General features: G+C 42.0%; 10 protein-coding genes and 2 long non-coding RNA genes across 15 annotated transcripts; 5 read left to right on the plus strand and 7 right to left on the minus strand.

Moving 5' to 3' along the window:
* Positions 1 to 4,150: 4,150 nt before the first annotated feature.
* On the minus strand, positions 4,151 to 26,728 carry ano9b (anoctamin 9b). The gene is made up of 24 exons (XM_079339974.1): positions 26,506 to 26,728; positions 23,873 to 23,938; positions 22,283 to 22,405; positions 21,362 to 21,501; positions 20,517 to 20,566; positions 20,354 to 20,412; positions 16,709 to 16,788; positions 15,505 to 15,639; positions 15,230 to 15,323; positions 14,049 to 14,109; positions 13,850 to 13,932; positions 13,641 to 13,745; positions 13,050 to 13,214; positions 11,681 to 11,717; positions 10,640 to 10,751; positions 10,235 to 10,289; positions 10,061 to 10,158; positions 9,767 to 9,963; positions 9,444 to 9,596; positions 7,668 to 7,812; positions 7,469 to 7,591; positions 5,498 to 5,591; positions 5,271 to 5,383; positions 4,151 to 4,873 (listed from the first exon to the last, which is right to left on the minus strand). The coding sequence occupies exons 1-24, from the start codon at positions 26,590 to 26,592 to the stop codon at positions 4,840 to 4,842; spliced, it is 2,409 nt and encodes an 802-aa protein (XP_079196100.1). The 5' UTR covers positions 26,593 to 26,728; the 3' UTR covers positions 4,151 to 4,839.
* A 2,171-nt stretch (positions 26,729 to 28,899) lies between these two features.
* On the minus strand, positions 28,900 to 33,244 carry tssc4 (tumor suppressing subtransferable candidate 4). The gene is made up of 3 exons (XM_079339112.1): positions 33,152 to 33,244; positions 32,537 to 32,642; positions 28,900 to 31,478 (listed from the first exon to the last, which is right to left on the minus strand). The coding sequence occupies exon 3, from the start codon at positions 31,454 to 31,456 to the stop codon at positions 30,536 to 30,538; it is 921 nt and encodes a 306-aa protein (XP_079195238.1). The 5' UTR covers positions 31,457 to 31,478; positions 32,537 to 32,642; positions 33,152 to 33,244; the 3' UTR covers positions 28,900 to 30,535.
* A 275-nt stretch (positions 33,245 to 33,519) lies between these two features.
* Positions 33,520 to 43,547, plus strand: shcbp1 (SHC SH2-domain binding protein 1). Its single transcript, XM_079339262.1, has 13 exons — positions 33,520 to 33,832; positions 35,377 to 35,601; positions 35,883 to 35,998; positions 36,640 to 36,848; positions 36,931 to 37,026; positions 37,105 to 37,335; positions 38,310 to 38,487; positions 39,054 to 39,174; positions 39,510 to 39,641; positions 39,739 to 39,857; positions 40,258 to 40,344; positions 41,466 to 41,589; positions 42,164 to 43,547. The coding sequence occupies exons 1-13, from the start codon at positions 33,679 to 33,681 to the stop codon at positions 42,454 to 42,456; spliced, it is 2,085 nt and encodes a 694-aa protein (XP_079195388.1). The 5' UTR covers positions 33,520 to 33,678; the 3' UTR covers positions 42,457 to 43,547.
* Positions 43,548 to 44,395: 848 nt separating this feature from the next.
* Positions 44,396 to 56,003, minus strand: spg21 (SPG21 abhydrolase domain containing, maspardin). Its single transcript, XM_079340002.1, has 9 exons — positions 55,860 to 56,003; positions 55,229 to 55,291; positions 51,908 to 52,069; positions 47,347 to 47,427; positions 46,959 to 47,104; positions 46,770 to 46,878; positions 45,443 to 45,550; positions 45,228 to 45,368; positions 44,396 to 45,106 (listed from the first exon to the last, which is right to left on the minus strand). The coding sequence occupies exons 2-9, from the start codon at positions 55,289 to 55,291 to the stop codon at positions 44,999 to 45,001; spliced, it is 918 nt and encodes a 305-aa protein (XP_079196128.1). The 5' UTR covers positions 55,860 to 56,003; the 3' UTR covers positions 44,396 to 44,998.
* Positions 56,004 to 56,423: 420 nt separating this feature from the next.
* Positions 56,424 to 237,418, plus strand: pdcd7 (programmed cell death 7). Of its 3 annotated transcripts, XM_079339995.1 has the most exons (6): positions 56,425 to 57,561; positions 57,910 to 58,048; positions 59,590 to 59,820; positions 59,928 to 60,015; positions 60,144 to 60,289; positions 237,409 to 237,418. In XM_079339995.1, exons 1-5 carry the CDS (start codon positions 56,575 to 56,577, stop codon positions 60,274 to 60,276), a joined length of 1,578 nt encoding a protein of 525 aa, XP_079196121.1. In that variant the 5' UTR covers positions 56,425 to 56,574; the 3' UTR covers positions 60,277 to 60,289; positions 237,409 to 237,418. The 3 variants fall into 3 exon arrangements, with proteins under 3 accessions (XP_079196122.1, XP_079196121.1, XP_079196120.1); XM_079339996.1 differs by lacking the exon at positions 237,409 to 237,418 and having other exon boundaries at positions 56,424 to 57,561; positions 59,931 to 60,015; positions 60,144 to 60,493; XM_079339994.1 differs by lacking the exon at positions 237,409 to 237,418 and having other exon boundaries at positions 60,144 to 60,493.
* On the plus strand, positions 66,005 to 72,832 carry ubap1lb (ubiquitin associated protein 1-like b). The gene is made up of 5 exons (XM_079339936.1): positions 66,005 to 66,116; positions 67,375 to 67,974; positions 68,929 to 69,132; positions 70,166 to 70,267; positions 70,804 to 72,832. Exons 1-5 carry the CDS (start codon positions 66,012 to 66,014, stop codon positions 70,936 to 70,938), a joined length of 1,146 nt encoding a protein of 381 aa, XP_079196062.1. The 5' UTR covers positions 66,005 to 66,011; the 3' UTR covers positions 70,939 to 72,832.
* On the minus strand, positions 72,958 to 75,043 carry kbtbd13a (kelch repeat and BTB domain containing 13a). Its single transcript, XM_079340215.1, has one exon. It carries the CDS (start codon positions 74,989 to 74,991, stop codon positions 73,450 to 73,452), a length of 1,542 nt encoding a protein of 513 aa, XP_079196341.1. The 5' UTR covers positions 74,992 to 75,043; the 3' UTR covers positions 72,958 to 73,449.
* rasl12 (RAS-like, family 12) lies at positions 76,402 to 81,088 on the plus strand. The gene is made up of 5 exons (XM_079339009.1): positions 76,402 to 76,864; positions 77,264 to 77,320; positions 78,589 to 78,662; positions 79,068 to 79,247; positions 79,916 to 81,088. Exons 1-5 carry the CDS (start codon positions 76,756 to 76,758, stop codon positions 80,237 to 80,239), a joined length of 744 nt encoding a protein of 247 aa, XP_079195135.1. The 5' UTR covers positions 76,402 to 76,755; the 3' UTR covers positions 80,240 to 81,088.
* Positions 82,044 to 87,216, minus strand: LOC306821553 (uncharacterized protein). Its single transcript, XM_079340064.1, has 5 exons — positions 85,910 to 87,216; positions 85,428 to 85,808; positions 83,440 to 83,562; positions 83,014 to 83,104; positions 82,044 to 82,497 (listed from the first exon to the last, which is right to left on the minus strand). The coding sequence occupies exons 1-5, from the start codon at positions 85,947 to 85,949 to the stop codon at positions 82,149 to 82,151; spliced, it is 984 nt and encodes a 327-aa protein (XP_079196190.1). The 5' UTR covers positions 85,950 to 87,216; the 3' UTR covers positions 82,044 to 82,148.
* Positions 90,049 to 93,360, plus strand: uqcrfs1 (ubiquinol-cytochrome c reductase, Rieske iron-sulfur polypeptide 1). The gene is made up of 2 exons (XM_079340171.1): positions 90,049 to 90,368; positions 92,415 to 93,360. The coding sequence occupies exons 1-2, from the start codon at positions 90,158 to 90,160 to the stop codon at positions 93,023 to 93,025; spliced, it is 822 nt and encodes a 273-aa protein (XP_079196297.1). The 5' UTR covers positions 90,049 to 90,157; the 3' UTR covers positions 93,026 to 93,360.
* Positions 237,419 to 246,279: 8,861 nt separating the features above from the next.
* LOC306821525 lies at positions 246,280 to 246,831 on the minus strand. Its single transcript, XR_013778805.1, has 2 exons — positions 246,776 to 246,831; positions 246,280 to 246,552 (listed from the first exon to the last, which is right to left on the minus strand). It is a non-coding gene; the product is annotated as an uncharacterized lncRNA (long non-coding RNA).
* A 38,929-nt stretch (positions 246,832 to 285,760) lies between these two features.
* On the minus strand, positions 285,761 to 287,216 carry LOC306821523. Of its 2 annotated transcripts, none has more exons than XR_013778802.1 (3): positions 286,834 to 287,216; positions 286,614 to 286,677; positions 285,761 to 286,421 (listed from the first exon to the last, which is right to left on the minus strand). It is a non-coding gene; the product is annotated as an uncharacterized lncRNA (long non-coding RNA). The 2 variants fall into 2 exon arrangements; XR_013778803.1 differs by lacking the exon at positions 286,834 to 287,216 and having other exon boundaries at positions 285,761 to 286,269; positions 286,365 to 286,421; positions 286,614 to 286,823.
* Between the last annotated feature and the right edge of the window lie 1,142 nt (positions 287,217 to 288,358).

A 288,358-nucleotide genomic window follows, 5' to 3' on the forward strand; every position in this document is an offset into this window, starting at 1 on the left:
TACTTCTCCACATTTGCACAAAGATGATAAGGTAGCCGCATTTCTTGCGGTTGAGGTTGATTATGGGTTTAACCTTTGGTTGTCTTGAAGCTAACTATACAACAAACAAACTTAATCAAATATACCTTCGGGTGTGGGTACACAAATGCAAATAGTATCGTCCCAACATAAGGTTATTGTAACTGTTAATTTAAGTGCAGTCACTTTCAACTTGTGATATAAGATAAATCCTGTGTATTACTAGCACCATTTTAAATCTTTGCAACAAAACAAACAAAATCCATAATTTCTCATGTCACACAAAACCATTAAAGCTTTATGTAGCTATTGCCAATTTTTTCACATTAACTTTAAATCTCATTGACAAGTCTTTTTGGTAACACTTGTCTCTTTGATACACTGTAGATAGAAATATCACGTTACATAAAAATATCACTTAAATAGCACATTAAACTGATGTTGTTCTGTCTCTGACTGGTCCTATGACAAACTAATGCTTACAAAAAGTTCCTAGGTATGCATTGAAAGTGCATCAACCAGCAGTGGAGGAATACAGATGCTATTGTGGCTGCATTTTGAGCGGAAGTGGTTTGCTGGTCCTGCATCCCACCAAGACGTGCCGCAGTCTTGCCGGACTTGGACATAGGGGGCACTTGGGGTCTTTGCCATACCACTGGCTTAGGTTTGCGGGAGAGGGCAATACATCACAGGCAGTCCTGATGGTAAAGCTTGCCCTGAATGTCGGCATCTCCCATAGATCTTTCCAGGAGATCTTCCTCTTCTCTACTCCTTCCCATGCCATCCACTGCCCTTGCTTTGTCTGCGTCACAGCTTGTGAGTGCCTTCCTGCTTCCTCGTCCTGCCATACCTCCTGGACCACCAGCTTGCGTCTCTCAGCCAGATACCCCTTACTCTAGGCTGGTGTACTGGCCCCGAGACCAAGACCACTCCTCCCCTCCTGAACTCAGCCCACGATGTCCCTGTGTCTGAGTGCTGCCTTTGCCTGCTCAGTTGCAGCAACAGGGTCCACTTCCTTCCGGTGGCCAGGATGGGTGCCACTTGGGCTACAAATGGATCGCTCGAATCCAGCAACATCATCTCCAGTCAGACCTTGGTGCACTTATACTCCTCTGTCAGACTGGAAATGGACAGGTGTAGCATCCCTTTGCTGTAGAGCCCAATGCTGCTCAGGCACCTGGGAAGGCCAAGCCACTTCCTTGCATATGAGTTAACCAGTCTCTCCAGCTTTCCCACCTTTGAGATCAGAACTTCATAGAGGGTTAGTGGCCATAGAAGACGTGGGAGTAGTCCATACTGCATGGACCACAGCTTTAGCTTGCCTGGAAGCAGGGTTCTGTCGATGTTCTCCAGACCACTGGCTACCTCCTTCCTTAGCTGTTCCACCTGCTCTCTGTCTTTGAGGGAAGCATCATACCAGCGACCTAGGCTCTTCACAGGTTTCTCAGAGACCGTTGGAATGGGTTCCTCGCTAATGTGGAAGCAGTGGTCTGACAGCTTCCCCTTGACAATGGAGATGCTCCTGGACTTGCTTGGCTTGATCTTCATACATTTCCATAGACGAAAGCCGGGAAAGATCCCCAAATTACCAACCCGTACCGTCCTACTTTTTGGTACCCTTCTGTTGGGGTGCTAAGAATATCGATCTGACCCTAAAAGGTGGAGCTAAACACTGCACTCTGTTGATTGGTCCTGTACGACAGTGGTGTCAAAGGCAAACACAACCCTGCTGTGTTTAAATACACAGACAATTGTTTTTTTGGCTGCATTTCTGCATTTCCAGATGTTGCCATGCCGTGGTGTACTCTGTTGTCACACAGAGCTGGATGTCCTGAAAGTAGGCCTTGACCAGGGTTGTAAGAGCTGGTAGGACTCTGAAGTAGTCAAAGGCTGTCTACAGAAGGTTGTGAGGGACTGAGCCAAAGGCATTCGCAAGATCCAGGAACACCACGTGGAGATATTTCCCCTCCTTCTTGGCAACCTGAAGCTGATGCCAGATGAAAGGGTTAATTGTCCTGTTATCAAGCGTCCATAGTTTCCCCTTTCTTCCTTCTTAAATAAAAAAGAAAGTTGGTAGTGTTAGACACATTTGAGCACTTGGTGCAAATAATATATTAGTTTCTAAAGAGACAAGCTGGGGCTCTTTTCTTTATTTTCCTCTTCTCCCTCTGCTGTCATGAATTGCCAGTAGAAAAATTGCTGGATGTAGGTCTTTGTTTACTGTGTCTCTTTTTTCTTAATTTAACTTATTAGCACGGTACACTGTGTCGTGCTGCTATAATGTTACGCTACTACAGCTAACACAGCTATCGACATCCGGCTTAGATGCTGTCTGCCAAATAGGGCACACATTGGCTGTGGAAACGCAAACAGAATCAGGCTTTACAATCCATACTGGACCTCTTAGTGGAAATGGGGCTTTAGTGACAAAATCAGTTGGCTGCTTAATTCTGACATTTCATTCATGTACTCTGGAAGCCTCAACATAGTTTGTAGCCTACATATACATATATACATATACTGTATATCTAGCTGTGGCTTTTCATGTGTTGTCGCTCTTTGAAATTCATTGGGGTTGATAATTATGTTACATTTTTTATAAATAATTTTTTTTTTATAAATACATTGAACATTGCTCAATTTGTTGACATTATGTAAGTCGCACTATACTTAAATAGCACTTTTAAAACACCGGCGCACACACTGCTTCATAAATAAAAAGCAATCAATTCATATGGAGAGAACATTACATAAATATATAAATCACAATGTTAAGCAGGCAAAGTTAAGATAGGAGAAACACAAAAACAAACTAAGCACTTCAAGGATTGTTTGTACAGGTGAGTTGTTGCGTTTTTTGAAAGAGTCCAAAGATTCTGCAGATCTGATGGTTCTTGGGAGTTGATTCCAGAGAGTAGGGGTTAAAACAACAAAATCACAACCTTTTGTTCTATCATTAGAGGGGATCGAAAGAATGATGAGATTAGATGAGTGGACATGGGGTTGAACAATTAGGTCAGAAATGTAGATTGAGAGATCAGTTACAGGATTTTGTAGTCGGTTGTGAATTTTACTGGAAAACAAAGGAATGCAAAAAAAAGAGGGGAGATTGGGGAACGATGGCTGTTTTAAATGATTAATCTGGCAGCTGCATTTTGGACTAATTGTAAACGGTTTAGCTATGATTGACTGAGGCATGAATAGGGACAATTACATCTAAGATCACCAATACATGCAACGGGATAGTTTGTGTGCATACTATGAAACGAAAGAAGAAAAGTCATCCTACCAGCGCCACCAGTCACCTTGATCACTTTAGCTAGCGATTGGTCCCCACTGTCCATTGCATTCTATAGGCACTATTTCTTCCTGTGCAAGTGGGCTCAGTTGCTTGTGCTGTTATATAACTCAATCCGTTTCACCTGTGGAGAGCTTTGTGTTCTCTGCTCTATCTGATGTTTTGCAGATAAAGTTATGTCCTCAATTTTCATTTCATTTTATCATAAGCTCTGCAGGTGAAAGTCCATTTTCTGAATAGCCAGACAAGGGCCCACCCATGGTGGATTGTGGGTATAGGGGCTTAATATTAGATTTTTCAAACCCAAGGTAAAGTCTTTAAAGTAATGGCTTCTGTAACGTCCTGTTCTGTTGTGCATGTCACAATGCAAACTAGATAATATTGTCGGAATTTTAGTCTACGAGTACATGTCATCCTTGGTTCCCATCTGGAACAGGTCCATTTCCATCAGTTCTCCATAGTTCCTGAGATTTGCTGTGTGGTTTAATTGGCTCCCTCAATTGCTTATATTGGTGGTGCTGGCATATCTTGGGCCATTTTATCAATACTTCAATTTCTCTGTGCATGCTTGGCCAGTAAAATCTCTTTCAAAAAAGTCTTTTGCATTTTCAACATCCAAGTGACATTCATGCACTCTGCTCAAAAACCCATCTAATCTAGCGGTTTTCAAATATGCACTCCTGACTTTCAGATGTAGACTGCCCCTGAAATTATCCAAAGTTAGTTGTATACACATGCACCTCACGGTTTTTATTTTTCATGTTTTCTCACATCTCTCCCACCATACATTTATTCATACAGACACATGCACAAACAATCAAGGCACATCATAGATGTGGTCAGCAACAGTACATTTAATAACATTTATTTGTACAAGTGACTGGTATAAAGTGTTTCCTGGACTGTGTAGAAATAAATTCTGAATACAGCATGGTATATTATAAATTTAATGTACTGTACTGATAACATACTGATGCTCAACTAATGAAGGAATGAGGCCAACATGAGCTTTCACTTATTTATGTTATGCTTGTTGTCAGTCACAAGTTCACAAACTTGTTGGCACCATCTACTTGTCAAACTGATTTGGTGCAGTCATCTGAGTGAATTTCGGTAAACTCTCAGTTGTATTAAAACTCAGTTACATATGTACAACTTGTAAATGTGCAGTTAAAATTATCTGATAGGTAGCTTGGTAATAATAGTTGCTTTAATCAAAACACTCAGTAAACTTGCTTCTGGATGAAGCACATAACTTACAAAATCAAACATTAAAAATATATATTTTAATGCACTTTTACAAAAAAGAACCTCACAGGACTATGAGAAGTGTGATGGTTGCGTGTACATGTCAGCAGAAGGAAATTAAAGTAATATCAGGCACACAAAGCTCCCACTGCATTGTAGTTTATCTCAAACAGCCTGGTGATCAAACTTCAAATATAAGTTATAAAAATGATAAAAACAAGAATTGCCTTTCCTACGATGCTCCAACCAGTAGGCATAAATCAGTAGATCAGAGGTCAGACGTCCGTGGATTTACTGCGTTTTCTATCACTAGAATTGAAACAAAAGCACACACTTCAAAAAATAATTATATCAGCGTGGAGTCAAAAAGGGTATATGTTTTTCAGATTTACATTTTTCTTGTCTGTCATAAGAATGCCCTAAGCGAATTTCATTACTAAATTTTAAATCAATTTTATTTACTTAAGATATCGCCTTATTTATCTTGTTATTTTGGGGTACCAATGCTGGCTTTCCTGTGTTAACCACTTTAACCAGATCTTGAGAAAACGGCTGAAGTGTACCACAGAAAAAAAAACCAATAGTTGGTATCCAAGATAACCCCAAAATAAGCTTAGATCTTGAGAAAACGAAAAAACTTCCAAAAGAAGCCAAATAAAATGCATAAAAATGTGTCTGCTTTGGGCTTCCATACATTTGCACTCACCGTAGTTCCTCTTTGAGTCGAGCCAGTTTGTCGTGTAACCGATCGTTCTTCACATGAATGGGATTGTTTGGGACAAACCAGGCAGCAATAAACTTACACACCAGCACAACATGCTGCAGACACACACAAACCCAGAGAGTTTTACTTCTGATCAAATTATTGAAACTTTAACTCAAGATGTCAAGCTCTATTTATACAGATCACAGTGTCAGATATAGAGTACAAACCTCAAACAGGATAACGAAGGCGAAGCGCACAGCCAGGACCAACCAAAACTGAGAGGTAAAGGTGTAGTCTACATTACTTCTGTAGTCTCTGTAGCTGCAGACACACAAACGCACAGTGTGTTTATTAGTTGTTTAAATATGTTCCTCACAGCTGGACATTTGCCCTGATGGCAGGGAGGGGGATTTGAATGGGGTTGTCTCTGGAGGTCATACATGACATAAAAAAACACAGATGATGGTTTAAATCCTATTTATCAGACAGATCTCAGTTTGTGTATGTTCATGATGAGTCCTCTACGTACACCAAAGTTAGCCATGGAGTGCCTCAAGGATCAGTCCTTGGACCGATTCTCTTTACATTATATATGCTTCCTCTAACACTCCATCAACTTTCATTGCTATGTAGATGATACTTAGCTATACATATCAATGCAGCCGGAAGACACCAACCAGCTTGGACAAGACTGTGATTGGAACTGAGAACCTCAGAGAGACTTTTTCTGATGATATAACGGCCCTTAGTGGTATCAGCGTGGCCTCTAGTAACACTGTTAAGAATCTAGGAGTTCTCTTTGATCAGGATATGTCCTTCGACTCCCACATTTAACACATTTCAAAGACAGCTTATTTTCACCTTCGTAATAGCTCAAGATGTTGTCGCAAAATGATGTTGAAAAACTATTTCATGCATTTGTTACCTCCAGGTTGGTTTACTGTAATTCTCTTTTATCAGGGTGCTATGGTAAATCTCTAAATGCCCTTCAGCTAGTCCAAAACGCTGCAGCTCGTGTTCTGACTAGAACTAGGAAAAGGGACCACATTACTCCTGTATTGACTTCTCTCCACTGGCTCCCTATAAAATCTAGAATAGAATTTAAAATCGTTCTTCTCACTTACAAAGCTGTAAACGGTCAGGCACCATGCTATCTTTAAGAGTTAATTGTACCGTACTACCCATCGAGAACATTACGCTCCCAGAATGCAGGCCTGCTCATGGTACCTATAGTCTCTAAATGTACTATGGGAGGTAGAGCCTTCAGTTATCAGGCACCGCTCCTTTGGAATCGTCTGCCAGTCGGGCTCTGGTGCAGCTGCACTTGCGCTTCGGCATTTTCTGTGCAATCAATGCTGCTCCGCTGTCAGCTCTGTTGCCGCTGTCTGCTGTTCCCTGTGCACGTCGCAGAGCCGCACTCAAAGCAGTCTCTCGAGAATTACGTCACGCAACGAAGTAGCTACCGTAGTATTTTGCGCCGGTCAATTTAAGTACAAACTTGATGGTTCCATGAAAGACAGTGAACCCCGGACATTTTCATGATTTTATAAAAACCTCTCGGACGCCCCGGACAGGACGTAAAAAGTGGACATGTCCGGGCAAAAGAGGACGTTTGGTCACCCTAGTTAAAGGGAAGTTTTTTCTTGCCATGCTATGACGGATTAAGCTGGGCTCTTGTAATATAGCAATAAGTAAGGTCCTTTACCTGCTTTTTGTAAACATAACAATGAGCATGGTCTTGTTAGCTGCTCTTTTGTTAATGTTAACAGACAAACAGTAAGGTCCTTTACCTGCTTTTTGTAAAGTGTCTCGAGATAACACCTGTATTGACGCTATACAAATAAAGATTGATTAATTGATAGACAAAGAAATGAAGTCTTACAGTTATTTCAATGCTAAATGAAGTTTCAAAATATTCATAATATCAACAAACATGCAGAGAAAAACATACCGGGGAAAAGAAAACATCATACACCGGTTGTAATATGTGCACACAGGTGGACCTGTTGTCTTTATGTCGCAAATGGTCTTACCATAGTTGAAGGATGCAAACATCCTTAACCCCTACATGCTGTGTTCGGCTTGTTACACCCAAAATGCAGCTTGACCTAAAAATGTCTGGTCTAGTCTTCTGTAGTTTTGTGCATATGTGAAAGCAAAAGATCAGGTCAGAAAGACAGTGTCAAACGTCTTCTCACCTGCACTGGGTCATGTTGACACCATCACTTGTGATCATCTGATCTTGAAGGAAGTCCTTTGCCACTGCTGGGTGAGACATGAAGGCCATGGACAGAGTGTCATTAATGTAGCCTTGCATACAGCTGCAACAAAACGGACACAAGCATTAGACAGACATCACTTGAGATTAGTTTTTCTACCTGCTGAAACATGACTCACTCCGTCTGTGTAATTCCAGTAGCACAGGGGCCGTAACGGTAGCGATAGACAAGACGAGGGATAAAGTCTGAAGACACTCCAATGACCAAACCGTTGGCAATCACTGCTAACACACCGATGGCTTCCAGCACCTTTGTCCACACACCTTCAAAGAAAGAAAGGACATACAACTGTTAAAGACACACTAGCAGAGAGAGAGAGAGAATGCAACACACACACACACACACACACACACACACACACACACACACACACACACACACACACACACACACACACACACACACACACACACACACACACACACACACACACACACACACACACACACACACACACACACACACACACACACACACACACACACACACACACACACACACACACACACACACACACACACACACACACACACACACACACACACACACACAGGGTATGTTGTTGACATTAAAAATAAAACCTTATGGTATAAACACCCCAGCTGCTAGCCTGCTAATCGTGAGACAGAAGAGAGAATAATTCTGTATAAATGTGGACTCGAGATTACATTTTCCAGTGGCCCTGATGATCATTTATTGAAGTCTTATTAACTGCATATATACATTCAGCTCTGTTGAAAAAGGAGTCGTTTATTGACCAGTTGGTGGTTGTTTGTTCACTCAGGTTTATAGTCTATTTATGTATGCTCTCAATAGAAGTTTAAGGCTATTTATATGGAGATAAAATGTCGACATCTATTGGTGAATTTAGTTCATTCAAGTCATTTAAGATTTACAAAATAAGATAATCCTTATTTTGACCCACAATGGAGAAATTGAAAGCATTGCAGCAGCATAGGTGATAGGAATATCACCTAAGGAGAAATTGTAAAAAAAAAAAAAAAAAATACAAATAAATTTAAATATAGAAGTATCAAATCATACTAAATATTATTATGAGTTGTAGTGGTATTCAAATTAATTGCATTTTATTATTTGTGAGATCAGTATTTACATTAATTATATTGTGTAATTTAGTATTAAGACCAAAACCGATCTTAATAATCTGTTTGTATGTGGATTTCTTGTCATAACAGGGTTCCAGTACATCACCAGGACCATCAAGCAACAAACAAAGGGCCAACAAACATACTCTGAGCTTACTGATGTCAGTTGGAGGGTAAAACTCTAATGTTAGTTTTGTCCTTCTTATCTCGGAATTGGCGCTGTACTGCGTTTATATACACTGCTCAAAAAATTAAAGGGCACGCTTAAACAACACAATGTAATTCCAAGTCAATCCCACTTCTGTGAAATCAAACTGTCCACTTAGGAAGCAACACTGATTGAAAATCAATTTCACATGCTGTAGTGTAAATGGAATAGACAACAGGTGGAACAGATAGGCAATAAGCAAGACACCCCCAATAAAAGAGTGATTCTGCAGGTGGTGACCCCAGTCCACTCCTCAGTTCCGATGCTTTCTGGCGACTTGGGAAGTCTACAACCGACACAAGTGGCTCAGGTAGTGCAGCTCATCCAGGATGGCACATCAATGCAAGCTGTGGCTGGAAGGTTTGCCGACTCTGTCAGCGTAGTGTCCAGAGCATGGAGGCGCTACCAGGAGACAGGCCAGTACATCAAGAGAAGTGAAGGGGGCCATAGGAGCGGTTGGCCCTGGGTTCCTCCTAATGCAAGACAATGCTAGACCTTATGTGGCTGGAGTGTGTCAGCAGTTCCTGCAAGATGAAGGCATTGATGCGATTGACTGGCCCGAGCAGTGTATTTAGCTCACCGATGTCGTTGGTCTTTCGGGGAACCAGCCGACGTTCCAGGCGAACCATCTTGATGGCGTCAAGACGGATCTCAAAGATGTTGTTGATGAGAGCTAGCAGGGGAGCTAAGGGGAAGGCTGCCACAAATATTGTTGTGAAACTGAACTGGACCACTGGAGAACAAACAGAAAATAACACAGAAATGTAAATATATTGAGTACAATTTAATCTTGTGGAAAAGGAGTCAGAGGACGTAACATAATAATGTGACTAAACATCAGCAGGTGTTGTTTGCGTGAGGACTAAAAACAGCTTGAAACTAGTGTAAGGTGTGAGATCTTACCCATCTCCAGGAACTCATTGAAAAGGCTGAATGCGTCAGTGTTGGCTAGGTGGTAGTTACGCAGCCAGTCCCGGAGTTTACAGATGTCACAAGGTTCAACCTTTCCATTCTCCTCTCTGCAGGCCTTTCTGTAGCAGTGACCACACTTCCTCTGCAGTTTCTTCACAGTGTTTCTGCTCAGACAGCTCTTTAGCCAGCTGCAAGACACATGATAGTATGAAGGAGACATGTTTAATTTGCCTCATTGACAATGTCACTGTGTTAGATGGAGATGGATAATGTGATAACACTCACGGCACGGTAAACTCAAAAATGTTATTCAGGGTCTGTTTGAGCAACATGATGACAGCCATTTGAATGAACAGATCTGTCAGACAACCACTGGGATGGCACTATCGCACATAAACAAACACGTTAGTACTGATGTGCAGACATGGAGTATGGATTTATGTAAACTCAGTTATTCACCTCTTCCAGCCTCCATTCAGCAATGCGCACATAGTTTCCTGGGTGTCCATTTATCCTAAGACAGAACACAATAGGCAATTAAAATTAAAACTCTAAGGCTAATAATGAAAAGTCACATGTTCAACAGCTCCTCTGGTTTCTCAGAACTGCATGCTGGAAAAAAGACCTGCTGTGCTCATTGTGCATCTATGGGCATGTTTTTTAAAAATGAGTTGTATGTTTGCGCTGTTATCTTTATCAGAAAGCAATTCTGCCATTGACCAAGAAAAATCGTCGGTCCTAAGTCAAAAAAGCACAACCTCTTTACTCACTGCCCCCGTAGAAATGTTACATTAAATTACTTATAAAGATGAGCTTTAGATCCATTTTAAATATCCCATAGTATGTGACAGACAGACAGACTACCTGCCAAGGAAGAAGGCCACATAGAAGAGTGAAGAGAACAGAGTGAAGAACTGGAAGGTGAACATCTTCACTGTGAAGCTCCTCTCTGTGGCAGCAAATGAGTTTGTTTTCTCTGAAAACACACAAAAGTTTTTAGTCTGGAGAGTTTTTTTAGTAACCAGATTTTAACAATTGTCAGTCCGAATATTTTTTTTGTCCAAACTTTTATTTGAACAATTTCACTGTAATGGTTTTCAATTTCAACTGTTGATAGTCTGGACAAAAATCTGTCTTTACTGCATCCTGGTCAAACAGTTATATTAAACCCTTAACTGTGTGTTTTGGTCTAACCAGATATTAGTTGACAGTCTGCAGTTTTGTTACAGGCCCCATGCAATGGGGCTAAAGTTCTCATCGCAGTGGATGTGGTATCAAGTCCTTCATGGGGCAGGTGCTGCAAATCAGCATCTGTTATAATACTTGCATCAGATGGCTGTTTGCAGTTATAATGTATCAGTCCCTATCCAATAAAACTTAAATAAATAAGTAACACTGTCCTAAACCCTTTGCTTCATTTCATCCCCTATTCTGTCTTGTCAACATTTCCAGTCTCACTTCAGCTGTACTATTTAACAAAGGGACGAAGAAAATAACCGACAGCTAAAGTAAAACCTATTTCCTTTCAGGTCATTTAGAATTGTTTTATCGTCTGATCAGTTTAACAAATATTTGATCTAAAGAACATAAATGTAGAATTGTCATTTTCTTTTTCGTTGGAATGTTTTTAGGTCAAAACTGAAAATCAGAAGAGTCTGATCAGTTTAAAGTTTGAACATTTTCAATTTGAACAGTATTTTTTTAACATCATGAATCTGAACAGGCTTAAATCAGAACAGTTTTCATCCAAAAACAAGTTTTTTTACTGTGAACACTGCTGACACTTTATTTTTTGTCAATTAAATCAAGTGGTAAAAATGAAATGTGAATCTTTTGTTAAAGTAATATATTTTTTGATGGCACTTGCAGAACAACAATGAAGAAAGTCTAGAAGTCTGTTCTCACCTATTTCACAGAGCTTGAGGGAGACCCATCTGTTAACCTGCAGGTGGGGTCAAAGGTCAGGGTCACATGGAGAGAACACATTTTACTACATTGTTCCAAGGAAGACCATTAATCTGTGTGTTCACATTTATGAATATATATCAGTGTCCCAGTCTGTGAATTTACATTGCCTTATGGCATTGCAAAATACAATGTGTAGAGAAACAACAGGAGCTCCACATACACATACTGTATACTCAGGACCAGCAGTCAACAGGTGTGTTTGTGCACATCTGTCACACCTCTGTTACCAACTTCAATATTTTGTTCCCCATTTACACCACTGTGACATAAATGGTGAAGGTGAGACATCACAGGGGTGTAATAGTTGGCCTTGAATGTTTATTTTTGGCTGTAATCTAACTGCTTAAAGGCAGGGTTGGTAATTTTTTTGAAAACTAACATAATTTTGAAAGAAGCATTCCCTCAGTACTCCATCTACTCCTACATCGATCCCTCTGTGCTCCCTCTAAAGCCACGCAACCCACTTACATGCACAAGCGCTGTTGCTCCAGAAGAGAACCTCAGCTCATTGCTTGCATTGTGTTGAAACTAAATCATCTCATGACTCATTCAGCAGTAAGTAAACACTAAACTTTATCATAATACATGTAAAAAACATGACTATTTTTATTACTCACAACTGACTGATTGGTTCATCAAGGTACCTGGCTTGTTGTAAATAATGATTGAAGTTTTTACAGAACTTCAACTGCTAAAGATGACAGATTTTCTTTGTTCCTTTTTCATGAGTTATTCATTTCTGTCAGGAAATAAAACCCAAATCTTGAAAAGGTGTATCTGTAGAAAATGGCCAACCCTGCTTTCAAATCCTTAAAACTATTTATATAAATGTTGTTAAAACTCTCTTCATGATGATGGTCAAACTGTCAGAAACATAAAGGTGGTGGAAAAACAGCCAATATTACGCCATCCAGGAATGTATGAAGACGTTATAACACCAGAGCTTCTATATGGTGCTTAACTGGAAAAATGGCAGCTGAGCCTACAAGCTTCAACTTTTTTAATAAAGTTAACAAAAGCAGACCTTTTTCACTGATTCATTAATTGCACCCTGTCAACAAACTGATGGCAGGAAAACTGATCCACCTGCAGATAGATCGATAGATCGATAGATCGATACTTTATTGATCCCGAGGGAAATTCAAGTTACAGTTTTAAATACATTCAACTCATTTTAAAGGAGCTTAACTGGTCCAACAGGTTCTAAAGATATTCTGTCTGTCGTGTTTTTGAGGTGAGCAGTAAGACTAATCCATAACATATCAGATGATTAGGTAAGTGCAGCCTGAGGTCGAGGTAGACATACCCGGGTCATGATCTGTATGGTGATGTAGTGCAGCACGGCTCCCAACATCACTGCCACTGTGTTAGCGTGGTCAGTGATGAAGTCCCAGGTACTCTTAGACAACAATGGGGCTGCGACCACCCGGAACACCACCAGGGCATGAGCTAGGCCTATAATCAGGGTCATCTGGGACAGACACAAAGCCAGAGAAATACATGAAACATGAAAAAATAGCAGACAGAAACTGGTATTAGCAGTAAAGATCCACTTTTCCTTTTTTCATCTCTTTGTTGCACTTCCTTTTCTTTCTCTCTGTCTCCCCACACACACACACTTATTTTAGGGGCCTTATATACTGTAAGTACATCTATGTATGTACAAATAATCTACTAAGAAGGTATGGTGGCCAGCAGTCCTAATTGTTTGCTCCTTGTTAGTTGATTATGTTGTTTGTCTTTTGTATAAATATCTTAACTGTTATATCATTGAAAAATACATTTTATCAATATAACATGGAATAAAAAAAAATACACCCAGGCATGAATTTCAGACACAAACCAGCCTAAACTGCTGGGAAGGAATGTTTAGGAACAGCATCTGTGTGTGTCTTACCATTAGTGTAACCATTATGAGGACCAAAGTGCTGCGCAGGTACGAGTGTCTAAACTGTTGAGGTTTACAGTTTGGATCATTAACAATCTCCAGAATCAGCTCCTCCTGTAAACATACAAAGACACACAAAGTCCCATGTCTTTAGTGGTTTGGGTTATAAATAGGAAAATGATATTGACTTTTTTAAAAATCTTTTTTAAAATCAGTACCTCCTCCTCACACCAGTCATAGACCTTCCACTGACACACATGACGAGCCCGGTGTCTCTTCCACAGTTCAAGGAAAAGAGTGGCTAAAAACATCCAGACACAGAGAGACAGGTTTTGCTGAGATCTATGAAATTAGATTGACTTTAACAGATCGTTAAGTGTTACTACTGGTTTTTATTACTATTGATCAGACACTCACCCCAGATGGCCATGAACATAGCAAAGGCAACTGTCCCTTCATTATCAAAAAGATGGCTGACCTGAATAAAGCATAAAAAGAAGTTAACACACAGAGAAGTAGTCAGTTAATGAGGAGGTGTGACCTGTGAAACCTGTGTGTAAAAAAAGTCCAAAGACTAGAAAAGTGCTATGCAAGTCAATTCTATTAACCATTAAATTGAATCAATTTTATTTGTAAAAGGACTGTGCATACAGAAGAATAAATACATTTAGCGTAAAGGAAGAATGTGCAACATTTAAGATATAAATACAGCAAAACTCATTTATATTCTGTGAAAAAGCTCTCTGATTCATGACTATCTATAATAAATAAGAAGCGCCAAGTCCCGCCAGCTGAACTGTTGTAGAAGCCGTGTTTCCATCATGTTTCATGGACGTGAAGACCTTACATATAAAGTTGTTTAAGTCAGGGACTAGAGAAAAGAAAAACATGGCCTACCGTCTCCTTATCTGGATGTCACTCTAATGTATTTAGATCATAGTCATTCTGTATCAATTTATGTGCAATATGAAGTTTTCAGTTAACATTAGCTTGCTAACATGACAATGTTAGCAAGTCCACTATAGTCCACCGTGCTATAGTCCTCTGTATATATCCCCCCATTACTACCTGGATTGTATTTATGCTTATGTTGTTACTTTTTTATTCGATTTTGACTTTTGTTTTTGATTCTGCACTGCTGCTGCTGCTGTAACGCCCGAATTTCCCCATTGGGGATCAATAAAGTTATATCCTATCCTATCCTAATGCAGGCCAATGGCAAATGCAGCTTGAGCAAGGGACAATTTGTCTGCTGCTTGCACTTACTGGTGCTTAATTATTGTGCGTTCTTATTGATAACCACTTTATGTGATCAGAAGTGGAGAAGAGTTGAAGGGGAGCGGAAGCTTCAGAATAGCAGAGATGTCGCTAAACAGCAGTTTGTTTTGATTTCATGCTGGTACTCAGTCACTAAATCACTAAATCTACACGATCAAAAAGTCGCACAGTCTTCCTTTAAGGTGATTATACATCTGCAGCCCTGTCACTTACACTTTAACCAGCTAAATTTCAGAACTAGTCTGTGTGATGATCAAATTAAAGTGATGACTTATCTGTGGCGAGGAGAATAAAGAGACAGAGGACAGGGGTGAGCTCACCTTAGCATAAGTACAGGTGTCTGACAGCTGCCAAACTTTACACCTCTTATCACACCGAGGACACATGATGACACTGGAATTACACACCTCCTTACTGTGGACACACACATGAACACATGCACAAATTAAAATAGTCCCCGACTTTACATACAAAGCTGCCATTACAATATGATTACTGACGACATCAGAGTAATGCTCTCTAATGTGAACGGGGAAAGAGATGTTTCTCACTTTGATACAAAACTTTCAAGTTTTGAACAAATCATCAGACTCACATGAGAGGGTTTGTGTTGAAGAAGGCAAGTCCATATAGAAACACTACCACTCCCAGAGCAGCAGCAGGAACCAGCAGCCTAGTGTACCAGCCCAGCCACAGGTAGTACAGCGCCACCTTCTCTCCAAAGTAAGACCTTCAGGCAGAAACACACAGGTACAACACACACACACACACACACAAAGTGTTCAAGTTTTCTATGAAGTTAGTGTATGTTTAATAAGATGAGATATTAAAGGTTTTGTCCCAATGTAGGTCAGATAAGACAAAAATCTGAACTTTTTGAAAATCATACCTAGTTCAATGATTCATTAACCTGATGACATATAGAGGATATCTGAGTGTCACTATATTATAATATAATAGTTACCAATAACTTAATCATCAGTTTAGCACAAGGTGAAAAACAAGCGGAATATAAAACATCATAAAGAAACTGTTATGTTCAAACATAAGATCTACCAACATAAAACCTGAAGCAGAGGTCACTCTGTCATGTGATTCATGTCATTAAATACAGAAATAATATTTTTATCATGCGCATCATGTCTGGTTGTTGCTTTGACAAGGAGCCACATTAAACAAAGTCCATCTATCATTGGAATTAAAAAAAAAAAAAAGCCAGACAATGTCTACTTTATGACATAACATAACTCATGTACAGTATTCAAAAATGTTAGTATGTTTGTGTTAGTGCTCATTAATATAGATTTTCTAAAATAAATATATATTAAAATAACTCTGCTGTTGTCTTATTGCACAAAAACAGTCCACTGACAACAGACTAGAGTGCTCCGAGACCATTTAGGGATTAATTTGGGTAACAAAGGCCATTTTAAATGTATGAAAATCCACTTGAGAGAATACAAAGCTGCACTTTTTTCCTGAGTTAAAAAGGACGATTTCATAGAATTACGAAGAAGCTGGCTAATACGCGAGCCAAAATGCATTTGAAATTAAACTGGATTGGACTAAAAAATTGGGTCATGTGCTTCCCTTAGTGCCCTTGATGAGTTGGAATTTGAAATACAGTCTTTCACAAAACGGAACAGGTTTTTGTTTTTCAAGTAAATACAATACACTTCCATGAACAACCTTAACGATAGAGCAGTAATTGTGATCACAGTAATCTTACATAAAGTAGAGCATATTTGTAAACAACTGCAAAGTATCCCCTTAAAAAAGCAAAACAGTCAGGTACTGACTTGACTTCATTGACTGGTTGTCCCATGAACAGACCGGACCATCGAGCCCATTTCTTCTGCAGGTTTTTCTGCTTTCTTTTCTATAAAACATGAGAAATAATCAACTCAACATTAATAATTAACATTAATAATCAACTCAACATTAATTGTCCCCGCAAGGCAATGTGATGTGCAACAAGTCAGAACAATGACATTCATAAACACAATGACAATGCAAGAGGCACCAAATTCACTATTCATAGAGGAATAACCAGTCATGATGATGAGTCATGATCATTGACTTCGGCTCACAGCAGCTCACACCGAAATAAAAGTAAAAAGTAAAGTGCAGTCAAAAGTGCACCTGACAATTCAGTTGAATACAGTGGGTATGGAAAGTATCCAGACCCCTTTAAATGTTTTACTCTTTGTTTCCTTGCAGCCATTTACTAAAATCAAAAAAGTTCATTTTATTTCTCATAAATGTACACTCAGCACCCCATCTTGACAAAAAATAAATACAAATTGTAGACATTTTTGCAAATTTATTAAAAAAAACCAAACTGAAGTATTCAGACCCTTTGCTCAGTATTGAGTAGAAGCACCCTTTTGAGGTAGTACAGCCATGAGTCTTCCAGGGAATGATGCATCAAGTTTTTTACACCTGGATTTAGGGATCCTCTGCCAGATCCTCTCCAGTTCTGTCAGGTTGGATGGTGGACGTTGGTGGAAAGCCATTTTCAGGTCTCTTCAGAGATACTCAATTACTTGAATTTCCCTCGGGATCAATAAAGTATCTATCTATCTATCATCTATCTATCAATTGGGCATAGGTCAGGGCTCTGGCTGGACCAGTCAAGAATGGTCACAGAGTCGTTCCGAAGCCACTCCTTTGTTATTTTAGCTGTGTGCTTAGGGTCAATGTCTTGTTGGAAGGTGAACCTTCGGCCTAGTCTGAGGTCTTGAGCACTCTGGAAGAGGTTTTCTTCCAGGATATCTATGTACTTGGACACATTCTTTCCTTTCTCATTTGGTCTGACATGCACTGTGAGCTGTAAGGTGTTACATAGACAGGTGTGTGCCTGTCCTAATCAAGTCCAATCCGTTCAATTAAACACAGCTGGACTCCAATGAAGGACCAGGGACCAAACCATCTCAAGGAGAATCAGAAGAAATGGTCAGAATGTGAGTTAAATATGAGCAAAGGGTCTGATTAAGTATGACTACGTGATATTTCAGTTTTTGTTTTTTAATAAATTTGCAAAAATGTCTTCTGTTAGATTGGGGTGTTGAGTGTACATTGATGAGAAATAAAATGAACTTTTTTGATTTTAGCAAATGGCTGCAAAATAAACAACTGTACCCACTGTACACATACAAAAACCCCATGAAGATCAGCCTACATAAGAAAGTAACTGAAGACAAATTGTTGACAATGTTTACCAGCAGATACTGAAGAAAGAGACTCAGCACAGGTCAGACACACTAAAACACAGAAACAGCATCCCTGAGTAACTATCTCCCCCCTCGACCAGAATTAAGGAGGGAAATGGCACTGGGGACAAAAGAGTGCTTGTATCTCTTAGATTTAACAGAGGGAAATCTAAATCAAGAACTATCAACTGAAACACAGAGTGAAGGGGGTGAGCACTGACTCAAAGGATGCTTTTTGCCTTTTGCTGAACTTGTTTCTTGTAGAGGTCAGGGAGGCTGCTTTGTTCAGCACCTATAATGTTTTCACCGACCTTCACAATTTTAGAAAGTGCTGTTTTGGCCGTAACACTAATGTTTCCATACCAGCAGATCACACAAAATGTTAAAACTGATTCGATGTAAGATCTGTAAAAGTCCGAGTCAGAAGAGATCTGTCAACATTAAATTTGGCCATTTTACGATGGCAGAAGAGATGTTGCTGGCTTTCTTGCAGATCACTTCAGTGTTGGGATTAAAGCACAGCTTACCATCAAACACACTTCCTAAGTACTTAAATGAATTGACCGCTTCCACCACTGTTCCTTTAATAAATCATAGTGAGGAACAGGGGGCTTGCACCTGAAGTCTATGATCATGTCTTTAGTCTGAGACACGTTCAGTTGCAGGTAAGCTGAGTCGCACCATGCTGTAAAATCATCAAATCATTCTCATTAGCATGGAGGAGGCTGACAATAGCAGAGTAATCAGCAAATTTTAAGATATGTCTGTTGTCATGCCTACTGCGACAATCACCAGTGTACAGAATATAGAACAGGGGTGAAAGGACACACCCTTGAGGTGAACCGGTCGAAGATGACATCTCCTATGATAACAACCCATTCACCTTGACTCGCTGGGTTCTGCAGGTTAAAAAAAAATTGAGGATCCAGCCCACTAGATTAAGATAAATGGTAAATGGACTTGAGCTTGTATAGCACTTTTCTAGTCTTCTGACAACTAAAAGCATTTTTACTCCACAGGCCACAACCTACCCATTCACACCGATGGCTGGTTATATGGCCCGTCAAGTTACTAATTCCATTCACACACATTCATAATGACACAGCAGAGGTTGCAATTCGGGGTTAAGGGCTAAGTGTCCAAGGTCACATGGACATGTTGCTCAAAGGAGCTGGGAATCGAACTGTCAACCTTCCGATTGAGAGACGACGACTCTACCAACTGAACCACAGTCACCCAGAAGTCACCCGTAAAAAATTGGCTGTGTATTACAGTCAATGGTTTAAACACGGCAGGGTTTTGTTTAATGTTGAAACACGAGAAGTGAGGATTTTTTCAACCGATCAACGGACTGCATTGTTTAGCTCCACCTTTTCGGGTTGGCTCGATACTCGATTCTTGGCACCCCAATGGAAGGGTCCCAAAAAGTGGGACGGTACGGATCGGTTATTTGGGAATCTTTCCCGGGATTAGTCTATGGAAACGCTGCAAAAAGCGCGCCGTACCGAGACAAACCGAGCCGAACCGATCGGTGGAAACGGGGCAATAGAAGGCAGGGGGATGCAAGAGAGAGGTTGTTTGGCGCACACCTGCACGCTCACCTCTCTTCCTGGTTTTACGTAATCTGCCAGTGAATTCTTTTTCCCTCTTTGCTTGTTCAGCAAAATAGTTGATGTCAGGGAGGATTAAATCTAGGGGAGGCTAAGAGTCCAGGAGGTAGCTCCACTGTAGGAGAAAGTCTCTGCTGTATTTTATAAATACTTCGGTTTTTGGTAACTCGGTCAGAGTTTCCATGAGGTGAAACGCCGTCTACAGTAGGAATAAAACTGTCAACTCCATTATACTGAAGGGACAAGTGAGGTCCTCAAGCTTTAGTAATTTGGTTTCTCAGCTACAGCAGCTCAGTACTTCTTCACAATGGATATAGTATCCAGTGTGAAGAAGTACACACCCCCAAAACAAACAATCAACACAGACTCCAAACGTGACTTGCCACCGGTCGCAGCATGAGCATGCGCCCCGACCTCCAAGGGTTCATACAGATGCCAGGTTTTCATCCTGGGTGCAAAAAGGCTAAACAAGTTTAATCTCAGTTCACATTTTATCAAATCCGAACTTTAAAGAATCTCTTAATAACTCTTCCTCAGTACCAGTTTGGATCAGCAGGTAATCACTTTCAAAGATCAATCAGAGTAGTATCAGTTCAAAGAGATCTCTCAGAGTCCAACTCACCTCATGGAGACAGAACATGGTTTCAAATACGTCTTTCGTCAACAGTTCCTTCAAGTTCTCTGAGGAAATAAAACACGTCTGCTTCTTTTCCAGAACCACCTCATATCAGATGTATACATAATCAATATTCAGAAGAATAACAGAATGAACTCCTCACACTCACCTCCTGTGTTGATGAAAGTGTGATGAAGAATAAAATAGACGATTCGAATTCTGGAGAAGAAATAAAACGCTGAAATAAAGTTATGTGTTTTACAGGCTCAGACACGTTGTGTAGACACGTTTATGAAGAATTAAATACTTAATTGAAGCCAATTAGCAACAATGTTGAGCGTAAACCATCCATGTACATAAAAATAAAGTGACAGCTATAACCTTTATGGGCAAAAATTGTCTTTTTGAATGTAAAAGATAGCAGCTTTTTCAGTTAAATTGCTACCAGTGTTTTTTTATCAATCTTCACAGCGCTGGTTATTGCTTTGGCCAGCGGGCAGAGATGTTTGATTGCTATCATCCATCGCATCTTAGGGTGTGATTTTTAAAGTGTGGAAATCAATAATCATTTTTATGAGTGGATGTTTAATGCGAGAACTTTGTTTAAACCTGTGTGAAGATATTTAAGACATACCCTTTGTGTAACGGGACCATGTCATGTTTCATCATGGGTGTTTAACCTCAAACAGACTCAATTATTACAATTAAATACAGAATACTTACTTGCAAGTGTAAACGTGGATGTGAAAAATGTACAAGAATAGCCACAGCAGAGAAGAACATGCAGAATTGGGTTTAGTGTCCATCAGTATTAACTAAATCATTCATATGCATTCACATGCGACTGATGCCGCAGCAGGAGTATCTTGGGGTTAAGTGTCAATGTCTCCTTTGGCACACTGACATGTGACAGCAGAGGCTGGGGATCAAACCTCTGAACTTCTGGTTAAGGACCACCAACTCTACCACTGACCCACAGCCGTGTGTGAATATGCAAGCGTGTATGAGTGTTACCTGGTTGCCTGGGTGACAGCCCCCTTCACATCTCCACACCAGTTACAGGAGTCAGACACCTTGAGCAGGTACTGGTAGTCCTCAAATGCCTCCAGAGGAGCACGGATCCCAAAAAACACTTTGTCATCGTGAGCAATTTCCTGAAACACATAAAAAGAAACTTATCATTCGGAGGTTCATCCCATATTTCCTTTCTACTCTCACAAAACAGGAAACACCGTCACAGAGCTCTTATTTCTGAACCAAGGGTGGAAAAGCGAGAATAAACGCGACAGATGTCCCCCTGGTTGGATAGCCCTTGTTGATAGCAGATCAGACTTCAATGCATTTCCAAACATCAAGAGAGTTTAATAACAGAGAAAAGATGGGCCTTAAAACAGACACTAAAGGGTGCCTTGGACTTAAAATACACTCCATTTCCTAAAAGTGATGGTTGCAATCACTTAGGTACGTGCTGACATCATTATGCTTCACTCGCACCTGCTCTCACTTTGTTTAAAGGAATACTTTTTGCCCTGAGACGAGAAAAATATGTTTTTCTTTGCTTGAAAGTTTTCTTCATGTGATGCAAAAAGCGTCATATTGCATCACATGAAGAAAACTTCCAGGCAAAGAAAAACATATTTTTATCGTCTCAGGGCAAAATGAGGGTTCGACTCATGACCATTCAACACTACTACCATGTTTCTAATGATGATTTGATTGGAAGTTGAGGCGGTGTGTGAGATGGGTCAAATGACCTTAAGTCCGTTTGATAAAATAAAACAATTGCACCAGTTAGACCTTGTAAACAAAAAAAAAGTCATACTTACAGTATATCCATTTTTTCTTTTACAACAGTGTAAGAAACAAATATTGAAGAGCAATAGTATCTGAATGTTAAAGCGCCTTCCTCTCTTGTTAGAGAGGAAGTAGACTCACAGTGACAGTGATGTTCTTCTTCTGAAGCTGCTGGATGAAGGCTCTCTGTCTCTGTGCTCTCTGGTCTGAGTCATCTTCTACTTTGTGAGCCACCAGGACATAGTCAAACGTCCTGAAAGTGGGCTGTCCAAAACAAAACACCTTTACTCAGATGTTCAGCAGCTCAATCAGAGATACATACTTAATCATATTACTATATCATTATTATAACCCCCCCAACCATTTAAATAATGATTTCCATATTTAAAGTATGGCTGCGGCCTATCTTACTTTATATTCTGTACTTTTTTTAATTTATTTTTTAGCTTTATTTACATTGTGATATTGTTTATGTTTTACTTACTGTAAATGTGCATTACTCTTCTTGAATAAAGCCAAGCAAAGAAATAAAAAAGGACAGAGTCAGCTGGTTTGGGTAACGCAAAGGATGCCACTTCCATACTGAGTGAATTTCTGTGTGATAGAAAAGCTATACGACCTAGCGCAACAGCACATTGAAGACTATAACATCTTGTTAACCTAATTAAATGGCGAATACAAAACATATGTTTATCAGATTACTTAAACTGTCTAGATAAGTTTTTTTTATATGGCATAAACTTAAAAAACAAAAAACAAATCTCATGTTTTTTATTTCATATTTGGCTTTATGTGAGCTTTGTGGCGTATGTTTATTTCTTTAAAAATTACATAGTTCAGGTTTCAAGGCAGAAAACAGAACTCTCGAATTAACGAAACGAGAATTAACAGTATTATTGATTGAAGTATCGATATGTGTCGGTATCTATTAGTAGCATCAGTATTGATCGATATCAATACAATCCTAACAATACCACTCCCGAGTCCCTCTATGTGCGTCAAGTGCAGATGATCCAGAAGAATTATGTGGTGATTTCTATACCTACACAGACCCTTACCTTTTCTGTAACCTATTTTCAGCTTTTGTTTTGGTTTTTCTGTTTGTGACATGTCGGACATTTGTGCCAGTATTTAAGCGGTGCTTTGGAGCTCACAGCATACAGTCAGATCGTTGGTACTTTTCAATATATCTTAAAAATTGTACACAACACTGATAGTATCGAAGCAAAACAGCCTTAAAGGCCTTTTAGCATCATGCTTATGGTGTTTCCTTTTCTACAAACAGTGGACAGAGAATTTGGACACTGTCCACTTTGTTACCCTCCACCTTGTTACAACTGCGCTTTTGCTGAGAGGGTGGATGGTAAACACGGCAAACGCGATATGGCTGCACGACAGAAACAGTGAGCTCATGTCAGAAACACACTGCCTGTTGTTTCAGTAAACATGCATGTAAATGAGACAGATAGGTATGTGAAGAGTGTGTTTGTGCTTAAACTTAAAATTTCTCATCATTTCTAACTGTTTTACATATTTTATGTCCATGAAGAAAAGATTCTGAATGTAATCTAACATGAGCTCACAGTTTCTGTGTTCATGTCTGATGGCTCACAGTTTATCTGCTCTAAATAGTCAAATGGGGCTTTTATATTAGCTCATAAAACATTTTCTTTGTGTGCATCATGATGAGTCCCTGAACACATTTCTTTTCCTGTATAGAAACACACTCACCGTAGAAGGAAGCAAAGGTTCAGAGCTGTAACCATCCTTTTGTCTGTCCCACAGTTCAATGTTGTCCTGCAAAAAAAAAAAAAACACACATAATCCAGTAGCCTACTTATTATACTCAAGCAAAAACATATTAAGGACACTGAGAAATTAATTAAAAACAACTTAAGGCAATTGATCATCAATGGCACTAAGCACAACCCCTGCATGTCAGATTGTGTTTCACCTGCTCAGGCTGTCAGTTTTTTTGTTGGACACCAAAGCCTGCTGATACTGGATTGGTTTGGTTAATACTACATATCCAAAATTAAAGGTCTTGTTACTGGTTCAGGACCTATAATGATATATATTATTATTTGTTGTAGTTCATGAGACAGAAGCTGATTTTTGGAACCAATGTGCATTTAAAGAAAATATTAAAATGTTTCTACCCCTTCTTCACATAGGAAACCAAAAGTCAAATTATGCATGAATAACCTCATGAAGACGCTTTCTGTCAGTTAATACATAAATAGCAACAACAATCTGTCAAATATGACAAAACATTTTTCTTAGATGTCGGGTGGTGAAAGCCTGAACTACAACCGTACTCTAACAATCATCTCAGTTGATGCATGTTACGTGTTAGTAGAGCGCTTTCTCCATCCTTAAATACAAATTATTTTCAAACTAGACTATGATTGTGCAGAGCTGGTGCTTTAACCTAGTGGACTTTAAATGCTTGATCAGGGCAGGTAAAGTGAATAAATGAATTTTGTTAATGTCTCTCTCACTCACTCAAGCTCTCTTTTCACCAGAAACGTTTTAGTGTGTCATTCAAAATCTTCTCTTGGGTTGGTTTTCTGTGTTTTACTCGTTGCTCTAGTTGCTTCAACCAGACAGGCCAGTCAGTGCTCAGTGATCTGTAGATGTGAGGTAAGGATCCATATATCCCAGACACAGAAAATGAACTAGTACAGTTTGGCGTTCAGATAGGCGTTCCTTACAGTATAAGCTAAAAACAAATATGAAAACTCAAAGAACATTGGCTCAAACACAAGACAACGAGTCACAGTAAAACTTGTGTTTGTCAGGTTGGATTCAGAAGCACATTTTACAGTCTATGCAGGTCCTGACATGTTCTCTGCCATGTTCTGTTCACTGTCTGTGTTGTGTTCACTGTCTGCTGTGTTGGTGTCTGCTGTTTTTTTTCTCTGTTGAGTCTTTCCCTGCACATTCATACCATCATAGATAATCAGATAAGTGATGATCCACTTTTAGATTTCTACAGTGAACCTTCATCAGGGTGTGACCATGACTGCTGTGAACTGTTTGACACACACACACACACACACACACACACACACACACACACACACACACACACACACACACACACACACACACACACACACACACACACACACACACACACACACACACACACACACACACACACACACACAATAAACTTGGAAATCATTAATATGCAGTTCATTTGTCTCTTTGAGTTCCCTAATAACCTTCTGTGTGGCGGTGTAAGAAACCATATAAAACCAAAACTAATTCAGGTCTAAGAAGCACTGTGCTCACACTACTATGAAACAACCAATACAATTTGTATTAATTTATAAATGCTCTGAAGTTTTATAATTCAGTTGACCTAAAAAAGCTGCACACTCACCCTACAATGCTCAACATTTCTTACTTCATAACTTTTCAGATATTGTTTAAAATCAGGAAAAAAGTGAAATTTACAAGAACAAGGAGCCATAAAAGAGGTGAACTTATGAAATGGCTCTGATAAACAGTTTTAAATGTAGTTCACTTCGTGCATTGAAAATTGTTCAAAAGTAAGGTAAAACTACACTTGTACAAAGATGAGATGAGGTTAAAATACATGGGTTTCTTGTTTAATGAAATTGCAATGAAATTTCTTTGTTTTCTCTTTCCATGAAAAGATTGAAACTAAAACAAAACAAAACACCATCCTGGAACTGACACATTTAATAACCACAACTATAATCAATAAACTGATAAATCATCTGAAGATCACAATGGTAATGACTGTTTTAACAATAAGGAAGATTTTTTTTTTTATTTGTATAAACCCGTTTTATTGTAAAGGGTTTACGGGTAAAGTGATGAAGAGGGGAAGTTGATCTCAGGTCAGCGCCACATGTAGAGTGTAAACAGTTCAGTGTTCAATTATTTAGAACTTCATTAACTTAAAAATACACTCACACTTTGTTTAGGATATTACATTTCAATGCCGCTCTCTTATAGATTGCTTTATTACAGCTATTCAACAAAAATATTTCACATCTAAAATGTAATCTGACTATTTACTGATATATCATAAAAGCACTTTAAAAATGATTTAAGGTTGTACATCTACATTACATTGTACATCTAGAGGTAAGGCTGTAAAAGTACAGAATATAGTTGGTATGGAGTACCCTAGTTAAGTAGTACAGTAAATTAGATTCTCTTCAACATTAAACTGTATTTTGCACTAAATATAACACCAGCACAATGATGGTATGGTTGGCAGTTAGCTCAAGTGCGTCTGCATGTGCGTGTGTGTGTGTGTGTGTGTGTGTGTGTGTGTGTGTGTGTGTGTGTGTGTGTGTGTGTGTGTGTGTGTGTGTGTTTACCTGAGCGCTCTTGAAGAACATGTTGACTCTGTTTCCGATGTTGGAGTGCGAGAACATGTCTCCGGGTGTCGTCTTCTTTAAATCCATCCATTAATCATCCAATCTCTCGTTTCTGACAATCAATAACTCTTATCCGCGCGACACTTCCGCATTTCTCTACAGACTGCCTACAACCTTTGAGCGCGTTCGTGAGCAGGTAAAGGTGTGCCGCGTCACCTGTAGCCACAGACGTCATCGTTCACGAGACTTGAAAAAAATGAATTGCTGCATTAAAGTACCGCAAAAAAGCTGGGAGAAATTAACTTATTTTAGCATTTATTAAACCAAAAGAATTGCGTTTATAAAACAGGTTTTCTGGCTCATATTGGATTCATGTTTTGTTTTCGTAAATTTTTTTATGTTTTTTATTTTATTATTATTTTTTTTTTTTACAAGGAGTACGGTCTGGACCTGCTGTTAAATAGAAGACAGGTTGTTTCTAAACGACGGTTACAACATGAGGTGGTTTAAAATAGTCTGCACAAACTGAAGCTTAGCTACTAAATAGTTTTAAACGTAACGTGTGTTAACAGTCTATGATGTTAACACATAATGCATTAGTCATTATGACAGCCAGGTATTCTGTGTAATCACCAACAGTGACCATAGCTGTCTCTGTGTGATTGGCTTCATTATGTTTGTTTAGGCTTTTTTTTCTTTTTTCTTTCAACGATGATGTTTACAGTCATGTGTTTATATGTTCACTTACTTTAATTTACATTATGTCTACATTAATGTCATCATCTACGTGTACATGTTTATCCACGTGTGTCTTCATTCATGTTTACGTTTACATGTTCATGTTTATTCTTGTTTACATTGAAGTCCATTCATGTTACAGTCATGTATTCATGTGTTCAAATGTTTATATTTATTACACCTTCATGTGTTCATTCACATGTTCATTTGTGTGTGGACTCATGCGTTCATTCTGAAGTCCTCTAAAAACCCCAGTTCATCCGAACTCTGCTGCTAACCTGATCCTGTAACCACAACACCCCTGTCCTCCAGAACCTCTGATGGCCCCAAGTTCTTCCAGACATCCACATCCTTGTCTTTACATTGTAAGGCCTACATAAGCACCATGCCCTTTCCGACCTTACTGATCTGATGTACCCCTACACCCCTTCCTGCTGACACTCACCTCCTCTGTCTATCACTCATCAGCAAACTTGAGTTGACTGAGCTTTTTTCATCGCTGCCCTCTTCCTCTAGAACTCTCGCCCAATATCTAAAGAACTGATCAAAACCCACCTGTTTACGAAACATAGAAAGCCTCTTTACACATTCTCCTCTGTTTACTTCCCTCTCCTTGAACTTTGGACTTACTAGTATTTGTTTCCAACCATTCTGCCATTATGGCATATGTATTCTGTTCAGTTCTATTCTGAACTTGTTGTTGAAGGTGAAGGCATGGGATATAGAAATAATATTATATTTAATAATATTGAGATACATTTTTTCTCATATAATGGGACTTGGTACTCTCAGAGCTTCATTCATTCTTGTATGCAAGACATGCTTCAGTACAATTTAAGGTTTTACATCATCTTTCTAAATCCAAACTTGCGAGAATATTTCCAAAGCTAAGCCCAATATGTTACAGGGGTAAACAGACCCCAGTAACTATGTTATAGTCTTGTGAGTATGTTGTCTTAAAGCTACATGGTTGTTTTTTTCTGTTAGTATCTTTGGTGTTTTCTCAGCTCCAGCACATGCTATACAATTTCCTCCTTACTTTCAGAAGGTCATCGCATTCTCGTCTCTTATAGCTAGACGTTCAGTTCAGTTCTATTCCTTCAGGTGGTCTGTGCTAATAGTTCTAAAGAACACAAAACACAATTATTAACATTTTTATATTTGTTGGTACACATTTGTCTATGAAGAAATTATTTGATGTTTGATCTGGATGTTGGTTTGTCTGTCCTTTATGTTTCAGTTTTTAAAAGATTGTAGTGTTTGTTCTGTTATATATCTGGTTATAAGTCAAGTGTTAAAAAAAACACCTTTCAGAACTGTTTCATTGACCATGATACTTTTTTTATGTGAAGTGTCACAGCATTCTGAAAGCCCACTATCAAGTTAACAGTTATTTTTGTTATTCATGATCGATTTGTGTTGTCAATCACATTTATTCATGTGATCAGTCTTGTTTACAATAATGTGTTAAACCATTTTTCACTTACGTGTTCAGTCATGTTTATGTGTTTTACCATATTTACATATACGTGTTTATTCATGTTGAAGAATATTTATGTTAAAATGGATACTGTTCTAGATTAAATTAGTTGTAAAGGATCATACCAACTCAATGGGTTATTGGTCAGGACAGATGAACAGAGAAGAGAGATCCAGTGATAGTTCAATGTATTTTATTTCTTTGAAGAGTTAAACTGGTTTATCTGATAGCAACAGGGGTAGCAAAGGATGTTCCATTTTAATAGATATTGATATCTAAACAATAAAGGTAAATAACCATGAACATTATTTATTTCTCTAAAAAATAAGGACAAAACATTACAACCATATCTTAGAATCACAGTACAAACAGTACCTGCTGCAGCCAGGCCTATTGTTCTCAAAAGAGTTTGCAGCATGTGAGCAGGCTGACTTCATTGGCTGAAGCTTCAGTAGTTCAGATGCAAAAAAAGACTTAAAACTCCCAAATATCAAAATGTTTATTTGCTAAAAGACAGGAGCATGTTTCGAGCCGTCTGGGCTCTCCCTCAGCACCTGCGGTTATGCACTTTTAGCAAATAAACATGTTTACATTTGTGAGCTTTATTGTTGCAAGTCCCTTTTTGCATCTAAAGTATATTTAGATGTTTTTTTTTTTTTTTTACTTCTTTTGAAGCTTCAGTAGAGACAGATTTATTCTCAGGCTGACTTCAATCAATCTTTATTTGTACTGTGCCTATATCCAACAAAAGTTATCTCAAGACACTTTACAAGAAGCAGGTAAAAGACCTTAGTCATTGCTCCTGTATCTTACAAAGACCCAGTGTTAATCCATCATGAGCACAGCACTAAGCAACATTTTGCAAAGTTACAGGGTCAAGATATAACTCCTTTAAAGAGGGAGAAGTCTTGGGCAAAACAAGACTGATGATGAGCTAATTAAACTGGCCGGGCTTGAAAAACGTTTTGTTTGCCTACTTTTAAAGATACAAAACATTATCAGGTGATGAAACCCTCCTCTGCAGTGGATGTAAAGCTAAATATTGAAAAACATTTTTTTAAACAGAGTTAGGATTGAGCAGTAGGCAGCTCATAATTTTTTAGGACATGCTGACATGGAGAATTAATATGAGATGCATTAAAGTGAAAACCAGGGCCTATACCGATGTTTAACAGAACCATTTAGCTGATGGTAAAAGCAAAGTTTTTGCCATGACATCTTTTGGTGTTAGACTCTCACAACATCAATTTTTTCTTTCCGTTTGACCGAGTTTGTCCTACAAGTTACTTCCTCTTCCTAATTATTAGCCAGCATTAATTAGATATAACACAACAGATAAACAATACCACATTATTAACTAATGAGCCTTTGTCAGTCAGATATCAGCCGTTTACAATGTTTAAATATTCATCTGTGCATCAATAGAGTTAATGTTAGCTGGTTGAGCGAGTTTCCGAGTCATCAGTCACGACTGGACTTGGGAGCAGCTTCTGAAGGAGGAGATATCTTCATGTTTGTGCATAATAATCACCCTGTGTGCATCATTCACTGTTGTGTTTATTCTGAACACATTGATTACATAAATGTGTGCTGACGCTTTTTAACATCTCGTCTCTCTGACACCCAGGAAAACTTTCAGATATGGTGTCATCACAACTGGGTGTGGCTACAGGTAAGACAGGATTAATTCCTGGCTCCGCCCTCATGGTCATCAGTGCAGCAGGTGAATCCGATTGATCAGTGAATGAGATTATTCAGAGGAGAACAACATAACAGCAGTTTTATATTTCAGAAAGAGAGAGAGAGCTCTGTTCAATATTCCTCTTTCACTGAACTCCTCCTGTAGTTCTTATTGCTCATCCTCCTGAAGGAGGTAAACACAGGACCGGACTCTTTTTCCCCCTCCTTTTCTCTCTGTCTTTGCTCCTCCTGCTTTGTTTGATTCTCAGCGTGTTTCTCCTCAGCCTCTGTTACTCTTTCTCCCGCCTTCTGTGTCTCTCTGCCCTCCACCTCCTCTTCCTGCAGATGACTAAGGTGCGTCTCCTTCTCTCTGCTCCTCACCATGGGTTGTTCTCTCCTCGGCCTGCTGGGTCTGCTGAAGATCATCTTTGGCTGGAGGTCACAGGGGGAGGAGTCACTGCAGCTTCGCTCTGCCTCGTTCTCCTCTTCTTTCTTCGCTTTCTGCTTCCTGTCCTCCTCCTTCCTCTCCTGCAGAGTGGTCAGGAAGCTCAGGGCAGCCCTGGTGTTACCATGGTCACTTGTCTCACTGGTCTCCTCTAGGCTGTAGTGAGTCCAGCGCTCTGGATTAAGCAGGTAGTCAGGTGTTCCCCTCTTCTTGACTGGGTTGGGGGGGTTCAACGGAGGCTGGTTAGTTTTTCTGCTGGGGGGCGGAGCCTGAGGTCTAGCAAAAACTCCATCTTTCTGCTGGTTCACAGATGAGGAGGAGGAGGGGCAGGAGGAGGTGGACGAGGGAGGCCGGGCCACACTGTCCAGACAGTCAAAGATGCTGTGGGAGCGGTTAGAGAAGGCTGAGCTACCTCCTCTCAGACTAAACTGAGCCTGATCTCTCAGACCAGCAGGAGCACAGACCTCTTCGTTATCATCATCATCACTGTGGTCAAGCTCAGGGTCAAAAGGCGCCATGGTGGGTCTCTCCTCAGGCTCAGAATCATCACTGACTGATAGCTCATCTTCATCGTCTCCCAGGTCAACAACTTTTTTCTGATCACACATTTCTGCACGGTGGAGCAGCAGGCTGAGGAGGAGAAAGAGGGAAGACAAGGAGGAGAAGAAGCAATGGAGGAGAGAAATAGAAAGAGGGGGAATAGAAGATGAAAGGGTAAAAGGAGGAGGGGAGACAAGTAGGAGAAGTATGAGAAAGAGGTTGAAAATGGAGTAAGAGTAGAATAAGGCAGAGGAAAAAGAAAAGAATGTCTTTAACTTTATTTTTTTTGTTCATGACAGTGAATCTGACTTCATAATTCCCTCCACAGACTGACCATGTGTGCTCTCAGTAAACAGATCAGTACATCTGTTTCTGTATCAATGTGTTACAGCAACAATTTGCTTGAATTAATGAGAAATTCTAATGTATCTTGAATGTTGACCTAACTGTTGAGATTTCAGATGAATATTTGGAAAAATGTGCTTCTGATTTGAGCATTAAGCTCAAAGCAAATGAGATAAACTGTAATGTTTAAAGGTCCATTTTTTACCTGTTTAAATTATTCTCAGAACTCCCAAAACCTGCCTGTATGGTTTCTTGAAAATCCACTCTGATCCTGTACTTTTACATGTCTAGAAACCCATCTATTTCAAGCCCTGATCAGAACAAGCGATATCTGTGTCTGTAGCTTTAAAAACAAATGAGTCTGACCATGGCCCTCTGGAAGTGGATGTGGCTCAGGATTTCTTACACCATACACCATTGTTTACGGACTCAGAGAGCACAACAAACACCTAGCCGTTAGAATGCCACCCATCCAGAGGAGATGTTACTGCCCACTGTGATGTAATAACGGGAAAATCTCCAAACAGTCTATTTGAGCACATATTTTCTAAAAAGCGGAGCAGGCAAAAGACTGAGAGGATGGACTTTACACATAACTAGGGGTTTGCAGACAGAGTAAGGACATGTAACTATTAAAAATATTTATGATAGGTTGATAATTTGCTTGTATGGCTTCTATTTATTGTGAACGTTAAGCTCTGCCAGAAAAATGCCACTCTTTGGCTTGGGCACTTATCTTTTGTCAGGACTCAACAGATAAAGCTTATTTCAACCCAAAAAAAGTTCTTAGGTTAACAGCTAACCTGCTTATGCTAAGGAGCAGGTTCACTTCAGAGGGACCACAGCTCGACCGATCAGAGCTGTCCTGTAGATCGGTCTCCAGACTCTGCCTTTCTGATGAAGATCAATCTGAGATTCAAAGAAAAGACAGCTATTCAACACACGAGGACAGCTGCATTTGTTTTATAATGACTTTATTAAAGAAGTGTTGGGTCAGTCAGTTTAAACAGAAGCCACATTAGAGTTAGTGAAAATGTGCTGTGACGTTAATACTATAAAAACGATGCTTTGTTTTTCCACACTGCAAGGCCCAACATTCAAACACACAGGTTTCAATCAAACTCAAGCATTTGTTTAAAACATGGTTTAACCGTGCAATCTTACACTTGTTAACACAGGACATTTCATACGGCTACATTGTATATGAAACTTCAACATCCAAGAGTTCTTGGGCTTCGACTTGTTTTAAACAATTAATACAACAAATGTTAGCATGCTAATGCTAACCGATGCGTTGATGTACGTCCACAGCGGTCCGCTGCGTTAAACGAAATTTATTATTACATCTGCTTAACATATGTAGAACATTTAAAATACATGATCTATCTTTAGTGTACGGTTAATTTCCCGCATGTTACCTGACTACTGGCATCACGATCACAGGAGCCTGTGATCCGCCAGTCGTTCATAACACGTTCTTCTTCTACGGTAGGCCTACTGCACCAGCCCGCCCAACTATTACTGCCCCCAGTGGGTAAACGCATAGATATATATATATAAACATATATCTGTAAACGTATATATCTATGGGTATAAGTGCAATAGCACATTAATGCTATGGCGTTTGAATAAACTAAACAGAAAGTGTAAAATGGTAACAAATGTACCTAATACAGGACGCAATGAAACAGCTAAAACTGCTTCTCGACTTGTCATGTGAGGGAGTTGGGAAGAGGGACGCTATTGGCTGAAATTAGTTCGGTTTTGATAAGGCGGGCCTTCCTGCATTTGTAAAGATCCTGATTGGCTGCTGCTCCGCAGACCGGGAATATTTTGAAAGTAACTGGGTGTGATTGTTCGGCTTGTGTTTTTCAAATTCACTGAACAGACACTTATTTTAGGCCATCATAAATCGGTCAGGTTTAAATCGTTATTTTAATTATTAATGGAGCTGGACGCAGGAGGAAAGCAGCCCGCTGACGCTTTAAACGACATGGCGGACATTGTGGTGGAGGATCTGGAGTCCTTCGTTAACGTTGACTTGGAGGTGGACAAAAAAAGCAAGACTTCTGAACATAACATGTCCGTCATAGCTCAAGGTCTGTATAACGTTATAATTGTATAAATAATGCCACTTTGTTTTATCAGTTAGCATTACTGACTTGTTAGCGATCGTTGCAGGCTCTAAAGTATTAATAATGACGCAGTTGATTTCAGTGCACAGACTTTACGGAGTTGCAGTCAGTTTCTGTATTATGGTCAATGTTTGTGCCTTTGTAAAAATATTGTTCAGTATTCCTTCTCAAGTCTTACTGGTCAGAACTCCCTGGTTACTAAGACTTGCATTAGATCATCGACCGTACAACAAAGATCATGAAATCAGCTGATGATAATAAGTTAATTAATCAATCTCAATAGTTGTGTGGCTGGTAGAAAATGACGTCACTGGTGATTGCTGTTGTTGCGTTTCTTCAGACCGAAACTTTACCAGGTTTTTCTCCTGAAATATAACTTTCTGTATTTCCACCTTTTTATACTACACCAGCACATTTGCAGTGGACCCATTATTCGAATAGACTCATGGCAAATGAATAATGCTATATCAATTTATCCACAATGTTATATTCCTATTGATGACTATTTTGTCCAAACGACATACCTCACAAGCAATGGTCTAGACAGGAGGGAACATGTATCAACCGCTTCTCCTTTAATGTATTAGATAGTTGGTAAAGGCACTGTTAAAAAACAAATATAAATCACATTAGTTCCATAGTGTTAGGTATTTGTAATATCAGTACTAGACTGAACAACAGTATTGGTTGACATCGGCCCTGTTGACAGATATCAACCCAACTGCAAATAATGTTGCATGCCCTGATGTCAATCAATCTTTGTATAACGCCAACTCATAACAACAGTTATCTCAAGTGTCAGTGGCTGAAGTGGATCAGTTGTGAATTTCTTGAGAGGCTGTTTGGCAGGAGTCACCCGTTGAACCATGTTTTCATAATAAAACAGTTTGCAAAAATCAGTGATATGCAATTTGTGACACAGGTTACTGTTGCATCTCAATAAGAGGACCTTACTAACAATAATTGAAATATATCCATTATCCAATCCCATCAAACTACCAATATATAATGAAAAAAACACCTGAAATCAACTAAAACGCTATTTTTAACATCTGTACAGCTATCTGCCCTGATTATCACAATCAGTGCATTGCACATCTGTAACTATTTTGTCTTTTTACTTTACAGGGTTCCCTTTGACGCTTCACACTTCAATATATTATCATCTATTTCAGACTAATGGTACAATAAAACTATATACAGTCATTAATTCCACAGAGGGTGTAAGGTAGAAGTATGTATGGTCAGGAACAATATCTGTGTTTTTAACAAAGCAGATATAGGTGACAGGGGAGCACAAAAACATTTAATTCTGCAGTCCATCATGAAGCTGTGAAACTGCAGCGTTCTCGGTCAGACTGGTCACTACAATCTCTATACTGGTTCTACTGGTTTGACCTGTTTGAAGTACCCTGAGGATGAAAGCACAGTGAGAAAAATGTGTTCTTCATTGTTGGAAGAAAAATCTTCATCAGCTGTTTAATAATGCATCTGTGTTTCTCCATTAGCTTTGTTTCAGAATGGAGAGGAGGATGAAAGTGACACTGAAGATGATGATGAGGAGGAGGAGGATGATGACAGTGGCACTGACCACTTTAACTGTGCGAGGGGCGGGACTCAGCTGCAAAGGTGTGAGCGGCGATCAGGAGTAAACTCGGGTGTTCCTGATACCTTTCAGACGAGTCACCTGCTGTTCTACGAGAGGTTCAAGGCCTACCAGGATTACATGCTAGGTACACACACACACACACACACACACACACACACACACAGAATATAATTTAATAATGTACCATAACATCTTCTACATGTTTATGTATGTAGTTTTCAGGGCTATATACTGGATGATCACACACAACCACAACCACAAATTTAAATATGCTAAAACATGAACTTGGATATTTATGCAAATGTACATGTTATAATCACAGATAGTATACATACTAACATCCACACACACACTTTAAACAATAATGATTATAAAAGCAATAATAATATTGACGTGTGTGTGCAGGAGACTGTAAGCCGTCTGAAGTAAAGGCGTTCACCGCAGACTACCTGGAGAAGGTATTGGAGCCCTGTGATTGGCTGGCTCTGTGGTGCACTGATGTCTTTGATGTTCTGGTTGAGGTAAGAAAAAACACTTAAACAATCATCTCTATTAACACTCATATTTTAGTTATTTCTAATTATGTAGCATGGAGATGTTTTTAGTTTTGCCCTTTGATATTGTTCTAGGAATTTTCTGTTTCTGTATTTTACTCAATAAAAGTTCATCCTTTTTTTTTTATCAGAAGATTTTTTTTCTCTAAGCACATCCTCAGTAGATTGTTGGATTTTTTAAATGATATTAAATAGGCATACCGCTGGCATTAATTAGGCTGCATTCACACTAGGCCCAGTTGTCTTGTACCATGCTGAAGCTTGATTGTCCCCCACCAATTCCCTGGCTGGCCTGCACTCACACTGATCGAAGACTAACCAGGCCTGAGAATGGTTATCTCTTTTTACAGTGTAATATTGTACATTACATCATATTACAACACATGCCTTTTTAAAATTAAGTACAATTAATTGAAATGTGTCTGTAAGCAATGTCTGTAACCTACATCCAGGTTGTAAAGTCTGAAGAGAAATCAGACCTAACTTATTTGTGTTTTTGCTTTTAAACCAGAAATGTAAAAATGACTTTGTAGGGTTTGAGAACCAAAAGTGCAAACAAAAACAAAATCTATTGTCCCAAGATGTTGTACCCTCATCTGTGTTTTCAGGTGCGAGACTTGGACCTGAAGGACCTGAAGGCGTGTGTACGGCTGGTTCTTCCTCTGCAGTGTGAAACACGCGGTTGTGAGCTCACTGAGGATTCCATGACGGCTTTGCTGGAGGCCACACAGCATAGAGTTCTACTGCAGGAGCTGCACGTGGTCTACGACTCCTCCGGGGACTTTGACCAGACCGCCCTGGCCCTGGAGCACCTCAGGTGAGTCTTTGCAGGTCATATTCTGATCAGGGCCTTGCCTGTGTCAGGTGTGACAATGTTACCCCCTTTTTGCTGTGTGTAGGTTCTTCTACAAACACATCTGGAGGCAGTGGGATGAAGAGGATGAAGACGATGACTTTGATTACTTTGTGCGCTGTGTGGAGCCTCGTCTGCGCCTGTGAGTTCTCTCTAGCATCATGGAGAAGTTGTGTTCCTCGTCCATATTAGTCTTTCATTAACACCTGTCTTATTTCAGGTACTATGACATCCTGGAGGACCGGGTTCCTGCAGGTTTGGTGTCAGAATACCAGTCCTTACTGGAGTCTTGCTCCAAGGTTTTCCAGCAGTTCAGCTCTCTGCGCAGTGAGCTGGTATCAGACTCGGACTCTGAGCTTGATAACATATCCATGGTGGAGGGTCTTAGGCTGTACGAGCAGCTGGAGACACTGCGCCGCAAGCTGCACATTATCGAGAACCCCCTGCTCAGGTGAGACATACCTGCATTATCCTCACATTATTAGCTGTATTCACACCTCCAAACATTTTAAGGCCCTCTGCCCACGGACTTGCCTTTCACTCAACAGATTGTATGACGACATCAAAATTATGTTATGAGTATTCAGCATATTTTATGTAGCTGCAGCTTTAGCCTACTCCTCTTTATGCTGTCATGACAGCAGAGCACACACCAACATTCATTTCAGCGCACATACATGCACGCACTCGAACACACGCACACTGGAGCACTAGCCACCACGCACAGTGCGGCGCACCACTTTTAATTTTTAGAGTCACATCAGACGTCAGACAACGTATCTGCAGCTAATAGTAGATAGTGCGTGGAAATGTATGAGCAGAAGGGAGCAGGGGGAGTGTGGGAGCTAACTATTTAAAAAATAAAGACCAGCAAATATATTTTGTAAATTTCTCAATTTCCTGCTCTGATAAAATGATTGAATCTGTGATTGAGTCGACAGAATATAATGCTTTCTCAGCTAAATGTACTGTAACAGATGTGTTTGTGACACAAAAACACAATTTGTTATTTCAAATTCGATGTGAATTCAAAGATTCACATCGTACTCTGAAAAATGAATCTCAGTAATATGGTGAGCGTCAGCAGCTGTAGAGCAGAGGTGGTTGATTGTAACAAACAGGCGGTACCATGGTAGCTGCATGGGCAAACCATACTAACAAGCAGGTTTGTAGCCTCGCTTTTCCAAAAGAGTGCAAGAGCCAAAGAGAATAAGAAGTGCATTTGTGTTTTCATGAAAAAAGTCAAAGGAATGTTTTTCAGTCTCATTTTGTCAACTAAATCGTGAGAGAATTGTATCGTATAAGGAGTTGAGTGAACAAGCAGGAATCAACCACATTCCAAGTTGTTGTCATCTTCTTGTTGCTCCACATTTCCATCTACATCCCTCTATGTCCTCTGCTTCTCCATATCCCTCCTCCTTTCAGGTATGTGTTGGGGTACAGGGGTAACAGCAGGCAGCAGAGTGTTCAGAGCCGTGGTCTCAGGTGTTCAGGTGTAAAGGTGGTCCATGTGGTCACAGCATCCTGCAGCAGCCTCCAGCTTCAGTCTCTCCTCAGTGACAGACTGCTGCCTCTGAGCTCCTCTGAGGACACACAGATACAGGTCAGAACCACACACATGGAGAACTCAGCAGTGTAGTGTTTCATGAAGTAATGATCTCTATCAGCAGATACAGAAGTGTTCTAGTCCTCTCTATAAATGGAAACATGTAAGTGCAGATAAGAACCTCTTCTTGCCTGCTCCGCTCTTTCCATTCCAACTCAATTCTCAAGGCTCAAGTTTCTTGTAGACTGTAATGGTTGGCATAATGATTAAAATCAGTCTCACGGGTTAAACATGAGATCATAATGTTTTTTTAATGAGGTTTGTAAAGTAGAAAAAGCAACAAATAGTTGAAGCTTAATATTTAAAGAAATCTAATTTAACAGACATTTAACAGTTAAGATACTTAGACACTGGAGAACCAATAAGGCTACATTCATGTCAAAATATCATGTAAAACACCCGACTCTCCTACTTATATTATAACTCAGTTATGTTATTGTAATTCTTGTGTTGTTTTCTTCAGTACTAGTTTTGTGTTTTATCTTAAAATAAACAAAAGTATATTAAGTGCCATGTTGAAGTTGTGACTGGTTACTCAGGGATGTTGATGTGTGTGTGTTCAGTTCCATAGAGATCCGGTATCAGCAGTGGACTCAAGTCATGAGGGGGACATGGTCCTGATCCTGCCGGGGGTCTACAGTGTGAGCAGCTCCATGTTCATCCCTGACTCCATTTCTGTTGAAGGTAAACACCATCACACTGAAATATCACTGACAAACAGACGGTGTATATAATTGGATCCAAGTAAACATTTCACTGATAGGCAGGTTAACGTTACTCTGGTGTATAGGTTGATGTTACACAAATGTACAGATGAACATTATACAGGTGGGAGGGAGACATGTTGAGAAACACTGACATACTTTAGTCTTTTCTGACACTTGGAGCTGTGATGAAGGATAAAGCAGGTTTCTGATCCTTTCTTCTAAACAGAAGTGCTTTAAATAATACTCACACACACCTGTACTGTAACATCAGTCTCTGTACACTGACTCTGCAAATGTATGTTTGTGTGTAAGGGTTTGGACTTCCTGATGAGGTGGTTATAGAGAAGAAGAACAAAGGAGACTCATTTGTGGAGTCAACAGGAGCAGAAGTCAAACTTTCCAACATAAAGTTCATCCAACACGACGCCATCGAGGGCATCCTGTGTTAGTACACGCACAAAATAAATGCTGCTTTCTGTATTATTACTTATCAACTGTTTTCTGACATTTAGCTATGTATTTCCTGTGGGTGGTCTTTCAGGCGTGCGTCAGGGCACTCTGAACATGGAGAACTGTGTGCTGCAGTGTGAAACAACCGGAGTGATCGTCAGAACCTCAGCCTGTCTCAACATGACCAGGTGTGACCTGTATGGATCCAAGGTGACAGTCCACACATACACACACTGCGTAGACATTGAATAGACTCTGTGATCACAACAGTTTCTCTGTGATTAAATGTGTGTGTTAATGGAGCAGCATTTTCTAAAGAATTGGTGTCCAGGTGAAACTATGTCAGCAGAAAGAGAGTGTATATGTTGCATCAGGAATAAACTGTTCTTTGTTTAATAGTAACGGTGTAGGAAACATTCTCTGTTCAGCTCTATGCTGAGCTATCACTCAGGTATATTGTATATCAGAGGGTTTCTGTTAGCCTCATGCTAGCAGGTGAAGAAGGATTTATGAAACTATAACTTGGACCTCACAGTTATTGGTCTGTGCATGTTGGACATGGACATATGTGTTCCACAGACTGTGTGATCATGTTGTTGTGTGTCTGCAGGGGGCAGGTGTGGAGATTTACCCCGGCAGTGTCTGCAGTCTGATTGGTAATGGTATCCATCACTGTAAAGACGGGATACTCATTAAGGTGAGCCAAATCTTCTACATGTACACACATTCACCATGTTCACACCAAGTGCCCACCTCTGGTGTTAAAAAGAGAAGCCAATATGGAAGTGTAAAAACGTACTCCAGTGTCAACTTGGAAGTCACATACACACTTATTTTAAAATGTCCATTTTGAGGTTAGAAATAAAACATATTTACATCCTGGTTCAAAAACAATTGTACTCTCTTTTTTTTTAAATATCTGTTTATTAGTTCAGTTCAGGTATCATGACATACAATGATCATGAGGGAAACAATTTTTTCTTGATGTCAACTTACATCTCTACTGTACTCCACCTTGTTGTTTGTTACTTAGTTTAATGAAAGTTAGGTTGAGCCAGGATTTTCAAATAGTCAACTGCCATTGACAGCTTCTCTTTTATACAGTGCATTGTATGAGTGACTCCTTCCAACTGAGACATTGTCCCAGAAATCAGACTCCATGAGGGTCAATCAGTGATGATAGCATTTTCCATAATGAAATGTTCACTGATGTTCATCCCCAAACAGAGGTGTAAATGTATGTCAAATGTATTAAATCATTTTTATTAGGTGATAAGTTAATGTACAGTAAAATAACAGCAGGGTATCAATTGGTAAAATCCTCAACTAAAAAACAAGGTCATTAAATAATTAAACTCTGTTATTGAAAGAAATAATCTCTTGTCATGGAAAATTAAAGCAGGAGTACAAACAATGTCATCTACTTGATGTAATCTACTGCAGAGACTCTGCAGATACCAAACAGCTGGTAAAACAGTCAAGTCCGCCTCATCCTTAAAATTACACTCCCTTTCAAAACGATCACTGACAACTGCATTTGTAAAGGATATCTATCTAGATGGTGCAACATTTTCAAGAAGCACCTTAAAACTCACCTGTAGAGTCGAGCCTTCACGTAGCCTAATACTCTTCCTTGTGCCATGTGTGTTTGTTTGTATGTTTTCCTGTTGTTTTTTTGTCTCTCTGTGATCTTTTTGTTTCATTTCTGGCTTTTTCCATTTTGTAAAGCACCTTGTAAGTGTTTTAAACCTGCTATATAACTGAAGAAAATGAACCCAGTGCAGAGCTTTAATGAAGGTTTATTGTAATTATTTGTAGGACTTTGCTCATGAGCTGGACGTGATGCCATCCATCACCATGGAGAACAATGTGATCCACAACAACGAGGGATATGGTGTGATTTTAGTGAAACCAAATGATGAAGAACAGCAAGGAGATGCAGGTAGGTGGAGCACTGACAGTCACTATCAGTGCGTTTGCATGCAGTTTGAAAAGTGGACACACAGTTGTTGAGTGTAAAACATAAAACCCAGCCTTCTCCTATTAAATGGCCCATAAAGTTTTCCCAATTTGACCCTAAAGTCAGAAATGTGCAGAAGAAAGTTGTGAAGACAACAAGACAATGGTTTTAATTTGGTGAGTGCTAGAGGAAGAACCACATCCTTTCGGAAGGAAGAGGGAACACATTATGTTGTGTCAAACAATATGTACAGAGCTGTTAAGTTGTGTTGACTGTTCAACATATAACTAGATTGCTGCTTGTCAATAGGTTTTGTTAATTGTTTAGTTTGTGATGTTTATAGCCATAGTCAACCTGAAAAAAGTCCAGTGGTAACTAACTGAAAGGGAGCATATTGCCACCTACTATTGCAGAGACAAACATACTTCAGTCAGTAAATGAATGCTTGAATACTGTGACGACAGTCCTATTAAATGGCCAAATGGAGCTTAAGCAGTAGCTCGGCTTATCTGAATGTATAAGCACTGAGTCTGACCTCCATCCATACTGTTCTCAGGAGACTCTGTTGGACCCTCATCTGACCCACCCTTCACCTCCTCTACAACCCCCACCCTGACAGCCAGTGGCCCAGCCCAGCTTGAGTCTGCAGAAAACAACAACAGCATAGAAGGCGGCGCCTCCACATCAGGCAGGAAGTGGCAGTTCAACCGTCAGCTGAGCCGAAATAAGGAGACTTCCTGTGTCAGTCGAGCTGTTCAGGACCTGAAGGACCACCAGGTCTTTGTGTCCGTCCAGGGGAACCAGTTCAGACGGAATGGACTGGGAGATTATGGGACCTTCCACTACTGACTCACCAACATACACCTTCATTCTCCTTCAGACTTGTCCTTCCTGAACAGTCTCGGGTACAATGTCACAATTGAGTCTCGACAAATCCTTCAGCCTCTTTTCTTTTTTCTTTTTTTTTATACCCCCCAAGCAAACTTTGTGCTGAAGTTAATATTTCTGGTTTTGACCCGTGAGTCTGTTCCACAGAATAACTGATGAGTTAATGTGACGTCATCAGGTGTTAGCAGAACTCTAAATAATGTTTTTATCTTATTTATTCCTTTTGCATCAGATGCTTAGCATTTATTTGATCATATTCCAAAAAAAATCACTGGGCACTTTGAGAGCAGATGTGGTGGTTTGTTACCCATCAGGTGTTGGCTGCACTGTTTATAAATTCACAGGTTTTCTTTTTTTTTTCTTTTAGTAAATGTTACCTGTTAGGTGTTGGCTGCACTGATAATGACTCACAGGTATTCTTTGTTCTGTTTTCTCAAGGTTAAGATGTTCAGCTGATTTTTGTTCAGATGTTTTCTGGTTTGGGGAAGTTATCAGGTGTGAAAGTGTAATAAATTTTCTTTCGGGCTGTCAAATGAGTAAAGAGTTTATTTGTGATTAATCTCAACTTCAATAGTTATGATTAATAGCATTTTTAATCGCATGTTGGAAATGAGATTATTTTGAATTAAGAAAACTGAAACTGTAGACTTTATTTTGAACTCTCTAAAGCTGAAAGTATTTAACTCACTTTGAATTCAAGCATGGTTTTATTTTGAAATAAAGTTCTGGTAGATATGAGGTTACCACATGAAAAAGAAATCTGCGAATTGAGAAATTCAAAGACACAGCAGTGTTTTTTTTCCATTACTGTGATTACAAGAAGACACTGCGAAGACTTATGCCTTAAGGAACAAAATAGCATGCAATTTACGACAATTAGAAAAAAATAAAAGCGTTATTTTCAGACCTTAATTGTTATGATTAACTTGTTAATGCTGACTGCCCTCGTTTTTTAATTTTTGCAGTGTGATGATATGAATGTGTTTGATCTGTTACATGTTCTGATTGTGAGCTGAATGAATTTCTTGTAAATTAAAGTCTTTATAAAATTGTGTGGTTCAACATTATTTATTAGACTACCATTTATGCGACAGCTGCCCTAAATGAACAATGCGGTAATTACTAAAATCTTTTATGTTTCTGTAATGGTTACTACACACACACATCTCAAATGTATGGTTTTATAAAAAAAATAGTAAAGCATATTTTTACATTTTTATTTTTTGATTAAGATGTCAAATTTAGTTTTTTACAGCTAGAAATTATTTGGAACTCAATAACAGCCTGTTGAAAACTACATCAAAATGAGGCCATACAAAGGGACAGTTTAATTGTTTCAGTTTTTTTGCCAAATAAATAACTTTAGTTTTCCACAAGTTGTTGATATATTTCTAAAATATTTATGTTTTGTGGCTTTTTTGAAAAGTGGTCTAATAAACGGGTTAAGCACTGTGTAAACATTCTATAAAATGAGAGAGATGAAGCTACTTTCCTATACATTTGATGAATTTGGGCAGCTGGGGCTCAGTTGGTTGAGTCGTCTCTCAATCGGAAGGCGAAGGTTTGATCCTAAGCAGCATGTCCGATGTGTCCTTGGGCAAGACACTTTCCCGAATTGCTCTTCCTGCTACGTCAGGGGTGTAACATTTGTACGCGGGTCGCTGCTCTGGCAGTCAACTGTTTGGTACTTCTATGTACCTTTGAATTGCCTCGCGGGGATAAATAAAGTTTTAAATATATATATATTAAAGTGGAATTGAAAGCTGATGCAGAAGGAAGTTTACAGTGATAGATGAAACCTTTAGTTTCTATTCATGAAAGGTTTATATCAATGAGAACAATGCACATTATCAGTCATTTTTTTCTGTCCGTGTGTCATGAGAAAATAAAGAGGAACAACTTGTTACAGAAGGCACATCATATATTTTCATTTATTCAGAAACGGGTAGTAGAGAAGAGTTACAGCTGCAGGTGGGGTGATGGGTCACACCTCAGCTGCTTCAGATTTTTATCTTTAGAATCAGAAATTTTCTAAAAATAGAATAAAGAATAAAACATCCAGAGAAGTTTTAAACGGTGTTTGAATTTCAGTTTGTTGAAACAAACCCAACATAAGGTCTTCCTGCAATCGGACACTTAAACAACATCAAGTGAGATTAAAAAAACAAGGTGAAAAACATATACACTTAATTTAAATCAGAAGGACAGAAACTCAAAGAGAATTGTGTGTGAAAAGGAGGCAGCTCTGCAGATTAACCCCGTCATCCAACACAAAGAAACAGTTCAGGCAGGAAATGAGTGCAACAGTGATCAGAATTATTCACATAAGGCAAAGTGTCACAGGTTGGTAACGCAGAGCAGATCCTTAGAAAATATTGCTTCATCTGTCAAATAAAAATACTCTGCTGATTGGTTCCACAGGAGGAATTCCTGTTTGAAATGATGCTTTCAGGAGAAGACAGACTGTAGGAAATGTTCACAGGAGGCTGTAGGTAAACGCTGTTCATTGTTCATCACTCAGGTGAGTGGCCTGAACCTCCAGCTCCTCAGCAGTCACCATGTCAGGACTGATGGCAGCATATCTAGTCCCGTGGAACTGACGCAGGTGGATCTGTACCGAAATAACAAAGTTCATTAATGAACCAAATTTTGTTTTTTACATCAGATACAGCCAGCATGCAGACTGTAGTACCAGTGTGTAGACTGTAGCACCTATAAACAGTTTGTAGTACCTGTATGTAGAGGTTGACCTCGGCACTCCTGCACAGGTAGGGGAAGTTTCCACCTGTTTTCAGGTGGGCTCGTCTGGCATTTGGATACAGTTTGTACATCTCTTCTTTAGCCTCCAATGAGAGTGCGCTCTGATCAAACACCTGCACAGAGCAGTCTGTTAGGTGACTGTAGTACAAATATTCATATGTGTATTTAACAATAATGACATACTTACATCTATAATAGTCACAGCAACATCTTTGATTTTGTGTGGCTCCACATAGGAGTTCTGGCAGTTTAGCGTTAACCGTGATGCTAACTCACTTTGGTTCAGACTCTCCAACTGCAGAGAACAAGACACAATGAGGAAGAGTTAATATCAAACATAAAAAGACAAAGAAAATACAGATACAAGAACATAAAGGGGACTTGACCACAGCTGGACCATGGCAGGGCAACAGACAGGCTGGATCACAGAGGAGGTTGAATAGACACTCCTATACAGACAATCAGTTCAAGAACCATCTTATACTCAGAGGAACAGATGTTTTTCAGCAAATGTCTCATGACACAAACATGTGTAAGACTTCAGAGATAGTTTCGTTTTACACTGTAGTTAGTGACACATGAACAGTATTTTAATAGGCTTGAAGTGGATCACAATCAATCCATGATCTGTTGAGATCATGAACCATGATAGAACGTATGTGAGCTGTGGGTCTAGAGAAAATGATTATCATGTTGTAAAATAAATGTACTGCTGCTTTGAAGTACAAGTGAAAAGAAGGCAAAACTATTTCTAATGCGTTTGTAAACTTCATGGCGCTGATGAGGGTAACAAACTGTATTGAATTATGGAGCTTTATATACACTGCCTGGCCAAAATAAAAGGTCACGCTCCAATATTTCATTGGAGCGCCTTTAGCTTTGATTACGGCACAGATTCGCTGAGGCATCGTTTTCGATTTGTGCAAAAAGCTCTTACTTTCACTATTAAACTTAGCCCTGAGTTCTACAGTTGATTATATACGATTTCACCAAAAGGTTTAAGTGATCGACGATCAAAATTATTCAAGATTTTTTCCAACAATATGTCTTCTTGAAGATGATATCCTTCCAGTGTTTAATAATGTGTTGGACAGTTCTTAACCCAGTCTTAGTAGCTTCAGCAATCTCGTTTGCTCTACTTTATGCATGCCAATAATCTGACTCTTCTGAGACAGATGTGTCATTCGACTTGCTTGAGATGAGAAGCTACTCACTGCATCAGTTAGGATTAAATAACTTGTTGACAGCTGAAACATAATCACCCATGCAGTAATTATCCAATGGGAGGCTCTTAACTATTTACTAAATCCAGGTGGTGACCTTTTTTTGGCCAGCCAGTGTACTTGCTACATCCTGTTATATGATATTTTAAAGCAGTTAAGCAGCAGAGATCTGGTTTATCCATTTGTATTGATAGTCTCTGTGACCAAAACCAGTGATCTGATCCAGACCGTTTCATTTCTGATTCTTTTCAACACCAGTATTTAAACGCATACATACACAGGCCCACTCACCCTGTCCACCATGAAGTCGATAGCATCAGCCATCTTGGAGTCCACAGGTCCTTTAGCAAAGTTGCCCAGCACAATTTTCTTCAACATAAAGGCAGGCATCAACCAGAAACTAAACACAGGGAGAAAAACACAAATGATGAAACATACTGAGGTCTATTTATTTATTTGTGCTAAAATACTAACACTGACCTGTTAGCCGTCCAAGTCTGGTTAAAGATGGAGGTGTCGCTGAACGAGTTACACAGGATCAGAGAATGAACTCTGGGGGATTTGTGCGTGCACTCTGCAAACTTCTGAGCCAAGAATCCTCCCAGAGATGCCCCAAACAGGTGCACCTGAGGATCAGAAAACAGAGGGGCTGTTTTCACAATCGCCTAGTACATACTACAATCAACAGGAGGCACAGTGGATGACGCTGAAGAAAGTGAACATTGTCATTATTAATGTCTGTTTCTTTTCTGTTATTGAGACAGTTTAAGACACACACAAACGTTGTTATGCTGTGTGAAGACAACAGCGCTCAGACAGTCCCTCCAACACAGAAACAGAGCCAACAAAGAGTTAAACTCAGACTAACCTTGTCTAGCTGCAAGTGGTCCAAAAGTTTCCTGAAGCCATCACAAAACTCCATCAAGTCCCAGTAGACCGGATACTGCAGCTGGAGAGAGCAGACACACCAGCAGGGGGCATTACAACCTCTATTTATTCTTGCCGACTTATCTTTCGAGTTTATCATCGCTGATTTATTACCTCTGATTTAAAATCACTGACTGATCACAACTGATTTATTGTTACTTGTTCATCATGTAGGGTGATTCGTATGACTGAATTACTTTATCTGATTATTTTTCTCTGAATTGTAATTTATAAATCAATTATAACAGAACCGTTATTGTTAAATTATAATTACTGACTTAATATGCTGGAGTCTGAATTACATAGATTTTTTATAAAGTAATTATTAACACTAAATTATTTACTAATCCAATTCAATTTAAAAAACAAACAAACATTATTTGTCCCTGGGGGTTAATTCAAAGGCACACAGAGTAGTAAATGAATGACAGTGCAGCTACTAAGAACTTTACCAAAGACAAAGTGTCAACAAAAGAATTATGTGTCAAGATGCAATAGTACAAAGTTAAATACAAAAAATGAAGGCAAAAGTGGACAGTGATTGGAGATATAAACAGACATATGCAGTAGTTTACTGATGTAAAGAGAAATACACAACTCACAATACGTAAGGGATATTGTCGGGTCTTCAGTGGGTTTCATACATAAGGTGTTTCTTTCACTTTAGTGATTTTTAGGATAGGGAGGCAATTGTATTAGGGTGATAGAAACACCTCATTTTGTGTCAAAAAGTACAAAAAATACTAAAAAATAAATACAAACAGAAAACCCCTTATCAATGTGGCATCAGTTTCAACATCCTGGCGATATAAAAAACTGGTATTGTCAGTAAGTTATTCCGAGTTCATCATTCAAACAGCCGTGAACACACAACGTCACTTAACGGACGAGAAGCGCCCCCTGGCCATAGCACGCCTTCAGGTCAGTACCAGGCAGTCAGATGTTGCTCGTGAACTTGGTGTGTCTCAAAGTGTCGTCAGCAGACTTGCAGCAAGACACAAGACTACTGTCACTGTTCGTGACAGAACCAGGAGTGAAGCCTAACGAGTGATGGACCTCAATGATGACAAGCACCTAAGGACCTATTGCACTCAGACCCCATTATGCTACTGCTACACAGCTGCAGGCCTGTTTACCAGAAGTGAGGGGACACAGCTGTGACCGTTTTCAGTGGGCACATGACCATGTGAACTGGACATTGCAGCAGTGGTCTAATGTCCTGTTCACTGACGAGTGTCAGGCCACCTTGCACAGGAACGATGGTTGTCAGCATTGCTGGAGAAGGCAAGGTGAGCGATACTCCGAGGTCAACATGGTCCCCATGGTTGGCATTGTTGGAGGAGGTGCAACAGTCTGGGCAGGCATCACCAGTCAGCGCAAAACAGATTTGGTGATTGTAGATGGCTCAGTCACTGCACATTCTTACCACTGAGACATCATAGAACCCATCATCATCCCCCATTTTGCCAGCACACCTCCAATTTTCTGTTCATGGATGATAATGCTCAACTTCAGGGAGTTGGAGTTCCTCATATGATATGGCCAGCAATGAACCCCATAGAGCACGTCTGGGACCAACTGAAGCTACGACTGGATGCTTGTACCCCAGCCCCACCTGACCTGGCAGAACTGCGTGTAGCACTTGCGGAGGAATGAAACGTATTACGTCAGAACAACATCATGAGGCTATGATGGTTATGACAATGCTATGACATCGCTGTCATTGTACCAAATGTTGGAAACGTCGGCTATGGACTTTGTCAATTTTGGTTATTTGTGGCTATCTTTGTTATTGTCTAAATTGTAAGGCTAATAAATATTGCACGAAAATGATGAAAATGGTGCTTCTTGTCATTTATTAATAGAAATATCAAAGGGAACTATTATTTATTTTATTAAAATACAGACCAAATAGATAAAGAACTCATCTAAATAACAATATCCATAAATTATTGTCAGTAGTGTATAGCGCAGTAAATATTAATTCCGATTAAAATTATACTATTATACTAAACTATAACTGATTTGTATTCCTCACTCATTTATTGCCTCTACATTTCAAATATCTTAATTAATAACTTTGACTCATCACTAGGGATGTAACGATTCACTCAACTCACGGTACAATACGACACTCTCGCGATTTATTTTAAGAGAACCTGGAGGTGATTGGAGCTTCTCATTGTATTGTCAATTAAATGCGGCATCATGTTGGTTGTGCTACTTATGTAGTTTCCTGTCTTGTTGCAGTATACAGTAAAAAAGTATTTAGTCAGCCACTGATAGTGCAAGTTCACCCACTTCAAATGATGACAGAAGTCTGTAATTTTCATCATAGGTACACTTCAATTGCAAGAGACAATGTGAAAAAAAATCCAGGAAATCACATAAAAGCATTTATTTGTTAATTATGGTGGAAAATAGGTATTTGGTCACCTACAAACAAGCAAGATCTCTGGGTCTTAAAGAACTGTAACTTCTTCTTTAAGAAGCTCTTCTGTCCTCCACTCGTTACCTGTATTAATGGAACCTGTTTGAATTTTTTACCTGTACAAAAAAACCCCTGTGTACAGTCTCAAACAGTCAGACTCCAAACTCCACCATGGCCAAGACCAAAGAGCTGTCGAAGGACACCAGAAACAAAACTGTAGACCTGCACCAGGCTACGAAGAGTGAATCTACACTAGGCAAGCAGCTTGGTGTTCAAAAAAAATCAACTGTGGGAGCAATTATTAGAAAATGGAAGACATACAAGACCATTGATAATATCCCTCGATCTGGGGCTCCACGCAAGATCTCATTCCGTGGGTTCAAAATGATCATGAGAACAGTAGCAAAAATCCCAGAACTACATGGGGGTGTCTGGTAAATGACCTGCGGAGAGCTGGGACCAAAGTAACAAAGGTTACCATCAGTAACACACTGCGCCGACAGGGAATCAAATCCTGCAGTGTACCCCTGCTTAAGCCAAAACATGACCAGGCTCGTCTGAAGTTTGCCAGAGAGCATATGGATGATCCAGAAGAGGACTGGGAGAATGTCATGTGGTCAGATAAAACCAAGATAGAACTTTTTGGTACAAACTCAACTCGTCGTGTTTGGAGGAAGAAAAATGCTGAGTTGCATCCCAAGAACATCATACCTACTGTGAAGCATGGGGGTGGGAACATCATGCTTTGGGGCTGTTTTTCTGCAAAGGGGACAGGACAATTGATCCGTGATCCGAAAGAATGAATGGGGCCATGTATGGTGACATTTTAAGTCAAAGCCTCCTTCCATCAGTGAGAAAATTGAAGATGAAATGTGGCTGGGTCTTCCAGCATGGCAAACACACTGCCCGGCAACAAAGGAGTGGCTCCATAAGAAGCATTTTAAAGTCCTGGAGTGGCCTAGCCAGTCTCCAGACCTCAACCCCATAGAATCTGTGGAGGGAATTGAAAGTCCGTGTTGCTCAGCGACAGCCCCAAAACATCACTGCTCTAGAGGAGATCTGCATGGAGGAATGGACCAAAATACCAGCTACAGTGTGTGCAAACCTGGTGAAAACCTAAAAAACCGCTTAACCTGTCATTGCCAACAAAGGTTATATTACAAAGTACTGAGTTGAACTTTTGTTATTGAACAAATACTTATTTTCCACCATATTTTATAAATAAATGTGTCAAAAATCCTACAATGTTATTCCCTGGATTTTTTTTTTCACATCCTGTCTCTCACACTTGAAGTGCACCTGTGATGAAAATTACAGACCTCTGTAGTCATTTTAAGTGGAAGAACTTGCACAATCAGTGGCTGACTAAATACTTTTTTTGCCCCCCTTATATGCACATAGTTTTTGTCTCGTCTGTAATCTTTGTGGGAAATTACCTAGACTTCCTGAGACTTCCTGGAGCCACCAAATGAACAAAGGTGTCAGAGAGCCACAGGAGGGCAACATCTTTCTCAGACAGCACCATACGAATGTAAATGTTATTTCATTATCACAGAGTCACTGTCTCCAGACGGACAGGATACAGGAAACTTCAAATAACCATTGTAATGTAGAGATCACCATTTGTTAAGTGTAAGGTCACCTCCCTCTATCTCTCTGTACTGCATAAAAGGACTTGTAATGTAAAGGTTCGGGAGAAGATGCTCTGGCCTCTCCTCCGTGCTGCACGTATTAAACCAAGAGATCTGATTCAAGCGCCGCCGTGAAGTTCTTCTTTGAGAATTAGCAACTCTCCACCTCGTAAAAGGAGGATTTTCCACGACATCTTCTCACCTCTTTCATTTTCAGTCTTGGGAAAAACAATTTTTATTACAACTAAAACTAGCAATGTCAAAGATGTCACACACCTAAATACAGAACATTTAAAAATAAAACAAGTGTCTGTACGTACTCCTGTATCAAGTGTGTTTGCGTTCATACAGTGTGTGTTCATGCAGATTGTGTGTTCATGCAGAGTGTATGTGTGCGTGTGTGTACGCGTGCACGCAGAGCGCATCAGTTTGTGTCTCACCGAGATGACCCTGTAGCCCCATCCTGTCAGAGCTAACACCTGCTGAAAGAACACCTCAGCCGTCCCGCTGACTGGGGGGAGGAGGATGATGGGACACCTGATGCTCTTTGGACCGGCATCATACAGAGACCATACCTTACTGTCGTCATCATCGACGATGATCTGAAACACACACACACACACACACACACACACACACACACACACACACACACAGGGAGAGAGGGAGAGGCCATGACTCCTCAGGCAGTGTACAAATAGACAGTGTTGCTGAAGAACAGACGTGTAACAAGAGAAACCAGGCAGATTTAATTGCTAGATGCCATTCAGCCTCACTAACATGGAAGTGGTTTGGATTCTAAAGTATGGAAGTTGCTCTAAAGATGGAAATCTGCAGACTTTGTCAGAAAGTGTTTGCCTTTACAGCTAAAAGAACTTAGATCACCACCCGTAAATTAATAACACAACGAATATGAAGAATATGTAAATCTTCCGGAGTAGGCGGTAGAGTGCCTCATGACATGAAGGGCAACAGATGGCAGGAAATAACAAATGATGTCATGCAAATTCAAACACTCTAAAGAGATGGTTTCAAACACCTTGTTTCGACTGAAGATACAAACTGCAGAGTTTAAAATGCTCTCGCAATAGTTTTTGTTGGTCGTAGTGCAATATTTAACAAAGAAAATCATGCATGGAGGCCACTTTGCTCCATGTTTCTGTTTCTCAACAGTAGAGACGGATAATTGTTTTATGACGCCACAGTGAATTCTTCAGAATTTCGCTCTAAATTAGTTTGAGTCACGGCTAGCTCTCTCTTTTTCACTAATCGGAACATTATTCAGACCACGGCAAAAAATGTGTGATGCCATCTAAACCATGACACATGTGAACTGTTGCAGCACCAGTCCACACTGTGTGAGCTGTCCTTCCTGACTGACTCACAATGTCACTGAATTACGCACATACACAACACACACACAAAAACACAAAGCATTCATTGTGTCAGAGACAAAAAGGGGAACATAGTTCACACTGTGTTTGCCAAATACAGTTCAGACACTCACACAAGCTAGAGTCACTGTGATGAGAACTGAGTGATGGGAAATCATCTGATTTGCAGCATCACAGCATATTTGTGGAAGCAGAGTTCAAACACGTCGTCCTCGTGCATTACAGCTCTTTAGTGATTAAATGTAGGCAGCTAACTTGTGTTGGAACTTTTTCAACAACATGTTCATGGCTGCTGTAACAGTAACAACTTTTCAGTTCTGTCCTTCCAAAATAAGACTGAGTAACAACATTTCAACATAACCCGAGTAACAATAAACCCGAGTAACAATAAATAAATAGGATTTGTTTTAAGGGTGAAGTTGAGGAGCCAATCTTCATTCAAATAAAAAGAAAATGAAGACTTTCATAATTTCAACTTTGCAAAGCTCGCTGCACTTCTTAAATCTTTACTTTACTGTAAGCATTCTACATTTTCAATGTTTTTATATGTGTTATTTTCTTTCCTCAACATCAACACAAAACACTGAGCTGCATTTCTTCTAACCTACAAAATATTATTACAAAACTTACATCTACTGTTGGACTGTGCTCTGTATTATCAGTCCCTCTGTTGTGACTATGAATCCAAACATTGTTTCACACTGTGGACATTCAGTTACTCATTAACTCACAAACAGGGAGACTATTACAGTCTACTGACAGCTCTGTGTAGAAAAGGCAGGAAGCAGCTGTGATCAGAAGTTGGTTCAGTGTGGTTCAAAAGACTGTCCACAGCTAATAGTAAAATAATTCTTTAAAGAGAGCTTTGAGTTTGAGTAAAAAAAAAAAAAGCCATTTCAGCTGTTAACAGAAACACAACTGATTATGATGTCAGATCTAACAAGACTGACTACAGGATCATGGGTGTGTGTGTGTTTGTGTCTCACTACTGTCTGTCTCTTGCATGTTGTCATGAGGATGTTCACTCTTTGTGTATTGCATGTACAGTATATGCCACACATCTCTGTTGTTGTTCAATGTGCTGTGCTGCTGTTATGAGTGTATGTAAGGATACCTTGTACAAGTGATGACACTGGCTGGTATATTCCTTATGGCTGGTATGTTTGGATAAGTCCTTTTTACTGTGACTGTTTGGAATACAGATGGCTGTTGGAAATGTTGTGCGCTGCTATCTTTTAACTGTACTGAAAATATGTGTTTATATACTGCTGTTTGTCTCCATCTGTGTTGGTTGTATCTGGATGAGCCATGTATGTGCTGTTTGTCCTTTTAACATTGACCTTTCTTTCCCCCAGCCCCCTGTCTTCTGCCAGACCATCTTTCTAAGAAGAATTTGTTCTTATAGACCTGCCTGGTTAAATAAAGGTAAATTAAAAATAAAACTGACACAGGGATATTTCTTAAAATAGCAATGTGCCTTATGAGCTCGGACCAGAATTAATAGTCAGTTAAACAAACTACTTATATTTTTAAATGGACACAATCAATGCCGATCAAATTCTGTGCTAAAACTGCAATGCAGCCACCCACCACTAGCTGGGGCAGTTGTTAAAAGGCCTGCTCTCCCTGCTCTATTACACAGATGTAAACAGTATCTAGTATTATCTCAATCAGTCCCAACAGATGAACATTTGAATAGAATCCAGCAGTGGGTGTTCATTGCTCATGTGAGCCGCTGTAGTGCACACACACACTCACAGAATGACCCAGTATGTCCTATTAAAAAGGAAACAATAAAGCTGTTCCTGATAAATAACCACAGTAATATTACAATAGCTGTTTATCAGCTGAGTGTTCTGAATATGCCAGTTATACAGTCCTGAGTCTGTACAGTACATGACAAAAACACCTTTCAACAGACTTTTACCTGAACCTACAAGCCCATGATGGACAGTGGACATTGCATTTATATCTATAGCAAACTCTATACAATAAGTATGTTTGAAAACCTTGACCAAATACTCCAGTCCAGACTTTATATCATAACTACCACAGTGTTGTAGAGCACACAAGTGTGAAATCATTCATTGATTAATATACATTTCTTGGTGTCAGATGTGAAAACAGTGTGTTCAGTCATGAATTAAACAGACTCATGCTACAGATACACACAGCCAACATTAACTCATAGACGGGTTTCGACAGAGTAGACATCAGAATACAAACTGTGAGCCATCTTTACACTGTAGATTGAACAATGTTTTATTGTATAGAAACATTTAACACTTCCAAACATGTTCTCTGCTCTGTTCATGTACAAAACCAGGATTATGAGCGATTACAGATTATAAATCATGAGGTACTTACTCTCTTCAGGGGCACTGTGCTTCTGAACCAGTTATAGTCAGGAGACACTTTAATCTCGTCCATCTGAGGAAACACAAAAAAACGTTTAAATAATGTGTTTTACCAAGTGTTCTTTTAAAATAAGCTTTTACTAACATAGCCTTTCACATTCAGCTACGACACGCTTTAAGAATACACTCAGCTATCAGATCCTTTAATATTGTGTTCAGCTAACAGTCTTTATTTTGACAATCAGTTAACATACTCTGGAGATTAAAGTTATGTTGCTATAATGTTTAATTTTAAATACAGTATATTATTATTTGCTAGCTTCACGTGCTTCAGTCTATATCATTTGCTTGGACTGCCATAAAATGTGACATCAACTTTAACTGCTTCACAGCTTTAAAAGCCACAGTAAGTATGATGTTGTTTTGCGTTATTTTACATTAGCTTCTAGTATCAAATTGTAGCTTTAACTGGCACACTGCTTAATACATTAACCTCAGCATCAACACTGTTTTTATGTTAGCTTTCTTAGCTTTAATGCTAACCTTCTAAAGCGACTGTACAACTGCTTACAGACGTCACGGGGACAACTAAAACATCAGATATCTTAATTGTGTGTAAATATAATTTACGAGGCTGTTACCGTGTTCTTCGAGGATGTTAGTCACCGTGTCCGAGGAAGTTTATCCATAACTGGGGAGCATTTTCTGCAGCTGCCTGCCTGGTCATATGACTGCAGCTTCACACACTTCCGCAAAGCTTCAGACACTGCTTACCCATAATGCACCGCATTTTTCCAATCTGTGGGACACTCTAATTTAGACAATTACAATAATGTAAACTCATTATTTGAAAGAAATAACAATACGATAACAATGTTGCCAATTATATCATCATTTATATTTTCAAATTCGTAAGCAAATTAGAAACGCTTAATTAAATACGCTAAAAAATAAAAAAAATATATAATCCAATTCAAACAACTTTTTCAATGCTATTGCCAGATTATTTACAATTTTCTTTTTAATGCCGTAGAAGTGCGTTTTAGAGAAAGCTACAACCAATATATTTCTTGCAAAGAACAAAACATAAAACCAGTAATTAAACAGTTCTATAGAAATATTGCTATATTTGTGTTACTCAATAGGGGACAGTGTTCTACTGTATTTTGTGTTTCAATTCCGACTTTGACCGCTGCATGTTGTTGGCGCTGTTGCCCTTAGCAAAGAACGATCAACTTTAACACATGGGGACCTGAAGAAGAAACATCATGGCGGCTGACTTGAAGACTTGAGCAAAACAATGATATAATTGTTTAGTTTTGGATCTAACAGAATCTGTGTAACATTGTACGCGAAATGGATAACACGCAGCAGCATTCTGACTACTATGGCAGCCACAGCGAACCACTTTACTCAGTGAACAGAGCTCCGTACACCGACGCAGCTCACGCTCCGACACAGCTGGACCAGGCTCCTCCGCACTGGGCTTCTTCACAGGGATATGACAGACACCCGTACGGATTCAGATACGACTTCCCTGCACCGCCTCCCTGTGAAGGGGGTTTCGGAGGTACCCACTTGCCTCCTCCGTTTGGATTTGACCCGACAGTCCCACCGCCTCCTTTCGGCTATCCACCACCTGGACAGTTCCCCAGCATGGTGCCCCCTGACCCGTTATACGCACACAGTAGCAGTCATGGAGCCTCACCGTTTCAGACATTTGGTCAGCAGTTTAGACCCGGTCCTCAAAGTGCTCAGTATGACTCGGACGCATGTCAGAGTCCGCTGCTTCCTCCGCGGGGTGACGGCCTAGACCGGATCACAGTTTCACAGAGACGAGCTGAGGATGAAGATGGCTTTCAGAGAAGCCAGGACCAGCAGTGGATCAGGCGCTTCTTACAGAGTAGAGACAAGACTTCCAGAGGAGGTTCTCAGACCCAGCCCCGGAGTGTCCCTGACATGCAGACCCAGCAACCGTGGTGTGTCCCGGAGCTGAGGCGGGCTCTGTACCAGGCCGCTCAGCTGGTCTCCCAGCTGGCTGAAAGCTGTGACTCTCTGAGGACACATGTGGAGGAGGACGGTGTCTGGATCCGGTCTTATTCAGGTGCGCTGGAGCTAAAGCAGGAGCTACAGAACTCGCTGTCTGTCCTCAGCGACAGTCAGAACATAGCTGGTTGGAAGGCTAAACTGTCCCGGGTCGCTGCAAGAAGGTCCAGGAGGCTGAGATTACGTAGACTGCTGCAGCTGGAGGAAAACCAGAGAAAGGAGCGCAGCGCCGAGAAGGAGGCTGCTATAGATAAATGGAGGCTGCAGCAGATACAGCAGGTGGAGGAAAGGAAGAAGGTGAGTATTCCGGTCATCTCATGCCGACATCACTTGACCATTAGCTTCCTGCAGCCTCAGAGAGAATGAGAATAATGAAGCCTACATCCTTAATGATATTGATGCTATGATATTCTTCCTGATAATAGCAAATGGAATTTAGCTCATAGCTCTTTTCTTGAACATGTAGCTGCAGGAGCTAGGGATCCAACCCTCGACCTACCGGTTGAGAAAAAAAAACATAATAAGCTTATGTACTTCATACTTCACACTTTGTGCATTTTCTCTTCGCCCATATGTCCAATCAGACTTGAAGCTGTTTGTTTGAAATAACTGACAATGTTTGTGCATGCATGTGTGTATCATCAGGAACAGGAAGTGAAGCTGGCTGCAGACTCTGTACTCTGTGAGGTGAGGCGGAAGCAGGCAGATGTGAAGAGGATGCAGGACGTGCTGAGATCTGTGGAGAAGCTCCGCAAACTGAGGAAGGAGGCAGCGTCCAGGAAAGGTGAGACACACACACATGCATGTCCACAAAAATGGCTAAGTCCAAGACAAAATGATACATATTGTGATACTGTTGCAGACACCTGAGACATACATACTCAGAACACACACACACAGCACTGTTATGTCTTGCTGGTTCTGACGTTTTACAGTGATGCCATTTGCCTGTTATGCCTCTGTAACCACCACTGTTGGCACCTCTGACAGTAGAAAATCTGCATCCCAAAGTTGTGCCTTTGTGACATTTTTAGCCAGGTGATGAGTGTTAGTGTTGGAAAAAAAATGAATATTAATCATTTCATCTGACTATTATATCTTAAAATTCAGCAGACAAAATATATCCTATAAACAGGATAATGTGATCATAGATCCGCCATAGGGCTGTTTTTTTTAGGAATTAATCCCTTAAATGCAGTTATGAAACACTTGCGGACAACATATATAATGAAGAAGATCGCTCACTATGCATGTACATGCATTACTGCTTGACACTTTGATAGTGAATGATGATGCGTGTTGTAATTCATATATAGCACACTCTTGTGGTTCCAGCCAGAAATAGAAATGCTAGTTTAATACAATGAAACTCAAATGAAATGCTATTTGACTAGTAATATTGGTGCATACCTGCAATAACATTAGACAATACCGATAGTCATCAAATATACAAAGATCAGCTGACAGCAGGTAATATCAACTGGCTGATTGATCTTTCTGGCTCTAATTTATATAGCTGCCTCTGCCTCAATGTGTGGATGATTAGAGGTGATCTCTTTAGGCCTCATAGTGTGCGCAGCTTAACTACCTCAAGGGACGATAGGCTCTAAACACAGTTATTTTGGAGGCCACAGGCTGAAAAGTTTGGAAACCCCTGATCTAAGACATGATTCATCGGAGCGCTGTGATTTCCTAGTGTAAAATTTTACACTAGGAAATAAAGTTAATCTTGTCTTATCATAATAATTGTGGAAAAGCTTTCTTTTACCAGTCAGATGTATTGTTCACTTTGAATCTTTACTAAGGGAAATATAAAAAAGCATTGCACGTTGTGTGCTCTTCATCACTTTGTCTGACACCTATGCAGTGATTTCAGACAATAGAAAATTGTCATTTTTATGCCGATGGTCCTGTTTGCTTTCACAGTAGCTTTAATGTTGACACTTGGTTGATTTAGAAAATCTTACGACAGATCAATGTACTGCAGGAGCTGAAATGTCTTCTCTGATGTTTCATGCTCTCAGTTGATGGATTTTTATTTGTGTGAGGTACTACAAAGAGCAGGATGCAGTTTTCATCATAATCAGTGCTTTATATTGATCTGCAATGACAACCCCATACAGAGGCCCCAAACCCAGCAACCTAAGGAGTCACTGGCCAAATGCACATTCACTCTCCTACATAAAAAACCTGATCTTATTAAACCTGTCTGTTTTTAAGGGGCAGTAAGATGCTGTGTTTGGTTATGTCTAATATTTCGATCTTAACCAGGTTAAAGTGCAAAAATCAACCGTGTGTGTAACTCTGTGTGTGTGTGTGTCACAGGTATTGTCACAGAGTCAGAGTGTGACGAGGCGTTCAGGGACCGTGTGGAGCAGCTGAGGAATGTGATGAGGAGGAGGACAGTGGTGTATTCGGCAGAGGAGAAGGCTCTGAGGGTGATGCTGGAGGGGGAACAGGAAGAGGGGAGAAGGAAGGAGCAGGACAGGAAGATGAGGAAGGAGAGGGAGAGACAGCTGCAGAGGAGGCGCAGAGCACACATCATCCTGTTTGGAGGTAAAAATGTTTAGCTTTTTGTCTGAAGCGGTATCTGTTTACCAGCAGAGTGACTCAGTCTTTTGTGTGTGCGTGTGTGCGTGCCTATTCATGACTGTCTGTTACAGAAGATCTTCCTGCTGAATCCTTGCTGCAGCCATTCACACAGTTTTACACTCAGGCTGAGAGATCTCTGCCTGCTCTGCTGCAGATCAGGTTTTTATTCTTCTATGTCTTTTTCTTCTCCTTCTTCCTCTTCTTTTTAAACACAGACCGTGTTCACAGTTTGATATTTTTTTTCCAACTAATGATGACCCAGTGTATAATCATACTTGCATCTTTAGGAGAGAGTGGGACCTGTTTGTGGTGGATTCTGATCATCCTGATGGCTCTCCTGTTCCTCAAACCTGGATCATCCCTGACCCCCCCTCAGACCAGGTGTGGGCCTCCGCCCTGCAGCCTGAAGACTCAGATTAAAACACACTTTGTGTCTAATCTTAAACACACACTTAAAAACACACTCACACAGAGTTGTAACACAAAGTAGGAGTGACTCTGACCTGAAACACGACTAACACCTGTACCTGGGGGTACGTGACTTTTTTTCAGCTGTTCATGTGTTTTCTTTGATAAAAAAATGTTTTTTACTTCTCAAACAAAAACAATCAAAATAAAGAGAGCCTTTTTATGAATATTGTTTTGTGTGTGTGTGTTCTCAGTCTAAAAATGTAGTAATCACTCTTCTTTAAAGCTGCATAAGTTGGTGCCTTTCTCTCAGCAAACTGCAACTGCAGGGACTGAACTCCACTTGCAGGGTCTATACGTCATACGTCAGGGTCTTAAGGCCCCTGTATGTAACTTTTCCCCCTTTGCTAAATGTTGTTTAAAACTCCATCTAAGAGCTCAACAGTTTTCAGAAGAGAGTATGTTGACTCTGGTCCACACAGCGGTCCTCTCGCCTCAACTCCACCTGTAGAACCCTTGAAATGAGTTGTACTCTTTAAAATTATTTTGTTTATCTCATTTCAAGATTATTAACAAGTACGTGTTTAAGAATTGCAAAAAATGTTTTATTTAAAGCATATTATGCCTTATTTTATGCTTTTATTTTTTCAACCCCTTATTAGTCCACAAGCGTAATTGTTTGGATTTGGCTTTACTAATCTCTAGAGGAGCAGTAGTGCTGATGATACTTGTGCAGTTGGAGGTAAATAAGGACACCATTTCTTTAAAGCTCAGATGGGCGGGATGAAGTTCCAGGGAGTGGACACATGGTGTAGCTGCAATTACTTAAAATGCTGGGGCTGATGGGACGAGAAAATTAAATAAGACTGGAGACACAAAGAATGAAGTGCTAGCAGGGTATCAAATATTATTATTATACACTGAATATAATGTGTATAAATAAATATCTTATGAAACATAGTCATTTAAAGACCTGGACAATGTTTCTGTCAGGGCTCCTCGCTACCGCTCGCGACTGGCAGCTCCAAGTTGGTCTGAGAGGCAACTCAAGTTCCCAGCGAACATGGCTACCACTTCACTCCACCCAGATATGGTCTTAACATCAGAGTCCACCAAGCAAGTGGTCCTGCTAGAACTGACTGTCCCATGGGAGGACCGGATTGATGAGGCCAACGAGTGCAAGAGGGCCAAGTATGCTGAGCTCACCAGTGAGTCCCGGAGCACCGGCTGGAAAGCCCACTGTGAGCCTGTCGAGATCGGGTGCAGAGGTTTCCCAGGGCATTCACTCCAGAGAGTGTCCAAACTCCTAGGTATTAGAGGACTGCAGTTGAGGAGAGCCACTAAGAACATTCTTGAGGCCGCAGAAAAGGCCTCACGGTAGCTGTGGATCCATAGGGGGGATCCGTGGTGCGCGCTACTTGTACACAAGCCGGGGGGGTTAATCGCCCCGGTTGGGTCGCCTGGGGGAGAAGGGTGTCCGATGATAAGACCCGAAACACCCTGAGAACCCAGGTCTATCGCTGATGATGTGTGTACAAGTATCACCATAAGGTGTATTAAAGTTCTCGCCTGTTGCTTACAGGATTAGACAGACAGACTGCTGGATAAATAGTACTTTATTTATTCCAAGCTGGGAAATTCTGATAAATGATTAATATATGTGTAATATTGTTTTACACAGGAGGTTTATAATGATGATGTTAGGTTTGCACAGACGTCATGTGTCTCGTTGCTAACAGGATCAGTGTGAATGATTGTCTGTCTGAGGTCACTGTCAGTTAGTAGATTAGTGGACCAGGTGGTTCTTCTGTTTTAACATGCAGCCTGTGACTTATCTCACACACACACACACACACACACACACACACACACACACACACACACACACACACCTTCCTGACAGTCAGAAAGCAGCTCGACACAGAACAGGTAAGACTGACTTGTATTATTACGATGCTTTTTACATTTCACTACAGCACACAGCTGGGTGATATATCAGGCTGTTATTTACCTTTAGTTAATTCTAAAGAACACAAGTAGGATACATATATTACATATTAGATTGAAAAAAAAACACTCATATATAACTCTGTGTTAATTAAACTGTGCATGATGTTTTCATCTTCAAAGAACATTTCGCTACATCTCAATGTGTACAATCTCATGAACTTTGGAAAACAAACAACTGAAACAACACCTAATATTATCCTAATATAGGAAAACAGAGTAAAATGTTAAGTGCTTAAGCATGTTCGGGGAGGGCTTCTGTATTTTAAACAGTAAACTCAACTGTTTAATAACATCCTATAAATTAAAGTAAAGAGCATAAAATAAGGAAAAACTTAAATCAATGAAAAATAACTAGTAAATAAATCTTTGTGCTGACATTTACAAAGTGATCCTCATATCATTGACATTGAAGATATAATGTTTAACATGTCATGTCAGTAGTGTTCTGCATCATAACAGGGTCTTCATTAGAGAATCAGAAGAATCTCAGCGTTTTGCACAACAATCATGGAAATGTTTTTAATTTTCAACAGAGTGTATGTTGTCACGTTTGAGTTGTTTTTGAGGTAGAGTTAGCATGTGTGTCTTTGTTTACGTCAGAGCGACAGCAGCACAATGAGATTACAAACTGAGTGTCTGTCAGAGCAGCTGCTCTGTGATCACACTGAACTCTGCCTTATGGTGTGTGTGTGTGTGTGTGTGTGTGTGTGTTTCATCTCAGTCTGATAAAACATACAGTAAAAGCAGAAACATAATAAAATAACATAATATAAGGTTTTTGTGAGCTTCTCTGCACACTCCTAGTTGTGTAACGTAGACGGATTTAGACGCAGAGGATTGTGGGAAAGTAAATTTAGTGCCAAGTTTTTCTCAGGTCGAACTGTCAGTGGGATCAAATGCAGCTGATCCTCTGAGGCTCTGTATCAGGTGGAGTGTGGGTAGATAAATACTAACGTTAATTTCAATGTTCCTTTAAATAAATGCGTGTCTGATCAGCAACCTCCTTTGAACTTATTTTATAAACTTATCAGGTCTGAAACAACCAACGAGAGTCAGCCTTCACGAAACTAGCCAACATATTTATATAGTAGCAGCTCTGATAGGAAAATATTTTAAGTGTGTGGCAAGAGCTTTTTTGTGGTTGTTTTTACCATTTGAAAGTTTGTGTTCCAATGTTTGGGAGTATTGCCACTTTAAATAGGAAGACACTTTAGCAAATTTAATGTCCTGAGGTTAAAACATCATCATTTTGTTATTAATATAACACAATAAAGTCTGCAGTGTGTCACAGGTGTTCACACTTTTTCTAAATATTGTCATGAAAAAAACTAACAAAATAAAAGCTAATTTATGTATTTATATTAATATGTTGACTTTGCTTTAACTGTTATAATTTCCTATTAAGCAGCACTTAAAATGGGGTATTTCTATGTTTGTAACACTTGGTGGATATTTGGATTGTAAATTCACTGGGATGGAATTATTTATTTCAGGTAGCAAATAAACTGAGGATACTTATTTGTATATTAGTTTGGGGTTTTTTTTAAAGTGAGAATTTGATGGAATAAACGTGAGAAGGGGGTAGGGACATACACATTTTGCTTCTACCTTTCCTTTTTTTTCCTTTCTTGTTTCACTTTTTGATTCCATGTAAAGTATTTCAATCATTCATAAACTACTTTCTACCAAACCACTGATGTTATTATACATAAATGGACTATGCAAAGACTGTAAAATGTTGATGGTATTTTGTGTACACTTGTCCTGAGGTCAGGTGAAGTGGGACTCAGCAGGGATCTGTTTTATTTGCACTGATCAGTGTTTTTTGTGTGTGCTGCCACTTCAAGGCACAATAAGGCACAATGATACGTCATATTCAAATGTAATTTTTTAACTACCATAATGAAACAATTTAACATATTCACATTCCTGAGTGTTTTTGGGAGCAATTAAATATCAGTCAAAGTAAACAGCCATTCATAACGAAATTTTACTATTGAAGCTGTATTTTCTTTTCTACAAAATAAATATCACTGTAATAAGCACATAAGCATCTAAAACAGAAGGTGCACTTTTGTTAAATGTCCACCAGGTGTCAGAAGAATGAAATGATGTGGATGAAGGGCCAATGAGCTCTAAACTCTTGATCAGAACAATAAACGTTTCACTTAAATGAAATGATGATCTAAAAGCAAACTGAAAGTTAATGTAACGCTATATCAATCTGAAGTTTATAATAATAATAATAATAATTTACACTTTATTAATCCCACGAGGGGAAATTCGGTTTACACTCTGTCTAACACACACATAGGCCGAGATACACACTCATGCACAAACAGGGTTCTAGTGACATGCATTAATGGAGAGGTCTCAGAGTGAGGGGGCTGCCCACAGCGAGCGCTCCAGAGCAGTTTTGGGGTTCGGTGCCTTGCTCAGGGGCACCTCGGCAGTGCTCAGGAAATGGACTGGCACCTCTCCAGTTACCAGACCAGTTTCCGGACTTGGTCCGTGCCGGGACTTGAACCGGCGACCCTCCGGTTCCCAACCCAAGTCCCTACAGAGCTGAGCTACTGCCGCCCCATTTATTATCACCTACCAGCAGGATGAAATATCATTAATCCTGGCACAAAACAAAGTGTATATATAAAAGACAAGCAGAGAGAGAGAGAGAGAGAGATATCAAGTTTAGTTTTTCAGCATGCTAAGTGTAAAGTTTTGGGGTTCAGACTGCTGGTGTAACAAGGTAAACTGAAGCAGAGCTTGTGTTTAAATTGTGCCCATTGATTCTAGCTTTAATATTTTAAATGATAATAAACGGTGACTTCTGTGATCAGTTTCACTTTAATGAAGAGTTTATAAAACTAACAGTATAGTAATAGCTACAAAGTGTAATTAGACATAACTTCTTCTCGTTTTTCTTGCTTTGCTTAAGATCTTACTAAGCATTTTTAAAGCTTGTTTGTGACTTGCCTGGAATTATATTTCTGAGATGCTAACTGTGTATTGCTGTGTATTACTGTGTATTTAGTGTATCTACTAAATCATATAAATCTAGAGTATAGTGGGCACTTCTGGTGGGTTTCAGAGGTTGAGGTGTGATGTGCCAAATCAGTCACCTTTTTTTTTTAGCCTTTTGAGACCTGCTGTATGAATTGTATTCCTTCATTTGCCTTTATTTGTATTAATCTTGGGTTTTTGCTGTTAACCTCTATTTTAAAGCTGCTATAAATAGAGTTGTGTTTTTTATAATTTTTTACCATCAGTTCAGATTAATGTTCAGGAAGTACTTACCATAAATGCTGGGATTTACACTAAAAGTTATTGTTAAAGCTGTTAGCAGGTAAGTCATGGCTGTATGGACACCAAGATTATTATTTAAGAAAAATACAATGTATAAAACAACTTAAAAAGGTTTTACTAAAATGCAAAAACGAACTGAAAATATATGAAACAAATTAAAATACAATAAATTGTTTTTGACGATCACGCTGACAGCCTATCCTTATAATTTGTCTTAGCTATCTGTTGCAATTTTTTATGAGCATGCTGACTGCAGAAGTTAAAACCTTCCCCCTTACTTCTACAATATTTTATTGTTTCTTTGGTAAGAAGTTGCTTGATATCTTTCTCTGAACCTTAAACCATAAAAAAGAGAAAAACGAAAACTAATACATATTTTTGTATAACTGTGATATTGAACTCCTTCATCTCTGTGTGTCAGTGAAATGAACAGTATGGATGGAGTTCCTCTGAAGATGCCACAGAACGTCTCACAAGAAGTCAAAGATGATGTTAAAGTGAAGATTCCTGATTATCTGACCATCCTGCAGGACACAGAGGTGAGTGTCTTTACATCACACTTTTCCGTCTATTGTGTGTGTGTCTGGAGTGTTTTAAAACACATGCTGAAAACTCTTTCGGTAGCCGTTTCTACATTTACATTCCTGACCTTTTGGGGGTGGCAGGAAACCCTTTAGGTAAAGTATGAGTAAAACATTTTGCTGTTTGGATTTATACATACTAACTCCTTATCAGGAGTTTTGTGCAAGTGTGACATCACTAGATGTGAGCTTCATGTATGAATGCAGAATGTCAAATATTTCTCCTCGACTATAACAAGACTCTTAAGCCCGCCATTCAAATTTGGGTGTGAAGTCTGGGTGAGATGATGTGTAAATTACGAGCAAGCGGGCAAGGGTGATGACCCTTGCCACTTTACACTGACACTGTGATCTTAGCTCATGCAGATTCATACGTTTTCTCTTGTATGTTATTTTACACTTGGTCATTGATACTATCAATACGTATAACGCATAGCAAGACAAATTCCCAGAGGGGCAATAAAGTTTTTATTCATTTTAATGCAGTCATTCAATCATATAAAAGATATAACCCGTCATCATAGTGTCAGACCAGCTTTGTCTGCCTTTTTCTGTCATATTCTGTCTCCAGCAGTTTTGGAGGGAAAATGACTCAGTAAATACTATGTTATTTAGCTAATGCTTGCACTAGTTTGGTGTTCAGAGTAACTGGCATTTGCTGCTAATAACAGGCTTTAAAACAAATGAAAAAAAAAGTCCAGTTGAGAACTCAATGTGTTAAAGTGTAACGCAATACCAAACAGTTCTTTTTAATACATGGAAACAACTTGTCAATCACATATGGGACCATCATTTAACAAATGAATAGGACAACGAAGAGTAAGGTCTAGACCTGCTCTTTTGTAAACTAGAGCATGTGACTAAAACTTGATCAGGAAAAGGTTTAATGAGGGAATAAATCAACCGAGAAGAAAGACTATTATATAATAGACCTCTATACAATCGGACTTCTTTCTAAGATCAGTGGAGGCGCCCCCTGCTGGACATCTAAAATGATGCAGCTCAAGACACTTTTCTATGAACACAAGTTCAGTGTTAGCAGCATGGCTGGTTAAATGTGTCATTAAAACTATTTTCAGTTTGTAAGAGGTGAAGAGATTGTAATCTTGTGTTTGGCTATGATAAACCTTGCATGTTGAGGAAATTCATTTCACATCTGAAATATAAAAATATTCTAATTGTGAAGGCACCCAGCTAACCTTTTTTTGTGTTTCAGTATGAGTTCAGTCTGGAGAACTGGGTGCTAACTGGTCTGCAGAGCGGCTTCTCCAGCCAGCCTTGTCCTCAGCCCCGCTCCTCCTTATCGGGCCAGCAGGCATCTTGTCCTCCGTACTGGATGATGTTCAGCAGCCCTCAGCAGAGCCGACTGGCCAGCCGTCACTGCTCTGACTTCTGGGAGCCCAACCCTCGCCAGCGCTCCCATAGCCTCAACCTCATCCTGCTGCGCTCCAAAACTGCCATCTCAGACTCTGAGGAGGAGGCAGAGAGCGCACAGAAGGCAAAGGCCCATTTGTCAGCAAAAATCGGCTCAGTCGGAAAAAGTCCTGTTAATCCAGGTCCAAAGAAAGCACAGAAAGCCTTTGTTCCGGACCTCCTGAACCCCCCAGCATGTCTTAGCAGCCTTCCACACCAGCGTAGGAAGAACCTCAGACAGTGCTCCTTGTCTGGGATTGACTCGTCCAAACCTGTTAACAAAACAGTCAGCCAGTCCGAGAAGACCCCAGAAACCAGGGCCCCCAACACCCGGGCCCCCAACAACAGAGCCAATACAGTGGAAAGGTCCCCTAGCATCAACCAGCCCAACACAACACGGACGGTGAGAGACAGTTCAATGTCTTCAGTTTAAATCAATGGAGCTTTGTAAGGTATACCACAGAAAAAAGGAATCTGAAGTTGGAAGATAGATATGTGCAATATCCACCTGTTGCTCTATTGGCAGAGAGTTTGTCTCCTCTCCCAATAGCTGATTTGTCTTTCTTCAGTCACAAAAACAAAAAGAAGAAATGATCAGTCTGTATCTGTCATGTGTAACCAAAGCAACAGAGACTCAGTCAAAGCCCCCATGGTGATTTAAGCAACAAGCGAATTAGTAAAATAATGGACTTGAACATTTGCTTCACCTGTTTGTAGATAGTATAAACTTTGTTGACCTACAGAAAGCTGAAGGAGAAACTTCAGTAATGTGATATTTTGAGATATACTTTCTAAACAAGGTAGATCAGTTGTTGGTAAAATATAATGTCTCTTAGTGCAGTGTTAACAGCCAGAGGTAGCCCTGAGACACTACAAGATTCTATTTCCATCCACATAATCACCTATGTTACTGTTTAAACACAACCGTGTGACTTAGCTTTCTTTTTTTAGATACAATTAGGGGGCGTCAAGAAAAAAGGCTAAGATACAATACACTGCAGTATCAGCACTGCAGACAGATAGCTGATATACAGTATTATTTTAGCATCCTTTACCTCCCTCTATGGGTGCCTCCTCTTTGTAAGCTGAGTCATCTCATTTCCTGAATGTTTTTGAGGATCTGCAGTCTAAAAATAGACCGTGTAAAGTCTACTCTCTGAGTCCAGCCGGTTTCAGACCTTCATAAGGATTACTGTTGAACGCTTCTGTAAATGTCTTTCTCAGTATAGCTGGTTCAGGTTTACATAGTGTTACATTTATTTACACACACACACACACACACACACACACACACACACACACACACACTCACTCACTCTCACACAAACTCACTATGGCCTCTGTCTCCCCTCTACAGTCTTTGAGCCCAGATTCCTGCATACAGCATTCTGCAGCCTCCCTGCGCGGTGCTCTCCCCTTGTCCTTAGACTCTACAGCAGAGCTTCTTTCTGCTTTGAGCTCAGAGGAGAGAGAGCTATTGGAAGCTATCACCGCCCGGGGATACCCTCTCCGTACCGCCATCATCGCCCTTCAAAAAACAGGCCGGCAGACCCCAGACCAGGTCAGTTAGAGTCGTAAACGCTCTCCTCACTGTCCCTGGACCAGCTCAGTCTAATGGTCTGGTCTGTAGACAGTTAAAACAATGGACAACAAATCACTGCAGATGAAGCCAAAATCTTTTGGCTTTACTTTAGGCGTTGGGCTGTCTGTCCATTCTTTGCAGTCTATGGTATGTACATGTTAATGGACAAACCAGAGGTCTGGGAAAAACACCAGGCCTTCATGATGTCAGCATCTCAGTTGTAGATATAAATAAACACAACTGTGGGTGGGAGTGAAACTGAAATCCATGATACAAACTAAGCCTTTATAATCCCATGTAAAAATAGAGCAGAGAGTTTCCACGGTCACTCTGCACTGTGTTTTCCCACAACACAATCTGAACTCAGAGTAACCATCGGCTCAGGGTCACTGAAAAAAAGTTGGGAGCAGGAAGTGGTTTTTCTCTATGAAAACAGAAAGAGGAAAAATGTTGCAGGATGGATAACTTTATGTGTAGTTTTTAGACTTGCGGAAGACAGACATATTCAATAGATTTATTTCTTAGTTCTCTCATGAGTACTAATTCAGAAATCGTCTTTGTCTGCTGTCCTTTATGGTTTTATAAAGTCTAAAGTTAAGCCCTGTTAGGGGCTATGTTTTATTTACTAACTGAAAGAGTAACACACTTTTAGCTAGTGTGTGTTTGTGTGTGTGTGTGTGTGTGTGTGTGTGTGTGTGTCAGTCAGTGTATGAGGACTGTGATTGAGCTCAGTGTAACAGTATCTTTAACCAAGTTAAACTTAAAGTTAAGTTTTAACTTTAAAGTTACAGTAGCTGTGAGATATACAGCGAGTCCAGTCTGGACTCAAACGTCGGATGAGAGAGCTGAGTGGTATTCTGTGGATAAAGCCCTTAATTTTGAAAAAGTATAAATAAGGGACATGTTTTTTTCGCCCAATATTCAGAGTGGACCTATTGTACAAGTGGGTTGGCCCAGGCCCATAAGGTCCCGCTATAATGCCATGCCTGAATTTTATTATGTGTGTTCGCAGATCCTGAGGTACCTGGTGGCCTGTGACCACCTGTGTCAGCTGGGTTATGACATGGCTCAGGTAGAAGAGGCTCTAGAGATGTTCCAGAACAGTGAGACAAAGGTAAGACCTGCAAAGAGATCACTTAGTAATACTAAAGTATTCTCCTAAATAAATCCTTAAACTTCCTGAAATGTGAAAGGTGAGTTGCATGCGTGAACTGCCAGATTTTTCACTCTGACCTTATCTGGAATTTTGCCTAATAGCCTCCTTGTAAATGTTCTGCATGAAGTCTGAGTGAGCTGATGTGAGTACTCAACTGGGAATCCATCCATATATCCATTATCTTTACCTCTTTTCCTGTTGGTGGTTGTGTAGGGGCGAGAGCCGATCCCAGCTCTCATTGGGTGAGAGGCGGGGTACACCCTGGATGAAACTGCTTCATATTGTTTTCTGTCCACCAGTATGTTCTTCTCCACTCCATTGTTGATATCTTGAATGTGTCAAAAATTAACATTATAGCTTAATATTTTGATGTTTTTGTCCACTACAGCAGCATGTTTTTTTGTGTTCAATTATGTCCTGCCTCCAGCTATTTTCAGGCGTGCACGTGTAAAAACGTTTTTTGATTAACAATATTCATCTGTGCTTGTGTGTAGGCTGGAGAGTTCCTGCATCTGCTCAGTCAGTTCAATGAGATGGGATTCCAGCAGAACGCCATCAAAGAGGTGCTGCTGGTCCACGAGAACCACAGAGAGCGAGCGCTGGAGGAGCTGATGATGCGAGTGGTGTGATGAACATCCAACAGTTTACGTGAATGTAGTAAATTACTGCAGGAGAATGTGAAATCCCGTTGATACAGAAGGACAACATAATATTACAGCTGAATATAGACAGTGGCCTTTTAAGCTGATCAGTGGTGGACAAAGTACATAACTTCCTTACTTGAGTCTTGAAAGTAAAGATACTTCTGGTCAAATATTACTCAACTACAAGTGAAAGTTGTTCATGCAAATTATTCCTTAAGTTAAGTAAGTACTCAAATTTCCTTGAAAAAAAAATCTAAAAAATGTGTTGTATTTTCCCAATGAATTATTGCCGTCAAGAATATACTGGTGTGCATTCTGCACCGTGAGTTTTATTTAGAAAACATTATTTACATTTTTAAACTAAAGCGCTACAGATTCTCAGATTTGTTGCTCTAAACTAATAGAAACAACCAAAAATATATGGTGAGCAGGGAAAATATCAATTAGGTTTTACACAGTGACAAAGCATTCACATTTCAAACCTGAGCTTAAGGCCATGGGTGCTCAGGTTGAAATATGTCATCCTTCTTTGCTTTAGCTGTAATTACCACTAGATGAACTGCCTGATCTGAGAGACCTTTGCTCTCCATTTGCTCTACATTCAACCCAAGGACATTGGATGTACACCTATGGCAACCACCACTTAGACAAACCACATGCACAACAAAACCAACACAGTTTATTGTCTTTCTGGTCAAATTTATTAGCTGACAAGAGCACAAGAAGTGAGTAACAAGAATATTCATAGAAAAGTAGGAGTCAAAGTCAAAACTAATACTCAAGTAAAAAGCAGATAAAGAAAAGAAATAGTTAAATACAGTACTCAAGTAAATTTACTTCAGTACTGTCCACCACTGAAGCTCAATGATGTTTATTACAGTTGTGTGGATGAACATGATGACAATAGTGATAAGCCAACATTTCCATTTATGTATTTATTAACATTTGATTACAGTCACACATTGTTGTCAGTGTATTGTGTTATCTGATCAATTTAAAATGCTGTGAACAGTTAATCTATTAAACATGCACACCACACAACTGCATTTCTATTTTCTTGGTTCTTCATTTATGGAATCTCGTTAAATCTGTCAAATGAGGGTCAGAGTCCATCAGGATCAGAAACAGGAACACAGAAACAACAGAGTACACAGACCTCTGATCAGACGTAACACCTTCGAGATTCAGTTGAACTGACATGAATAACATTACTTCCACAAAAAAGTTGTTTAAAGGATAAATGATATAAAAGATAACTACAGAGGTGACAAAGAGAACAAGTAAATCAGATTCAAGATGAAGGTCTTTGGTTTATTTTTCAGTTAGTGTCTGCTCTTCCAAATGGGTCTGACATCAATCAATCAGTCTTTATTTGTAAAGCACAGAGCAGGTAAAACACATGACTCATTGATGTATTATCTACAAAGATCCAACATGAATTACTCATGAGTACAGCACTAAACCTTGAGTAATGTTAAGCAGCCATCTGCTTAGACTGTGTTGGGTTTGAAAAGTGAGATAGAGAGAGACGTGTGTGGAGAAGTGTGTTCAGCCCTCGGACTGTAAAAACCATGGACAATAAAATACTTCAAACCAAAAAGCCAAAAAAAATTAGAGCTCATTAACCCTGCCTCTTCTATGATTACAGATCTGGGTCCATTTATAATATCAAAATGCACATCAGATAACTGTTTCTCAAAACCCAGTTGGTCCATGATAGTTATCATCAAACCAGTTTGTGTTCAAGTAATCTTTTTCTGAGAAGTTTAAATTAGTGAAATGTATAAAATTGTAAAATGTAAAAAAAAAATGATTTGAAGGTCTTTTAAAAATACTGTTATTGTTGAGCTGGATTATCAAAGTACAGCAAAAATAGTGAGATGAAACATAAAAAAACTCAAACAAAAAGTCATGTAGCTTTCCATAACATTCGGTGTCTGCTTAACGCCAGCTCAAAAATCTGTTTTGGTGTGGAGGGAATTTTGGCATTGGCACAGACACGTACACTTAAAAGAATCTTGGTGTTTATGCTCTTCTTTTAATAACAGCTCTCCTGTTCTATTAGAAAGATATCCTTCAGTGACTTCAGTTGTGATCTGGTGCTATATAGAAAATTGAATTTAATAAAATTAACTTGGGGTGCAGTGGTTAGCTGTAGTCCTCGAAGCAGGCTGCCTGGGTTTTAATCTGACCTGTGGATCCTTTAATACACATTATTCTCCACTCTCTTTCCCTGATTTCTGACTCTATTCACTGTAATATCTCTACAATAAACAAACAAAAAGTCCAAAAATAAATTTAAAAGAAAAAGTATTAAATTTACCTTCAAGAAGAGAGGGGCCACTGGTAGGTGGGCTGCCCAAATAATATAACTGTAGGGGAAACACTGAATTAAATGCATGAATCCACTCTCATGCCAAAATAGACATAAACCAAAAGTCCCCCAGATGACCATTAAAGTGATAACAATGAGATAAGCAGCTCTGTGAGCGGCTCTCATAGGTTATCAGGACACTGTGGGGAAATTCTGTGACAGCTTCTGATGTCTCTGAGGTTTTGCTTCAGAGTCTTATCCACAGGGTTCTCTATAAAGGGGGCTCTGGTTTTAGGCAGTCTCAGTAGAAATGTGTATATAGATCCAATTCTTCCAAAACCTTCCATTTGACGCTTCAGCCTCCATATTTGGTCCTCTACAGTGAACTCTGTGGTCGTCTCTCGGCTGAGTGTAAACACTGAGTCTCCTCGCACCACAGCGGTGAACAGAGAACTTTTACTGTTCCCATACTGGCCCAACATGGCCGTCCATTGCCCTGAGCTCAGGTTGTAGCGATCCATCACACATTGTAAAAAGTCCTCACAAGGCCCATTACGCATCACATACAGATTGTCCTTATGGGCCACCATATGGAGACCATAACTGTGCTGGCGGATTAATGTGGTGACCAGCAGCCACCTGTCCTGTTCAGGTACGTACTCATGTATATCTGTGGCCCCTTGACCCCTCCAGAGACAAATAAATATCCTGTTTATGGTTATAGCAGAGACCACTGAGGCTGCAGGTGACGGGAGGGGAGATACAGACCTCCAACTTTCATCAGATACTCTGAATCTCTCCACAGACGACATTGCCTTCATGTTGGACTCGCCCCCTAGGGCGTACAGGCAGCCCTCATGACCTATCAGAGTGAAGTTGTAGCGTAGTTGTTGGGGGCCACAGACCACAGACCAAGTGTTGGCTACAGGACAGTAACAGAAACCAGTCTCTACCACCTTCTTGCTCACATTGTGCACCCCTCCCATGATGTAGAGTTTGTTGTCCAGGACAGCCAAACCGGCCATAGTGGTGCTGGTACTCACAGGAAGATGAGTTAGGACCTTCCATTCGCTGCTGAGCTCGTCCAGGTAGCAGACAGTTCTCTGCAGGTCCTTCAGTAGCTCAGAGGAGGGTGAGTGGCTACACACAGCCATGTAGCTTCTGGGCTGCAGGGACTCAATGTAGTCCACCAGGGCATACGGTAAGGTGTGGACCTCGTCTTGCAGGTCAGGGGAGAGGTCTCTGATGAACAGGGCTGAGCTGTGGGACAGATCCCAGACCCCGAAGGTGAATGCAGTGTGATACATCAGCAGGCAGTTCTCAGAATTAATGACATTGATCAGGTGTTTAGTCAGGGCCGGCACCTGCAAGAATGCTGCACACTCAATGGCTTCTACGATCTGATCACTGTTTAGCATGGGTTGCTTCCTGTCAAGGACCTGCAGTAGGACCAGGAAGCCCAAAACCCCCACACACCTCAGCTGAATCTCATCCTGTTGGCACTCTCTCATCCCGGACTGGAACAGAGCTCTAAAGTACTCACAGTTCTCTGCAAGAAGTGTTCGATCCACCTCAAAAGAGCTGCCATCAATCACCACCCTTAGGCTGTGAGTGGGCTTACAGGGACCCAGCTGTAGCCAGCTGCTGGACTCCATTAGGTCCCTGCTGGACTCAATCAGATCCAAGCTGCTGGACTCCATGGCCTCCCTGATGTAGATCTTCATCACATCATCTGTTGTGTCTTTGTTTGTGTCTCTTCTCCGAAGCTCTGCTCTGTCTGTGTGGTTGTCTCTGTGCTCTGTGTCTCTGCTCTGAGCAAAGCTCTATAGATAGCAGACACACTGTGTGACTTTGGCTCACTGATGACATGCAGGCAGAGAGGAAAGATGAGCCGATAATGTGATGATGGTTCATGTTGCTCTTTGTTTGTTACTGGACAGCTGAGTCTGTCCTTGAGTGTCTGAACAGTCGCTCATTGTCAATGGCTGCTTACCTGGTTCACACAGCTTACATGTTTTTGTATATATGCACATGCTTACTTTGAACTGAGTTTCACTCTGAAACTGCTGCCATAAAATAAGATATTTTATTTAAATGCGTCTGTTAAAGTTTGTACTAAAAAGCACCTGTAGCCCCTTTACCTCAGCAAACCTGTGAATACTAAACTGGCAACCAATAACATACCAAGACAGATAAGATAAGATGTCCTTATTGTCACTGTATATGTACAAGTAAAACGAAATACTGTTGGAGCAGTAGATGCCTAAAATTTGAAATATACAAATTTACAAACAATAGTAGGGATAAATAATGCTAATAGACAGCCTGTATAAGAATTGGCCTTAAGTTGCATTATTTATAATGTACATCAGGAGGCGACGAAGTCTGATAGTATAGAAATCTGTCATGGTTGTCTGGTTTTGTTTCTGTATTTCATCTTGTTTTAGTTTTAATTTTTTCCCTAGTGTTTCTGTGTATGAATGATGTCTAGGGTGGTTTACTTTAGTCTTTAGTGTGTTTCCCTGTATCCTCCTATGTTGCCTGCAAGTTTATTTCATGTGTTACTTGTGCTTTTATGTTCCTAGTTTTGTATTTAGTCTTTCCTGTTTTATTTTGTAACATCTGGTTTAGTTTGTGTTTTCGGTATCAAGTTGTACTTTGTAGTTGTCCTCTGTGTTCTTGTGTTCTTTGCTCTCTGTTTCCCTCCTGTCTTGATTACCCTGATTGAATTTGTGCTTCCTTTATGTATGAAAAAAGATAAAATTACAGTATAACCAACACTATACCTACATACTTCCATGCACCATATAGCTACCAAAAGGAGGCGATGCAGTAGACTTATACACTTCTGTGTATTAGATGTAAAGAGCACAAATTAGCCTTTAGAGTCAAGCAGACTAAAAAGCAGGAGAATCATCAGGACAGGGCTGCCTGAATTGAACAATCTTTTTCAAAACACAAACTAATGTGATCTTTCATGTTGGTATTTTGAGAACAGCTAATTTAGGTGTATGTTTTTGGTTGTTTTTTTTTGTGTGTGTGTGTGTGTGTGTTTTTGCTGCAGGCCTTTCCTTTATTGGAGATGTGATGTGGGGGTGGGGCAGGCCCCAGAGAAACTGAGACAGCCCCTGTACGGAGGCAAATACACTTTTCTTTCTTAAGAAAAAAGAAAGATCTCCTCATTAAATCCAAACGTTAAGAGGACTGGATTTTTTCGGTCAGTTACAGTTGCAACAGCACGGTTCCGCTTCAATAAGCTCTGTTTGAAAAGTTTTACCTAAAATGGAGAGGACATCTGTGTGCTGCTCCCCTGGGAGCTAAAGACTCTCCCAATTCAGGATCTGGACTACCACCAGTCTGATCTGTATGGAGACTTTTCCCTTTGTCTGGACTTTTCTGAAAGAAGAAAACCCACAAAGCTGGTCTGTACAGGGAATGAAGATTTCATGCATCACGACAGAAGTTGAGGTGTTTGTGGACAGATAATCATGTTTGGAAAAGTAAAAACAGGTCAGTCTGCAGCAACAGCAGGTTTGGACTCAAGTCCAGCTGAGTGTAACCTGGTACTGCTTGGCATGATTGGCTCTGGGAAGTCAGGTAAGAATCTTGCTTGTTTCACCTTCATTAACAACTGCAAAATGTTAAAGAAGACTTGTGGATGTTCAATTATGTTAGCTGATAATCAGTCAGTTCCTAACAGTAATAGTTTCATAAATTTCTTTGTAAAAAGTAAAGTAGCACAAATTCTGATTAAAGTCAGAGTTATCAGCTAACTTCAGAATGAAGACAGATCAGAGAAATGATGCCACAAAGGAGAAGCTGAGGATCTGAATTTATTTATTATTTTCATTTGTTTTGTGTATTGAGCCTGGTGCTAATATGAATATTAATGCAGTGCCAGTTTTCCCAGGACCCTTTTTGACCCCTGATCCTCCTCTGAAGGTCCCTAAAGGCCTCTGTGGGCCCTCAGTCTCAGTTAAACTGTTTGTTTTTCAGCATTGACAGTGAAGTTCCTTACAAAGAGATTCATCAGCGAGTACGACCCTCTGCTCGGTAAGAACCCTTACACACAAAGTTTATCAGCACAATAATCTAAAGTACATTTCATCTGAAGTATGACCTAAACTGAGGCACTAAACTGAAGTATATTTAAACCGAAGTAAAATACATACTTTTCTGTATGAAATAACATTGTGTGTACAACATTTAAATGTGGAATTGTGTAAAATGTGTGTGTGAAATGTTTTTCTTTGTTAAATGCATGACAAAGTCGTGTCATGTATGTGTGTAACATGTATAAGTGGAACTGTATGTCTCATATGTCTGTGTTAACAGTTGTGTGTGACTCATGAGTGATTTGTATGTCTAACATAAATTGTTTTAAATGTTTGTTTGTATCATTTGTCACAAAATTAATCATTATTTGTAGACCGACACTTCTTAACAAGTGTTATCTTGTAGTGTGTTTTTTTAAGTTCTTTGTAACATCAGATTAATATGCATGTATATATACATTTGTGTGTGGAACATGCATATGGAATATATATACGGAAATTTGAAACAGGTTCTGTGTATCATGTGTTACATGTAAGAAGTTATGTATTATGCACGTGTGTAATATGTTATATGTGTAATATGTAGATCTTCATCACATCTTCTGTGTAATATGTGTATTTAACATGTTTTGATGTTGTAATGTTGTGTTCCATGTACCAGTGTATCATGTTTGTCTTTAACATGGAATACATTGTGTATAGGTCACAGGATGGTATGTAACATGTAAAAGAACAATGTGTAAATTACATGTATGGAACTTGTATGTTCGTAAGATGTAAGTTTAACAATACATCTGAGTATAATGTAAATGTGTAACATGTAACACATTCGGGGGAAACATGAATGTTTGTAGCTTGTCGGTGAAACATGCATATGTTATGTGTATGTCTAACATGTATGTAATGTATACATTGCATGTGTGTAACGTACAGTATATCTCCGTAACATGTACATGCACCTGTATGATTTAGTATTTGACATGTCTGAGTGTACAACCTTGAAACATATGTGTGTCATTCATGTCTGTAACAGGTTATTATGGCTTTAACATGTATGTGTGTTATATTTGTCTGTGTCAAAAGTTTGCTTGTAACTTATATGTGAGTAACCTCTAAGTCTGTTAAATGTGTGTAACCTACGTTCTTGACCAATCTGTGTAACAGTGTGGCACACATTCATGTAAAATTTATGAGTGTAACATGTACTGTACAGTGGTGTAACGTGAATTCATATCAATATATAACATGTTTACTGGTATTTTTCAGAGGATGTGTACACTTCAGAGCAGATGGTAGACCAGCAGCCGGTTACAGTCAGAGTGATGGACACCTGTGACCAGGTGAACCTTTATAATGAATAATCATGAGTTGTTCCATGACAAAAGAAAAGAAACTCAGCAGGTTCACATCTCTCACTCACTGTCTTCACACTTACAGAAGTTATGACTCAGTACAGCGTCACTGTTGGTGTCTGACAAGATTTATTTTCTATTTACTACTTTTTAAACGTCACTGTTACGCATGCTGTCTTCCTTCAAGTTTTACCAGAATTGGCCACCTTCGGTCCAGTAAATTTCTCTCATCATAATCTGTAGTTTTTAAGTCTTTAAACATCTTTTTATAAATGTTGTCATTTCCTTTTCACATTTTTAACAGACCAACGTCAAATTAAACAGATTATTTTAGTGAGGTGATGTGTGTGTGTGTGTGTGTGTGTGTGTGTGTGTGTGTGTGTGTGTGTGTAGGATGGTCCTGTTAACAGTGAGCGATACCTGTCCTGGGCCAGTGTCTTCCTGGTGGTCTACAGCATCGACAGCATGGAGAGCTTTGAACGCTGCAAGCTGTACCTAGACATGCTCAGTCTGCACAGGAAAACTCCCATTATCCTCCTTGGCAACAAGCTGGACATGGATCCACACAGGCTGGTATCTCTGTGGTTCTGAGTGTGTCTGTGTGAGCTGCAAAAATGTGCACATTGTGAAAAGCAGCAAAGCTTTCAGATGTTGAAGTCCAACCCCTTGAGCCAAGCCAAGCCATGGCCAGGACTACAGACTTTGGGTTCCTCAGATTAGTCAAAGTACTAGACACTAGATGACAAAATAACAACAACATGTAGACTAAACAAACCATATTACTCTTAAAATGCCTTTTAAAATCCATACACTGATAAAATATCCCCAAAATTCAAGTTTAAAGTTCCCTTTATTCATTTATTTCATCCACAGTCAGAAAAAAAATATTTTGTAAGTCCAACTTAACATGGACTTTTAAAATGCATGTAAACATGTAAGTCTGACAGAAAATTTATAAAATGTAATTCCTTAAAGTCGGACTAACGCAACTAAGTGGGTGGAGATCTTGCATGTATACACCACATTCTGATCTATACTTGATTAGGGCGTTCTTTGCATGCTCCACAATCCCCACAATCCCTCTCTGCCTGGTGCAAGACCCTTTTTTGTGTTATAGGCAGGTGTCACACCTGTGTTTGTGTCTTATGTAGATGTTACACCTGTCTTTGTGTCTCAGGTAGATGTGACACATGTGTTTTAGTTTCAGGTGAATGTAAAATCTATGTCTGTGTGTCAGGCAGGTGAGTCAGAGTGAAGCAGAGGATCTGGCGGCCTGTTTTAGCTGTGTGTTTTTCGAGGTGTCAGCCTCTCTGGACTTCCTGTCTGTGCAGCACGTCTTCTTTGAGGCAGTGAGGAGGGTGAGGAGGGGGCGGGGTCACCTGGTTCCCGCTGTGTGCATCAGCGAGGACAGAGCGCTTCTCCCGCCCTCGTTTTTCACCACCCCCTGCTACAAGGAACTGCCAGCCCCAGCCACCGCCAAACTGGTCACAGTGAGGACGTCCAGAGCTCAGAGCAAACGTAGAGCCACCACCCTCACCCTGCTCAAAGGATTCAAGATCTTCTGACCTGCCAGAAACCTCCCACAGCTCTGATGGATTATAGACTAAACTGAGTTGATGACAACCAGACATGTACTGTCCCTCTCTAATGGTGGACAATCACACATGTCTGAATCATTTACATTTACAACCAGGTTCTGTAAGAGCTATAAAAATTACAATATCCATAAATCTTTACGTTAACTGCCAAGTCAGCTGCAGGCACCAATCACAGACGTTGCTAAGAGAAACCACCTGGTAATACAAAACACAACTAACACATGTTAGCCGGACATGCTAAACATTGTGATACTCTTTGATTTGATGCTTCTTGCTCTACTTCTACTCTCCCATCTAAATAGAACATTCAGAGCCTGGTCTCCTTCACCACCTTTTATAAATAAACTGTCCACTGAGTGCCCATACAGGCGAGTTTCATTTAATTGAATTCATCAAGACTGGATATCTATAATTTTTTTTATTTGTAGTTGGTTTCTGATCTGTCTCACTTGTTTGTCCTTCATGTATTGGAATCGTGTTTCAATTAGAGCACATTTTTCTAGTACTCTTGCCTTTGCTATTGTGTTAACATCTGTTTATGAATTTTCCTACATTTCTTAATGTAAGCCATTAAGTTTGTAGCATGTCAGTAGCACTACTCTGCCAGAGTACTTCTCGACTGTTTTCAAAGAACCAGAAGGGAGAACAGATATTTTTTTACCATTTTAGAAAACTGTATGAATAAGGACTGAAAGAGGACTTAAAATACAGAAATGAGGTGAGTAAAGGGGAATGAGAGAAAACATAAAGAGTCTGAAAAAGTCTTGTTTTCATTCTAGTTTTTATTATAAATGAATTAAACTGTATAAAAACGTTTTATATCTTATCATCTTCTTTTTTGACTCAATCATTCACCATAGTTTTACTCATCACAGGACGGTACACTGTGGTGTAACTGTTTATGTCAACATAATACATTCAGTATATTTAAAGATAGACTAAAAAAGATATAAAGAAACTAATAAGCTTCCACAGATTTTGAATGAGCTCTAAAGCTTAATGAAGTCAAAAATCATCATATCATTTGGCTAAGTTGAACGTGAACAATCTGCTGCAGAACTTAAAAGAATAATTCACACTGTGATGAATAAGAATATTGACTGTTGTGACAGTGATGAAATGGTACAGAATCATATCTATGTTTCAAATATGAAGCCCAAAAAGAATGCAATAAGCTTAGCAAAAACAATGTTTTCAGAACTTATGCCACACTTGGCTTTATTCTTTGAGTTCGTACCACACATGAGAAAAATACACTCTATGTAATCTAACTTAGACTGTGTTTAGACCATAGACTGCAGCAGGGGGAGCTTTAAATCCTTTCCTTACACACAAGAGCAGTTTGTCATCCGTTTCAATATACACTCTATAGTTCAGACCAAGTTAATTTTCATATAGTTCCTGGAGAAAATGTGGAAACAGCCCAGCTGTATGAGAGTCTAGGTGATGATAGAAGCAAGACAAGCTGATGTTTGGTTCTGTGACTGATCTGGGAGGCTGACATTTCAGGGGTTGTGTTTAATCAATTTTAAATAAACCAAATAGTCCTGAAGTCAAACTAAACTGAAAGACATGATGTGAAAATTAGCTTTAGTCTGAACACAGTTTTAAACATGGAAATGTTGATTTATTACTTTGACAAGTGCTAGCTCTGGACAATGGATATGATTATTAGATTAACAGCAAATAAATCATTTAAAACACAAATATATATATATAAGGATATGTTGTATCTCACAAACAACATATCCTTTTGAGATTTGAAACTTATAACAGCTAACATCCTGCAGGTGGTGTGTGGGAAGTATAGCTGCTTATGAGTCCAATAAACATCTTATTGAGAGAAATATTCCAACAGATCCATAATCTTAACCCTTTACTCCTCAGCCTTTACTGGCTCATCAGGAACCAGCTCATCAGTTAACACCTCTACGTGTTGCTCTTCCTGTTGCTCCACTTGTTGCTCCTCCTGTTGCTCCTCCTGTGGGTCTGAGTAAAGGCAAGAGGTATTACCGTCTTTCCATGTGACCACTATGCCTCCTGCTTTGAGCTCGCTCAGTTCGCCGTTTGGCGGTGGGGGTTTATTTCCCTGTGGTAGCCTGTCAGACAGTGGTGAGGGATTATTGCTGCTGTCATCACTGATAGCTGAAATAACTCGGAGCTGCTCCCCGTCACTCTGAGCCAGAGCGGCTGCGGCTTTGTATTTTGCAATCTTCTTTCTGTTCCTGCCGAACCAAAGAAAAAAAGTGTGTTATCCAGTAGCTTTTTGATTAAAAAAAGTGTAGAAAGTCTGAAGGTCGTATTCACTAATTAGCAAACATGCCCATATAATTCTCCTACCCCATTAGGTTATTCTTATTTTGTATTTGAATGTAGAGGAAACATTTACAAGTTTAATATGACCTTGATATTTAGAGACTTTAGTTTTAAAAAATTTTAATCATACTGTGGCAGAATTGTCTTGATCATTTGAAAGTTTCTTATACATATTGCAGGGCAGTCACCACCAACTCTTGGCAGGTGGTACATTTTTACTCCAACTGCCCATAATGCCTCCATTAGCCTAAAAACACACAAACATTACAGCGCACAGGGACACTATTTGGACTGCAGCACAGTGAATGGTGCATTTAACACTTTGTATGTAATTTGTGCATTAGATGGCTTCATTTGCACAGATTAAGCAGTTGCATAAGTAGTGCAATCCTTGTAAATCAGAAATTGTTAAAGATCAGACATACTTGTTGGCCATTGCTCCCATCCCAAGCAGCAGGAAGCCAACAAGCAGGCAGACAAAGGCAACACCCAGCAGCACATACTTCCAGGTGGTCGCTGCAACCAAACAAGACATCTGTTAAATACAGCTTATACAATGAAACAACAGGACCTTTCTATGATCAGGTTTTTTAGGCACCCTTTTGTATCATATTTTTCAATATCCTCCTTAGTGTCAGATCATGAGTTAATTCAAATTCTGTTCTTTAAGTGATTTGCTTTAGTGCTGATGTTTGAAACATTTGATTGGAATATCTCAATTCACACATACGTTGACAATGAAAAATATCCATTTAATAAAACTTGCATACAAATCTCTTCACATTTTGGTTTTGAACACATTTTCATGTTGGCAGCTATATAGTGGGCAGAGCTTAATCAGCAGTACTTACGGTCTTCTGTGCGGTAGAACCAGCGGAGATACTCTCTCTCTTCCTCCGTCATGGCTGCTCTCTCTCCTGTCTGCTCACCTTTTACCTCAAACTCATCAGGTTCACCAGATGCCCTCCTTGATCCTGAAGAATAAACAAACAACCTTAGAACCCTTCTGTTCATCTTTTAATAATTTTGGCTGTTTAATGTCTTAATTTAAAATTTAATGGTAAAGATTTTTTGAAGAACATTTTGAGATTCCATATTTCAAAACCTAAATAGATCTGTAAGACGTTCAGTACACATTTAAGCCTCTATGTGCGAAAAATAAAAAAATTGGCACATTGAAACCCATAGAAACCACAATTTTGATCCCACAGCGATCTCATTTTAAAATCCTTAATTTTATGATAATATGCTTTCATCATGGAGTCTTTGCTTCAAAATTTTAGATTTTTTTTTGGATGGATGGATGGATAGATGGATAGATGGATAGATGGATAGATAGATAGATAGATAGATAGATACTTTATTGATCCCGAGGGAAATTCTAATTCAGTTTCAATTCAATTAAATGGATATTATTCATCATCATGCAGATGTCAGCATGAGTGAGCGGAGGAGCAATGTCTAGAAATGTGCAGCGACAGCAGTGTTTGTTTACAACACTGGAGGAGTTAAACCCACTGTTTGACTTCTGCTTGAAATGTTGCACAATCCAGTTAGGTCACACCTGAAAATCAGCATCATCAAATTGGATGACAGGCTGACTAGGCCAAGGAGGAGGGAGGACAAGGCTACTTTCCTGCTATAAAAGACTAAACATAATTAAAATGGGCCATTATGACAACATTAATTAACATTTTTACAGCCTGGTAAATAAAACAAATTTGGTCTAAACATAATGTCTTTATCAGCACACACTGTATAGAAAATGATTGTTTTCGAACTCGTCTTTTTTGATTTTATGAAAAATAAGAGTTATTTATAATTAGAAGCCTGGCTTATATGAAAGAAGACTAAGGCCCCCATCTGTTCTGCCTCTTTGTCTGTTATTACGCTGACTGAAAGTTAGGTTAAGACAGCACTTCCAACATGGTAACCACCATCACTGGGTATCAAAATTTCCCTTCAGTAACCTATGGGTGACATCACTAAGACTATGTTCATGTTGCAGTCTATAGTGCAGAGAGATCAATACAGAGCTCACCAAATGCCGTATTGTATATTGTCATGCTTCTGTCTGCTAAAGTGACAATAAGAAACCTTTTTTTCACTTGTTACATTTATTCATTTAAAGGTGAGGATGTATCAGTGTGATACATCTGCTGCACACATCGAGTCAGCTGTAGTAGAAAGTTAAAGGTTAGACTGATTCATCTCTCAAGAAGGTTTCTGCAGGCGTATGAAATGTCCTTGGACAAGACACTTAACCCTGGATCCCTCTTGCTGCTATATAGCGAAGTTTGAATGTGTGTTAATGGGATATTATTGATTGGGAGTTGGGAACTCATTACTCTTTACTTGATGGATTTAAAAAAAGGATAAAGTCTTGACTGCAGTCTGTGACTGCATCCACCTGCAGCCTGACAGCTGACCCAAATTTTCTGTTCCTACAAATACCAAACATACTTTTACCATTAGTATTGTAAAGGTGCAATCAATTGTCACCAAATAAATTAAATCATTGTTGTTGTTGTGTTTGTCTGTCTCGTTCTATCTCTATTTGTCTGAGTCTGACACAGTCTCAGTAGATGGCTGTTCAACATGAGTTCTGCTCGAGGTCTTTGTCTGCTCAATTTTTTTGGTCACCTAAGTTACTTTGATAAATTAATAATTATCTATTTTATTATTATCTAATCATCTATTAATAATATAACACTGAGCACTGTCTTGGCCATTTTTTGTAGTGTCTTGCGATAATTGTTTTGAATTCGCATTATAGGCTACAAATAAACATTGATTGATTGAAAACCTCCCTGTGTCTCTGATATTGTCTTTGACTTACGTAGTCTCTCCTGGCAGATGTCTCCCCCAACCAGAGACCTTGACCTGGACTGTTGACTGTCCTGTGAGAGGACCAGACGCCGACCATCGATGGACAGCAACATGGAGGAGTTTATGCTGATCAGTCCGTCCCTGTCACAGTCCCACACTAACCCTGCAGGATCTGACCCACTGCAGGACACGGTCCGGGGAGGTCCTGGCTTCAGGGCCGACAAACATCTGAATGATGCAACATTCATGAGCATGCTCTGATTGATCCAGATCCACTGCTGAGACTCTGAGTCAAGGTCACACCTCCTGAGCAGGACCTTTCCTGAAGCTCCCAAGTCCTCCACACACAGGCTGCGTCTGGTGTTATGGACCATGACGGCCCCTACAGGAGCTATAGCAGTACATATTCAATAAATGCGTTCATAAATCACACACAGTCACTCATGCATGCACAAATATCACATACATTTTGTGTTTGAAGCATGAACTTACCCAGAAGGAGGAGAAACCGTAACATCCTGTCAGCAAACATTTCTATACAAGAGGAACAAATGTTTTAAAATAGCTGAACCTTTTCTCAACAAACAGAATCACTGAAGGCAGGCTCTTATCTCCTGATATAATAGGTTATATATTTAATTTATTAATTGAAAGGTAGGTCCAGCTGGAGGTTTGTGAAATAAAGTTGTCCTGCTGTTCCCGATGGTTCATGCACTGCAAAAAGTAAGCTCTCAAGAAAAAAATAAAGGAAATGAAAAATTACATAAATGAGACTATAAAGATGAAAATCTCTCATTGAAAATATTGTTGTTGGGTTTTTTTTAAAGTTTCAAAGAACACACTTTAAAAAAAAAAAAAAATCAAACTAAATAAACAAAACAGTATCCACCCTATGGTTGGATCGGTAAGATCTGAAATATTGTGTCAATATGTTTGAAATGTGCTTAAAATTAGTTTCCAGTGATTCAACTTGAAATCATCATCTGCACAGCATATTGTGTGTCAAAGTAACACTGTGAAGGCTCATTAATGATGCGCCTATAGGGACAAAATAGCATGCAATTTATCTTTATTGAAAATGAAAATGTACACATTAATTTATAAAAAATCACATTTATCAAGTCAAGCCAAAGTCACAGTTGCATATTTAGATCATTAGGAACAAAGGGTAAAATGTCATCCTTGCACACTATTGTTTTAAAAAACCCATTAAACTATTACATTATAAAGGCAAAAAAACATAAAAACAAAAACAAGAAATGATCCATTATTGGGTCACTAGGACTTTTTTTTGTTTTGTTTTTGTGGTATCAAAACTTCAATAAAAGTGTTCAACATTTACAATTCAACATTTAAAAACAGTCAGTTCATGACACTTTATCACCTCACACCTTGAACATTTAACTACCTGCTGTCACATGACCTCACAAAGATGAAGACTGCTCAGGTTAAACACTGTGACTGAAGCTAATATACAACATTTTTCACAGAAAAGACAAAAACACCCAACAGATTAAGTATGCTCAATCGCCAAAGCAAACACTCACTGAAACATATATTGTTATGTCTTTCATATATTAACAGAGGTATTTATGAGAAACTGTACTCACCTGTGTGATGCTACGTGTGTGAGAGAGTTGAGAAGGATGGTGTGACTGCATTCACACACAAAAATCTACAAACCTCGTTAGGGTATGTTCAAAGGTCAGAGAACAGAGTCTCCAGCAGGTACTTTATGTCTATCACTGTGTAAAAACTGAAGGTGACATACACACACACACACACACACACACACAGACATGCACTGTTGTTGATTTATAAAGTGTTGTAAAATGTATAAAAGTTTTATTTCCTTCAGAGTCTTTAAACCAGAGTTCAGTCTCTTCTGGGTCTTTGACCCTGTTACCATGGTTACTGTTTAGACAGCCTCGTAGCGTCCTTGTCTGTGTGTTTGATAAGGGACATGACTCATCGGTCAACACACACACACACACACACACACACACACACACACACACACACACACACACACACACACACACACACACACACACAGTTGCACGTTTCCATAACAGGGACTGCAGGGTGAATAACCTTTGTGTCAAAATGTGCAGATCAATACGTCAACATGCTACAGTCACACTTATGGTTTTGTTAATTTTTTAGCTTGAAGTAGCAGGACCTTTAGTAAACAGAGTTACAGCCCCACCTGCTGGTACTCTCACTTTTTACTTCAACACAGAAACCTTACAATCCAAATGTCTGAGACAAGAAGGAGTGAAAATGGTTTCAATTTCCATAATAGCCTAGAACTAGACCTCCCAAAAGGTGTTTGATGAACTTTGTTTAGTCATGTTGTGTGAATGTATGTGCCTTAGGGCACACATTCAGTGTGCCCTAAAGACTTGGTTGGGTGCAGGGCTGTATTTACAGAAATACTCATCCTGTCACATCCTCTTTCATCACTTTTATTTTTACCTCATGTTAGCTCTTACTGTCTGTCTAAACTATTATCACCCCCTTCTCGTCCCTCATTCCAAGGCGTTGGTGGATCGAGCAAGACATGATGTCCCATATGTGCTCAATTGGATTCAGGTCTGGGGAACAGATGGGCCACTCCATAGCATCAGTGCCTTCATCTTGCAGGAACTGCTGACACACTCCAGCCACATGAGGTCTAGCATTGAACCCAGGGCCAACCACACCAGCATATGGTCTCACAAGGGGTTTAGGGATCTCATCTCGGTACCTAATGTCAGTCAGGCTACCTCTAGTGAGCACATGGAGGGCTGTGCGGACCCTCAAAGAAATGCCACCCCACACCATTACTGACCCACTGCCAAACCGGTCATTCTGGAGGATGTTGCAGGCAGCAGAAAGTTCTCCACGACGTCTCCAGACTCTGTCACGTCTGTCACATGTGCTCAGTGTGAACCTGCTTTCATCTGTGAAGAGCACAGGGTGCCAGTGGCGATCTTGGTGTTTTCTGGATAATGCCAAACGTCTTGCGGTGTAAGCGTCAGGCCCTCATACCATCCTCATGGAATCTGTTTCTGATCATGTAAGCAGACATGTGCACATTTTAGGCCTGCTGGAAGTCATTTTGCAGGGCTCTGGCAGTGCTCCTCCTGTTCCTCCTTGCACAAAGTCGGAGGTAGTGGTCCTGCTGCTGGGTTGTTGCCCCCCTACGGCCTCCTCCACTTTTCCTGATGTACTGGCCTGTCTCCTGGTTGCGCCTCTACACTATGCTGACAGACACAGCTAACCTTCCTGCCACAGCTTACATTGATGTGCCATCCTGGATGAGCTGCACTACCTGAGCCACTTGTGACGGTTGTAGACACTCATGCTACCACGAGAGTGAAAGCACCGCTAGCATTCAAAAGTGAACAAAACATCAGCCAGAAAGCATTGGAACTGAGAAGTGGAAGAAGTGGTCACCACCTGCACCTTGGGGGTGTCTTGTAAAATCTGCATGAAGTCTGGTTGAGTAAAGTAGCAGAAAATATTCTGCGAAATTAGCTTATTTTTTGTGATTAACATTAGCTCATTTGAAGATTTATTTGTGTTTATCAATTAAAGATGTAATTAATATAAATAGCTTTTCTGCCTAATTTTGATTGACTTCTACACAGCATACCTAACAATATTAAAGTCTGTGTTTGAGGCTATCATTAGGCTGTTATTTTAACATCTGCTGTTTAAAGAAATGATAAAGTTGTCATAAGCTTTCCTTTGGAGGGAGCCCTCGTCTTCTATAGTTGCATGAGATAGACTCTGTAACTCTGTTTAACTTTATGCTGATTGAAGGTGTGTGTGTATATATAGAACCTGAGCAGATCCCAGACTTTCATTCATTTATAATTTAAACAGCTGTGAGTCACTGTGACTATTTGTGAACACAGCACTCAGCAGAAGCTCAGAGAGGTTTTTATTCTGCTAAAATAACTATTTAAGTGACAGTGTGTGTGTGTGTGTGTGTGTGTGTGTGTGTGTGTGTGTGTGCGTACGTGCATGTGTGTGTGTTTGTGTGTCGGTGTGTGTGTGCGCGTGTGTTTTCCAGTCGGATGCAGATGCAGACGTGCTTGTATCCTGGGGCAGCAGTGTTGACTCTCACCTTCTCTAAAAGCTTTCTGAGGTAGTTTGTCCCACTGAGGTGACATTTTAGCCCCTCTGAGTGAGTGTGTCTACTGCTGAACCCTTCAGGTCTCTACGCTGACTGCTGTGTCATGGAAATTTTTCCTTATTCAATTTTAAACAATGTAGAAGTAGATTTTCACCAATTAAAACAACAAAGCATGTCAAATACAAAGAGCACCAATCAAAAAACTAATAAATAAAACAAAGTATATACTGTACACAAATAAAATATGGCCCTGGCTCGTGGTGAGTGGCTTAGATCTTGGGATACAGTACAAACATCTGAAAGCCTGGGTTAATATAATTAATTATACACATTTTGAACATTTTGAGATTTTCAGGCAACAAAATTTACCTGATTACCTTTATCTGATCTTGAGGGACGTGAATCAGCACGTGCGTTACGTTTAATGGATTGTCTTAGTTCTTGTCTAGTCTACCTGTGGGTGGCAGTAATACGCCTAGATGCGTCTAGGTCTAAACTGCAAGAATATTCACAAGAAGAAGACTCTAGCGTAATTACGCACTTCGTGACGTCACGCGCTACGTACTCAGACGAGGAAGCACACAAGGTCGTTGTAGCAGCAGTTAGCAGCAAACATGATGTCCCTTGCCGCCCGGTCGGGGGCTTTCTCCCCCTACATGCAGGCCACAGCCTTCACAGTGGCTGGCCCTCTGAAGGCACTGGTCCCGGGGGTCGTCGTGAAAGGAGAGAAGATTTTATTAGACACAAAAAAGAAGTTCCTGTGCCGGGAAACACTGACCGGACAAAGCCCGAAAACGGGGCCTGCTGTGACAGTTAGCATCAATGGTGAGTGTGTTGAGCTGCTAAACGGCGGAGCCCGCTTTTTTTTCTTTGATGAAACTAAACAACAGACAGAAGTTACTTTCATCGTACTGACAGTTAGCGTGTCACAAGTATCTCAAATTTGATGAAAACATTATGCAGTTCACCTAAACAGTAAGCGGTCAGCTAGCATCCGGTTAGCTTAGGTGGCTAAACCTCGTCCTGCACTCTGGAGGTCGTGAAGCAGGTATGGTCATTGGTTATTCTGTGTTCGGGTCTGTCGGTGATCGTGTGACTCTCAACATGTACGACACAGCACTAAAGGCATTAGCCGTGTGAGAGGCTCATTAGTCTGTGTACAGTCTGTGTCCCCTTGTGACCCTGGTGACGGTTTCAAAGGGTACACACACTGTTTACATGACTGCAGATAAAACAGTTAACTTTAGTGAGTACATTTAGGTTTTGATGGACAGTTATTCCTGGGAACAGTTGGTGAAAGTGTATCAGTTATTTGAAAAGAATAAGATTCAAAACTCTCCAAATCTTTTGAATTCAAGCTTTCTGGCATACAATGAAGATTTCCTTTATCACTGTTTGATGAGGACAGTATTCATCATGTAGAGAGGCATACACTGAACAGTACGAATGTAATCTCACACTGGACCAGTGATTAGTATAACACACATTCAAAGCTGAAATCATGTTTATGACTGTGTTTCAGGTGTATCAGATGCAAAGTTCAAATACAGTCAGACATACAGTACATACTCTAAGCAGCAACAACAAAACATATATTCCCTATTAGCTGGCGATCAGGTATTCAAAGATAAGTTTCTCTTGTGCGTATCGCTGGTGGCCAGAAAGGAAAACACACTAAATGAGAAAGCTTACTGATGATGCCATGTAGCTTTTAGATTTAATCAGTTTGTGCAGGTGTAACTAAAAGAAGGCTGTGAAATCAGGGGATCAGTGTGCTGCCTTGCTCTGTGTGCAGTCGTACTATCAAGATGTTAAACATGGCAGCAATTTATTGAACTTCACCTCGACTCTGAGTCAGCAATCGTGAACACAGGATGGCAAAGGATGTGATTGAGATAAACCTTCAAAATCAGGACACAGAACTCTGACCGTATCTTAAAGTCATCCCTTAAACTCTGACACCCTCTGATATTGAAAATGCTCACATTACACTTGATTAAAACTTGCTAGAATTCACAGAACAAAGAAACTGATGGAAACTTGTGACCCTCTATTAAAATGTAGTGTTTGTCCCTCCAGAGACTTTGCCCTGTCTGAGTTGCAGTATGCTTTTGATTTATGGGGATAATACTCTAGGATCAAAACATGGATACGCTCAAGCCCCTCTTAAGATAAGATCATTAACAACTTGAAAGTCAACAGCAATAATGGCATTAATAGAAATAAGAGGGAAAAGGAAATATGATTACAAATTACTTATGTTTTATTGATTAGTATGAGAAATATTCAAATACAGTTACATAAATTGCAATTACAGTTACACATTACAAGTTCCATGCATTGTGGCAGATGTGTGAGTTCACAGTCGATCAAACGTGTTCTAAAACATAAAACTCTTCACAGAAAAGTCAATTTCACAACAAAAAGGTGACCATTGGCTGAATGGTTCACTTGAAGATGTTTTCAGTATTTTTGTAAAGTCTTTACAAACAGTCTTGGCACAATTAGCTGATCTTTGTTCTGTGACTTTGGAGACCATGCTTCGTGAAGCACACAGATGTGTTTTGTTGCACACATTAAATTGGGTAACGAATGATTTGAAGGAAACAATGCTTGGTTTAGTTGAACTCTTTACCTGTATTTGAAATGTTGAAACCTGCTCTGTTTGGGACAGACTCAGCAGCAGCAACATGGCTAACCTGGTAAGCAACAGTCTGAAAACAATGTTTAAAAAAATATCTGATCATACACAAATAATAACCAGGCCAGCATAGATGAGTATGACCATCGGTTTGTCCCCCTCCGACATGTTGTTAGTGTTACACCATCTCTGCATTGTCTCTGACAAATTATCTTTTTATCTGTCGGCAGGCAGTGCAGGAGTGCGGTTTGCCCACACAGACGTCAGGGTACCAGACTTCTCTGACTACAGGAGACCTGAGGTTCAAGATCCTAACAAGTCTTCTCAGGACAGCAGCGAGTCCAGGAGAACATTCTCCTACCTGGTCACAGGAGCCTCCACAGTGATGGCCGTGTATGCCGCCAAGACGGTGGTCACACAGTTTGTGTCCTCCATGAGTGCTTCGGCTGATGTTCTGGCTCTGTCTAAGATCGAGATCAAGCTGTCTGACATCCCTGAGGGCAAGAACATGACCTTCAAGTGGAGGGGAAAGCCACTGTTCGTCCGCCACCGTACTGAGAAGGAGATCGCCAGTGAGGAGGCAGTCAACTTGGCAGAGTTGCGAGACCCTCAGCATGACAAGGACCGCGTCCAAAACCCGAGCTGGGTCATCGTGCTTGGGGTGTGCACACACCTGGGTTGCGTGCCAATTGCCAACGCCGGAGACTGGGGTGGATACTACTGCCCATGCCACGGCTCGCACTACGACGCCTCAGGCCGCATCAGGAAAGGCCCCGCACCCCTCAACCTAGAGGTCCCCTACTACGAGTTCCCTGATGAGGATACAGTGATAGTGGGTTAAAAACTCTCTTCAGACTCTGATGGTTCACAGCATGTTGTGTGTCTGAGGGAGGTGTGTCTTTCTATGGAGGGGCATGGTCGGGTCCCATAAATGATCTCACAGCAGTTGATCACAGCAGCTCTACTGATTAAGTAATGTATTTATCTGTCTAGACAAGCATCAGCTATTTAACAACTTGCACATTTTGTGTGCATCTGCAGACAGTCTTTGTTTCTTCTGTGAATCTAATGAAAACATGACATAAAACCCACCTCTTTAAGTTATTGTCCAGCTCATAAACCGAACACATCTGTTGTGTTCTGTGTTGGTTAATAAAGATTTCTATTTTATTTGAACACTTGGGTTGATCTTTGTTTGCTAATTTCACAAACTGATGGTTATAGATGTGTTGATGTTTCATCTCATGAATAAATCAGAACTATCCAGAGGACACAAGCTGTCCTTTTAGTCCATTTGTAGTGCTTAAGATTTTTTTTTGTTAATATAAACAATGAAATCGAATCAGGATCATCAGTCATTTAGTTGGTTTCCTTGGTCTTAAAAAGGGCTTCTACCACAACTAGAAGTACCTGCATGTTAATTAAAGGAAGGCCCTAATTTTCCCTATTCTAGGTAAGTGTTTGACAACATTGCAGATTGCCTGTTAAAGCACAATCAGATGCTTTATCACTCTTTAAGGTCACCAGACTTAATTAACAAAACATTATATGGACCTTTTGAGTTACTGATGCTAATCAGTCAGTTTGACTTTGGTGTTAAAAATTGGGGCCGACAGAGGTGACAGGAAGGTGTTCAGACCTTTAAATTTCTCAGTTTCATTGCAGTTCTTTGCTAAAATCAAGAAAGTTCCTTTTTATATTTCATTAATGTACGCTCAGCACCCCATCTTGACAGAACATTTTTTTTATTCAAATTTATTAAAAAAGAAAAACATCACATGATCAAGTATTCAGACCCTTTGCTCAGTATTGAGTAGAAGCACCCTTTTGAGCTAGTACAGCCATGAGTCTTCCAGGGAATGATGCACCAAGTTTGTCACATCTGGATTTAGGGATCCTCTGCCATTCTTCCTTGCAGATCCTCTCCAGTTCTGTCAAGTTGGAAGGTGAGCGTTGGTGGAAAGCCATTTTCAGGTCTCTTCAGAGATGCTAATTAGACTCTGGCTTGGCCAGTCAAGAATAGTCACAGTTGTTTCGAAGCCACTTCTTTGTTATTTTAGTTAGTGAGGTCTTGAGCACTCTGGAAGAGGTTTTCTTCCAGGATATGTCTGTACTTGTCCGCCTTCATCTTTCCTTCAATTGCAACCAGTCGTCCTCTCCCTGCAGCTGAAGAACACCCCCATAGAATGATGCTGCCACCATCATGTTTCAGTGTTAGGATTGTATTGGGCAGGTAATAAGCAGTGCCTGGTTTTCTCCACACATACCGCTTAGAATGAACACCAAAAAGTTCAATCTTGGTCTCATCAGACCAGAGAATCTTCTTTGTCGTAAGTCTGGGAGTTCTTCATGTGTTCTTTGGCAAACTCTATGCTTCCTTACTCTGGGCTTTCATGTCTCGCACTGAGGAGAGGCTTCCGTCAAGCCCCGACTGGTTGAGGGCTGCAGTGAGAATTGAATTTGTGGAACTTGCATCTCTGGAGCTCAGCCACAGTGATCTTTTGGCTCTTCTTTACCTCTCGCACCAAGGCTCTTCTCCCACAATTGCTCAGTTTGGCTAAACTTCTTCCATTTAAGGATTATGGAGACCACTGTGCTCTTAAGAACCTTGATTGCTGCAGAAATTCTTTTGTAACCTTGGCCAGATCTGTGCCTTGCCACACTTCTGTCTCTGAGCTCCTTGGGCAGTTCCTTCAACCTTATGATTCTCATTTGCTCTGACATGCACCGTGTTAAATAGACAGGTGTGTGACTTTTCTAATCAAGTCCAATCAGTTTAATTAAACAGCTGGACTCCAATGAAGGAGCAGAACCATCTCAAGGAGGATCAGAAGAAAAGGACTGCATGTGAGTTAAATGTGTCACAGCAAAGGGTCTGAATACTTATGACGATATAAATTTGCAAAAATGTCTACATTTCTGTCAAAATGGAGTGCTGAGTGTACATTAATGAGAAATAAAATTAACTTTTTTGATTTTAGCAAATGGCTGCAATGAAACAAAGAGTGAAATATTTAAAGGGGTCTGAATTTTTTCCATACCCACTGTATGTCCTCATGATTAGTCACGGTGCAGACAGTGTTTCCAATGAACATGTGGCATAGTTGTTCATCGATCAAACTTTTAATTAGTAATATCCTACAGTGAGGGATACTGCTGACCGATGTGAGCCCTCTGACAAAATATGAAGAAATCAGTGTGGGTACCGTAAGCATAAACATTGCAAATACACGTGTGACATGATGAAAGGTGGATGCAGCTGCAACGTGGTGTCATTCTCAGATTTTTCTTTGGTTAGTCCTGCTGTAGCAAACTACCAATATGTGCTTTCTAACCTTCACAAGCTCATCCATTTCTGGATCAGAAATGTTCTTTGTCTAAACTTCCGGTTTTTGGACTACTTTTACCACCTCTATACATGTATATTAAATAGTTAAGTTGTAAATACAACAAGCTTACTTAATTATTCCTAAACAGATGTTCAATATTATGTGACAGACTGTTGCTGCATACAACCCATTCAGCCTGCCACCAACCGGCTGGATCACTGTACATTTTATGACGTGTTGTGTCACATCAGGAGTTCTTTAACACAAACATTGATAAAAGGAGAATCACACAAGTGGTGCATTTAACAAGATCATGGCTGCTGTTTGATAAGATTTTTTATTTTGTTGGACTGCTTTTGAATTATTGGCTGTAGGACAGACGTTTAAATAAAAATGAGTATGGGCTTAAAAACATGCTTTTAGCAGAAAACAGCATTTGAACAGCTGTCCACTGTAGTGACCAGTATCTCTCAAATGGCTTCCTGCTACTAACTAGGTAAGCTTCAAACTACACGAATTTATAAAATCCTGCTGATGCACAGGCCCGCTAGCTGTTATTACTTTAAAACAATCAGTGAAATTCATGTTTCCTCACAGGTCAGTGAGCTGTTATAGCCTTTAAAAGGTAAAGTCAAACAGAGAATCAGAGTGCATACATCAGAGTTACTCTGGGCCAGTATTTACAGTCAGAGGTGAATATCAGCAGGGAGCCTGAGTTCTTGACTGGCCCCTGAGGGAGGAAGCAGAGTGATTGGTTTAATTACTGCACAGAGGAGGAACCTTTGAGTGCTGCTGTAATTGATTATAGGCTTTTAATGGTTGACTGTGACTCCAGCAGAGTTTTCTGGAGAGAAAAAATCATTGTTACTGCACTGCTTCAGGGTGTAAAGAGTACTTCAGAGTAAAAATGTCCACCCTGTAAGAAATCATTTGAACTGTCCCTGATTGTGTTTTTGTGGACCGAGAAAAGCTAATAAGACAGTCCAATGTATTTGGCAGATAAGTTGTAGATGATGTAGATGTAGATAGATGTACAGACATTTCACAGATCACATTACCATGCACATAATTTGTAAATATACACGACCGTTCAAAAGTTTGGGGTCACCCAGACAATTTTGTGTTTTCCATGAAAAGTCACTTTTTTTTAATTAAATGAGTTGCAAAATTAATAGAAAATATAGTCAAGACATTGACAATGTTAGAAATAATGATTATTATTTGAAATCATAATTTTCTCCCTCAAACTTTGTTTTCGTTGAAGAATGCTCCATTTTACAGCATTGCCGACCTTTGGCATTCCGACTGTTAATTTGCTGAGATAATCTGGAGAAATTTCACCCCATGCTTCCAGAAGCCCCTCCCACAAGTTGGATTGGCTTGTTGGATACTTCTTGTGTAACTTACAGTCAAGTAGCTCCCACAACAGCTCAATAGGATTGAGATCTGGTGACTGCGTTGGCCAGTCTATAATAGATAGAATATCAGCTGCCTGCTTCTTTCCTCAATAGTTCTTACATAATTTGGAGGTGTGCTTTGGGTCATTGTCCTGTTGTAGGATGTAATTGGCTCCAATCAAGCTCTGCCCACAGGATATGGCATGGCGTTGTAAAATGGAGTGATAGCCTTCCTTATTGAAAATCCCTTTTACCTTGTACAAATCTCCCACTTTACCAGCACCAAAGCAACCCCAGACCATCACATTACCTCCACCATGCTTAACAGATGGCGTCAGGGGCTCTTCCAGCATCTTTTCAGTTGTTCTGCGTCTCAATGCTCTTCTGTGTGAACCAAACACCTCAAACTTAGATTTGTCTGTCCATAACACTTTTTGCAGAAAAACTCCATCCAATGTCTGTGTGCTTTTGCCCATATTAATCATTTTCTTTCATTGGCCAGTCTCAGATATGGCTTTTTCTTTGCCATTCTGCCCTGAAGGCCAGCATCCCGGAGTCACCTTTTCACTGTAAACATTGACACTGGCGTTTTGCGGGTACTATAATGAAGCTGCCAATTGAGGACCTGTGAGGTGTCTATTTCTCAAACTAGAGACTCTTATGTACTTGTCTTCTTGCTCAGTAGTGCAGTTGGGCCTCCCCCTTCTCTTTCTACTCTGGTTAGAGCCTGTTTGTGCTGTTCTCTGAAGGGAGTAGTACACACCGTTGTACAAAATTTTCAGTTTCTCTGCAATTTCTCACATAGAATAGCCTTCATTTCTAAGAACAAGAATAGACTGTCGAGTTTCACATGAAAGTTCTCTTTTTCTGGCCATTTTGAGAGTTTAATCGAACCCACAAATGTGATGCTCCAGATACTCAACTAGCTCAAAGGAAGGTCAGTTTTATAGCTTCTCGAACCAGCTAAACTGTTTTCAGCTGTGCTAACATAATTGCACAAGGGTTTTCTAATAATCTATTAGCCATCTAACGCAATTAGCAAACACAATGCACCATTAGATCACTGGAGTGATGTTTGCTGGAAATGGGCCTCTATACATCATCTTTGCAGCCAGAATAGTCATTTACCACATTAACAATGTATAGAGTGTGTTTCTGATTAGTTTAATGTTCTCTCCATTGAAAAAAACAGTGCTTTTCTTTCAAAAATAAGAACATTTCTCAGTGACCCCAAACTTTTGAACGGTAGTGTATGTGCCAAGTTTGAAAGGTGTACACAAAGCAGCGCTCGATGTAAGGCAGAAAAGGCTGCTGCAACTTTCCAATAATATATCTCCCCCCACACACCCCCACCTCCTCCTTCCTGCTTTGCCAACATTGAGCCCTGACAAGCAGAGAGGAGAATTACATGAACGTAATGAAGGTCTTTATGGTGCCCTGTGTCCATCTCCTGCACCCCCTGCTTTAAATCAGTCATACCTCTGAGATCTCGCGTCTGATGGTTCATTTTGCAGACTGAAGCTCCCTCTGCAGGCTGGGCAGGACAGGTAGTGAGGACAACAGGAAGTGATCAAGTTGCTCTGACATAGTCTGTATTACAACATTTTGGATGTATAAAATCTTTGTTTATATATATATATATATTATATTTTGCATGTTTTAGTCCTCTTTGTACCTGCTTTAAATCCAACAGTTTGGACTATTTGTGTCTGAAGAGAACAGGCAGAAATAGCAGTCATGCAGGCAAAAATTAGTTTACTTAAGATAAAGAGAGTTAATTTAGTCTGAGTCAACCAGAGGAAGCTGAATTTTTAAACAGCAGCAAGTTTTTAGTGGATCCAAAATGGGAGCACAGATACCCGCGTCAGAGAGAGAGAGAGAGAGAGAGAGAGAGAGAGAGAGAGAGCACAGCCTGTCATTGGGGGTTTTGGGGCTAATACACACAAACTGAGCAGACCTCTGCTCTGTGTCTACGGGGAACACAGAGTGTTTTCTTGACTGTTGCTCAGGCTTTCAAAGCACTCAGCTCAGTTATCTCTGGGTCAGCATTTTAGAAACATTGTCATGCTCCCCCACAGGGGACCGAGCAGAGTCAGTCTCAAGGAGTGACCTGACTAAAAGCTCAGCACACCTTGTCACATCCTGCAGCCCCTCACAAGCTTCAGTGTTTGTGACATCAGCTCAGGACAGAGATGCTGACAGAGTGTCTGATCTCAGAGCTCTGCAGGTCGATCTGTCAGGGGAACAATGTTAGGATACAGAAAAAGAGTTTGTTAGTTAGTTTGTCTTTAAATATATTAATATTCTTTAAGTATAAGCATGACATTTAGATAAAAGTTTTAACATACCCAGTACTATATACAGGTGGGAATCTCTCCTTTACAAGGCAATTTGATCTGATAAGATTCTCTAGACTGATTCAGTGTGAAGTATTATGACCCTCGGTCATATTTCTTTATGTATTGTTATGTTAATTCTCCTCACATGCAGTTAATGGATTTGCATCTGCTAGAATATGTGTATGTCGGTGCAACCTGCGATATCTCAATTAAACTGGAACTAATTTAATCAAGCTTTAAATCACAGCTTTCAAATTTTAACTGCTGCAGCCAGCTCAGCCCTTCACCTGCCACTTCAAATAAAAAAAAATAAAAAACCATGTAATTTTATTGCAAAAATGAAAATACAGTTTTTCTTGGCTTTAAAGGCTCTGCTCTCCGGATGCTCCCTGGGTTAGCTGAGCAGCATGCCACAGTTTTCAATGCAGCGCAGTGCTAAACTCCCGAAAGTGTGAATCAAAGGCCTGAGGGAGACAGGAGGCAACTGGGGTGGTGGAGGCAAAGCTTTGCCAGCAGAGTGTTGCAGCATTAGAGTGGCAGAGACTTGTGTTCAAGTGGTGTCAGATGCATCGAAAAATGTCCTTGTCTTTATTATTTTTCCAAGAGATAAACGTTTGAGTACTCCAATAGCAAAATGTGCAAGCTTTTCCGCAAGTAATGAAGCTTAGCGAAAGTTCAGTAAGGAAGACTTTAAGTAATCCACAATCAGGTTTCTCAGTCACTCTTTTCACGCTGTCATTTTCGAGCTGTCAGTTTGGGCCGTCCGTGGGTTAATCAGCTGTTCTGTCACCAGACCTCATCTAACCAATGGCGCAGCGTTCCTCCTTCGTTTTCGGCCTATCATCGTTCAGCTCTCCTTTTAAATATGATCCTTTTTCTTCCCTAGTTCTTTCAAGCTGGCTTCGTGCGCCCCTCCACCTCCCCATCACCGCCATCTTCAGAAGCAGAGTCAACTCCCATCAATTCTTCTCCAACTCGGTCTCATCAAATCATCAGTCCTCCACCACCAGGGTCTGGACTCCATGGGGGGATCTATCCTAATGACGAGCAGGACTTCATCACTAAATCGCATCTTCCACCCATAGAGTCCAAGTCCCAAAACATGACATTTCTGTCAATCTCATTCTGTCAATCACTTTTTCACTGTAATAAATTCATTCTTAATATCACTTGTCTCTCCTGATTGAAATATCTTCAGTGAACTGATATTGACTTTTAAACTGGAACCAAGTTCAGACAGCTTCAGAGGACATAAGAAAAAGTACAGAACACAGTGCTTCAATGTTAACTTGGAAGAGTTACCAGTTTGATACAAGGCAAATGTGATTGAGCAAATCAATGTGACAAATCCTGTTTTTTTTTATTGAGAGAATACAAGCCTCATATTGTGGCTGTGATATAGTCACTAAGGCATTACATTTCATAGCCATGATGAAAACAAATCAGTTACAATTGAGGAAACTCATGAATAAGTTTGATCTCTTTGACATATTTATAAAAAAGTAGATCCTCACACAGGGAAGTTGTCATGTCAAAACGTACATACATTCACAGATAACAGGAGACCAGAACCTGGACGTCCTGACGTACTTCGGGTGAGCGTATTGCATCACTTCCTGTTGTGTCTCGCTACTACCTTACCGATCGATAGAGCTAAAGCTAAATTGTTTATCTTGTGTATTTTCTTACATTTGTCTCTAAATCACTGCACACTTTGACTAATCGAAATAATCACCAAGCACCCTTGCGAGCTATCTATAGATCTTTTGTTTGCCTTAAACTACGTACTCTCAGGCTAACTTAGCAGTTAGCTTCTCCTACGATGGCTTCTCTCCCTGCCTCTCCCTCTCCTGCTCTCTCTTGTCCTGTGTGCCAGATGTTTAGTTAAGCCTCGTCCTCCTTTACTGATAAAAGTATCTGTATTAAATGTAGTTTATTTATAGCTCTGGAGGCGAGGGTGTCTGAGTTAGAGAGCCGGCTCCGCACCTTTGAGTCAGAGTCACAGTCATCGTACGCAGCAGTAGTTAGCCAGCCTTCTGTAGCATGTGCGGGCCGACATAGTGTTAAATCTCCCCCGGTAGCTCCCAAGCAGCCGGGAGGCAGTGGCTGGGTTACTGTCCGTGGGAGGCATAGTCACAAAACGAGGCTCACGGTTCCCCACCAACCACTTAACGTTTCAAACACATTTTCCCCACTCAATGACGCGCCCGTTGAGACAAAAACTCTGAGAATTGGAGACTCCATAGTCAGAAACGTGAAGTTAGCGAAGTCAGCGGGCATAGTTAGGTGTATACCCGGGGCCAGAGCGGGCGACATCATGGCTCACTTAAAGCTGCTGACAAAGGCTAAACGTAGATTTGATAAAATTGTAATTCATGTCGGCACAAATGACTCCCGACTTCGCCAGTCGGAAATTACTAAGGTTAATGTGGAGTCGGTGTGAAGTTTTACAAAGACGATGTCGGACTCCGTAGTTTTCTCTGGTCCTCTCCCTAATTTGACCAGTGATGACATGTATAGCCGCATGCTTCATATATAACTGGCAGTCCTTTTGGGGAAAGCCTGGTCTGCTAGCTAGAGATGGCATCCATCCTACTCTGGTTGGTGCAGCTCTATTATCTAGAAACGTAGCAGAGTTTATTAGTCCCAAACCTTGACAACTCATCAGAGTTCAGACCAGGATGCAGAGCTGCAGTCTTACACACTTCTCTGCACTTCCTTTAGATCTGTTTACCTGCCACTATAGCTGTCCTTATTACTGTAAATCTAACTGTAACTCAGTTAGATCTTCTTATAGCTGTAACCCTACTTATACTATAGATACTGTGTCTGTTCTCCGCCCCAGACCTGTCATTATAAGCAATCCCAACCTCAATAAAAAAGGCGTAAATCATAAAAATGTAATCAAAATCAAAACTACAAATACGATTTGGCAAAAAAATCTAACAATTAAATGTGGCCTACTAAACATTAGATTCCTAGAATCTAAATCTCTCCTTGTAGATGATCTAATATCAGAGAATCATATTGACTTACTTTGCATAACTGAAACCTGGCTTTCTCAGGATGAATATGTTAGTTTAAATGAATCCACCCCTCCCAGTCATTTGAATACTCATATAGCTCGAGACACAGGTCGAGGTGGTGGAGTAGCAGCTATTTTTAATTCTGGTCTCATAATTAATCCTCAACCAAAGCTGAATTATACCTCTTTTGAAAGTCTTGCACTCAGTCTTTCACATCCAGTCTCTAGAACTTTTCAGCCAGTTCTAATTGTGATAGTTTACCGCCCTCCTGGCCCATATTCAGAATTTCTATCTGAATTTGCAGAATTTCTATCAAACATAGTTCTTAGCAGTGATAGAATAATTGTTGTAGGTGATTTCAATATCCATGTGGATGTTGTTAATGACAGTCTTAGCACGGCTTTCATGTCACTATTGGACTCTATTGGCTTCACCCAGGGTGTAATCAAACCTACTCATAGATATAACCACACCCTGGATCTTGTTTTAGCCTATGGTATTGAAATTAATAATTGGTCTGTTTTTCTGGAAAATTCTCTGATATCAGACCATTTCCTAGTAACTTTTGATTTCTTCTTACCAACCTTAACTCCTCTTAATAAAAAAGTGCTCTCTAGAAATTTAAATGATAATGCTGTAGCTAAATTTAAGGAAGCTATTTCAGCTGCCTTTAGTCAGTACCATCTTCTAACCCAGTTGAAAACTCCTATAATCACTTTAGTCCCTTCTCAGCTAGATCAGTTTGTAGATAGTGCGGTGGATTCACTTAGAGTTACTCTGGATTCAATCGCCCCCCTAAAACAGAAGGCAATCAAACGACAGAGATCAGCTCCATGGTACAATTTAGAAACCCGTACTCTAAAACTAACGTCTAACTAATTTGGCAAGATAGTCATAATAGATATATGAAAGCTCTACGGCAGGCCCGCACTGCATATTACTCGTCTCTTATTGAAGAAAATAAAAACAATCCTAGATACCTCTTCAGCACTGTAGCCAGGCTGACAGAGAGTCATAGTTCATTTGAGCCATCTATTCCTTTAGCCCTTAGCAGTAATGATTTCATGAGCTTTTTTAATGACAAAATTCTAAACATTAGAGACAAAATTAGCAACCTACTACCTTTACTTAGTGCAGATTCCTCCTATATTTTGGATACAGCAGAAATGGTTCCAAATTCTGATACTAACCTCGACTGTTTTTCTCCAATTAACCTCTTAGAACTAAATTCGATTATTTCTGCGTCTAAACCGTCAACCTGTCTTTTAGATCCAATCCCAACCAAGCTGTTTAAGGAAGTCTTTCCCCTACTTAGCAGCTCCATACTAAATATGATCAATATATCTTTAGTGGCAGGTTATGTACCCCAGTCATTTAAAGTAGCTGTAATTAAACCACTCCTTAAAAAGCCTACTCTTGATTCAGGAACTCTAGCTAACTATAGACCTATATCTAACCTTCCTTTTATATCTAAGATTTTAGAGAAAGTGGTAGCTAATCAGTTGTGCGATTTTCTCCACAACAACAGCCTGTTGGAGGAGTTCCAGTCTAGATTTAGAGTTTACCATAGCACTGAGACTGCACTAGTTAGAGTAACAAATGATCTTCTGTTAGCCTCAGACAGGGGACTTCTATCTGTGCTTGTCCTGTTAGATCTTAGTGCTGCTTTTGACACAATTGACCATCAGATTCTCTTACAGAGACTAGAACAATTGCTTGGAGTTACAGGGACTGCTTTAAGTTGGTTTAGATCCTATTTATCAGACAGATCTCAGTTTGTGCATGTTCATGATGAGTCCTCTATGCACACCAAAGTTAGCCATGGAGTGCCTCAAGGATCAGTGCTTGGGCCGATTCTCTTTACATTATATATGCTTCCTCTAGGTAGTATTATGAGAAAACACTCCATAAACTTTCATTGCTATGAAGACGATACTCAGCTCTACATATCAATGAAGCCAGAAGACACAAACCAGCTTCGTAAACTAGAAGCCTGCCTCAAGGACATCAGAACCTGGATGACCAGAAACTTCTTACTGCTTAACTCAGACAAGACTGAAGTTATAGTGATTGGACCTAAGAACCTTTGAGAGACTTTCTCTGCCAATATGACGGCCCTTAGCGTAGCCTCTAGTACCACTGTTAGGAACCTAGGAGTTCTGTTTGATCAGGATATGTCCTTTGATTCCTACATTAAACAAATTTCAAGGACAGCCTATTTTCACCTTCGTAATATCTCTAAGATCAGGCAGATCCTGTCACAAAATGATGCTGAAAAATTAGTTCATGCATTTGTTACCTCCAGGTTGGATTACTGTAATTCTCTTTTATCAGGGTGCTATGGTAAATCTCTGAAGACCCTTCAACTTGTCCAAAACGCTGCAGCTCGTGATCTGACTAGAACTGGTGCTCGTGGTGCCTATAGTCTCTAAAAGTACTATGGGAGGTTTAGTTATCAGGCACCGCTCCTTTGGAATCGTCTACCAGGCGGGGTCTGGGAGGCAGACACACTAGGTACTTTTAAGAATAGACTTAAAACTTTTCTTTTTGATAAATCTTATACTTAGGGCTGGCTTAGGACCAGCTCATAGTTATGCTGCTATAGGCCTAGACTACCGGGGGAACTGGCACCAGGATCTCTTATCTCTCTTTCCCTCTTTCTCTCCCAGCTTTCATATCTTATTACTGCTTGTCACTATCTTTATATTCTAACCTCTCCTTTTTTATGGGAGCTCCTGAGCTCTCTTAGGTTCCTTGGGACTGTTGGTGATGATGGCCTGCCCAAACACGCCCCCCCCCCCAAACCTATCCTATCCTATTCTTCTTTCTGCATCTTGTCTCATCTCCCCCATCCCATTTTCAAGCCCAGCACAGTTTAACAAATGGCTGTTCCGTCATGAGCTGGGTCTGCTGAAGATTTCTGCCTGTTAAAAGGAAGTTTTTTCTCGCCACGCTATGATGGATTAAGTAAGGTCCTTTACCTGCTTTTTGTAAACATAACAATGAGCATGGTTTTGTTACCTGCTCTTTCGTTAATGTTAACAGACAAACAGTAAGGTCCTTTACCTGCTTTTGTAAAGTGTCTCGAGATAACGCCTGTTATGAAGGTTCAAGGTTGTTTATTGTCAAATATGCTCCATGTTAACATACAGCACAGATGAAATTTCAATCCCCCCCAACCCCAGTGCAAACCTGCAGTGCAAAAGAAGAGCACTAAAAACTAGCAATAAAAAAGACAATACTATAAAACAGATAACTTAACTAAAGACATGTGGACAACAAATAACGAACGACAGACAATCGACAGACAAGGGCACTTGTGAGTATTTCACCATTAGGTAGTATGTATGTAGATAAATTAAAATATTAACAATATAAACAGAGTGCAGATTAAGCTAAAAAGTGAGGTAGTGCGTTGAAAGGTGCAAATAGCATAAACAGTATAAACAGTAAACGGCTGTGCAGAGTTTTTTTAGGGTGCGTGAATTAGTGGAGCACGTGGGGGGTGGAGGTGGAGGGGGGGTGATGACCGATGCAGTAGGGGCTGGCTGTGGCAGGGTGCGGGGGGGGGGGGAGAGGCAGAGGGTGGGAGGAGGGCTGAGGGGACGAATGGGGGGGAGAGCAGGGAGGGAGTTAAGTCTCCTGACAGCCTGGTGGAAAAGACTGTTCTTGAGCCTGCTGGTACGGGCACGGAGACTCTGCAGTCTCCTCCCAGATGGCAGCAGGCTGAGGAGGCTGTGAGACGGGTGGGTGGGGTCACCTGCAATCCTGGTGGCTTTGCGGGTGAGACGTGTGTTGTAGATGTCCAGAAGGGGGGGAAGAGAGACACCAATGATCTTCTCAGCTACTCTCACGATGCGCTGCAGAGACTTACGGCAGGCCACGGTGCAGGCGCCGTACTACACGGTGATGCAGCTGAACATGATGCTCTCAATGGTGCCTCTGTAGAATGTGTGCATGATGGAGGATGGGGCTCTTGCTCTCCTCAGTTTGCGGAGGAAGTAAAGGCGCTGGTGAGCTTTTTTGGCCAGTGATGCAGAGTTCAGGCTCCAGGACAGGTCTTCAGAGATGTGCACACCTAGGAACTTGGTGCTGCTCACCCTCTCCACTGCAGCACCGTCGATGGTCAGGGGAGCGTGCTGGTTGTGCGTTCTCCTGAAGTCCACAACAATCTTCTTCGTCTTCTCCACGTTCAGATGGAGATTATTGTCCTTGCACCACAAGGCCAGCCTGCTCACCTCACTCCTGTAGATTGTCTCGTCGTTGTTGTTGATGAGACCCACCACAGTCGTGTCGTCTGCAAACTTAACGAAGAGGTTGGAGCTGGAAGATGGGGTGCAGTCATGGGTCAGCAGAGTGAAGAGGAGGGGGCTCAGCACACATCCTTGGGGGGCCCCCGTGTTCATCATGATGGTGCTGGAGGTGTTTCTGCCGACCCGGACTGCCTGTGGTCTCCCTGTCAGGAAGTCCAGCAGCCAGTTGCACATGGAGGTGCTTAGGCCCAGGTTGTCCAGTTTGTGGATGAGCTGCTGCGGGATGATGGTGTTGAATGCTGAGCTGAAGTCGATGAACAGCATTCTGACGTGGGTGTCCTTGGTCTCCAGGTGGGTGAGGGCTGAGTGGAGGGCAGTGGAGATGGCGTCGCCGGTCGATCGGTTAGGCCGATATGCAAACTGGTAGGGGTCCAGGGTGGTGGGGAGGGCAGACTTGATGTGCTGCATGACCAGCCGCTCGAAGCACTTCATGAGGATGGGGGTAAGCGCGACCGGGCGGTAGTCATTGTAGCAGGATGGAGACGGCTTCTTGGGGACCGGGATGATGGTGGTGGCTTTGAAGCATGTGGGGACAACAGCTTGGCTCAGTGACGTGTTGAAGATGTCGGTGAGGACATCTGTGAGCTCCTCAGCACAGTCTCTCAGGACACGTCCTGGGATGTTGTCAGGACCTGGCGCTTTCCGTGCATTTGTTCTCTTGAGGGATCGCTTCACGCTATCCCGGGAAAGCGTCAGTACCTGGTCGCCAGGGGAAGGTGGCGTCTTCTGTGCTGTGAATTGACGCTATATAAATAAAGATTGATTGATTGATTGATGATACGAAAGCTTGGTTGGGGTGTGATGTCTTGAAGTGATGCTTTAATTTATTTGGCTTCATGCTGTCCGCTGCCAATGTTTTTAGGCACAGTAAACACACTGGTCTTTCCTCGTCTCCCACCGTAGTCACAGTGAAGCCAAACGCTTCATACGCTTCATCATATTTTCTCGTCTTAGCTTTCGGGAGACTTTCGTTTGTCTTATTGTCTCCATCTCTCTTTGTCTTTCTTTTCATCCCTGATAAATGCTTTTCTATGATGTCTTTTGATAGTTCGCTAACTCACTTCATCTCCTGCTCTGTGCTGTGTGCACATGCTTGGTGCAAAAAAAAAAACTCTAACACACTGCGCACACTCTGACACTGAGAGTTCCACCGCCACCTACTGTATTGGATGTTCAACTACACTTTATTGTTGTACAGCAAAAAAAAGCATGTTCCCGGGGTCACACGTGCGCCCCCAGGCACTATGAATTCCATCTTAGTAGTATTCTCCATCCAGTCAGGCAGGCCGATGTAAAGAGGACGTCGAGAATATGCATAGAACATCTCTTCCTGCAGGCTTTGCAGAAAATCGAACCCAGGTTCGCCAAAAAGTAAAAAGTCATATGGGCAACACAAATAGACTAAGTTTGTCATTTCTAACCTCAGTTAACCGTTTTCTTACTAACTGCTGATAAAACACGAGATAGATAGATAGATAGATAGATAGATAGATAGATAGATAGATAGATAGATAGATAGATAGATAGATAGATAGATAGATAGATAGATAGATAGATAGATAGATAGATAGATAGATAGATAGATAGATAGATAGATAGATAGATAGATAGATAGATAGATAGATAGATAGATAGATAGATAGATAGATAGATACTTTATTGATCCCGAAGGAAATTCAAGGTTGGTACAAGAGACCGGTTCTGCAGCGATACATTCTCGCACTTATTTGGCTTCATCCCGGACCTTGGGAAAGGGTAAGGGGGAGGGCATGTTACAGGTAGGATGCAGGGGAGGGGAGGCATAAAAAATGTTGGGAGCGTGTCTCCCTCCTTGTCCGTCCGCGGAGGAGAAATTAACCGTCTGAGGGAACCAGATTAAATCCAACAAATTTCTTAGTACTTTAGGACGAGGGGACATGTTTTGTCTGTCCCCCCCTAGAGTTTTTCAAGTCCGGCTCTCAACAGGTTCAACTCGCCTTGCATCGCAGTGAGCTTAGCCCAGATTCCATCCATCCTTTGGCCTAGCTCAGCCAGTGCCACAGTCTGTGCTCCAACCGCTTTGCCTATCTCGATCATCATGACCGGCAGCTTCGGTGCTCCCGCCATAGCTGCCGTTTTCCCAATTTTCCGGTGCACCAGGGCTATGCCAAGGCCAATCAGCACAATCCCGGTGAACATGAATCCGAATATGTACACATCCTCAACATCTTCCACCGAAAGCACGTCCAGGCACATGACTCTCCATGTATCCCATGGATCCATCACGTAACCAGCCGCGTTCGTTCCTCCCGGGCATTTGGACTCCCCCGGTCCAGTTGATCTTGTAGAAAAGATCTTGTCAATCACAATTACAAGGGACTGTAATTACAATTACAGTCCCTTTAAGAAGTAAGAATATCATTCACAATGGATTGTGGGATAGGTAGTTCCTTGACTCTGAGCAAAATGATGTACCACAGTCCTGTACCTTTACCATTTTTTAATGCAGTTTTCATACAGAATTAAATGTACTATAGTCACAGTATTGGGGTAGCTGGCTGTCATGGTTTCAGTCACCATTCTCTTGATATAAGGATTTTGTAAAAAAAAAAAAAAAAAAAAAAAAAATCAAGGGAGGATTGGAATGCGGAATTTTACTTCTGGAACCAGAGCCACCAAAAAAGTGGCTCTAAACCCTCACCACAGCTAAAACACAAAACAGCAAGATTTTTTAATAAAATGTGGCCTTGTAGTATAAAAACCATGAAGGACAGTTTTGAATATGTTATTCAATTATTGCAAAATGTGTCTCTTCATTGTTTTTGTATGTGTAAAATATGATGCAATATTTTATTCAACAGCGCCTCCAGCTGTAATGTCCACAAAGTCATCTGGAAACAGCAGAGGATAAGTAAAGCAACAAGAGTGTGAGTCAGTTTCTGTAATTGTCATTGGGTGTCTGCTGCAATGTGACATTTTTATCCTTGGTCAGTGTTCATTTTTTTCTTCCATGAGCACTTTCCATTTTTGGATAAGGCCATAAGTCTAACTGAACACATAACAACGGTAAACAACATAATCCTAACTTGATCCGACTTTTGGAGTTTGGGGTTGACTCAGGGTATGGGATGGTAAGAGTACTGATGTGGCACTGATGTGGTTTTAGATGATTGTTACTATCACATTTACTTCAGTATTTTAACAAACTTGTGCTTTGTGTCTATATTCTACCAGATCTTGAATGGCTGTTTCAGTGTTTGAGAATATATAGTGGCGCTATTGTCAAATATTATACCCTTTTGGGGGTTCATATATCTATTTTATGTGCCGACTGAAGTACGTTCACAATCATTAATGTTTTTTAATTGAACTAAATATGAGCATTCTGTATTTCAACATTGTAAGAGTAATGTCTGAACATTTAGGAAGATGTCTTTTTTCAATCTGTAATTCAAAGTACAGTCAATTAACATCATAGATCAGGGGTCTCCAACCTTTCTTCACCTGAGATCTACTTTGAAAAATTTGGCTAAAAGTGGCTAAGAGTTACTTGCATCCCATTGCTGACATTTATTTTCACAGCACACATCAATTGAATTTTGTGAAATTGCATTAAGACAATCAATAATCTTAAATTCACATCAAGTTCCAAGAAAAACATGAATATTTTACACTTCTTATTGTGCCACATAGTCTGCTATGTTAGAGAAAATTCACATCACTGTCCAATGAAATGTTACACTGAATTGTGGGAAGAGGTGCATTTACTGTCGTTTATTTTATTTATTTATTTATTTTTTTACATAGTCAGCAAACCTATAGCCGAGCTACTGGAAACCTGTCCACCAGTAGCTCCCAAGCTACCTGTTGGAGACCCCTGTCATAGATCAATAGCATGAAAGCATTTTGTTGCCCTTGTTAGGGTTTCCAGGAGCAAATACACAATCAACAATTATGTTGTGTTGTGTTTTTTAAGTAAAAATTGGTTATCAAATTAACATTAATGATTATCTTTATATTATTAATATAAAACAACAATTGTTAATAAACAGAGTTTAATGAACCTATAGGGGCACCACTCAGATATCAGAGAACAACCAAATATTACAAATATCAGGCTCAAAATGAATATTAATAATTAACATTCTGTATGTATTTAATTGAAGGCGTGAAAACTGAACGCAAAGCCCTTTCACCCAGCCTATGTCACAATACAAATTCACAGTAATCACAGACAACTGCTCTTTAAATTACAACAATTTACTCAACAAAGAAACATCAAGTTAATTAAAGAAACTTAATCGAACAAACTATTATCAACTAAACTACAGAACACAAAGTATAGCAAACAAGCGTGGAACAAGTGTGTGTGTTTGACTTTCGTCAATCAAACTGTAAAAGGAGGACATTCTAGTATGGGCTTTATAATCGTTAGCATCAGGTTAGCCTTCATGTTGACTAGCTGGGGTCTAGGTTGAGTTGTATGGTCTGTATTGCTTCAGCTGCAGTCAGAGTGAGGATGAGATGAACAACGGTACATCTAACGTGAAGTATGTCTCACCTAATGAACAACACAGTTACCCAGCAATTTAGCTGAAGAAAAATCAGCATCATAAAAAAGAAGCTTGCGCATCAGCCAAACGAAGTTTAAAAAACATTGCCACGAGGTGAATTTCATTCATGACAGCAAGCGTTGCAGGTAGTTAGTCATTAGTTTGCAGGTGGTACCGGGAGTTTTCTGCTTCCTGGTTTACAAACTACAAATGACAAATCATAAATACTGGTCCTCCCGTTATGTTACATTAAGTGGAAGGTTAATTTTACAAAACAAAATTCCATGACTTTTCCTGGCCTGTGTAGTTTCTCAAGTCCTCCTCTTTTGACGATGATGTGGAGATGATGCAGAAATATCCGCTGACACTGACTTGCATGTAATATAAGACATTTATTTACAAAGACAAGAAACAGCATCAGTCCAGGTTAGCCATGTTACCTGGGAGAGTCACCAGCCAATTGTGATCCCTTCATAAACAAAGAAAAGACCCTAGTATTTATACAGTATTGGTCAAAGCAACATCAGAACATTTACAACTTCATTTAGGCTTTGATCATTCAGGTGTGCATCTCCTACAGTCCTGCACCCCCTGTGGTTCCTCAGGACATATGGCTTCAAAGGTTATACAGGTCACCTTGAGGTGACTTCTTATCTCCCTCAATGTATCCTAAGGGTCTGTTCTCATTTCAATACCAAATTGCTTATCTATCACAGTCTTAAGGAATGACCCCAAATAGACCCCTTCATTGTCTTTGATGTTAAACAAATCTCTAACCTTAAGAACACCATTTGTTTTACCACTAGTTCACATATTACAGCAGCATACTTACACTTCACATTCTTATTCATATTACATTATGTTACATTATGTTACATAAATAACATACATAATAATACATAATTTGATTTTAAAACACCATGACTTTTCCAGGTTTTTCATGACCGTGGGAACCCTGCTAAAGTTAACTGTTACTCTATGAACAGTTTAAGAAAAAATGTGTGCGTTGGTGAATGAGGCCCATTGTTCCCAACTGAAGAGGGTAAGAAAGATTAATCTCATTTGGGTTTTTCTCAATTGTTCGATTTTTGTGCTATATCATGGGCAGGAAAGTTTTAGGACATTTTGTTGATGTAGCAAAGATTATATCATCTAATGTCAAAACTAAGTGTTTTATCTGAAAACATTAACAAGATTTAATATTGACGTTAAAAGTCTGATATTCTGTCCTGCTCGGTCTGCTTTATGGCATATTGATGTGCCCTGCTCTGGCATCAGGCAAAAATAGAAGCATTGCATATCTGCTGCAGAGGGCTCTGGGATATTGGAGCTGGGAGGGAACTTCGAAGCAGTACTGAAGAGCTAGTTGAAGCACATGATTGCGAGCTCTTTATTTTACAAACACAAATACTTTATAATGTGCAGCAATACTAATATGTCTGGGGGAAAAAAAACATAACATTTGTCAAACCTGATGATCATTAATGACAACTCTTACATGAAACTAACAATTTATGTAAAACATTGTTTACTGACTGACAGATTCTCACTCGGTCAAACTTTGATTCTCATCATAACATAGTCTTAATTGATCATAAAAATAAAATATTTTCATTGAAGGTGATTCTTTTGATTTTAAGACCGAAAACTAACAGTTTTTTTGTATGTTGAATCAGGAAAGAAACAACATATTAAACTGTGGACTGATATTACATTTCATTTTCTTATGCTGGATATTTAGTTCTTTTTTTGTAATGCTCTAATTTAACCTGAGGTCATCACAAACCAACTCTTTGAAAACTGATTTAAATCTGTTTAAAGTCAATTCACATCATGTTTTTTTTAAGGTTTATTTATGGGCTTTTTAGCCTTTATTGTACAGGACAGTGGATAGAGTCAGAAGGTGCCGGGAGAGAGAGAGAGGGAGAGGGAGAGAGAGTGGGGAGAGACATGCGGTAAGGTTGTTGGATGTGAACCCAGGTCGCCCGCACGAGGACTGTAGCTTCGATACATGGAACTACTTCCTTTTCATCCAAAGAACGAGGACACAGTGTTTAGGAGATCTGAGATGAAGGGGTTGAGTCTGTATGTCTTTATGGCCCAGGTAGCTAGAGGGCACTATAACGCTGACAAACACAGAGTTGTCTATTTCATGAAGTCATCACGTTTTGAGAACTCTTAACAGCCCTTGGGCCTCCAGGATCTCCTCGCTGCAGCTGCTGTATTGAAGGAAACTTGGTCATTGACTTACAGAGTGCATGAATAATTATAGGGTTTATAATTGCATGTGGCCCGTCATTGATTCAGCGTCCTTTAGTGGGTCTCCCTCAGAGAATGAGGTCAGTCTGAGAGGGAGGCGATAATCATAGTTGTGTGTTCCACAGAAACAGAGGAGCTGAGATTAATCTGCCCTTAGCTGCACATTAAAGCTCTGACACTGATTTAATATGACTCTGTGTGTGAGACCAGGCTGACTGCTGAATTTTAATACACTCCACCATCTGTATCCCTCCTGATTCATCATCATACTGACATTTTTCTATTTGTTTGCAAAAAGGTAAAGCCATTCCCCTCACACACATTTTACAATAAAGTCCAGGTAAAGATACTATTTTATGCCAAATACAAATGATGAAAAAGGTCTACTCAGGTATTTGTTAGCGAGAGTGTAGCAGTTAGCAGAAAGTCTGTGTCATGATCTGGGGGTTTGTTAGTTTTTTCCACGTGTGTGTTGTCTGTTTTCCCTGTCTGTCTGCTCCTCCTGTGTTTCCCTTCCCCCTTGTCTAGATTGGAGTCAGGTGTGTTTCACAGGTGCAGCTCATCCAATCAGCCCAAGATATAAACCTGCTCTCTTCTTGCAGTCGGCGGCAGATTATTGTTCAACTCTCAGTGGTTTGTACTCGTGTCAGCTCTCTTTCTGGAAGAATTTGGCTTCTTGGATGCTTTGTGTTTTTTTTGTGAATTTACCCTCCTCATGTTTTTTCATCTTGTCAGTGCCCAGTCAAGTCTCACCTGAACATCCGTCCTCCTGTCATCTGTTTGTCTGCTGCTCAGCATATCTGGCTTCACCTCACACGTGCTGGAATCGGGATTCACTTTGATAGTCACGTTAACTATATTGTCGCACATTTTCACCCTTGTCACTAGTTGTCACTTATTAAAATTATTGTTGATTTTGACTGCTTTGTCTCTGAGTCGTGCATCTGGGTCCAAACCTATTCTGATCCGTAACAGTCTGACTGCCATCTGGCTATCTCAATATACCGTTTGCCACTTGTGAGTCTTTCTTTAATGTCATCGGTTAAATTTCCCTTGGGATCTATCTGTCTGTCTACATTTTTTTTGTAGTTCTCTAAACTGCAAATTCCACCACTCTGCTTTATCAATTTGGTAAACTTTATACATCAGTAACCATACAAAAAGATCAGATGGTCAGAACTTTTAAAGACATCTTATTCTGCAGAAAAGGTTAAAAAGTGTTGCGCTTGTAAAATGTTTTGGATTTATTTTTAAAATGACTAATCTCTGCTGAGTCAATATGATGCAATGAAAAAAGTAACAGATTGTGACATGCATCAAAAGTACAGTCCAGAGTAATCGATCCTTTTTGTTTTAAAGTGGAGATTATTTATTTAAAGCAGCAGAGATTCCTGACAGCAGCTGTCGGAGTGATGGCTTTGTGGATGATTTAGGACAGATTATGTCTCCCTGAAGAGATGTATGATCTTAAATGAGTGTTAGCTCAGGTCCAGACTGTCAGTGCTGTGACTGATCTCTCTGAGTCAGACAGTGATCAAACAGAAACACATTAATTGGCACTGATTGAAGTAAGATGGCCTGTCTGAGAGCCAGCACTTTATTATTCACACTCTAATTTCACTTTCACATAGCTCTCTGTGCACCCTCCACACAGTCTATGTTAACCCTGAGGTCTGATGGAGCCCTTGGAAGAGTCAATACCGCCCACAGAGAGGCATCCCTAGGGGCACACATATATTATCGACAGTGCATTAAAGTTATTCCGGATCAATGTCCTGAACTCTTTTAATACAAACATGTAAGCCATTGATGGATTTCATAGCATGCAGTCAACTGATTGATCAGGGTCTGCAGCCTGCTGATGGATGGAGGCCCGCAGCAGACAAAGAGCAGCTCTGAATACAATTAATTTACTGTGTGCAGCCTCTTCAAGAGGGAGGACAGGCCTCTGTGTAATTATGTAACGTTAGTTAGCAAAAAGGGGTCACTGACATGTCATGCAGATAGAAGCAAGCAGCTGGAATAATGATACACCGTTCAGAGTGTACACATTTCTCATTCACTCAGCACAGGGGAAACATGACACCACAGTGTATTGAGTGTATGTGAAGAACAAAAAGTTACCAGACAGGAAAGAGCTCCATATCACTACAGAAATAATTTGTTAGTCTGTTTTAGGTTTGTCACAGGGCTGGAATTTTCATATGGGACTGTTGTTGTATGTATTCCAACAATGATAACAAAGTCTGCAGGTTACAACCAAACAAAACACATTGTTTACATATAAATGTAGCAGAAATCCAGTATATCCTCTGAAAACATCTCTGTGAATCATGGTCTACAGTGAGTTTGACATCCAGCAAGTCCCGCTGTGATGTTGTCAGAGCTGTATCTACACTGTGTTTACATTGACAGGACGGCCAGCCAGCCGGCTCATCCCCTTGCCTATAAAACAGGGGTGCCCAATACGTCGATAGCAACAGTAGTGTGGGATGATCCCACAGCATTATAAAAAGTAGACGTCAGCCTATCGTCCGTCTTCATGATGCCAAAGAACACCCTTAAGCTTTGTATCATTAGAAATATGGTAGCAGTGTCATGAATCCAGCCCTCATTTTGCCTTTAGACGAGAAAAACACGTTTTTCATTGCCTGAAAGTTTTCTTTTTATGACGCAAAAATCTGTTGCGTCACATAAACGTCATCCACTGAAGCTACAGACCAATTACAGATCAGTGGGCGGGGACCTCATGGCCAGAATTGAAATTTAACGGCGGTCATATTAGTTGGAAGCTACTATTTGCTAATTGGCTCTGTGGATTTTGAAGGTGTTGTTCTTGAATCAAATGTTCGTGGCTATCTCTACGAGGAACCACGACGAGCGGTTGAGGCTGATGGAGGAACGAGAGGCAGCTGCAGCAGCCCAGGGACAGGGCCTGCATATCGGCCACGGTGAGGAGGACATTCCGCAGCTGCAGCCAAGGTAGAGGGCCTCTATGTCGGAAGCGGTGGGGATGAGGAGCGGCGGCCACGAAACATACTTCAAAATCCCTGAAGTGAACTGGAAACGTCAGCCAAAGCCTGCAGGATTTAACGGATGTGCAAAGGTGTGGAGCTCTGTACCTGAGGAGGTTAAACTGCTCACAACATACAAGGCCTTCACAAAAAAAACTGAAAGTGTGGCTTATCAACACCGACAGCTGCCAACACTAAATGATAAGCCTATTGTGATGTTTTGATATTATGCTAAAATGTTATGTGATTTTCTATTTTTTCTTAATTGTATAGTAAGCGTTATATGTATTTTGTATTATGTTGTACATGTATTGTGTGCTTTTTTCTTTTTTCTCTCTCTTTTCTTCTCTTCCTTTTAAATTGTAATTTGTATTGCCTTTTCCCTTTCTCATCATGGCCAGGGGACTACAGATGAAAACTAGCCTTCTGTCTAATTATGGCTTTTTTTTAACCATGTTTAATCATGTGTTTTATGAAATAGCACTATCCCCTTTTAAATAAACTAATACTTCTGTAATATGACTGTTTTTATTTTCTTTCTGTTACTGACGTGGCATCCAGCCTACTGTTTAGCCATGATGCTAACTGTGTGCTCAAGGTTTTGTAGGCAAGTTGCCTGACAGCCTTCAAACATTTTCTGGAATGAGTCCTGCAAGAAGAGAGACTGAGCAAAGACCGTCGTGTTGTTTTACCTACCTGTCCTGCAGGCAAGTCAATGTCCAGCTCCAGATGGCCAGTACAGCAGGTACTAAGTGACTTTTGAGCTCAGAAGGAACTATAATTTGCTTACCGTAAATTCCGGACTATAAGCCGCTACTTTTTTCTCACACTTCGAGCACTGCGGCTTCTACTCCGGTGCGGCTAATGCATGGATTTTTTATGGGGGACAATGAGCTTCTGCCGCAAAAACATTTGACTTCGTCACGTCGGATCTTAATATCAGTCATTTTGCGCTTCATGCACGCACCCTCATCATGGAAAACACACGGAGAAATACATATGATGCAGCTTTCAAGTTAAAGGCGATCGACCTGGCTGTCAAAGAAGCTAACAGAGCTGCTGCACGTTAAGATGACACTGACAGCGACAACAGAGACTGAGGAAGTGAGTAATGAAGTCATTCTGAGGCAGTGAATGGATGGACTTTTTCTTGTGAAATATATTATGGTCATCTTTTTCATCAGCCGTGTTACAGACACCGTCGGCTAGGCTTCGTATTGTAACGGTTCATGTTGTAAAGTCAGTAGTTGATAATGTGTTCATAATTCCGATTATGTGGAGAGTCAGTGAATGCACCAGCGAGAACGTGTTGAGTGGCTGTATGAGAGAACGCTGGGTGAGAGAGTTGGATTGTTACGGCAAGTTATGTGTTGCTCTCTGCTGTAAACGGCGTGGTCACGGCCGACAGTGATCGGGTTAAGTAAAAGTTATTATTTGAACGCTCTCGTCGTCCTTTAACGTCCGTACGGACGCTACAGTATTTGCGGATGTTACCGGTAGCCTACGTCTGTGTAAATAGCTATTGTTATAGCGTGGACACCTGCGGCTTATAATCAAGTGCGGCTTATATATGTACAAATACATTTATTTACTTATTTTTAGCCGGTGCGGCTTATATCCAGGTGCGCTCAATAGTACGGAATTTACGGTAGTTTATTTTTATTGCTGTTATATTTATCTTTGATTAAAAGTTTAAATTCATGTTGGTTATGTAAAATACACTTCAGTTGTACTTTATTTTGTGGTATATACTGTATTAGATAAAGTTACTTGATTTACTCTTGCCTAAGATGATAAAAGTGAAATAATAGTCCTACCTGCATCATGTTTTTGATAAGTCAGCGTTCAGTTTCCTTCCACAAGTCTATAATGCTGAACTTTGGTGTACACAGGAGTGCAGGGTAAGGTAAATGTTTTTATAGACAAATGAAAATATTGTGCCATCATCAACGGTAGATGCAAATTAAAATAAAAAGGGAGATTCATCTTAAAAAAGCTATGCATTATATTGTCAAGTCAAAGTCATCTCCAAGGGCATATAAAAAACATGAGTCAAAAGTACCAAAGAATAAAACAATAAAATAGTTATGAACAGAATCTGAAATGGCACAGCTGGAGGAGAGGAGGCAAGTGCATGGGGAAATAAAGGTAAATACAGTGTTAAAAAGGTCTCGGAAGCAGCTTTAGAAAGATGTTGTAGCAGCCTTCTTTGATGGGTTATGTACAGGGACAGTGTTGGGGACCAGAGCAGGTTGTGAAGGCAAGTGAGGAGGTTGGCATCTTGAACTGGATGTTTGGGTTGTTTCTTCTGTTCATGACCCTCTCGATGAAGGTGGTGTGAAGATTTTCTCTTACAGTACTGTTACAATTCACTGAATGTTTGGACCCAGACGCACGACTAAGAGACAGCTTAATCAGTTTTAACAAGAATTTTAATAAACACGATGAAGTGACACGAGTGGAATGAATGTGCGAAAGTCCCAGTTAAATCCAAGATCCCGAACGCGTGCGGTGAACACAGATGAGACGAACAGCACACGACAGGTCGACAGGCTGACGAGGAAGGTAAAGTACATAGTACTTTAGAGAATCACAAAACATCCAGGAATCCAAAAATGCTCCAGAGCCTGATACAAAGTACAATACAAGACAATACAGTAGACAATAATCCAGCGCGAACTGAGTGGAGAGAGTCAGTTTCTATGCGGACACTGATTGATGATGAGCTGCACCTGGAGACCACACCTGCTGAAAATCTAGACCAGGGGAGGAGACACAAGGAGCAGACAGACAGGGGAAAACAGACAACACACACAAGTGGGAGGGCACTAACTGAAGCCAATCATGACACAGTACACTTGATTGAATTGTGCTTCTCCTGTAAAGGACAGGGAATATGATTACACAGAAAATCTGATCTGAAGACTGGACTGTAGTAGACTTTTCTCCCCAGGAATGTAGAAACCTTTCAGCAAAATATGCCAATTTAGTTAGCTGTGAAAATTGTTGTTTTGGCTGACTATGGCTCAATCTCATGTCCCTTATTTGCACCGAATGTCCTCCGAGTTGTCTCCTCCACTTGCGTCTTAGTCCCGCCCACCAGAGATGCACGGAGGAAACGAAGCCGAGGAGAGAGGACCGAGGAAATCAGCTTTAAGACACATGAGACGTCCTTTCCTCGACAGCGTCACGTGAAGCGACGTCCATTTGTGATGACATCAGCACAGCTGGATCGGCTGCCACAACTCCACAATTATGAGCGTGAGATGCCGCTGCGCATTGGGTGATGACATTTATTGGTGATTCTCCCAGCAACTCAAGTGTGGTTGGGTGAAGAAATAAAATAAAAACTGAAGTTGTGAAAATATTTGTTTCAACCAGAAGACCAGGTTAAGATGTGTTTATTTATGAATAACTACAATAGGCTACCAACTAAATATTGAAAGATTTATTTTTTTGCCTTCTCATATCCATTCCACGTAGGAATTGTTATCAATCAATCTTTATTTATATAGCGTCATCCTCCGGGGGGGTGGGTGGGTTGTTTGGGCAGGCCGTCCTCACCAACAGTCCCAAGGAACCTAAGAGAGCTCAAGGAACCTAAGAGAGCTCAAAAGGAGAGGTTAGAATATAAAGATAGTGACAAGCAGTAATAAGATATGAAAGCTGGGAGAGAAAGAGGGAGAGAGAGATAAGAGATCCTGGTGCCAGTTCCCCCGGTAGTCTAGGCCTATAGCAGCATAACTATGAGCTGGTCCTAAGCCAGCCCTAACTATAAGATTTATCAAAAAGAAAAGTTTTAAGTCTATTCTTAAAAGTACCTAGTGTGTCTGCCTCCCGGACCCCGACTGATAGACGATTCCAAAGGAGCGGTGCCTGATAACTAAAGGCTCTACCTCCCATAGTACTTTTAGAGACTATAGGCACCACAAGCAGGCCTGCATTCTGGGAACGTAATGTTCTTGTCGGATAGTACGGTACAATTAACTCTTTAAGACACGATGGTGCCTGACCGTTTAGAGCTTTGTAGGTGAACAGAAGGATTTTAAATTCTATTCTAGATTTTATAGGGAGCCAATGGAGAGAAGCCAATACAGGAGTAATGTGGTCCCTTTTCCTAGTTCTAGTAAGAACACGAGCTGCAGTGTTTTGGACGAGTTGAAGGGTCTTTAGAGATTTACCATAGCACCCTGCTAAAATAGAATTACAGTAATCCAACCTGGAGGAAACAAATGCATGAACTAATTTTTCAGCATCATTTTGTGACAGGATCTGCCTGATCTTAGAGATACTACGAAGGTGAAAATAAGCTGTCCTTGAAATTTGTTTAATGTAGGAATCAAAGGACATATCCTGATCAAATAGAACTCCTAGGTTCCTAACAGTGGTACTAGAGGCTACGCTAATACTACTAAGGGCCGTCATATCAGCAGAGAAAGTCTCTCTAAGGTTCTTAGGTCCAATCACTATAACTTCAGTCTTGTCTGAGTTGAGCAGTAAGAAGTTTCTGGTCATCCAGGTCCTGATGTCCTTGAGGCAGGCTTCTAGTTTACGAAGCTGGTTGGTGTCTTCTGGCTTCATTGCTATGTAGAGCTGAGTATCGTCTGCATAGCAATGAAAGTTCATGGAGTGTTTTCTCATAATACTACCTAGAGGAAGCATATATAATGTAAACTAGGTTAGGGGATGGAACAGAAACAAAGGCAGCTGAAATAGCTTCCTTAAATTTAGCTACAGCATTATCATTTAAATTTCTAGAGAGCACTTTTTTATTAAGAGGAGTTAAGGTTGGTAAAAAGAAATCAAAAGTTATTAGGAAATGGTCTGATATCAGAGAATTTTCCAGAAAAACCGACAAACTATTAATTTCAATACCATAGGCTAAAACAAGATCCAGAGTGTGGTTAAATCGATGAGTAGGTTTGTTTACACCCTGGGTGAAGCCAATAGAGTCCAATAGAGACATGAAAGCCGTGCTAAGACTGTCATTAAAAACATCCACATGGATATTGAAATCACCTACAACAATTATTCTACCACTGCTAAGAACTATGTGTGATAGAAATTCTGCAAATTCAGATAGAAATTCTGAATATGGGCCGGGAGGGTGGTAAACTATAACAATTAGAACTGGCTGAAAAGTTCTAGAGACTGGATGTGAAAGACTGAGTGCAAGACTTTCAAAAGAGGTATAATTCAGCTTTGGTTGACGATTAATTATAAGACCAGAATTAAAAATAGCTGCTACTCCACCACCTCGACCAGTGTCTCGAGCTATATGAGCATTCAAATGACTGGGAGGGGTGGATTCATTTAAACTAACATATTCATCCTGAGAAAGCCAGGTTTCAGTTAAGCAAAGTAGATCAATATGATTCTCTGATATTAGATCATCTACCAGGAGAGATTTAGATGCTAGGGATCTAATGTTTAATAAGCCGCATTTAATTGTTAGATTTTTTTGCCAAATCGTATTCGTAGTTTTGATTTTGACTAAATTGTTATGATTTACGCCTCTTTTATTGAGGCTGGAATTGCCTATGACAGGTCTGGGGCGGAGAACAGACACAGTATCTATAGTATATGTAGGGTTACAGCTATAAGAAGATCTAACTGAGTTACAGTTAGATTTACAGTAATAAGGACAGCTATAGTGGCAGATAAACAGATCTAAAGGAAGCGCAGAGAAGTGTGTAAGACTGCAGCTCTGCATCCTGGTCTGAACTCTGATGAGTTGTCAGGGTTTGGGTTTAATAAACTCTGCTACGTTTCTAGATAATAGAGCTGCACCAACCAGAGTAGGATGGATGCCATCTCTAGCTAGCAGACCAGGCATTCCCCAAAAGGACTGCCAGTTATCTATGAAGCCCACATCGTTTGCTGGACACCACCTCGATAGCCAGCGGTTAAATGAAGACATGCGGCTATACATGTCATCACTGGTCAAATTAGGGAGAGGACCAGAGAAAACTACGGAGTCCGACATCGTCTTTGCAAAACTACACACCGACTCCACATTAACCTTAGTAATTTCCGACTGGCGAAGTCGGGAGTCATTTGTGCCGACATGAATTACAATTTTATCAAATCTACGTTTAGCCTTTGTCAGCAGCTTTAAGTGAGCCGTGATGTCGCCCGCTCTGGCCCCGGGTATACACCTAACTATGCCCGCTGACTTCGCTAACTTCACGTTTCTGACTATGGAGTCTCCAATTCTCAGAGTTTTTGTCTCAGCGGGTGCGTCGCTGAGTGGGGAAAATGAGTTTGAAATGTGAAGTGTTATGAAGTTATGAAGACAGCAGTGTTTGGGTGTGTGTGTGTGTGTGCGTGCGTGTGTGTGTGTGTTTACACTACAATCGATTCACAGTGCTTCCAATAGTATCACCCACTCTAACTGTATTGCCTCCATGTATTTAGCCTCTTCATGCAGTGTGTACAAGATCTTAACTGAATGAATTATTGTGTCACACGTTGTCACGCTCTGAGCCATCTGCATTACTACTTAACATTCATTCATATGAATCACATCATTCTTCTTGTCCTCATGTGCTGCCACTCAAAACAGTTGCTAAAAACCTTTTGGCAACTCTTGATAAATCAATGACAATAAAGACTGTTCCTAGATACCTATCAATCAGTGTGTCTGCTGTTCAATCCAACCATGCCAGCTGAGTTCTGTCAACTCAATGAGTTTATTAGGAAAATGAGGCACCACACCTATATAAGTGTGAGATAATGCTTTACCAAGATAGTGTAAACTATGGAGGCACACCACATAGCCATGGCTGCAATTGCAGCCACGACTTCTATTCAACTATTTGAGGAGCATCGTCGCAGAAGGCGAGCAAGGCTGCAACATGCTATTCAGAGTTTTGAAGAGGTAAGAATCTAGCAAACTTCTGAATTTTCAATCATGTCACTCACATGCATCTCACACACACACCACTGTTACCTGTAGCCAGAACAATAACACATCATGGGATTTGTGAAAATATAACAGAAGTGCATGCTCAAGCATGCCAACACATTTTTTTTCCTACCCAAAAAACAATCCAGTTAGATGGCCAATCAAACCACACACTCAGACTTTGTGTGTGGCTAAACATAGTCACTGCCAGGTTATTCAGATAAGTGCTGTAAGTATTTAAAGGCAGACATGAACATTAAACTTGTATCCTTTGTGTTGTAGATGGAACGAGAGCCAGTACACCGTTGGATAAATGCCCATGTCCCAGTCCTTGATGTGTACTTTCATGGTCAGGATCCCATGGCCGATTATCGGCTTTCAAGGCCATCCTTGGAAGCTCTATTGAGGATCCTGCCATCAAAGCCCACTCAAGGCTGGTCACATGAGGTGCATGTCCTACTAACGGTGTACTGGCTGGCACACGGCCTCTCGTACAGTGTGGTGTCCCGGGCCTTCCAAGTCCCAAAGTCTACAGTCTGGCGACTGGTGCACAGTGGAGTGGAGAAGATTGCAACCCTTCGCCAGGAGGTCATCAGGTTGCCCACCGCTGGAGAACTTGATGTGGTTGGCCAGGCATTTGCACAGCTGGCCAACACACAAGTGTTCTCCAGATGTGTGGGCTCCATTGATGGCTGCCATGTCCGCATCAAGACCCCCCTCCCCTGGACCCGGGGGCCAGGATTACCTCAACAGGAAGGTATGTTTATTAACACCTTTGTGGGGTATCCTGGCTCCGTTCATGACACAAGAGTCTTGAAGAACAGCAGGTTGTACAAAGAGGCTCTGTATCCCCCCCAGGTAAGACTAATACATTTTACTAATGCTATTCCTTATTCATCAAATGCATAGTAATGATTTTTTTTCCTCTGTCTCTGCAGGGTACTTTATTGTGGGTGATGGTGGCTACCCCTGCACAGAAACACCTGTGGCCATCATCACCCCATATATAGAACCAGTTCAAGGGAGGGTGCAGAGCCGCTTCAACCAACATCATGCCAAGGCCCGTTGTGTCATAGAGCGGGCCTTCGGCATGTTGAAGACCCGTTGGAGGTCGCTGTTCTTCAAGGCTCTGGAGGTCGAGCACACCTTTGTCCCCACAGTCATCACTGCGTGTGCAGTGCTACACAATATCTGCCTCACAGCAGGGGACGTCCTCCAGCCTGTGGAGAACATTGGGGACATTGGTGTGGCTCCACCACGTCCAGTGAGGGGGCCACAAAGCGGACATGGCCAGCGAAACCGACTGGCAGGGCTGCACTCTGCTCCACTTGTGCACCCAGTAGCACTGCAGGAGCATGACTATTTGTAGATTTTGGGACATGGAAGACCCGGGACACAGGCCACCACACTGTATGATAGGCTGTGTGCCTTTGTTTTATTTTTTTATTATTTTTTCTCAATTAACTTTTGTTAGTTATGTCATTCCTGAGTATTATTTATATTACTTTAGACAAGTGACATACCATCATCTGGCTCGAATCCTTGACCCCGTTGATGTCTGTAAGCAGCTGGAGGAGGCTGTCAGATGTTTTCTGGAGTCTTTCAAATCTTTCGTCATCCTTTTTCGCCTCCTCCTGCATGAACATGAGGAGGTCACGGCGGGTCGTCCTGCGACGTTTTGGGGGGGGGGGCATGCAGAGGTAGATGGCCCATCATCCAACGGTGTGGGGGATCTGCAACTTGTGCCAGGTAGTTCATCCTCCTCCTCCTCCTCCTCCTCACAAGCCTGGCTACAAGCTGCAGATCTATTAGATGATGAGCCACCTGCAGAGGCCACAGCAGCTTCAGGCTCGTGGCTTCCCCCTACACACGACTCCATCAGGACGATGGCATTGTGCATGAGGGCAAACCACGGCCAGCTTGCTGCTGTGGCCTCCCCCCTGTCTGTCCCCGTGCCCGTAGGTGGACATTTCAGCTCCTGCAAGACATTAGAGGAGGGCTTTATGAACAGGATGCAGACAAAAGGAAAATAAGATACCATAACATGATGCATTTCATGAAACAACTACCTGCACTGATGTCTAAGGATGCGCATTGAAAACATACAGAATAGATATCTCACCTTATATTTCCTTTTTAAATTGTCCCACTTTTTGCTGACCTGGGAGACCGAGACCTGTCCCGCCAGGCCAAGCAAAGTGATGATTTCCCTGTGGAGAAGAGAAATTGTGTCAGCCTCATCACTTCTTGTTTTGTCAGCCACAATATAAGTGGTCTTAGTGATAGGGTATGAATTAGTTACTGTTAGCAGAACAACTTTTTACGCAGCGTTTAAACAAAGACACAACCACACATGAACTTCTCTTTGCTGTGAACATCCGCATTGCGGGCACACGCGCTTTTATTAAGTTCACCTGTAGGGTCACTAATTACACAGGTTAGGTCACATGACAACACATGGGAAATCAAAATAGAAAAACAAATACAGACAGGGGCATAATCTCAACACAAAATGAAATTAGAGCACAAATCTCAACACCCCCACTTGCTCACATTTCCCAAATTCCATCTTATGAACATGCATACAGAAAAATGCAGACACTTCATATTCCAAACATAAACATCTTAAACCTTTCCAGCTTTAACTTAGTAGCAGGCTTCGTTAACACATCTGCAACCATATCATTAGTTGGGCAGTACTTAAGGTGTATTTCACCATCATTCACTAAGGACCTAACAAAGTGGTATTTTATGTCGACATGCTTGCAGCGTTGTCTATGAACTGGATTTTTGGCTAAAGCTATAGCTCCTTGATTGTCTTCATAGACACAGCATTTGTAACCTTGACCGTCAAAACACTTCATCAGCTGTTTTAAGTGTAAACATTCCTGCATTGTCGCAGCTAATGCCATATATTCGGCCTCACAGGTAGATAATGCAACTGTTGGCTGTCGTTTGGTTTTCCAAGAAACCAGCGGACCGTTCTTGTTTAAGCTGATGCAGTACCCTGTCGTACTCTTTCTATCATCAACACCAGAAGCCCAATTTGCATCACTGTAGGCATGAATCAGGTTGTCCTCTGCATATTTACAAAAACACAATGCTTTGTCTTGGGTTCCCTTCAAATATCGTAAAACATGCTTCACAGTTGATCAGAAAAAGGTTTGTTGAAATACATAGACAGTTTACTCACAACAAAACTTAAATCTGGCCTTGTACAGGTTGCTAAGTAAATTAAACTCCCTACCGCCTCTCTGTATTTCCTGACATCATCCATGTCTTCCGCATCATTACTGTAATCAAGTTTTTGTTCACATGGGGTTGCTCTTGGTTTACAGTTTAACATAGAAAATCTTTCCAGAACTTTTTGTACATACTTGCTCTGAGACATTTTGACAGTGTCACCATTTTGTACAAAATCAATACCAAGAAAATGAGAGAGTTTGCCAAGATCTTTCATTTGAAACTTGGAATTCAGCATTTCTTTGACACATTTCAAGATTTTCTCATCACTAGCAGCAATAATTAAATCATCAACCCCATATGATTATGTGAATCTTCACTTTCTCAGTGACTTTACTATAGACACAATGGTCAACTGGATTTTGCACAAACTTCATTTCACACAGATAGTTATGCAACATCTTGTTCCAATTGCGTCCTGACTGTTTTTGTCCATACAGGGATTTGTTTAGTTTACATACTAGTGTGTCATTATCGCCATTATCTCCAGATTTTATTTCATAACCTTCTGGCTGATCCATGTATATCTCGCATTCAATTGGCGCATGCAAATACGCGGTTTTCACGTCCATCTGGTGGACAATCAGATCATCCTGCACCGCTTTTTGTACAAAAACTCTTACGCTCGTCATGCTCGCTGTTGGAGAAAAGGTCTCGTCATAATTTACGCCTTGTTTTTGACTAAATCCTTTTGCGACATATCTAGCCTTGTATTTGTCTGTTCCATCATTGTTCTTTTTCAAGGCATAAACCCACCTTCCCCCCACAACATCTTTGCCCTCGGGTAGTGTGGTCAGGGTGAATGTTGAGTTGTCCTTTAACGATTGCACTTCTTCATCCATAGCATTACGCCATTTCTTCGCGTTTACTGAACTTACAGCTTCTTTGTATGTTAAAGGGATATCACATACAAGTTTATAGCAGTAATCAATGTTGGTCATATCATCTCCGAAACCACAAATGTAATCGCCATAACGCTCTGGCTCTCTTCGCTCTCTGGCAGAATAGCACCTCTCTAGAGACGCATCTCCATTCTCACGCTCTTCTTTCTCCGCTTTTATTGTGCCTGTGTAACCAGGTTAAAATGATATATTTATTTTTATTTGAAACTTCACCAAATCCTTATAAATATTGAAGATATTTTCATTTTGTATGTTCTTTATGTATTTTGAGGTTCATTGTACCCATACTGTTATACCTGTACTGTCTCTTTAAGAGATCGCTGTGTGTGTGTTGCGAGTGACGTGTGTAGTGCTTCTCTCAGTCCGCGCTGCGCTCGCTGAGGGAAGGTAAGGCTACTTTGCTCTATTCACGGGTTAGCACTGTTTCTTTTTACAACATTATTAAATGCAGTAGTCGCAATTATTGTCCACTCGTTGCCTTTCTGAGCATGCAGGACAAGTTGCGTTCCGAATATAAACTTTGTCATTGAGCTTTTAGAAGTTTATTAGCGGACACGTGTTGCTAAGTGCTACGGGGTTTCCCGTGTGTTCTGTTAACAGGAGACTGGAGACCTGTGTGAGAAAGAACCGCATGTCACAGAAATGTCTTTTTGATTTGTGCAGGTATGGGTATTTTTGTATTTTACATGTTCACTGTTTATTGTGCTGGTTGTAGTTTTGATGCTGTGAAATTCAATTGAATAAGTACATTTTATTTACTGTTAATTTTTATTTAAACATTAATGCTGTTAAAGCATTTATATGTACATGTCTCGCAGTCCGCGCTGCGCTCGCTGAGGGAAGGAGACTGGAGACCTGTGTGAGAAAGAACCGCATGTCACAGAAATGTCTTTTTGATTTGTGCAGATGCTGCAGCCAGCTCAGTTCTTATTAAATGAGAAGTCGCCAGCAAATTGTGGTCCGAGTCCTCCATCTTCCATCAACATCACCACAGAACACAACGCAGATATCACGACCAGTAACGGATGTGCATCCAGAGAAGTTTAGAACTTCAGCAGGACAGAAACACACCCGTTACAATGGTGCCGTGACCTTTCAAGGATTGGTCTGAGGAACGACGCCTGCTCGTTCGCCGAGGGAGGCTGCCATCACTTGTTTTTTTGGGTATTCAGGTATTTTGCTGGACTGCACCTACTGGTTTAGTGCATATTTTTTTTTTGTATTGATTGTTATTAGATATAGGCACAGCAAGGATTTTTTTTGTTTTTTTTGTTTTTATTTTGTGACTCAAGATACTAAGTTGGTTGCAGTTCAGGTAATTTGATGAGTGTGACTTGTGTCTAAGGCGCTCATGTGATTTGATTTTTGCTCTTTGTATAGCAACTTTGATCTGCTATATATATATATTTTTTTCTTTTTTTTTTCTTCTTTCCATTCATATCCTCTGTGTAAGGTGTGTGGCTGGACTATGGCTGAGGGTGAGACATTTTTCCTTGACAGGGAGGGTGAGGATAGTGATAGTGTTTCTCCTGGTTACCAGTTTGGTGTGGGTAGGGGGTTTATCAGTCATCCCTTAGTGGCCAGAACACCGGGTCCTGGAGACGCAGTGTTAGGTACTCCTCATCTTACGTCCACGCGTCATGTGAGTCAGACCAGATCTTCTCAAGTCGAAAAGGGCCCTGACTTGGGCTCGCTCATTACACAATTAGCTGAGGAGTTAGGCAAGTCTATTAGTGCTCAGATGCGAGCAGATAGAAGCACTCAGAACATTAGTGATTCTGTACAGCGATCAGAGACAACATTACCAGATGTTAAAGTGGTTTTACAGTCAGATGCAAAGGAGCCGCCCATATTTAGAGGTGATGGTTCTGACAGGTTCACAGTCCATGAGTGGCTAAACCTTATGTCTTTGTATTTGAAGAAACGAGCGATTCCAGTTCATGAACATTCACAAGAAATCCTTGCGAAGCTGATGGGTAAGGCGGGAGATGTGGTGAGGATAAAGCTACGTAACAACACATCCATTGACCATGCTGCTAATCCCCACGTGATTTTTGACATCTTAAAGCAACATTTCAGTGAACTAACGTACTCAAGCATGCCATTAGCGGATTTCTACAACACTTTGCCCATGTCAGGCGAGGATGCAATGGAGTATTGGATCAGGTTGAACAAAACGGTGGATGTGGCGGATGAATGCTTGAAGAGACAGGGCCGTAGCATTGATGATCCGAGCTATGAAGTCAGCATGATGTTCATCAAACACTGTCCTGATCAGGCACTCGCCAGTGTTTTCAAGTTCAAGTCTGCAGAGAAATGGTCAGCCTGTGAAATTCAAGAGAGACTTGATGAGCACATGCAGGAGAAGAAGACTCGGTCTGCAGCTTTACAACCAGTTAAACCCGGCTCAACAGTGCGTGAAGTTCATTCTCAGTGTCATGTGCCTATGCTTGGTGATGCACCTGCCTGTGACTACAGTAAGTCAACTGTACCACCTCCAGCTTCCACTACTGTTACTAACATTGACAACGACTGCATGAAGAGTTTAGTTAGCTTATTAGATCGGCTAGTCACACAGCACACGCAGGTGCCAGTTCATCTTAGCGACCAAACTACAGCGTCTCAGCCTTCTCAGAGAGCGTGTAGGGTTTGTGGGGCTTCCGTTCATTCCACGTTGTCTCACTGCAGACGGGAGAACAGGTGTCTTAAGTGCCTGTCTCCTGGCCACTGGAAGAAGGATTGTACTCAGCGATATAGCAAGAGCTATCCCCAGACTGCTGACAGTGCTTCCAGCCAGAATCAGCAGTTAAACTAGACATCCCACATCTGGGGAGGGGCGGTGTGGGTTGTGTGAATGAATCCCTCTCTGAAACTTGTGACCTCACTGATTTGTATGAGGAGAGCTGTGCCAAAGCACCTAAGGGGTCGAGAATAGTCATTCAGGCCACTCAGAGAATTGAAGCTTTCAGTGAGCTTTTCTATGCTTCAGTGATGATTAACCGTAGTGTTCAGGTTCAAGGTATGATAGATTCTGGTTCTATGGCTTGTAGCATTAGCCAAAGTGCAGTGGACAAACTCTGTTCGGCCAATGTTTTACCTAAGAAGCAGCAACCTAAAGAAAACATTGTTTTGATTGGTTGTGGTGGTTTGCAGACTCGACCGGAGGGTTTTTATGACTTAGAGATGGAGCTCTATGGGGTTAGTTGCATTGTACCGACTTTAGTTGTTCCTGGTCAGCATGATGACCTCATTTTGGGCTCAAATGTCATCAAGTATTTGATTCACGCTCTGAAGAATGACAGCAGTTACTGGGACATTGCCTCTGGATATGGACATCAGTCTAACTCTGATATTGAGCATTTCTTGTCGATGTTTACCAACGTTGCACGTTGGAAAGGAAGTGAAGTTCCTGATAGAATAGGGACTGTCAAGCTCACTCAAGCAGTAACCCTCTTGCCTAAACATGAACATTTGGTGTGGGGCAGATTGCCTGCTAATGCTCCTATGTCACCTGGCAGTACGGTTATCGTTGAACCAACTAGCTCCAGGGCTATGCCACGGGGGATTTTGGTGGGTCGCCTTGTTACACCACTCTGGGGTGATAGATGGGTGCCGATGACTGTTGTTAACCCATCTGACAAAGCTGTCACGCTTAAGAGAAACAGCAAAATGGCTGATGTATTTCCGTGTTTGGCGATTGAGGACGTAGATGTCTTTCAAGGTTTACACAAAGTGTCGGAGAAACGACAGTGTGACTCAGCAAACCAGGAGTTTGACACGGAGTCGATGCAACCTGACTCCTTCGGTGGTTCTTGTCCCACTGCTCAGTCAGCCAACACGCTGGAGGATTTGGGCCTCGGTGACATCGACATTGATTTCCGTCAGGTTAGTGTCGATTGCGGGTCTCGTCTAACTCAGCTGCTGACAGAATATCATGATATTTTCTCTAAGCATTCACTGGACTGTGGCGAAGTCAAGGGATACGCACATCGCATCCGTCTCACTGATGACCGACCTTTTCGCTTACCATACAGGCGGGTCCCACCAGCTCACTATCAGAAGCTGAGGCAGGTTCTGACTGATATGGAGGAAAAAGGGATCATCAGGAAGTCTACCAGTGAGTACGCTTCACCTCTTGTGATGGTGTGGAAGAAAGATGGTGGGTTGCGACTCTGCAATGACTTCAGGTGGCTTAATGCCCGGACTTTGAAGGACGCACACCCTTTACCTCACCAGTCTGACTGTTTGGCTGCTCTTGGAGGAAACTGTCTCTTCAGCACAATGGACCTGACCTCTGGCTTCTTCAACATCCCGATGCATGAAGATGACAAGAAATACACAGCTTTCACCACCCCCCTTGGGCTGCATGAGTACAACCGCATGCCACAGGGACTGTGTAATAGTCCGGCTTCCTTTATGAGGATGATGACTGGCATCTTTGGGGACATGAACTTTTCGAAGCTTCTCTGTTATCTTGATGATCTTCTTGTGTTTGCACCATCAGAGGAAGAGGCCCTTTCAAGACTGGAGACAGTATTTCGGAGGCTCCGAGAGAACAACTTGAAACTCGCTCCTAAGAAATGCCATCTGCTAAAGAAGCAAGTCAACTTTCTTGGTCATGTCATTAATGGTGGAGGTGTGTGTGTCGATCCTGCGAAGGTGGAGGCCATTAATAACATGTCAGTGTCAGACCTCATGGAGACTGATGGGTGCACGCCTTCTGTGCGGAGGATCAAATCTTTCCTTGGCATGGTGTTTTATTATCAACATTTCATTCCCAACTGTTCCTCCCTTGCTAAGCCTTTGTTTGCACTTACGGCTGGTCAGAAGAGAAGGGGCAAGGCTGCCAAAAATGCAAGGTTACAAGGCACCTTTCGCAAGCTTACCGCTGCAGATTGGACAGTGGAGTGTGGTGATGCATTTGGAAAGTTGAAGCAAATGTTGTTGGAATGTGTTGTCCTTGCTCACCCGGATTTTGACGAACCATTCATCCTGTCAGTAGACGCGTCGCTAGATGGTCTGGGTGCAGTGCTTTCGCAAGTTCCTCGAGGTGAATCCAAGGCCCGACCAGTAGCTTTTGCAAGCAAAACTCTTAGTGCTTCTCAGCGGAAGTACCCGGCTCATCGGTTGGAGTTCATGGCTTTAAAGTGGAGTGTATGTGAAAAGTTCAGCCATTGGCTGAAAGGTCGCAGTTTCACCATCTGGACGGATAATAATCCACTCACTTACCTTTTAACGAAGCCAAAACTTGACGCATGTGAGATCCGTTGGGTGTCTAAACTTGCTTCCTACTCTTTCGACCTCAAGCACTTACCTGGGAGAAGTAATGTGGTTGCGGATGCCTTGAGTCGTGACCCCTTTGCAAAGACTGTTGGCCAGAGGCTGTTGAAGGAACCTTATGCCACTTTGGTTCGGGAAGCTGATGACATGGCAGTGGATTCTGTGCAGGACGTTTTCAGAGTCAGTTGTCAGTATCAAGTCCGAGGTTCGGCGGGTACTCCCGTTTTCAGGAGGGTGTGTAATGCAGCTGAGATTAGAGCTCTCTGTCAGGCTCATACTGACTGGACTGATGCGGCGGAATACAGGGCATTGCCTTTGGTTCAGCTCGTCCAACATTTGTCGAGCGGTCAGGATGCGTTACCCATGCTTTCTACCCAGGAGCTGCAGTTAAATCAGCAGCATGACCCCTGCATCTCCAAAGTGTTTCCTTTTGTTACATCTAAGAAAAGACCATCTAGGCGGGAGAGGCATGGTGCTGACTTGAAGGCCCTCAGGTTGCTAAAGCAATGGGACAAGCTGGAGGTTCATGACGATGTCTTGTATAGAGTAACAAGAGACCCTGTCACCAAGCAGAAGAGGTTTCAATATGTGTTGCCTCAGCTTCTTAAAGATCAGGCGTTGTCTGGTGTCCATGACCTGGCGGGTCATCAGGGTCAGGACCGTACTCTGTCTCTTGCTAGGCAGCGCTTTTATTGGCCAGGCATGGAGCAAGATGTGCGTTCATATGTCAAATGCTGTCAGAGATGTGTGGTTGGGAAGTCACCTGAACCTTCTGCTCGCGCACCTTTGGAGAGCATCAGGAGCTCGGCGCCAATGGAGTTAGTGTGCATGGATTTCTGGTCAGCGGAGGACAGCAAACAAAGATCTGTGGATGTCCTAGTGGTCACCGACCATTTCACCAAACTCGCCCATGCATTCCCTTGCGCTAATCAGACAGCGAAGCAAGTTGCTAAAAAACTCTGGGATAATGTGTTCTGTGTCTACGGTTTTCCAGAAAGGATTCATTCGGACCAGGGCGCCAATTTTGAAAGCAACTTGATTGCGGAGCTTCTCCGGTTGGCCGGTGTTAAGAAATCTCACACGACAGCATACCACCCGATGGGCAATGGGGGCACTGAGAGGTTTAATCGCACCTTGGGTAGCATGCTTCGTACTCTCCCCCTCAAAGAGAAACAGCATTGGCCACAACAGATTCAGACTCTCACATTTGCTTATAATGCAACCATCCACGAGACAACGGGTTATGCACCCTTTTTCCTCATGTTTGGGCGTGTTCCTAGACTGCCAGTGGACATCATGTTCAAGCGTGTCTTGACTGATCCTGCAGTCGCTGACTATGATTCTTATTCCAAGTCTTTGCTGTCCAGCTTGAAAGGTGCAATGGAGATTGCCCAGAAACATTCTTCCACAGAGCAGCAGCACCAAACCCAGCAATACAACAGGCGGGTCAAGGGTACCTACCTGTCTGTTGGTGACCGTGTTTTGGTTGCAAACAAGGGAGAGCGCGGGAAGAAGAAATTAGCTGACAGGTGGGAGGATGGTGTGTACACTGTTGTTGATGCGAATCCCGGAATACATGTTTACAGAATAATAGATGCAGCGGGACACACAAGAGTTGTACACAGAAACCTCTTGCTTGAGGTCAACTTCCTGCCATTCCTTGGGATTGACCAATGTGGGGATGCCCGTGTGGCAGATTTATCGTTGGACAGTAGGGAGTCTGACCTGGATGATTGCCTCTCAGATGAGGATACTGCTTCGATGTCTGGAGGCGTGACTCAGGGTGATGGCGCGCAAGTTCTCTCTTGTTCCGGAGATGAAACGGAGTCTGAAGTTTCGTCTGTGTCCGAGCTGGTGGGTTCAGAAGTGCAGATCCAGTCTAGTCCAATGCCCAGTCCTTCAACTGCCATTACTGACTGTCCATCTAATTCACTTGAACCACATGCTGACCCCTCAGTTGAACTTGATTCGAGCACGAGCGCTGGGGCTGATGGTGAGGTCAGGACACGTACAGGCAGATTAGTGAAGTCAGTAAATAGGCTGATAGAATCCATGGTTCAGAAACCATTTTTGAAGGGTCCGAGACGTTCATTTGCTGATCGTTCTCTATTCTCTTTTACTCTTGAGGGTTAAGAAGTGATGACACAAATATTAATTTTTTTTTTTCTTCTTCTTCTCTGTGAGAGGTCTTGGTAGGCCGCACACATTTTTTTTTTTTTTTTTGCAGTATGGCAAGTGTCTATGGGTTTGAAAAGAGGGCCAAGTTTTGTGCGGCGTATTAGGCGTTGCATTTTACTAGGGGAGTTTAGAGACTTGTACAACCTCTGTCCTTCCTGATCCTTGTATGAGGGGTAACTTCTGAGTTGTTTAGGGAGACTCGGTCTTTCATGTGACTTGTGCCAGGTTTTGCCAGTATAGACGTTGCTTTTTCTGTTTTTTTTTGGTCGCTTAAGGATGTTGGTGAATTTCAGGAGGGGTGAATGTAACCAGGTTAAAATGATATATTTATTTTTATTTGAAACTTCACCAAATCCTTATAAATATTGAAGATATTTTCATTTTGTATGTTCTTTATGTATTTTGAGGTTCATTGTACCCATACTGTTATACCTGTACTGTCTCTTTAAGAGATCGCTGTGTGTGTGTTGCGAGTGACGTGTGTAGTGCTTCTCTCAGTCCGCGCTGCGCTCGCTGAGGGAAGGTAAGGCTACTTTGCTCTATTCACGGGTTAGCACTGTTTCTTTTTACAACATTATTAAATGCAGTAGTCGCAATTATTGTCCACTCGTTGCCTTTCTGAGCATGCAGGACAAGTTGCGTTCCGAATATAAACTTTGTCATTGAGCTTTTAGAAGTTTATTAGCGGACACGTGTTGCTAAGTGCTACGGGGTTTCCCGTGTGTTCTGTTAACAGGAGACTGGAGACCTGTGTGAGAAAGAACCGCATGTCACAGAAATGTCTTTTTGATTTGTGCAGGTATGGGTATTTTTGTATTTTACATGTTCACTGTTTATTGTGCTGGTTGTAGTTTTGATGCTGTGAAATTCAATTGAATAAGTACATTTTATTTACTGTTAATTTTTATTTAAACATTAATGCTGTTAAAGCATTTATATGTACATGTCTCGCAGTCCGCGCTGCGCTCGCTGAGGGAAGGAGACTGGAGACCTGTGTGAGAAAGAACCGCATGTCACAGAAATGTCTTTTTGATTTGTGCAGATGCTGCAGCCAGCTCAGTTCTTATTAAATGAGAAGTCGCCAGCAAATTGTGGTCCGAGTCCTCCATCTTCCATCAACATCACCACAGAACACAACGCAGATATCACGACCAGTAACGGATGTGCATCCAGAGAAGTTTAGAACTTCAGCAGGACAGAAACACACCCGTTACACCTGTTGCGCCTGACTCGCGCTCTGTGTCACTTTCAGTTATCTCTAGGCCTATTTGTGAGACAGCAGGAGGGATGTGTACGCCTTGTCCCTTTCTTTGGACTAAAACATCATCATCTTCTGCATCCTGCATGTTTTTATTTTGTCTAGAGACGAACTCAACGAGCCTATGTTTTTGAATCTTTTTGTCGCTGGGATAGTAAATCGTGTATGCTGGACTATTTTTGTCATAACCGACAAAACTTCTTTACCTCTAGAGTCCAACTTTCCTCTATGATGTTTGTATGCATAACAGATCTGTCCGAACTTCTGCATCCTAGCAACATTTGGCTGCCTACCGGTTAACATGTAATAAGGTGTCTGTTTAGTGCGCTTGTTAAAACACCTATTCCTTACGACTGCGGCGGTCTGGACAGCATATGTCCACAAATATTTTGGTAGCTCGCTCTCGATGAGCATACATCTGGCCATATCAAACAGTGTTCGCCAACTGCGTTCGGCTGTGCCGTTTTGGTGCGGGGAATATGGGGCCGAGGTTTCATGCCGGATACCTTTCTCGCTCAGCAATGCCCGAAACTCTCTGCCCGTGTACTCAGTCCCGTTGTCAGATCGCATCGATTTTATTGTCCCATAAGGGGCCATATCAGCTATGAACTTTTCAGTAGCTTGCACGGTGTCACTCTTTTTTTTCAGAAAATAAACAAATACAGCACTAGAATAATCATCTGTAAAAGATAATGCGTATCTGTGACCATCTAGAGACATTGGATCTATGGGGCCGGCTAAATCAGTATGAACCATGTCAAATGTCGCTTTGGCCCTTCGATCTAGATTTCTGTTTCTGGTTTGCACAAATTTCCCTTGTATGCAGACCTCACAACTAGGGGTAGGTATGCCTCCCTTTTTATCAATGACCATCCCATCAACAACATCACACATTCTCCTTAAATCTGCAAAATTACAATGTCTGAAAATCTCATGCCAGCTCTGCAGATCTAAGCTTTTCTTGCATTTGTCATTACAGTCATTTTCTGTTGTGTGTAGATAATAAAGTTTGTTGTGCACATGTATGGGGAATTTGGTACCGTCTTTATGTAGCAGGACGTTTCTCTTCTCGCTGAAAATCACAGTAGCTCCATTTGAAGTAGCAGCCTTCACGGAGAAGATATCTTGAGGGTATGTAGGAATGTACAGGGCACCCTTCAGCATTGTTCGGAATGATTGTCCCTTGCTGTCGAGTAGCCACACCTCCGCGTCAAACTTTTTGAAGTTGGCAATGTCTGTGACAATATGTGACGTGGCACCTGCATCGACCATCAGCCCTCTTCTCACACCAGGCACCTGCTTCTCCGCGTCTTTGTCACTTATCTGGAAGGCGAACTCCTTACACCCAGTCCTCTCTGAAACTCTCTGTGCTTTGTCCCGCTGTTTCCTCCGTCTACAACTTGCACTGTTGTGAGTGTTACTTTTACATTGATGGCACCACTGTTTGCGCACACAGTTTCTGGCTATGTGGCCTCTGTTGCCGCATTTGTAACACACAATGTCCGTATTACGTCCACTCGCTCCCTCTCGATCATGCTTTGATTCATAATGCGCTCTTGCCTTCATCACATTGTCCTCAAAAGCTGTTGCACGCATGGTTTCATTGTCCTCAAAACTTCTCAGCTTCGTCTTAAATTCAGCAAAAGTGAACTGATCGTCAGTCTGGGTTACATGGATTGCAAAGGGTTTAAAAGTCTCTGGTAGCCCTTTTAAAACCATCGCTATCAGAAGGCCATCACTTAATTGTTCATCTGCTTTTCTGAGGGCAGTGATTGCAGTCTCTGCTCTGATTATATATTCGGTGACGCTCTCATTTGGTGATTTTTGCAAAGAGGTTAACTCGGTATACAGGTTAATTATCCTTGGTTTTCCTTTTCCATCGTAGTACTCTCAGAGAATCTTTAGCGCTGCGCGGCCATCATCTGCTGCTTCTCTCATTATAAGCGACAGGCTCTTATCATCCAGGAACTGAATGAGCTCCGCGTAAGCCTCTGCATTTTTCCCCTCCTCCTCCTCATCATCGGCGATGGGCTCTTTTAGGATTGTGTCCTTCAAGCCTTGTAGACAAAGGTGACCCAAAAATTTTGTTTCCCACAGTTCATAATTTCTCTCGTCACCGTCAAAAACGAGTCTCGCCCAGCGGCTACTTGGTCCGGCGCCTCCGTCTTTTCTGCTCATGTTGCAGGTTCACACAGAATTCAGGTGCACGCTGTAAACGTCGCGACTCTCACCCGACAAGTAAATCTCACTGTGCGTTATGAGATCTGGGCCCATAACCTGTTAGCAGAACAACTTTTTACGCAGCGTTTAAACGAAGACACAACCACACATGAACTTCTCTTTGCTGTGAACATCCGCATTGCGGGCACACGCGCTTTTATTAAGTTCACCTGTAGGGTCACTAATTACACAGGTTAGGTCACATGACAACACATGGGAAATCAAAATAGAAAAACAAATACAGACAGGGGCATAATCTCAACACAAAATGAAATTAGAGCACAAATCTCAACAGTTACAATTGTGATAGCATGACGCAGGCTTGATCACTGAGCATTATGTTACTTTGGTCAGCATTTTCACATGACTCAACTGACGTGAAGTTCAACTCACCCCCACGCCTTCTTTGCAGTGTGGCGTTTGCCCGTAAAGAGACGGTCGTTCTCTTTACGGGTCTTGATCAATTCAGCCGTGATTTCGTCGGTCCCTGTTAAATCACACATACAATTTATTTTTCACATCATTTGGCACCAATGCACACTATGAAACGCTTTAGTGTCACATTCAAATAAAACTCTATTGTCATGACACGTCTTACACACCAATATTATTTTCAGTTACACCTAAAGGAATGACCATCATATAGTTGACTGATTAAATAGTATTTCAACAATGTTACCTAATTCTATGATTCCATAAACATTTGTGTGAATTAAAAGTTATTTAAATGAGCAAGGATAGCAAATTCAATTGATTTCAATGTCCATCCTCTTGCATTATATATTATATATTTTTCTTTTAGTGGACACATGAAGTGGGTGAATGTTAGGAAGAAACGCTACTTACACTTAAACAACGCGTCTCCCGCCATCTTGTTCATATTTCACACCAGATGCGGGGGCGGAGTTTTTATACCGTTCAGGAACGTCTCTTCCGGAAAGTCAGCTCTCGTGTCTCCTCGGTCATCGCTCCTCAGATCAGCCTCCTCGCTCCTCGATCCTCTCTCTTCCGTTCGCTATAAGAGCTTTGGGACGATCCTCAACATGGCGGCTTTGGAACTACTTCCGGTTCAGCCGAGGACCGAGGACCGAGGAGACTGCAAATAAGACACTTGGGATGCACCCTATGATACTATTCTGAGAGCACATGGTAACACACCTTTCATTGTTGTGACTTGATCCCTTGTCACAATGTGTTCGTCGTGCTCTAGGATGGGAAGGTGACACCACATTAGGCATTTGGGGAAGTACTTTTTGCACCGTGAAAGATCAGTGACCTAGTGTGATATTTAAAAGAGAACAGATTGCGTTAATTAAAGTACGATCATTAGAATTAGGAAAAATATCTAAGTGTACAAAGGCACCTTTTCTCACAGCTATTTTGAATAGGGCCATCTTTACAGTCAAGTGTGATAATTACTCAGATGTTATTACAATTTTCAACATAGCAACTGAAAATATTCATTTATATTTGGCAGTAAGTTGCAGGATTCTTTTAAATTTGAAACTCCACTAATTACTGTCCTACAGTCCTTTTTCAATCACTTTATGCTGTACAAACTGTGCTTGGACAGAGGCAGGTATTTTACCTGTGTTCAGTTGAGCAGGCGTTGTTCCTCTTCATCTTCTGACAACACCAAAGCAGCTGCAAGCCATCAATGGATTCTCAAATGAGATATTCAATAAAGTTAAAAACAAAACTATTCACATGTGAACAAGGTGGGTTTACAGAAAACTAAAATAGATTTTCTGCTTTTTCTCGGTCAAGAAGGCACCATATATATATATATATATATATATATATATATATATGGTACATATATACATTTTTTTTTTTCTCCTCACATTTCTACTACATATATGATCCAATTTCACTACAGATTCATGTTTCAATGGTTGAAGTATCCCTTTAAGTGGTACCTGAAGTGGGAATGTTTATTTGACACCGTTAGGGAAAGGCCAGTGAGAAGTGCAGCTTCCATAGTGTCGGTTTACAATCAAAGCATAAATCATTTGTAGATACTATTTGATCCAAGTTCTAGCTGTAACACTTTTTTTTGCCAATTTGTGTAGTTGACGTCCCATTTAAGTCCCATTTACCAGCCAACATGTGGTATATATTTAAACCCCAGTGGTGTGAAAAAATGTAAGCATCTCTGGTATAAAAGCTGTTTAAGGGTGTATTCACATCTAACTTGTTTGGTTCGCTTGAAACTAACTAAAACCCTGGTGCGGACCTTTTGAGTAGGTGTGAATACAAACCATCGAACTCAGGTGCGCACCAAACAGCCGGACCGAGACCCAGCTTAAGAGGTTGTCTCGGTTTGCTTCCAAACGAACCCTGGTACGGTTCGTTTGAGGTGTGAAAGCAACCAGACCTCAGTCCTCTAAAAATCGTACGGCTTTTTGGACATAACAGGCTCCCGTTGCCTCGCGCATTAAGGGAAATAATTGTTTGGTTAGCAGCACAGTGTTCTTGTTTGTTTCTATTGCCTACTTCTTTGATATAAGACGCGGAGGTAATCTTTAGTCTATCTTTCAGACACTTTCACTAGTGTATCATCGCTCTGTTCTTTTATTATCCAATACATTTAAATCACACAGACTATGAACAGAACATCAGCTGCAGCAGAGGTTTCCTGCCGCTTTTCCCCCGCGGCAGTCTGATCCTCCTCCTTTCCCCTGCGCCACATACGTCATTTATAACCTCGGCCACATTCATCATAACACCGGTTGATTGCCCACACATAGATCTACATTTTTTACACAAATATTTTCGTACCTGTACTAAATGGATGAAATTGTTGCTAAAATGTTCAATACCAGGACAGCGAGTGCAGCATGCAAGTTCTCCATGATTGTTTACTTTCATCTTGCGATTACCGTTTTACCCTGCCCTAAACCTTTTTATCCAATGATTGAACGAGTACACAAGTGCACACGTGGTTTTGTTTATGAATTCTGGGCCTCTTGCGAAAAGTGCAATGTGAAAACAAACTGCACCAAACCAAAAAAGAAACATTGTATTTGGTCCGAACCAAAGAAAGCGGACTAAAAGACTTTTCTGGTGTGAATACACCCTAAATAAGAGGCTAGAAGAATAACATACTCTACTCACTGCTTATTTATCATAGTGTTTTTAGTTCATGGTCATGGTCAGGGTGCTACCAAAACATTGCAGCTTTATTTGTTTTTGTTTAATGCTGGTGCTCAGGGGTGACATACTGGATCAAAAAGTCACATATTCTTTAAGATGAGATAAGATAATCCTTTATTCATCCCGCAAGCGGAGAAATATACAGTGCTACTGCAGCAAAGCAGGATAGCAGAAGAAAATCAACCAGTGACATTCTGATGGCCTTTCTTTAAAGGTTTAATATAGTAAATATCAAATATAATCTAAATAGCTGAGGAAAGACATTCTAAAAAGAGAATGAATTCAGATTCCCTGTGGGGTTGTGGTTCTCAGTCCTTTGTCACACTGATGGTACTGTGCTCTTTAGCACAGGATTCAGCCCAAATAACACATTTTTGTGTAAAAGCGATTGAGATGGCATCCTTTTTGCAGCAGCATGGAGAGATACTTGTTTCGTGTTTTTTTTTTTCACTTAATTTGATCAGACACTCTAATAATAAAATCTTGAACTGGTTCATCTGATAATTGCAAAAAAAAAAAAAAGCTGAATTTGAAGCTCAGATTACCATCAGCTAATATCAACCCCCAACATTCAGGTACAGAAGGAAGCCCAGACAGAAAAGTGGCTGATAATGTCAGACAGATTGTTATGACATTTTCTCTCTCACAGCAACTGTAAAGGAAAAAGGCACTCAGAGAGGGTTGAGATGTTGTATAACCGTGTCTCTTTGAAGAAGATTCTGGAGTTCAGTGTGTATGTGAAGGAGTGTGCGTATATGGTGTAATTGTTATGTAAGCAGCTGCTTCTCTGTCAGTTCATATTATCTGTCACTGTGACCTGCTGAATTCCGCCAACACACACAAACATCCATACATGACCCTGAGTTTAATGTGTACACGCACACACACACACACACACACACACACACACACATCACTGAATACAGATGAAGTGTTTACTGAATCAAACAAAAAAGAAAACAACATCTTGACAAATGACAAAAGATCAGAAAGAACAAAATTGTCTTTTCAATAGGCTTTAAAACCTATGCTATTTTCAGAAGGCTTTTATCTGCTGCTGTACACACCTGTTAGTCTTCTGAGTCATCACCTTAAAAATACCAAGCTGAAAAACAGGATGTGATGCATTTTATATTTGTGGTTTGTTTGGATAAAAAAGGAAGCACACATCAAGCCATGTGCTCTCAGAGTAACTCCAGGAGCAGCACAGATAAGGCACGTTGTTAATATTCAGGTTTGCAGACTTAGAGAAAAGGACTCTATTTTTGCTTATTGCTCTCATGTTTTCTGCAACATTGCTTTCTTTTTTTCTTCTAAATACACTTACACTATTTATTGCAGCAGTACATGGTTTGAGTTTGTTGTCCAGGCTTGTCATACCAGCATATGGAAGATGGCCTGATAGCTGGATAGGTGCCAGATCAGTGATGAGCAAGACACCGAACCCCCAACCGCTTTGGTGTGCTACCTGTGTAGCAGCCCCACTCTGACATATCTCCATTAATGCATGTCCACAGGTTCTGTTTGTGCATGTGTGTGATTCAGGCCTGCTAGAATGAGAAGCATGTCTCTAAAAATAACAATAAAAGCCTAAAAATAAAACTTAAAAAACAAGAAAAGAAATTCATAAAATATAGATAAGATGCATTTGATATCTTATATATTTACTGTATGTTTAAAATGTCCATCCATCCATCCATTTTATGCTGCTTATCCGGGGCCGGGTCGCAGGGGCAGCAGTCTAAGCAGAAACGCCCAGACTTCCCTCACCCCAGACACCTCCTCCAGCTCTTCCGGTGGGACCCCGAGGCGTTCCCAAGCCAGCCAAGAGACATAGTTCATCCCAAAGCTCATGACCACAGGTGAGGGTAGGAACGAAGATCGACCGGTAAATCGAGAGCTTCGCCTTTCAGCTTAACTCTTTCTTCACCACCACGGACCGATACAGCAACCGCATGACTGCAGATGCCGCACCGATCTGTCTGTCGATCTCACGCTCCATCTTCCCCCCACTCATGAACCAGGCCCCCGAGATACTTGAACTCCTCCACCTGGGGCAAGGACTCCCCACCGACCCGAAGAGAGCAAGCACCTTTTTCCCGTCGAGAACCATGGCCTCAGATTTAGAGGTGCTGATCCTCATCCCAGCCACTTCCCACTCGGTAGCGAATCGCCCCAGTGCGCGCTGAAGGTCCGGGTTCAATGGAGCCAACAAGACCACATCATCCACAAAAAGCAGAGACGAGATCCTGTGGTCCCCGAACTGGACCCCCTCCAGCCCCTGGCTGCGCCTAGAAATTCGTCAATGAAAGTAATGAACAGACATGCTGACAAAAGGCAGCCCTGCCGGAGGCCAACGCGCACCGTGAGGTCCGACTTACTGCCGGCAATGCGAACCAGACTCCTGCTCCGGTTGCACAAGGACCGGACTGCCCTTAGCAAAGGGCCCCGAACTACCAACTACTCTCTGTGACTTTAGCTTGGGTGATGGACGAGTCTACCTCTGAGAACTCAGCCTCTGCTTCCTCAGTGGAAGACGTGACGCCCGACTAGTTGAGGTCAGCAGCTCCCCACCTCCACTGTAAACAGTGTTGGTGAAGCACTGCTTTCCCCTCCTGAGGCGACAGATGGTTTGCCAGAATTTCCTTGAGGCCAACTGAAAGTCCTCCTCTATGGCCTCCCCGAACTCCTCCCAGAGCCCAAACAGTGCGTGGAAGTGAGCCCGACTATATCTAGCCGGTACCTCTCAACCTCCTGTACAAGCTCAGGCTCCTTCCCCCCAGTGAGGTGACATTCAACGTCCCAAACACCAGAAGCTGCATCCGGGGATCGGGTCCGATCCACATTGCACCCGATCCCTACGGCTATCTCTGTGGATGGTGAGTCCACAGGAGAACGGGCCCGCGTCATCCTTTCGAGCTGAACCCGGCCGGGCCCCACGGGCAAAGGCCACCAGGCGCTCTTCTGCGGGCCATAACCTCAGGCCTGGCTCCAGGGTGGAGCCCCGGCTCCGCCATGCCGGGCGACGTCACGGTCCTTGTTATTATGTCCGTCAAAGGGGTTTTATGAACTGCTTTTAGTCTGACCCGTCACCTAGGAACTGTTTGCCCTGGGTGACCCTACTGGGGGCATAAAGCCCCTGACAACATAGCTCCTAGGATCATTCGGGTGCTCAAACTCCCCCACCACGATGAAGTAGCAGTTCAGGGGGGAGTGTTTAAAATGTGTCAATTATAATTCTTTAACTGGTGTGCTTCAATCTGCATGACACACGCCAACCTGAGGAGGTCCATTAGACCAAAGTCCCTCCACATGGTTAGTCTCCATTTAACATGTATTATACACTAGTACAGTCTTTAGAGGTGTAAATCTATATAAATAGCACTAGTCTGGTGTGTGAATTAAAAGAAGGGGGTGGATTTTAGTTTGAAGAGAGGTGTTTTAATGACAAGGTAGCTCAACTGCACACCTATCAGTCTGGCTGCAGGTCTTGAGCACACCAGATGACAGTTTAGTGGGCGACAATCCCAGGCTTTGTCTGTTTCTTCATTTGATTTAAATAAAAATGGTTAATACTGGTTTTAGCATTACGTATTGTTCAGTCCCTCCAGGATGTCGCCATGTTACAATCACAACAATTTACACAAATTAAAACAATCCCCGCAAATTCTGGGCAACCGTACAAAATACGAGCTCTGGGAAGATACAAAATACAGAGTATCGTACATTTTGAAAAGAGCAACCCATGAAGTCAACACCACCTTTCTGAAAAGATGAAAGAGCTTGGGCTCAAAAATGCACAAAAATGACGGTGTGTGTGCGCGTGAGAGAAGGAGAGAGAAGTCACTGAGTGAGGCAGAGGAATATGCTTCACAAAGTAAATCACTCTGCTCAGGTTATGGATTTGTGGACATAGGGGATTGATTGAATGAGAATGACATTGCCTCTGAAGCGCTTGTGTTTATGGTGTTTTTGGGCTTCAAGGATATTGGAAGGCTCTACTTTCCTATGGCAGTAATACATATAGGAATTTAAATCTTTCACCAAATTCATTTTGCAATATTCTAATGTTCTTAACCACATTTGAGTTATTAATTGCTTTAACCCCTATAATCTTGGTGGCATTCCCATGTTGTCATGTCATCACAGCACCCTTATCGTCAAATCTCAGGTTTACAGGGTTAATTTATATATTAATTCACATTTGTTTTATAGGTAATGGACAAGCTATTTGACACCCTGAACAGCCGCTAGCCAAGAGCCAAAGGGTTTAAAGCCCCCCCTAGGAATCCCTCTAGGAATTGAACGAGCACTAGGGAGTTCTTGTCAAGAGCCAAGGAGTACTTGCCCTCTTTAAAGCTAGAAGATGGCACACCCCTTTTCAGAACAAAGAGGTCTTTTGAAATAGTAAATGTTCTGTTAGTGATGCACTCATAGCTTTTTCACCCTACCTAAGAACAATACTCAAATTCTGTGTAGTCGCCATTACCCAGTAAAGAAATGTTTCCTATAGCCCAACTTTACCGGTGTCAGTGCATCCCTACAATCAATGAAATGCTCTGTTTTCTTGTTTATCATCACGTTTAGGTGATTCTCTAATATGTTCTGCTTCACGTTCAGATCTTCTGTCTTTCTGTCTGCATCAAGTTCACAAGATGCACTGTCCTGTAAGATGCTCTTTCCTGTCTGTATTGAGTTCATAAAGATGCTCCTCTACAACGAGTTCATATAGTGGAACGTATTATTCATATGATACATCTTGCTCCAGTGTGTTTGCTATCTGCAGATTTGTCTCTGTTCCTTTCTATCCTGGGCTTCGTCACCAATATTGACATTGATGTTGGTGGTTCAGTACTGCTTGAAGGACAGCGATATGTACTGACCTACAGGTTCAGCCAGGACCACTTGGAGCTGCTCTTCAACACCATCAAAGCATACGGTAGGGTTCATATTTATCAGCTGCAACACTAAGTGACATGAAGTGTCAGCAAATGCTCATTCCACTATTCCCTCACATTCTATGTCCCTCATGCACCCCTACCCCCGTACCTACCTGTATGCTTTATGGCTTCACTGCTAAATCCTACCTTTAAACATAAAATAGAACTTTAAGTACTTACCCTTGAACATCAAAAAGAACTTTAAGTTATTTAACCTTGTTATGGGTTTAATTCTTATGGGTTTTTTTAAGGTGGCTGGAATAGCAACCCTAATGCCAGCCAGTTTCAAATACATCTTCCGGAAGCTGATGGCCCGGTGTGAGGTTGTTAGAACAACCAGCAAAGGAAATGTGATGGCACAGGATAACACAGAGACCCTACCAGATTTAGCAATGACCTCTGCTGCCCAGTCCTACCACATCAACACATCTACCAGATGCAGATTTGTCTACTGTAGAAAGAGATGATCTTTCATCCCCGTTTGCTGACATTTCTGCCCTTGTACAAGACCACAACTACCTTCCCACCCGAATGATCGAATGGTAGTCACCTAATTTCCCCATGCTTCCTGACTATAATTAGTGTGTTTGCCTTTAGGCAGCCACCCTATAGTTCTGGTCTGATTTTATAGATAAACTTAAACCTATGGCAAAACCCAGCCACTTTAGTTCTAGATAAAAAAAAAAAAAATCCTTGGCAAAATCCAGTCAAAACATTTCAGATGAACTTTCTATGGCTGGATTGGTCAAGCCTCACATGACATCACATTGTTTTATAGACTTCTGTACAGTATATAGGCAACCACACTGTCTAGTTACATTGATCTACCTCTAATTTCAGGATTTGCTGTGCGGCGAGCCATGATAAAGCAGTCCTGTGATGTCTGCTGTGCCAGCCTGGTGATGGATGCTGTATCTGCCAGTAAGAACCAGAGCTACCACTTGCTTACTCTGAAGAAGGGGTCTTGTGATACCATCTGAAGGCACGGTGAGGGTTGTTAGAGCCACAGAGTGTGCAATTTGCCAGGCATCAGCAGGCAGACAATCACAGCAGGAGGTGATCTACATTGAACTTGCAGGAAGGCCTTCAAGGTCTGTCTAACATTGGGTCAGTTGTAATGAAACTAAAGAAAATGTCTTGCATTACAATATGATAACCTCAATAGTTAATAGTTATTAATGGAAAGTTTTGAAATTGTTTGATGTTAAGCTGTGTATACCATTCTGAGCAACTTGACCCAAAACTCATTTTGTAAGTATTTGAGTTTTTTAAACATGTTGTATATAAGATATTTGCAGTGTGTTATTCAATGTAATGTGGCACTACCCCATAATTTCCCCTTGTTCAGGAGAAGCAACAAGGTCACAAAAATGTTGAGTAGCCTAACTTCAATTTCCTAATTTTTAAAAACAAAAAGCAAATCTACCCTCTCTATTGCCTGTACCTTGCCGTTGGTGAGAGTGCTTTCAACTAAAACAGGCTTTTGCAAAAGTTCTTTTTGCATGCCAAGCTGCCTGTGTGTTTGACTTTTTATTTTTTATGCTTGGTTGTTAATAGGTTCCTGCCTTGGGTGGAGGAGATGCATGTCACTCAGAGTAACTGTTGTGACAAACCAATTGTACAGTATAAAGGTAGGAAGCATGGCATACAGCACAAGACAATGTTTATGACTTATATCTTTAATCTAGCGATGCCCTGATACCAATACCAGTGTTCGGCATCGGTCCGATGCTATCTTTAAGTACTTGTACTGGTAAAACTACGCAGATACAATGGCACCAATACCACTTTACGGCGGGAACGTTTAATTCATTTCAGCGAGAAGATGGAGAGAAACGAGATGTTGGTGGTTTGGAGATATTTCATTTCACAGAGTTTGTTAAAACTAGCAGTGTGAGACAGCTTCAGCCAACTTTGCAGCTAACGATGGAGAAACAAGAGAAAATGCCAAGAGACAACCCGTGTGTGGCAAAAGTAACAGAAGCTCATCGTCTTCTAAGTGGCTGGATGTATTTTATTATCTTAAAAACTAAGCTATGCCTCCATTTCAGTGGCTTTTGTACTTGGTATCGGTGAGTACACAAATGTAAGTACTTGCACTTGTACGCCAGCCTGGTGATGGATGCTGCATCTGCCAGTAAGGACCAGAGCTACCACTTGCTGACTCATTGTGCCAACCGACCGCATGAGGCATGCATCAGGTTTTACACTGAGCAGGATATTTGCCTTTTTTCAATATCAAGTATGCAAAAGAACAGACTTGTGTTTTCATGAAGTTTGCAAGCGCACAAGTTCACAAAAATACAGTTGAAAGTACATAAGTACATTAGAAAATATTTCAAATAATAAAGACAGTCCCTCAATACTGATTTAACTGTAGCGATATTCAGAACCCTCATCGCCAATAATCAAAAATTATTGACATGATCGTCCAGTTAATGTTGGAAAGCATTAAATCTACAGTTTTAAGTTGAAAAAAAAAAGATTTCAAGAAGCTTCAAAGACATTCCTAAAACACTGAGAACAACAGGCTGTTGATAAACCAACCTGCTTACTCTCGGCCAAAGAACAAAGGAATTGATTGATGTTTTGAAGGCTCTTCCCCACAGACCAGTGTTAGGAACTACAGTATGAACATTAACAACTCTTCACAGCAAACAGGAAACCCAACACTCTGTGATCCAAACAGACTGACTCTTTCTCTGTGTCTTTATGACCCTAGTTAAGAGTTCAAGGGTTCCTCCCAAACCTCTCGATGTCTTCATGACTTCCCGGAAAACAGAAAATTTAAATCATTATGGGTCTACATGAAAAATGTGTATGACCACGTGTGCACATAGTTCAGAGTTGAACCACGCCGATTTGTGTATCTAACCGCCCTGCAGTCTCAAAGGGGGTCTGTGGACCCCTAGTGGTCCATGGTGTAATTTCAAGGGGTCTGTGAAAATCAAACATTTCTTTAAAAAAATCCTATGACATTTACAGGAGGTACTCAGGTTACGATGTATATAACCATTTCCGAAATTACTGTACTGTTAAAGCTATTTTCTTAGAGCCAATGTATGTCTCCTTTTTTGCTCTTAAAACTTGCAGCACAGACTGAGTATTATGTGCAACAATTCTAACACGCAAACATCACCCCACCTCTGCTAAAACTTCTGCTGACACAGCACACAAACATTTTAGAGGAGGCACCTTACTGCAACTATATAATCCTGTGACTTTCGACATTCGTGGTCTGTCCTCTGGTTATGGTAACTGACCTGCAAGTCAGTGAGGTAGACCCCTCTGCATTGTATTTCCTTGCTTTATTAAACCTTCTGTTTTTTCCAATTTGAACCTGAATCTCTTCTTTCCCTTCTCTAAGAAAACCAACACGCACAAGGTGACTTAAAAAACCTTAAACAACTTGGTGGCCGCCGAAGGGATCTGGAGTTGGGTTGAGAAGGCTTCAACGAAGGTCCCAAAGTGGCACAGTGGCAAAAGAAGTCATTCTTGCTGGGAGGTGTGGCCTGTCACGACCGATGCCTTCCTCTCAGGCTGGGATGTAGTCTGGCAGCACCGAACAGCTCAGGGGCAGTGAGCTGCTCGGGTCGGCACAGACCACATCAACGTCTTGGAACTACGGGCTGTGCACCAGGCTCTGCAGTGTTTTCTGCCAGGCCTCAGAGGGAAGCATGTCCTTGTGCGGCTGGAAAACATCCCAGCGGTCTCTTAAATAAATCATCAGGGGGGCACCAGGTCCACCCGGTTGCTGTTCGTATCCCGGGATCTCTTGATTTGGGGAGCCCCCCGCCTGGCAAGTCTAAGGGCAATGTACTTACCTAGGTTAAGAAACTAGGTAGCAGATTTCCTGTATCGAGGCAAGCCTTCTCCAGGGGAGTGGCGTTTGCACCCAGAGGTGGTGCTCAGCATCTGGGACCACTTCGGCAGTGGGACAGTGGACCTCTTCACTTCAGAGGCAACAACTCAGTGCCGCCTCTGGTTCTCCCTCACAGAGGTGAACAGCTCGCTAGGTCAGGACGCCGTGTTTACGATTGGCAAGGGGTTCCCCTATATGCTTTCCCCCCGCTTCCGTTGATACAGGTGGTGCTTCAGAGGGTTCTGCAGGAGGGTCACAGGCTGCTCTTGGTGGCCCCGTTTTGGCCGAGGAGGAAAGCAGGACTTCCATAGATACTTTTTATAGGGACTATTATAATAAAAAATACAGGTCAAAGAGGAGAATTAATTCAATTTTATTTTTATATTCCATGATTCATACCAAAAGAAAGACAATAACAAGTTGGTCTTGAGAATATATGGAAGTATACAAGCCTCTAAAAACCAAGCTATAAAGCCTACACTTAAAAATGGGAGAGGTAGTCAGAAATACAAATATCTGAAGAGATCTGGATGAAAGTATGTGAGACACAAGCAACCACTGCAAACTCAAGATCACTGAGAGAGTGGAACCTCTGTGGTTAATCACGTTTATGTTTTTTGGGCTTGTCTTAAAATCCAGTCATTCTGGTGAAAGGTGCTACCCAGATCAATGAGATTGTTGTAGTGTATTTAGATTTCTCTTTTGTTACTTTAAATCTTGGTAAAATACCAGAAACAGCCCGACACAAGGATAAATACTTATTGAAGATACTCTTGGCATATAGTAGAAAAACTATAACTAGGAAATGGTTGCAACTAGAACCTCTAACACTGGACCAGTGGCGCGGGGTTGTTCAAAAAATTTACTCTATGGAGAGACTTACTTTATAAGACTTCAGTTGGAAAAATGCATTAAATGCTGGGAAAAATGGATTGAATAGTATGACGTTATACCACAATGTATATGTGTAAAAGAATACTTTGTTTTTTACCTGTAACACCCATAATGATCTCATGTTCCTTGTACATGTTAAGTAAAGAAATTTGAAAAAAGTGAAGAACAAAAAACAAAAAAACAACAACAACGATCTAAACCACATCTCTGGTGGCTTATTTATAATGTAAAATATCAGGTTGATTAGTGTCTTAACATGGAAAAATAATGTATACTTGACTGAAGCTTGTGGATCATGAGAGAACATGTCCGTGTGTTCACCATATGGTCTTTTTGCTTTTTTTAGTAAAACACATAATTTCCTCTCTCCTTGAACACTCAGTCATGCTTTTTCCTTTTTCTTCTCTGGCTTCAAAGATATAATCTGCTCAACGGACTGCAGAAATAGTGAAGCGCTGATTATTAGTCGCTGCTTGGCTTCCTTTCTGCGTCTGTGAGCAGGGGAAATGTGAAGCACTGCTGGCAGGAAGCCCGGCTGACTGAATGTGGTTGTAATGAGGGGCTACAGGTAGCCGCCCGTGGTGATTTCAGCTGAATGACGAGGAACAGCCCTCTGCTCTCTGCAGGGAGAGTGTGCCTGTGCCTGTGGCTTCACACTGAGTGCACATGAAAACCTGATCATGCTGGTTAATTCGCCTCATCAGATGTGATTATCAGAGCACATGGAGAGTAATGTGTGAACTGAGCCATTAGTGCTGCTGCTAGTTTCTGTCCCGACCTTTGCAGCTGCATATGTATAATGGAGTTCTTTACTTAAAAAAATAGAATCACAGGTAAGATGTGCTTACCTGCTTTGAGTCAGTCATTGTGTGACTTCAGTTCATGCCAAAATCCCAGATTGAATCATAACAGATGTTTCCTGAGATTTCTTGCCAAAAAAAATCTGTTGTTTTAATAAATATGTTCATCTTATGTGGTCGTCATATTTTATATAAGCATCATGTCTCTCTGTCAAGTAGACCAACATGGTTATCCTGGCTATTACTGTAAATCATATACTGAACATGATAAGTTTTTTGGGGCCATTTTGATGCAAGCCGTTGTTTTGTTTAGCTTCTTGTCTGTCACCTTCTCGTTTTTAAGTGTTTGGAGTTGGACAAGAGAAGGAGAGTGGAGTTGAGGAGGAGCACATTTTGAGTTATACAGTGCATGTAACAGGTTAATTGATTGGCTGGCTGTTTACTTAAAGATACTTTTTTATAAAGAAAAAAATGGGAACATGTGGTAGATCAGGTATTTTGCGTTAAGTCATACATGGAAATTTCGGTTCTAAGGGTTGGATTTTCTCTCTGTGTAAGACTTTTTAATGTCTTCACCATCCCACTAGGTAAATCAGCTGAAAAAGATCTCTCTCTGGCAGGAGAAACATCTCAGCACATCGCCACTTCCTTGGATGTTTTGCCACTTTGTTAATTCCCAGTTTTATCCATGATAGAATAGCAGAGGTTGAAAAATCATACGAGGACAGGGGTTTTCAAACTGTGAGAAAGTAAACAATAAAACAATAAAATAAAAATCTTTAATTATCTTATCTATTTAAATATAATTTTCTTTTCTTATAATTTATTACAATATATACTTACACAATTGAAAAAACTTAAATCAGACACTTGTTAGGCCTGTGTTTGCAATTAAACTCCAATGACATTTTTGGGGACAGAATCAAATCAGTCAAACACCAACCAACGTCATTACTTCATACTGTGTGTGTGCACTGATTATTTGCATATTACTTCTAATTGTCATGCATAAATCACTTTCACAGATGCTTTCAACAATAACCTGATTGGCAATAGTGCCTATCATTATGCTCACCTCTAATGTGCTTGGAACAACAGTTCTGTGTCTTGCATTCCCATAATGTGTTTTTGATGCAGGGAGGGACTGTAGAAAGAAAGAAACGCAGATCCTCTTCCATCGGCTCAGGATTGCTTGTTGTAGGCAGCCCCCTCCCTCTGACATCTCTCCATTAGTGCATGTCCATAAGATCCTGTTTGTGCATGTTTGTATTTCAGCCTGTGTGTAGCATCTTCAATAACACAGAGTAGAACGGAAATTCCCCTCAGAGAATGAATAAAGTGTTTCTTCTTCTCTCATCATTTCTTTGAAGTCCATATTACAGCCACCTACCAAGGGCCCCTCTACTGGCCATTCAAAGATAACTTTTAAAATAAGACTGCAAAATGCTAAAGTTATTGAGAGAAGTTTCCATGGAGACAAGTGATTGAGGATGTAGGAAATGTGGTGATATCCACATTTATTATAAATATATTTTGTATAGTGGATGTATGGAAACACTATTGTGGTTCCAAAAAAATGAAATTACATCATGGTCATTGTCATGGTTTGGTTTTGTTCTGTATTTATTCCTGTTTTAGTTTTCATTATTTCCCTTGTGTTCTGTGTATCTATGTTCCTAGTGTGTTTTCCTGTATTCTTGTGTTCTTCTATGTTGCCTGTTAGTTTATTTCCTGTCTTGTGTTTTAAGTCTAGTCTTTAGTGTTTCCTGTTTTATTTTGTATATCTGGTTTTGGTGGTGTCGGTGTCAAGTTGTACTTTGTACTTGTCTTCAGTGTTCTGGTCTTGTGTCCTTTTGTTCCTTGTGTTTCCCGCCTTCCTGATTACCCTGATGTTCCTCACCTGTCTCGTTAGTCTCACCTGCGTCTGATTACCCCTTGTCTATTTAGTCTCTGTGTTTGCCTCAGTTTCTTGTCGGTTCATTGTATTGTCATGTCATTGTCAGTGTCTTTCGTGTGTCGTCATCTCTGGTTGTTGCTTATCCCTGCTCCCTGTGTTTTCTCCGTCTTGGTTTTTGGATTTTGGTTTTGCTAAGTAAGTTTTTGTTTTATCTTTTTGTTAAATAAATCTTTAGTTATTTTCTGCAATTGGGTCCTCCTCTCCTGTTTCCTGCCTGCTTCACCGTGACAGTCATTGGTGATGTTCATTGCCATTTTGTTTTCTTGTGGGTGTGTGTGGTTATCAACGTGGCTTGTTTATTTGCCACCAGTCTAGTCTGCCTTATTTCCCTCAGAACACAAAATGTCCACACAGAACACAAAGTTCACCCATGACTGTTTACAGACTAGTGGTCTAGCCTGCACCATTTGTAGGTCCCTAACCCTTCTCTTGTTGATGCCTTATTACTTTATTAGCTGTGCTCTGATTCTTTTTTGTGACGTTTTGCAGACTCAATCTGGATAGTGTCAACTTTTGCTATCCTCAGCATGTCAGTTCTTTTTCTAACTTCGTTCGGTGTTTCACTATGGGAATCGCCTTGTCGTGACCAATCTGGAAGCTCCAATGACACGTCTGTCAGAGACAGACAGGTCGAACTGTATTTGGGCACGCCCCCCTCATATACAGTCGACCCACCCACCTCAAATCATTCTCGCTTTCTTCCCGTGAAGATCTTAAGGGAACTCCCTCAGCTTATCTAAGCTAAGATAGTCAGGCACTGCTAAGCTGTTCACGGACGTCCCGTTAAGGTCTACGAACGCGGTTACCGGCTTCAGCTCGGATTTTCTGAGCAAGTCTGTTATAGACGTTTTAGGATTTTGCTTACTCGGAACAGTCTCCGCGTCAAGGCGAGCTGTTCTTAGACTACATAGTATTCGTTTACTGGGCAGTCTAACGAGTTTGAGGCTACTGTGTCACGGCGAGCCTATACCTAGCCTAGCCTAGCCTCGCCTCGGGTTGTTTGGCTAATTGGGGTGCCGAGTCTTCTAACGTGTTACGACGAGCATACTCCCCCCCGCTTCGCGTCTGGCCCGGGCTAAACTCCGGTCGCTAGCATTACTAGCCAGTAGGCTAACACGTCGACTTATTATTCAGTTCCCCCTTTCTGGTCACTATCTCCAGCCCCCGCCAAAGGGCCGGAACCGAACTCCAAGGAGACTGCATCCCGCCTGTGCCCTGCGTCGTGCGGGGCATCTATCTCAGGCAGGGACCCTCACCCGACGTGCATAGTCTGCATGGGCACTAAGCATGCCCAAGCATCCCTGGCTGACCCCCAGTCATGCCCCCACTGCACATCGATGCCAGAAAAGATTTTGGAACGAAGACTGAGAGTAGCAGTGGCCAACAGTCAGGACCCATGCCTGACTACAGCCACACCACAGGCTACTACTAGCACCCATCAGCCACGAGCTGCGCGCAGCTGGGCGGACATGATGGAGGACGAGTCCCTGGATATGCCTCCACTTTTCGAGGACCTCCTCGGTGTGGAACCGGGCACTGATGAGGCAGAGGGCGACGCCAGCTCTGACCTTCTCGACATGGAGGAGATGGAGGATGACACCACATTTCCCGTCCAGCAGTCCAGGCCGCTCAGTGCATCTGACGCGGCCTCCCCTGTGGATAGCAACTTGTATGAAGTGTGCAAGCGAGCTGCTTCCAAATTAGGGATCCCATGGCCTGCAGCCCTGGATGCTGGAGGGACAGAGAGGGACCTCTATGATGGTAAGAGGCTCCCACCAGCCCAATCTCCTGCCAAACAACTCCTTCCTGCAGTACCAGCTTGCATGAAGGAGATGAGCCGTTACTGGTCTAGCCCATTTAAGAGTAAACTCCCTACCAAGGGTTACTCTCAGCTGGAAATTCACAGGATGAAGGACCTGGGGCTGGCCGAACCCCCAGCGGTGGAGCCTTCAGTGGCTTACCACTTTCACCCGAATCGTTGTTCACTCTCGGCATCCAGCAACGTCTCTGTGCCTAATAAAATTGGCAGAGAGAATATTCTGAATATACTGCCTCCATTTTCCAGAGGATGTACAAATATGGGGCTCAGTCAGTATGTTCTCTTAATGCCACGACTCTGCTATCTGCATATCAGGCCGAAATCCTGGAGGACATGGGCTGCCAACTGGACAGCGGGTCACCTAACCCGGGCCTCTGGGATGAGATTTGTGTTGTTAATGACCTCATCCTATGCTCCTCCCGAGGTGCAGTGCAGGGCTGCGGCCGAATTATGGGACTCGCTGTTGCCGGTGAAAGGGCCTTGTGGCTGAACCTCTCGGGTCTGAGTGATGCACAAAAAGCAGACGTTATGGATGCAGCATTTGATCCTGCTAAGGGTCTTTTCGGTCCCGCTCTGGAGAAAATGAGGGAGACCAGTACTCTCAGAAAACAGGAAGGTGAGGCTTTCGATCTCTGCCTCCCTAGAAAACACACTCCTCGTTCCCCTCCAGCACAGAGGACTGGCTTCGCTGCAGCTGCTGCTGCAGCCAGGGGGAAACAGGGGGGTGCCAGACCACAGAGACAGGCTGCTGGAGAACAAGCCCACCAGCACCCTCAGTCACTAAATAACAAGCCGTGGGGGAAACACTCCTTTGCGGCTGTGGCGGCTAAAAACCGCCCCTCCAACCCCAGGGATGGGAAGAAAAAGAGGTCTTCCTAACTCCCCCTTCTCCTCATCCTCTTCCTTGCAAGAGAGCAAGGACAGAGGAACCAAGCCCCGAAGCGCTATGTTCAGAGGCCCGGACCTTTTCCAGTTCCCCAGGGCTCCTCATACATTTTGTCTCTCCTCATGTTCAAGAGGTGATAGAGCAAGGGCAGCAGACTGTACAGTGTCACCAAGCACTTTCTTTTCACAAAGAAATAAAGGGTTCAGCCTCGCAACCAGGCCAGGAGCCAAGGGCGAGTTGCAAAAAACAAAACAAAAATAAAATTAAACATCAATCAATCAATCAATCTTTATTTGTATAGCGTCAATTCATAACAGGCGTTATCTCGAGACACTTTACAAAAAGCAGGTAAAGGACCTTACTGTTTGTCTGTTAACATTAACAAAAGAGCAGCTAACAAGACCATGCTCATCATTATGTTTACAAAAAGCAGGTAAAGGACCTTACTTATTGCTATATTACAAGAGCCCAGCTTAATCCGTCATAGTGTGGCAAGAAAAAACTTCCTTTTAACAGGCAGAAATCTTCAGACGGAACAGCCATCTGCTAAACTGTGCTGGGCTTGAAAATGGGATGGGGGAGATGGGACAAGATGCAGAAAGAAGAATAGGATAGGTTTGGTGGCGGGGGGGGGTGTGTCACGCCCCTCTGTTGGCAGCGCTCCCTCGTCAGGAGCTGGGAGTGACGTCACTGAAGGGAAACCCCCGAGGTCCCCTCTCAGGGCGGGCAGATCGGTGGCGCGCATGCGCAGTACCACCATTGATTCTGTCAATAGTTTCTCGGGGTTACAGACTACAGTTCGCCATGAAACCACCCAGGTTCAACGGTGTGTTAGCTTCAGTAGCCTACAGAGATGCGGCACGTGTCCTGGAGAACGAAATAAAGTCTCTGTTAGACAAACAAGCTATCAGAGCTGTTGCAGACGGAGAAGTAGAAATCGTTTTTTTCTCCCGCTACTTTCTCATTCCAAAGAAGGGGAGCTCGTCTCTCCGTCCTATTTTAGTTTTAACAGACACCTGCGGAAATACACGTTCAGGATGTTAACACACAAAGTACTCTGCCGCTCTATTCGCCCCGGCGATTGGTTTGTGACAATAGATCTCTCAGATGCATATTTTCACATCGCCATTCATCCCACACACAGGAAGTTTCTCAGGTCTGCTTTTCAGAGCAAAGCTTACGAGTACAAAGTCATCCCTTTCGGGCTTTCCTTAACGCCGAGGGTTTTCAGCAAGTGTGTGGAAGCAGCGCTGTCACCGTTACGGAACAGCGGCATCAGAATATTCTCGTACATAGACGATTACCTTATATGCGCCCACTCGCGCGAACAGGCAATCGAAGACTCCACTACAGTGTTAAATCACCTCATGGATCTTGGGTTCAATATAAATTGGGCGAAGAGCCGAGTGGCACCCATGCAATGTACAGAATATCTGGATCTCAACCTGAATTCCCTCTCCTATCGTGTCACTCTGTCGGAGGGGAGGCTGATGTCTCTCTCACAGTGCCTCTCCCTTTTCCGGCTGGGGAAAATTATGACATTCAGACTCTGCCTGCGTCTGCTCGGTATAATGGCCTCTATGATCTCTGTGGTTCACTTGGGTCTTTTAATGATGAGGGACTTTCAACGCTGGGTAGCATCACTGTGCCTGTGCTCACGACGTCACCTCAATCGCAGAGTGGAGGTATCACCGGCATGTTCAAGGTTCAAGGTTCAAGGTTCTTTATTGTCAAATATGCTCCATGTTAACATACAGCACAGATGAAATTGCAATCCCCCCCAACCCCCCAGTGCAAACCTGCAGTGCATAAAAAGAGCACTAAAAAAAAAACTAGCAATACTATACAACAAATAACTTAACTAAAGACATTTGGACAACAAATAACGAACAACAGACAATAGACAGACAAGGGCACTTGTGAGTGTTCCACTATGAGGTAGAATGTGGATAAATTACTATGAGGTAGAGTGTAGATAAATTACAGAATTAACAATATAAACAGAGTGCAGATTAAGTTACAAAGTTAAAAAGTGAGGTAGTGTGCAAATAGTGCAAATAGCATAAACAATACAATAAACAATACAATAACGGCTGTGCAGAGTTTTAGGGTGCGTGAATTAGTGGAGCATGCGGGGGGTGGAGGTGGAGGGGGGTGATGCCAGGACCTGTAGGGGCAGACTGTGGCAGGATGAAGGGGGGGGATGGAGGGCAGAGGGGGCAGAGGGGTGAAGGAGGGTAGAGGTCTGAGGGCAGAGGGTGGGAGGAGGCGGAGGGGGGATGGAGGCAGGGGCAGGAAAGGGGATGAGTGGACGAATGGGGGGGAGAGCAGGGAGGGAGTTGAGTCTCCTGACAGCCTGGTGGAATAAACTGTTCTTGAGCCTGCTCGTTCGAGCACGGAGACTCTGCAGTCTCCTCCCAGATGGCAGCAGGCTGAAGAGGCTGTAGGACGGGTGGGTGGGGTCACCTGCAATCCTGGTGGCTTTGCGGGTGAGACGTGAGTTGTAAATGTCCAGAAGGGGGGGAAGAGAGACACCAATGATCTTCTCAGCTACTCTCACGATGCGCTGCAGAGACTTACGGCAGGACAGGGTGCAGGCGCCGTACCACACGGTGATGCACATGAAGCTGGACATGATGCTCTCAATGGTGCCTCTGTAGAATGTGTGCATGATGGAGGATGGGGCTCTTGCTCTCCTCAGTTTGCAGAGGAAGTAAAGGCGCTGATTAGCTTTTTTGGCCAGTGATGCAGAGTTGAGGCTCCAGGACAGGTCTTCGGAGATGTGCACACCCAGGAACTTGGTGCTGCTCACCCTCTCCACTGCAGCACCGTTGATGGTCAGAGGAGCATGCTGGGTGTGCGTTCTCCTGAAGTCCACAACAATCTCCTTCGTCTTCTCCACGTTCAGATGGAGATTATTGTCCTTGCACCACAAGGCCAGCCTGCTCACCTCACTCCTGTAGATTGACTCATCGTTGTTGTTGATGAGACCCACCACAGTCGTGTCGTCCGCAAACTTAACGAAGAGGTTGGAGCTGGAAGATGGGGCGCAGTCATGGGTCAGCAGAGTGAAGAGGAGGGGGCTCAGCACACATCCTTGGGGGGCCCCCGTGTTCATAATGATGGTGCTGGAGGTGTTGCTGCCGACCCGAACTGCCTGTGGTCTCCCTGTCAGGAAGTCCAGCAGCCAGTTGCACATGGGGGTGCTTAGGCCCAGGTTGTCCAGTTTGTGGATGAGCTGCTGCGGGATGATGGTGTTGAATGCTGAGCTGAAGTCGATGAACAGCATTCTGACGTGGGCGTCCTTGGTCTCCAGGTGGGTGAGGGCTGAGTGGAGGGCAGTGGAGATGGCGTCGTCGGTCGATCGGTTAGGCCGATATGCAAACTGGTAGGGGTCCAGGGTGGGGGGAGGGCAGACTTGATGTGCTGCATGACCAGCCGCTCAAAGCACTTCATGAGGATGGGGGTTAGTGCGACCGGGCGGTAGTCATTGTAGCAGGATGGAGACGGCTTCTTGGGGACCGGGATGATGGTGGTGGCTTTGAAGCATGTGGGGACAACAGCTTGGCTCAGTGACGTGTTGAAGATGTCGGTGAGGACATCTGTGAGCTCCTCAGCACAGTCTCTCAGGACACCACCTGGGATGTTGTCAGGACCTGGCGCTTTCCGTGCATTTGTTCTCTGGAGGGATCGCTTCACGCTATCCCGGGAAAGCGTCAGTACCTGGTCGCCAGGAGAAGGTGGCGTCTTCTGTGCTGGAGTGCTGTTGTCTGCCTCAAAACAAGCAAAGAAGTTGTTGAGGTTGTTTAGCAGAGAGGTGGAGCTGTCACAGGTCTGCGGAGGGGGCTTGTAGTCCGTGATGGTCTGGACCCCCCGCCACAGGTTCCTGGTGTCTCTGCTGTCGGTGAACCGGTCTGCGATCCTCCTGGAGTATTGCCTCCTGGCCAATCTGATGCCTCGTGACAGGTTGGCCCTGGCAGTCCTTAGGCCCACCGCGTCCCCAGCTCTGAAGGCAGTGTTCCTGGCCTTCAGGAGCCTGTGGACTTCACCTGTCAGCCATGGATTCTGATTGGCCCGAATGGTGAAGGTCTTGGTGACCGTGACATCGTCCATGCACTTTTCCATGTAGGACGTGACGGTCTCTGTGTACTCCTGGAGGTCGGTGATGTTGTTGTTGGTGGCTGCCTGTTTAAACATGTTCCAGTCAGTGGTGGAGAAGCAGTCCTGGAGTGCTTCTGTGGACCCTTCAGGCCACACCCGTACCTGCTTCCTAACTGGTTTGGTGACTTTAACCAGTGGCCTGTTAATGTATCACGGCTCTCCGCCACTGGAGGGAGAGAGCGACTATTACGGCGGGTGTTCTGCTGGGGGCGGTGTCATCCAGAGTTACCATGACGACGGATGTGTCTCTGACAGGTTGGGGAGCAACCCTAATGGGCAGAGCAGTGAACGGCGTTTGGAGCCCGAATTTAGCCCAGGCTCATATAAATGTTTTGGAGCTTTGGGCTGTGTTGGGGTCCAGCCAGAATGACAAAGCTCAGGCTGTGTCGTTTGGAGAACTACAACAAAAGACTCTTTATCCCAGCATGCCTTGCAGGTACTCCCAGAATGCTTTGCCACACCTAACACATAGGTGTGAAGTCTGGGAGGTATAAAGCCGGCCATGCTTCATTGTTCTGCCTCTTTCAAACGTCGTCTGGCGACGTCCGAGGATACCCAACTCTGTTCCTGTTTCACAGCACGCTTCTCTTTGTTTAAAAGTTTTGGCGCGCAGTTAACCGAAGGCCTTGAAGCATACCGACGTCCAAAATTCCGAGCTTAGATCATCCACTTGAACGCATCTCCAAAGAATAGCGTTCTATTTCTCCCGTATTGAAACGGTATTGAGAGAGACTGTAAGGATTACGTCTCGTTCCGTCCTTTAAAGAAAGGACACCCACGGAGATCACCTCGCTCAACGGAGGACACGACGGCCCTGCTCACCCTCTGGGACGCGCTACCATCACCATACAACTGCAGGAAGATCGTTCCAGGACCCCCTTTTCTCCTTTCATCAACTGTGGACAAACGGTTACAAGTGAGGCTTAGCTAGGTCTGGGCAGTTAGATATAGAGAGTGTGTTTAATAACTGAGTTATTATTGTGAAACGGTGATAATATTTGCTTGGTGTTTGACCACTGTGTCTTTGGTTTATGAGAGCAAAAATCTCTTTTGTGTTCTTTATTTGTGCCGCTGTGTCCCGTGTGTTTCTCTGTGAGCTCCCACGTCATAACCGGGTAATAGACTCACTATCAGAAAGACTAGTGTGAACGCTGTCTGATACAAATCCGGCCACTGGCTTCTGATAAGTGAAGTAAACTGTGCTCTGAGTTGTGGTGAGCTCCAGCCCGAGATTGAGCGGTCGAGGTGCGTTGTTTTCTCTCGCTCTCTCGCCTTTACACACACACCTTTCGGTAGGCGCACACACATAGAGATCTGTGGCTTTCCAGACGCTGCTGAAACGTAGATCACGTTCTGTGTCCGCCATCACTTGACCACGCGTGGTCGCCGCCATTTTTGATCGCTGTCTGTCTGTCTCTGTTTGTCCCTCCCCCTCTCACTCTCACACACACACACACACATACACACATGTGCCACGCTTGTTTGTTTTGTTTGTTACTTGTAGTTTGGTTTATAATAGTTGTTTGTTTGATTGAGTTTCATTGATTAACTTGATGTTGCTTTGTTAAATAAATTCTATTATATTTTACAAAGTCGTTGTTTGTGATCACTGTGAATTTGCTTTGTGACTTAGGCTGGGTGAAAGGGCTTTGTGTTCGGATTTCACACCTTCAATTAAATACCGATTATTAATTATTAATGATATTAGTATTTAATTAACTAATTTTGAGACTGATATTTTGTAATATTTTGGTTGTTTCCTGTTTACAGGGTGGTGCCCCGCGGTTTATTAAACGCAGTTTAATAACAATTATTGATTTAGATTAATAATTAAATAAACTTAATTATTAATTTATTTTGACAATCAAATTTTACATCATAAAACCCAACATAATCGGTGGTCAGATATTCGCTCCTGAAAATCCCCAACAGCTGTGTTTTTGGCACTAAAACATTTTCTGGTGTTTCTTCAGGGACAACATGTTTTAATAAAGACAGACAACACCACGGTAGTGGCTTACATCAATCGGCAGGGTGGCACTCGCTCACTTCAGCTGCACAAATTGGCTCGGGAGATAATTATGTGGAGCAGCACCAGGCTCCTGTCTCTCCGAGCGACGCATGTGCCAGGCATTTTGAACAGGGGTGCAGACCTTCTGTCACGGGGAAACCCTCTTTACGGGGAGTGGACTCTCCATCCACAGGTGGTGAAACAAATCTGGCAGAGATACGGCCGTAGATCTCTTCGCCTTTACAGGAAAACGCTCAGTGTCCACTGTACTTCTCCCTGTCAGACGTGAGCGCTCCTCTGGGCGTAGACACACTGGCCCATCCATGGCCAAGGGTGCTGCTTTATGCATTTCCACCACTCAGCCTGATCTCTCCCACCCTAGACAGAGTGAGAGAACAGGGTCTCTCTCTGATCCTTGTGGCTCCACGCTGGCCATCCAAACATTGGGTGGCAGAAATAATTCTGCTTCTGGACGACGAGCTGTGGCCACTGTCCCAGGCACGAGGGGAAATCTGCCACCCGCATCCAGACCGCATAGCACTGTGGGCCTGGCCCGTGAGAGGTTGAACCTGAATGCAGTGGGTCTGCCTGAGCAGGTTATCAACACCATTCAGAGTGCGAGAGCCTCTTCTACTCGTACTCTCTACAATGGTAAATGGCGGGTTTTTGAGGAGTGGTGCAGCTCGAGGAATGTGATTCCTTTTCAATGTTCTGTAGTTGACCTGCTGTGTTTTCTACAGGATTTGATGGAAAAAGGGAAGGCTTTTTAAACTATAAAGGTTTATTTAGCGGCCATTTCTGCCTGTCATGTTGGGTTTGGGGATAAGTCTCTGCGGGACAACATCCTCTGGTTTGCCGTTTCATGAAAGGGGCTCGTCGGAAACTCCCAGTTTCTAGACCCCTGGTTCCTTTGTGGGATCTGTCAGTAGTGTTGAAGGCCTTATCTCAACACCCTTTTGAACCTTTAGAGGCAGTAGGGTTGAAGTTTGTTTCATTGAAGGCTGCATTACTGCTGGCTTTAACAACAGCGATGCGTGTAAGTGATTTACAGGCATTGTCTATTCGACCCTCCTGCTTACAGTTTTCTCCTGGGCTCACTAAAGTCTGCCTGCAGCCAAACCCGGCTTTTGTACCTAAAGTGGTGGATGTGGCATACAGGTGCCCTACAGTGGAGTTGAGGGCTTTTCATCCCCCTCCTTTCTCATCAGAAGAGGAGCGGAGGCTCAACACTTTGTGCCCAGTGCGCGCTCTGCATGTGTTTGTGACCAAAACAGCTTCATTCAGAAAAGATGATCAACTGTTTGTGTCTTGGGCTACTCCTCATAGAGGCAAGCCACTGTCTCGTCAGAGGCTATCCCACTGGATTGTAGAGGCCATCTCTCTGGCCTACAGCTCAAAGGGTTTACAGTCCCCTCAGGGCCTGAGAGCTCATTCCACTCGGAGCATGGCCACCTCCTGGACTTTGTTCAGAGGAGATTCAGTGAAGGATATCTGTGATGCAGCGAGTTGGGCGACGCCGCATACTTTTGTTAGATTTTACAGGCTGGATGTCTCAGGGCCGTCTGTGGCACAGGCAGTACTGGAGACTGTCACACCAGAGTCAGTATGAATTTTGGTGTTCAGCCTTAACAGTAGCTTCGGGATGCTCATGCAATCCGGGAGTCGTCCATATCTCCCATAGTGAAACACCGAACGATGTTAGAAAAAGAACTTTGGGTTACTTAACGTAACCTCGGTTCTTTGATAACAGAGTGAGGTGTTTCACCTTCACATCCCTCCTTGCATAGGCACGGTAAGAAACCTGTTGTGAATGATTTGAGGTGGGTGGGTCGACTGTGTATATGAGGGGGGCGTGTCCCGAATACAGTTTGACCTGTCTGTCTCTGACAGATGTGTCATTGGAGCTTCAAGATTGGTCACGCCAAGGCGATTCCCATAGTGAAACATCTCACTCTGTTATCAAAGAACCGAGGTTACGTTAAGTAACCCAAAGTTTCCCTGATGGTGTTGATGGTAAAGACTACCTTTAACCCATAGCTTAACCATAACAGCAAGCATGGCAGAGGCCTCCTCATTAAAAGTCATAATAACCATACTTGCTGCCTCAACTAGTCATGTCTGAATTCATCCCACTATATTGTTATGCTACATCGTTGAGGGTTGACATGATCGCCCTAATTAGGTGAAGTTTCACTCTATTGTCTTTGAAACTTAATGCTAATCTGCTCCTCAATAGTTGGGTACTTTAATGACAATCACCCTAACCACTCCTGGTTTCACCTGGTTGTTTTGGACACTTAATGCTGGTTTCACCTTATTGTTTTGGATACTTAATGCTAATCACTGCTCCTTTATGTTGCTGAGCATTTTAATGGCCCAATCTGCACTTAATCTGCATCCCTAACTGTCTGCATTGACTGTTTAATGACTGTACACCTCTGGCACTACCTCAAACACCACTGTACATGCACAAACAACACTAGTTTCTGGAAGGTCGGCACTTTGTTTCTAAGGCTCTTTAACTGATTACAGGGTCTCTTTCAACCAGCACACGTTTTCTCTCCTTCTCAGGTTATGTACATTTATGCTATATAAGTTTAAGTCCAATGCTAATACTAACTGCACAGGTTTAACCTGTAATTATGTTTACTCTTAGTCACATAGGGGCTCCTAAATCTTGTTTGGGGATTATTGTAGACAGATGGGAGGGGGACAGCGGGTGTGTATTGTAACTAATGTCTTGTGTCCTGCCTGTCTGTATACTGCTACTGGATGCCTTGAATTTCCCTCGGGATCAATAAAGTGTCAATCTATCAAATCTATCAATCAATCTATCAAATCTATCAATCAATCAATCAATCAATCAAGCAATCAATCAAGCAATCAACCAACCTACCTACCTACCTACCTACCTACCTACCTACCTACTCTTTCCAACAAACAGTTTTTGGACAGCAGAGCCATAGGGCAGATTTGAGGCGCCCATTAGCATTTTGAGTGCCTCCATGCGCTGCAGCAGGCTGTCACGATCAGTGGCACACAAGGAGAAGCTCCTGGACCACCTCTTGAGATAAAAAAGTTACCTGCATGGACCCTTTGGCACTCTGGAGTTTGTCCATTTCCCTCTGCTCTCCTGCACCAGCACCAGGACAGGTTGCACATGGTGTGCAAGGGAACTTTGTCACAGGACCCCTCAATTAGCGTTCAGCACTTACAGTAATTTGCAAACTGCAAACTGCACATGCGCTTATGGGCATGGCTGAAACATTCCAACTGAATTACCTCATTCTCCGGGTATGGCATAAGGGATACCACCTCCTCGAATGCAGCACTGTCCCCATCTGACAGTATCTGAGTATAACTGAGCTAGACCTGGCCCACACCAGCCTCCTTGAATCCCAAAATGTCTTGCATAGTTGTGCTTTTCTCTCCAGCTGTCAATATCCTTCTCTGTAATCTTTTCCCCATGCCTGAAAGCTTTTTTAAGGGCACACTCATGGCAATAGGAGGAAAAAACCTCAAAGTCTATCACCAGTCCCGTAAATATTACAATGAACACCTTAATCCTATCGTGTGATGTGAACCCTCTTTTCTGCCAAGTGGCATCAAAAGACGCAGATTTTTATCACTGCATCTGTTTCCTTTCTTGGCAACGCTTTTTAACCTCTGCCTTGGGTTACCAATTGATTGCATCTGTGTGTAGCTTTTGACAAACATTCATTCAGCCAATGAGAGGCAAAACAGGGTGACCCCTTGCCCAATCTGTGGCCGGCGAGGGGGTTAAGGAGGAACACGGAAGCAGCAGGAAGGCAAGAAGACTGGGCACAGACAAAGGTTAACAAACAGGCGGAGGTGGAGTGCGACGATTGGACAACACCACAATAGAGACAGAGCCAGCACCAGCACGAGGATGGCGATAAAGACCCTGCCACAAACAGGGGAAGACTGTTACGACGCAAAATACACACAGCAGCAGAGTGAGGAGCTCTGTCAGCGTTGTATCACTTTGGGAACAGTATTAACAGTCTGGTTGGAGTGCAGGGTATCTCGTTTGTGTCTGGATAAACTGCTGGCGCATTTTTCTTGTGTTTGCAGTGGCATTCGGCAGCGCGTGAGAAAGGAGGGCTAGGCCACGCTGAGATGAGAGCCGTGGGTGACACAATCCACACAAGATTCGAGAAGGAAAACAGCACCCAGCTGGAAGAAACAGTGTCCATGTTCAAGCCCAGTGACTCTGCAGCTCTTACCTTCAGCACAGAGGATGTGGTGAGAGCCCTCAGGAGGACAAGGGAGAACAGTTTACCTGGTTCAGACAAGATCATTGGCCACAACCTGAAGCACTGTGCCAAGCAACTAGGGGGCGTGTTTCAGACCCTGTTTCAAAGATCTATGGACAGAAGTACAGTCCCCCAGCTGTGGAAACGCTCCACAGTTATCTGCATCCCCAAGAAAAGCCCCATCAAATTGCTGAATTAACAAAAATTGTGCTTCACAGGCAGGGTAGGTCATTTTCGAAAACTAGCTTGATTTTAAAAGTAGCATTCTCTCTGTTCTCCGTATTCCCCCAACCCCTCCCCTCTGTGTTCCCTTAAAAAGACGCACCCCTCACTTATAGGCATTAGCGCCATGGGTCCAGAAGCGGATTTCAGCTCATGATTTGAGTCTGGGCTTGTGCATGCATGGGGTAGAGAGGCTTGATTGGTAATATAAAATGTGGTCGAGTGCCAGGTTTTTACATGTCTTCAACTGCTACAGATGACAGATTTTTTCTCATTTCTTTTTCAGAATCAATTATTAATTACTGTCAGGACCTAAAGACAATTTCAACCAAAACCTTAAAAAGTATACCTGGAGAATATGAACTACCTTGCCTTTAACTTGTTTAAAATGGGCATGTGTATATAACATTTTTCTCCAGGGTAAGATTCAAGTTGAACTCACACAGTCCTGTTGCATATTTGTTCCTCTATTATTATTTTCTGTCTGGTTCTTAGTAAGCACACCAGAGTCAGCCTACAAAATGGACTCCACCTTTGTTTTTAACAAACCTCTCTGTCACTGCACGTCTCCAGATTTTCCTCCTATACTTGTTTTTTTAATATTGACCTTCATGTACAACAAATGACTTATTCTTCTGTTCAATTAGGCTGTAAACTCCACAGAAAGACATGCACAGTAAGAGTAGATTTACCCAATCATGCAATCATGTTTACATGGATATTGATCCGAAACAATGATCAGCATCAACCACCTCTCTTGTTTGGAATGATGGCCAGATGGGACCAGTCTCCTCTAAATTAAGCGTTTAAGTGAAGAATTTTTATTCTGATCCATTTTTGTACCATGTAAACATGGCTAGTGTTGGTATTTTGTGACTCGAGCAATGATAATAAAAATGTCCATACACAATAGAAAATACATTTCAGTAACTACTTCTCATTCAAAATGTATTTCCTGTTGCAACTGAATTGTGTATAAAGGTGACGAGTAGGACACACTGCTGTCTGATAAATTACATTAATGAGAACGTAAACAATATACAAAATATATAATATGTCAGTTCAGACCGTGGGCTAGTGGTGAAATTATTTAAAAAAATTACAGGACACACAGCAAAACAAGAGTAGAGAGAGAGAGAGAGAGAGAGAGAGAGAAATAGAGACTCTGATGGATGGTTGCGAGATGGTGTGTGCATGCATGCATGCATAGATTCACTGTTGCTCTAAGCCCTTTAAATAATGCAAACATCAAACAAGCACCTGAAATAAACCAGCACACTGCTTCAGTCTGAGTTTGTGGAGCTATAATCCTGCAGGTTACCCATGACTGTGACACATCTACCTGCTGTTTTAATGTTACACCAAGGAAAATGTGTAGGTATGGAAAAGAAAAAAATAAAATTGGATTTGTAAAATTAAAAGGGAACTTGAGCAATCTCCTTCGTTGATCACTATCTACTCCTAGACAAACTTTATTCCACTGGTTTCTCAAAAAACACCCAACTCTGGTTCAATTCCTTACCTTTACAGTAGACATTTGTGTGTCAGTATGATTATTTAATAGTTAAGAAGGGAGTACCACAGACTCGAGAGCTATTCATATCAAACCCATTACTGTTCCATGCACGCAACTCTGAACTGCTTACCCCTCAACACACAAAGACACCATCATTGGCTCCAGTGCATCTTCACAAGTAGCTACTTTCATAAAGCCCCCACTAAAAACAATATCTCATTCCACCTCATAGAACTCCTGAGGCAGCTGACGGGTACCTGCAGGCCATGCATGCTGCATCCCGGGCTGTTGTGGAGGCCAAAACTTGGATCTGGGAGGAGTTCAGAGAGGCCATGGTGGAGGATTTTCGGACGGCCTTGAGGAAATTGTGGCAAACCATCCGCCACCTCAGGAGGGGGAAGCCGTGCTTTACCAACACTGTTCACAGTGGAGGTGGGGAGCTGCTGACCTCAACTGGGGATGTAATTGGGCAGTGTTAGGAATACTTCGAGGATTTCCTTAATCCTACCGTCACGTCTTCCACTGTGGAAGCAGAGGCTGAGTCTTTAGAGGTGGACTTGTCCGTCACCCAAGCTGATGTCACCAAAGTGGTTGGCAAGCTTCTCGGTGGCAAGGCAACGGGGTTGATGAGATTTGCCCTGAACATCTTAAGTCTCTGGATGTGCAGGGACTGTCATGTCTGACACATCTCTGTAACGTCATGTGGAGGTTGGGGACAGTGCCTCTGGACTGGCAGACCAGGGTGGTGGTCTCTCTTTTCAAGAAGGGGGATCGGAGGGTGTGTTCCAAGGCTGAGGAATCACATTCCTCAGCCTTGGGAAAGTATATTCCAGGGTACTGGAACTCTGGAACTCTTTCAAGTTGGAAAACAGATTTGAAGCTCCAAAGACATTCCTAAAACCCAATGTGAACACCAGACTGTTGATAGACCATCATGCTTACTCTCAAGCAAAGACCAAAGGAATTGATTGCATGACTGCAGACGCCGCACCGATCCGTCTGTCGATCTCACGCTCCATCTTCCTCCCACTCGTGAACAAGACCCCGAGATACTTAAACTCCTCCACCTGGGGCAAGGACTCCCCACCGACCCGAAGAGGGCAAACCACCTTTTTCTGGTCGAGAACCATGGCCTCAGATTTAGAGGTGCTGATCCTCATCCCAGCCGCCTCACACTCTGTAGCGAACCGCCCCAGTGCGCGCTGGAGGTCCGGGTTCGATGGAGCCAACAAGACCACATCATCTGCAAAAAGCAGAGACGAGATCCTGTGGTCCCCGAACCGGACCCCCTCTGGCCCCTGGCTGCACCTAGAAATTCTGTCCATAAAAATAATGAACAGAACCGGTGACAAAGGGCAGCCCTGCCGGAGGCCAACGTGCACCAGGAACAGGTCCGACTTACTGCCGGCAATGCGAACCATACTCCTGCTCCAGTCGTACAAGGACCGGACCGCCCTTAGCAAAGGGCCTTGAACCCCATACTCCCGGAGCACCCCCCACAGGGCGCCGCGAGGGACACAGTCAAATGCCTTCTCCAGATCCACAAAGCACATGTGGACTGGTTGGGCAAACTCCCATGAACCCTCGAGCACCCGCTGGAGAGTGTAAAGCTGGTCCAGTGTTCCACGGCCAGGACGAAAACCGCATTGTTCCTCTTGAATCCGAGGTTCAACAAACAGCCGGATCCTCCTCTCCAGAACCCTGGAATAAACTTTCCCAGGGAGGCTGAGGAGTGTGATTCCCCGTGTGGGAAATTACCTAGACTTTCAAGAGACACCAAATGAACAGAGGTGTTAGAGAGCCACAGGAGGGCCTCCTCCTTCGCAGACAGCACCATACGAATGTAAATGTAATTTGATTATCACAGAGTCACTGTCTCCAGACAGACAGAATACACTAAACTTCAAACAACCATTGTAATGTAAGATCACCATTTGTTAAGTGTAAGGTCACCTCCCCATATCTCTCTGTATTGCATAAAAGGACATGTAATGTAAAGGTTAGACAGAAGATGCTCTGCCTCTCCTCCGTGCTGCACGTTATTAAAAGAGATCTGATTCAAGCACCACCGTGAAGTTCTTCTTTGAGAATTAGCAACTCTCCACCTCGTAGAGGAGAATTTCCACGACATTATGGCGACGAGTGATGGAATAGACGTTCCGCTGATTGCTACCTGAGACTGAACTGAAGGAAGCTGCCGGCCGGGGAAAATTCCGCTCCAACAAACGGAGACTTTGGATCCCACCTGACGTCAGGTACAGGGTGCAGACAGCGGACGCTCTATCTAAGTGAGTACGGCGTTTGAATCATTTGCTCAATTTGTAAAAGCCTAGGTAGCTGAAACGTAATTTAAGTCCTTTGGGGTGGTTTCAGTTATGCATTTTCGGGTCCATATAAAGCTGTGTTTATGGACGCCATGCCCATGTAATGCCGGTCTTGGAGGTTTTATGTTTTGGTAATTCCCATACCCTGCGCGGTGATGGAGGTTGATGTGTAGTGCGTTTTAAAAATTGGTAATTCCCATGTACATCCTTTGTGGTTTTGGACGTTAATGTTTTGTGCGTTTAAAGGGTCATTCCCATGTAAATCCTTCACGGTTTTGGACGTTGATGTTGAGAGTGTCTTAAAACGAGAAAAGTTAAGAAAAAGAAAAAACGAAAAATGAAACTAAAATATCTAACGAACAGCACGAGGCTGTCTGCACTTAAAGAATAAAACATGCGAAACAACGATTATCATACATATAAGGCCCACTACAATAAAATGGGCGTGTGAGTTATAATAAATAATAAAAACTTTGTTTGCGACATTCAGTGTCTGGCATGCAGATTGTATGCTATTAAGGTGCGTTGCTCGGAACAAAATGTGTCATACAAACCACCTGGCTGAATAAGTTGCGCAAAGTTTTAGTGTGTGTTTGATAAGATCCAACCATACACTGTATGGGAAGATCAGTGTGATTGTGAAGTTGTGTGAGTGATAAGCCCATTGAACGTTTAAGCACATCTGTCCTGTTCACAAAACGGGGAAAAATAAACATTTATATCTGATTTTTTCTTTCTCTGACAGGCTCTGCTGAATTAAGAGCAGACAAATGGGGAATATGTGATTTAAAGATGTTCAACTTTAGCAGTTTCTCACACATGAGATGTCTTCTATTAAAAGAAATTAAGCACAGAATGTTTTATGATGGCGTTGAGTATGTTAGACTAAAAGGTAAAAATGAAAGTAGGGAAGAAAAGAGACTGATTATTTTGTTTTTTCAAAATTAGTAGAGATTGAAAGGACAGAGAAATTAGGTTTTAAGTAAGAAAAGTAGGAGAGTAAAGAATGTAGGGTTAGATTTAAAGATGTGGACCTTCCTCCCTGCTGTCTCCACACATACAACCTCCCCCGGGATCTGTGAAAAGCTCGTCCGGAGGTAGGAGTTGAAGACCTTACTAACAGAGGGTTCAGCCAGACGTTCCCAGCAGACCCTCACTACACGTTTGGGCCTGCCGAGTCTGACCGGCTTCCTCCTCTGCCAGCGCATCCAACTCACCACCAGGTGGTGATCAGTTGACAGCTCAGCCCCTCTCTTCACCCGAGTGTCCGAGACACACGGCTGAAGGTCAGATGACACGACCACAAAGTCTATCATCGACCTCCGGCCTAGGGAGTCCTGGTGCCACGTGCACTTATGGACATCCCTGTGCTCGAACATGGTGTTTGTTATGGACAAACTGTGACTAGCACAGAAGTCCAATAACAGAACACCACTCTGGTTCAGATCAGGGAGGCCGTTCATCCCAATCACCCCACTCTAGATCTCACTGTCATTGCCCACGTGAGCATTGAAGTCCCCCAGTAGAACAATGGAGTCCCCAGTCGGAGCACTGTCCAGCACCCCTCCCAGGGACTCCAAGAAGGCCGGGTACTCCACACTGCCGTTCGGGCCGTAGGCCGAGACGACAGTGAGAGACCTGTCCCCTACCCGAAGGCGCAGGGACACGACCCTCTCGTTCACCGGGGTGAACTCCAACACCTGGCGGCTGAGCTGTGGGGCTATGAGCAAGCCCACACCAGCCCGCCGCCTCTCACCGCGGGTAACTCCAGAGAAGTAGAGTCCAGCCCCTCTCGAGGAGCTGGGTTCCAGAGCCCAAGCAGTGCGTGGAGGTGAGCCCGACTATATCTAGCCGGTACCTCTCAACCTCCTGCACAAGCTCAGGCTCCTTCCCCCCCAGTGAGGGGACGTTCCACGTCCCAAATGCCAGAAGCTGCATCCGGGGATCGGGTCGCCGAGGCCCCCGCCGTCGACTGCTGCCCGAACCACATTGCACCCGACCCCTACGGCTTCCTCTGCGGGTGGTGAGTCCACAGGAGGACGGGCCCGCGTCATCCTTTCGGGCTGAGCCCGGCCGGGCCCCACGGGCAAAAGCCTGGCCACCAGGCGCTCTCCTGCGGGCCCCAACCCAAAATTAAATCACCTTTTTAATCTTTATTCGTTTGCAGGCTAAATCACTCAAACAATACAGCGTTTTATCTTGTTACTAGACATACATAATTTCACCATACAATTTTAGCTATATATAGAGTCCAAGGTATAATACTCCATGTTCACAATACATCATAATTGCATTTTCACTATTTCAACAATCACTTTTCTTTTAGGTTTCAGAAATTTATTCTTTATTAACTTAATAAAGTTAACTTCAGAACTTTGTTCTCTCTGTGTCTCTCTTGATAGAAACTGCTTTAAACTTCTGATATCAGACTGATTGAATCAATAATTAATAACTAATTATTTATATATATATATATATACATTTTCACAAAATCAGAAAAAAGACAGACACTTGCAATACGACCAAACATAGAGAGCAAGACAAAAAAAAAAAGTAATGGCCCCGTCCTGTGGGGAAGGCACCAAGGGCCCGATCGAGCACGTCAGAGCCTCCACCCCACTCAACAGTACACAGCCCGGACACAGACATGGAAGGGGAGGGAAAGGGGTGTAAGGTGCCTATTCGAAGTTGCATGCCCACACAAATAATGCTCCAGTATGCACACATTTATGTGTCAAACCCATACAAGACCGGCCACACAAACTATGGATCCAGACTACTAATGAAAGAGAGAGTGTGTACATATATATATATATATATATATATATATATATATATATATATATATATATATATATATATATATATATTCATACACACACTACTGTTCAAAAGTTTGGGGTCAACCAGACAATTTCGTGTTTTCCATGAAAAGTCACACTTTTTTTTAATGAGTTGCAAAATGAAGAGTAAATAGTAAATAGACAATTTTAGAAATAATGATTAAATAAAATAATAATTTTCTCCCTCAAACTTTGCTTTTGTTGAATAATGCTCCTGTACTGTTCTTTTTATGTGTTATACTTCCCAAGTGTTAACATAAATAAACAGCCAGCCAAACTCCTTTTCAAGAGCCAGGAAGTGAGCGTGCTTGCTCCTTTAATTACTTCGTCAAAGTAGACAGGCTGACAATGAATTGGAGTGAAACTAGAAAAGAAAATACAAGCTACATTTAGCAGTTGGTTATGAAACAATAAAGTGTACATTTACATAAAATATATCAATATAAAATATTAAACGTGTAAACAACAAGTAAGACTTACAGCCATTGCTTTCTGAAGCATTCACACCGAGGATGGCTTTGGATTCAACATGGAGATGCAGATAGACCATGCTACTTCTGTTTACAGACTTTCTGCTTCCTACTTCCTGTTTCCTGCGTCTTCACAGCTTTCAAAATAAAGTAACAGTAAACTTTTCTTCAAATAACAATATAAACATATCTTTTCTAACAATAAAACACATCAAGGGCAGAACAGCTCCATTTGCAGCAATCACAGCATTGCCGACCTTTGGCATTCCGACTGTTTATTTGCTGAGATAATCTGGAGAAATTTCACCCCATGCTTCCAGAAGCCCCTCCCACAAGTTGGATTGGCTTGATGGGTACTTCTTGTGTAACTTACGGTCAAGCAGCTCCCACAACAGCTCAATAGGTTTGAGATCTGGTGACTGCGCTGGCCACTCCATAATAGATAGAATATCAATTGCCTAATTCTTCCCTAAATAGTTCTTACATAATTTGGAGGTGTGCTTTGGGTCATTGTCCTGTTGTAGGATGAAATTGGCTCCCATCAAGTTCTGTCCACAGGGTATGGCATGGTGTTGTAAAATGGAGTGATAGCCTTCCTTATTGAAAATCCCTTTTACCTTGTAGAAATCTCACACTTTACCAGCACCAAAGCAACCCCAGACCATCACATTACCTCCACCATGCTTAACAGATGGCGTCAGGGGCTCTTCCAGCATCTTTTCAGTTGTTCTGCGTGTCAATGTTCTTCTGTGTGATCCGAAAACCTCAAACTTAGATTTGTCTGTCCATAAAACTTTTTTCAGATCTTCCTCTATCCAATGTCTGTGTGCTTTGGCAGGAATAATTTCCTTTCATTAGCCAGTCTCAGGTATGGCTTTTTCTTTGCCACTCTGCCCTTAAGGCCAGCATCCCAGAGTCGCCTTTTTACTGTAAACATTGACACTGGCGTTTTGCGGCAGACTAGAGACTCTTATGTACTTGTCTTCTTGCTCAGTAGTGCAGTTGGGCCTCCCCCTTCTCTCTCTACTCTGGTTAGAGCCTGTTTGTGCTGTTTTCTGAAGGGAGTAGTATACACCGTTGTAGGAAATCTTAAGTTTCTCGGCAATTTCTCGCATGGAATAGCCTTCATTTCTAAGAACAAGAATAGACTGTTGAGTTTCACATAAAAGTTCTTTTTTCCTGGCCATTTTGAGAGTTTAATCGAACCCACAAATGTAATGCTACAGATACTTAACTAGCTCAAAGGAAGGTCAGCGAAACCAGCTAAACTGTTTTCTTCTTCTCGCGCAATTAGCAAACACAATGCACCATTAGATCACTAGAGTGATGGTTGCTTGAAATGGGCCTCTATACATCTATGTAGATATTTCATTAAAAACCAAACCACATTAACAATGTATGTATTTCTGACTAGTTTAATGTTATTGAAAAAAAGTGCTATTCTTTCAAAAATAAGGAAACTTTTAAAACTTTTAAACGGTAGTGTATATATACGTACATAAACATACCTTACAAATCTATTATAATAATCTCCATTGCGTGAAACACCAGCATCCAACTACACAATTTAATTTTGAATCTTTTTCTTAAAACCAGACAGGATAAGGCTCAGGAAATGTTCTTTGTCGCTGCCCAGATCCTGGAGAAAAGATGCTGCTTGCTCCATAGATACCAACTCTAAGTAATCTTTAAGCCAGCTATCCATGTCACAACAATTTGGCTTTCTCACCTTCCAATTAATAAGTATTATCCGTATGTGTGTAAAACCAATCAGGTGTTGTACTTCTTTTGAGGTTACCCCATCGATCTTATCTCCCAGTATACCCAATGTTGGATTTAATGTGATATATATATTAAGTAATTTACTCAGGAGATCTTTGACGTTGAACAAGAATTTCTGGACCTCTGTACAGTTCCAAAATTAATGCATAAGAGTGCCAGTCACCCCACAACCATGCCAGCATAAGTCAGAGACATTACAGTTTAAAACATGTACTCAATGACCAACAACACAAATTTACAACTCATATAATTTAAATTCCTCCACAGATATCACTACACCGGCTGCAAAATGATCAAAGATGGGATTCACCTCAGAAACAAGCTCACACTGTATACGGACGATTACATGCATGCACTCTGGCACTGCACACCAGTTCAATCATTCTGTAAAACAACCACTCATTCACTCTCCACAATATTTGGCTGCCATATCCCAATGTCCTCATCCCTCTCTCTACTTGGTGACACATTCACTCTTCCTCTAAATCAATGCAACATCAAACATCTCCTGGCGTCGCTAACTATTGCCAATAAAGTCATACTACTAAACTGGAAATCAAGGTCAGGAATAAACATTACCATATGGAAACAGCTCATACTAGACTACATTTCACCACAAAACCAAACCACATACTCCGAACACATAGATCATTCAGTCAATACACCGTTATCTCCCTCTTACAATCATAGCACTATAAGACATACATACCACATACCTACCACTACTATTGGTTTTCTCAGTAGTAGTGAAAACCACACACAAAGACACACACACACTACATGAGGATAGTGTACATACTTTAGATACATAATGTGTTACTATTTTCTTCATTATTGTTTTTTTTTGTTTATGTTGTTTTGTTAATGTTTTTTTTGTTTTTGTTTTACAATCGCCATTATTACTATTAATAGTAATATTCTCCTCCTACTGGGATTGTACCAGTAGGAGGATATTATTCATAGTTAATACAGTGCCCAATCTACGAAATATGGATTAGATTATATATAATACACTAATTATTTCACGTCCCATATTTATGACACCCTAGAGACTTTAGTGGCTTGGCTCTCCAGGTCAATGGAGTCCTTGCCCCAGGTGGAGGAGCTAAGCCGAAAGGTGTGGCTCTCGATTTACCAGTCGATCTTTGTCCCTCCCCTCACTTATGGTAATGAGCTTTGGGTCATGACTGAAAGAACAAGATCCTGGATACCAGTGGCTCAAAATGGGCTTCCTCCGTAGGGTGACTGGGCGCACCCTTAGCGATAGGGTGAGGAGCTCGGCCACCAGGGAGGACCTCGGAGTAGACCCGTTACTCCTCCACGTCAAGAGGAGTCAGCTGAGGTGGTTTGGGCATCTGATCCGGACGCCCCCTAGATGTTTCCCTAGGAAGGTGTTCCAGACATGTCCCTCCGGGAGGAGGCCTCGGGGTAGGCCTAGAACACACTGGACAGACTATGTCTCTCAGGCTGGCTTGGGAACATCTTGGGGTCTCACTGAAAGAGCTGGAGGAAGTGTTTGGGGAAAGGAAAATCTGGGCCTCCGGATCAGCGGTTGAACATGGATGGACCTTCATAATCACTCAGACACACCCAGAATCCTTTTTTCATGTCCTAAATGCCAAAAAAGAAATTGGCAGATACCTTTAAATAACAAGCCAGAATGACTGGAATAATTTGCTAGATACGTAAGATCAATTAACACTTTACTGACAAAAAGCCACACTGTTTTATTAGATGGCTCTGTCACTGCTTCAAACAGTGATGCCTTTTTGTCCTCTAAATTATGGGGCTTCTGCTTGTATCCCAGTCTCTTAAGGAGTTCAGATCTGCAGCCTCATGATATTGTCAGATGCCTCCACCATCAAGCATTTTTAATGTAGACCCTTTTCAACCTGAGACAACATGCAAATAATTTGAGCTGATGCGTTTAAGAGAACAATAACTTTGGAAGCCCTGCTAAATATTTCATTGTGTCCCTCTGCAGTAGGTACATGTAAAAGCACTTAAAATTGTTAACACATTGCATTGCTATGAAAATAGAGTCAGATAACATATGAACATCAATTCTTCAGGTACTCAGTTGTAAAACAACACCAGATATAAAGCCAAAACACTTGCAACACTCTGGCTTCCAAAAATATTTTTAATGTTAAGTAATCATCGTCCCATGGGTGGGACTCAGATTTTGTTTTATAACTAACACCTGAACCTTTTTTTGTATAGCACCTGGTCCTGCTTGAAATGTTTTAAAGCATGATGTAAATACACAATCATATTTTGGGAGCCACAGTATTTCAAGGCATTTTGCTTTATTTATTGTTATGACAATGCTATAGCAATGCATTCATGGCCCTGAACATCCCCAACCCCAACCATGTAAGGCTTAGGGAGAATGACCTACTATACGTGGACAGATTCACATACCTTGGCAGCGTTGTCACTAAAGAAGGTGGTGCAGATGAGGATATCAAGAACAGATTGAACAAAGCCCGAAATGCCTTTGGGATGCTGGATAATGTATGGAGGTCCTCAGAGTAGAGCTCAGTAACCAAACTCAAGCTGTATAAAAGCTGTGTCATCTCAACGCTACTTGATGGAGGAGAGTGCTGGCGGATGACCGATACAGACACCAAGAAAGTTAACACCTTCCACACAAAGAATCTGCGCAGAATACTCGAGATCTTATGGCCACAAACTCTTTCAAACAATGTCCTCCTGGAGCGATGTGAAAGTGAGACCATGTCTGGCACCATCATGAAACGACAAATCAAGTTGGCAAATGGGATGTCTGGCGGATGATCGCGAGGAGTGGAGGACATTTGTTGCTGCCCTATGTGCCCCTAGGCATAATGGGCATTGAAATAGCAATGCACTCTCTCGTGTCACAAGATCTTGTTTAAGAGTGATGATATTTCTCAGTGTCTGATAAGATCAGTACATGAAAGCAGAGCAGCAGCCACCAAAACAGTCTGATGTTGAACATGACATAACCATAGCTGCACTTTTGGATTGTGTGGCAGCATTTTAGGTACCTTAAATAGTGACATTTACTGTGGTGCACACAAGCACTAAGTAAAGACACCTACATAACCAACGCAGCTGTGAAATAAAACATTATAAGGAGTAGAATATTAACAAAAAACAACAAAAAATATCAGCGTTTTCAGCTGTGATGGCAAATCACATATCTTAAAACACTCCCTTATAAACCACATAGCTATTAATACTAGATAGATAGATAGATAGATAGATAGATAGATAGATAGATAGATAGATAGATAGATAGATAGATAGATAGATAGATAGATAGATAGATAGATAGATAGATAGATAGATAGATAGATAGATAGATAGATAGATAGATAGATAGATAGATAGATAGATAGATAGATAGATAGATAGATAGATAGATAGATAGATAGATAGATAGATAGATAGATAGATAGATAGATAGATAGATAGATAGATACTTTATTGATCCCGAGGGAAATTCAGGGCATCCAGTAGCAGTATACAGACAGGCAGGACACAAGACATTGGTTACAATACACACCCGCTGTCCCCCCTCCCCTCTCTATACAATAATCCCCCAAACAAGATTTAGCAGCCCCTATGTGGCTGTGAGTAAAGGTTAAACCTGTGCAGTTGGCATTAGCATTAGACTTAAAACTTATATAGCATAATGTACCTAACCTGTGAGGAGAGAAAAACATGTGTGCTGTTTAAACGAGACCTGTAGACAGTTAGAGAGCCTTGGAAACAAGGGCTGACCTTCTAGAAACTAGTTACATGTGTATGTACAGAGGTCTTTGAGCTTATGCCAGAGGTGTGAGTACAGTCGTTAGACAGTCAATGCAGGGAGCAATTGGGCTCAGCAACATAAAGAAGCAGTGATTAGCATTAAGTGTCCATGACAATAAGGTGAAACCAGGTGATTGCCATTTAAGTACCCAACTATTGAGGAGCAGATTAGCATTAAGTGTTGAAGACAATAGAGTGAAACTTGACCTAGTTAGGGTGATCATGTCAACCATTACAGATGTAGCATAACACAACAGTAGGATGAGACCAGACATGATTAGAGTGATTATCATTAAAGTGACCTGTGCTCAGTAAGTGACTATCAATATGCATTACTATGCATACTATGCATACTATGTTTTGAAATTAAATCAAACTGTGAAATGCATTGTGTGACGACCCTGTGGCCAGGGCCACTTGTCTCTGTCAGGCTGCTGTCTCTCTGTGTCTGTTGCAGGAGGTGTGTCCTGGCTGTCTTCATCAGCATGATCAGAGGCATCTGGGTCTGATGCACTCCGGCCTACAAAGAGCTTCTGCAGCCCTCATTCACTCCCTCTCTCTCTGATCTCTCAACTGGACTGATGCTTGCTTATGATTTAGTTCTTTTTCTTAGTACACTTCAACATCTCCCACCACATCAAGCTTTCACACACCCACACTCACTACTGATTATACAGATTAAGACACCTCACAACTTTGGTCATTGGTTAATTAGCATGCTAAATACAATATGCAGAATAAAAGAGTGGTGGCCTTTTTGAAAGAAAAAGTATGATTGGTACAGAAAAAAAGTTTTTGCTACGCAAAAAAAAACAAAAACAGTTTAACAGCTGTTAAACTGTTTTTAGGACTTAGTTCTGATTTTAAGCCATTTCCAATTTGAGGGCAGAAGATCAAGGAGTGAGTGGAGGGGACTTAATGGATCTATTTTAATGATCAGCTTCTTTCTAAGGCATTAGCTCTGGAGCATTTCTTGGACAGAGGGTAGGGAAATGCTGATCTTTTCTGATCTTTTTGCATAAACCCTGTATCTTTTAGTTTTATTTCAGAGGTTCTCAATTTGCTTAAATCAATTGCTTTTCAATTTCCTAGACTTATATTGGGAAATATCTGCATAATCATGTTTATTATTGTGTGACTTGAAGAGCTCCATAAATACTTCAAATGTAGCTACTGCTATCATGGGGGACTAGTATTTCTCAACAAAACACACTTCAGTTGAGACATTTATTAAACACAACACCTGAATCAAGGCTTGTTGTCATTCACATGACTCGTGATTGCTTGTTATTTTGAAACAGCATTCAAAGTTACTTGGGTTTCTGAGTAACTGTCGGCATGTGAAGAATTATTTTCTCATGTGTAATAACCTTTTTGTTTATTTACAGCCATGACAATGTGATACCACAGCTGGACACTGAAAAACAAATAAGACCAAGACACCTATAGGGAAATGAAACCATCACACACTGACCACAAGTGGTCCAGACATTTAAAAGGATTTTCAACACATGACAAAGTTGGTTAGAATGCAATCTGTATATATGTCTGTATGAAATTTAAAAACCAGAAGAACTGATTTAGAAAAACCTGATTCATAATATCATGATAAAATGTCTAAAACAAACAATTCGTTAACTTAAAAAAAAAAAGTCTTCTACAGTTAGAAAAATATTGGCTGTATCAAATATGTTCTTTTATCTATATGGGCCTGATTTACGAGTACTAAATTGCGTGTTCACCGCAAAAGTTTGCACGTTTGGCTTGTGGGCGTTTTGCAGGTGATTTACTAAGAACATTTGCGTAAATGACGTCAGGTGCAAACCTTGTGGAGGTGGTAGTGTTTCTGTCAGGCTTTTGCGCGTTCTACTGGTTTACGTCACAGAGAGTTTGGACGGAAAGCTGGACGACTGCAGGCGCAAAATAGATATTAGTTAGAGGCAAATGAACGTCCAGTATTTTCAAGTAATAGCAGATAAATCTGAATATAACAAAAGGAAAAAGTGGCTTATAAGAAAACCTCGGTATTAAACATGGTCCTCTGTGGCACTGGTGGGCAGTGTGTGTGCCACTCGTGCCATCGTTGCGCAGCAGAAGCTGGTCAGCGCTGTGTGATCGGACACAAATCTCATGGCAACAGGTACTGAAGTTGGGGGTACAAGCATGGTGAGCCCCCCAGAAAATGAAATGCCCAGTTTAAAATGTAATGTTGGCAAGAAGAGGGAAATAGGATGACATTAGTGTCAATGTTGAAATTCTTTAGAATGCAGACACTGTGAATGTTCAGTTACAGTTTAATCATTTCTTTTAAACTATTATTGAAGCAAGATACAAAATAAATGCATACCATTTATTTTTCTGTCATTTAAACATGTTAACACGTCTTTTATTGATCCTATGTCTCCTCTTAACTGCAGCCTGCAATGTGTAACACTGGGGCTCTTGGATTAGCACGTTCTTTTCAAAGGTGTTAAATTCAGACACCGTCACAACCACCGCAATTTTTGCCTGGCTTGGTAAATCACATTGCGTGTACTAACTTAACTTCTTTGGATTTTCTCCTCCCAGTATTTTGCACGCTGAGGCAGAAACGCCTCGTTTTGCATATTCATTAAGGCAAACGTACTATTTGGACAATACGTGTTATTTTGCTCATATAAAAGACGCAATCCTCACTGCACGCTGTTAGTAAATCAGATATCACATTTTTTGCTGGTGGTATCAAGTTTGCACATGTTTTAATACACGCAAACCTTTAGTAAATCAGGCCCTATATGTACTGTTTTAAAAACTTATTATAACCCTACCACTCCCACTTTGCAAAACGCAAGACCTCCTTGCCCATATTCTCGTAAAATATTTTTGTAAATTAACACTTCACATTGTCTGATAATGGATGTTGAATAAGTACATATTTTTTACGTTCTTCAATATTAAAGGGTTCTAATTTAGAGGCATAAGCGGCTGTTTTTAGCATAGCTGTTTAGAACTCGCTTTTTTTTTTCAACAACATGTCATGTCATGTAACATGGGTTCTGTCACTCTGCTTTGATCAGCTTTATGTGTATGAATAAATGAATGAAACCTTGATTGCCCATGGGGGAATTTGTCTTGCACTGAGAGCATAAAACACTTTACAAACATTTGTAAGACAGCACAAAAGAATGAAAGCACATATAAAACACACTAAAGCGTTACATGATTAAAAGAGGTGTAATAATAGGTGGTAGTGAGTGAGAGCAGACAGGCCGCCTCCCTGCAGGCTGACATTTCCCACACAAGCTATCAGTAATCCCTCGACTTCAGCCTGGCTGAGCTAGTTTTTGGACACACCACGGCCCATTACGTTTGCTCCAGGAGAGCTGGCTGGCAGACAGGCATATCCCTGCGCACAGCATCCTGGACTATGTAAGCTCATTTAGGGAGAGGTTGCACGCTGCTCGCGAGCTGGCCCGTAGTTCCCTCTCCACTTCCCAATGTAAGATGAAAAAACATTTGGACAAGAAAGCTCTCTGCAGTGACTTTAAACCAGGTGATCGTGTTAGTCTTGTTACCTCTTCTTGGTTCCAGTCTCCAGGCCAAGTTCTGTGGTCTTGATGTGGTGGAGCGCAAACTGAGTGCCATAAAAGTCCTGTGTGTCATGTGAACATGTTAAAAAAATATATTGTCCATGATATAACTGATTTGTCACCCGAGGGCGCTGTGCCATGCGCCTCTCCTGTGGTCACTCTGGCATCCCCGTCATACAGTCCTTGGGAGGATGAGTTGCATGAAACGCCAGTTTCAGTCCCAGGTGCGCGCTTGGAAAACTTGAGAAAATTCTTGAGAATATTAGGGAGCATTTGGATTATTTGTCTGAGCCTGCAAAAAGTGATTGTGACTGATTCATTGTCATGCATCATTGTTAGGTGATAAGCCCACACAGACAACAGTCTTAGAGCTCGAAGTTGACGTTGGTGTCCACAAGCCCATTAAGCAGCACGCTTATAGGGTTAATCAGCAAAACGTGCTGCCATGCAGAAAGGTTGAATATCTTCTGGATATCAGGTTTGCTGTGCCTGTGGAGTTCCCTGTGCCTCCTTGTACCTAAATCTGACAAAACTCCCCGTTTTCGTACAGATTTTCACAAATTGAATGCTGTCACCACACCAAACTCGTTTCCTCTACCACGTACGGATGATTGTGTGGACAGAGTGGAGGCAGCAAAGTATGTAACAAAATTGGATCTATTAAAAGGGTACTGTGTGGCGGTCCACTAGGGGTGCTCATCACCAGATGGGATTGGCAGATAGGCCAGAGGAAAGCGGATATAAGGGGTAGCACTTCCGGGTGAATGTTGTTATTGTTTTGATGGAAGTCTGAGAATAAACTCACCGGCTCCGGAATCTCGTTCTCTCGTCTCATTCTTTCGACTTCCACATTGGTGACCCTAGACGCTTGTTTGAACATGTTGAGCACCGCCGATCACGCCGCCGCCTCAGCTTCTGCTGCCTCGGCTCCATTGCCACAGCCGGTTCCTGCCGTGTACGCTGCGACAGTAAAACTCCCGGAGTTCTGGCAACATGACTCCGAACCCTGGTTCCAGCATGTGGAAGCCCAGTTTCGGCTTCGGGGGGTCACGGTGGACGAGACACGGTACTACCATGTGGTCTCTGCTCTGGATGCGCAGACTACGCGGCGCGTCATGGGTGTGCTGAGGGATCCTCTGGCTGCGGACAAGTACGGTGCGTTAAAGGCTTTACTGCTGCGCCTCTATCAGCTGTCGGATGCAGAGCAAGCCGACCGCCTCCTGTCTCTCAACGGCCTGGGGGACAGCAAACCCACCGAGCTGATGGAGAACATGCTCGCGTTGCTCGGTTCAGGGGATGCTTCATTCCTGTTTGTGCAGCTGTTTCTCCATCAGCTCCCGCCTCCGGTGCGCACGGCGTTGGCCAACTCACCGCTGCTCGCCACAAAGGATTACCGGGGTTTGGCTGAGGAGGCAGACAGGATTCTTCTGGCTGCTCGCCAGTACAGTGTTCAAGCCATGCTGCCGGCACCGGCCTGGACTGCGCCGGAGGAGCTCGAGGACGTCGCTGTGGCTGCTGTTTCGGACCGTCGTTGCAGAGGTGATGAGCTCTACTTTTACCACCGCCGCTTTGGGAACAAGGCCAAGCGCTGCGTACTGCCCTGCACTTTTCCGGGCCAGGGAAATGCCAGACTGGGGATCGTACGTCGCTCCAATAGTCCATGGGCTTCTCCCCTACACATGGTACCAAAGCCGGGTGGACGCTGGCGGCCGTGTGGTGACTTTCGCAGGCTGAAAAGCGCCCCCACGCCGGACCGCTATCCCATCCCGCACATCCAGGACTTTTCTGCGCGGCTGGCCGGGGTTTCCATCTTCTCTAAGGTGGATTTGGTGCGCGGCTACCACCAGGTACCGGTACATGTGTGGGACATACCAAAGACTGCCATAATAACTCTGTTTGGGTTATTTGAGTTCCTGAGGATGCCATTTGGCCTGCGGGGGGCAGCACAGACCTTTCAGCGGCTCATGGACTCTGTGCTACGGGATTTACCCTTTTTGTTTGTGTACCTGGATGACATTTTGGTGGCCAGTTCCTTTGCCAGGGAGCACATAGAGCATTTGAGGGTGCTGTTTAGCCGGTTGAACAAGCACGGCCTGATTGTTAACCCGGCTAAGTGCCAGTTTGGAGTAGCCGTAATTGACTTTCTTGGGCACCAGGTGTCCTCACAGGGGGCTGTTCCACTGCCTACAAGGGTGGAGGCTATTGCCAACTTCCCTCGACCGTTGAAGGTCAAACCGCTGCAGGAGTTCCTCGGGATGGTAAACTTCTACAACCGCTTCATCCCACGAGCAGCTCATCTCATGCAGATAGAGATAGATAGATAGATACTTTATTGATCCCGAGGGAAATTCAGCCCCTGTATGAGGCATTACGGGGGAAGAAAGCTTCACAGGAGGTGGACTGGTCTCCAGTCAGAGTGCAGGCATGTGAGGATGCAAAGTCTGCTCTGGCAGGCGCTGCTTTGCTGGCGCATCCCTCTCCTACTGCTCCTTTGGCTCTCACCACGGATGCGTCGGACATAGCTGTGGGTGCGGTTTGCGAGCAGTGGGTAGCGGGGGCATGGCAGCCTCTCGCCTTTTTCAGCAGGCAACTACGGGCGGCGGAGAGAATCTACAGTGCTTTTGACAGAGAGCTCCTGGCCTTGTTTCTGGCCACTCGCCATTTCAGGTTTCTGTTGGAAGGTCTGCCCAACAACAACGCCAGCTTGCCTCCATCTCGGAATTCACCACAGACATTAGGCATGTGGCGGGGAAGCACAATGGTGTAGCGGACTGTCTGTCACGGGTGCTTATCTCTGCAGTGCACCTGGGCCTAGATTTCGCAGAGATGGCAGCAGATCAGGGCAGAGATGAGGACCTTCAGGCATGGCGCATGGCGGTGACAGGTTTGCGTTTCGTGGAGGTTCCCTGCCATGAAAATGGGACCAAATTGCTGTGTGACGTTTCAACTTGTCCATCTCGCCCTATGGTTCCTGCAGGTTGGCGCCGACGGGTGTTTGACGCCGTTCATGCTCTCTCTCACCCTGGCGTGAAGGCATCTGTCAGGCTGGTGAGCACAAAGTTTGTCTGGCCTGGCATGCGGAAGGACGTCAGGGGATGGGCAGCCGCATGTGTACCCTGCCAGCGGGCTAAGATCCATCAGCACAGGACGCCACTGGAACCCTTCATGGTGCCGGAGCGGAGGTTTGATCATGTGCATGTGGATCTGGTTGGTCCTCTGCCTTCCTCCCGGGGCTGCACTCACCTCCTCACGATGGTAGATAGGACTACGAGGTGGCCGGAGGTGGTTCCCCTCTCGTCCACAACTACCGACGAGGTTACCCGGGCCTTTATCAGCAACTGGGTCTCGCGGTTTGGAACGCCGTCTGATCTGACCTCTGACAGGGGAGCCCAGTTTACGTCGGAGCTGTGGAACGCAATGGCTGCGGGGCTTTCTAGTGCAGCCACATTGCACGACGGCGTATCACCCGCAGGCAAAAGGACTCTGCGAACGTTTCCACCGCTCGCTGAAGGCTGCTCTGCGGGCCAGTCTCACAGACAGTGGTTGGGTTGACCGGCTGCCATGGGTCATGTTGGGCCTACGCTCGGCCCCGAAGGAGGACCTCCAGGCTTCGGCTGCAGAGCTAGTTTACGGTCAGCCGCTGAGGGTCCCGGGGGATTTCCTGCCTGCAAACTTGGCTCAAGGGACGTTGGGGGCCTGGCGGCCCGCTGCGCAGGGGGCTACCAAGGCAGTGGTTCCTGTACCCGTGCATCACTGTCTGCCCCGCTCCCACATGCCAAAGGACCTCCAGGCGGCCAAATTTGTATTTATCCGGCACGGCGGGCATCGCTCCCCACTCCAGCCCCCTTACGATGGTCCCTTTCGGGTTGTGAAAGCGGGGCTTAAAAACTTCATCATTGACTTTGGTGGTCGACATGAGCGGGTGGCGGTTGATCGCGTGAAGCCTGCCCATCAGGACCCGGACAGCGTGATGGTGCCTGCGCTTCCTCCTCGTCGTGGCCGGCCGCGGGCAGCAGTTGCGGACACTGTTCCTTCATTGGACAGACAGGCTGAATTGCCCGCTATTCCGGGCCAGGCTCGCCGCCGGCGGGGTCGTCCCCGACGGGAGGTGTCGTGTTTACCCGAGGGTACTGGGTGAGTTAGCCGCTATGGGCGTCCAGTTAACCCTCCTAGAAGAATTTGATTATGTGTTTTTGTGGTTTGTTTCTGTTTCCTCCTGTTGCTTTGCAGTTTGGTTTCTTTAGGCCAAATCTGGTGTTTCGGGGGGGGGCCTGTGTGGCGGTCCACTAGGGGTGCTCATCACCAGATGGGATTGGCAGATAGGCCAGAGGAAAGCGGATATAAGGGGTAGCACTTCCGGATGAATGTTGTTATTTTTTTGATGGAAGTCTGAGAATAAACTCACCGGCTCCGGAATCTCGTTCTCTCGTCACGTTCTTTCGACTTCCACAACTGGCAGGTTCCACTTTCTTTTTTTTTTTTTTTTTTAACAACTTTATTTATAATTTTTCCAAAACAAAATGAACAGAACAACGACATTTCAATCAGGAGAGACAAGTGATATTAAGAATGAATTTATTACAGTGAAAAAAGTGATTGACAGAATGAGATTTGACAGAATGTTTTGGCGCTTGGACTCTATGGGGTGGAAGATGCGATTAAGTGATGAAGTCCTGCTCGTCATTAGGATAGATCCCCCCATGGAGTCCAGACCCTGGTGGTGGAGGACTGATGATTTGATGAGACCGAGTTGGAGAAGAATTGATGGAAGTTGACTCTGCTTCTGAAGATGGCGGTGATGGGGAGGTGGAGGGGCGCACGAAGCCAGCTTGAAAGAACTAGGGAAGAAAAAGGATCATATTTAAAAGGAGAGCTGAACGATGATAGGCCGAAAACGAAGGAGGAACGCTGCGCCATTGGTTAGATGAGGTCCGGTGACAGAACAGCTGATTAACCCACGGACGGCCCAGACTGACAGCGTGAAAAGAGTGACCGAGAAACCTGATTGTGGATCACTTAAAGTCTTCCTTACTGAACTTTCGCTAAGCTTCATTTGTTAAATATTTCTTACAAAAGTTGTGCCCCCCCCCTCCCCCCTCCCACTCCAGGTGGCATCCCCACAGACACGTCCACTTAAACACTCACATTGCCGACAGGCAAACAATACATCAAAAGAAGGGAAACACACACACCTAAACGAAAACTAAAAAAAACAATAAAAGATAAATAAATACACAACATAAGACTCAAAATATATACAAAGACTCAAACTAAATATAATGGGCATAACACCAATATTTCCAGGCCCCTGACACTGAAAATAATAGAATTTCCAACAGTCAGCATATTGGTATTGAGAGCAATAGGACTGCAGTCATAGTGAGGGAGAAAAATAAAAATGAATCAATAAGCAAACAGGGAATCAGGCAAAAGGCAGACTCTTGACATACATTATGAACTGTGACCAGGCTCTTTCATATTTATCCTTAAATCCTTGTCTTGCATACCTAATTTTTTCCAGGGCCAGTCCCAACATTACTTCTCTAATCCAATGAACAAAGGCAGGAGGGTTCTTCCCCTTCCAGTTCAGTAGTATCAGACGACGGGCATGCAAAGGCAATTGCATTTTTGTGGAGGCGAGATAGTTTTAGCTCATCCCTAACTACACCGAAGATGGCTATCAAAGGGTCAGGTTGCAGTGTTTTGCCAGATATGGCTGAGAGCGATTGGAAGACTGAGGTCCAGAAACTACACAGAGAGGGACATGACCAAAACATGTGCCCCAAAGAAACAGGGGAATATTGACATCTAGGACAGTTCGGTGTGACATTGGAATAAAGTTTTGACAGTCTGTCATTAGAGTAATGCAACCTGTGGACAACCTTAAACTGGATCAGACCATGTCTAATACAGAAAGAAGAAGTGTGTATACGCTGTATGGTGTTTTCCCAAACGTCATCTGGTACTATATCTCCTATGTCCCCCTCCCACGCTACCTTGATTTTATCCCACGTATGAGGGCTGCTATCCAGAATTAATGCATACATTTTCGATACTGCTCTTTTATTGAGTGGGTTTACATTAAGGACTAGATGCAGTAGATCTTTGGAGGGTGGAGATGGGTACCCTGGGAAAAACTTTGAGGCAAAACTCCGGACCTGAAGATACCTGAAGTAATGAGACTTTGGCAGATTATGGTCTTCACGTAGGAAATCAGTAAAGAGATCTTGAAAGTAGACCAAACCGCTTCTGTGCCAAACGGCAAACGCCTGGTCTATTTGGGATGGTTCAAAAAAATGATTAGACATTATTGGAGAGAAGCTACATATATTTGTCAAATTAAAATGTTTTCTGAACTGACCCCAGATCTTAATAGAGTTTTGGACCACTAAATTAGAGTTCCGATCAGGTGTTTTAATGGTCAGTGGGAGAGGGGCTGTTAAGATTGAAATAGGGGAAACTGGGGGTGTAGCTCTCAGCTCCATCTCAGCCCAGACCGGACCCTCCCTATCTGCGAACGTGGTAATCCGGTATGTCAGCTTGACAATATTAGCTGCCCAATAGTAAAATAAAAAATTAGGTAAACCCAAACCACCATCAGATCTAACTCTCTCCAGACTGGCCTTCTTTATACGTGCAGGTTTTTTGTTCCATATGAACGAAGAGATAAAGCGGTCCAGCTGAGCAAAATAGGATTTGGGAAGAAAAATGGGGATCATTCGAAATAAGTAAAGAAACCTGGGCATTACAGTCATCTTCACTGCATTTATCCGTCCTGCCAGTGAGAGTGGGAGTTTCGACCACCTATCCAGGTCTGTTTTGGTACGATCTAAAATAGACCGATAGTTATGTTGAAATATAGCCTGAATTGAACCTGCTCTATTCCTAATGTCTATTCTAATCTCTATTCCTAGGTAAGTAAATTTGTCATTTTCAATTTTAAAGGGGAAATTTTCATAAGTGATTTGTTTAGCCAGATTATTCAGTGGAAATAGTAAAGGTTTTGATAAATTAACTTTATACCCAGATATGCTACTGAATTTTAGCAGCCAGTGGAGAAGGTGGGGCATGCTCTCATTTGGATCGGATATTTGCAAAAGTAGGTCATCAGCATAAAGCAGGATTTTGTGGTCTGTTTCACCCCTGGATATACTCTTGATTCTGCAATCAGATCTAATAGCAATCGCCAGTGGCTCAATTGCGATGTCAAACAGGAAGGGCGACAGACAGCAACCCTGTCTTGTACCTCTGTGGAGTGAAAAGTATTCTGAGATCAGGCCATTTGTCCTAACTGCAGCCATAGGTGTTGAATACAGGACTTTGATCCACCTACAAAAAGTGGGCCCCATTCCAAATTTTTCTAAGGTTGCGAAAAGATAGGTCCATTCGATTCTATCGAACGCCTTTTCAGCGTCAAGACTTAAAATAATTTCAGGACGTTGTTTGAACAAAATATGTATAAGTTATCATGAAGTGTCATTGTGCAAGGCTGTTGTAAACAAAGTGTCTCTCAGTGCCGAAAAAGTACAATCTGTACTTTTTCACTCAGGTTGTTTTGGAAAAATAATCGCTCACACACGTGTGCGCGAGTGTGCGTCATCAACAGTGGCGCCGGCATCCGATACGAAAATGCTGAAGATACCCAAGGACACGGCAACAGCGTACTCTCATATATGTTTTTATAACTAACATCATGTGCAGATATGAGTGATGCCTGCTTTTTCCCCTCCCTTATTGCTCACTCTTATCTTATGTAAATTAGGACATCTTCCTTCAATAAAAATAAAGGATGAGCAGCAGATCAGCAGAGTGGGTTTGGAGATTGTAAAACTCTGCAGTCTCTGACCCTGCTCTCCTTGCAAGTATTTTAACCTGAATTCTGATGTCTGTCTGTTTGTTCTCAGAATCTATTTTACAGATGCAGCGCAAACTAGACTAATTTAAGAGAGAGGCTGCGGAGTGTCAGTTTTGGACCTGACAGACGTACAGTCGAGTGGGGGGAAAATAACATTAAATAATCTTCTCATATTAAAAAATGATTGCCGCCCGGGAATAAAGCCTGTTTGGTCCTCATTAATAATTGTGGGAATTATAGGATCTAATCGTTGTGCAAGGGTTTTAGTTAAAATTTTATAATCACAGCACAGAAGGCTTATAGGCCTGTATGAGCTACACTGTACAGGATCCTTATCTTTTTTTAGTAAGACCGAGATCGTAGCCTGGGTAAGCGTTTGCGGTAATTTTCCATTAGTCAAAGATTCATCGTAAACAGATTTAAGGATGGGTGCAAATTTTGAGCAGAATTCCTTGTAAAACTCTGTGGGGAATCCGTCCGGGCCCGGCGCCCTTCCTGTTCGACATGACTTAATGGCAGTCATTATCTACCCAAGCGACAATGGCTGCTCCAGAAGTGACTGAGCATCCGGAGAAAGCTTTGGGATATCGAGCGAATCAAGAAACGAGTGGATCTCAGACGAGTTACTATCTACCTCCGATTGGTATAGAGTAGAATAATATTGTTTAAAATGGTCATTAATAATTCGGGGGCTATGAGATATCGAGTCAGCGCCTGTATTTATTCCTGGGATAGTTTGGTCAGTTGTTTAAGTTGATGTGCAAGGAGCCTTCCTTCTTTATCTCCATGCTCATAGTATACCTGCTTGGCTTTAAAAATAATTTTTTCAGCTTTCCATGTCATAAGTGTATTAAATTCAGTCTGCAACCATAATTTCTCCTTGAAAAGATCTGGCGTAGGTAGGAGGGCATAACGCCTGTCAATGTCTGCAATTTTCTCAGACAGATCCTTAAGTCGTCTGGAATGCTCCCTGTCCCTATGTGCCGTATAAGAGATAATTTGGCCCCTAATGTATGCTTTCATAGACTCCCACAAAACTCCCCTTGATACATCTTGGGTGTCGTTGATCTCCAAAAAGAAGTCAATTTGATTACTGAGGTATGTTTTAAAATGCGTACATTGAAGTAATTCAGGGTCTAACCGCCAGGTTCGTTGGGGTGCTACATTGGCTGGAAAAATGAGGTCCATTTGCACTGGGCTGTGATCTGATAGAACTATACTGTGATATTTGCTATCGGAGATTAAAGGTAGTAGTTCGTTATCAACAATAAAATAGTCAATCCTGGAGTAGCTGTGATGTACGGAGGAAAAGAATGAAAATTGCTTCGTATTCGGTTTTTTATCCTCCAGGGGTCCGACAGACCACAAGAACGAAGGAAAGAGTTAATAGCCACTGCAGCTGAAGAGAGAGTGTTACTTGACCTTAGACTTGACCTATCTAGTTGGGCATGGAGGACGCAGTTAAAGTCCCCACCTAAAATTAGTTTGTAAGAATTGAGGTCCGGGAGAGTTGAAAAGAAATTAAGAAAGAATTGTGCATTGTCCCAATTTGGTCCATAAATATTAGCCAGTATTAATGGTGTATTAAATAGCTTACCCACTACCACAATATATCTGCCATTAGCATCTGATATCACTTCAGAGTGTTCAAATGGAATTCCTTTCCTAACTAGAATTGCTGTTCCCCTTGCTTTATTGTTAAAACGTGAATGATAAATTTGTCCAATCCACTTACAACTCAGTCTTTTTTGGGAATTAATGTTTAAATGTGTTTCCTGAAGCAGTATTACATCAGGTTTTAATGATTTCAGATGACTAAATATTTTGCTCCGTTTTACCATATTATTCAGCCCTTACGTTCCAGCTAACAAACGAAATTGCTCCCTGTTGATTGTTTACATTATGCAAAATCATAGTGCAATAGTTTGTAATGCGCCGGCCCTACGTGTTGGCTACATCTGAGCACATCGGTATATGTTTGAGTCAAACCATTAGTCACAAATAAACCCAAAAGAAAACAGACAAAAACACACGGATAAACACAGATAAACCCCTTACCATCCTGGACTCCTGGGCTGGTCTTCTTTAACCCTGAGACTGCCCTGAAAGCTCTCCTCACTCCTCTAAGCATATAACACGTCTACGCTAACTTGAACTCTTACACAAACTCTGCAAAGGCAGAACAAAATATAGTAGGGCTGTCCTATCAATACTATGTTGCACGCATGCTGGCACTTGTTTGATCACAGGCTGACAAGTCTCTCAACACTTACAGTTGGAAGATATCTCCACAAGGCAAAAGTAAAATAAAACTAGTTATAATAATGAAGAGGGGATTCTTTAAGTAAACAAAAACAAAATAAAAACTACTATTAAGGTTATAGCATCAGGTAATAACTTAAATATTGAGCACTTGCATTTACGTGACAGAAGGAAAAAACAAAAACTAAAAAGAAAGGAATATTAACATTTTTAAATAAGATGTTCTCCGCAAAACGTGGCGTCAACGCAAAACCTTCACATACTGTAGGAAGCTATGCACAGTCATTTAACCATGGCTCCTCAGTCCAGATTCCTTGTATTTTTTTTTTTTTTTTTAGTCCACATTTATATTCCTCAGATGGTTGAAAGATGTCACTCAGCCTTGTCCATAGTTCAAACATAAAATGAATCCAACTGCAGTGTGGTGACATTTACCGGACAACATATAAGTCAGCGCGTGCCGTCTACTGCAGCGTTAATATGCAGTGTATGATACCTGTTATGGCCCCGTGAATGATGTGTCACTCTCCCTCCGTCTCCCGTGGGCGCAACTTGGTCTCAATGTAATGCTTTGCCGTGGCCGGATTGTCAAAGGATACCTGCTCGCCAGCTGGAGTCGTGATCTTCAGTATGGCTGGATACAGGAGACCGTACTTCGCATCCGTGCACCGGCGTAATAGTCCTCTCACCTCGGTAAAGGCTGCTCTCTTCTTTCTGACGGCGGCCGAGTAATCTGGGTAGATGTAGAAACGTTTACCTTCGTGGGTAATGGGACCTGCACCCATAGCCTTTCGGAGAACATCCACTTTCTCCTGGAAGTAGTGAAATTTGACGATTATTGGCCTCGGGGCATCCCCATTCTTTGGTCTCGGCTGCAGACCCCTGTGTGCCCGATCGAGCGTCGGCGTGTAGTCGAGAGCGAGAGCTTCCTTCAGCATTTCGGCCACAGCTTTCTCCGGTCGAATATTCCCAAATCCCTCTTCCACTCCAATTAGTCTGCAGTTATCTCGCCGCTGCCTGGACTCCAAATCTTCGGCCTTCTCTGCCAACCGGGCGACTTGTGCGGACAGCGTGCTAACTTTAGCTTCAAGTGCTACAGCCTGATTAGCCTGGCCATTAGCCTCCTTTTCGAGATCATCCATCCGGGTTGCGAATGTGGCGTTTTCTTTCTGCACTTCTTCGAGTACCTTCGTAAACTCTGCGCGCACATTCAGAATGTCTTTGCTTAAATCACTTGCCAGGTTGTCTATTTTCTTGTGCAGTTGGCCTGCAGCCGCCATCACAGACGAGTCGATCTTTGCTAGCACACTCTGCTCCGTTTGCTCAATGGCAGCCATGATTACGTCGGCGTCTGGCCCTGACCCTGCTTCCGCGGGCGGATCTATATCAAGCGAGTCCGAGGTGTCCGGCCCTGGCTTCGGCTTTTGATACTTGGGCATTTTAAGCAGCTTTGAGTTCAAAAACAGAGAAAAACACGACCACTCGAGGGACTTGGCTCCTTAGCGAGTGTTAACACCGAGAAAGACAAGGAGGAGAGGAGGAATATTAAGTAAATGTTCAATCTGAGCAGAGCTCACAAAAAGACATCCTCACATGTTGCTGCTCTACAGCGCGCCCCCCCCCCCCCCCCCACGCAGGTTCCACTTTCATCCCGTGCATCCGAGGTCTCTGATTTTGTTACGCCTGATCATTTTTTACAGTACACAGTGATGTCATTTGTGTAGAGAAATGCTCCTGCCAAATTCCAGAGGCTAATGAGTACTGTTCTTTGTGGTGTGAAAAACTGAAGATCTTGATGATATTGTTTCTTATTCCTCTACTTGGTCGGAGCATTTGAAAAGTGAGTGAATCTCTGACGGTGAATTTGGCCAAGGGTGAATTTGGTGAGGCTGTTATCACTTACCTGGGAAAACAAGTCGGTCAGGGAGAAGTGTGCCCTCTGTCGGCCAAGGTGCAGGCTGTCCTTGATTTTCCTGTGCCATCCTGTGGGGGATGCTTGGAAGGACCTCACCACTGCTTCTCTTACCAGGGTGTTTGGTCTGATCATACGCAGCACTGGACTCACATCTCCTGAGCAATGTTTGACAATTCATTCAAAAGATCAACAGAAGAAAAGAGAGGCCCTGTTAATACCGAGGTTTTTCTTATAAACCACATTTTCTTTTTGTTATTTTTAGATTAATCTGCTATAACTTTAAAATACTGTACATTCATTTACCTGTATAACCCACAAAAACCTTAAATACTACCTCAATCTAACTGATCAAGTGAAAGAACACAGTAATTTAAAATACCACACTATGTTTTTAAGCAAAATCTGTATTTTTTTTAAAGTAAGCTACAAGACTAGTGTTACATTTCATATGTGATTGAATAAAATGTAAATGTAATTGCCTTCTCAGTCGTGTCTGTATCATACCACTCTACTCTCTTTATCTGCATGCTGTCTTTAACACTTGAGTGTTTAACATTTAATGCAGGTTAGTGTTAAAGTACTTTTAACATTGCTCTAGAACAGTGGTGTCCAAACTTTTTTTCTTGCGGGCCAAAATTGTCGCGTTAGAATCGCTCACGGGCCACAGGTTTTTTTTTAATATATATATATATATATATATATAAATATTGGAAGGAACTTTTTGTATTTTGACCTCTTCAAAAAATAATGTAAATACACAATAACTAATTGCAGTGGGAAACTGTTGTGTTCTAATTTTTTGGAAAGAATAGTCAGGCTTTTATAGGTCTCCCTCGCTAACATGAAAAAGAAAAAAAGAACGAAATATGCCATCTGATGAGGCCTGGGGCCAAAATCTTCTGATTCTTCAATTTGAAGTCAAGGGCCACAAAAAATCCACTCAAGGGCCACAAATGGCCCCCGGGCCGCACTTTGGACACCCCTGCTCTAGAAGAACACAAGAAGTTATATTTTTTACAGCTTAAAACAGGAGAGAAAAGGTTTAAATCAATGAATACTTCATTTTATTTATAACACATTGTCTGAACGGTGGTTCAGTTATAAAAGTGAGGAGGTTACTGGTTTGAATCCTCGTCTGACAGGAGTCTCTCTATGAGAAGTTTGCATGCTCTCTTCCTTCCACAGTCCAAAGGTGTTCACCGAGAGGAGAAAAAAAAAGTAAGGGAGACCATCAGGGGTACAGCATGAAAGATATATGAAACATTCAGCATTTTTTATAATTAACCTCATGCATCTCAGTAACGTTTTAGACAACCTTGATTACTATAGTTATCACTAGTATTTGTATCAGCCATCTTTCTTCTTCCTTGTGTCTAAAATGAGGATAATAAAAAAACAATCAATTACAATGAGATTTTTAGCATCTTAGACAAGGAAAAGAACCAGAGAAAAGGTCAATACAAACAGAAACCTTAATGAAACAGATTCATTTACCAGCTCCACAGTAATGCACAGAAACACATACTCTCACACGTTATTTACATAAATGTTCATGTAAATATACATAGAACTGAAGTAACTAGTGTTAGCAGATATGACTTTAGTACTATATTTTACCACTACTTTCTATCATATAACATATTTTCACCAGCATATGTTAGATCACTACAGTTTATGTTGCTAACTTAGCTTAAAATATTTTGTTTAGTTTTGCCAAAAATAAAGGGTTTAATAACCCACAGAGTTTAGATAGATAGATAGATCCTGCTGGAAATTCAAGGCATCCAGTAGCAATATACAAGACATGCAGGACACAAAGAAAAAACGTTTAAATTCAATAATTAATATATAAAGCGTGATTTTTTAAATTATTGAATTAACTAAGTTTAGATATTTGACTTGAAATATATGGTGATTTTGTACTCACCTCTATGGTCGGTCGATGAATTCCCCTCAATCAAGATTCTTAAGTTCTTGGCGTAGCTCGGCTGCGTAAGCCATCGCAGCAGTACGCTAAGTGGGCGGGGCGTGTTGCCACGGCTCCTCCCGCCGGTCTCTACTGCGCAGACTCTGGTTGCAAATGACGTCAAGAGGAAAGCGCCCATGAGGGCCTTAAAATAGCTTCACGAACGTTGAATGGAAACAGCTGCAGTCCACACCCACCGGGCCGTACTATGTAGTGCGCCTGTGTTGACCGCACCTGATTTTGCTCGTCCCCATACGGTAGAAGTTGACGCCAGTGCCAACGGGGCAGGTGCGGTCCTGTTGCAAGAAGATAATTGTGGCATTCATCACCCCGCGTGTTTTTTTCCGTAATTACCATGCTATGCTTGTTTGTTACACCTTGTTGCCTGTAGTTTAGTTTATAATAGTTATTTGAGTTTCATTGATTAACTTGATGTTTCTTTGTTTAATGAATTCTGTTATAATTTTTAAGAGCAGTTGTTTGTGGTTTCTGTGTATTTACATCGTGAAACAGGCTGGGTGAAAGGGCTTTGTGTTTGGAGTCACACCTTCAATTAAATACAGATTGTTAATTAATAATAATATTGGTATTTAGTTTAAGTAATTTTGAGACTAATATTTGTAATATTTTGGTTGTTCCTCAATTTCAGGGTGGTGCCTGGCGCTTTAATAAACACAGTTTAATTATTGATTTATATTAATAATTAAATACAGTTAGTTATTAATGTTAATTTGACAACCAGATTTTACTTTTTACTCTTTCAGCACCACAGGTGTGGAAAGCGGCGAGGAGAAAAAAAGAGAGGAGGGAGAGAGGGAGATGAGCCCTGTATGTGCGTAATTTAGTTACGTACATTTTTACGTGCAGTTGGCATTATGAATAATCAGGGCCTGGCGCGAGGATGCCAGAGGTTCATTTTGCAATTTGTGTAGCCTATGGTTGATTCACTGCACTCTTTTTGGTTGCAATTTGCAAAAATCTATGTTTTTATCTATCATTTACGTGTGGATATTTTATGCAGATATGAAGCTCTGGGTTTGTTTTCTTTTGCATGTGTTATATTTTGCGGGTTTGCACGGGTGTCTGGCAACTTCGTGGTTTGGGCGGGGGTGTTCTAAGGGGTTCTAAGAGGTGATTGGGCTGGAAACTGTCAATCTGATCTGGCAACACTGCTCACATGGCCAAAGCGGACAGTTTGCTGATCAAGCATTTTTAAAAATGCCTGGCAGGACAGCCCCGGTGCTGCCATTTTCATTTCTTCAAACGAAAGAAAAACATCTGTTGCATAAATGGTGGCAAAGTGCAGGGTAGCAGGCCAGTAACCATTGCTATTCAAGTCATCCAGTCCAGCGGTCCAAGTGGCTCCACATACCTCGAAAATCAGATCAACCATGTTGTGATTGTATCATCCTAGAATATTCCAAAACACATCCATTTAAGTGTTCATATTGACCATGAAATCAGGGCAGGGCTTCTTTGTAAAATGTGGCAAATTTTACTCAAGAGCATACTTTACCGATCGATAGAGCTAATGCTAAATTGTTTATCTTGTGTAGTTTCTTACAGTTGTCTCTAAATCACTGCACACCTTGACTACGACAAACAGTAAGGTCCTTTACCTGCTTTTGTAAAGTGTCTTGAGATAACGCCTGTTATGAATTGACGCTATATAAATAAAGATTGATTATTGATTGACTAATAGGAGTATTCACCTAGCACTCTTGCTCTCTAGAGAGCTATTTATAGATCTTTTGTTTGTGTTAAACTATGTACTCTCAGGCTAACTTAGCAGTTAGCTTCTCCTACGATGGCTTCTCTCCCTGCCCCTTTCCTGCTCTCTCTTGTTCTGTGTGTCAGATGTTTAGCTACTCATCGTCCTCCTTTACTGATAAAGGTATCTGCATTAAATATAGTTTAGTCATAGCTCTGGAGGCGAGGGTGACTGAGTTAGAGAGCCGGCTCCGCACCTTTGAGTCAGAGTCAAAGCCATCGTACGCAGCAGTAGTTAGCCAGCCACCTGTAGCCGGTGCAGGCGACATCGGTAGCTCCCGAGCAGCCGGGAGGCAGTGGCTGGGTTACTGTCTGAGGGAGGCATAGTCGTAAAAAGAGGCTCACGGTTAACCACCAACCACTTCATGTTTCAAACAAATTTTCCCCACTCAGCGACACACCCTCTGAGACAAAAACTCTGATAATTGGAGACTCCATAGTCAGAAACGTGAAGTTAGCGAAGTCAGCGGGCATAGTTAGTGGGTGTATACCTGGGGCCAGAGCGGGCGACATCACGGCTCACTTAAAACTGCTGACAAAGGTTAAACGTAGATTTGATACAATTGTAATTCATGTCGGCACTAATGACTCCCGCCAGTTGGAAACTACTAAGATTAATGTGGAGTCGGTGAGTAGTTTTGCAAAGATGATGTCGGACTCCGTAATTTTCTCTGGCCCTCTCCCAAATTTGACCAGTGATGACATGTATAGCCGCATGTCGCCCACACTGCCTATTACTCGTCTCTTATTGAAGAAAATAAAAACAATCCTAGATACCTTTTCAGCACTGTAGCCAGGCTGACAGAGAGTCATAGCTCCATTGAACCATCGATTCCTTTAGCCCATAGCAGTAATGATTTCATGAGCTTTTTTAATGATAAAATTCAAAACATTAGACACAAAATTAGCAACCTACTACCTTTCCTCAGTACAGATTCCTCCTATATTTTGGATTCAGCAGAAACAATTCCAAATTCTGATACTTGCCCTCTTCGGGTCGGTGGGGAGTCCTTGCCCCAGGTGGAGGAGTTTAAGTATCTCGGGGTCTTGTTCACGAGTGGGGGGAAGATGGAGCGTGAGATCGACAGACAGATCGGTGCGGCGTCTGCAGTCATGCGGTCGCTGTATCAGTCCGTCGTGGTGAAGAAGGAGCTAAGCCGAAAGGCGAAGCTCTCGATTTACCGGTCGATCGTCGTTCCTACCCTCACCTATGGTCATGAGCTCTGGATCATGACCGAAAGAACGAGATCTCGGATACAAGCGGCTGAAATGGGCTTCCTCCGTAGGGTGGCTGGGCGCACCCTTAGAGATAGGGTGAGGAGCTCGGTCACCAGGGAGGAGATCAGAGTAGAGCCATTACTCCTTCACATCGAGAGGAGTCAGTTGAGGTGGTTCGGGCATCTGGTCCGGGTCCCCCCTGGACGCCTCCCTAGGGAGGTATTCCGGGCATGTTCCTCCGGGAGGAGGCCTCGGGGTAGACCCAGGACACGCTGGAGAGACTATGTCTCTCGGCTGGCTTGGGAACGCCTCGGGGTCCCACCGGAAGAGCTGGATGAGGTGTCTGGGGTGAGGGACGTCTGGGTGTCTCTGCTTAGACTGCTGCCCCCGCGACCCGGCCCCGGATAAGCGGCAGAAAATGGATGGATGGATGATACTAGCCTCGACTGTTTCTCTCCAATTAACCTTTCAGAACAAATTCGATTATTTCTGCGTCTAAACCGTAAACCTGTCTTTTAGATCCAATCCCAACAAAGCTGTTTAAGGAAATCTTTCCCTTAGTTAGCAGCTCCATACTAAATATGATCAATATATCTTTAGTGACTGGTTATATACCCCAGTCATTTAAAGTAGCTTTAATTAAACCGCTCCTTAAAAAGCCTACGCTTGATTCAGGAACTCTAGCTAACTATAGACCTATATCTAACCTTCCTTTTATCTCTAAGATCTTAGAGAAAGTGGTAGCTAATCAACTGTGTGACTTTCTCCACGACAACAGCTTGTTTGAGGAGTTTCAGTCTAGATTTAGAGTTTACCATATCACTGAGACTGCACTAGTTAGAGTAACAAATGATCTTCTGTTAGCCTCAGACAGGGGACTTCTATCTGTGCTTGTCCTGTTAGATCTTAGTGCTGCTTTTGACACAATTGACCATCAGATCCTGTTACAGAGACTATAACAATTGCTTGGAGTTACAGGGACTGCTTGAAGTTGGTTTAGATCCTATTTATCAGACAGATCTCAGTTTGTGCATGTTCATGATGAGTCCTCTATGTACACCAAAGTTAGCCATGGAGTGCCTCAAGGATCAGTGCTTGGACTGATTCTCTTTACATTATATATGCTTCCTTGAGGTCAGGGGTGGGGAACCTTTTTCATATCAAGGGCCATTTAAATTTTTATAAAGTCCTCAGAGGGCCATACTAGTTTGAACACATACCAAAAAAGGACAAAAAAAGTCTAGAACCACTGTGTTACTAAGCCTCATGATTGCTGCATTTCTATGCATGTCAGGCTCACTTAGTGCGACGGCTGGAACTGTTTCTCTTTGGCGAGGCGTCTGATGCCAGCTGGCTGTGATGATGATGCTACTTGAAGCTGGTTTTCCAAGTTTGGGTCAGTCAGTCTTGAGCAGAAGCGAGGCTTTGCAAGAGTCAGTTTTGAAAAGAACTGTTCACAGCGGTACGTTGTACCAAACAGAGATGCAAACTTCAGGGCATGTCTCCTCAGGATGGGAAAATACTCAAAGTCTCTTGCAGTGTCCTTCAGTGTTTTTTCAATATCTTTTGCCATGTCAGTAACCCTGTCTGCAACGGTTCGTCGAGACAAAGTGACGCTCTGAAATAATTTCACTTTGTCGGGCGCGAGAAGCTCTGCAGCGGCTACGAGGCACTCCTTCACAAACTCTCCTTCGGCATGAGGTTTCAGCTTCGTGGCTATTAATTCACTCACCACAAAACTTGCATGCGTAATATTCTTTCTGTCAGTCTGTGGTCGTGTAAAAGCTGCTTGTTGGGCATCCAAACTCCGACAAAGAGCATTAATCTTGTCTAAACGCATTTGTCCTCTCAACTCGTGGAGTTTAGCATGTTTCGAGCTGTAATGGCGCTCGACATTTGCCTTTTTCATTACTGCCAGCGCCTGACCACAAACTTGGCACACTGGCTTGCCTGTCACTTCGACAAAGAAAAAATCATTTGTCCATTTTTCCTGAAATACACGGCATTCTTCATCCACCTTCCTTTTCTTGACAGTTGCCATGGTGCATCACTTGTCATCTGTCTTCGTGTCAATCACTGCCGCAGCATCACGTGCTGGATTCACTGACCCTGATGTTGGTCTGTTTTGTCTCAGAAAAATGTTTTTTCCACATTTTTTCTGTCCACTCAAACTATGACTGTAAAATTATATTGCTTTGCGGGCCGTTTGAAATGGTCTTGCGGGCCACATACGGCCCGGAGGTTCCCCACCCCTGCTCTAGGTAGTATAATGAGAAAAAGCCAGCCAGCCAGCCAGCCAGCCTTATTGATCCCGAGGGAAATTCAACGCATCCAGTAGCAGTATACAGACATTTAGCAGCCCCTATGTGACTAAGAGTAAACATAATTATATGTTAAACCTGTGCAGTTAGCATTAGCAATTACACTTAAAACTTATATAGCATAATGTACATAACTTGTGAGGAGAGAAAAAAATGTGTTGGTTAAAAGAGACCTGTAAACAGTTAAAGAGCCTTAGAAACAAAGTGCTGACCTTCTAGAAACTAGTTACATGTGCATGTACAGAGGTGTTTGAGCTTATGCCAGAGGTGTGAGTACAGTCGTTAAACAGTCAATGCAGGAATGTAAATTGGCTCACCAACTTAAAAGGAGCAGTGATTAGCATCACGTGTCCTAGACAATAAGGTGAAACCAGGAGTGATTAGGGTGATTATCATCATTAAGTACCCAACTATTGAGAAGCAGATTAGCATTAAGTGTTGAAGACAATAGAGTGAAACTTGACCTAATTAGGGTGATCATGTCAACCATTACAGATGTAGCATAACACAACAGTAGGATGAAACCAGACATGATTAGGGTGATTATCTTTAAAGTGACCTGTGCTCAGTAAGGTGACTATCAATATGCATTACAGTGTCCAACTGGGGGCTGACTCTGAGGTCAGCAGTGCAGATGAGGAATGAGAAAAAAGTGAAAAAAGAGTCCAGGGATCACCGTGCGCTTCTTCCCTGCCGTGACAGTGAAGTGTTGTACAATCTGATGGCCAGGGGGACAAAAGAGTTCTTGAGCCTGTCCGTGGAGCACGACTGTGAGAGCAGTCTGTCGCTGAACATGCTCCTCTGCCCGGTGAAGGTGCTGTGCAGAGGGTGGTGTGTGTTGTCCATGATGGAGAGCATTTTGTCCAGAGACCTCCTCTCTACCACTGTCACCAGTGAGTCCAGCTCTGTGCCCACCACAGAGCCGGCCCTCCTCACCAGTCTGTCCAGGCGTGCTGCGTCCCTCTTCTTGCAGCTTCCTCCCCAGCACACCACGGCGTAGAAGAGGACACCACAGACTGGTAGAACATCTGCAGCAGCTTTTTGCAGATGTTGAAGGACCCCAGCCTTCTCAGGAAGTACAGACGGCTCTGTCCCTTCCTGCAGGTAGTGTCCATGTTAGGCGACCAGTCCAGCTTGTCATCCAGCTGCAGCCCCAGGTATCCGTAGGTCCTGACCACCTCCACTTCGACCCCGCCGATGGAAACAGGTTCTAGATGTGGTTTCTTCCTTCGGAAGTCCACCACCATCTCCTTGGTCTTGGAGGTGTTTAGCTGCAGATGGTTGGCACTGCACCACGACACAAAGTCCTCGATCAGGCTCCTGTACTCCTCCTCCTGTCCATCCCTGACACAAGCAACTATCGCAGTGTCGTCCGAGTATTTCTGCATGTGGCAGAGCTCAGAGTTATACTGGAAGTCAGAGGTGTACAGGGTGAACAGGACGGGGGAGAGCACAGTCCCCTGTGGTGCACCGGTGCTGCTGACCACAGTGTCAGATGTGCAGTCCTTCAGTCTGACGTACTGTGGTCTCTCTGTGAGGTAGTCTGTGATCCACCTCACCAGGTGCGAGTCCACCCTCATCTCAGCTTGTCTCTCAGTAGGAGGGGATGGATGGTGTTGAAAGCGCTTGAGAAATCAAAGAACATGATTCTCATCACGCTGCTCCCTTTGTCCAGATGAGAGTAAGCCCTGTGTAGAAGATAGAGGATGGCATCGTCCACACCCACCTTTGCCTGGTATGCAAACTGCAGGGGATCCTGTGCGTGTTGTACCTGGGGTCTGAGGTGTTGGAGCAGCAGCCGTTCGAAGGTCTTCATAACGTGGGATGTCAGAGCGATTGGTCTGAAGTCGCCTGGCTCACTGGGGTTCTTCTTCTTGGGGACAGGGGTGAGGCACGAGGTCTTCCAGAGCACAGGAACCTTCCCGAGCCGCAGGCTCATGTTGAAGATGTGCTGAAGTGGCTCCCCCAGCTCAGCAGGCCTTTAGCATCCTGGGACACACCTTGTCTGGGCCTGCTGCCTTCCTGGGGCGGAGTCTCTTCAGCTCCTTGCTCACCTGGTCTCTGGTGATGGTGGGGGGGTGGGGGGATGGATTGTCACTGGAGGTTGTATCTGTTCTGGTGGAGGTGTTGGGGGGAGTGAGAGGGGGGGAGGGGGTGTGTAGAGGGGTGCTGGGGGGACAGGCACTGGCTGCAGCGACGGGGCTGTCGAACCTGTTAAAAAACAAGTTGAGCTGGTTTGCTCTCTCAGGGTCCCCGTCTTCTGCGTTGTTGTTTTTCTTTTTGCAGCCTGTGATGGTCTTCATGCCCTCCCAGACCTCCCTCATGTTGTTCCGCTGCAGCTTCTGTTCTACCTTCCTTCTGTACTCCTCCTTTGCCTCTCGGAGTCTGACCTTGAGTTCCCCCTGCACCCGCTTCAGCTCTGCCTGGTCTCCCTCCTTGAATGCCCTTTTCTTCCTATTAAGGAGCTCCTTGACATCGCTGGTGATCCAGGGCTTGTTATTCGGGAAGCAGCGCACAGTTTTAGTGGGAACCACAACGTCCATACAGAAGTTCATGTAGTCAGTTGTGCAGTGTGTGACCCCCTCAATGTCATCACCATGGGTCTCTTGTAGGGCATTCCAGTCAGTGGTCTCAAAACAGTCTCTGAGCGCCTCCTCTGCCTCAGGAGACCACTTTCTGAAGGTGCGTGTAGTTATCGGTTGTCTCTGGATCATAGTATTGTACTGTGGCTTTAGTAGGACCAGGTTGTGGTCGGACTTACCCAGAGGTGGTAACGGGGTGGCAGTGTAGGCGTCCTTCACGTTTGCATACAGGAGGTCTATTGTCCTGTTCTTCCTGGTGGGACAGCTTACAAACTGGTGAAAGTCCGGTAGTGTGGAGTTCAAAGTAACATGGTTAAAGTCCCCTGAGATGGTGATGAAAGCATCCGGGTGCAGCGTTTGTAATCTTGAGGTGGTCGCGTGGATGACGTCACACGCAGTTTCGGCGTGTGCCCGGGGTGGAATGTAAACACAGACCACGATCGCGTGAGCAAAATTGTGCTGAAAAACTGTTTCATGCATTTGTTACCTCCAGGTTGGATTACTGTAATTCTCTTTTATCAGGGTGTTATAGTAAATCTCTAAAGACCCTTCAGCTAGTCTAAAACGCTGCAGCTCGTGTTCTGACGAGAACTAGGAAAAGGGACCACATTACTCCTGTATTAGCTTCTCTCCACTGGCTCCCTATAAAATCTAGAATAGAGTTTAAAGGAGGTGGAGCCTTCAGTTATCAGGCACCACTCCTCTGGAATCGTCTACCAGTCTGGGTCCGGGAGGCAGACACACTATGTACTTTTATGAATAGACTTAAAACTTTTCTTTTTGATAAATCTTATAGTTAGGGCTGGCTTAGGCCAGCTCTTATCTCTCTCTCCCTCTGCTTTCATATCTTATTCCTGCTTGTCACTATCTTAAAATTGTAGTTAGTAACCTCTCCTTTTTCTGGGAGCTCCTGAGCTCTCTTCGGTTCCTCGGGACTGTTGATGAGGATGGCCTGCCCAAACAACCACCCGCCCCCCCATCCTATCCTATCCTACCCTTCTTTCTGCATCTTGTCCCATCTCCCCCATCCCACTTCAAGCCCAGCACAGCTTAGCAGATGGCTGTTCCGTCATGATCCAGGGTCTGCTGAAGATTTCTGCCTGTTAAAAGGAAGTTTTTTCTTGCCACGCTATGACGGATTAAGCTGGGCTTTTGTAATATAGCCATATGTGAGGTCCTTTACCTGCTTTTTGTAAACATAACGATGCGCATGGTCTTGTTACCTGCTCTTTTGTTAATGCTAACAGACAAATAGTAAGGTAATTTATCTGCTTTTTGTAAAGTGTCTCGAGATAACATCTGTTATGAATTGACGCTATACAAATAAAGATTGATTGATTGAAAGTACATTTTGGTAGTTGGGAGAAATAGCAAATACAGATGTTTTTGAAAATATGCTAACAAAACAGGAGAAAATGTTTTTTCCCAGACTCTTTTCAATTGTTGTTGTAACAATTCATTGTTACAACAATTGCCTTTCCGGGTTGACTCTTACGGACACTGGTGTTCAACCACAGATTGTGTCCGGCATCTTCACAGGTACAGGCCGCACTGAACAAAATAACACATGAAAGATAAGATCGTTTTTCTATAGAAAAATATTAAATTGTAACTAGATGATCTAAGTCCTTAGACTTTCCCAGAAAACTGACAATCCACTATGTGGAGATATATGTTCTACACTCAAAAACAAGAACTTACCATCAGAAAGAGCCCTATCCACAATGTAAGTGGTCGGAGGAACTGGCTTGAAGAACCCAGTAATCACAGCATCATGGTTGTGGAGGAAGTGTCTTGCGTACATGCTGATATCACATTCATCGTAGAAGAAGGGGTGTGGTAAGCAGTCATTACAACGTAAAGATGCTGGATTGCTGTCACACTCTTGGCAAATTCTTGCCCCAACATTTTCTTGTTCCAATGTATAGTTTACCACACGGGTTCTCTCAGACCTCCACCTCTCTGACGAGAGACTTTTTCCTGTGCTCCAGTTCATTGAAGCATGACGAGAAGCATTCTGTCCTCCCTGCTCGTCTTCAGAAGAATTTCCAAGAGAATGCTTAAGGTCTTAAAGAAAACACTCAGTTTGAGCAGTAAACATTGATGATGATTATTTTGTCACAATTTAGTGTATAGCTTGGAGTTGCAAAAAACAGCTGGGGTTGGCAAAAGAGTTGTCATTATTTATTGGAAGTGGGGGGGGATCAATACAGCAATGTATTGCAATATTTTGTGTAGTGATATGAAATTAGATAAGATGTTTTTATTTTTAACTGCTGAAGGGGTTGCACTATTCCTTTTGAACAAGAGACATTGTTAAGAATTCATGTTAAAGTTTGATTAGACTGCAATACCAACAGTTCAGATTGTGAGGTGCATGAAACCTTTACAGTTTTATCACAGTGTTGGTCAGTCTGAGGGCTTGGCTCCCATTGTGTAGAAATAAAAAGACTGAAGGGAGATGAATAGACTGTTTTTTTTAGTATTTTACAACACAGTTGTTGGTTTAATTTAATTTTATGGACATAGTATGCAGTTAAAATTGTAAAATAGCAATAATACTGTATCGTGAGTCAAGTATTGTGATAATATTGTATCGTGGGGCCTCTGGGTATTCCCACCCTATTATTTATAGTGCAATTACGCAACAGCGCCACAACAAAGCTCCACTTATATTTCCCCTGAAGACATTCACCTCTAAAGACACTCAAAATGAAATGCAGCAGGAGCATTGGTGAGCCCGAAAGGCATCAGGCAAGTATTCGTAATGTCCAGAGGGAGTGTTGAAGGCAGTTTTCCACTCATCTCCCTCTCTTATCCTAACCAGGTGATAAGCATTTTGGAAGTCTAATTTAGTAAAGACTTCAGCTCCATTGAGTTGTTCAAAGGCAGTAGAAATAAGGGGAAGAGGGTACCTCTTTCTGATGGTGATATTGTTTAACTGTCATGGTTTGGTTTTGTTTCTGGTTCTTCTAGTTTCATTCTGTCCTTAGTGTACTTGTTTCCTAGTGTTGATTGTTTTCCCTTGTGTGCTTTAATGTTTCTTAGTCTTGTGGTTAACTTTAGTCCTTAGTGTGTTTCCCTGTGTCCTTGTGTTCTTCTATGTTGTCTGTAGGCTTGTTTTCCTGTTACTTGTGTTTTCAGTTTCTTAGTTTGGTGTTTAATGTTTTTAAGTCTAGTCTTTTCCTGTTTTATTTTGTATATCTGGTTTTGGTCGTGTCATTGTCAATGTCAGTGTCAATGTCAGTTGTCGTGAGTATTGGTAGTCTGTCGTTGATCGTTTGTTCCCTGCTTTTCGTGTGGAGTAAGTTTTTGTTTTGTATTTTTGCCTTTTGATTTTAAGGCTGCTTTTTGTTAAAATAAATTGGTTTCTGCACATGGGTCCTCCTCCCTGTTTCCTAACCGGAACGTGACATTAACCCGCTGTAGTCAATACACGGTCTCAGAGACTTGTCCTTCTTCTCAATGAAGAAGAAACCTGCTCCAGCAGAAGATGAGGACGACCGAATAATCCCTGAAGCCAGAGATTCCTCCACGTAATTAGTCATCGCCTTGGTTTCAGGGCCAGATAGCGAGTAGAGTTGTCCTCTAGGTGGTGTATTTCCAGGAAGCAGGTCGATCACACAGTCGTAGGGTTTATGTGGAGGCAAAGATTGGCCCGAGATTTACTAAAAACCTTCTTTAAGTCGTGATAGCACTCAGGAAGACTGAGCGAGATCCGGATTGTTAATGTTCATTGGTGTCAAGTTAGCATTAATATCCATAGCTGAGGGAAAACAACACTGTTTATGTGTCAAGCTAAGGGTAATGTCAAGTTAGCTTTACATGTAGATGATGATGAAGATGAGAGACAGCCTGCTTTTGGTAGGGCAACTCACCATGCAGATGTTAATCGTACAGTTGCGAATGACACAGAACTGCAAAAATTACTTAAGAGTTATGAAGAGCTCAATCAGAATATTATGCAGTACATGCCCACATCGATTGATCAGTCTGCATCTCAGCCACCTGTAATGACACAGTCCAGGTCACAAAGTAGAAATGTATCACAACATTCAGCTAAAAGTCCTGTTGAGCACTCAAAACATGTAACACATTTTCCTTAAGAGACCTGTCTTATCTCCATCGTAGAGAATTTAAGATTCAAGGGGGTCAGATTGGAGACCAGGGGTCAGACATTAGTTACAACAACATTTGTCGCTAGATAGAAGAAGCTTTTAAAGAACAGTTTAGTGATGCTGAAATTGTCAGAGCTGTCCTCTGAGTCATCAAAGCCTGGCAATTTCAAGGACATGCTAATGAACAAAGATGAACTTACAGTAGAGGTGCTTAAAGACTTCCTACACTCTCACCTTGGTGAACAAAACAACACCGAACTTTTCCAAGAGCTAATGTGCACCAAACAAAATGACAATGAGACACCCCAACAGTTCTTATATAGAGTCATAGGACTGAAACAGAAGATCTTGCTTGCTTCGAAACACACAGACACAGATATAAAATACTCTGCCAGCACGATCCAAAATGTTTTTCTCCACACTGTGTATCAAGGCCTAGGGCACAGACATGGTGACATTCGAATTGAGCTAAAACCACTGCTTGAAGATACTCCGGTCACTCACCAAAAGCACACAAATGTGCACAGTACTCAGGTTGAGATAAATGCAACTCAGTGTCCTAGCGTGAAGGAGGAAAGCACAGGAAGAAAGCCTAAAATGGACACAATACAGCAGTTAGCAGAGAAAGTTGAAAAGCTGACAAGTATTGTAGAGTTAATGAAACAGTCGTTACAAACACAAAAGCCAGAGCAAAACAGTCAATACAGAAAAAGCAGAGTAAACTATCAGATAGATAAACCAACAGTGTGTTGAGCTTAATCGTCCCGACTGTCCTCACTGTTTTCACTGTGGTGAAGAAGGACATAGAGCAGTGGGTTATATGAAGAAAACAATGCACCAGGGAAACTGGAACCGGTCTCTGTCAGGGGACAACCAGTGACCGGGTCCCATTCACTGTCCCAATCTGACACAAGAAACAGTCACAAAGCTGTCAGTGAGAACGTATTAACATGTAACATTCAAACGGAAGAAGATGTGACATCAAACCAAAGACTATTAAACAAAATCCAAAAGTCTGAGATTTCCCCTCTTGATTTACCTAACAGTAAAAGTGAAAGACTACACTGTAAAAAAAGAAAAGCTGGGTGAACTCAAAATTTCAAGGCAACAAACTTCGATAAAATTTTAAGTTAGGCAATTAAACTAAACATTTTAAGTTTTGCTTTTGAGTTTGCTCAACTCTGAATTCAGATTTTTGTCAACCTAGCTGGAAGTTGTACAAACTTATAATTTTACATTGTTTTAACTTTTAATCCTTACTTCTGCCAACTCTACCATGAATTGGACTAACTTATAATTTTACATTGTTGTAACTTTTAATCCTTACTTCTGCCAACTCTACCATGAATTGGACTAACTTATCATTTTACATTGTAATAACTTTTAACCCTTACACAGAATCCACTTAAATTAGTATAGCAGAAAAATAAATGTAAAATTGCACAATATTTTATAATGTAATTTTACTAATAACGTCTAATCAAATATTAGTAATAATTGCAGATGCAACATATACAGTAAATTCAAAACATCTGTTTAATTTAAACAGCATCAGCATCCAATCCCTTTCAACAGGGCCAAGTAAATGCAAACTGATGAGACCCAATTGTCCCAGTCCTAACAGTCAACTTGTGCTACATCGTATGCTTTTAAACTTTGAGATTGAATAACAGATCAAACATGATTCACGTAAGACCATACAGAACCAGTATGATACACAACTATGAATTCAATAAATCTGTTAACAAGGATACAAAGCACCGTAACTTCCGGTTTCAAAATATCCAACATGAGTCATTTGTACAAGACCATACAGAACCAGTGTGATACATAACTATGAATCCCATAAATCTGTTAACAAGGAAACAAAGCACCATCACTTCTCGTCTCAAAATAAATCAGCAAATTCTTTTTTGTAACACTGCTTAATCTTAACATTTAACATGTTTGATAAAAGTCCAATAAAAGTGCTACATAAATGTAACAGTTGGAGAGTGTACATAAGACTTGAGAGTGAGAAACAGCATGAGTAAATTAACATGGTGTTGGCTGGATAAAACTGAACTTTTAGGTCAACATTCAGATCCAACATTATCAGTTAACTTGTGGATTCACTGAAGGAGTTTGTTCTTGAGGGATCTGACCCTTGCAGAGAGGTCTGTACCAAGTTCCATGAAAACCTTCTGAACAGTTTCAAATGTGTACCTGAGATCTTTTGGGTACTTTAGGATTAAAGCATAGATCAGTCCAAAGAGGTAAGCGACAGCAGTTGCCAGGTCAGGGAGATCTTGAATGACAATCTCTTCTTCCACAACAACAGCAACACTCACAACACTTTGAGGAGCTGTGTTGTTATTATCCTCCAACACAGTGAGGATACCCACAATGAGGCCCTTCGTCTGCTCCTCTTCTGGGTCAGTGTCCTTGTGTTGACATACAGGAAAAGACCGAAACATGAATGTGATTTCAGAGCACTAATGGTCCTAAAAGTGCAACAGCAGTCTCTGTGGATGCAAGGCCAGGTTGAACCTCTGTGATACAGTCGATAGTGTTTCAGCAGAACAGCTTCAACAGCGTGGGTGAACTTGCAGAACTTGCACTGCATTAATTTCAATCTGAAAAACAAAGATGACAATTTGCAGGGGATTAGTTAAATGTATAAATTTAATGATGTTAACAGTAGATTGGACACTAGAGTTGACAAGACTGACAATATGATATTCTGTCCCATTTTTCATTTTAAATACATTTTGCTGGAGTAAAGATGAATTATAATAATCAAGGACACTTATTACAAACAAACAGCTATAACAGTCTCAGTTAAGAAAGTCAGCAGTCAGTATCTTGTTTTATTAAATCAACGGACCAGCGGTAACTTCTGACCAACACAATATTTGATACTGGTGAATTGGTCTTTCCTGCTACTTTGGTGACCCGGCTAAGAAGGACATCATTGAACATATCGTCATAAATGTATGTATAGGCCTATATTACAGTCATTTACTAACACCAGCAGACGATAGAGAACCGAGTAGAGAGACAGGCAGCAAACTAACTGCACTGCGGACCGAGACAGAGCTTTGTTATTACCTGAGTGCAGTAACACCGCCGACACTTCTGTAAAATGACATGATATGTCAGCTAATGTTGCGACCGGCATTTTGAGTGAGCATTAATACCATAATGGCTACTCTTGTAGCAGTCACAAGTTAGCGAGAATTAATACAACCAGTCAGAAGATAACATTACTGTCCTGTTTGAACGGAACCTGCCCAGACATGCTGCTCCGCTAGCATCAGTTAGCCGCTAGCTTTCGCTAATGACTGAAAAAATGTTTGTTTTAAAAATTGAAAATGTTTCGGTCGCTTTCTCCATTAAACGATGTGCAACATACTGCACAACACAATTCAGAATAACATTCCGTATCATTTTGACTTAATTTGATTAAAAACTGGTTAAACCTTACCTGTCTGGACTCCAGCTCGAGGCAGCACAGCACAGCCACAAGGAGACTTGAAGTGCACAGTTCAAACTCGGAAAGTTGGCTTTCCCGCATTTCACGACAAAGAAATAAGAGTTAGCAGAACTGTTGAGCCTTGTATTGAACCCCAATTTAAAGATTTAAGTATTAACAACTCACCAAAGCATTTTGGAGCATACAACTGTTGTGCTTTGTTGTACTGACTAACATTATTGCCTTAAATGTCAATTATTTATATTTCCAAGTTTTACCAGCATAAATGACTATTTTAGGCCAAAAAATACAAGTTGGCTTTTTTACAGTGTAGCTCGTCTCATTGGAAAAAAAGCTCTCACACAGTGCAACTTAAATGGCCTAGCAGGCAGTGCTTTGTTAGATACTGGTGCTCAAGTAAGCATCATTGATTCGGAATGGAAAAACAAATACTTACCAGACACAGTTGTTAGGTCTCTAAGTGAATTTATTGTGGATGGAGAGGAGTTAAAGATTTATGCTGTGAACGGTGACATTCTCCCCTTTGATGGATGGGTGGCCATTACAGTAAACTTGATGGGAAATGAAGATCCTAACCTGTCAATCACTGTGCCTTTTCTAGTGAGCACTTTCACATTGGAGAGGCCACTTTTGGGTTTTAATGTGCTGGAGGAGTTGATATGAGAACAGTCACAGAAGTTCATCCCAATCCTCATCAACCTTCTCTGCAACGCAATGTCACTACCTGCAGAGCAGGCGGAGCTCCTGGTGAACTTCATCCAATCTGACAAACCTTCAGAGCAATATGAACGCCTACGGACTGGCAGGTATGACACCATCATTCCAGCTGGCCAGATTGTTTGGGTTAAGTGTGCAGTCTCTTCTGATTTCAACCTGTCCAAATCTGTCTTCCTATTTGAGCCGGAGGTGAATAACACACAACTTTCAGACTTAAATGTTTATGAAGGTTACAGAACACAAAGAAACCATATGCAAAAATACCCATGTGGAACAACACAAAACACACAATCAAGATACCAAGGAAAACAGCCAATGGCACCATTCATTGTGTAGAAAAAGTGATAAACATGGACTCAGTTGAAAAGTCAGAGCCTACAGTAACGGTCAGTAGTGCTGTTTCAACACCGACTGATACAGAATCATCTCCACCCTCCAACCGCCAGTTGACCCCAGTCATCTCAATGAGGAACAACAGGCTAAAGTAAAAAAAAAATGCTCTTTGAAGAAGCTGGAGCTTTTGCCCACGACAACACTGATATCAGATGCATTCCCAGCTTACAAATGTCGATCAATCTAAATGATGATGTTTCTGTTCAGAGAACCTACTCACCTATTCCAAAACTAGGAACTATTACTATAAGGGTGGATAGTTAAATCTAATTCGCCATATTCTGCTCCAGTAGTCTGTGTCAGAAAGAAAGATGGCAGCTTATGGCTATGCATTGACTACCGTCTCTTGAACAAAAAGACTGTTCCTGATCGACATCCCCTGCCCAGAATACAAGACCTGACTGACACTCTTGGCGGGTACACCTGGTTTAGTATTCTGGATCAAGGAAAGGCGTACCACCAGGGTTTTGTGGCTGAGGGCTCACGTCAGTACCCTGCCTTTATAACTCCTTGGGGTCTCTACGAATGGGTCCGTATCCCATTCAGACTCACAAATGCCCCAGCCACATTTCAACGGAGCATGGAGCATGCTTGGACCCCTCAGAGATGAATGTTGCATCCCTTACCTCGATGATGTTCTTTGTTATGCAAAAACTTTCGACGAGCATGTTGAGGTGATCCGGAAAGTTCTCCATGCTCTCCAACAACACAGCGTAAAGCTAAGACCAGAAAAATGCGAACTTTTCAGATAGGAAGTGAGGTACGTGGGCCGGATTGTGTCAGCTGAATTAGTCAAAATAGACCCACGAGACCTGGAAGCTGTTAAAACCCTAGCATCTAAGATCCGACAGACGGTGGGTGAGGTGAGAAAGTTGACTGGGTTTCTGGGCTATTATCGTTCATATATTCAGGATTTCTCCAGAATAGCGAAACCAATCTATGAGCTCCTCCAGACAAAACAAGGCAAAATACAGGTTCCAGGGCAGAGTAAAGACATCAAACGGCAACAGCTGCCCTCTCGAGAACATGTAACTTGGACAGCTGAACATCAAGAGGCTCTAGAACAGCTGATCACTCTCCTCAGTAATCCCCCTGTTTTAGCCTATCCTGATTTTAGTTTGCCTTTCACACTCCACACCGACGCATCAGATCAGGGTTTGGGAGCAGTCCTTTATCAGAGCCAAAATGGCAAATTGAGGGTGATTGAATATGGTTCTAGAACTTTGTCACAAGCTGAGCGCAACTACCTTTATTATGCCCCCCATTTCACCATTTACACGGATAACAACCCATTGACATATGTTATGAGTACAGCTTAACACTTTCCCCGCCAGAGAATTCTAGAATGGTTGCCAGCCAGCGCCAGCCTTTTTCACCATTTTCACCAATCTTTCAAGACCCACAGAATATTTTGTTCTTTGAATATGTAAATATTGAATACATCAAAAGAAAGACCAGAGCCTCTGCTTTCATATACAAAAAACTATTTTATTCAAACTTCATTCAGTCTTTTTTTATCAGCACTTGAATATCGGCCATTTTCACAAAAAAACAACATTCCGGACAAAAAGCTGAGAAAACAGCACTTTTGTAAAACACACTTATTTTCAAGAAAAAAAAGTGATTTTGATTTTACATTTGGATTATTTCTACTTTCATTTGACAACTACAGTTATATTTTAAAATAAGTAACTAAAATGAATAAAAATGATTACATAAAATTATACATTTTCTTTGAATAGTGTAGCACTACAACATTTACAAACTATATTATACATTTTTCTTCTCTTATACACTCAGAAATACTTTGTTTTTACAAACACTTAAATATTATTATTATTTTCAACAATAAATCATTAGTTGAACAAAAACCTGATCAAGAATTGAGACAATTGTGTCTCCCAGGGAAGCGCATTCTCCACAACAGGGTTTCATGTTGTAACAGTACCCTGTGTCAGAAGGATGTAGGAATTGAACCCATATTTGACAGGTTTTTGGGGATTGTACACCCTGAACGCTAGCCGTCCACGCCACAGAAGCATACTCTCATCAATGCAAATGTTGGTGTGAGGTTGATACATTTCACTGAATTTAGATATAAGGTAATATAAGACAGGGCGGACTTTGTACAACCTGTCAGTGCTATTTTCTGGCCTTGATTCATAATCATTGGAGTGTAGAAATCTCCATATGATTTCAAACCGGTTGCGGGACGTGACCTTGTTGAAGTAGGGGGAGGCCAAAATGTCATCTGTAGACCAGTACATTTCAAGGTCTGGCTTAAGGATGATATGATCAAGAGCAGCAACATCATTTAGAGGTCCAGGATTCTCAGTGAAAAGAAAGTCTTTTGGCTGCCAGTTCATTTCTTTCCACATCAGATTACCTGGACCAGGACCTGCACCTGGCTGGTTTACAGACCCTCTTGCTTGGTCACCAGGTACTTGACCACCACGCCCATCAGATCCACAGGTCCGACCTCTGCCTCTTTGCTTTGTTCGACCTGTAAATAATTAGAATGACAATTTTTTTATTCAACTTCATATCATATCTTACCTCTTTCACCTTGGGTAGTTCTGTATAAAGGACACCTGGGCCTTGAATCCCTGGACTCTGTGTGTAAAATGACAGTAAAATGTCATACAAATATTCATTTGGTAAATAGTTTGTGTACAAAATGAAAGCTAAATTATTTATTTTTTTATCACAAATTAGCAGATGCTCTTGTCTTGTAGTATCTAATAATCATACAATCCAAGTAACATACTATCAAACTAAATAAAATATGTTATCATGACTCACCTCTTGCACCTACGTGTATGTCTGGACCTACACGTGGATCTTGGAGACCTGGACTCTGTGTCTGGAAATTACAAGAAAAAGTCCGTCAAAAATTCGTTTGGTACATAGTTTATGTACAAAACTGAGGGATATGTTATTTCGACGTCACGTTATCTCATGAATTATCAGATGCATATGATGTCACGGTGAATCAAAAAATAACGTGATCATATCTTACCTGTTACCGCTGGCGCCGGCATGTTTGTACTGTTCAAGAGCTTTTATCTCATATCTATACGGCTAATGTTGACTTACTGATGCGCGTCAAACTCACATACAGACTGATCGAACTCCACCCGCTGGAAAATAAGGACGAAGAAGATGATTGTTTTTTTTTTCTACTTTCCCGCGGGTGGTCTTGTTTGTTGGTTTTTGACCCCACAGTCCTGTAACTTTTTCACAACATCCGTCAGAGCGCCCCCTATCATATTACACTGAAAACACCAATTGACGGAAAATTCCGTCAATGGCGGGTAACGGTTGGGTTCCAAATGACGGAATTTTCCGTCAATGGCGGGGAATGAGTTAATTTAATGCAGTTGGTCATCGGTGGGTGGGAGGTAGAACTCTCAGACTTTCGGTTTGACACATGAGAAATTAAATGGAACTGCAAGAAAACTCTCCCATGAGTGGAGCAAGTTGTACCTTGAAAATGACATCCTATACAGAAAGTCAAATGAACGAAAACAGTTAGTGCTCCCTTCAAAGTACAAGGACTTAGTTCTTAAACAGTTACACAATGACATGGGTCATATTGGAGTGTTACATCTTGCAAGGGAGAGATTCTTTTACATGGCTAAAGATGTTGAAGCCTACGTCACTCAAAAATGTCCATGCATCATGTCAAAGAAACCAGTCTCTCACAACCAAGCTCCCATGGGTAGCATCACATCCAATTTCCCTTTAGAGTTAGTGTCATGGTTTGTGTTTTTTTCTGTATTTAATCCTGTTTTAGTTTTCATTATTTCCCTTGTGTTCTGTGTATCTATGTTCCTAGTGTGGTTTACTTTAGTCCCTAGTGTGTTTCCCTGTATCCTTGTGTTCTTCTATGTTTCCTGTTAGTTTATTTCCTGTCTTGTGTTTTAAGTCTAGTCTTTAGTGTTTCCTGTTTTATTTTGTAGATCTGGTTTTGGTGGTGGTGTCAGTGTTGGGTTTTACTTTGTACTTGTCCTCAGTGTTCTGGTCTTGTGTCCTTTGTTCCTTGTGTTTCCCGCCTTTCAGATTACCCTGATGTTCCTCACCTGTCTCGTTAGTATCACCTGTGTCTGATTACCCCTGGTCTATTTAGTCTCTGTGTTTGCCTGAGTTTCTTGTGGGTTCATTGTATTGTATTGTCTCGTGGTTTGTCGTGTTACTGGAATGTGTTTCATCTCCCTGCTCCCTGTGTTTCTCATCGTGGTTTTTGGATTTTGGTTTTTCGAAGTAAGTTTTTGTTTTGCCTTTTTGTTAATACATTTTGGTTCTCTGCAATTGGGTCCTCCTCCCTGTTTCCTGCCTGCTACCCCGTGACAGAATGAACCCACCAGAAATGGACCCAGGGGGATTTTTTTAGTTTGATCTGCGTGAGGTTACATATAACCTCACGTGCATTAAAAATTACTTTAAGATGGCTTGCTGTGAAGAGGAAAGGGAGGCAGCCCTTGCTGAGGCTCGAAGGGAGATTTACTCGAGGCCTTGGCTGACTCATATGCTCCCCGACTGGACGAGAGTATTTTTTGAGTCAAGCCCTCCACAGCAGCCTAAACCTCAGCCCGATACTAGGCCTCTGCTTCCTGTTCCGGCAGAGCGCTGTCTGCTTCCTGTCCCTGTTCCAGCAGAGTGCTGTCTGCCTCCTGTCCCCGTTCCGGCAGAGTGCCGTCTGCTACCTGGCCCTGTTCCAGCAGAGCGCCATCTGCCACCAGCTCCGGCAGAGCGCTGTCTGCTACCTGTCCCCGTTCCGGCAGAGCGCCGTCTGCCTCCTGTCCCCGTTCCTGCAGAGCGCCGTCTGCTTCCTGTCCCCGTTCCGGCAGAGCGCCGTCTGCTTCCTGTCCCCGTTCCGGCAGAGCGCCGTCTGCTTCCTGTCCCCGTTCCGGCAGAGCGCCGTCTGCTTCCTGTCCCCGTTCCGGCAGAGCGCCGTCTGCTTCCTGTCCCCGTTCCGGCAGAGCGCCGTCTGCTTCCTGTCCCCGTTCCGGCAGAACGCCGTCTGCCTCCTGTCCCCGTTCCGGCAGAGCGCCGTCTGCTTCCTGTCCCCGTTCCGGCAGAGCGCCGTCTGCCACCAGCTTCGGCAGAGCGCCGTCTGCTTCCTGTCCCCGTTCCGGCAGAGCGCCGTCTGCTTCCTGTCCCCGTTCCGGCAGAACGCCGTCTGCCTCCTGTCCCCGTTCCGGCAGAGCGCCGTCTGCTTCCTGTCCCCGTTCCGGCAGAGCGCCGTCTGCCACCAGCTTCGGCAGAGCGTTGTCAGCTTCCTGTCCCCGTGCCCAATGAACGCCGTCTGCTACCAGCTTCGGCAGAGCGTTGTCAGCTTCCTGTTCCCCTGCCTGCTGAACGCCGTCGTCATCAAGTTGAGGTTCCCTCAGCATACGGGCCGACGCCCGACGACGTCTCCTCGCTAGTCCGGCCGACAACTGACGACGTCTCAGCGGTCCGGCCAACACCCGACGATGTCTCCTCTGCGGTCCGGCCGACACCCGACGACGTCTCCTCTGCGGTCCGGCTGACGCCTGAGCTTCCCTCAGCAGTCCGCCTGACGCCCGACTATGTTCCCTCTGTGATCCGGCCGACGCCCGACTATGTTCCCTCTGTGATCCGGCTGACGCCTGAGCTTCCCTCGGTGGTCTGGCCAACGTCCGACGACATTCACTCTGTGATCGGGCCGACGCCTGAGCTTCCCTCGGCGGTCTGGCCAACGTCCGACGACATTCCCTCTGTGATCCAGCCGATGCCTGAGCTTCCCTCGGCAGTCTGGCCGACATCCAACGACGTTTCCTCGGCGGCCCAGTCGATACCTGAACTCTCTCCCGTTCCTGCTCGGCCTCCTGGCCGTCCCCCAGAGCTTTCTCCCGTTCCAGCTCGGCCTCCTGGCCGTCCCCCAGAGCTCTCTCCCGTGCCTGCTCGGCCTCCTGGTCAACCTCCAGAACTCTACCCTGAGTCTGTTCGGCCTCCCGGCCGTCCCCCAGAGCTCTCTCCCGTGTCTGCTCGACCTCCCGGCCGCCCCCCAGAGCTCTCTCCCGTGTCTGCTCGACCTCCCGGCCGTCCCCCAGATTTTTCCGCTGTGTTTGTTCGGCCTCCGGGCCGTCCACCTGAACTGACTAAGGCCTGTATGCCTGAAGGTCCGTTTCTCATCGTGGTTTTTGGATTTTGGTTTTTCGAAGTAAGTTTTTGTTTTGCCTTTTTGTTAATAAATTTTGGTTCTCTGCAATTGGGTCCTCCTCCCTGTTTCCTGCCTGCTACCCCGTGACAGTTAGTGTGTATTGACTACCTACACTTGGAAGCTAGTCGTGGAGGTTATGAGTATATCTTAGTTGTAATAGACCATTTCACTAGATTTGCTCAAGCCTACCCAACAAAGAACAAGAGTGGAAAAACAGCTGCTGAGCGTATTTTCCAAGATTTCATACCCCGCTTTGGATACCCATCCAAACTGCACCACGATCAAGGTCGTGAATTTGAAAATGAACTGTTTAAAACCTTGCAAAATCTGTCTGGAGTTCGTCACTCAAGAACATCGCCGTATCACCCTCAAAGTAACCCAGGTGAGCGTTTGAATCGTACCATACTCCAGATGCTGAGAACGTTAACAGATAATGATAAATTGCAGTGGAGGGATCACCTCCCGCATATCGTACACGCGTATAACTGCACACGACATGAGTCTATTGGTTTTTCTCCATTTTTCCTCCTTTATGGTCGACATCCCCATTTACAGGTCAATTTGCTGTTTCGATTCACTGATGAAGAGGAGACACACTCACCTAGAGAATATGCTGAGAAGTGGGCTAAAAGAATGTCAGAGGCATATAGGATTGCCAGTGAAAACAGTAAGAAATCCAGTGCAAAGGGCAAAGTAACATATGACAAAAAGGTGAAAGGAGTTGTTCTCGCACCAGGAGACAGAGTTTTGGTAAGGAACCTCAGTGAACAAGGAGGACCCGGGAAGTTGAGATCGTTCTGGGAGAAAACAATTTCCATCGTCCAATAACAAATTGCAGAGAGTCCAGAGTATACTGTGTCTGCTGAATCTGGAGACAAGAGGAAAACATGAACCTTGCACCGAAATCTCCTGCTGCTGGTAAACGACTTACCTGTTGAACTTACCCTACCTAAGATTACACTATCTCCTGAAGAGAAAACATGCAACATACAAAGAAAAGGAAGAGCTACAGCTAGACAGACACAAGCTGACATGAGTGAAAGTGAAAGTGATGCGGAAGAGGGATGAAGCTACTGGTTTAGGATACCTACTGACAGATCAGTCAAAGAATGTATTTATCCTGAACAAGCATCTCATCTTAGTATAGTCAGAGAACCTGTGGAAGAGATAACAAACATGCAAAATGAACACTTCATGGAACAGACATGGACAAGGAGAGAAACTATACCTGGATATCTATCTGGAGGAAAGGAGCATGTAAGGGAAAACTCACCTGATGAAACTGTAACGGGTACCCAAAAGGAAACAACAGAGAGGCAAAATAGTCCTGAAAGTCAACCTGTCTACAGTGGAACAGAAGGAGAAGAGCCCATCGAGGAACTGCAAGCTAACTCAGAAGTGCGGCCCCTATCCCCCCCAATATGGTATGATGACAACCAGGTTAGGAGGTCCACTCGTGATAGAAGACCGCGTCAGTTTCTCACGTATGGATCATTGGGGGAGCCATCAATTCAATCACAGCCAACAGTCAATGTAGTTGGAGAGTGCATGGCACCACACTTAACTGTTACAGATGCATTGTGTCACACTCTACCTTCACACTCACTAATGACATATGTCGCACCAATGAGTATGCCCTTTCCACAAACAATTTATTACACGCAAATACCTCGTACACCTTACACTTACCATGCACCTACATTATTTGTGTCTTAGGTATTGATCAAAATACAGATGTATGGTCGTTGAAAATAGTTTATAAGGGAAAATGTTTGTGATTTTGGAAATGTCAGGAGCCATTTTTTATTTTGTCAGGGAGTGTGTGACACACTGAAATGTGTTGTCACATTTTGGTTATGGTGTTTGGTGCTTTGTATAAATGTTACACAAATGAATCATTTCTGTTTTTGTGAAAGATTTCACAGCACCTCCCCTGCTGAGCGTGCTGTGTCTGCGTTGCGTCTCTCGCGTCTGGCAGAAGCGTGAGACGCAACAACAGCAGCCGACTCAATCTGTGTTTTGTTATCTTCTCCAGGTCAGTAGTATAAGTTTAAAAACGCCATTTTCGGTGGATTATGTGTAATAGTCATTGTTTTGTTTGTGTTATAATACGTTGTAAAGATTAGTTATGTTTACAGAGTATTAACAGATAAGAGAGCTAGCAGACTAACCAAAGTGGCTCGTGCGTGATCGTTAATTTTCCGTTTTAATACTTTGTGGATTTTGGTTGGTTAAATCCACTCTTTGTTAAGTTAAATGCTCAATGTTATGTGTTTATCTAGTAGTTGCCAGTTACATACATTTTAGTATGTTTTTGAATCTAAACATTTGTTTAAATAAACAGTCTGGCAGAAGCGAGAGACGCAACAACAGCAGCCGACTCAATCTGTGTTTTGTTATCTTCTCCAGACACTTTAAGCTGCGCACAGGTACATTCCTGTACCTGTTTCATTTACAGTCTTCTCCCCAGGAAATAATCTGACCTGTATTCCAATTAATATGTGGACTGTGAAGCTTAAGCCAGGGATGACCAAGAACTAACTGGTGTTGTGGTGTGTCAAGAACCTTTCAGAATGTGATTCCGGAAAGGTGAGCGTGATAGTCTGTGTGCACTCCCCAAGGAGCGACCATCAACGGCGCTGACCTCTAGGGGGTGGGTGAGTCGAAAAACCCTCAGGCCGAGTCTCCTAATAAGGAGAGAGTTCATAAGGTTAGCGTCGGAATCAGAGTCAATTAAATACAGAGGCTTTAACCGAATCAGAGGCTGACTGGACCATAACTTTAGGTTGAAGATGGGATGGTTCCTTTTTTTGACGTGGCAATTGTTAATTAAATGTCCCAATTGCCCGCAATAAAGGCAGCGACCATCCTTTAACCTACGTTGACGCTCCTCTTGTGTCAGGTGGGTTCTGCCCAATTGCAGGGTTCCTCTGGAAATCCAGGAGGTGCTGAGGAAACTGGTTCGGATGAGTTGCACCATGGAGAGGGTTGATCAAAAAGTAGCTCCCTCTTCTGGTGAGGAGGAGACAGGCACTCCTTCTGTCTCCCTCCTTCTCTCTCACAAAGTCTTTCATCAATCTTTATAGTAAGAGCAATTAATCCATCCAAATCGAACGGAAGGTCCAGAGGAGCGAGTTGATCCTTCATGGTTTTGGACAGCCCCTCCAAAATGGTGTCAAACAGAGCAGCAGGGTTCCAATCGCTCTCTGCCGCCAAAGTGCGAAACTCTATGGCATAGTCCAACACTCGCCTGGGTCCCTGCCGTAGCCTCACCAGGGCTCAGAAGGCTTCTCGTTCAGGAGTGGTGTGTTGAAACACCTGACAAAGTCTTTGTAAAGGCGGACAGAGTCATACAAACAGATGATTTTCTTGTCCACTCAGCTGTGTCCCATGTCTCTGCTCTCCCTTTCAAATGGGAAACATTTTTCAGCTCTTCCTGGGGGATTCTGAGGCATTCCCAGGCCAAATGAGATATATAATCTCTATAGCTAACTCTGAGTCTCCTCCCAGTTGCAGGCTAAATTGTCTCAATTTCTTCAGCAGCTGATATTTTTTAAGAATCTTTCCTGAAAAGTGAAGGTTCTTGGATTTTGCATGAGATTCCTGAAGTGATTCTGCACTGCCTTGGTGTAATTCTTTCATGAGGACACTGTGAACCAGGAGTGTTTTCTTGACTTTGTTTTTGTCACACTGTAACCTTTTCTCTATGGTAGCTTTTGGCAATTCACATGGTGTGCTCTTGTGTGTTTTTGGCTTAATTTGGTATTTTGTTTTTGGGCCTTCCTGAGTTTGGCCTGTATGTTGTTCATGTTTCTAGAGTGTCTCTGACTTCTTTGAACCTTCTCTTTTTTTCTGCAACAGACTGCCTGATTGTTTGTCGGTAGTGTCTCATTCACCGATGGACTATCTGGGGGTGTTGGTTGAGTCTGGGTGCCGCCCCACAATTCCTTGCAGTTGCAACATTTAAAGCGTCAGGAAGGTGAGCGTAAGCAACTATTCTCAATGTCGCAACCATTTTGTTTTACCTTTCACTAACTCGTAGTCTGGTATCCTCTTTCTTTCATTTCAATTACAACCTTGTGTTAATTAGGTTTATTTCACTGGTAAGAAGGCACAGCAGAAAGTTTTTCAGATGTGCTTTTGGTAGTCCATTTTCGTAAAATTCGTACAAAGAAATCCCATGTCATTAATCTCTGCCATCGCATAATTACATAGCCTAGTGGAAATGTGGTCAGATTCTCAGAGCAATTTGATCGCCTTTCTTTTAGTCCTTTATCAATTTTCCTAATGTCTTTCTTTAACCTCGTGACATTTTCCCCGTGGTTAAGGTGGATAGACAATCCAAGTCTGCCCTCTGTTTTCGCTTTCTTGATTTTCTCTGGTTATGCCTCCAATTCTTTCTCCTTTTCCTCTGTTCTCTTTTACTAACATTTTCTTTCTTTTTCTGCCATAAGACTGTTTGTTTCCATCTTTCTTTCCTGTCTTAGAAATTCCTCTTTGTGTTCCACTTCTCTCTTGACTTTTTTTGGTTTCTCTGTTCTTCCTTCTACATCCTCACCATTACTTCCCAAATTCCCACAATTAAACCCTAATTGAACCCCAAAAAGTGATACAAGAGGGGAAAATGCTGTATTTAGTATATATAGCATACTCTATTTCAATGTTGAATATAATTAAAAACAACCTTCAAAACACATCTCATTTAATTTCAACTCCCTCATTGGCCTGTCACTACTGTCAGAAAATCGGAAGGAATTAACGTCTGACAGGGTTGATATATTAGATATTTATCTCAGAGCCAATGGATTTCATGTAGCAGCCATTTTGTTGATGCTATGCTTATAGAATCTACTTCAGGAGAACACATTTATATCAACATTTCAAACAATTTCCTCAGAAATTGGATGATGTTGTTGAAGTTTGTCACATACACTATGGACTTTACCAATGATTCCAATCAGTAAGTTACCTGAGGGTCATGTGTCTTTCTCTGGGTTTTGTCAACCAGTCTGAAGTTAAACCAGCAGAGATCAATAACAACTACATATCAGAGTCTAGCTGTGAAGTAGTGAATTTAAAATAAACTTTTCAGACTAAGGGGCTTCCAAGAGAGTAGTGTAACCACCGAGTTCACCTGGCTCAGCTCCACAGTGTCAGATAGTAACTCTGTGCGACATGTTGTTTAGTGTAACTGCAGTGTGAAGCTCTGTGGCTGTGACACCAGTTTACAATGATCTGCTGTGTCACATCAAGCAAACATGGGACAAACTGTGTCATTCTGAGAAGCTGGAATCAGACAAAAACCTGCAGCAAGGCATCATGGGAGTGGAAAAAAAATGTTTCATGGTAAATCACATTGACAGGATCACAGCCAAATATCACAACACACCTCGAGGCCCTCACACAAAACTCCCACGTTTTCTTCTGACACTGAGTCTGCTCATGGAAATGTCACATCAGCAACAGTGGCATGTTAAAAGGTACATACTGAGCTGAAAGACTTTATCTCTCATATTTTAGTGATTTCATTTGACCTTTTTTCATAATGTTTTAACATAGAGGAACATGAATGTTATTATCAAATGAAGCACCTGATTTTTCACATTAACAAAAAATGACTTTTTTTCTGAAAGAGTAAAGAGAGAGTCATATGATTGACAACTTTGCACATGATGAATAAAAAAATAAGGAAAACAAAATGTCATTTAATAATAAACAGTATAAAATCTCCTGCTCTCCAAACAAACTTAAGCGGTGAATCTGCTGCTTTCTACAAGCTGTGTGAGCTTCTTTTGTCTTATAATTAAACATCTGTTCAGCTCACATATGAGCTGAACATATCCCCCCCCCCCCCCAAATAAATGAACCCTTCAACTTGTCACTTCTTCTGTAGTAATTTTTGTCCTGTTGAAAATAGTGCCAATGCAGCAGTGAGAGAAAGTTAGAGAGAACAAAGTGTCACTTATTAAGCAGAGAAGTAAAATCAATTTAAAATCAAATTATTTTAGGCTCAAGCCAGAGTCACCTCTGATGGTGGAATGCTTGGCGACCATATATCCCCAACACATTGTTGCCCCCTGCGGCATGAGGCCCCAGGCAGTTGCCTGCCTTTGCCTAATGGTAAAACCACCACGTGCTACTGTTATAACACAAAGCTCTAAGGGAGTAAACCATCCAGGGTCCTGTTGTTAATAAAACAACTGGAAATTGTGGTTTTGCATCTAGTAGCCATACACCTGCACATCTGTAGTGCTGCAGTCAATCTGAATCCAGACATAATGTGTCTGTGTGTCTGCAGAAGAAAACAGTGGGAGGAGGAGCAATGAATTTTAGATACATATACACAGGGGAGGGGGCTGATATTCTTCCTCCTCTCTTTTCGTGCAAGTTCAGTGATGCTTGGCGGCCTGTGCTTTGACATGTTTTGTTCAGCCGCTCTTATCAATGTTTCATAACCTCCCCGGCTGAGAACATTGTTCAGTGAACTGTCCAGCTCCGGGGAGTTTCATCCTCCTACTCCTCTGTTTTGTGTTTGTGTTTCTGTTCATGTGGGATTATAAAGTGTTTATTCGCCACACAGAAGAGTACAGATTACCTGCATACTCTTCAATTAGCTTTTACCACAGATCGTCAGCAGATGACATGCTGTCACTGGTTGTGTTTCCAGGGACAAAAAGTCAGAATAAAAACCTGATTACGACCAAAAATGCTTCATGTAAACATGTCAATCAGAACAAACGGATCCGATCAGGCTCATTTGGACAGATATTTTATTTCAATCGAGAGTGGTTTATGCTGATAGTCATTCGCATTATCCATGTGCACTCTAGATCTGATCGTGTCTGGGTGGCGTAAATTATCATACTGCGCATTTTGGCATTTTAGTGATAATTGTTCGTACCGTAATTCATCCTTCCTTCCTTTTGTTTACCAAGGTCTATATACCCGTCAGAGAAATGAAGAAAAAGGATGAGCATCTCATCAATTAGTCCCATAATCTCGGGATGTAATGTGCTGCTTTGAAACACCTCTTGGTCAGGTGGTGCGCACTGATTAGATATTCACTATAATAGACCCCTTATCCTTGCTCTTCCAAAACATGTTGTTGGGGTTTTCAGGAGCGAATACCTGACCAACAATTAGGTTGGGTTTTATAAAGTAAAAATTGGTTGTGAAATCACCATTAATAATTAACTTTATTTAATTATTGATATTGTTGGGTCAAGCAAGGATGACAAAGTTCAGGCTGTGTCCCTTTGGAGAACCATGACAAAAGACTCTTAATCCCAGCATTCCTTGCAGGTACTCTCAGAATGCTCTGCCACACCTAACCTAATAGGTTTGAAATTTGGGATGGATAAAACCGTTTTTCTCCCATTGTTTCATTCTCTTTCACACATCGTCTGGAGACGTTCGGAGATACCCCTCTGCACGCTACTCTTTGTTCAAAAGTTTTGGTGCGCAGCTAACCCAAGGCCTTCTAGCATACCGACATCCTGAATTCCGAGCTCAGATCATCCATTTGAGGCTGAAGACCGCTCCAAAAAGGACCTTTCTGCTTCTTCCATCAACCGTGGGCAAAATGGTTACAAGTGAGGCTTAGTTATAGCTCTGGGTAGTTAGATTTAGAGTGTGTGTTTAATAACCAAATTATTATTGTGAAATTCTTAATATTTGCTTGGTTTTTGACCACTGCGTCTTGGGTTTTACGAAAGTAAAACCTCTTTTGTTTTCTATATTTGGGCCGCTGCGTCCTGTGTGTTTCTCTGTGAACTCTCGCGTCATAACCGAGTAATAGACTCATTATCAGAAAGACCAGTGTGAACGCCATCTGATACAAATTCGGCCTCTGGCTTCTGGAAGTGAAGTTAACTATGCTCTGAGTTGTGCGTGAGTTCCAGGCTTTGATCGAAACAGAGTTTAACTCTATTGTCTCTAGACAATAGACCAGGTTGGGAGACCTGTGTTCAGTGTCCCCCATCACGTGACATTTTGATCTCTCTCTCTCACTCTCACAGAAACACACACGCACATAAACGTGTCACGCTCGTTTGTTTATGTTTGTCTCCTGTAGTTAAGTTTATAACAGTTGTTTGTTTGATTGAGTTTCATTGATTAACTTGATGTTTCTTTGTTAAATAAATTCTGTTACAATTTAAGGCGAGACACTACAGGTGAATAGGGTAAATAAATTAACTCACAGATATCAACATGAAACTTCTACAGTTGATTACTTATGTTAAGACAAATATTTTTAATATTACAAGTTTTCTGAAATATTATGTTTAAATATGCAAATAAGGCATTATTTAATGAAATAAGCGCTAATTTGCATACATTGGGGGGATATAAATCTGAACATTGGAAATGGCCAGGTTCAAAATAATTTTTTCATTTAGTTAACATATTAGATACAAAGGGATTTGCAGAGGGGATTTTAGATATCTCTTTTTATCACTTCATAAATCAGAAAATACTATCAACAGACCCAAAAATTTCGCCCTGTTTTTAGGAATAAACTGTTACATAAATCAGGCTATGAATGATATATCAACAAACCCCTCTGTAAATCCCTGCAAAATATACCTAGGAATATAACTGGAAAGTTTGGTGCATGTAAGTGCTACTGAAGTGGAGATTTATGTGACGGAGTATGAGAAAAAAACTCATTTTGAGAAAACAGCGTTTAAAGATTTACATTGTAAAATTTCACACATTTCTAAAGGAAAAGATTGCTCACAAGCAAAACAACTAGTCAGTACATTGGTTATAGCAAGTAAGTAAGGTCCTTTACCTGCTTTTTGTAAACATAACAATGAGCATGGTCTTGTTACCTGCTCTTTTGTTAATGTTAACAGACAAACAGTAAGGTCCTTTACCTGCTTTTGTAAAGTGTCTCGAGATAACGCCTGTTATGAATTGACGCTATATAAATAAAGATTGATTGATTGATTGATTGATTATAGCAATGTAGACCATGACTAGCACATGGACAATAACAAATGGCTAAAACAGCACTGCCATGTAAGGCTTTCAACTGTATACAACCACAGAAAACCCCAAATACAGACACACTAATGAACACCAGAAGAACTCTCCTCCGCTTTATGTCCATCAGAAGACTAAATGTCCACACAGAATTCAAAGTTCACCTATGAGTGTTTACAGGCTATAGTTGTACATTCCTACTCCATGTAGGCTGTATGTATCCTCACTTTTTGAGAGCATTTTCTCCCTGTTTCTTTTATTGCCTGTGAGTAAATCTGTTCTCTGTTATTTTGTCTGCTGCTCAAATGAACTAATAAACTAAAACTTCAATGTCCTGGAAACAGACTCATGATAAGGTTCATGTCCTTGGTTTTTTGCCACCAAATAGAAAATCTGTAATAGTAAAACTGACCAACAATAATTGAGATGGCACTTTATTCTATTTTTATAAATCCGTCCTTATTCCATCCATAAAAAAAATAAGGCTACTGTTATTACAATGCTATAATATGTTACACAGAGTTTCCCACAGAATGACGCGTGAAGGACACGCTTGGGGTGGATGAGCGCAACTCGCAGCTGGAGAGTGCATTTATTGCAATCAATGTCATTCTAACCATATTTTTGACTTTATTTCATTTGTTTTATGAAAATGTTGAATATATGTTTGTAAGTAATTTAAAATGATGCTCTAATGCGCTGAATGCGCACAATGCAGAGTGAGTTAGGGTGCGTGTTTGTGTGAAACGAAGAGAGAGGGGGAAAGAGAGACTATCAGGCTGTGTGTGACACAGTCCCCTGAGAGTATTAAATATATACTCTGGAGCATGTTTTGACCCTGATCTCACACAATTCAGGCAAATAATCAAATAAACAAAGCAGCTCATTCAATTGTGCAAACATAAACGAGCAGCCACGGCTGTGTAGCGTGCGTGTCACTTTTATATCTAAATCCCACCCCCCAGTTTCCCATCGACAGCTTACGTTCAGAAGGGATTCCCGGGGGCTTTTCACAGGGTAATGCATCACAACTTCTTCTCTTACATCCCTTTGCAAGTGACAACTTTTGTTTTCTTTTCACTTATTTACAGGAAGATATTTTGACTCATTTCAAAAGGTCTCGCGGAGGCTAAACAAGGAAGAGTCAAAGCATACCTGATGATGCGTCTGAACGAATCACGTTATCAGAAACACAACACAAACCAATGAGATTACGTTCTTAGCATTAAACCTCCCGTTAAACTTTCACGACTGGTTGCTGGTGGAAAGGAAGTGTCCTTATTTGGATTACATAGTGTTGTGCAGGAGAGAGAGAGCTTTACAGAGATATCAGTCATGACAGGCATGAGAGAGCAGCCGTGACACAGCACGTCCCGTTAGAATGCTAACTTTCGGACAAATTTACGCGAAATTTAACACCGCGACCTATATAGTGTATTAAAATATACACAAATGTATTATTTGAATTTTTTTCTTTATGGTAGTTTGAAAGATTACATGTTCAGGGTCTGAATTAGCCCAAAATCTCAAAAATTATGAGTGCATAAAAAATGGGTGTTTTTGCCTGCTGTGTCTCGCCTTAAAGAGCAGTTGTTTGTGATTACTGTGTATTTGCATTGTAACACAGGCTGGGTAAAAGGGCTTTGTGTTCAGATTTCACACCTTCAATTTAATACAGATTATTAATTATTAATGATATTGGTATGTAATTAAGTAATTTTGAGACTTATATTTGTAATATTTTGGTTGTTCCCTGATTTCAAGGTGGTGCTTCGAGGTTTATTAAACTCAGTTTAATAACAATTATTGATTAATATTAATAATTAAATAAAGTTAATTATTAATGTTAATTTGACAACTAAATTTTACATTATAAAACCCAACTTAATTGTTGGTCAGGTATTCACTCCCGAAAACCCCAACAATAGCTAACCTGCGAAACGCGAGTTTGAGCCATTCAAAAAAAAAATGGTAGACTTCCTGTTTGGTTATGATTATGAGTGTAAGAGAATTTCATGTCGGTTCTGATATGCTTAATGTGCATAAAAATTGTCCTGCATGTAGGACAAAAAAACCTCTATGGGGAGGCTTTTTTTTTTTAAATTTAAGGGGGCGCCAATGAGTCGTTTAGCCACTCCCAGTTATTATACCAACATGGTAAGTATTTTTTTTTCTGGAATCATATGTGAGATGTTTGACAAACGTCTGACTGTAGTAAGCCCCTTAACAAACTACTTCCTCTTTGTGACGAACAACGTGTCCATATGACCACACCCTTGGACGAAATAACGTACAGAACACAATGGGAGATCTTCAACATATCATGAGTTTTTTTAAATAGCAAATTTGAGCCATTCAAAAACAATATGGTGGACTTCCTGTTGGGTTTTCAGTATGGGTGCAAGAGGACTTTTTGTAGGTCCGGACATGGTTAACGTACACATTTTTTTTCATGCATGTCAGAGAAGAAAACCTCTATGGGGAGGCCTTTCAGAAAGGTGAAAATGGGGTGCGGAGCACAACGACAGATCTTCAACATGTGTAGGACACACTGACACTGACTTTACGATGATCGGATAAATGCTTTTGTCAGAGTTAGTTTAACTAGGTAACCTGAGCCATTTTTCTTGCTTTAAAAAAATATAACAGACTTCCTGTTTGGTTATGACTATGGGTGCAAGGGGATTTTATGTAGCTCCTGACATTCTTAATGTGCATAAAAAATGTGTGCATGTAAGGGGAGGCCATTTTTCAAAATTCAAAGGGCACCACTGAGTCATTTAGCCACGCCCACTTTCTCTACCCACATGACTAGTTTAATTTTTCTACTGGGATCATGTGTATGATGTTTGGTGACTCTACACCTATATTAAGCTCCTTAACAAACTGCTTCCTGTTTGTGACATTGGCTTATATGCTAAAAAAAACCCATGAAGGTATTAAAAATGCTTATTTCGAATGCAATCCTCATGTCGCGCACCTCAGGTTTTTCGTATGCAGTGTCAACTTGCTGCCGTTTGGTGGTCAGTGATGTGAAAACTTCTATGTCATGTGGTGAGAAGTAGAGATGTTATTATGTTATTAGCACTCAAAAAATGTCAGACAACCAAAACCATACAAACCCTAGGTAAAACCCATTATTTATAATAGGAGTAAAAACTAGTCCTAGTTGCTAAATAAATCATAAATGGTTACAATAAGTTCTTTTTCATAGTTGATTTGTAGGCTCAAAACTCACTCCAGTTTTATTTATACCAGTCGGGGTCCGGGAGGCAAACACACTAGGTACTTTTAAGAATAGACTTTTCTTTTTGATAAATCTTATAGTTAGGGCTGGCTTAGGTATAGACGAGCTCATAGTTCTGCTGCTATAGACCTAGACTACCGGGTGAACTGGCACCAGGAACTCTTATCTCTACTTTCATATCTTATTACTGCTTGTCACTATCTTTATATTGAAGTTACTAACCTCTCCTTTTTCTGAGAGCTCCTGAGATCTCTTAGGTTTCTCGGGACTGTTGATGAGGATGGCCTGCCCAAACACCCCCCCCCCCCCCCCCCCCCCATTCTATCTTATCTTACCATTCTTTCTGCATCTTATCCCATCTCCCCCATCCCATTTCAAGCCCAGCGCAGTTGGCTGTTCTGTCATGAGCCCGGGTCTGCTAAAGATTTCTGCCTGTTAAAGGGAAGTTTTTTCTTGCCAAGCTATGACAGATTAAGTTGGGCTCTTGTAATAGCCATAAGTAAGGTCCTTTACCTGTTTTTTGTAAAGTGTCTCGAGATAACACCTGTTATGAATTGACGCTATACAAATAAGGATTGATTGATTGATTATTAACTCCTAGTACCATTAAAATGTGTTCATCCCTCAAATAAATTCAGATTGACAGTAAGGAGGGGGTCAGTGGGATGTTCCTGGAAAAAGTTTACCAAAGTAAGCACATCAGAATGATAAATACTAGTTGCTGGACAGAAGAATGTGTGAAAACAGATAAAAAATAGCCTGCATACTACATAATGCTCCCAGGAATATTTATCACCCTGTGACTTTTCATGTGAAAAGAAGGTCTGAGGAATGTTCCTATGACTGGAACGTCTGAGTGCGGACTCTATTTTCCATAGACTTGAATTTTTTTTAACTTTTTTTTTTACAAAAGGTCTGAATATGCATAGAGGAGAAATCTTCACCTCTCCTATGTTTCTCCAAAAAGAGTTCCAGAGTGCTAAATTCTTGGCAGGCCCTGACTCATCTTCGGCCTCTTAAAAAATGAGACATTGCTTGTCCGTGATGCTTGCGAAAGCTCACAATACAAAATGTGAGGTAAAGCTTTTAGCTACTTGACTTTTGCAATTCAGAGTACAGTATGATAAAGCCAACAATGTTTAGTGCCCCAAATTTTAAGCCCCCTATCTGCTGTTGTCTGTCGTTGTTGACCTTGAGGTATGCATCAATATTGCCATTTTGTCCACATTGTAAACAACTCCCTGCTTCCTGTAGATTCTGTGGAATGCAAGGAACCAGGAGGGTGCTATGACCACTCTTGGGAAAGAAGTGGAGCAAGTGAATAGTTTTCTCTCCAGATGTGCCCTGACCACAAAGTATATGACCAAGTCCAGTTTGTAAGCTTCTACCCCCTGCTAGCCGGCAAATGTACTCATTAGTATTTTGCATCATTTCATTGTTATATGTATTGTTATTTACAATGAAAACTGACATGCTTACTGTCCATGCTATGTGGTGGAATCAACGAAAAGAGAATGGCCTCCACATTGCCTTGTCTTCCAGATATAAAAAGGTATGTTTATGTATTTAAAAAAATATATATTTTAAACAATTCAATTTAAATGAAGCTTAGCGAAAGTTCAGTAAGGAAGACTTTAAGTGATCCACAATCAGGTTTCTCAGTCACTCTTTTCACGCTGTCATTTTCGAGCTGTCAGTTTGGGCCGTCCGTGGGTTAATTAGCTGTTCTGTCACCGGACCTCATCTAACCAATGGCGCAGCGTTCCTCCTTCGTTTTCGGCCTATCATCGTTCAGCTCTCCTTTTAAATATGATCCTTTTTCTTCCCTAGTTCTTTCAAGCTGGCTTCGTGCGCCCCTCCACCTCCCCATCACCGCCATCTTCAGAAGCAGAGTCAACTCCCATCAATTCTTCTCCAACTCGGTCTCATCAAATCATCAGTCCTCCACCACCAGGGTCTGGACTCCATGGGGGGATCTATCCTAATGACGAGCAGGACTTCATCACTAAATCGATCTTCCACCCATAGAGTCCAAGCGCCAAAACATTCTGTCAAATCTCATTCTGTCAATCACTTTTTCACTGTAATAAATTCATTCTTAATATCACTTGTCTCTCCTGATTGAAATGTACTTCACACAAAAAGCACCCCACTGTTCCCCCATTTCAGAATCAGAAACACTTTATTAATCCCAGGGGGAAATTGGTTGGGTTAGTAAAGAAATAATTTAGACTGGTCGCAGGGTCTCTGGTGCCTGTCGTGGCTGCAATCCCCAAACCCGGTGGTGGACACCGGAAGTAAGGGAGGCCGTCAAGCTGAAGAAGGAGTCCTATTGGGTGTTGCTAGCGCATAGGACTCCTGAGGCAGCTGACGGGTACCGGCAGGCCAGGCGTTCCGCAGCCCGGGCGGTCATGGAGTCAAAAACTCGAGCCTGGGAGGAGTTCGGGGAGGCCATGGAGGAGGACTTTCGGTCGGCCTCGAGGAAATTCTGGCAAACCGTCCGTCGCCTCAGGAGGGGGAAGCAGTGCTTCACCAACACTGTTTACAGTGGAGGTGGGGAGCTGCTGACCTCAACTGGGGATGTAGTTGGACGGTGGAAGGAATACTTCGAGGATCTCCTCAATCCCACCGTCACGTCTTCCACCGAGGAAGCAGAGGCTGAGTTCTCAGAGGCAGACTCGTCCATCACCCAAGCCAAAGTCACCGAGGTAGTTGGCAAGCTCCTTGGTGGCAAGGCTCCGGGGGTGGATGAGATTCGCCCTGAGTATCTTAAGTCTCTGGATGTGCAGGGGCTGTCATGGTTGACCCGTCTCTGTAACATCGCGTGGAGGTTGGGGACAGTGCCTCTGGACTGGCAGAACGGGGTGGTGGTCCCTCTTTTCAAGAAGGGGGACCGGAGGGTGTGTTCCAATTACCGGGGAATCACACTCCTCAGCCTCCCTGGGAAAATCTATTCCAGGGTTCTGGAGAGGAGGATCCGGCTGTTTGTTGAACCTCGGATTCAAGAGGAACAATGCGGTTTTCGTCCTGGCCGTGGAACACTGGACCAGCTCTACACTCCCCAGCGGGTGCTCGAGGGTTCATGGGAGTTTGCCCAACCAGTCCACATGTGCTTTGTGGATCTAGAGAAGGCATTCGACCGTGTCCCTCGCGGCGCCCTGTGGGGGGTGCTCCGGGAGTATGGGGTTCGGGGCCCTTTGCTAAGGGCGGTGCGGTCCTTGTACGACCGGAGCAGGAGTATGGTTCGCATTGCCGGCAGTAAGTCAGACCTGTTCCCGGTGCGCGTTGGTCTCCGGCAGGGCTGCCCTTTGTCACCAGTTCTGTTCATTACTTTTATGGACAGAATTTCTAGGTGCAGCCAGGGGCCAGAGGGGGTCCGGTTCGGGGACCACAGGATCTTGTCTCTGCTTTTTGTAGATGAAGTGGTCTTGTTGGCTCCATCGAACCCGGACCTTCAGCGCGCACTGGGGTGGTTCGCTACCGAGTGTGAGGCGGCTGGGATGAGGATTAGCACCTCTAAATCTGAGGCCATGGTTCTCGACCGGAAAAAGGTGGTTTGCTCTCTTCAGGTCGGTGGGGAGTCCTTGCCCCAGGTGGAGGAGTTTAAGTATCTCGGGGTCTTGTTCACGAGTGGGGGGAAGATGGAGCGTGAGATTGACAGACGGATCGGTGCGGCATCTGCAGTCATGCGGTCGCTGTATCGGTCCGTCGTGGTGAAGAAGGAGCTAAGCCGAAAGGCGAAGCTCTCGATTTACCGGTCGATCTTCGTTCCTACCCTCACCTATGGTCATGAGATTTGGGTCATGACCGAAAGAACAAGATCTCAGATACAAGCGGCCGAAATGGGCTTCCTCCGTATCAAATCAAATCAAATCAAATCAAACTTTATTTATAAAGCGCTTTTCATACTTTTAAAAGTAGCACAAAGTGCTTTACATGTTAACATCACATTAAAATCACATTAAAATCATTCCCACCCTCCCCCCATCCCCCACGCATACAGACAGTATCACACTCACAGTCATACTCACAGTCACCCCACGCTCCAACACACACGCAGACCTAAACCCATACACACACATGCACACACACCAGCATCAATGATATGGACAGAAGGCTGAGTACGGATGAACCAGGTAAGTAAACGCCAAAGAGGAGCCGTCTGCATCGAGAGCGGCAGATCGGCCGCGGCCATCAGGGGCACCATCACAGGGTGCCCAGGGGAGGCGGGGCCGGGACCCCTGACCTCCACCCAGACACCGCAGGACGGCGCCCAGGCAGCCACAGCCCTCCACCGCTCCCGACACAGAGGGCTCCCTCGGAGGAAACACTGGCAAGAGACGTAAAATACATAAAACTTTTAAAATGAGGCCAAACAATAAACTGAATAAAGCTAAAACCAATAGAATGATGGTAAGATATAAGTAAACATAAAATGCTAAAATCATAACAGATAAAATGAATAAATATTATTTAAAAGCTAGACTAAAAAGGTGGGTCTTGAGCCTGCTCTTAAAAATATGAGCGTTCTCTGCGGCCCTGAGGTCCTCCGGCAGGCTGTTCCAGAGGCGAGGGCCGTAAAAACTGAAGGACGCCTCGCCGTGGGTGTGTGTCCTGACTTTTGGGATGACTAAAAGACCTCTGCCGGAGGAGCGCAGGGACCGCGAAGGCTCATATGGTAAAAGCAATTCTGACAGATAAGAAGGCCCAAGACCATTAATACACTTAAAAACCATTAAAAGAACCTTAAAATCGATCCTGAAAGACACGGGGAGCCAATGCAGTGATTCTAAAACCGGAGTAATGTGAGCCCGCCCTCTGGTCTTCGTCAGGACACGAGCTGCTGAATTTTGTAGGAGTTGTAGGCATGAAATATTCTTTTTAGGAAGACCAGAGAGCAGGGCGTTACAATAGTCGATACGACTGGTGATAAAAGCATGCATTAGCGTCTCCGTGTTGGCCCGAGAGAGAATGGGGCGGACTCTGGCTATGTTCTTTAAATGATAAAAACCTATTTTGGTGATGTTCTTGATGTGTGGAATAAAAGTCAGCTCAGAGTCTAAAATCACCCCCAGGTTTTTCACCTGTGTGGATGGATTAAAAGATAGTGCCTGTAATTTGGGTAAAAGTTTCTCTCTCTGAGCCTCAGGACCGAGGACTAAAACTTCAGTTTTGTCCCGGTTAAGCTGGAGAAAGTTATCTGCCATCCAGGATTTGATGTCTAAAATGCAGTTAAAAAGTGCATCCATTGGCCTTGTGTCATCAGGAGACATGGAGATGTACAACTGTGTATCATCTGCGTAGCTGTGAAAGCTGACTCCATGTCTCCTGATGGCACCGCCTAGAGGTAGCATAAACAAGTTAAAAAGCACTGGGCCTAAAATCGAACCCTGGGGCACACCACATGTGACTCTATGGACCTTAGAGGAGCAAGTATCTAGACTTACCATGAATGTCCTGTCTGTGAGATAGGAGGTAAACCATTTGTGAACAGCACCGGACAGGCCGATGTGCTGCAAACGGGTTAAAAGGACAGTGTGATCTACTGTGTTGAAGGCGGCGCTCAGATCCAGTAGGATCAACACTGTCGGCTTCTGTGAGTCATAATTTAATCTAAAATCATTTAAAATCTTTAAAAGGGCCGTCTCGGTGCTGTGGTTTACCCTAAAACCAGACTGAAATTTCTCCAGGACATTATGTGAGTTAATAAAATCATTCAACTGAATAAGAACAAGTTTTTCTAAAATTTTGCTTAAAAATGGTAAGTTAGATACTGGTCTAAAATTATTAAAATCATTAAAATCTAAATTGCTCTTCTTCAGCAGGGGCCTCACCACTGCCCTTTTAAAGGCAGCAGGAAAGACCCCCGTCTGAAGAGAGCAATTCATCATGTTTAAAAGCTCTTCTCTCAAGGATCCATAAAATAATTTAAAAAATGAGGTTGGGATTGGATCTAAAAGACATGTGGTGGGCCTCACTGAGGAGAAAACTTTATCAAGGGTCTCAGCATTAACCAGGACAAAACTGTTCAGTGTTTCCTCCGGTGAAGACAGACACCCAGATGTGCTTAAAACCATATTACTTTGGGAGGATAAAATGTTACATCTGATAGTGTCTATCTTCCCCATGAAGTGGTCTGCAAACTCCTCACAAAGGGAGTCAGTGGCGTTAAAATGAGGTTTGTTAAAATCTGGATTGAGTAGATTGTCTATTGTTGAGAAGAGAATTTTGGTGTTATTTTTATGGTTATTGATAAGGTTTGAGAAATAATTATTGCGTGAGTTTCTTATTGCTTTATTGTATATTTTTTGCTGTTCGGCATACATTTGATGGTTTATTGTAATTTTGTTTTTTCTCCATCTTCTCTCTGCGACCCTACAATTACGTTTCAGTTTCTTAAGTTCTTCATTTCTCCAGGGAGGTATTGGTTTATTACTGATGATTTTTGTTTGAAGTGGGGCAACTGTGTTGATGGCCGACCGTAGTCTGCTGTTAAAATCATCAATAATAAGATCGCAGGGGGCAGGTAAAACAGTAGGTGGACATTTTTCTAAAACCTCTTTAAAATTTGCAGCCACTTCAGGGGTTAGATGACGTTTCGTTATAGTTCTCACAGAGGTCTCCCGCTGAATAAAACCAGTGATGTTAAAAAACACGCAGTAGTGGTCCGACACAGCCAGGTCAACAACAGAGGACACCCCGGTGGACAGGCCATATGTGATGACCAGGTCCAGGGTGTGCCCTCTGTTGTGAGTCGGCTGTGTGACGTGTTGGGTAAAATCCATGAAATTAAGAATATTTAAAAACTCATTAGACAGAGGGTCTAGTGGGTTGTCTACATGAAGGTTAAAATCACCGGTTAAAATAATCATGTTAAAAGAACTGTGTAAAATTGCTAAGAATTCTGAAAATTCCTGAATAAAAAGACTACACCTTTTAGGTGGACGATAAAAGGTGACACATAAAATCGGAGGGTTGCTAAAAACAATTGCGTGATATTCAAAGGTGGTGTATTGCTCAAATAAAATAGGTTTGGTGGCGAGAGTGTTTGTGCTTATAGAAGCTGTGCCACCTCCCCTTTTACCACACCTTGTAGAATAAAAGCAGTTAAAATTAGGTGGAGAGGCCTCGGTGAGAACAGCAGGTGCATCCGCACCCAGCCAAGTTTCAGTTAAAAACAAACAATCAAGTTTTCTATCTAAAATCAGTTCATTCATAATAAAAGACTTGTTCAGCAGAGAGCGGACATTGAGGAGGGCCATGTTGATTGTGAGTGGAGACTGATTTACTGTAGGATGTGGTTGAGCTTTGGGAAGAGGTTTGAGATTATTGATGTTAATGGTGGATTTGTGAGGATTTGTGAGGTGCGCCCAGCCGTAGGGTGGCTGGGCGCACCCTTAGAGATAGGGTGAGGAGCTCGGTCACCAGGGAGGAGCTCGGAGTAGAGCCGTTACTCCTTCACATCGAGAGGAGTCAGTTGAGGTGGTTCGGGCATCTGGACTGGATGCCCCCTGGACGCCTCCCTAGGGAGGTGTTCCGGGCATGTCCCTCCGGGAGAAGGCCTTGGGGTAGACCCAGGACGCGCTGGAGAGACTATGTCTCTCTGCTGTTTTGGGAACGCCTCGGGGTCCCACCGGAAGAGCTGGAGGAGGTGTCTGGGGTGAGGGAAGTCTGGGTGTCTCTGCTTAGACGGCTGCCCCCACGACCCGGCCCCGGATAAGCTATGTACAAACACAAATGACTTAGAATATGTAGTGGTGTATGGTGTAAGTGCAGGACTTCTGATGTTGTTGAATATTCAGTGTTTCCAATACATAGTTGTATCTGTAGCAGCCCACCACGATGTCAGCTAGATCCACCACAAATGAAGCTTCGCGAAAGTTCATTAAGGAAGACTTTAAGTGATCCACAATCAGGTTTCTCAGTCACCCTTTTTCACGCTATCTCATTTCCGCTGTCATTCTCGAGCTGTCAGTTTGGGCCGTCCGCAGCTGTCTGTCACCGGACAGCATCTAACCAATGGCGCAGGGTTCCTCCTTCATTTTCAGCCTATCATCGTTCAGCTCTCCTTTTAAATATGATTATGTTTCTTCCCTAGTTCTTTCAAGCTGGCTTTGTGCGCATCAAGCGATTCGTTAATGGCAAATTTAAAGCTTTCTTTTCTAGTGTTCATCGGGTTGTCTTCTCTTCTTATCATGTCAGACTCAAGCTCTGACCAAGAGTTCAGAGTAGCGCTCGATTCAGCCCAATCTCCTCAAACAGCTCGGCGCAGCACCCAAATTGCTGCCAGATGTCAGGATTCCGAAACAGGGATCACGGAGATGCTCAGAGCTCACGGAATCAATCTGGCTCCGGGTCTGGAGCTTTCTCAGTTAAATGAGTTAGCACACGAAATCGTCTCCGACACCCCCCTCTGGAGAGTACCCACGGACATCACTGTCTCATCTCAAGCTCGGGGGAAGATCTTATCTGAATGAAAATGAAGCATTCAGATCAACCACCTGCAAAACGTAAGACTGCACCCGCCTCCACTACTCATGTTGTGTTTCCTGCTTCAGCATCTCCGACTCCCGAGAATTCAATTTCTTCCACCTTACAATCCCTGGCCTCATCACTGCAATTCATAAACCATCGCCTGCTCTCACTGGAAAATGTTAATACGGCCTCAACTTCAGCATCGCTAGCCTTCCAGCTCCCATCATCCCAAGCACCGAATTCGGAGCCGATTCAGCAGGCTCTGGCTCCCATCATAAACAGCTTAAACCAGCCTCAATACACTCTGGCTTCCGCTGTTCCTGCTCCACCGATAGGTAGGCCATACACCCCTTTCGGGGCCAACATCTCTCCCCGCTTAAGGTTAAAAATCCTACAAGGCAAAGATTAATTTAATCAGCATCATTCTTCCGTCTGCCCAGTGCGAAAGCAAGGTCATGTCGGGAGAAGATCTTACAACCGTATTCAAATCTGCAGACCCCAGACAGGCAAAAGATTTGTCAATTGGCGAATTCATAGTTGCCTTCAGCATCTACAGGGAGGTAATTTGCTCCGTGTTTCCCGAGCGCAGACAAGAACTGGACAATTATTTCACTTTAATTGGAGACCTCAACTTGAGGTACGGGGGAAATATATTTTATCAGTACCATAAAAGTTTTCCCAGTAAAGCAGCCCTTCTCATTTCTCAATCAAACACATGCCTGAATTGGTCAGTCCTCGACACAGAACTTTTGGGACAGGAATCAGAATCTTGTGGGACGTGCGGACAAATAGGGCATTCAGCTTCCCTCTGCCCCCAAGTGCCTTTCATTCCTCATGAGTTCAATGCCCCGTCAAAAGCTCATTTCAACCCAGGCACCTCATCGTCGGAAAGCAGAGACCGCCATGGCCGCAAGGTGCTCATGTTCAACAAAAAACCCATTTGCAACAATTCCAACGAAAATATCTGCCCAGCATAAACAGTCTCATTCCAGCCGAACCTTTTTCTCTCCATTACTCCACCGTAGACAACGCCATTAAGCTGATTAAACTTGCAGGCCAGGGTGCGCAGCTATCCAAAGCCGACATCAAAGATGCCTTTAAAATAGTTCCAATTCACCCCTCACAGTCGCATCTCTTTGGCTTAAAATGGAAATCCAAGTTGTACTTTGCCGTGCGTCTCACATTTGGGTGTAAAAGCAGCCCGTCCATATTTAACCAGGTTTCCGAGGCTCTATGCTGGATAGTCTTAAATAGAGTTAGAGTACCATCTCTCCTCCATCTGCTAGACCAGGGGTGCTCATTACGTCGATCGCGATCTACTGGTCGATTGCGGAGGCGGTAATGGTCGATCGCAGCGTGACCTTCAAAAAATATTTGTCAGCCTATCAAACATCCCATCTTTTGATTGACATTACAGGGCAACCATTCAGATGACAACTAGGTCACCGCAGCCTATCAAACACCCCGTCTTTTGATTGACACGCTCATGCGCAAACGACAGCACGAGCGCAGCAAAGCTTGTAAGCTAGTTAGCGAATTGCCTCAGATTGGAAGCCCTTGCTCAAACATATGCTGACAAAAATGAGTGAGAAAGTTGGACCAAGTAAGAAGGCAAAAACATATCACTTTCATACGGAATGGGAGGTGGACTTTTTTTTCACAATGTCATTTTCGAAGTGCGTTTGCCTCATCTGCCAGGCGGCCGTCGCACTACCAAAGAAGGGAAATGTGGAGCGGCATTTTCGGACTCTTCATGGAAAATACGACATCGACTTTCCGCCGAAAAGCCAGCTGAGAAAGAGAAAAGTGGAGGAACTAAAATCCCAGTTGTCCGGACAGCAGTCATTTTTCACTCAACAAACTCCAAAAGCAAAAGCCGCCACCGAAGCATCGTTCCGGGTGAGTCACCTCATCGTAAAAAACAGTAAGTCCTTCCAAGACGGAGCGATGGTAAAAGAAGCCGTCGTTGAAGCAGCATTGTTCCGAGACTTTAAAAATAAGGCAGAGATATTATCTTCAATTAAAGCTCTGCAGCTGTCAAGACACACAGTTACACAGCGCTGTGAAGCCATGGCTGAGGATTTAACCCAGCAAATGTGGAAGGACATCGGAGATTGTGAATGTTTCTCCCTGCAGTTGGACGAATCTACAGATGTGAGTGACACAGCCCAGATGTGCATTTTCATTCGTATGGTGTTTAGTGATCTCACTGCAAAAGAGGAGCTATTGACAGCACTTCCCATGAAGGAACAGACGCGAGGAGAGGACATTTTTCAGACGTTTAACAACTTTATCGAGAAAACTCAGCTCCCAGTGTACAAATTGGTGTCTATCACCACAGATGGAGCACCTGCAATGGTTGGACGTGTGAATGGATTTATTGCAAAGTGCAGGCAGGACGATGCATTCACAGACTTCTTGAACTACCATTGCATAATCTACCAGCAAGTGTTATGCGCTAAAATGCTTAACATGAAAGAGATCATGGATGTGGCAACGAAGATCGCCTGTTCTATTCGAGCCAGATCTCTTCAAAGACGGTTATTCCGTGCACATCTGGAGAAGGCTGAGTGTGACCACTCTGAGTTGTTGCTACATACTGATGTGAGATGGCTTAGTCGTGGAAAATTCCTCCAAAGATTTCGAGAACTCTGTCCGGAGATTAAAGAGTTTTTCCGTGTATCTGGACATGCAGAATACAAACAACTAAATGATGGTCAATGGCTGTTGGACTTGGCATTTTTAACTGATCTGACAAACTTGTTGAATGACCTTAACCTTGAGCTGCAAGGAAAAGACAAAACGGTGACCAATATGATTAGCTCAGTTAATGCTTTCAAACGAAAGATGAAACATTTCGCCTCAAAGCTGCAGCGCCATGATTTGGCAAATTTCCAGAACCTGGCGTCAGAGCTGGAGACGCAGGGGAAGGCCCGTGAGCAACTTGACAGTGCACGCTACATGGAGCAGATGAAAAATTGTTTGTCAGAGTTTGACAGATGCTTTCAAGACTTTTCTTTGCTCGAGCCAGTCGCTACATTCATGTGCTATCCTTTTCAGGAAGATGCTGAGGTTGATTCACTTGCATCAAACATTGCAGCACTGTTTCACTTGAACTCTACTGGAGTGGAAGATGAGATTTTGACTCTACAAACTGACATTGAGCTGAAGTCGAGAGCTCATGGACATTTCTGGAACTGACTCACAGAGGAAAAGTACCCCAACATGAGGAAATGTGCCACCTCCTTGACTGCATTATTTGGCTCCACTTATTTATGTGAGTCAGCCTTTTCATACATGAAGATCATTAAGTCCAAATACCGTTCCACCATGACTGATGACCATTTGGAAATGTGCTTGAGGCTGGCTGTCAGCGGCTATTGTCCGGACTATGCATCCCTGGCAGATTCAATTCAGTGCAAGTCATCAAAGTAAACTCAGGTAATTAGAAAACATGTAAATAATTAATTATTATGTGTGTTGTGCAATATTGGCTTATTCAGTTATGCAAGGTACATCAACATACATTGTACATACTAAGAATCCTCAGTAAATTTGAAAATAGTTATATGTTTTGCATTGTTGTCATGGGTAGGTAGATCACTTTGACTTGGTTGTTTTATAAGTAGCTCACATGCTGAACAAGTGTGAGCACCCCTGTGCTAGACGATCTCCTGCTTATTGATCCTCCACACGACAATTCTGGCTCATCTTTGTCCAAACTGAAAAGGATGTTTAATCATCTAGGAGTCCCACTATCAGAAGAAAAAACGATTGGCCCCGCGACTTGTCTCGAGTTCCTGGGCATCACACTGGATACAAACGAGATGAAAGCCTCACTGCCATTCGAGAAGCTAGAGCGCATTCGCGAAGTTTCAAAATCTTTAATCTTGTCTCATGAAGTCACAAAAAAGCAAATGCTTTCAATCAGAGGCAACAGACTCCCTATCACTCTTCCTATGTTGCATTCAATGCTGTTAACTCTCAGACAGGGCTGTTTCTCACCCTATGTTGATTCCCTCTTGGATTGCTGTTTTCTGCTAGCATTTTATGGGTTCCTTAGAATAGGGGAATTTTGTACTCCTGCTTCTTCTTTTGATCCTTCAAAAGATGTCACGATGTCTGATATCCAGTTCCACCCACAATATTTTAATTTGTTCCTAAAACACTCAAAAACAGGCAGTCAGTGCTCCATAGTTGTGGCTCGCATTAATTCAGAGTTTTGTCCCTTTAAATCTATGTGTAAATATTTAAAAAACAGGTCTCCAATTCATCCGCAGGCTCCTCTTTTTCTCACTGATAATAATAATCCTATGTCAAAATCCTGGTTCTGTTATCACTTAAATCAGACTCTCTTAAAATGTCACATATCACAAAAGCACTATTCAGGCCACTCATTCAGGATAGGAGCCGCTACCTCCGCTGCAATGCAAGGCCTGCCTACAGCTTCTCTACAGCAAATGGGGCGCTAGTGGTGGTACCTGGTGGTGGTGGCTTCCGAAATGTATCATCTGTTGTTTGCTTGAAATCTTGGTCTGTTAAATTCATTAATCAAATATTTGGAATTTAGACTATGTTGGTCTACTCACTCTAATGTGAAGTGGTCCCTCAGTACAAATGTTTAATGGCTTAATTATCTCTAATCAACTGTTGTAAAGGTCTAATTCTCTCACTATTTATTTTCAGCAAATGCCATATGTGGAGGTTCGCACCTACTTTTGAGGATGGTTTGGCAGTCCCTGAATGTTATTCATAAATGTATATATACAAATAAATACAGCAAATTCAAGGAAAGCTTCTGTATTTAAAAAAAAAACAAAACAAAAAAAACTTCATTAGTCATTTGTCACAGCCATAACGTTGGCATCAGCATCAGTCACAGCTAGGGATGCTCGATATTGGCTTTTCTACCGATATCCGATATTGTCCAACTCTTAATTTCCGATACCGATATATGCAGGCTTTTTACATCAAAACTGTTAGGTAACAACAACATAAAATATCTCCTGTGGAATTAACACATTATGCCTAATTTTATTGTGATGCCCCACTGGATGCATATGTGAATGAAACATGGCTTTCCAAATGTACACACTGAGAAAAATTAATTAAAAACAACTTAAATTATGGAAAAAAGTGCCATATTTATTTAGTGTTAGAGAGAAACCTCAACAACAAACAGCCTCAAACAACACCACAGACAATATAAAAAAAAAGGAAGAGGCATATCTTCAGTCCATTAGTTGTAAACAAACATAGTCAATGAATGACTGGCCATAACTTGTCAAATAATATACTCAAACTGGGCTCAATCTCTTTTGAGAGTAACAAAATCCTCTCTCCTGATGCCTCCAGTACTCCAAAGGGCATCCTTTCTGGGGGATGGCTTCTCCTAGGTATGCATGCACCTAAAGAAAGAATAAAAAAGACAGGGAATAAATGTATAATAGAATTCCTCCATTTCTTTAATAGAATTTCTATTATTTATTTTTCTTTGAAGCACTGACTGCCAAATGGTTATTGTATTCATTGCATGTAATGTATATTTTTAATGTGACGCACTCAGCACAGCAGATTAAATTTAGTTTGATGAGTAGAGTTAATCAATTACTCACCTGCGCTGTCTCGCTTGTAGGTGCTTGAGCTGCAACTTCATTCTCTGCAAGGATTTCTTGGTACAAGGATTTCAGTTGACTCTTTAAGTGGCAACTGTGTGGTTTTCTTCGGTTTCGGCTGTTGCTTCTTTTCATCACTTTGCTGCGCAAATGTAGCAACTCCGCGTGATTCTTCTTGACATGGGTTATTAAAATTGATGTATTAAAGGAAGACACCTTGTTTCCTCCTCGCATAACCGACGCTTTGCAGTCATTGCAAATTGCAAATTTATTGTTCGTAGTTGACACTTGGAAATAGTTCCAAACCACGGACACCTCATTCACCGGGTGAGCTAACTTGTTAGCTACGAGTCCAGCGTGTCGTATTTGTTGTTGTTAACGTCATCAAGCGCGCGCCCATAAACGTCTCGTGCTGCGTTCATGCAGACTCGGAAATTCCAATATCGGTTCCAATATCGTTTGTAAAAATCCGATACCGATATTTCCAAATATTACATTTTTAAGTCAATATCGGCCGATAATATCGGCCCTCCGATATTATCGGACATCCCTAGTCACAGCCATAACATTGGCAACAGCATCAGTCACAGCCATAACGTTGGCATCAGCATCAGTCACAGCTATAACGTTGGCATCAGTCACAGCCATAACGTTGGCAACAGCATCAGTCACAGCCATAACGTTGGCATCAGCATCAGTCACAGCCATAACGTTGGCATCAGCATCAGTCACGGCCATAACGTTGGCATCAGCATCAGTCACAGCCATAACGTTGGCATCAGCATCAGTCACAGCCATAACGTTGGCATCATCATCAGGCACAGCCATAACGTTGGCAACAGCATCAGTCACAGCCATAACGTTGGCATCAGCATCAGTCACAGCCATAACGTTGGCATCAGCATCAGTCACGGCCATAACGTTGGCATCAGCATCAGTCACAGCCATAACGTTGGCATCAGCATCAGTCACAGCCATAACGTTGGCATCATCATCAGGCACAGCCATAACGTTGGCAACAGCATCAGTCACAGCCATAACGTTGGCAATGCATCCCAATGAAAGCAAAATGGTAAGCAGCCTTTCAATAATCACCATTATTACAAGCATTCGCTCATCCAGTAACTCATAATTCACGGAGAGTAACTGTTCAGCTGATAATGTTCTTCTGCATAAGTAAAGGGTTTAGCTGCTTAAATTATTGTCTTGTTCTTTTACAGGCAGAAGCCAAGCCATCATGTTTATGCTTGACTGGTGGAATAATTATTTAATAAGCAGCGAGTGTGGTACGTTGCCAGAGGGCATTTATGTAAAAGCTTGTTTTAACTGTCATGTTTCATTCATTCAGCAGATTAAGCCAATTATTTCATTTTGACCGATTCATCATGATCAGTAAGTAAAACTTTTTCTTTTGGGGGACTCTATGGACCGCGCTACTTTAAGGGGTCCACCCCCTTTCTTTTGGGGGCTCTATCCTAATGCCGTGCAGAACTTCATCACTAAAAATCGCATCTCCACCCCATAGAGTCCAAGCCCCAAAACATGACATTTCTGTCAATCTCATTCTGTCAATCACTTTTTCACTGTAATAAATTCATTCTTAAATATCACTTGTCTCTCCTGATTGAAATGAAACTTAGCAAAAGTTCAGTAAGGAAGACTTTAAGTGATCCACAATCAGGTTTCTCAGTCACCCTTTTTCACGCTATCTCATTTCCGCTGTCATTCTCGAGCTGTCAGTTTGGGCCGTCCGCAGGTTAATCAGCTGTCCGGACAGCATCTAACCAATGGCACAGGGTTCCTCCTTCATTTTCAGCCTGGCATCGTTCAGCTCTCCTTTTAAATATGATTATGTTTCTTCCCTAGTTCTTTCAAGCTGGCTTCGTGCGCCCCTCCACCTCCCCATCACCGCCATCTTCAGGAGCAGAGGCAACTCCCATCAATCTTCCCCCATTCGGGCTCATCAAATCATCAGTCCTCCACCAACAGGGTCTGGACTCCATGGGGGGGGATCTATCCTAATGCCGAGCAGAACTTCATCACTAAAAATCGCATCTCCACCCCATAGAGTCCAAGCGCCAAAACATTCTGTCAATCTCATTCTGTCAATCACTTTTTTACTGTAATAAATTCATTCTTAAATATCACTTGTCTCTCCTGATTGAAATAGAACTTGCGAAAAGCTGACACAATAATATACAGTATTTACAGTACTTTTGGGGGTATGTACTGCCTTTTCCACTACTATGTATATCTGATAAACCTTGAACAGCCACCCACGACTAATAACCTTAGTGCCAGTGGAAAACACTGATATGTTATTGCATTAAATTAGGCATAAAGTTAATCTGAGAGGAGGATGACTAAATTCCAAATCCTTTATTTTATATTGGCTATTATGCAGCCGGTGGAAAAGACCATGCAGGACCAATTGCATAGCTGTGATGACGTGCTGAAACAGTGGGTGTTAGATGTCAAACAGTGGGCCAGTAGCGGTAATAACATAAATACTAGGGTGACCATATTTTGATTTCCAAAAAAGAGGACACTCGGGACGGCCATGAGACACAAATTCAGACAGGCTTCTCAGAGGTCTATGATCATGATGTATTATGCCTCAATGGTGCAAATGTAACTTCTGTAATGAAATCAAATGAAATATGTAACGACCTGTAACAAAATAATAGCTCTCCTTTCAAATAATGTGAAAATATGAACTCTTTGTGTTAGAAAATCCAGCTTTTAATATATCCCTTTTCAAAGTAACAAGATAAATAATAAATTAGAAAAAATGCTCACAAAAATACTAACTTAACAAACAAAAATGATCTACTTTTAATCATTTTTTTTTGTCTTATTCATCCTGCTTTTCTTCTTCATCCACCTTGTCTGCCCATCCATATCATCTCTTTGCTGTTGCTGTGTAGCTGCTGTCGTGTTTTACAGTGTTTTTGTAGTTCATCTGTGAAGCTGCACTAACATTTCGGCATTTTGTGTGCAATCAATGCTGCTCCGCTGTCAGCTCTGTTGCCGCTGTCTGCTGTTCCCTGTGAATGTGCACGTGGCAGAGCCGCCCACAAAGCAGTCTCTCGATAATTACGTGACGCAACAAAGTAGCTACCGTAGTATTTTGCGCCGGTCAATTTAAGTACAAACTTGATGGTTCCATGAAAGACAGTGAACCCCGGACATTTTCATGATTTTATAAAAAACGCCCCGGACAGGACGTAAAAAGAGGACATGTCCGGGCAAAAGAGGACGTTTGGTCACCCTATAATTACCCATCACTGAATTTCATAAAAAAGGACCAATCGGTTCTATAGACTGCCATAAACTTCAAGTCCAGAAAAGTGTTGATGATAAAGATTACATCTCACAAACAAAGCAGATGGTAATTACTTATTGGTGGTTGATCACTAATTGTTGCTGAAACATGTAGTCAGTGGTACAATATAAGAATAGACCAGATGGATATTGTTGTCCAAATCTAACAGTGTCCTAAAGTGTGTCTGTTAAAATACTCAATTTGGTCAATTTCTGTTAGCTATTTCTTTGAAGGACGAGCCCTAGAAGTTGTGTTTTGAAATGTTGCAAAATCAGTTGATTCATTGAACACACCCCTTTAAATTGGCCAAACAGAGCAGATTATACGGCTATTATATGGCTAAAATAGCAATAATTATCTATGTATTTAGTCTATGTTTTTGTAACATATATTTCCCCCCGATGTTGACATATATGTTCAGGCTACACATGTTCTTTTGAAAAAAAAAAAGCCAGGATATATGTTTCGTAACTCTAACTTCTTGATCCTAACCCGTTATCCTTTGGCCTCGGTTATAATAGTAGGGCTCGAGAGCTTTCCAAAACTACAGACCATATGTCTATGTGATGTTTTGTTTCAAATTTGTCTCACATTAAAGGTTCAAAGGGCACCCATAAAGGGCAGGAATTACCCACAATGTTCAGACTGACATACGTTAATCTGTAGGCCAAGACCTTTCCAATGATGTCTTCACCACTGTCCCATGAAAAAGTTTGATTATTCACGTTTGTGCAAGGCAGGGCCTTTGAAGTGTACATTCACAGAGATCCTTAAGGGACACTCTGAATGAAATCAGTTAAATGTGTTTTAAGGGATATTTAGTGTCCAAATGTGCTCAAGATATTGGTGCTTGCATACACAGTCATACGTTTCAATTTGGACCAGTGTAGACCCAATTTTCCCCATAAACTACTAAATGTTTCATATAAATATTTTCTCATCATCACAGTTTGCCTATTTGTAATGATGTAGTTCCACTAAAAAACTATAGAATACTATCTGGTTTCACTAAATACAGTTAGCCCTTATTCTTTACCAGTTACAGTAGGCTATAGACTAACATAGGGATTTCCAATTAGTGTAGCACAAAGAACTTGAATAGATAGAAAGGGTTTAGATCAGGGGTGCTCACACTTATTCAGCATGGGAGCTACTTATAAAATGACTAAGTCAAAATGATCTACCTAATATAAACGTCATATATTTATTTAGAATTTAGCTCTGTACCTGTATATTAAGTGTTTGGTATAGGTTATGGTGAGAGAGAGAGAGAGAGAGAGAGAGAGAGAGAGAGAGAGAGAGAGAGAGAGAGAGAATGACTCTGGCCTTTGTATGTACCTGGGTCCTGGTCTTCATGTCTCTTTCCTATCTCATCATCTGTTGAATTTTTAAAATCAAAAGTCCAAGTATACTACTGAGTCATGATTACTGATTACTTTAACTGTAATGCCATGTTTACTCACATAATTACTTATCCATCCAAATAATATTATTGATGGATAATTCATACTGTGACTGAACATGGCGTTGAAATATTCTGATTCATTACATGTCCTTTCGTTGTCCAGCCGAGGCTACATTTACATCTCTATTTTTTATCCGCTTCATCTGTAGGCTCCTTCACTATGTTTCTGTTTATCTTGGCTTATTACAGTTCTCACCTTTCCTCCGCTTTGCCTGATGATCCTCTGCCTCTCTTGCTGCAACAAATGATAACTTAATTGATGCAGCCTTTTAACACTACGTTACATATTTTAATATTCATTCAGCAAATACAGTTACATCGCGACCGTCTTTACTTTCAGTTTAATGAAACGAAACTTAAGGGGAAAATACAGAGGCGCGGAGCGCTGAGCCGTTTTTTTTTTTTTTTCCATAGTGAGGACGGACAATAGGCTGACGTCTACTTTATAATGCTTTGCGACCTACCCACACTGCCTTCGCGATCGACTGGTAGATCGCGATCGACGTATTGAGCACCCCTGGTTTAGATGGCTGTCAAGAATTGTGAAAATGTTGACATCTCAGAGCTGACTTCCCACTAACCTTGTGAATGCAATTTTGTCAATCTATAACCACAAGTGCCTCAAAAGTTCGAAAGGTCACCAATGCAAAGTCAGTGATTAAACAAGTGGCTCATTTGACCATGTCATTATGTTGATGCTGGGTTATGAATGCTTGTTGTAGGAGGGAGGAGCAAATATGGTTACTGTACTTCATTGTTTGCATTCACCCCTTAAAAACATTAAAAGTAATATTTGTTATTATGTCCAAGTGTTTTAAAGAAGCAATAGCAAACATAGGGCCTGGGTGACTCTTCTGACTGAACAGGATGTGACGTCAACACTTTTGACAAAAATAAACACTGGGAATCACTGAGCTGGGAACGTTAATGACTGCACTATTTGCTATGATATCTATTAAATTAAACTACTGATAACCTTACGTCTCAAACAGGTTTGCATCTGTCTTTACAGTGGATGAGTTATTTACTTGTGTGCTTTTGAATTGTCATCTGATAATTTTAACGTTGAGTCTGTCATAGCATTTTGTTAGCAAGCATCAAATGTGGTTGATTGGAGACTACGGCATGGGTTGGTCTGGATTATGTGATACAATTAACTGCATCGTCCAGCTATGTCACAACCTCAACATTATCTTAAAAATCTTTCCTGTGAGTTCCTTGCCAACAAGCAGCCCCACTGAGCAAATAATGAAACAGATGTATAAACGTTTACTTTTTATTTTACAAAATTAAAGTGCCAAGAACAGGAACAACAACCACTGGTGGTACAGAGGGAGAAGAGACGTGGGAGCTCGTTCAATAATGGCCAACTGTATATTCTCCAGCGGTTCCCAGGATGGGGGCCAGGCTTTTTGACAGAAACAAAGGGCAAAATAAAACAGAGAAATTACTTTTTAAAAATTTCTGATATGGTTTCTAACATGTTTTAGCTTCTAAAAAAGTATATTTCACTGACATAATTGGGTGGAAAGAGCAAAAAGTTGAATAGGCGTGGGACAATATTTGATATCAGCTCCACTTTTTCTGCTGTTGTTTTCACAAATGAGATTCTTGAACAGTTTACAGTTTCACAGGTTCTCCATCCAAATTATACTATTATCATTTTTTCATGACATTTGTAAATGATTGTTTACGCTACAAATATTTGCATGTCAAAACATATATATCTACACAGCCAGACTCTGTTTGCCATTTAAGTTTTTTTATTTTTATTACATTGAATCATGTACTAACCATGTACAGTATGTCATGGCAGTCTTGAGTTTCTAATAGTTTCTATAAATTTCTGTGATTTAATGAATAGAGTACATACATTTTTTGTATGTTTTATGAACATACATAAATGTACTTATTTAGGGTCTTCTGAAAATGTAACCAAATATGCTGCCTGATTTGGTTTGGTGAAATTCATGGGATTTTACAGAGTACAGTGGACTCTCTGTCCAAATACTCAAACACAGAATAGCATAAGTGGTTAATTTAAGGATGTTAATTCAATGTGGAAGAGGAAAAGGAACACTATTTTGTTCTTTTGGATCATCAAAACAAATCACCTTCCTGCCACTGTAAATTAAAGTACAGATATGTACAATTTCAGTGGCTTTTTTCTTTCCAATATCTCAGTTGGCTTTCATAGTACAATTAAACACAAACAATGATCTATGTCACCCAGATAAAAGTTCATAGAAGAACCAAAGTTCATGAATGTTTTTTTGTGACAAAGTAGTAAGTACTGCAATCATACCATCACAGAGAAAAATACGACTTGTAGAAATGATTGTAGACTCAAGACTGCCATGTAATACATACATTTACGATTCTCTCTAAAATTTACCACAACTCCATGATTTTTTGTGTGTGGAATTTTCCCATTTTCAGACTTAAGTATGAAACAGTGATAAATACAGAGACAGGAAAGGCAGGTGAGAGAGGGGATGACATGAAAGCTAAAGTTACCATGAGGGGCACGGTAGCCAATGGACAAGTACTCCCTTGCAGCCCTAGGGAAGAGGGTAAAAGACAAAAAAGTAAATCATACTTTTATTTCACAATTAAATCAAATATTAATTTTCTTTCTCCTCCCAGCATCTAGAAACCAGTACCCATCTAATCACTAATACATCATTGTAGAGTTAACAGAGCCCAGCATTAATTTAAAGTTGATGTGGTCATGTGCTGCTGGTAAGCGGAGGATGTGATATATGCTTGAAGATAAAGTGCCAGCCAGTAGTAAGTGGCCACTGCTTTGAGAGAAACACAACATGAACTAGAAAATTTGCATTTCCCTGCGGAAAATGCGTGTGAATGCTTCCTGCTGAAATGTTGCAGAAACACTGCTGAATGAAGAAGAACTAGCAGAAGTAGAGGAAAACACAGAAAAGTAGGACAAGAAGTCGAAGAAAGTACAAGTATCTGTACGAGAACAAGAAATAGTGCTAGAATAAGAAAATGTAGTAAAAGAAGAAGTGGAAGCAGAAAAAGAAGTACAAGCAGAATAACAAGACGTAGAAGAAGAGGAAATAGCAGAAAAAACAGTAGTAAAATTAGTTCAAGAAGTAAAAGTATCTCTACAAGAACAAGAAATACTGATAAAGAAAATGTAGTAAAAGACGTGGAAGCAGAAAATGTAGAAAAAGCTGAAGAATGAAGAAGTAAATGAGAAAGCAAAGCATTTACAGTATAAAGTTCAATGCATGTGTGTGCGTGTGTGGGGGAGGGTGTTTGTGTGTGTAACTGCAATGAAGAGTACCGTAAATCCCAGACTATTGAGCGCACCTGGATATAAGCCGCACCGGCTAAAAATAAGTAAAAAAAAGTATTAGTACATATATAAGCCGCACTTGATTATAAGCCGCAGGTGTCCACGTTATAACAGAGCTATTTGCACAGAAAGACGTGACATAAAAACATTTGTTTAACTTTTAATTAAATACGTACTACCGGTAACATCCGCAAATACGAAGCCTAGTGGCAATCCTTGATGGAACAGTGTCTGTAACACGGCTGGTGAAAAAGATTACCGTAATACATTTCACAAGAAAAAGTCCATCCATTCACTGACTCGGAATGACTTCATTACTCACTTCCTCAGTCTCTTTTTCGTTGTCGCTGTCAGTTTCAACTTTACGTGCAGCAGCTCTATTAGCTTCTTTGACAGCCAGCTCGATCGCCTTTAACTTGAAAGCTGCATCATATGTATTTCTCTGTGTGTTTTCCATGATGAGGGTGCGTGCATGAAGCACAAAATGAGTGATATTAAGATCCGATGTGACGAGGACAAATGTTTTTGCGGCAGAAGCTCATTGTCCCCCAAGAAAAATCCATAAATAAGCCGCACCACAGTAGAAGCCGCAATGCGCGAAGTGTGACAAAAAAAGTAGCTACTTATAGTCCGGAATTTATGGTAACTGCAGTCAGCTGGCAGCTTGGGGGCGAAAAGTCTCCCTATTCAGTGCTTATTTTATTGTTGTTTATGTTTGTTCTCGACTACTGCGCATGTCCAAATCTATGGGGGGAGGTGTGGTGAGGTCATCGCAGCCAGAGAGTCCGCTCTGTTTCGTTCACATGGCTGCGATACGCCCCCGTATCAGTTTCGCTCCACTCTGGAGGTCGAATTCAAAAGCTTGCGTTTTCACCCCCCGGGCCTGAATCTGAATGGAAACGTAATGGACAGGTTCTTAAAACGAAAAAATAATGACAGCAACGGGGGCAGCGCTACACAAAACAGAATGCTCTTTTTAATTTCAACAAATCTACCTAACTTCATTGAGCACCTAATTTTATTGCTTTTATTGCTAAGTTTATATTGTGTTACTTATTTGACAAACATGCACTTAAACATGGTTTTATATGAGCAAAATTAATTAAATGATCTTGTTAACTTGTGCAAGGTTTTATGCATTATTAGCCTATGTATAGGTTATATATTGATAAAAAAAACATACAAATTAAGAACAATATTCATTATTACTACATAGTGACACAAATAGCTATTAAATAAAAGTGACCGCAAAAGTTAAATCAGAATCATTTACTCGATTGGGCCCCAGACTACCTTGCCCTGAAAATGTTGGGCCCCAAGGTCAAAAAGGTTAAGAAACCCTGAACTATACCATAAACTACACAGTCAACTATACCATTAAAAAGCCATGAAACTATAACTTAAATTGAAGGCCTATCATGCTTTACACTTTTAAAAACATAATATAACACATCATATGGTTTTTATTAAATACCTTTTAATACAACCCCGGCAAATATCAGGATACTGTAAATTTGGTATCGATGCAGTATCCATATGGTCAAAACTTAATAATTGACCCTAATATAGAGACTGCTTGTTCAATAATGAATTCAAAATGCAATAGAGCACAAAACAATACAGATCGTACAAAATAAAACCTTGGACCTGTAATGCAAATCACTTAATGTAATAACTTATTTTGATATTGACAACGTTCCCCGAGCTACAGCCAGCCGAGTCATTCTGACACATAGCACCATGAAAAGTGTTGCAAAAACGGTCCGTATACGAAGTATAATTTATATGCAGTAGTTTGTGTTGTATAATAAAACATGCCCGTTTAAGGGGTATTTCTTAATTTCATTGTCCGACTTGGCGAATGAAATATATGTCATTGAGCAAGGATTCACTAAGCTATTCGGCGCAGCTTGTTGCATTATCCAACTTGTACAATGAAAATTGAAACAAGGAAGTCGACAGCCGGAAAAAGACACAGTTCGCCTTCAAAATAAAGCTGCCCGTTTTAAATCCTATTAGCTGCGTATGTTTTCATTGAGGACTTTTTTCTCTAAACTTACTGTTTACTCTCGGTTTATTACATTTTTCTGAAAGATTGTTCAGGTGAGGTTAGATATTTGCATTTCAAAGAAGGTTTACATTTTTAATACACGTCAACGTTGTTCAAGCCGTGACGTCAGCTGACACAGGGGATCCCTTTTACTTGTATTGTTTTAACTAAAGTGAGTTACTTTTTGCCTACAGTTAAAAGTAGGTCGGCTAATATGGTACAATTTCTAGCACACACAGTCTCTCAATCAAATCAGTAGATTAATACATTGACATCATTCCCGACCGGCGAAAATCAAGACTCAATGTTGTAAACAATGACGTACAGCCACCGACAGATGGAGCAACGAGGACACAACGTGGAGCTTTTTACCTGGAGCTAACTTTAAAAATAAGTAAACACTGAGTCTCATGAAAATGTTTAACTGTAACTGTAATATCATATCATGCGATATCTCACTAAACCAGCCTGTGGGTGAGGGAGAGAGATTCAGAAGCAGACACTATTAAACGTCTGTACAGCATACACACTTTGTTTGTCACAACAGCACAAAAACATGCAGCATGCTTAATGTTAAGAAAGCTGCATGTCAGGTACAATTAGTGTCAACAGGTGAGTTCACATCCTGCATCATTGTGGTGTTAGAGTGCAGACATGGTATCTGAGACTGTAGGTGCTACATTAACTACACTAGCTGTGACTCCTTGATACCTTCAGGGAACTGACCACTCATCTATCTGTGCTGATTGTGTTTGCAGAAAGTCACAAGGGACCATGGTGGGATGGCAGTTGTTGTCTGATCTACCACCAGACCAGATTCCTGTGATCTACTTCAGTGAGAGAAGTCCAGAGGCTCAGGATGATGTCCTGCTGCAGGAGACAAGGACTGGATGTGCTCAGTTGTATTGCTCACACATTGATCAGTATATAGTGTTGGGGATTTTCAGGAGCGAATATCTGACCAACGGTTATGTTGGGTTTTATGACGTAAAATTTGATTGTCAAAATAAATTAATAATTAAGTTTATTTAATTATTAATCTAAATCAATAATTGTTATTAAACTGCGTTTAATAAACCTCGGGGCACCACCCTGTAAACAGGGAACAACCAAAATATTACCAATATCAGTCTCAAATTATTTAATTAAATACCAATATCATTAATAATTAATAATCTGTATTTAATTGAAGGTGTGAAATCCGAACACAAAGCCCTTTCACCCAGCCTAAGTCACAAAGCAAATTCACAGTGATCACAAACAACGACTTTTTAAGATATAATAGAATTTATTTAACAAAGCAACATCAAGTAAATCAATGAAACCCAATCAAACAAATAACCATCATAAGCCAAACTACAATTAACAAACAAAACAAACAAGCGTGGCACATGTGTGTGTGTGTGTGTGTGTGTGTGTGTGTGTGTGTGAGAGTGAGAGGGGGAGGGACAGACAAGAGACAGACAGACAGCGATCAAAAATGGCGGCGACCACGCGTGGTCACGTGATGGCGGACACAGAACGTGATCTATGTTTCAGCAGCGTCTGGAAAGCCACAGATCTCTATGTGTGTGCGCCTACCGAAAGGTGTGTGTGTAAAGGCGAGAGAGCGAGAGAAAACAACGCACCTCGACCGCTCAATCTCGGACTGGAGCTCACCACAACTCAGAGCACAGTTTACTTCACTTATCAGAAGCCAGTGGCCGGATTTGTATCAGACGGCGTTCACACTAGTCTTTCTGATAGTGAGTCTATTACCCGGTTATGACGCGGGAGCTCACAGAGAAACACACGGGACACAGCGGCACAAATAAAGAACACAAAAGAGATTTTTGCTCTCATAAACCAAAGACGCAGTGGTCAAACACCAAGCAAATATTATCACCGTTTCACAATAATAACTCAGTTATTAAACACACTCTCTATATCTAACTGCCCAGACCTAGCTAAGCCTCACTTGTAACCGTTTGTCCACGGTTGATGAAAGGAGAAAAGGGGTCCTGGAACGATCTTCCTGCAGTTGTTGGGTGATGGTAGCGCGTCCCAGAGGGTGAGCAGGGCCGTCGTGTCCTCCGTCGAGCGAGGTGATCTCCGTGGGTGCCCTTTCTTTAAAGGACGGAACGAGACGTAATCCTTACAGTCTCTCTCAATACCGTTTCAATACGGGAGAAATAGAACGCTATTCTTTGGAGATGCGTTCAAGTGGATGATCTAAGCTCGGAATTTCGGACGTCGGTGTGCTTCAAGGCCTTTGGATCAGCTGCGCGCCAAAACTTTTAAACAAAGAGAAGCGTGCTGGAAACAGGAACAGAGTTGGGTATCCTCGGACGTCGCCAGACGACGTTTGAAAGAGGCAGAACAATGAAGCATGGCCGGCTTTATACCTCCCAGACTTCACACCTATGTGTTAGATGTGGCAAAGCATTCTGGGAGTACCTGCAAGGCATGCTGGGATAAAGAGTCTTTTGTTGTAGTTCTCCAAACGACACAGCCTGAGCTTTGTCATTCTGGCTGGACCCCAACAATAGTAACACAGGTGAACAAAACGCTGCAATGTATTGAGATACAAAACAAGCTGTTCTTTGTGTACTTTTCTGTTACACTGACTTATCCATTGCTATCCTCTTATAGACCAAAAGGAGTTTCCATCGGAACACCACAGCAAAGGATCCACTTCCTGTCCGAGCTTCATACTCAACTCTTCAGCAGGATTTACACAAGTGCCAACTGGACATTCAGGACTGATTCTGTAACCAGTAACAAGACTTTATGGGATTCAGCTTCGAGCAGCCTCTGCTTGACACAGCTCCTCGTCACTCCGTGCTTGTGTTGTAGTCTCCGTTGTTAGTTTGACCTTGTACCACAATGCTGCACACACTTCACACTCAGCCGGCACACTGACCCACTGACAAACACACCTCACTCCTGGTGTAAATAATGGTTACTGTTGGTACAATTTATATGAAACTTTTGCACTGTTTAGTTCAACCATCTGTTTCCCTTGTTTCAGGCCATAGAGCTGGCTCATGACTACATGAACAGTTCTCTTACTGCATGGTGGCTTACAGGAAACATGTTTAGAAAGCTCATTGCTGTCTCTCTAGTTCTTCACTGAATGAAGAGGATCATCAGGCTGCCATACTGCATGGTGATAGAGACAAAAACAGCTGACTTCATGGGAATGAATTTCAAGGCATTGTAAATGTTCCCAAGCATTTCTTCCATTGGAGCATTGATGAGTTCTTACAGCTTCCAAGCTGACCTCTTCACATGAACAGATTGATCACACATACTGCTGTGCTGTATGTTTTAATAAGCCAAACATTTTTAAGTCACTCAGATTGTGAAGCAAAAAGTCGTAAGCAGCTGTTACATTGCACATTGTGTTTGAGCCAGTTCAGCCCACTAAATGTAATCATAAATAAAAGTTAAACTATATTCAGAGATGTTAGCCAACAATGCCTTAGAGTGAAATTATCAATTTATATAGGAGTGCAGGAGAACTTTATTTTTCTAAAACATGTCTAAAGAATGAAATTTGATAAATATGCCATAATACATATTATGTAAGTATAGATACTTAGTTTGAAGAGAAATTGTAACTAACTAGGCCTGCTTCCCATATATGCCCACATTGCTGTAAACTAAAAACATAAAATGACGTTTTTTTTCTTTAAGGCGAGACACGGCAGGCAAAAAGACCCATTTTTTATGCACTGATCATTTTTGAGATTTTGGGCTTATTCAGTCCCTGAACATGTAATCTTTCAAACTACCATAAAGAAATTATCCGAATAATACATTTATGTGTATATTTTGATACATTTTGTCTGGTCGCGGCGTTAAATTTCGCGTAAATTTGTCCAAAAGTTAGCATTCTAATGGGACGTGCTGTGTCACGGCTGCTCTCTCATGCCCGTCATGACTGATATCTCTGTAAAGCTCTCTCTCCTGCACAACACTATGTAATCCAAATAAGGACACTTCCTTTCTACCAGCAACCAGTCGTGAAAGTTTAACGGGAGGTTTAATGCTAAGAACGTAATCTCATTGGTTTGTGTTGTGTTTCTGATAAGTGATTCGTTCAGACGCATCACGTGGTATGCTTTGACTCTTCAAAATATCTTCCTGTAAATAAGTGAAAAGAAAACAAAAGTTGTCACTTGCAAAGGGATGTAAGAGAAGAAGTTGTGATGCATTACACTGTGAAAAGCCCCTGGGAATCGCTTCTGAACGTAAGCTGTTGGTGACTTTATTTTTGAAATATAGTCAAAAATATGGTTAGAATGACTTGTCCAGCTGCGAGTTGCGCTCGTCCACCCCAAGCGCGTCCTTCCCTTGGGAAACTCTGTGTAACATATTATAGCACTGTAATAACAGTAGCCTATTTTTTTATTATTATTTTATTTTTTATTATTATGGATGGAATAAGGATGGATTTATAAAAATAGAATAAAGTGCCATCTCAATTATTGTTGGTCAGTTTTACTTTTACAGATTTTCTATTTGGTGGCAAAAACCAAGGACATGAACCTTATCATGAATCTGTTTCCAGGACATTGAAGTGAGGATACAAACAGCCTACATGGAGTAGGAATGTACAACTATAGCCTGTAAACACTCATAAGTGAACTTTGAGTTCTGTGTGGACATTTTGTCTTCTGATGGACATAAAGCGGAGGAGAGTTGCTCTTCTGGTGCTCATTAGTGTGTCTGTAGTTGGGGTTTTCTGTGGTTGTATACAGTTGAAAGCCTTACATGGCAGTGCTGTTTTAGCCATTTGTTATTGTCCATGTGCTAGACATGGTCTACATTGCTATAACCAATGTACTGACTAGTTGTTTTGCTTGTTAGCAATGTTTTCCTTTAGAAATGTGTGAAATTTTACAATGTAAATCTTTTAATGCTGTTTTCTCAAAATGAATTTTTTCTCATACTCCGTCACATAAATTTCCACTTCAGTAGCACTTACATGCACATGCACGTCCCTGTCGTACTCGTCTGATATGTTATTTGTTTGTTTTGGCTCTGTGCCAACTTCTACTTTTATAGTTTTATAGTTTTTATAGTACACTTTCAGTGTATAACTTTATGTATCCTATGGATACTTCTTCGTGCCTTCGTGGAAATAGCAGCGGAAAACTTTCTTATTCAAGGGAGACGCTGCTCTCGCTCCGGACAGCGGGACAAGCCGGCGTCGTTCACCCGATACCAGAGGAGCTGAGGCGGCGGTACAGAGGCTGTAGAGCTGGGGCTCTGCTAAGAGCTAAGCTAGCAGCTAAGCGATGGAAGTACAAGCCCTCGGTTCCGGTGATAGTTATGGGGAACGTAAACTGTCTCACCAACAAGACAGACGAGCTGGCTGCTCTCGTGAAGAACAACCGGACATTTAGAGAGTGCAGTTTAATGTGCCTCACAGAAACCTGGCTGACTCAAAACACCCCAGACGCTAATGTGGATCTACCGGGCTTCACTACAGTGAGAGCGGACAGAGACACGAAACGCAGCGGCAAGCGGAAAGGAGGAGGACTCGCGCTGTTTATTAACAACAGATGGTGCCACCATGGACATGTTACTGTGAAGGAGGCAACGTGCAGCAAAGACATCGAGCTGCTGGCGGTGGGTCTCCGTCCTTACTACATGCCGAGGGAGTTCTCTCACGCGATCGTGGTCTGTGTTTACATTCCACCCCGTGCACACGCCGAAACTGCGTGTGACGTCATCCACTCTAACATCGCGAGATTACAAACGCTGCACCCGGATGCTTTCATTGCCACCTCAGGGGATTTTAACCATGTTACATTGAACTCCACACTACCGGACTTTCACCAGTTTGTAAGCTGTCCCACCAGGAAGAACAGGACAATAGACCTCCTGTATGCAAACGTGAAGGATGCCTACACCGCCACCCCCCTACCACCTCTGGGTAAGTCCGATCACAACCTGGTCCTACTCAAGCCACAGTACAAGACTAAGATCCGGAGACAACCGGTAACAACACGCACCTTCAGAAAGTGGTCTCCTGAGGCAGAGGAGGCGCTCAGAGACTGTTTTGAGACCACTGACTGGAGTGCCCTGCAAGAGACTCATGGTGATGACATTGAGGGGGTCACACACTGCACAACTGACTACATGAACTTCTGTATGGACGTTGTGGTTCCCACTAAAACTGTGCGCTGCTTCCCGAATAACAAGCCCTGGATCACCAGCGATGTCAAGGAGATCCTAAACAGGAAGAAAAGGGCATTCAAGGAGGGAGACCAGGCAGAGCTGAAGCGTGTGCAGGGGGAACTCAAGGTCAGACTCCGAGAAGCAAAGGAGGAGTACAGAAGGAAGGTAGAACAGAAGCTGCAGCAGAACAACATGAGGGGGGTCTGGGAGGGCATGAAAACCATCACAGGCTGCAAGAAGAAAAACAACAACGCAGAAGACGGGGACCCTGAGAGAGCAAACCAGCTCAACTTGTTTTTTAACAGGTTTGACAGCCCCGTCGCTGCAGCCAGTGCCTGTCCCCCCAGCACCCCCCCTTCCCCCCCCCCTCACTCCCCCCAACACCTCCCCCCCTCTCACTCCCCCCAACACCTCCACCAGGACAAACACAACCCCCAAAGACAATCCATCCCCCCTCCCCCCCACCATCACCAGAGACCAGGTTAGAAAGGAGCTGAAGAGACTCCGCCCCAGGAAGGCAGCCGGCCCAGACAAGGTGTGTCCCAGGATGCTAAAGGCCTGCTCTGCTGAGCTGGGGGAGCCACTTCAGCATATCTTCAACATGAGCCTGCGGCTTGGGAAGGTTCCTGTACTCTGGAAGACCTCTTGCCTCACCCCGGTCCCCAAGAAGAAAAACCCCAGCGAGCCAGGCGACTTCAGACCAATCGCTCTGACATCCCACGTTATGAAGACCTTTGAACGGCTGCTGCTCCAACACCTCAGACCCCAGGTCCAACACGCACAGGATCCACTGCAGTTTGCATACCAGGCAAAGGTGGGCGTGGACGATGCCATCCTCTATCTTCTACACAGGGCTTACTCTCATCTGGACAAAGGGAGCAGCGTGATGAGAATCATGTTCTTTGATTTCTCAAGCGCCTTCGACACCATCCATCCCCTCCTACTGAGAGACAAGCTGACCGAGATGAGGGTGGACTCGTACCTGGTGAGGTGGATCACTGACTACCTCACAGAGAGACCACAGTATGTCAGACTGAAGGACTGCACATCTGACACTGTGGTCAGCAGCACTGGAGCACCACAGGGGACCGTGCTCTCCCCTGTCCTGTTCACCCTGTATACCTCTGACTTCCAGTATAACTCTGAGCTCTGCCACATGCAGAAATACTCGGACGACACTGCGATAGTTGCTTGTGTCAGGGATGGACAGGAGGAGGAGTACAGGAGCCTGATCGAGGACTTTGTGACATGGTGCAGTGCCAACCATCTGCAACTAAACACCTCCAAGACCAAGGAGATGGTGGTGGACTTCAGAAGGAACAAACCACATCTAGAACCTGTTTCCATCGGCGGGGTCGACGTGGAGGTGGTCAGGACCTACGGGTACCTGGGGCTGCAGCTGGATGACAAGCTGGACTGGTCGCCTAACATGGACACTACCTGCAGGAAGGGACAGAGCCGTCTGTACTTCCTGAGAAGGCTGGGGTCCTTCAACATCTGCAAAAAGCTGCTGCAGATGTTCTACCAGTCTGTGGTGTCCAGCGTCCTCTTCTACGCCGTGATGTGCTGGGGAGGAAGCTGCAAGAAGAGGGACGCAGCACGCCTGGACAGACTGGTGAGGAGGGCCGGCTCTGTGGTGGGTACAGAGCTGGACTCACTGGTGACAGTGGTAGAGAGGAGATCTCTGGACAAAATGCTCTCCATCATGGACAACACACACCACCCTCTGCACAGCACCTTCACCGGGCAGAGGAGCATGTTCAGTGATAGACTGCTGTCACAGTCGTGCTCCACGGACAGACTCAAGAACTCTTTTGTCCCCCTGGCCATCAGACTGTATAACACTTCACTGTCACGGCAGGGAAGAAGCACACGGTGAACCCTGGACTCTTTTTTTCACTTTTTTCTAACTCCTCATCTGCACTGCTGACCTCAGAGTCAGCCTCCAGTTGGACACTTTAACGCATATAGATGGTCACCTTACTGAGCACAGGTCACTTTAACGATAATCACTCTAATTATCTGGTTCCACCCTACTGTATTGTTATGCTACATCTGTAAGGGTTGACATGATCACCCTAACTAGGTCAAGTTTCACTCTATTGTCTTCAACAATAATCTGCTCCTCAATAGTTGGGTACTTAAATAGCAATCACCCGAATCATCCCTGGTCTCACCTCTTTGTTTTAGGACACTTAATGCAAAACACTGCTCACTGTTTTAATGACTGTTTAACAACTGGACTCACACCTCGGGCATAAACTCAAAGACCTCTGTACATACACCCAGCACACACAGCACACATGCTTCTCTCTCCTCACAGGTTAGGTACACCATGCTATATAAGTTTAAGTTTAATGCTAATGCCAACTGCACAGGTTTAACCTCTACTCTTAGTCACATAGGGGCTGCTAAATCTTGTCTGGGGGATTATTGTATAGAGAGGGGAGGGGGGACAGCGGGTGTGTATTGCATTGTAACCGATGTTTTGTACTGTAACCAATGTCTTGTGTCCTGCCTGTCTGTATACTGCTACTGGATGCCCTGAATTTCCCTCGGGATCAATAAAGTATCTATCTATCTATCTATCTATCTATCTATCTATCTATCTATCTATCTATCTATCTATCTATCTATCTATCTATCTATCTATCTATCTATCTATCTATCTATCTATCTATCTATCTATCTATCTATCTATCTATCTATCTATCTATCTATCTATCTATCTATCTATCTATCTATCTGATAAAAAGAGATATCTAAAATCCCCTCTGCAAATCCCTTTGTATCTAATATGTTAACTAAATGAAAAAATAATTTTGAACCTGGCCATTTCCAATGTTCAGATTTATATCCCCCCAATGTATGCAAATTAGCACTTACTTCATTAAATAATGCCTTATTTGCATATTTAAACATATTTCAGAAAACTTGTGATATTAAAAATATTTGTCTTAACATAAGTAATCAACTGTAGAAGTTTCATGTTGATAACTGTGAGTTAATTTTTTTTACCCTATTCACCTGTAGTGTCTCGCCTTAATATCCAGTTTTGGAATAACATAGGAGCTAATTTTATTTTGTCCCAAATAAATAAATAAAATAAAAAGCTAATTACACTTGTCATTTTTAAAGAGGAAATTTGAAATGAGATATTTTTAAGAGAGCCTTTACCGCAGATCTAATTACCACTGTTTCTCTGCATTTGATTCACACCTGTTCATCTCATCTTACTTTAATAAATCCATAGCGATTGTAAATAGATAGAATGTTGAGTCATCATCATAAAGCCTTGCATAATTTCTTAGTTGTTTAATATGGTTAATGCGTTGCAGTTAATAAACATCTCTTTAAATATTCCAACTTTAATAAACTCACCTCAGGGTTTCTACCTCGTTTAACAATGCACCACCTACTGAGATAAAACTAGCAAAAGAGTCTGATGCTTTTATCCCCCCCCCCTCCACAGCAATGGTGCCGTCTTCTTCCATAGGTGCCCTGCACTTTGGCCATGTAGAATTGTTCTCCAATGTGACTCTGATGCACTTTATGCACTTAGGAGGAAACACGGATCAGATGCAGTACAGCGTCCTGCAGTGGCCCTGGATTATTGTTTATAGTGATAGATAAATAGATAGATAGATAGATAGATACTTTATTGATCCCGAGGGAAATTCAAGGCATCCAGTAGCAGTATACAGACAGGCAGGACACAAGACATTAGTTACAATACACACCCGCTGTCCCCCCTCCCCTCTGTATACAAAATCCCCCAAACAAGATTTAGCAGCCCCTATGTGACTAAGAATAAACATGATTATATGTTAAACCTGTGCAGTTAGCATTAGCAATTAGACATAAAACTTATATAGCATAATGTACATAACCTGTGAGGAGAGAAGAACGTGTTGGTTAAAAGAGACCTGTAAAAGTTAAAGAGCCTTAGAAACAAAGTGCTGACCTTCTAGAAACTAGTTACATGTGTATGTACAGAGGTGTTTGAGCTTATGCCAGAGGTGTGAGTACAGTCGTTAAACAGTCAATGCAGGAATGTAAATTGGCTCACCAACTTAAAGGAGCAGTGATTAGCATTACGTGTCCTAGACAATAAGCTGAAACCAGGAGTGATTTGGGTGATTATCGTTAAGTACCCAACTATTGAGGAGTAGATTAGCATTAAGTGTTGAAGACAATAGATTGAAACTTGACCTAATTAGGGTGATCATGTCAACCATTACAGATGTAGCATAACACAACAGTAGGATGAAACCAGACATGATTAGGGTGATTATACTTTAAAGTGACCAGTGCTCAGTAAGGTGACTATCAATATGCATTAAAGTGTCCAACTGGGGGCTGACTTTCATTGTTTGTTTTAGTTTTGTGGCCTCATTCCCATAATGAGACACTACATGTACATGTACATTACACACTGACATGCCACAAACACACCCAGGCTTTCTCCTGCCCAGTCTAGAAGTTATCCCACAAATCTACACATGAAACTCTTCTCTTTCTCTCTTCCTCTTGTTTATTTGTTTCATGTGTTTTGTCAAAGAATGCACCTTGAGCAGCAAAGCTTCGCTAATGCCTGATTATGTTTTGATGTTTAGCGTTAGACATAGTTAGACAGTCTGTCCAGACTTTGCCTCAATGCCTGCCCAGACCAAATGCCTCTTGAATTTATGAACTGTTTGCTAAATGAACTTTTGTACGATTATCTCCAAAGCACGTAGACTGGTGGCCCATAGTGCCCTGAAGACCATGACCGGCATCCCGCTCTTCAGGCCAGGGGGTCCAGCCAGGATGACAAAGTTCAGGCTGTGTCCCTTTGGAGAACCATGACAAAAGACTCTTTATCCCAGCATGCCTTGCAGGTACTCCCAGAAGGCTTTGCCACACCTAACACATAGGTGTGAAGTTTGGGAGGGATAAAACCGGTCATGTCCCCTTGTTCACTCTCTTTCACACGTCGTCTGGCGACGTCCGAGGATACCCCCTCTGCTTCCTTTTTCACAGCACGCTTCTCTTTGTTCAAAAGTTTTGGCGTGCAGCTAACCCAAGGCCTTGAAGCATACCGACATCCTGAATTCCGAGCTTAGATCATCCATTTGAACGCATCTCTAAGAAGAGCGTCTTATTTCTCCCGTATTAAAACGGTATTGAGAGAGATCGTAAGGATTACATCTCGTTCCGTCCTGTAAAGAAAGGACATCCACGGAGATCACCTCGCTCGACGGAGGACACCACGGCCCTGCTCAACCCCTTGGACGCGCCGCCATCACCATACAACTGCAGGGAGACGGTTAGAGACCGTCCCAGCGAAGGACCCTTTTGTTGCTTCTTTCATCAACTGTGGACAAAACGGTTACAAGTGAGGCTTAGCTAGGTCTGGGCAGTTAGATATAGAGTGTGTTTAATAACTGAGTTATTATTGTGAAACTGTGATAATATTTGCTTGGTGTTTGACCACTGCGTCTTGGGTTTTACCAGAGTAAAACCTCTTTTGTTTTCTTTATTTGGGCCGCTGCGTCCCGTGTGTTTCTCTGTGAACTCTCGCGTCATAACCGGGTAATAGACTCATTATCAGAAAGACTAGTGTGAACGCCGTCTGATACATATCTGGCCACCGGCTTCTGGTAGTGAAGTAAGCTCTGAGTTGTGCGTGAGTTCTAGGCTGAGATTGAGCTTTCGAGGTGCACTCTTTTCTCTAAATTTATTTTGACAACTAAATTTTTCAGTATAAAAACCCAACCTAACCGTTGGTCAGGTATTTACTCCTGAAAACCCCAACACAGTGTTGGGTTTTACTTTGTACTTGTCCTCAGTGTTCTGGTCTTGTGTTCTTTGTTCCTTGTGTTTCCCGCCTTTGTGATTACACTGATTGTCCTCACATGTCTCGTTTGTCTCACCTGTGTCTGATTACCCCTTGTCTATTTAGTCTCTGAGTTTGCCTCAGTTTCTTGTCGGTTCATTGTCTTGTCTTTGGTTGCTGTCGGTTGTGTCTTGTGCAAGTGCCCTGAATTTTGGATTTGGATGTTCTTTGTTTTTGGATTTAGTTTTCTCCTCGTAAGTTTTTGTTTTATCTTTTGTTAATAAATTTTGTTATTCTGCACATGGGTCCTCCTCTCCTGTTTCCTACATGCTACTTGTGACACAGGTAGGACCAGTCTGCGCAACGGTTTTATCCTGATTAAATGCAGATGCATGAACACGCAAAGCATAATCTGATCATGTTATTTCGTGTCCATGTAAACAGTGAAATCAGAATGCCCTATCGGAATGATTTAAATCAGATTGAAGAAATTGTGCACATGTAACTGCAGCCGTTGAGGGCAGAAGTTGCTATGTAAAGTGACCAACTGAAGTAACTGGTCCCACACATACACAGCAGCGGAGGCAACTTGGGGTTAAGTGTCTTGCTGCCCAAGGAAACATCTAATTCTTTTACATGTTTGGGGGCCCTTTTTCAATAATTGTTTAATGTCTTTCAATGTGTTATATATCTGGGTACATTTGATGTTTTGGAAAACGGGTAAAGGCTATCATTGTGGTGGTTTAAACAGAAAACTTGATAGAAGTTGCTGGTTGCAATATGCTGGCAGCCCGAAAATCTACCCTCAACTATATCAAATCTGTCACAACTTCACAGATCTGCCTGAATATTTAAGTATTGTTTAACCAACAGGCCATTGCTTTTACTAAGCAGACCTAAAAAGAACCCAATACATCTTATTACAAACCCAATCCTATTGGCCTAGAACGTGCTATTTTCAAATTCCATGACATTTCCAACCCTGCATATTTCAGCCTGTTTTCTCCTGACCTTCCTGCAGGATTTTCAGTCAGAACCTGCAGTCTGACACACACAGCGTTTGTGTTGCAGAGTAAACGCTGTAATTGATGATAATGGTGGAGCTGTGGGGGCAGCAGAGCTGAAAATGAAGAATCTTTTAATCTAAATTGTAATTTAAACGCTTTAAAGGTGTCTTTAATTGGATCGTTTCATTCCAGAGCAGACGCTGATAGAAGTGTTTTATTGCAGCTGAGATTCAGGAGAGATTCCAGGGAGACTTTGGCCATTATATAATGAAAAGGGTATTTTTCTTTGAATAGCTAACATTAAAACTCATATCAGTCTGGACAGAGAGCACCGATAACACCTGTCAGTCTGTCGGTTCCCCTCAGCATACTGAGAGGAAAGATGCCCAGTAAAAAGGAACTAACAGAAATAGTTGCTATATAAAAGAGCTAAAAAATAATAATCATACACAGTCCCTCAGGACACTCAGACTATTTTAGTGTGTGTGTGTGTGTGTGTGTGTGTGTGTGTGCATTATAAGCTGTAATAGCAAAAGCCCAAAACATTAAAATTCTTAGTTTATTACATAACAGCCTATATTACTTATGACTGAGTTTTTTTCAAAGAAAGTTTCAAATAAAAGCATTGTTGACAAAGGCGGGTAAACTCTCATCAAAGAAAAAAATATTCCAGCCCTGTAATTATGTTAGTCGCATGCAGGGTGCTGTATATCCGACTTCTGCACATGTTGCACGATACACGTCAGTGTCATAAATTTCTGGTTTAGCATAGTTGGGTTTTTTAGTGATAAGATAGATTTAAGATAAGGTTGTATTTTGCTATATAAATGCTGTAAAAAAAATGTTTGGACAATGGTCAATTCAGGGCGTCCTCAACAACAATGGAGCTTAAGGATTCACATAGCACATTCGTGAGGATTGCACACATTGCAGTTGTGCAGCTCCTGATGGTCAATGTTGAATTAAATCCTGGCCCACTGCCTCCTGACTAAACTGGCCTGGCTAACATGCAGTGAGCTCGACCACCGCAGCAAGCCCAGCCACGTCCTCCACGTCTTAGGTTGTTTTTTTTTTGCTATAGTTGCTCTGCACAGTTACCCATACACCTTAGCTGACAGTGCCTATTTTAGGTTCTACATTGCTTGTCCTGCAATCTTTGTCAGATGCTTGTGAAGATGTTGCACATCCTCAAAGGCAGGGTTGACGGCTTGTTGAAGTGCCCTTCATTCAAGGTTGTCAACGTTGTGTGTAACCCACTTAAAAAAGTCACATTAATAAGTAATTGAATAAATAAGTTAATTTGTTAAAAATGCATGAAGTTAATAATTGAAAAACATGTTACATGTATTTTATTGAGTTTAAACTCTTTACAAGCTAAAATGCATAAGTAACAATCCTTAAAAAATAGATGCTTGTTAATTCATTCAGAGTGATTTAAAACAGTCAAACTGTTTCATTAAGAAAGTTAAATAAAGTTATGGTTGTGAAAAAAGTAAAAAGACACTGTCTCTGTCTAAGCATGATAGCACTTTCATCATTTTAGTGAGGGAATCTGCTGCTACAGTTGGACTGTGAACTCGCTGCCACAGCGGTAAGAGTGTTGGATTCTTTTTGTTTGCCGAACTGAACCGAATCGAGGAGAACTTTGAACTGAAATTACTTGGAATTGAGGTTTACATTTACTGTTTGTTCATGATTGTCATTTGTGAAACTGGTATAATCGGGCATATAATTAATTATAATTCTATATTGTTACCCTACTTGAACAAAGCCTTGAACTGGTCCAGTGGCTAAACAGACAACACAAGTTCACACAAGTGCTACAAATTGGTGAGCCAGCCAGGAGTGGCCTAAACAAAATCAGAGACCAGATAAATACAAAATATCGATTTAAAATAGAGATAATTAAAGCAACAGGCATTAAGATTCCAAACTCACTCTTATATAGCGTCATAACAGACACAGAAGCTGATGAAGAACTTTATGAATTTCTTAAGTATGCCTAGTATGGCTCTATTGAGAGAAAGATCCCAGTTGACATACCTTACAATGATGAAAGCCCACAAATTATTGTAGAGTACACATATAGCACAGCAGTGCAAACCCTTTCACCTTTACTGCCATATGAGCCTGATAGCAAAACTCAAGCAAAGCTCACTTACCACATCCAGGCCTTAACAAACGTTAACATGCCTACAGTTAGCCATGCCTTTGGGGCTGCAGCACAAGTAAGTCCTCAGCCAAGTGCTCCTCAACCCAACGCTTATATCCTTCAACCTGATACTGCACCACTCCAACCACCTCCCACAGAAAAGATGCAACCCATCCTGAGCTCTACCGAGCTTTACCCATCTGATCTTCAGAAAGTTCCCGTTGAACATATAGTCAAACGTGAAGATGGCAAATCATAAGTGCATACCTCACTGAGACTCAGACCTTTCACTGTCCAAACAATGAAGTAGATTATGAGACATGGTGTTCAAATGCAGATTTCCTACTGAGTTACACAAATTAATCAGACCTGCTCAAGTCAAGCAAAATTTTTTGCAGGGGCTGCTGGGATAATACTTTGAATTAAAGCTCGAACAAAGGAGGCAAAACCCACCTACCTTTGCAGAACCCTTCCTACTACTTCGAACAGTAGAAGATAAATGTAACTCCAAAGAGCATTGTATAAAGCAGCAATTTGGTGCCTTAAGACAGATCGTGTCTTCGCACTTCCAAGGTGCCTGTGCTCAGTGTGTTTAAAAGTTTGACACAATACCACAAACCCATGATGACTCTAAATCTGAAATGACAGAATTGAAAAGGCAAATAGCAAGTTTGCAAAGCCAGCTCTCTTGGATCACACAAAAAGACAGCAAGGTACATTCAGGGAAAACACCCTTCCAAACTGCCACAACCAAGTTCTCAGCTGAGAGCGCTAAAACACAACAGCCAAGGCCTAGCAACCGTGATGTAAACAACAACAAACCAAGACCCCGGTACTGCTTCAGGTCTGGTGAAGATGGGCACATAAAGCCTCAATGTGACTGTGAACCAAACCCATCACATGTGGTCTCAAAAAGAAAAATGCATAAGGAAAAACAGTCAGTATGGGAGATGAAAAACAATTCTGCAGAATCTGCCCATATAAACTGAAATCAGCCCTTGTTGAGGGACAGACAGGGCCTATCATACATAAGAAATGTCCCAAATAGAAACTACGAGCTTTACTCCAATGCTAACACTCAATGACAGTGACTTTACCAAAGGGGCTCATTTGAGCTAAAACCACTGCACAAGTGACAATTGCAGAAAAGAACTGTAACTGTTTGCTAGACAGGGGGTCCCAAGTGACAACAATTCCATGTCACTCCAAGTCATTCTACAGGCAAAACTTGTCACACTTATCACATTAAGCCTATTAAAGACTTAATTGAAGTGGAAGCAGCCAATGGCCAATGTCCCTTACTTGGGATATGTTGAGGTAACCATCACATTCCCAAAGAGTATCCTTGGCATTGATTTTGAGGTATCCACTTTGGCCTTGTAGCTCCTGATATGCACTCAACCTTGACATCGGTTCTCATAGGCACCAACACCTTAGACATCAATATGAGCAGTACACCAATGCAAACCTTCAGAACTTTAAGTCATTGCCCGATGGCTACAAGGTTGTTCTCAAGACTCTTGAGCTGAGACACAGGCAAAAAACTGACCCCAGCATTGGTGTTGAGAGACTCTCCAGTCAAGGCCCAGAGATCATTGGCCCTGGCCAGACCAAAGCAGTTAACTGCAGAACACCAAACACTGGAAAGTGGGTCATAGTTGAACTGCCAAAAATCTGTTCCCTACCAAATGGTCTCACAAGCCTACCGTCCAAGCTACCTCGCTGCATACCAGTTATCCTCAAGAACGAGTCAGACCATGATATCACCATCTCTCCTAAGTGTGTAATGGCTGGAGTAAATGCTATTCAAAGTGTCCAGCCCATTACAACTGATAAGTCAGACACTTTATCAAAGTCTAATCAAAAGTCACATACCCAATTTCACTATACAAACTCTCCAATACCCAATGAATGGAAACAACCTGTCTGGGACATTCCAAAAATGACTCGACTAGTCGGCCCAGCCAGTACTTCAGGGATTACAGTAAAAAAAATGTTTTGAATGAAAATATTTCGGCATGCCCAACCCACATGGTGTGCATTATATAGTGCTTTAACAGTAACCCACTACATCCAAAGTGCTTTCCCGGCTCAAGCAGCTGCCACATAGGCACCTGCACACACCTATAAATCCGAATAACTTTTAGAGATCTTTCAGTTCACAGAACCAATTGCCTAAACTTTAGCATCAATGACAGAAACAAAAACACTTTCAGGTTTGTCAGAATGGATCAATTCACTGTCAACAAGCACCATTGTTTTCTCCTACTAATTTACGTTGGTCTCAAAACAGCAAAACAGCAGCCTTGTGTTTAGCATCTGCAGCATGGCGTGCTAACACTTTCTTGCCATTGCCGCCAAAAGGGATTTTTTTTTATGGCAAATCATGCACATACACACACCTGACAAAGTCATCTTTTTGCACCATGTGCGAAGCGGCATTCCATCCTCCCCTGCTTCATCTAACCAAGCCCATCTCCATTTGTTTTTTATCATCCTGTCGATTTGGCCAGTGTCAGCACCCTCTACAGCAAACAATGAATCCATGCTGTCATTAGGCTCAGTCAAGTTAGCTGGGAAAGTTTTACGAACTACACATGCTGAATCCAAACAAACAACAAATCAAAACGAGAAACGCCCCACAATATTCTACGTTAAACATTACGTTAGAATAGCGAAAGGTCTACTGCTACACTGGAGATTACACATTCAACCGCATAGCCTGCTTCTACTGCCTACTAGGCTACTGCAGAAAGACAAAATGTCAACATGAAAAGCAGGACATTTTTTAACTTACCATACAAACTGATCTTTATCCATGGCCCAACCATTTCCATATAAGAAGAATAAAAAGGAGAACGCACACTTGCTCCCTTTTTGTGCATTTATTTAAAGCACATCCCGCGACTGACGTTTCGAGCACAGCTCTTCTTCAGACTCAAAGACAAACATTTGACACGATTTGACCGATATTTAACCCCTCCCTAAGGGTCACATGATAAGTCACCTGAGTAGGGAGAACCTATAGACATACAGTGATAAATTAAGACAAGACGATGGATACATACAAAAAATAGTTTCTTACGGACAAAAATATATACAGTCATCTATAATACACTAGATATATGGTCATCAGGTCTCTCGGCCGTCATACATAGCTAGGTGAATACATGGAGCGTCATCCCTGAGACTTTGATGGGATGTATTAGAATAATAGGCCTCTTTCTACTTATACTCTGTGTTTACTGCAATAATGTATTGCTGAATAAAGGTTTTATCACCAAATACAAAGGAATGATTAGATATCCATTGTATGAATGATTGTTGCTCACATTTATATTATATCAGTTATTATATCATGTTTTACTTTAAGTGTTTTAATCTAATTGTTTGAGATTTTAGTTCAGAGGTTAAAGGTATTCTGTGAAGAGGGTGTGCAGAAGTGAGTGCACATTCCAACATGTGTTTTTGGCCCTTTAAACTGAATCACTCACCAAATCAAACATAGGTTTAGTTTAAGGCCCTGAACAGTTAATTACTCACCCACTTTTATAGGTTCAGTGGGCCTTGATAGTTAATCACTTAAATGGTTTGTTGCTTAAAAGGAATTGGTTACTAGACTAGATGTCTGCCTGTGATAAGAAACAGGCCAGGTAGGATGTGTCTTCCCCTGCAGAAGGTGAAAGGATTCGGGAGTATGATGCACCAATGAGAGAAGGGGAACCACTCATCTGAAGATGCATAATTTGGAAGTTGCCCCAATCGGAGGATGGAAACCGCACATTCCTGAATGCATAATTTGGTTAGATAATCTCTGTCTAGTGCAGGGGTCTGCAATCTTTACTATCAAAAGAGCCATTTTGCCCCCTCGTCCACGAAAGAAAACTAGTCTGGAGCCGCAAAACATAACACTGCTTATAAACATTAAAAAGTTTTAATCTTTTTTTTTAAATTTAACCTGTTATAACAATGGAATACAACCAACAGAAGTGCAGTGTGCATGTGTAGGCCTACTTTGAAATAAATTAAACACTGAACTATGCAGGCCTGTTTGAGTCCTTCCCATATTTGTGTAAAATTAAAATAAAAACTAGCACACTTTAATATAAATACAACATAAAGCCACAGCTTAGCAGCTTTAAAAAAGTAAACATCAAATTAGGAACGTTTGTGACAAGTCCATATCAGTGTGCTCTCATCCTCTTCGGGTTTCTTTCTTGGCCAGCAATTAACCAAAGCACCTGAATATAAAAAAAAATAAATTCATCACAGGTCTGAAATAAATGTTGTTTTTTTAAATAATAGCCTATTAAATGCTAGTGTTATCACCTGTTTAATGTGACTTCTGTTTCTGAAGCTTGCTGCAGATCTTCCCAATGTCGGGGCTGTACGATGTCACTTTCATCTTCAGGCAGGACTGTAGGCTCTCATTTGTGAGGCGGGAGCGATATTTGGACTTTATGATGTTCATGCTCGAGAAAACTTGCTCACATAAGTATGTTGAGCCAAAGATGGACAGGACTCCAAACGCATATTTTTTCATGTTTATATACGTGTCAGGAATGGCACTCCATGTTTCAAAAACAAGTTTGTCGGGTCTTGGGAGGTTGTCAATTTCACTCCATCTGTGCTCTTTAGCGAGAGTGGCCTTCTGACGGGCGACTTCTTCGAGATCCGCTCTCAGGCTTTTGAACTTGGACACCCATAAGTCTTTATCCGCTACGTCGGCCAGTTCAATTTCGAGATCAGGCTGACTTACTCCTGTGAATGCGGATATGTTCAACTGGGATGTGTCGATGTCCAGCGGTGTGACAGGGAAGGACAGTGTTTTTTTCCTTTCTGAACTCGCTGAATCTATTTCCAAATGCAGCCTGCATTACCATAATTGCACGGTGTAAATAATCACAATTTATGTGATTATTTTTTTCTCTGAACTCTCTCAGGGTGGGGAAGTGAGAGAACGTACCTCTCTGTACATCTCCGGCAAACACTGTCATCTTGCGCTCAAACGCCAAAACATTCTCCAGCATCTGCAGCGCCGTGCTTCCCTTTCCCTGGAGATTTTTATTCAGCGTGTTTAAGTGACTTGTCATGTCCACCATGAAGTAAAACTTTCCCAGCCAATCGAGGTCTTCCAGTTCCGGATAGCTGAGGCCTTTGCTTTCCAAGAAGGTTTTCACATGTTCAAGACAAGCAGCGAAGCGTTTCAGCACCTCTCCCCTGGACAGCCACCGGACTCTGTTGTGCAGCAAGAGATCTGAATATGCGCTGTCGACTTCATCTAACAGTGAACAAAACTGTCGGTGGTTTAACCCGTTTGCAATGATTTTGTTCACTATCTTGATAACGAGGTTCATCACTTCCACACATTCAGGGGGAAATGTTTGTGCGCACAGTGCTTCTTGGTGCAAGATGCAGTGAAACGTCATCAGCTCTCGATCCAGCGACTTTTGAAGCAAATTCACAAAGCCCTTCTGTGCTCCTATCATACTGGGTGCCCCATCAGTAGACACTGATACCAGGTGAGTGGTGTGTATTTCTTTGGCTTTTAGACAGCTCACAACAGCCTCACAAATGTCCTGTCCCCGTGTTTGGCCCTTTAGCGGTATGAGTTCAATCAGTTCTTCCTGCGGCCCATCAGAGTTCACATATCTGCATAACAGTGTTGTCTGCTCAATGTCATTTACATCACTTGACTCATCACAGGCAATTGAATATGCCGGAGCTGAATTTATGTCATCAATTTGCTTACTTGTGATGTTTGTTGCCATCTTAATGGTCCTGTCCTTGACGGTCTTTGCGGAGAGAGGCATTTCTCTAATTTTCTGAACAATTTCCGTTTTGTTTTTGAATTCAGAGAATAGATGCTCTGATATTTTTATGAACGATTCTTTCATGTACTCTCCGTCTGTGAAAGGCTTCCCCCTCCTTACGATCTCCTGAGCTGCCACAAAACTAGCAGTTGTAGATGTGTTTGGAGAGGTGATCCACTTCTTGAAAGTAAGTTTGCTCTGCTCAACTTTTCGCAGCAGTTCCGAAATCGCGCTCTTTCGTTCATCTTCAGTTGGGTACTTTTCAGCAAATGCTGAGTGCTTGTTTTGAAAATGTCTTTCAATGTTAGATTTTTTGTTGTTCGCTAATTTCTCGCCACATATCAAGCACAAAGGTAATCCTGCATCGTTAGTGGTGAAGGCAAATGAATATGTCCAAGCAGAATTAAACCCTCTATTTTCTTCTGAGATTTTTCTTTTTTGGGATTTTTTCATGGTTAGCTTACCGCGGGGGTCGCACACTCAAGAAGCCGCCTGTAGGTAGGCTAAAGGCGAGGGCTATAGACGTAATGTGACGCATATTTTAGTTGACAAATTATAAAAAACGTTTTTAAAATTCAGTGTTAAAGTATCACCTTAAACTCCAAGATAACAGTGCAACACAATAAACAACAATATATATATATATATATATATATATATATATATATATATATAAAATAACCGAAAAAAACCCAAAACGTTTTTCATGTTTTTTTGTCAAGGCCAAGGGAGCCACTACAAGGAGGCTGAAGAGCCGCATGCGGCTCCAGAGCCGCGGGTTGCCGACCCCTGGTCTAGTGGATAAAAGGGTTCAGGGAAAGATAGTCAGGGCTTAGACTTTGTGAACTGATCCAGCATCTGTCTGTTGTCAGGGACGTGTAGTTTGAACCCAGAGACTCTGTAAATTGTATTCTTGATTCATCAGGTTAATAAATTGTGTTAACCTGAGACCTGAAACGTCTTCCTGTCATCCCTATCTTCTCAACAACGAGCATGTGGAAAAATTAAGGTAACTAAATTAAGGAGTCAGATTTCTTTTATGACGTGTTGAGTAGAACAAATAGGTGATTTCTTAACAGATGGCTGAATAAAAACAAGGATTACTAATTTGTCACATTTAATTAGAGAATCTACTGCACTAACCCTGTGAATGACATCTGTTTATAAACAAATGTATAGAAAAACACTCATAAATGATCAGATACAATTATCAGACTAAATCATCAAGTTGGACAATAACATTGCATTGTTGATTTTTCTATTTTATATTTTTTACAGGAACGGTTTGATGCTGAAGTCTTCATTTAATCCTTTTGGTCTCAATGTTTGTAGTGTATATACAATACAGCTCTCTCTGAAGGAGTAAAGTGTCCACATTACCTCCTCTTTGGAGGGGTTTTACTGACTCAATACCAATGTGTTTTAGGGATGCCACACTGTGGCAGGCCTCCATTAAATGGACTGCCACAGGGTTGGACGGGTCGTTGTTGCGGATGGCACACCTATGCTCCGTTATTCTGGTTTTTAAAGGTTGTGTGTTTTTTTTTTGTGGGCTCTTTCCAGAGTGTGGGTAATTAAACATTGATGTTTTGTATGTGGAATTGCATTGCTGACAGTTTCCACATCTATAGTTCCCAGGGCGGATTTGGGTGAGAAAGTGTGGTTACGCTTGTTTGACCACACTTTTAATCTCAGTGTTCCTTCCCTTTTGTTCTCAAATTTTTTTTACGTTATTCCGAGAAATATCTAACAACCCATGGTATTCTCCCTCAGGGCTTGTGATTTTCAACATGGACTTTTGTTGCATGTTTTTGAACTCTGTTTTTTCAACTAGAAAAGTACGCTTATTGTTGGGGTTTTTTATCTGAAAGTGAATTACACTATTTTTCTGAACTCGACAGTCGTAGCATGAAGGATTGTCGATTATAATTGTCACCAAAATTATAAGCATGTTCAGTAAACAGTGTTTATTTAGTGCATTCAGCAACAACTCTGCCAACAAACACCAGAAACCTACTCTGTAATTTTTTTCTTTGAGAACACAGACAGAGGATGAGAGTGTTTCATGTTAACAGGTTTTGATATGGAGGATGAATATGGATACTATGATCATCTGATCTGGTGTTGAGCTGTATCGATGATGTGTTATTAAGGTTTCCACCGCTCATGAAGGTGTTTATATTCCCTCAGCTGAACTCCCTGACACAGAGCACGCACAAACACAGGACACGTCAGATGGATTTTAGTGCTTCCTGTGTAACAGTGCCACAGGGACGATTCCCTCTCACAGCTCACATTCATTTCTCTGCTTCATTGTGACTGCTGGCAGAGGCTGCTTCCCACAGGCTGGAATTAATCACTATTGACAAATGCCTAGGCTCCTGTCAAGTCAAAGCAATTTGAGTGTGAGTCATCAAATGGTAATGACTAAAATAAAGTCAGCTGGATGCTTGTTTTTCAGGGGAATTATTTATTAACGAGACCCTGACAATGTTGAAACAGGAATCTATAATATTTCCAACATCTGCTTCATGTTCCATATTTGAGACAATGCTATTAAATCATGTTATACATTTAGAGACATTTACACTTGCATAATTGTATGAAATGAAAAATTCCTGCAATAAGTACCAAGTTTTATTCCTGGATCGCTGTGATTCATGCATGAATGAACTGATAATACCTAGTTTACCTTTTTATCCATGTCATTGATTATCTTGTTTTGTTAGTTGGAAGTAGGTGTTGCTTGTTTATTCTGTATTTTTATTGTTTTATTTCCTAGTTTAGTCTTTTTTGCTAACAGGTTTTTTTTGTAGTTCTTGTTGCCGGGTTTTTTTTTATCTTGTCTTGCTTCCTCCTTTGTCTGCTTTCCCCCCATTTTGAGTGCCGTAATTGTCTTCACCTGTGTCTTTAGTCTCACCTTTCTCTGATAAACTTTGCGTCTTATAGGGTGCTTTTCATGTCTCTTAAATTGCACGTCTCCTCCACTTGCCTATCTCACTGCAACTTAGTCCCTCCCACCAGACATTCATGGAGAGATTCGAAGAAACAAAGCAGAGGAGAGACAGTTGAGGAAATGTGTTGGTTTAAGTGTGTCTGTCATTCAATTTTAGTTTTTTTAAAAAAATGTTTATTTATTTTATTTAAAAGGAACAGTGCATATTAATGAACATATAAATGTAAATATGCCAGGATTAGCCAACGGCTACTTTCCATCTGCAGTCCCTGGCAGATCAGAAGAAATTACACATTACATTACAATAACAACAACACAATAAAAAATACAAAAAAGATTTACAACACGATAGAAGAACTGCACAACTGACACACCAATGACAGTAGCAAAGAACACTGAGAAGACACATAAAAGCTTCAATTTAAAATGAGTGCTGACAGATCTGGTTTCTTTTCAGCCACTTTTTCAGATTGACTTTAAAGGTGCTAAACGTGGTACAGTCTCTTATTGGAGCTGGAATCTCATTCCAGACCTTAGTACCTTTGACTCATAACACCTGATTACTAAAGGTTGTGTGTCTATGTGGTACTGCACTGTCACCTCTAGTGAGGGCTCTGGTTATTCTCCCACTGGTGGTGGATCTGAACATAATGAACTCACCCAAAGGCGGTGGAGCAAATCCATGCAGAATCTTATATACAGAACAAGCAAGTTTAAACTTTTTAAGTTTGTAGCGTGCTTTTTATGGCCAAAAAATGCTTGCTCATAACAGTGAAGCACTTAATTTATCTTGGTGTATAACAACACTGAAATGACATGTCGGTGGCTTTGTTGACAAGCTTAAAAGGAGCATTACCTTTTCTATTGACAGCTAGGTCTGTCCTATCATTTTGCCGTTAAGTTGGTGGTTTTGAATAAGAAAACCTTTTCAGTATAGAATCCAATAAAAGTTTTTGTAATTATGCTGATGTGAAGTTTACCTGGACTACGAACAACCCTCCTTTTTGCCTTTGATGTACTGTATGCTCAGTTCTGATTGGAATATTTAGCTAAAACATGTCACCTTTAATCCCAGGTGTTGACTTAAATGCCCTTTGTGCATCTGTGCGTGTGTGTGTTTGATCTGCAACGGAAAGTGTCTCTCTCTCAGCTCTCTGAACTGGGGGCAAACATCCATGTCCATTAAAAATTAGACTGATGTTTTGATAGAGAAAACTTCTTACGTTGCACTTCGGCTTGGTGACTCTGGGGACTCTGCTGAACAAAGAGCCAAAGACCACAAACACAATGAAGGCCAGAGTCTGAAAGATGCACCGCAGAATAAGCCAAAGCGAGAGAAAAAAAGACTGTTTTTCATTCTGCCGAATACTGATCATCACACAGAGTATACAAAAATACACACCGCCCAATTGTTTTGTGGCTAATAAAAAATTGTGAGTGAAGTGTTCATGACCAAAGGCAGCAAGTTTTGTTAAAGCTATATCCATATTCATGTTCAAAGGTGACCAAAATCCAGTTGTTTTGTGGCTAATGGAAATGCGTTGATAGGTCACTTGTTTTAAAAATGAACATGTGCATACTGTATGGTGAATATGAATAGAAGAATATAAGCATAGTACCAGAATCTGTAATTAGAGCTTCAACTCTGAAGGTGACATAGAACATTTTGGAGGAAGCTATAAGTGAGATCTCTCTCATAATTACACTTAAGCATCACACGATGAAGAGGGAATTCAGTAGCAAATTAAATAAATTGAAGAGTGCCAAGTACATTCTGTATAATCAGAGTTTACTAAGCAGCTGGATGCTGCAGGGTACAAACAATATAATGCCTCTCTCTGCACCCTATAGTCAAGAGTTCATACTATGACCAAAGGAGAATAGTGAGACCAACAGTATTAACTAGTCTTATTCATGCACGCTCATACCGTATGCCACTGTTGAAGCAGTAGGAGCAACTTGGAGTTAAGTGTCTTACCTGTAGAATGATCGAGGGCGAGTATTTATTTCTCATGCTTTATTGTGGGCGCTTGACATAACTCCCTCCAGCGAGGCAACAGCACATAAAGCAGTTCCTCTGCCGTAAACGTAACACTGTCGTGACACTCGTAAACTTCTACATGCATATGTGACATTACCCAAGGAGAATTCTGACATGTTGCAGCAGAAGCTGGGGATCAAACCCTATTCAAAGTTCAGAGGGGAGTTGGACAGGTCTGCTTTCTGACCTCTTTGCTTCTTTGGCTTTATAGCCTTTTCTTCTTGGTCTGTTTTCTGTCATCCTGCTTTAAATTGTTTTCTTATGCTGTCAATTTGTTGTTAAAAAAATAAACAAGTTCCGATAAACTTAAGTCAACTCTCCTCTTCTAAAGTTAACGGTCGAAAAAGTATAGCCATAGCAGTTAGTGATAGACAAACTGCTGATAGCAAGAAGCTGGTTTAACTAGAGACTTCATGTAGAAAAGAGGGGAGACAGATCAGCTAAGCAAACATTAAGTTAAGTCAAATTTTATTTGTTTATTTGAGAACAGACAGGTTGACTTATAGTTGTATGTTAAATGTCTTACTAAGTATTACCTTTCTACAACTTATCAGTCTAGTCAGTCTTCCCAACAAAATCCAAGCCGATTTTCTATAAACCCTGTGCACTGTAAGGGGATGAACACTTATGCAGTTCGCAGTAGTGTGGCTTGCTGATAGAAAGGTAATTCCCAGGAAAAAAATCAAATATAGCATATTGTTACATTGTACAAACAGCTAGTTCAAAGTGATGTGCAGCTTAGCTATCAAGCCTCCACTCAGGTTTCTCCATAAATGGGGCAGAGCTAACTGGCATCTCCTAAAGACAAGTCAGACAACCCAACTTCGAAATACAGAACTATCCCTTTAACAACTTAATTTGCACTGCATCTTGAAAAATGTGCATGCATGCACCTACTGTATGTGTGTTTGAACATCGGTGTGTGAGTGACTGCTGAGGACTAACAGGTTGGTTTTTTTAATTATTATTTTACCTTCTCTGTGGACAAAGCTGAGCTGAGCAGGATGTACTCCACATGTTCAACATAGAACACCTGTGAGAGCTGAGGATGTGTTCGAACACATCCTCAGCAAGTTTTGAGAAGATTGCTGTGAGGAAGTGTTAAAGAGGCTGTAAAACAGAGCTAACACTTTGTTCCATCCACTCTGAAGAAAGACATCACTCTGCCATGCTGATTAGATGCTTTATTAAACTCATTAACCACCATTCAGCCACACAGTGATAGCTGCAGGCAGTGAAAGGCTGCTCCATACACTCCATCAAAGATGAGAATATCAATGAGCTCAAACGAGCCAAGCACAGACTGAAGGTCAGTTCACATTATAATCAGCCTACAGACTGTGATGGGGGAAGCAGATGTATCAGACCAGTCTGAGGTGAAGATGTCTGATGTGGAGCTCAGTGTTGCAGACTGTAAGTACAATATGTGTGTCACTTAACCATTTTCACATTTGTGTTACTGTTGTGGATCCAAACTGCATCCTTCCCAAATCATGAATCCTGATCCTAAAAGGGCTAAACCAGGCCACCACATATCAGGGTACTTAAAAAAGAACAAAGATTTGTCATGTTGTTGACCTCAATTCAGTGATATCATTACAACCACGCCTCCATTACACTTCCATAAAAAAGCTTTAAATCAAGGGAGTCAAAATCAAGTATTTCCTGTTTAACATTTTCCCCACCAGAGAATTCTCACCATTTTCACCAATCTTTCAAGACCCACAGAATATTTTGTTCTTTGAATATGTAAATATTGAATACATCAAAAGAAAGATCAGAGCCTCTGCTTTCATATACAAAAAACTATTTTATTCAAACTTTACAACTTTCACAAAAAAACAACATTCCGGACAAAAAGCTGAGAAAACAGCACTTTTGTAAAACACACTTATTTTCAAGAAAAAAATTTGACTTTGAGTTTACATTTGGATTCTTTTTACTTTCATTTGACAACTACAGTTATATTTTAAAATAAATGTTGCGATTCAGAATGGACTGGGAACCAAACGCACAACTCAGAGACAGAATGACAAAACAATAATTTATTATACAACGGGTGACACGGTGGAATACAATACAATCTGAAATGTGAGTGACACTAATGTGAAGAATATATCTAAAGTGACTCAAAATGTGTACAGGTATTTACGTGACTCTCAAGTATGTGAAACAGGGAAACTAAGTGACTCTAACTGTGTGACAAGAAATATAATGTGACTCGAAAAACACGCGTGAGGAAGCCAGACGAAGACGAACGAACGACGAGAAGCACAGGATACAGGACGGGCAGGACTGAACTAGGCGAGAGGGAGAAAAAACACGAAGGATCAATAAACACGACAGGGAATTATACAAGCAATTACAGAGCACTAAATATTTGGAAAAGACACGGCGAGTACGAACCACTGAGGGAAGAACAATAGTCTGGCGCCGGCAGCGTGGAGGGAGCCGGCTTAAATACTGAGTAGATTGAATAGACCACACCTGTGCACTCACAGACAGGGGAAAAAACCAAAACAAACACACGTGGAGCGACACACAAACCAAAACATAACAATAAATAACTAAAATAAATAAAAATGATTACATAAAATTAAACATTTTCTTTGAATAGTGTAGCACTACAACATTTACAAACTATATTATACATTTTTCTTCTCTTATACACTCAGAAATACTTTGTTTTTACAAACACTTAATTATTATTATTATTTTCAATAATAAAACATTAGTTGAACAAAAACCTGATCAAGAAGAGAGACAATTGTGTCTCCCAGGGAAGCGCATTCTCCACAACAGGGTTTCATGTTGTAACAGTACCCTGTGTCAGAATCGCAAAGGATGTAGGATTTGAGGTTTTTGGGGATTGTATACCCTGAACGCTAGCCGTCCACGCCACAGAAGCATAACCTCATCAATGCAAATGTTGGTGTGAGGTTGATACATTTGACTGAATTTAGATATAAGGTAATATAAGACAGGGCGGACTTTGTACAACCTGTCAGTGCTATTTGCTGGCCTTGATTCATAATCATTGGAGTGTAGAAATCTCCATATGATTTCAAACCGGTTGCGGGACGTGACCTTGTTGAAGTAGGGGGTGGCCAAAATGTCATCTGTAGACCAGTACATTTCAAGGTCAGGCTTACGAATGATATGATCAAGAGCAGCAGCATCATTTAGAGGTCCAGGATTCTCAGTGAAAGGAAAGTCTTTTGGCTGCCAGTTCATTTCTTTCCACATCAGATTACCTGGACCAGTACCTGCACCTGGCTGGTTTACAGGGCCTCTTGCTTGGTCAACAGGTACTTCACCTCCACCACGCCCATAAGATCCACAGGTCCGACCTCTGCCTCTTTGCTGTGTTCGACCTGTAAATAATTAGAATGACAACTTTTTTATTCAACAGTGTGATGTGCACAAAGAGAGGAACGTTATTTTTCAGCCTCTTCATATCATATCTTACCTCTTTCACCTTGGGTAGTTCTGTATAAAGGACACCTGGGCCTTGAATCCCTGGACTCTGTGTAAAATGACAGTAAAATGGCATCAAATATTCATTTGGTAAATAGTTTGTGTACAAAATGAAAGCTAAATTATTTATTTTTTATCTTCTCTCACAAGTTATCAGATGCTCTTGTCTTGTAGTATCTAATAATCATACAATCCAAGTAACATACTATCAAACTAAATAAAATATGTTATCATGACTCACCTCTTGCACCTACGTGTATGTCTGGACCTTGGAGACCTGGATCTTGGAGACCTGGACTCTGTGTCTGGAAATTACAATAAAAAGTCTGTCAAAAATTTGTTTGGTACATAGTTTATGTACAAAAATGAGAGATATGTTATTTCGACGTCACGTTATCTCATGAATTAGCAGATGCATATGCTATCACGGTGAATCAAAAAATAACGTGATCCTATCTTACCTCTTACACATCCTGAAGGTCTGAATGTAGGTCCTGAATCCCTCCATTCGCTGTCGCCGCTGCTGTCTTCATTCAGATCAGTTTCACGGAGGTCAAAAAATGAATTATCAGAGTCTGTATCTATAATTAACTCTATCCTTCCGCAGCCGAATATCTCCTTGCTGGCGCCGGCATGTTTGTACTGTTCAAGAGCTTTTATCTCATATCTATACGGCTAATGTTTACTTTTTGACGCGCGTCAAACTCACATACAGACTGATCGAACTCCGCCCGCTAGAAAATAAGGACGAAGAAGGTGTGTTTTTTTTTTTTCTACTTTCCCGCGGGTGGTCTTGTTTGTTGGTTTTTGACCTCACAGTCCTGTAACTTTTTCACAACATCCGTCAGAGCGCCCCCTATCATATTAAATGTCTCTCTGAGTCATGACTGTCAACAATGAGTGAGTAGTGTGAGGCCCCGTTTACAGAAACGCAGCGAAACGACCCCACTCCGGATTCGAAGCACAGACCGTCTACACGGCAGGTCTTGCCTGAATGAAAATGATGTAGTTCTCACGCCAGTAGTGGGCAGTGACGAACGAAAGGCCAATCCGTTGCTCAACTGTTTCGTCTTATTGTCACAGCGTCTGTAAACGGGCCCTGAGTCCCACCAGCTAAACTGTTGTTTGAGCTGTGTTTACATTATGGTGCTTAATAATGGGCTGTTCTAATCGATAACTCCTTTGTGTGATTGTGATTGGAAATGGGTTGGAAGTGTCACTGGAGGAGAGCGAAAGCTCAGAATAGTGGAGGTGTCCCCAAACAGCAGTTTGTTTTGGTTTAATGCTGATATTCAAGGGTGACATCGACTGGATGAAAAAGTCGCACACTCTTCCTTTACATACTTTTAGATACCAAACATTAAAAAATGGATACAATAATGATAAAAAAAATTAACAAAAAAAAACCCTGTCACTCTCTTACATAATATTACCATACTGTTCAGTTTTATACTGTTCACCTTGTGGAGTGCTGGTTTGATTGACAGGACAAGAGGGCTGGACTGGCCGTATGGCATACCGGCCAAATGTGCAGTGGGACGGTGGGCCATTTTTTTATTTATTTTTGCTCGTATAGGGCTGGTGGTTTTTCAGTGGGGCTAATTTTCCAATACAGGTATAAGGAGTACCATGGGCTGAGGCCCACCTACTGTATTACTACACCTGCTGCTTTGCAAACAATTTCCCCTGTCAGCTGCAACATAGTACCGTTTTTTTGTGTTGAACTTTATGAACTTTATGTTTTAGCGTGTGTGCAACTCTCACTCCACACTCACACTTTAGTTTTCTCGGTTTGGTCTGCTCAGCTTGACTTTTAGTCAGCTTGAGTAATGTTTGACATGGTATGCGTCCTGATTGCCAAAATGAATAAATAATAAAGGCACGTGCACAATAGTGCATTAGTGATTAGCACAGTGAGTGGTCACAAATATTTTTGCTATAGCCTGTTGCAATGACCAAAGTTGCTATCCCTAAGTTGCAGTCCCC

Source organism: Symphodus melops (assembly GCF_947650265.1).
Source record: "Symphodus melops genome assembly, chromosome: 3".
In the NCBI taxonomy this organism is placed as follows: domain Eukaryota; kingdom Metazoa; phylum Chordata; class Actinopteri; order Labriformes; family Labridae; genus Symphodus; species Symphodus melops.

Excerpts from the sequence above, each read along its gene's own strand:
- shcbp1 (XM_079339262.1), top strand. The coding sequence starts at position 33,679 with ATGGAGCTGGACGCAGGAGGAAAGCAGCCCGCTGACGCTTTAAACGAC. Across the intron at positions 35,999-36,639 it reads TCTTTGATGTTCTGGTTGAG|GTGCGAGACTTGGACCTGAA; the intron begins GTAAGAAAAAAC and ends CTGTGTTTTCAG. Across the intron at positions 39,858-40,257 it reads GTGACCTGTATGGATCCAAG|GGGGCAGGTGTGGAGATTTA; the intron begins GTGACAGTCCAC and ends GTGTGTCTGCAG.
- tssc4 (XM_079339112.1), bottom strand. The coding sequence starts at position 31,456 with ATGTGTGATCAGAAAAAAGTTGTTGACCTGGGAGACGATGAAGATGAG.
- ubap1lb (XM_079339936.1), top strand. The coding sequence starts at position 66,012 with ATGGATGGAGTTCCTCTGAAGATGCCACAGAACGTCTCACAAGAAGTC. Across the intron at positions 66,117-67,374 it reads CCATCCTGCAGGACACAGAG|TATGAGTTCAGTCTGGAGAA; the intron begins GTGAGTGTCTTT and ends TTTGTGTTTCAG. Across the intron at positions 67,975-68,928 it reads AGCCCAACACAACACGGACG|TCTTTGAGCCCAGATTCCTG; the intron begins GTGAGAGACAGT and ends TCCCCTCTACAG.
- kbtbd13a (XM_079340215.1), bottom strand. The coding sequence starts at position 74,991 with ATGAAGATCTACATCAGGGAGGCCATGGAGTCCAGCAGCTTGGATCTG.
- spg21 (XM_079340002.1), bottom strand. The coding sequence starts at position 55,291 with ATGGACGAGATTAAAGTGTCTCCTGACTATAACTGGTTCAGAAGCACA. Across the intron at positions 47,428-51,907 it reads GGGGCTACAGGGTCATCTCG|CTGCAGTATCCGGTCTACTG; the intron begins GTGAGACACAAA and ends TGCTCTCTCCAG. Across the intron at positions 46,879-46,958 it reads CAGACTTGGACGGCTAACAG|TTTCTGGTTGATGCCTGCCT; the intron begins GTCAGTGTTAGT and ends CCCTGTGTTTAG.
- LOC306821553 (XM_079340064.1), bottom strand. The coding sequence starts at position 85,949 with ATGTTTGCTGACAGGATGTTACGGTTTCTCCTCCTTCTGG. Across the intron at positions 85,809-85,909 it reads ACGGTTTCTCCTCCTTCTGG|CTCCTGTAGGGGCCGTCATG; the intron begins GTAAGTTCATGC and ends GTACTGCTATAG. Across the intron at positions 83,105-83,439 it reads GTTCTACCGCACAGAAGACC|CGACCACCTGGAAGTATGTG; the intron begins GTAAGTACTGCT and ends GTTTGGTTGCAG.
- pdcd7 (XM_079339995.1), top strand. The coding sequence starts at position 56,575 with ATGGATAACACGCAGCAGCATTCTGACTACTATGGCAGCCACAGCGAA. Across the intron at positions 57,562-57,909 it reads AGGTGGAGGAAAGGAAGAAG|GAACAGGAAGTGAAGCTGGC; the intron begins GTGAGTATTCCG and ends GTGTATCATCAG. Across the intron at positions 60,016-60,143 it reads CCTGCTCTGCTGCAGATCAG|GAGAGAGTGGGACCTGTTTG; the intron begins GTTTTTATTCTT and ends TTGCATCTTTAG.
- ano9b (XM_079339974.1), bottom strand. The coding sequence starts at position 26,592 with ATGGATTTAAAGAAGACGACACCCGGAGACATGTTCTCGCACTCCAAC. Across the intron at positions 10,290-10,639 it reads GTGGCCTTCTTCCTTGGCAG|GATAAATGGACACCCAGGAA; the intron begins GTAGTCTGTCTG and ends GTTCTGTCTTAG. Across the intron at positions 5,592-7,468 it reads GTCAACATGACCCAGTGCAG|CTACAGAGACTACAGAAGTA; the intron begins GTGAGAAGACGT and ends GTGTGTCTGCAG.
- rasl12 (XM_079339009.1), top strand. The coding sequence starts at position 76,756 with ATGTTTGGAAAAGTAAAAACAGGTCAGTCTGCAGCAACAGCAGGTTTG. Across the intron at positions 76,865-77,263 it reads GATTGGCTCTGGGAAGTCAG|CATTGACAGTGAAGTTCCTT; the intron begins GTAAGAATCTTG and ends TTTGTTTTTCAG. Across the intron at positions 77,321-78,588 it reads CGAGTACGACCCTCTGCTCG|AGGATGTGTACACTTCAGAG; the intron begins GTAAGAACCCTT and ends GGTATTTTTCAG.
- uqcrfs1 (XM_079340171.1), top strand. The coding sequence starts at position 90,158 with ATGATGTCCCTTGCCGCCCGGTCGGGGGCTTTCTCCCCCTACATGCAG. Across the intron at positions 90,369-92,414 it reads TGTGACAGTTAGCATCAATG|GCAGTGCAGGAGTGCGGTTT; the intron begins GTGAGTGTGTTG and ends ATCTGTCGGCAG.